We start from the raw sequence: 236,823 nt of genomic DNA, 5'->3' as shown, positions 1-236,823 counted from the left end.
TGCTTTTTTAAAGAAAAATGTTTTTTCTTTAAAAAAAACACAAAAAAACATTCTGCCACTCTGTCCTCTCCCCCCCCGAGATACGCTGCCACTCTGTCCTCCCCCTCCGAGATATGCTGCCACTCTGTCCTCTCCCCCTCCCCGAGATATGTTGCCACTCTGTTCTCCCCCCCTTGAGATACGCTGCCACTCTGTCCTCCCCCCGATATGCTGCCAATCTGTCCTTGGCCCCCCCCACCCAATTTACCAGAGCAGACTCCCGGGTGTCTTAGGGGGCTGGAGGGGGACATCTATGCACATACTGTATACAACTCCTGGTACCGGCACTCAGCGGAAGTGCCGGTACCGGAAGTTGTATATGCGTATTGCGTAGGTGTCTTCTGGCGGCCCTGCAAGACACCCGGGTGTCTGCCCTGGTAAGTCGGGGGGGTTAGAATGCATCGTGCGCACGTTCACCGGCAACGGCGCATCGCCGCTGCTGGTGAATGTCTGTGCGATGTGCTTAGACAACCTCCCGTGCCAGTACTTCCCCCCCCGTGGGAAGTGCTGGTATGGGAGGCTGTCTGAGCGTATCAGACAGTAGGATACAGGTACTCTGCATCGCTGCGGGGGATCTGTATCCTAACCCCGCTGCCTGCCTGGTGCCCGGGACTTCATGTCCCAGGCGTTGGGCGCTAGACCCCGAATCTAGGCCGCACCCCCACTTTAAAGACTTAAAGTGGGGGAAAAAAGTGTGGCTTATATTCGGGCCAATACAGTATATATATATATATATATATATGTCTATAATATATATCTATATGTATATGTATATAATATGTGTATATATATTTACTCATACATATGTACATATGTGTATATATATATATACATGTATATTGTTTGAGATAAAGAGATAGAGATAGGGATAGAGATATATCTCTACCTGTTATCATATACATGTTTTTATAGATATATACTTAATAATGATATATCTCTACCTCTATCTCTATATCTCTATCTCTATACATATATATGTGTATATATCTATTATACATAGATATATATATATATATATATAATACATAGATAATATGTGACTGTATTTTATACATACATTATTTAAATATATATATATGTATATATTATATACATGTATATAATACATTGTTATATATATTATATATATATGTATTATATACACATATATATATATATATATGTATTAATGATGTATGTATATGTAATATATATATATACATATATATATATATATGTATATATGTATATATATATGTATGAGTACATTATCTATTATATATATATATACACAGATTATGTACATCTCTCATCTATGTATATATATAGTTAGTTGTATATATATATATACTTACATACATATATATATACACATATATATATATACATACACATACATACATATATGTGTATATATATATATATATATATATATATATAATCTTATCTATGTATATATATATATCTTATACATTATACATACATATATATATATATATATGCATATGTATATATACACATATATATATCTATCCTCTGTGTACATATAGATATATATGTATGTATGTGTGTATATATATATATGTATGTATGTGTATATATATATATAGATGTATGAGTAAATAGATAATGAACTCATACATATTATATACATGTGTGTGTATATATATATATATATATATATATATATATATATTATAGAGATGTACATGACCTGTGTATATATATATATATATATATATATATATATATATATATATATATATATATACACACACATGTATGGGTACATATGTGTGTGTATATATACATACATACATATACATATGCATATATAATGTGTATATGTATGGGTAAATATATATGTACATATATATGCATATATATATATATACTCACATGTATACATCTATGTATATAAATATACATAGATACAAATATGTGTATATATAATGTATGTGCATATATGTATATATATATATATATATATATGTATATACATATACGTACACATACACATGTATACATATATATATACATATCAGATATTCATCATACATATATATGTGTATATAAATGACTACATATGATTATATATGGTATATATACATATATATATATATGTACCCATATGTAGATAATATTTTACATGTGTATATGTGTATATATATAATCTATCTATGTATATATATATGTATATACATATTGAGACATAGATATAGATATCTATATATGTATATGCATATACATATATATGTATATGTATATATACACATATATATGTATTATATGAGTAAACGATATCTATCTGTTTGTATATATATTAATATATAAAGACATACACACACACATATATATATCATATACATATATATATATACATATATACACATATATATGTGTATATATGTGTGTGTATATATATGTGTGTATGTATGTGTATGTCATAGATATATATATATGTATATGATATATATCTATCTAATAAACCTATATAAGTATATCTATCTATCTGAGATATATACAGACATATATATATGTACACACACATATATACATATTATATATTTATATGATATATATGTACATACATATATATACACATATACATAAATACATATATATATATTGGTATATACAGATGCATATATATATGTATATATAGAGGTATGTCTGTATATATATAATATATATATATAACATACATATATTCATATATACACATGTATATATATGTACATGTATGTATTATATATATATTTTTTATATATTTATAATACAATTATATGTGTGTATGTATGTATGTATATATATATATATGTATGTCTGCATATATCTAATGTTTAATGTAATATATATATACATGTATGTATGTATATATATATGTATGTCTATATATATAATGTATAATATATATATGTACATGTATGTATTATATATATACAGACATACACATATATACATTTAAATACACATATATATAGATACACATTATATATATACACACATACATGTATACAGACACATATATATGTATATGTATGTGTGTATACATGTATAGGTGCATATATATAATGTGTATCTATATTTATGTGTATTTATATGTATATATATGTATGTGTGGACATATATATATGTGTATGATTTATCTATGTATATATGTATATATATGTATATATTATATATCATAGACATATATATGTACATTATATATATCTTGATATATAGATGTGTTTGTATGTATATATATGTATATGATATAGACACATATATCTAAACAGACATATGTATATGATGTATGTATATATATATGTGTGTGTATATATATAATATATATTAAATACCTATATAATATATGTAACCGTGTATATATATATATATTATATACATACACATATACACATATATATATATGTGTATATATACACTGATAGAGAGGTAATTATATACATACCTCTCTATCTATCTATCTATCTATCTATATACACACATATATGTTTATGTATATGTGTATGTAAGTATCTATTTCTTATATGTATGTCTGTATGATATATGTATATGATATATACTATATGTATATATCATATACATACATATATATCTATCATATACAGAGACATATATCTTGGTATGTGTTATATAATATATACACAAATACATGCGAATTTTGAAGTTTTCTTCTGAGGAAGCCAGTATAGCAGTTGTGAAACGTGTCGAGAGACAGCGCTGATATTATCCCGAGAGAGTATTCTATACAGTGGATCTGGGACTTTGTTTTATTTGCACTTTTGCACACTATGATATAGTTGTGCCTGCAATAATTAGCTTTAGAGGATATTAAATTCTGCTACTACTGAACCCTGATGAGCCTCACGTATTCTGCAAGTTTGTGAGTGGATGTTACAGCCATTTGTATTTTTAATTTTACAAACATATTGTAGTATTAGTGTTGTTTTTGTTTTCTCGTCATGTATATATGCTCCTTGGTTGTCTTGTTATATGTATATACATGCAGATACATGGATAGATGTATGTATATGATAATAGATATATACATATATACCTAGCTAGACAGATAGATATATATACATCTATCTATCTATGTATTTATGTATACTTATAGATAGATAGATGGACATATATGTGTATATATCTATATATCATATATATACAGACACATATATACATATGTATATATGTATCTGTGACAGAAAGCAGGGAATGATAATGGGAGGAGTGTTTATTTCACCTTATATATTGCAGGGTGGTTACCCTTAATAGATGTATTGTTACCAATGTAAATATTATGAATGTTTGTTGTTATTTGTGTGTTTTGGGTCCCTGGGGTGGAGCATTTGGAGAGTAGGGCGGGCCAGTGCGCCACTCTCCAGTTTATGAGCAGCTGAAGACCAGCAGGTGGGAATCGAGTCCTGAGATTATGGGATACTCTTCTAGCACATACCTGTAACCACTAATTGATGGGAGAGGCAGTTAAGTAGCCTCCTGGTCGCAGAGCACGAGAGGGATCATTTGGCTCCCTGACAGCAAGAGTGAGAGAGCTGGCCAAACTACTGACTGCTGCAATTATTGCATACAAACTGTTATTTTGTTTGTTGGGAACGGATAAGCCGTCCAACTGTAGTTAGGTTGGAGATCCGTGTATTAGTTAGTGCTCACGAGAGCAGAGGGTTTTGGTTTGATGTGTTAATTTTTCTGTTAAGCCTGTGACAAAGCAAAATAGGTGCAGCCTTTTTGTTTTACCCTCCTTGTGTCTGAGCTGTCTCTGCAGCCTGAAAGACTGTGTGTAAGTAAAGATTCCTGGATTGAGTATCAAAGTGAAAGATATATTGTGACATAATACCCCATCTATCTATACATGTATGTATCTATCTATATATATGTACATCTTTATATATAGATAATGTGTGTGTGTGTATATATATATATATAGAGAGAGAGAGAGAGAGAGAGAGAGAGAGATTTATATACATATACACATATCATATCTCTCTATCTATAAGTCTATGGAGCACCATGTATATATGTGTATATAATTGTTGTCCTAATCATCACCATTTGATGAATTCCTTTTTTGATATTCCCCCTTTGTCTGTCTATATTTCTTATCTCCATCTCATTTTATTCTTTATTGGTTTACATTCATATTTGTACTTTCCTTTTTCTTGGTTTTAATGCACTGGTCATTAAACACACATACATTATTTTGTTTTAAATATGTTTATTAAGTGTCTTTGCCTTTACCTGGGGTGTCCGTTTAAACATCTGTGCCCGAGATGTCCGGAATCCTTAAAAGTAAAATTGGAAAGATAAAGGAAGCACTCCTTCATGTTTTTGTAATTATCTTTATTAAACAGGTTGTGGAGGAACAAAGATGCAAGTTGAGCCGTGAGGGAGTGGAGAAAAACGTATAATGACGTGACTACGTTGATGTGTGACCACGCTGGGATGATGGAAGTAGTGCGATTGCGTCAGTGCGTGATAATGTGATGACGTCACTGCTTGAGGACGTGATTGGGTTGGAACACCACCGGGAACCTTCAAAAATGGGACAAATGGACGAGGATGTATAGACTGCAGCTTTATTTTCTTTGTTTTATTTGTATAATATCTGTATTTGGGTCTTGAAGAAGTCAACGAGTTTTGTGAAACGTGTTGAGAGACCTTTTCCATATGGATGTATCTTGTTTTGTTGGATGCTTGTTTCCAAATTGCGCTTTTAGCATAACATTCCTGTTGTGCCAACTTACTTGTGAGTTTATTTATTATGAAATAAACATATTTTCTACTGCACCATTAGCGCTTCATTAGCTATATTACAGGATTTATCTAGATCAGTCGCTATCTGATGAGCCTCTCTTACCAGTTATTCTTGTGAGTGCAATATCTATTCACGACACAGATATTTAGTGAACTTGCTACACTATTGTATTGTTATTTTTGTCCACATGTCCATGCGCCCCATGTTCAATCTACTGTTGTGATACACTTGTGAGGGGTGTTGTTTTGGGAGCTCTGGAACCTGTGGGGAGTATATATATATTATTATTTTCACTTCAGATACGTGAGGGTGTTGTTGATTTTTCTGACATTTTATATATCTATATCTATATGTATATATGTATGTATGAGTAAATAGTTATATATATAACTAACTAAATACTTAATACATGTGTAGATATATATATATACACATGTATTATATATATACATAGAAACACACACACATATACCTATATATATATATCTATACACAAGTATGTATGGTTATACATATGTGTATATATGATGTATGTATCTATATGTAGATATGTATGTATGTGTATGTATGTATGTATGTGTGTATATATATTATATGTATATGTCTATGTCTATATTTATATATATACATATCTGTGTATGTATATATATATGTCTATAATATGTGTGTATATGTATATATATAATACATATATACACATACATACATATATACATATGTATAGGTATATTTATGTACTCATATATATGTGTTTAACTATTACATGTATATATATATTCATAATGTGTATATACATACATAAAGATATATATTTATTATAGATCAATATACATGTATGTATCTATAATCTATGTATGTATATATATACTCATACATATGTATATATGCATGTATGTATATACATAGATATATACCTATATCTGTCTATTTATGTATGTATGTATGTCTATTCACTCATATATATACAAGTGAATATATACGTATATATCTGTGTATCTCTATACTATTGTCTATGTATACATGTGTATTTACATATGTATTGTTATATCTATCTATGTAGGTATGTATGTATATATCTATTAGGTATATATATATATATATATACACACATACATATGTGTATGTATATCATATACATATACATCTATGTATCTATGTCTATGTATGCATATATACACATATATAATCTAAAAACATATATGTATGTGTGTATATATAATGTATATACGTACGTAATGTATGAGTAAATGTATTTACATATACATATAAATACATACATATATATATATGTATATATATGTATATAATACATCTGTGTGTGCATATATGTATGTATATGTATATATATATGTAGGGATACATGTATATATATGTATCTATATACATGTATATATAGCTATATATGTTATATACACGTACATTATAGATACATATCGATATCTATATATTACATATATATGTATATAGTATACATACATACGTAGATATATATGTCTAATATATGTATGTGTATATATATATATATATATCCATGTATCTGATTGTATATATATATATATATATATACAATGTATATGTGTATGTGTTCTATATATGAGATACATACACAGATACATATACATTTCTATATGGAGATATACACACGTATATAGGAGTGTATATATGTATAATGCCCATGTATATATGTTCCATATATAAATGGATATGTATGTATATATATATATACACATATACATATATATATTATACATGTATATATAATATATATACATGTATAGATCTATTATATATAATCAAAACCTATATAATGCCTATCTATTATATATATGTGTACATATCTATATGTATACATATATATACATATGAGTACATGTATATGTATATATATCCTAGATATACTTATATGTATATATCTAGGTATATCTATCTATGTATCTATCTATGTCTGTATGTATATATATGTATATTGATCTATGACTTGTATCTATAAACATAGATGGGGATATATAATATACACATAGGTATCTATGTATAATATATATTATACATGTACTTTATCTATATATCTGTATGTATATATCTATCTATCTATGTGTGTATGTATATATATGTAATAGATAGATATAGATGAGGGGATATACGTATATATCTATGTATATATGTATATTGATCTATGGCTTCTATCTATATATATAGATGAGGATATATATGTTTATATATATCTGTATTATACATATACATATCTATCTAATTATGTATATCTAGTAATTATTATAATAGATATACATAATTAGATATCTAGTAATTATTATATCTGTATTAGATATAGATGTATATATTTGTATTATACATATAGATCTGTATATATAATATATTTAGTAATTATTATATAGAATCATGTATCTATTATATATATAATTATATATCTAGGTATATTGTATATATATGTGTATCTATATACAATATATAATAGATATGTGTATATTATATATCCCTATCCATGTATATAGATAGATATACAATAGATAGATAGGTTACCATGTATAATAAACTACATATATATATATATGTATATTGATCCATGACCTATAATACATAGATATATGTATATATGTATATGTCTCACTTATAGATGGATGGATGTCTAGTGAGCTATGATCTATGTATGTATATGTATTAATTACAAACATACATATACATTATAGATATATCTATATATATTATATGCATGTAGATATATATACTATATATACTATATGTATGTATGTATATACTATGTATGTGTATGTTATATATGGATATGTTGATAATGTCTGTCTATGTATATATACATATAATATACCTATAAGTGTATATATGTACACATGTGTACCATATATACATACATATATGGATATGTGCATATATCTATGTATATATCTATATGTGTAACCATTTATAATATATATGTGTATATATATCTGTGGGTGTATATATATATACACATTACGTATATATATACATATTATATGTATTCATTTATACATATGGATATGTATGTCTGAGTATATATGTATCTATATACATAGATGTATACATGTATATATATATACATGTATACATCTATCTATATTTGTGTATATGTGGATATGTGTATAGATAATATATACATATGTATAATTTATAAATGTATTTACGCATTCATACATTGTATGTATGTATATCTATGTATGTATATACATTATATCTACATAAATCTGTATATATATATATACATAATGTGTATATAATGTAGACATATATATCACTATTACTCACATATATCTATCCATCTCTGTGTATATACATATATATACATATACACTTTATATATGTATATAATTGAGATAGTGATATCTCTGTGTATATGTGTATTTGTGTATACATTGGATATATATACTTGTACATATATTTACCCATACATACATATAGATATATATATACATACATAGAGCAATAGATATCTACCTATAATGTAATATATACGTAATATACATACATATGTGTATATATATATATATATATACACATATACATGTATGTATATACATATGTATATACATGATGTATATTGATCTATGATCTATCTCTATATATATAGATGGGGATATTTATGTATATGTATATGTATATGTATATCAATTCTGTATACATATATATATACATATATACACATATCTATATATATACAGATTGATGTCTAATATGATATATTTTGATATGTATATATATACACCTTATACATATGCTGACATATATACATGATATGTACCCATATATACATACACAGATATAGATATATACATACATAGATATAGGTTTATATCTATGTATGTATGTATATCGAGATAGATATATCTATCTCTGTATGTAGATATGTCTGTGTAAATATGTGTCATTTATAATATGTGTCTATACTTATATATCCCCCTAATATGTGTATACACATGTATATCTATATCCCCCTAATAATAACATATATACATAATATATGTATATGAAAGCTGTATATTATGTGTGTATATATATATATATATACCTATATCTATATATCTATGTATGGGTACAATATACATAGACATCATAGATAGGTATACCTATCATATACATATCTACCATACACAGAGATCATATAATAGATATATCTATCTATCTATCTATCTATCTATCTATCTATCTATCTATCTATCTATTATGCATGACTCCATATATACACATAGAGATATGTATCTCTATGTATATATATGGAGTCATGCATAATAGATAGATAGATAGATTGATAGACAGACAGATAACAACATAACTATGTAGCTGTCCCTCTCATATGTGTGTGTGTGTGTGTGTGAGTGAGAGAGATACATCTATATCTATATCTATATTTGTATCTATCTATATAGAGTGCTCTATATCTCTCTCCCTCACACACACACACATATATATACATATGTATCATAGATATATCCCCATCTATATATATATATATATATGTATATATGTGTATATATGATCTATGTATATATATATATGGGATATATAATATATACATTGTATATATGCGTATATATATAATATAAATATCTGTACGTATATAGGTATGTGTATATGATATATATCCTTATGTATGCATATATATATATATATGCATATCTATGTATATGTATATATATATATATACATATATATGTACAGATTTATATACATATATACATGTATATCTACATATATATAACTAACTATGTATATCAGTGTGTGTATAATTTATATATATATGTGTATATATGTGTATATGAGTAAACATGTATATATATATATACATATCTACATCTACATGTGTAAATATAGACATATATCCAGATATAACTACATATATATACATATATAGATGGATATGTAGATATATGTATATATATATATATGGAGATATATATACACATATATGTCAATATATCTAATATGTATGTATGGGTATATATGTGAATAGATATCTGTATATCTATCTATATCTGTATATCTATATCTATATGCATATTTTTTCGTACATATATGTACATACATACATATATACATACATAGATAAATATATACATACACATATATACGCATATCTATATATATATGTATATATGGATATATATCTATCTAGACATATATATGTCTATCTAGTTTTACTCATACATACACAGATAGTGTATATATATATACTGTTATATATACACTATGTCTAATTATATACATAGATCATAGATCAATAGACATCTATGTATGTATGTATATATAATATATAGATATCCCCAACGTATATATATCTATATATATATGGAAGATAGATGGGGATGGGGATATATATGTGTGTATATATATATCTATATTCCATATATATATATACACACACATATTTCTATATACGTATATAGAAATGTGTGTGTATATATATATATATATATATATATATATTATATACACACAGTGGTAGATAGATAGATAGATAGATATCTATCTATCTATCTATCTATCTATCTAACAATGTATACCGTACAGATATATAGGTGTGTGTATACACACACCTATATATCATATACATATATACATAGATCAATAGACAGCTCTATGTACTGTATATCTTATGTATATAATATATACATACATATCTATCTATCTGTGTAGATACTATATACATACATACAGCATTAATATATTTATAAACACCCACATCGTTAGATAGATAGTAGATAGATAGTAGATCTACTATCTATCTATCCTAGACACATATCATTAATATATAATCTGTGTATGTATGTATGTGTACATAGATAATTAACTCATGTATACATATATATATACACATACACATACATGTAACTATATAGCCGTATGTCTGTATATATGTACAGGTATATACATGTAGATAGATATCTATCTATCCGTCTATCTATCTATGTGTAAATACATAGATAGAGCTATCGCACTATCCTCATACATATACATATATATATACACATATATTATGTATCTCTTATACATACATATACATATATGTGTACTTGTATCTCTATATATGTATGTATGTGTATGTATGTATGTATGTATGTACATATGTATTCACCCATATGTACATATGTACATAGACATATCTACCTAACACATACATACATACACAGATATATATTTACTCATATATACATTACATATAGTGTTGTGTATATGTATATCAGATAGATACATGTGCATATATGATGGAAACTATCTGTGTTGATATCTATATATGTATAATATATAGCTGTCTTGTATATATTATATACATGTACAGATTTATATAGATTAATACATATACGTATGTTCCATACACGTACATTACATATATATACACATATACATATATCCATATGAATTATATGTTTACAATACATACATAGATATGTATCTATCTATCTATCTAAATGTATGTGTACACATAGCTATGTATATATACTGGATATGCATCTCCGTATATACAATAGATAGATACATATCTATCTAACCGAGATATGCACATATACTTACATACATAGATATGTCCATGGACATATACATAGATACAGACAGATATACATACATAGATATCTATCTATCTATCTATGTATCTATCTATCTATCTATCTCCTCGTTTTCTCTTGTGATATAATCGGAATGAATATGATACCTCCCATCACAACGTCCTATAAGAAAGCCATTACATTTAGGACACCCACTTGTTTTCTTCATCTGTTACTTTGCGTACCGGACTTAGATATCTATGTATCATCATGACTGAAGACAAGTATGCATGCATGTATGTATGTATGTATGTACCTACCTCCACATGTTATTGGTTCTCTGTCTCCCTCCTGCTCCTCTCACCTAGTTCTATAGACCCCAAAATAATATTGCACAATTGATGGTGAAACAATAAAATTAGACTCAAACAGCTACACAATCACTTCTTAAACAATCAATGACTCAAACACCTTTGCACCAGCAATATATACATTCAGAGCTGTGCTACTACAAACTACTAACTTGCTCGTCTCTCAAAGTAACAAACAAACAAACAAGCTCCATCATCATCAACACTTGTAATGCACATACTCTTCACCTACTTGAACGGAACATTCATACCTTCATAACCCCCCCCCCTCCGTATGCACACATCAGCGTAATCATTATTAGTAATATTGTGGACAACAAGCCCCAAGTAGCTAGAGCTCATATTTCACCTAACCCATCATCAGTGTTAATTTGTTGGTTTGTTTGTTTGTCAGTCAGCTGTCCGATGTCATGTGCCCCTAACAACTAATCAAGCGAACATTTTATTAATATTATAGTATATTTATTTATTATTATTATTATTATTATATCTTTATCTTTATTATATCATCATCATCATCATCATCATCATCATCATCATCGTCATCGTTGTGTGTGTGTGTGACGACTACAACACCACACACATCAAAAGCCCATTCCTCGGCAACACAGGAACAAAGCCACTCACCATTCACACTTACACTCACAAACTAGGTAATCAATCACTCAATCAATCAATCAATCAATCAATCATCAATCACATCTCTACACGCTGACTTGTACAGTTCCAGGCTCGCTGACATGTATTTCAACAAAAAAAACCAATACATATATACCGTTACTTCCACTCTCACTGCCTGCCACATCATTGTGAATGGTGAAAATAAGCTGCACCTTGCACATTCAAACTCGGCTACTATGCAGATATTAGATTCCGCCTTGCAAATGTCCGGATCGTAAATGAAATCAATCCGTTCAGAAGACTGCAGCAGTTCAGCCTGTGAATCATACAGTTGATGGTGATTTACGTACCTACCTCAGAATCAGCTATCTACATGACATTAACCCTTACCTGCCCATTAACCCTAACTACCACTAAATTAACCCGATCACCATCACCTCATCCATTAACCCTCAACACCCCATTACCCAAAACAACCCCTACATTCTTAACATGTACTCCACATAAGGTTTGTAATAAACTATTAGACTTGACCGGCTCTTTACAGTTGAATGTACAGCTACCACAACTAATCACTAATAATCCATTATAAAACCATTGCCAACAAAGGTCATTAGCAATGTTTTCAGCCATTTCTATCAATTATAAAATGAGGGTTTTTGCAGAACAAACACTCTGTAAAATACTCCTCATTATCATATCCATTTCACCTACTCACAGCAGCAGCTCCTGCTTACCAGTCCCTCCCTGTAATCACTATGACAACTGGCCCTACCCCTTCCTTCTCCCAGAACCACATGGCTGTGACACTCATCCAACTGATTGAAAATTAATAATTTCGCCTGCTGTAAGTAACGTGAGGTGATGGGCTAATTTCAAAGCAGTTATGATTAGTGTGGTGTTTAGTGTTCATCTAGAAAAAGCTATGGCTAGTGGGGTGTTTAGAGCTCATATGGGGCACTTCTGCTTAATGGGGTGTTTAGAATTGTCCCAACTTTATTCCAATTAACGAGGAATTTAGGGTTAACGTAACCATAACTACTCCTAACAGGGTGTTCAGCATTAATGTCAAGGGGATTGGGATTTAATGTTATTATTATTATTATTATTATTATTATGATCATCATCATCATCATCTTATTAACATATTCTTATTAAGTTAGGTTAACTTAACATGCAGTTAAAAGTACACAGGCCAAAACTGACAATATTCAAAACCCTAGAAGAAGCATAAATGAGCCCAGTACTGATTTCTACAACATATGCTGTCAGTGTTACACAAACTCTGCGACTCTATAAAGGACTATGATATATCTGGAGGCATCAGGCATACAGGGTATATTAACCATATGTGGCGATGACAGTGTTAAATGCCTGGGGAAGATAGAGTCATAAATCAAGTTGCATAAGGCATATCTGATGCCACATTGGCATATCCAATGTACCATACCTGGTGAATATAGAGTGGTGTATCAGGGGGTATAAGAAGGCATATAAAGTGCCACAGTGGCATATCTGAGGGTACAGCAGAATGACATATGTGGGTATAAAGTGGAGTGACACATGGGTGTACAGTGGAGCGGCATGTCAGAGAAGCAACGTGGCAAGCATGTTTCTCTAGTAATCAATCTAGTTTAGTCTACAGATTCATTTTTACCTCATTTTGTTATCAAACCATTCAATCAATCAAATCAATCAATCCATTCATCACACAGACTAGTTTGGTGATATTACTCAATTACCTTAAGTAATACTTGCAACCCTAGTTGATTGCAAAGGCCATCATGCTTGATGGGGTCTTTAGGGTTAATATTAGGGGCAATTAGACTTCAATAGGGGATTTAGGGTCAATTTAAGACCAGTTGGGATTAATTGAGTGTTTGGAGTTAATTTAATGCTTATGACCAACTATATTCAAATTTCAAAATCTTAATATAAAGGGAAACAAACTAAGGACAATCTAAACCCTGGTGACACTGCAGATAATTAACATAAAATCATACATTTGTAAATGTATCTGTGACATCCTCTGATTGATTCAGATCCCTGCTCAACAATTCTCTGCCATTAGTGACACCAGTAGAGTAGAGAGGCACGAGGGTTCTTTGTCTTAATTAAAGGGGCACAGCCAATCGGTATGACTGCAAGGAGGGACTTCTAAACAAAAACTCTCCTGTGAGTCACACCAAACAATCCAATAATTCCAATCATTTCAGTAAACACACCCAAATATTCCAATTCACTGTTATGATCCAAACACCCCATCACAGCTTCATAAAAAGATAGCAATACATTCCCCCCCCTCATTTCAATAAATGACCCCCTATATCTACCTACACCATTCCTGTCAAAACCAGAACCACAGGATCAATCCATAAGAAAACATTACAATAACATAAATACCAATTTGTATTGTGAATAAATACAGCCAATCTCTCTAAAGATTTTATTAAACAATCATACAAAGTTATACATAGAGACAGCCACTCATTGCTGATGACACACACACACAGCAGCTCATAAATGTACACACTGGAAGAAATCCAAATGGAACACTTGCTACCGTTGGCCACTATATCTACGGAATCATTGGGTTAACATAACAGACTAAAATCCACATATAGAAAGAATAGGTGGCTTGACTTCACAGGAAATAATAATATACTGCAAAAGTGAAGAATCATCACATCCCACTGTATTCTTCCAATCTTCAGTACAAACATCATGTCAAAGATTTTATGTTTGCCGCACCACACGCTTCATCCGATAGGATCCCACAAATGCTTCCGACAGCACAGTTAACGCGTAAAGGGTGTTCTGCTCTAGCTCCACATCTATAAATCACCAATCACGGAGGTGGAAATACTGAAGGTTCCTCTTCATCAGAATCAAACTCCACATTCTGGTCCTTTACCCATTTCCCCGTCCCATCTGGTATCCATCCAGAGCTGTAACAGAGGAAACAAACAATGGCAAATCAGGTTTTGACTACATGTCTCTAATTCTTCATATATATCACATTCTAACTCTTCAGCTAATGGTATCACAACAAAGCTCACTCGCTCTTAGGGATATTAATGAGACAAAATAGGCAAAACCAATATTTTATCACATACGCAATATGAGAACGCTATCAAATATTGTACTACCACATCCACAATATGAATTTAAGGATATTTTAGCTACAATCCAAAATCCTTTCAAATCGCCCAATATTAACATTCAAATCACATAGCTATCACCAAGATAATCAATCAAACATTTAAATATTGTTTATTGTAAATACAATCTATATATCAGTCAAACAGTGCATAATATAAAACACAAACTTTGTAAAACATGTCAAAAATGAATCATATTGATAACTATCAATAATATACTGTATTTGAATTGAATTACTACATTATGAGTCTAACACACAATTAAGTTCCATCCCACTCAGCAAAAAAAATTTCATACTAATCAGGGCAGTAATAAAGATATCACTATCCCTCTAATATTATTTCAACTATTAGGACAAATTCTAAAGAATTTAATTGTGTCTAAGAGTCTTAGTGAAATTCCTAATAGATGCAAATAATGTCAATCTTCATCTACAGATAAAAATACCTTTTCATTATTGTCATTATCACGGGTTATAAGCTGCAGTCTCACAAGCCGTCATATACAATAATGCAATATAGTACTTCCCAGAAACAGGGAATTCTATACGAAGAAGACAAAATTCCCCTCTATTCAGAATAATTAAACAATTAGAATTACCACCACTTGTCGCTGTTGTCCAACTGGTCCTTGTAGAAGTTAATCCAGGTTCATTGGCAAAAAATTTAGTGGAAAAAGAATATAACTTTCTACCAGTTAGATAGGTTACAACTCAAACTAACGCCAACAGTGAAATATGGTGCCAGAATCTTAAGATTCAAATTGGCTGGGGTAAATTTGGTGAATAAGTCCATCAGGGTCTGTCCATTTCAGGGGGAGATCTTAAGGTCTTTTTATTTTAACAAGACATAAGCCCTGTCTTTAAAAGCTTATTATCAAAGCCTGCACCTCTTAATTGGATTTCTCCAATCATAACGGTAGGTTTTACCCATTATAATTAGGATTTCTACTCATATTTACACCGTTGTCATTTCTTAATTTACCTGTGAGAGACACTCTGGTCTAAGAATGAACTTAAAACCATTACATATGTGTTTGGAATTTACCCTTGGTCCCCCTTATCGCCAGATGTTACTTCCTACATAATAACTCAAGTCTTGGTGGTATTACGACGTATCCCCCATTCCAATTTACATTCCTAAGTATATGCAGTGTCTACTCCTTAACTTTCTCATGGAGGATAACATTCATAGGATCATATATACGCTAAAACATCATTATACATAAATACTCCGTTGTTCTCAATTATAGAGGGAACAAAGACAAAAAATAATCATCACTACATGATTAACTCAAATAAAATGGCTCTAACTCCATTTTTTGTTCATGTAAAATACAGAATATATGGAATACATGTTTTCTATCAGAAAATATCTGACATCGCACAGTCTCACCTTGAAAAACCTAGATACGCTTTACATTGATACACTATTCACAGGAAAAGACAATAATCTCTGAACCAACATAGCGCTAAAATATAGCTACATTTCACAAACCTTTGAAATACAAAAAACCCCTGGGATTGAAGGGGTTAGACACTCAATTACACACACTTCACTTAACGGCTGCCACCTACCTCTTCAGTTGCAAGTAGTGCTCCAGGACTCTGCCCCTATCTGTTTCAGAACCGCCACCATTCCCAGTCACAGATCTCTGCACTCTGAACTTTCGGTTGCCCCTGTTGACCCGTGGTATTCTCTCCAAATCACCATCTGTATAACAAAGAATGACTTTATTATAGAACAATATATATTTCAGCCTATGGGCCCATCTTCTCACCTTCGAGACTCAAACCGGATATATAGTAAGGAGCATTACTAGCATCACAACTGTGCTGTTTCTACTCCTTTACATAAAACCTCACCCACAGTAACTCAAATTAGGCATAACCTGAGATTGGACAGAGGAGAAAAAAAACACACAGAGACTAGAACTCCATTCCACTGAATATAAACCATTAACTAAAACTGTCTGCCTCCAGTCACTCAACTGTTGCCTTCTCCAGGCAACTACTTTCACTTTCACACCAAAGGCTGCTATTCATTAATATTTTCCAGAAAACCAATGTCAGATACCTTAATTAAATAAACATTATCAATATCAACTACCCCTACGTCACCTTATCCTAGTTACTCATTTCTAAGTACCATATTTGCCCCATAATAACAAATCAGATTCTGGTGGGTTTTCTTATGTACTCCAAATTAGGGCTGCAACAACTAATCGATAATGAAATTGATTGGCAATGAATTTAATTATTGATTTATTATCAATTAGAAAATGAGGGGTATATTTCAGAGTGTTTGGTGTGAAAAAAACACTCACTATATAATCCATTTAGTCTGACTCACAGCAGCAGCTCCTACTTACCAGTCCCTCCCTGTAATCACTGTGACATCTGGCCCCGCCCCTTCCTTCTCCCAGAAGGCCAGAACCACATGGCTGTGACACTCATCTAACTGTAAGGATAATATTTATATTTGGGCTACTGAAAGTTGAGGTGGGGTTCATTTAGGGCACTTATGGTTAATGGAGTGTTTAGGGTTAATTTAGAGACAGTTATGGTTAATGGGGTGATTAGAGTTCATTTAGAAGCAGCTGCAGTTAATGAGGTGTTTGGGATTATTTTGAGGCAGTTGTGGTTAATGGTGTGTTTAGGGCTCATTTAAGGGCTCTTGTGGTTGACAGGGTCTTTAGGGTTAATTTAGGGGATGCTGTGGTTAATGGGGTGTTTAGGGTTAATTTAATGATGAGCACTGAGGGTTACTTTGATTAATTTCATAACGTTTACTTATTGTGCAGTTAAAGATAAAATGGGGACAGACTAAAGGGAATCTAAATCCTGGGAGCCGTGAAGATTAACCCAGTACTTATTTATAAAAGTGTGGTGTCATTGTGCTGTGAACAAGTCTGTGACTCTATGAGGGGACTATGAGATATCTGGGGGGGGTATACGGCATATCTGGGGAGGACAGAGTGACATACCTGGGGGTATAAGGCATATGTGGGGAGGGCAATGTGGCATGTCTGGGGAGGACGAAGTGGTGTATAAGGCGTATCAGGCACAGTGGCCTATGTGGGATGCAACGTGGAGTGGAATATGTGGGAGGCATCATGGCATATCATGGCATATCACTTTTTATTAGCCACTGCGAGGCACATCAGTGCACACAGAGATACAAACAATGAGTTACAAATCATTAGCACAACAATGTAACATCACAGCAATACGTATAGGATCACAAAAGCCAATACAATAAACTGCCACAATGATGCAACAGTAATGTCAGTTCAAACAATATAACCCAAACATGGAAAAAGTACTGACAAGCCCCCCAGCAGGTTTTCCATTTATATCATACCAGAAAAGGGAAAAAAGAAGAGAAAAAGGGGAAAATAAAGAAAAAGACGTAGGTAAAGAGGGAAGGGATCCACAATTAGAAGATGAATAGAGAAAAAAGGAGAAAAGAGAAGGAGGAGATGGCAACTCCCACAAGACACGTGGCTAGTTAGAGAAAAAACAGGGACGACTGGGCAGTAATATCTGTATGAACAGCGAGCCATGGTCCCCAGACGCCAGTAAAAGAGGGCATCTTATCTCTAGATTTAGCAGTCCAATGTTCCATTACAATAAGGTCCCACACAGCGGATTGCACTTCTGTTAACATAAGTGGGTTCCCCTTCCATTTCCTACCAATCGTTAGCTTAACCGTAGCACAGAGGCGATGAATGAGATCATGATTATGACGCGATAAATTCAGCTCTGAGGCGTCCATCACCAATAAGGCAACCTCCAGAGTCCCAGCGACGGTAAGACCCAAAGCCTGGGAAAGCTGGTGAAAGGAGTCTCTCAAAAGCAGTTCAATGGGCAGACAGGACCACCACACATGCACGTAAGTACCCAAAACACCACATCCCCTGAAGCAGGTGTTATCTGAGGATCAGAATATACAGGACAGTCGCAATGGAGAAAGGTACCAATGAGCTAAAACCTTGTACAGTCCTTCCTTCACAAGCATACAAGCAGTTAATTTAGGCATGGTGGAGGCTGCCTCATCCCACACCTCACTAGCATAGTTCGTGTTTAAGTCTAAGTGCCATCTGTGTCTATATGAAGGTGGCCCACAAAACCGTGCCGCAAGGAAGTGGTCGTAGATGGTAGATATAGCGCATTTCAGACGTGTAACAGCCAGGAATCGCTTTTCAAATGGAGCTGCCACAGCCAAGCGGTGTACCAATAAACAGGAGTGCAGAAAGTGTCTAATCTGAAGATAGCAAAACATCTCCGAGGATGGAATCTGTAGTGTCTCACCAAGCAGTGCAAACAAGTTGACAACCTGCTGATGGACCAATTGGCCTAATCTCACAATTCCATTCTTCAGCCACCACCCAAAACTCCACGAATAGCCGTCCCACCAGGAATGCCGGATTATAAAACAAAGGAGTCAAGGGGGAGGTAGCACTCTTGAGTTGGTAAGTCAAACGACATGACCTCCAGATGGCAAGGGAGGTCTTCATCGACAATAACGAGAAAGCAGTAGGAAAAGCTGAGACATCGACCCAAAGTAGATGTTGTAGTTGACGATGACAGACAACACTGCTTTCAATGTCGACCCACCAGAGAGCGCCTTCCGGAAGGGACCACAATTCAAACTGCAAGATCCTAGCCGCCAACTAATAAAGGAAAAAGTTAGGGGCATTGAGCCCCCTCTTATGTTTGGGCACGTACATTGTACGTCTGTTCATTCTGGCACGTTTAAAATTCCATATAAAGCGCAATACAAATGCTTGGAAGGAATCCTAATCAGATCTGCAAATAGGAATAGATAAAGTGCAAAACAAGTACAGGAGCTTGTGCAGAATGTTCATTTTGACTGCATATATTTTCACCAGCCATGAGATGGAATAGTTGGTCCATTGGACGATTTCCACACATAGTGAAGCCAACAGCAGCGTATAGTTAGCATGGTACATGGACAAAGGCAAATTGGTGATTTGGACGCCCAAGTAGGTGAGCGATTCAGGCCTCCAAGTACACTTAAAGCAGGTGGTGATAGAGTTCAATACTTGGTCGTCTAGGTTAACATTTAAAGCCTCACACTTAGAGTCATTCAGTTTGTAGCCCCAAACTGCAGAGAAGGAGTGAAGAACAGAGTACAAATTTGGAAGGGAGACGAAAGAGTTGCTGACGGTAAGAAGGACATCGTCGGCAAACAGACTGAGTTTATAATGACGTTCCTAAAGCTGCACTCCTGTGACATATGGATTAGACCAAATCACAATGGCCAGTGGCTCAAGGCAGAGAGCGAACAGGAGAGGCAACAGCATGCAGCCTTGTTTAGTGCCATTAAGCACATTAAACAGCAACGACTCATAGCCCATCTTAGCCATCAGGGAGTCATACGGTGCTTCAATACCCCTAAAAAAGCGACCGTCAAACCAAACAACCACAACACTTCCCACATATAGTGCCAGTCGACGCGATCAAACGCCTCCTCGGCGTCCAACACTAGGAGCATCATCGCCTGTTTAGTCAAAACCGCCACCTCAATCAGATCCAGCGTTCGCCTGATATTGTCCAGTGCCTCCCTGTGAGGTATAAAGCCAACCTGATCTGGGTGGATTAGAGGTGAGATAATAGAGCTCAATCTTGTCGCCAATATTTTCCCATAGAGCTTGGTGTCGGCGTTTATGAGCAATATAGGACAATAGCTCCCGCAGTTCACCGGATCTTTCCCCTCTTTATGGAGCTCAATAATCCTGCCAGTGAGCATCTCCTTGGGTATTGGCCACCCATCCAGAAAGCCATTGAAAAGGGTGAGCAGTCAAGAGTTCAAGATCGGTGAAAACTTCTTGTAATATGAACCTGGCAAACCGTCAGGACCCGGCACCTTAGAGGCTTTGGTAGAGGACAGGGCGCGAAGGAGCTCAGCTTCCGTGATAGATCTGCTTAAAATAGTAGAGTGATCCGCAGACAGACACGGAAGCAAAATTGAATCCAAAAATGCAGAGATATGAGTAGGACCAGTCTTATTGATTGGGGCTTTGTTGCCATCATAGAGAGACTTGTAGAAAGTAGCAAATTGCTCCGCAATATCTACTGGATTAACCCAAGTTCGTTGGCGACTGTTAATTAGTTTAGATATATTTTGAGTCTTCCTCTGGGCACACAAGCGCCTCGCCAGCATCATGCTCAGTTTATTCACTTTCTCAAAAAAGATTGGCTTCATGAGATTGAGGGAGTGAAGTACCACTTTGCTAGGGAGTACGTTCAATTCCCCTCGCACCTGAATAATATCCCAAAGGGACAAGGCACACAAAGTCTGTTTACGATGGGCTTCCAGACGGGATAACTTGTCAGTGAGCGACTGCAATTCTAGTTGACACGCACGCTTACGTCTCACTGCCAGCTTGAGGAAGGAGCCCCGTATGAAAGCCTTATGCGCCAACAAAATCAGAGACGGGTCTACTCCCGGACTTTCGTTGAACCAAATATATTCCCGAAGATCTCTTTAAATTTCCTCCACCACAGAGGGATCGGACAGTAAGAATTCATCCAACCTCCAAGAGCAATGGGTAGAGGCGGCTTCAGAAAAGACAATCACAAATTCCACCACTCCGTGGTCACACCATGTGATAGGGTGAATTGAAGAAGACATGCCCGAGGTAACCGTGTTCTGTCTCCAAAAAATACAATCAATGCAGGAATACAATTTGGGCAGATTGGAAGAAAAAGAAAACTCAAACATTTTACATGGAAGCTATCTCAAAGCATCTACCAGGGCCGATGTGCGAGCAAAATCTCTAAGGTGTTTCATGTTGGGCAAAGCAGATTGCGTGATGCAAAGGCCCTTACTGTCCATAAACGGGTCCCATATTGAATTGAAGTCACCCCCCCACAATTATGCGATGTGAGCCAGAAGGCAATAAGATATCTGACAGTCAGTTGTAAAATGACGCATCACTTGCGGAAAGTGCATAGACATTCAAAAGCACCATAGCGTAATTGCATAAAGTCCCTATTAATACAAGGAATCGTCCCCATTTATCTATTAAAGTCTCAGCAAGCTGGAATCCTAGAAAAGTTCTCAAAAAATACTAACACCATTCTTTTTTTGTCTCAGCTGCGTCGCATGGTAGTGCGTCCCAAAGGACTTGTACCAGAATGACGGGATATAAGATTTACAGATATGCGTTTCCTGAAGCATGATGATATCGCAATGATGTTTCTGGTTGTAGCAGAACGCAAACCACCGTTTATGCGGAGTGTTGAGCCCCCTCACATTGTGAGAGAGAATCTTAAACTGTCTTGCCATCAGGGAGGAGGAGGCGACGCTGACCGGACAGAGCCCGAGTGACTGTGCTCAGTGGCCACAAGAGGGGTCGCCATCACCACCCCAAGAGAGAGAGGTAAGAAAGGGAAAGGTAAGTAGCAGAGAGAGAAGAGAACAGAATAGAGGAGAGAGAAGAGAAGGCAAAAATAAATACATATGGGTAACAAGGCTATCACCTGGCAACGGGTGTCACCTAGCCCAAACTAAGTGTCAGGACAAGCAACTGACAGGCAATACTATGACCACACAGGTCTATAAGGGTAAGTAACTAACCGCAGGGCCGTCAACGCCCTCCCAACAGCCCAAGCAACGAAGAAAGGAAGGTAGTGATATAACCTTCTCTGCCTAGCAACAAACAGTGTACCGTGAAAAAGTGCACCTCCCGGTAATAAATGGCAAGAAGAAAGCACAACAGAACAGTAGCACGGGACAAAATGTGTGGTAAACAAAATGAAAACATGTGTTAATAACAACAAAAAATAAACATTGGATGTGTAGAGTGCAAACAGATACTTAGTTCCCCCGAGCCACACTCAGCGCCAAAACAGCAGGAGAAAGTCACTCCAGGTGGAGACAACAAAGTCGACGGCGACAAGGAGGCCAAACCGGCCCGTAAACGGAGAGAGCTGAGTTACAAAAGTCCAGACGGCAGCAAACGGAGAGGAACCGATGAAGCCAGCCAAATCAGATCACGGCAACTCCAGACTCAGCGCCACTAGCAGGAGCGTCTCGTGCAGTGGAAGATGCGGAAGGGTCCGTCCATGCCTCCAGGTTGGTAAGGGGCGCCTCCTGTCGCTGCGTCCTACAGCCAAAAGGTAGAGGTGGCGGGTCCAATTATCATAGCAGCATGTCGGCAGCACTTAACAACCTGATAGTCATACTCCTACCAGCACGCATAGCCTGGAGAGCAAATGGAAACCTCCATCTGTATTAAACTCCCTGGGTGCAAATGTGGTCGGTTAGAGGCTTGAAGTCTCTGCGTCGTAGTAAAATTTTAGGTGACAAGTCTGAAATAAACTGTACCTCCAAATTCCCGAGGCGAAGAAAGGCCGATCTCAATCCCTTCATAAGGGCCTCTTTGATGGGATATTCTCGAAGTTTCACTATAATGTCCCTCAGTTTATCCGGGTTGAGTGATTTTGGGCGCAGAGCCCTATGAGCTCGCTCAATAGCTATCCGTTCCATCGGCGTGTCACGGAGGAGTTGCTGGAAGAGGACAGCCAGTACCTCGTCACCGTTCAGGCAAGTCTCTGGAACTCCTCAAACACAGATATTCTCACAGCGAGATCGGTTTTCAAGATCCTCTTGGACATCGTGTAGGAGCTGTAACTCCTGCTGTAAAGAGGCAATGTCAGATCTCAGCGCATGTTGTTTCTTCAGGACAGATGAATGCGTGCGCGCAAGAGCATCCGTGCAGTGACCGATATCAGAAATGTCTTCCCGCAGATCTTTCACCTCAGACCATATTTGGTCAATGATATCTTGTTTGACCGTGAGAACCAGATGTTTAATGTGCGCAATATCCAGCTTGGAGCAGGCCGTCTCCGCAGCCATGTCGTCTACTAGGCCCGAAGACGCAGATGGAGAGAGCGCAAGAAGTGCAGGCGAAGTCGGTTTTCGGTTACAAATAACCGGTACTGACAACTCTTTCAAAGATTTGCGAGTGCCCCCTGGCATGCTGCGGCACTTGACCAAAACGTGGTGAAGAGATGGCCAAAAGAAGGTGCTAAAACAGTCGCTTATGTAGGGCTTGTCAGGAGAGCAGTGAGTCTACACGACCATCTTGTCCCGCCATCCAAACATTCTTCTAAGAGTGCCAGATTTCATGAAGTGAAAATAAGCCGTGGTCAGAGAGGAAGGAAAGGGAATTAGAAAGGTTTGAGAGAGCTCACATCCTCAAATAATAAGGTGTTACCATCATCATGAGTAGGGGAAGATAATATGTTGTTTGTTAGGGATATTAACGACACAAAATCAGTAAAACCAATATTTTATCACACATGCAAAATAACAACACTACCAATTATTGTAGTACAACATCCACAATTTCAATTTAAGGAGATACCCTATATTTTATTTGATCTCCGATCCTAATTCCTTTCACATCGCCGAAAATTAAACTTCAAATTAGATATACATCACAATGATAATCAATCAAAAATATTATTTATTGTAAACACAATTTAGAAAATTTAGATATGAGTCACACAGTGCATGATATAAAACAGAAAAATATTAAACCATGTCAAATTGCAGTATATCCAAATACAGTATATTATCCAACATTATCAATGATTTACTACCTTATGAGTCTAACATACACAATTAATTTCCATCCCACTCAGCAACCAAAAATGATAATCAGGGCAGTCATAAAAAGATCACTAACTCTATTATATTAGTTTAACTAATATGACAATTTCTAATTATTTAATAATGTCTAAGAGTCTTGATTCAAACTCCTAATAGATGCAAATAATGTCAAACTTCAACTACAGGTAAAAATACCTTTTCATTATTGTCATTATAACGGGTTATAAGCTGCAGTCTCACAAGCCGTCATGTACAATAATGCAATATACTACTTCCCAGATAAAAGGCATTCTATATGAAGAAGACAAAATTCACCTCTACTTACAATAATGAAACAATTATATTTACCACCACTTGTTGCTGTTGTCCAACTGGTCCTTGTAGAGGTTAATCCAGGTTCAGTGGAAAGAAATTAAGTGGGAAGAATATAACTTCCTAAAGGTTATATAGGTTGGGACTCAAAGTCATTCTAAGAGTAAGATTATGGTGCCAGGATCTTGAAATTCTAATTCTCAAGTGTAAATGTAAATGAAATGAGTCCCTAAGGGTCTGTATGTTTCAGGGTGCATTTTTCAGGTCCGTTTTTAACATGACTTTTTAAGGTCAGTCTTTGAAGTTATTAAAGACATAAGCTTTTAGACATAGGGCTTATTATCATAGCCTCCACCTCTTGATTGGAATTCTCCAATCATAACAGTGGGTTTTACAGATTATAATTAGGACTTCTACTCATATTTACACCCATGTAATTTCTTCATTTACCTGCCACAGACACTCTGGTCTAAGAAATAACTTAAGACCATTACATATGTATAAGGAATTTATCCTTCGTCACCTTATCTTTACATGTTACCTCCCAGATAGTAAATCAGGTCTTTGTAGTCACCCATATCTCCAGACCTTGCTTCCTAGATAGTAAATTAGGTTTTGGTGGTCTTACAACATATCCCCCATTCCAATTTACATTCCTAAGGATATGCATTATCTACTCCTTAACTTTCTCATAGAGGATAACATTCATAGGATCATATATACTAAGTACTTCTTTGATCCCAAAGAGGAAACAAAAACACACAGAAATTAACTGTTATATGATTACATCAAATAAAATGGCTCTTACTCCATTTTGTACACATGTAAATACAGAATATATAGAATACACGTTTTATAGCATTAAATATCTGACATGTTTGACATCAATAGAAACAAAAAAGCAAAGCCATGGGACTCAATTGAATATCAACTATGATGTTTTAATCAAAAACCACAACAGAAGGAACGTCGGAATATAGAAACAAAGGACACCATGAGAAGAAATGATCAAGAAAGCTGTTATATATTCTCCCCTTAGTCTGGCTAACAGCTACACATATGAAAATGGGATTAAATAACATGGACATCACATGAGGAGTAACAATGATGAGAAAGAGTAAATAGGATGAAAAGTACAAAAACACAGAGTAGGAAGCCCACCCTTCCTGTCATCAGGTCTGGGAGTGTGACTAAGGTGTAGGCCACCATAGGAGAGACCACTGTTAGAAGGGAACAGCCACATTTCACTTATAGCGACGAGGTGTACGGAACTAGAGACAAAGAGGTCGTGTAAGGCTGTTAGTTTATTACAGGCAGAACATGCATTCCAAAGCGCTCAAGTAAATGGGGGTTACAAAGAGCAGCAGATTATTAAGGTTTCTGAAATGTTGACTGGCACTTAGATGAAAAGGTTACTGATAAGCCTCCATCATAAGCAGTGGACACCCATACACTTGAAACATATACACTAGCTATAGTGTGGGTGATAGATGCTGTCACGGTCAGGGCTACTTGCCAAGCTGTGACTATGTGGAGGGCATGGACATGAAGGGGTTAATAGCACCAGGCATCTGGATTTACTAACTTGACCACTTAACAAGGCATCAGTTAGACAAAATTAACCCCCTAATCCTCCCTGTATCCCCCCCCCCCCAGGTAGTCTGCCACCACTCACAATTTTGAGACCGGATTCGTGAGAAATCAAACTTACAACCTTTATCTCTATATATATATACACACACACACACACACACACACACACACACACACACACACACACACACACACACACACACATCAACCCACCCCAGGCAAACAACATATACATATATCCTGTAGAACTCAATAACAATATGGTAACGTGTTATCCTCTCTTCAGATTTGTGGATATCGATACTAGAGCCCAAACACAGACTTGGATTATGAATATTTTACTAACAAAAAGACAGAGGTTACACAGTGCCACAATTACAAAAAACAAGACATACAAAAAGAAAAGTAAAACAGCAATGAGTTCATAAAAACAAAAAAGACTTAAACACAGGACCCTCACTCACAAGTTTCTCCATTAAGAAGGCCTGTGGAAACTCCTTAAGTCCAGATGGTTCCTTATGATGTTGTTCTAATCACAGAATATCATGGAGTTCTGCTTTCAAGTCGCTGCATTGTCCCTAAATCAGACTTTTGCAAGCAAACGCCCCTCTGACCATATGACACCATCCCCAAGAATCAGGGCCCATCTTTGATGTTCCAATACGTTATGATGGGGTAAAGGTTATGGAAACCCCACCACTTAAGATAGGAATGGAATTCCCATAACTAAGGATCCTTATCTGTTAGGCCATGAAGCACCACAGGGGTCATTTAGGAACATGACACCTCTAGCCAAAACAGATACAGAGGGCATTCACAAATAAACACATTAAATCAACCTCAGATTAACTCTTGGAATGCTTAAACAAATAAAATAACCACCTCTGCTGTGTTACCCTTCCATGCATCCACTACATTACACAAGTTCTTCATGACACATACTAATACTATGAGGAAATGTAAACATGCATCAGGTAAGCAGTTGACTCCCAATTCGAAAATAAGCCAGACAACTAATTACAGTTTAAGTCGTTACAGCACAACAAATAGTAGGCTACATGAGAGCCAAATAGTTCTCATGTGATTCTCAGCACACCTTACCTGTCGAGGATTCATTCTGCCCAGGCTGAGACAGTTCTGCCGTTGCATAAGGAGCACTTAAGTTATGTTGCTGCAGGGGCCCCTGTTGAACATTCTGTGAGAGGTTCACCAACAAAGAAGAGGAACTGTCTCCAAATATACTTGCTTTCTTGCCAACAGCATCTGATCTAAGAGAAACAGATAATCCCTGTTAACAATTAAACAGCTCAGTATATACAGGTTGGTTCTAGGGCTGCAACAACTAATCAAGAAAATCTATCATAATCAATAATAAAATACGTTCAACAAATTTCATTATCAATTACAAGAAACTATTTCTAGCACATAGAAAATAAGGGCTTTTGCAGAGCAAACACTGTGAAAAATAACCCACGTTATAAAATCCATTTCAGCTACTCACAGCAGCAGCTCCTGCTTAACACTCCCTACCTGTAATCACTGTGACAGCTGGCCCCGCCCCTTCCTTCTCCCAAAACCACATGGCTGTGACACTCATCTAACTGTAAGTATAATAATATTTGGCCTGCTGAAACGTAGAGGAGGTGAGAATTCATTTATGGGATGCTGTGGTTAATGAGGTGTTTAGGGTTAATTTAATCACGAGGACTAAGAGTGAATTTAATTATTTTAATAAAGTTAACTTTACATGCAGTTAGATATAAATAGGCACAAACTAAGGGGAATCTAAATCCTGCGGACAGTAAAGATTAACCCAGTACTTATTTATAAAAGTATTGTGAGTGTTATGCAAACAGGTCGGTGAATCTATGAAGGGACTATAAAATGGGGCAGAGGTTAAAGCATATCTGGGAATGACAGAGTGACATATCCAGGTGTATAAGGCATATGTGAGAAGATCTATGTGGCATGCCTGGGGACGACAAAATGGTGTATAAATGCATATGTGGGGAGTAGAGTCAAGTGGCATGTCTGAGAGGCAACGTGGCATGCTCTAATGTGCATAAATTTGTGGGGCTGGTTAGAAAATAAAAACAACACATGCATTTTATCAAACTTGATTTTTCATTCTGCCATTTGTATTTAACATCATTTGTTACATTATTTTCAATAAATGATTATTGTTTGCATTAATTGACATATTTTGATCAAATTCATCAGCCAACTTAAATCGATTATGAAAATCATCATTAGTTGCAACACTACTTAGTTCTATACAGACACTGCCTACATTATTTCATTTGGAACCTTCTCAACATAATACGAATGACAAATTTATATATAAAACTGTTAAGTAAACAAATATTTGGGAAGGTAATTATTTCCCAATCACTAAAGCCAATTCCAACCAGTCATAATTTATAAAAGTCTGAAGAGTGAGGGACATCTTCTGCCCAAAATGTTGACATGACTCTACTGAATGTGCCCTAAAACACAGAAAACATTCCAAAACAACATGAAAGGAGGCACTGGAACAGGCAGCCAAAAATGGCTTAAACAACTCGCATTGACCAGGCACAATTAAAAACATAACAATCATTCACATGCTGGCAAATGCAACATAACACAGGAAAATTCACCAATCTAAAATATATAGAACATCTTCACAATATTTCAAGCTTGTCTTCCTTACCTACACGGATGCACAGACATATATCCACTGACAGAAGCCACAAGGATTACGTTTTAAATACAAAATCCAAGACCCACTTATTACATGTCTTTTACCTGTTTCTAGAGCAGCAGCTGTTGTACGGTGTTGCCTTCAGAAGCGCATGCTGGGTGATCCTTCTCGTCTGCGTCAGCAACGGGGCAGGACCACGGGGGGACTGGAGAGAAGTACAAATCAAATCTAACAGTGCCCGTTCCTTTATACTTTATGCTTAGCAGTCCCTTTAAATAGTGGGCTTTACAGCTTCCATATAGCCCTTCATGCAATGCCCGACCCATTAACCTACAGGAAGTATGTTTAGCTACATGAAGTCTATGCAGATACCTAAACCAGACAGCAACAGCACTGGCTCAGCACAGCCTAACTAGCCACCCATAATAGGATTTCAAATGGTTAGGGATATTAATGAGACAATATAGGCAAAACCAATATTTTATCACACACGCAAAATAACGACACTACCAATTATTGTAGTACCGCATCCACAACATTCATTTAAGGAAATACACTATATTTTATCTCCCATCTTAAATCCCTTTAGGTCGCCCAAAATTAGATTTCAAATTAGATATATATCACAACAATCATCAATCTAAAATATTATTTATTAGAAAAACAATTTAGAACATATCTATATGAATCACAGAGTGCATAATATAAAACACAAAATCCTTAAAACATGTCAAAAATGAATTAATTCCAAAAACAGTATATTATCAATGGTTATCAATATGAATTACTACTTTATGAGTCAAACACACACAATTAATTTCAAGTCCGCTGAGCAACCTAAATAATAATCAGGGCAGTAATAACAAGATCACTAACTCTATCCATATATTACTTAAAGTAAAATGACAATTAAAAGTCATTTTATAATGTCTAAGAGTATTAGTGAAGTTCCTAATAGATGCAAATGATGTCAATCTTCATCTACAGGTAAAAATACATTTCCATCATTGTCATTATCACGGGTTATAAGCTGCAGTCTCACAAGCCGTCATATACAATAATGCCAATTACTCTATTTCCCAGAAACAGGAAATTCGATATGAAGAAGACAAAAGTCACCTCTATTCAGAATAAAAACACAATTATCATTACCACCACTTGTGGCTGTGGTCCAACTGCTCCTTGTAGAACTTTATCCAGGTTCATTGCAAAGATATTAAGTGGAAAGAAATATAACTTTCTAAAAGTTAGTTATATAAGTTAGGACTCAAAGTAACTCTAAGAGTCAAATTATGGTGCCATGACCTTGACATTCAAATTCTGTGGGGTAAATTTAAGTGAGTCCGTCAGGGTCTGTCTGTTTTCAGGGTGCCTTTGTTTCAGGGTGAATCTTAGGGTGAATTCTTAAAGTGAGTTTTCACAGTGAGTCTTTAAGTTGTGTTTGAGGGTCAATTAGAGTGATGTTCGGATCATGAACAAATCATTCATTTGATCCGGTTCTTTTTAGTGATCCCGATAAATCGGTTCAGCTGACTCAACAATTCATTACTAGCGATTCAGTCTGTGAATCATTCAGCTGTAACCTGATCCGAGAGCTGTGAGTCATAGCCAGAGCACACAGACACAGACTCTGGGGTCAGGTTACAGCTCATTCATTCACACAGCAACGATAACTCAGAGTCAGAGAGTCATTCAAGGATTCAAATCTTACAGGGATCCGAATCTTACAGAGAATATTACTGATACCATACTTGTAGAAATTAATACATTAATGATGTTCACACTGCCCCCCCTTAGTTTGCCCCCCCCTTTACCTCTTACTGCACCTACAGTTAACTTTATTAAATTAATTATATTAACCATAACGGACCCTGAAATTAAACCAAATGACACCATTAACCATAACTGCCCCTAAATTAATTGAATGTACTCCAGATGAATTACCTCATTAACTGGGATGTTTAATGGGGTCTTTAGTGTTTAGTTAGGGCCAGTTATGCTCAATGAGGTGTTTAGCGTTAATTTGGGGCAGTTATGCTTAATGGGGTGGTTAGGATTAATTTAGAGGCAGTTATGCTTCATGGGGTCTTTGCTGTTAATTGGAGGGCAGTTATACTTAATGGAGTGTTAAGGGTTAATTTTAGGGGCAGCCATGGTTGCTGAGGTGTTTAGGGTTAATTTAATGGTGAGGGTTCATTTAATTATTTTAATAAAGTACACTTAAAGTGCAGTTGCAGTTAAAGGGGAATGTCAATCCTAGGGGCATTGATTATTAATGTATTTATTTATAACAGTATGGTAATATTATCTGACTGATTCAAATCCCAAAAAAGGCAGAAAGTCATCCAAAGATCCCAATCTTACAGCGATCCAGATCACTATAACATTTTATTCCCTGTAAAATCCGATTCTTTGGACAACTCTCTGCCCTCATTGACATCACTGGAGGCAGGGGGGGGGAATTCATAATAAAAGGGGCGGGGCCAATCGTTAGTGTAGCTGCACGGAGTTACTGGAAAACAATAACTCTGTGCAGGCACACTGAGTGATCCACATTTTCAAAACATCAATCAAATCATTTCAGTGAACAAATCGAAATGATCCAATTCACTTTAATGATCCAAACTTCCCATCATTAGTCAGTTAATTGTATCATATATATATATACACATGAATAGTTCTTGGTTCTCAATTATAGAGGGAACAAAGGCAGAAAGAAATAATCATTATATGATTAAGTCAAATAAAATGGCTCAGAGTCCATTTTGTGCTCATGTCAAATACAAAATATATTGAATACATGTTTTCCCTCATAAAATATCTGACAAAATACATATTTAGAAACTCACAAAGTACTTTCACATACATGCGTCATTATTGAGGCTGCATGAGACACTCTTTCACACCTTTTACCCACAGTCATTAACAAACCTGCTCTCCATGCTCCTCGGCCTGCCCTAACTTTTGATGCTGGCTTTTCTGGATCTCATTTTTGTACGTTTCTTTCTTCCAGTAAAACCTTTGCAAGCCTGTCATATAGAAGAAACATATCAGCATATATTCCAGCATCAGCACCAGCAGTGTGCTCCAACCTGAAACCAAAGTATAGCACCTTCCTCCACTGTACATTCTAAAGCAGGGATGTAGCCTGCTGCATTCTAGAGCAAAGCAGAACAAGACTAAGCCACTCTAGACCAAGGCAGGTACATTCTAGCTTAGGGGTGCAACATGTTACAACATTCTAGAAAAGAGACAAAATCAACAGCAGGTGCTAGCAGACATTCTAGAGCAGAGGACCAAGAAAGGAGTTATGTACTGTCACGCTCCACAACAAGGAAGCAGATGCCTGACATTCCTTAACTCATTCAGGACAGGGTTTTGGTTACTAAGGTGTCGCTAAAAGACCAAAGCCAGTTGTGTTTTTCATATGTCTTTCTGCAACTGTTATTTCTATCTTCTCAGTTAGTGCATCCACACAAATCATATATATTGGTTTTTTTAAGCACAAGTACAGCTTTCATTGGAAACAATGTTAAGCTGGGGAGTACATTGTTTAGTTAAAGTTTGAGGCAAAATGATACACGCATTTTCTTACAGTTTTCTATACATACAAATTGGACACACATTGAAACAATGGGAAAATCAGAAATAATATACTCTTTAACTTGTCCTGATGTGGAAGCCACCCAATATGCCCAGGATTTTCATCTATTTTAACCAGTATATGGCACATATCGCAAGGCCCACATCACATTTTTTGGAATTTATTTTGCTTCTAATTTGCCATGGCAGACTAAAAACTGCAATATTTGTCACAAATAGTCATTATTTCCCCCCCCCCCAAATTACACATTTAGGAACAGCAGATAATTCAAGGTGTCCAACTAGGGTCATTCTCACAATCTTCAAACAAGAATTTGATCACAAATTGCTGCATACGTTGCAATGTGGATTTTGATTTCACATTATATTTTGTATATGATACAATTTAACACATTTTGTTCACCAACACCCACCAGTTCCAACAATGACTCATGCATTTATTTAAGTAAGATATGAGGCCAAACCTAAAACATGCGCATTTCAGTTTACAATTTTGAATTTTTCACTAATCAGTTAACTTGGCCCATATGCCATGTGGGAATTTTTGGAAAGCCACCACTGTTATTTACCCCATAAATGTATATTTATGAACAGTAGACAAGTCAACGTGTTCAACTAGGGTCATTTGGACAGCTTTCAGGCTTGTATTGACAAGTTTAGGCCACTGACATTAATCAGGAACACCAATCAATAGTCAGCGACTTTAAATATGACCAACAACTAAACAGGTAATAATTTTTTAAGTTGTTGGTTTATTTTCTTCACACATTTACCCCAAATGACCCCTCACTCTCTCTTTCTAAAGCGGGGTCATCCAGGGGCTTCCATAAGGATCAGATCACTCCTATTAGCCTGGAGCAATCCAATCACCGACCCACTTACTAAAAACTCATAACATTTCACCAATTTCCTTTTGGTCATTATTTTTACTCTTTCAATGCTGATGCTCCATTGGAGCACAGCATTGACCGATATTTACCCCCACCAGCTTATGGAAACAAATGTTAACCCCTACAACACCACAAATGAGACATACACATCACACCATTAAAAGGACTTACTACTTCACTGTCGCTCCCATAGAGTGATCAGACAACAGGGAAGGATTGGGACTGGTCTCCACACTCATCTAGAGACCTAAAAACCCTCTCCTCCCCCTGTCCCTGAAGCTGCCTCTGGCAGCTGGGACACAATAGCTGATCTGTAGAGCACCCATGGCAGAGAGGAATCTCTCTGATCAAAGGGCTTTTGGGGACTCAGTTTTCACATTGCTGGTCTGCCTGGACTTCCACACACACCACCAGCAGCAGAACCCCCAACAAAACAAGTATTAACCCTTAAAATGCCACAATCGCTACATCAATTGGGTTAACCCTGCACAGTCACTCTTCATGGAGCAATCAAGCACCAGGGGAGGGTTGGGGCTAGTCTCCACTAGCAATGAGAAGTTCAGATCACTAAAGGGAATCAGATAATTTATAGTCATTCTTCAAAATGATCACATTCATACTGCAAATCTTCTCATCACTCGGTGTGACAAAAGTTACTGTTTCCCAGTTCCTGCCTGCAGTCACAATTACAATTAGCCCCACCCCTTTCATTACACTCAATGAACCCTGCTGCCTGCCTGTCACTAAAGGCAGAGAATTGTTCAGGGATGCTAATCTTAAAAGGATCCAAATCATTCAGAAAATATCACCAACACCATACTTATATAAAGATAATCATTATTAATATTCACTGCAGCCAAGATTTAAATTTCCCTTAGTTTGCCCCCCCTTTACCTCAAACTGCACCTTAACTTAACTTTATTAAATTAACCCTCAGTCATCAGCATTAAATTAACCCTAAGACCCCAATAACCATACCAATTTATTAGGTTAATTTATCTGAAGTACATGCAATTCAGGAGCAGCTATGGTTCATGGGGGGTTTAGGGTTAATTTTAGTGCAGCTATGGTTGAAAGGGGGTTTAGAGTTTATTTAGGGCCAGTTATGTTTAAAGGGGCTTTTATGTTCATTTCAGGCACTGTTATGGTTAATTGGGTATTTAGCTTAAAGTTAGCAGAATTATGGTTAATGGAGTACTTAAGGTTAATTTTATGCTGATGACTGAGGTTAAGTTTAATTTAATAAAGTTAACTTCAAGAGCAGTTAGAGGTAAAGGGGAGCAAACTAAGAGTAATCTAAATCATGGAGCAGTGAAAATTAATTATATATTAATAAAACTAAATCTGTACAATTTACATCTTTAAAAAACTCTCTGACTATGAATTAACGAGCTGTAACCTGATACCAGAATCTGTGTCTGAGTGCGCTGCAGAAGACTCACTCTATGATCAGGTTACAATTGCATGATTAACTGAATTGCTACAAATTAATCCTTTCACATTAAATCGGTTCAATAGGCTGATCCCTGAAGCCGCTTCTGACAGCCAGGACGCAATTGCTGGTCTATAGAGCAGCCATTACAAGAATTAGTCTCTCTGATCAATTCTACACCTACAAGAAGCAATCAAAGGTACTCTGGGGGCTCATTTTCACGGTTGCTGGTCTGCCTGGGCTTCCACACAAACCACCAGCAGCAGAGCCCCCAACAAAAAAAGGAAGTTATCCCCTAAAATGCCACAATCACAACATTAAAGGGGTTAACACTACACTGTCACTCTGAACCAAGCAATCAGGTAATAGTTGATCTCCACTAGCAATGAGACTAGGGCTGCAACTAACAATTATTTTCATAATCAATTAGTTGGCCAACCATTTTTTCTATTAATCCATTAATCAGATAAAAACAAATGTATATTTTGCATTTATTTAAAAAAACTTAATAAACAAACTATGTTAAATACAAACACCAGAATAAGAAAAAAAAAATTTGGAAAAAATGCATTTCTTGTCTTTATTTCCCAACCAGCCCACCCAATTTATGCACATTTAAGCCCAGGCTTGCTATGCTCACTCCCACATATGCCACTCCACACTGCCTCCCACATATACCATTCTACGCTGCCTCCCACATATGCCACGCTGCCTCCCACATATGCCACGCTGCCTCCCACATACGCCACTCCACCCCCACATATGCCACTCCATCCCCATATATGCCACTGTGGCCCCAGATATGCCTTATAGCCCCTGATACACCACTCCATCTTCCCCAGACATACCACACTGCCCTCCCCACATATGCCTTATACCCCCAGATATGTCACTCTGTCCTTCCCAGATATGCCTTATACCCCCCCACAAATATCTCATACTCCCCTCATAGAGTCACAGACCCATTCGCATCACACAGACACCATACTTTAAAAAATAAGTACTGGGTTAATCTTCACTGCCCCCAGGATTTAAATTCCCCTTAATTTGCCCCCTTTATATCTAACTGCACCTTAACTTAACTTTATTCAATTAATCAAATTAACCATCAGTCCTCATTAACCCCTTTATGACAAAGCCCGTACATGTACAGACTCAAAATGAATTGTTTTCAATGGGTTTAGGGACCGCCCACTGTCCTTAAGGGGTTAATAAATTAACCCTAAACACCCCATTAAACACAGCATCCCCTAAATTAACCCTAAAGACCCTCTCAACCACAACAGCCCCTAAAATAAACACAAACACCGCATTAACCACAACTGCCTCAAATTAACCCCAAGCACCCCATTAACCATAACTGCCCCTAAATTAACCCCCACCTCCACTAACTTTCAGTAGACCAAATATTAATTTTAGACTTACAGTTAGAGGAGTGTCACAGCCATGTGGTTCTGGCCTTCTGGGAGAAAGAAGGGGGCGGGGCCACCTGTCACAGTGATTACAGGGAGGGACCGGTAAGTAGGAGCTGCTGCTATGAGTCAGACTAAACGGATTATATAATGAGGGGTATTTTTCAGAGCATTTGCTCTGAAAAAACACTCTTTTTATAATTCATAATAAATCGATTCAACTCATCGATAATACAATTGCCATCGGATTTCATTAGCGATTATCGATTAGTTATTGCAGCCCTAGATAAGACAATCGAATCATTAAAGCAACTCAGATCGTTTCAGCTCGTTCATTGAAATGATCAGATTCATGATCCAAATCTTCTAATCATTCAGTATGACTCACACAAGTTACTTTTTCCCAGTGCCTCCCTGCAGTCACACGGACAGTTAGCCCCAACCCCTTCCATTACAGTCAATGAACCCTCCTGCCCACCTACTCTAGTGATGTCACTAAAGGCAGAGAATCATTCTAAATTTCTCATCTTACAAGACTGCGAATCATTCAGAGAATATCACCAACACCATACTTTTATAAGTAAATACATTAATAATCTTCACAGCCCCACGATTTAGATTGCCCTTAGTTAGCCCCCATTTATCTCAAACTGCACGTTCAGTTAACTATATTAGATTAAATTAACCCTCAGTCATCAGCAGTAAATTAACCCCTACTACATATAAATCAACACTAAAGACCCCATCAACTATACCAATTAATTAGCTAATTTATGTGAAGTACATGCAATTAATTCAGGGTCACCAATGGTTCAGGAGGTCTTGAGGGTTCATTTCAAGAGCAGTTATGGTTAACAGAGTGTTTACAATTAATTTAGGGACAGTTATGGTTAATGGGGTATTTAGGTTTAAAATTAGAAACAGTTATAATTGATGGGGTCTTTAAGGTTAATTTGATACTGATGACTGAAGGTTCATTTAATTAATTTAATAACTTCAAGAGTAGTTAGAGATAGTTTTATTCTGCTGTTTGTATTTAACATCGTTTCTTTATTAAATTATTTTCAATAAATTAAAAATTTACATTTGTTTTTATCCGATTAATCAAAAAAAGAATCAGCCAACTAATCGATTATGAAAATAATCATTAGTTGCACTCCTATCTCTTTTAAATTCTGTTTATTTCAGCTCAGCTGATGGTTATTCATTTATTATACGAAGTTGTTCCTGTAGGTTTATTTAATGCTTTTTTGAGATTATTAGAGATTAGGAAATATTTGACAGGTGCAGCTGCATTGACACACTGATCTTTAATATTGTAGATTATAAAGTTTACAGCTGCAACTAACAATTATTTTCATAATCTATTAGTTGGCAAATTATATTTTCGATTAATCAGATAACATAAATAAATGTACATTTTTCATTTATTTAAAATTATTTAATAAACAAATGATGTTAAATACAGACAGCAGAATAAAAAATAAAATACAAAAATATGCATTTCTGGTCTTTATTTCCCAAACAGCCCCCCCCACAATTTAAAGACATTTCAGCCCAGACATGCCACGCTGCCTCCCACATTTGCCACGCCACCTCCCATATATACCACGCTGCCTCCCACATATACACACTTCCTCCCACATATGCCACTCCACGCTGCCTCCCACATATGCCACGCTGCCTCCCACATATACCACTACACGCTGCCTCCCAAAAATGTCACTGTGTCTGATACGCCTTATACCCCAATACACCACTGCATACTTCCCAGACATAGCACACTGCCCTCCCCACATATGCCACTCCACTCTACCTCCATATATGCCACTAAGGCCCCAGATATGCCTTATACACCCTGATACACCACTCCATCCTCCCCAGACACACCACACTGCCCTCCCCACATATGCCTTATACCCCCAGATATGTCACTCTGTCCTCCCCAGATATGCCTTATACCCCCCCAGATATCTCAGTCCCCTCATAGAGTCAGAGACCTGTTCACAGCACACTGACACCAAACTTTTATAAATAAGCACTAGGTTAATCTTCACGGCCCCCAGGATTTAGATTCCCCTTTATCTCTAACTGCACCTTAACTTAACTTTATTAAATGAATTAAATTAACCCTCAGTCCTCATCATTAAATTAACACACACAAAATTCAACAGGTAAAAGAAGCACATGGCACAAACATTTTAGCTCGATCAATTATCACCTTAAATAAATGACATTTATTAGCAAACCCATTAATTAACACTCCACTCAGCAACCAGAATAATAAAAATCAGGGTGGTAACAAAAAGATCACTCTCTCTCTCTCTCTCTATTAGTCTTACTATTATGACAATTAATATAATTTAATAATCTCTAATGAATATTAGGGACCTTTTTCATAGATGCAAATACTGTCAAACTTCATCTACAGGTAAAAATACCTTTGCCATCATTGTCATTATCACGGGTTATAAGCTGCAGTCTCACAAGCCATCATATACAATAACGCCATATACTATTTCCCAGAAGAAGGGAAGTCTATATTGAAGTCGACAAAATTCACCTCTATTCAGGATAATAAAACCATTAGATTTACCACCACTTGTTGCTCTGGTCCAACTGGTCCTTCAGGTTCAGTGGAAAAAACGAATAACTTTAGAAAAGTTAAATATGTTACAATACAAGTATTAACCCCTTAAATGCCACAATCGCCACATCCAAGGCACTAACGCTGCACTTTCACTCTTAATAGAGCAATCAGGCAGCAGAGGAGGGTTGAAACTGGTCTCCACTAGTGATGAGAAGTTCAGATCACTAAAGTGAATCTATTCATTTCAGCTCATTCATTAAAATAATCCAATTCATGATCCGAATCTTCAGAACATTCGATGTGACTCACAAGAGTTCCTGTTTCCCAGTCCCCCCCTGCAGTCAAACTGACAATTGGCCCCGCCACTTTCATTACACTCAATGAACCCTCCTACCTGCCTACTCTAGTGATGTCACTAAAAGCACTCAATCCTTCAAATATCCAAATCATTCAGAGAATACCACTGACACCATATTTTTTTAAAAATACATTATTATTCTTAACTGCCCCAGGATTTAGATTCCCCTTAGTTTGCACCCCCTTTAACTCTAACTGCACCTTAAGTTTACTTTATTAAATTAACACTAAAGACACCATCAACCATAACTAATTATTAGGTAATTTACCTAGAGTACATGCAATTTATTCAGGGGCACTTATGGTTAATGGAGTCTTTAGGGTTAATATTAGGGGCAGTTATGCTTGATGACTTATTTAGTGTTAGTTTTGTGCCAGTTATGATTAATGAGTGTCTTTAGGGTTCATTTCAGAGGCAGTTATGGTTAATGGGGTGTTTAGGGTTATTTTAGGGGCAGTTATACTTTATGGGGTCTTTAGGGTTAATTTAATGCTGATGACTGAGGTTTAAATTTAATTAATTTCATAAAATTACCTGAAAGCGCAGTTAGGGGTGAAAGGGGGGAGCAAACTAAGAGGAATCTCAATCCTGGGGCACTAAAGAAAATTAATGTATTTCCAAAACTATGGGATCAGTGATATTCTCTGTAATATTGGAATATTTGAATCATTTGAATATATTAACGACTCTGAATCTATGAGTCATCATTCCTCTGTGAATTTATGAACTGTAACCTAATCCCAGAGTCTGTGTCTGAGTGCTCTGCAGAACACTCACTGTAGGATCTGATTACAACTGCATGATTCACAGACAACTGCTACAATTTAATCATTCAGTCTACTGAACCGATTCATCCGGATTACAGAAAAGAAATCGGATCACATTAACAATTGCTTCATGTGGAGACCAAACAACACTCTCCCGCTGTCCCTGAAGCTGCCTCTGGCAGCAGGGACACAACTGCTGGTCTATAGAGCAGCCATGCCAGGGAGGATCACTCTCTAATCACTACTGTATGCTTCAACGCCTACAAGAGGGTTCAAAGGGCTTGTGGGGTCTCATTTTCGCTGTTGCTCGTCTGCCTGGGCTTCCACGCAAACCACAAAACCAGTGTGGGGACCCTATCAACACACAACCCCCTTCCCTGAAGCAGCTTGTGGCACTAGAGGCCGTGTCTGGCCCCTCCCCAGGGAGTCGTCTAATTAATATTTAGGAGACCATCAACGATCACCTCCTAAACGTCAATGGCCTCAATCAGGAGGCATTCTGCAACACCACTCACTCACCCCAGGACAGGCTGTCGCTACTACGAGTGATTCCGCCCTGTAAAATAAAATTTATAACAAAAGGAAAAATAAAACAAGTACAAGTTGGAAAAGTTAGCCAGAGAGCCTCCAGACCCTCTAGAGAACTCTGGCTCCACTTGCAGGTTCTATACAGATACTGCATTCAACCAAGCAAATCAATGGAGCCCAGCTTTCTAATCAGTGTGATTAGTAAAATAAAACTAAATTAAAGAAATAAATAGTTTAAAGAAAATTTAAAAACGATGTCACCATCAGCTGAACCTTCAACTTCCTTAAGATATAAATAACAAAAAAATTAAGGCAAATAAAATGTAGACACATATAAACATTTTGGCCAGCAAGTCCTTAAATTAGCACATTAGCTAACAATTCTCACATGGAAAGTGTTTAAATACTGGCATATTAAATGCCCATGGGGTGTCTACTTTTAACAAATGTATTATTTGATGGGGTAAAATAAATTGAGTTAAACAATGTCCCATTTCACACATCAAAAAGGATGGCCAAACATCTCATTTCAAATTAGAATTATACACACCTCTCAGATGTGGCCTTTTAGTTCCCCCCCAAAAAAACCACATAAATGTGGGGTATCACTGTACTCAGAAGATGTTGCTGAACACATATTAGGGTGTCGTGTGACAGCAACATATACCAAAAGCTGTCAATTCATAAAGTAAGTGTGGGGGGGGGAGGGATACACAATAAATACTACTGCAAACATTGAAAATTGCCAATGGTAAAATGTATGCATGTGAAAAAAGCCACTCACTGCAGAAAAAACATGGACGCCCCTGCTCTATATCAATCCAGGGTAAGGTGTCCAGTGGTGGATAACTACATTTAAGTGAATTTCATGTTCAATACATAAATCGTATCCCTGTTTGACACATACTACAGTCCATAGAGAGGTCATGGGCAGGCACATTACAAGCGTTCAATCACCATATCATCAGTTTAAAGCTGTATTAAGCAATCAGAATTATTATAATAACTTTCTCTTTAAAAGGCATCACTCACCAGCTACATGTTTTTTCCCATTCCGGTGTACAGACAGCATTTCAATGGTGTCAAAAACTGGTCGGTGAACACACACGGTACACGTGTACCTGTAACAGACATAATGTTAAAAAAAAAAAAAATAAGAAAATGGACAAACTAGGGCTGCAACAACTAAATCGATAAAATTGATAATAATAAATAATGAAAATCATTGCCAAACACTCGGAAAAATACCCATAATTATATAATCCGTTTAGTCTGACTCACAGCAGCAGCTCCTACATACCATTCCCTCCCTGTAATCACTGTGACAACTGGCCCCGCCCCTTCCTTCTCCCAGAAGGCCAGAACCACATGGCTGTGACACTCATCTAACTAAGTCAAAAATTCACATTTGGGATGCTGAAAGTTAGGGTAGGTGCGCATTAATTTAGGTGCAGTTATCATTAATGGACTGTTTAGGGTTAATTTAGGGCCAGTTATGGTTAATGGGGTGTTTAGGTGCAGCTATGGTTAATGGAGTATTTAGGGGCAGTTATGGTTAATAGGGTGTTTAGAGTTAATTTTGGGGCAGCTATGGTTAATGGGATGTTTAGGGTTAATTTAGGGGCTGTTGTGGTTGATGGGGTCTTTAGGGTTAACTTAGAGGCTGTTGTGGTTAATAGTGTATTTAGGGTTAATTTAATAAGAACGACTGAGGGTTAATTTAATTAATTTAATAAAGTTATCTTAAGGCGCAGTTAGAGGTAAAAGGGGAGGGCAGACTAAGGGGAATCTAAATCCTGGGGACAATTAAAATTAAACCAGTGATATTTATAAAAGTACGGTGTCAGTGTGCTGTGAACAGGTCTGTGACTCTATGAGGGGACTATGAGATATCAGGGAGGTATAAGGCATATCTAGGGAGGACAGAGTGACATATCTAGGGGTATAAGGCATATGTGGGGAGGGCAGCGTGGCATGTCTGGGGAGGATGGAGTGGTGTAAAAGGCGTATCAGGCACAATGGCATATGTATGGGTAGAGTGGAGTGGCATATGTGGAAGGCAGCGTGGAGTGGCATATGTGGGAGGCAGCATGGCATGTCTGGGAGGCAGCATAGCAAGCCTGGGCTCAAATGTGCATAAATTGGGGAGGCCAGTTGAGAAATAAAGACAAAAATTGCATTTAATCCTAATTTTTTGAATTCTCCTGTGTGTATTTAACATCATTTGCTTATTACATTATTTTAAACAAATGAAAAATGTACATTCATTTGTTTATCCAATTAATCGAAAAAATAATCGTTGGTTGCAGCCCTAGTACAAACAGATACACTTCAACTCCAACAACTCCAGCACTAGGCACACTCCCACGCATACAGTAGCCAGACACATGCTAAAACACACACAGATTCCAGGACTAGACACACAGACTGACACTGCACACACAGATACCCACAAAGACTCCAGCACTAGACAACACAACAGACACAAACACACTCACAAAAATCCCAGCACTGGACAGGCGTGCACACAGTGACTCAAAAACTAAACACACAAAGAGACTCTCACGCCAGGCACACACAGAGTCCAGCACGAGACAAACACTCAGACTCCCACACTAAACACACATCGCAGAGTCAGAGTACACACAAATACACACTACACACACACCCCTGCACTAGACAAAACACACTCACACACTAAGATTCTGACCCCAGTGCTACACAAACACACTCACACACAGAGATCCAATCAATAGACACACATGTGCTCCTGGCCAAAGCACCAGACACATGCACATGCCACCCAAACCTACACAAACACACACACAAAGTTTGCAATGTGTCTGACATCACAGCTATGAAAGTGAGAGACTGGGCAGAGGAGAGAGAAGCAAATCACAGCAACAGATCTAGTGAAAACACATCTGACGCCACACATACACACCGATGCACATATAGACTCTGGAGCTAGACACACTAACGCACACACATTCTGACACCAGACAGACCCCGGTACTACACAAATACGCTCAGACGCCAAGCACACGCTCAAACGCCAGACACACACACCAACACTCAGATACCAAAGCTAGACACACACCAACACACACACTCAGACACTAGATATCCAAAAAAAATGAAGCAGAGGCTCAGCACTGAAATGAGAAGGTGAGTTAATTTCACGCAGGCAACGTTTCGACGTGCAAGTCTTTCTCAAGCCTTAAAACATTAGTGCACACGCTAAAATATTTATGAAAAACAAGTGATTAAGGGGTCAGACGCACTCGATCCTACATAAAAATTTGAAGTGACAGGGCCAACTGACCAGTCTATATATAAAGTGCAAAGCCAGTCAATGCGTATTTAGGTTGATTGTGAATTAAATTATTTTGGAAAAATATTTATTTTTATATATATTTATTAACTTAAACATTATCCTTTATCTCTTTTAGATTCAATTTATTTCAACTCAGCTGATGGTTATTCATTTATTATACGCAGTTGGTCCAGTAGGTTTAGTTAATGCTTTTTTATGATTATTAGAGATTAGAAAATATTTTACTGGTGCAGCTGCATTGACAGACTGATCTTTAATATTGTATATTATAAAGATACAATTTAGTTACAGTAATATCTTTAGATCATATAGTGTCTGTATTTGTACTACAGTGTTCATTTAAAACTTGCATACACTTTGATATAATAGATATATATTTGTAGTATATTTATCACTTCACTTTCATATTTATTCTCTTTTTAGATAATGATATTTACATATACTCATTGACTGGCTTTGCACTTTATATATAGACTGGTCAGTTGGCACTGTCACTTTAAATTGTTATGTAGGATCGGGTGCATCCAACCCCTTAATCACTTGTTTTGCATAAATATTTGAGCGTGTGCACTAATGTTTCTAAAGCTTGAGAAAGACCTGCGTGTCGAAACATTGCCTGCGTGAAATAAACTCACCTTACAATTTGAGCCTTTGCATCTTTATTTTGGATTTATTGAAGGACTTGGTGGTACCCCGGCTCGTGCACCATCTCACTACTGAGTGCTGCCTTCCAACCTTTCTGTGTCCGACGCTAGAGACACACACCAACACGCAGAAACTGTCGCCAGACACACACACACACACACACCAACACGCAGAAACTGTCGACAGAGACACACACACACACCAAAAAGTATCACCACCTCTGATAGCACCTCTCACTTTTACTAGGATTTGGCTAAAATCAAAAAGTGTAAGCCAACAGGTGGAATAGTGCAAGAGTCTTTAATAACACAAGAATTTTATCTTACAAAGCCCAGGCGCGCACTGACCCCAAAAGCCCAGACTCGTTAATGGGTAGTTTAGGATTAATTTAGGTGCAGTTAGGGTTAATGGGGTCTTCAGGACTAATTTAAGGGCAGTTATGGTTGATGGGGTCTTAAGGATTAATTTAATGCAGAGAGTTTATTGAATTAATTTAAACAGGTTAACTTAGGGAGTAGTTAGATTCCCATTAGTTTGCCCCCCCCTTTGATGTCTAACTGTTGGGGCAGTGAAGATTAACCCAGTATTTATATTTAAAAGTGCCAGTGAGCTGGAAATGCTTTTTAACAATGTTTTTTCTTTTATTCTACCGTTTGGTTTTAAAATCCTGTTTATTAAATTATCTAAATAAGCAAAAATTTTACTTGTTTTTTTTAAACAATTAATCTAAAAACCTATCAGACAACTAATCTTTTATGAAAATAATCGTTAGCTGCAGCCCTAGTTCTGTACTTTAACAACGTGCATCTGTTATAGTAACGTTCATAGATTTATGGCTTCATGTAACTTTTACCTGTTTTTAATAAAAGTTGTTCTTGTTTTACTACACAAATTGTGGTCTGACTGATCCATGAGTAGCAGAAGTGTGACTGGGGGGGACTCGTCAGCACATAACAGGGGTACCCAGCCTTGTTACATGCACACAGACCATTACACTCACACATACATACACGGACTACAGCGCTAGACACATAATGAATCCAGCGCTAGACACGCATACACACAAAGAGCCGGCCCTAAACAAATATACACACAATCTCCAGCGCTAGACATACACACAGACTTGCACACAACACCAACACACTCCGACGCCAGACACACACCAACACGCAGAAACCGAAGTTAGGCACACTGTTAGGGATATAAATGAGACAAATTAGGCAAAACCAATATTCTATCACATTTGCAAAATAAACGACGCAATCAAATATTGTAAGACCACATCCACAATATTAACCCCTTAATGACAAAGCCCATACATGTACGGGCTCAAAATGTATTGTTTTCTACAGGTTTTGGGACCGCCCATTTTCCTTAAGGGTTTAATACAAAGAAACCCTATATTTTATCTCTGATCCAAAATCCTTTCACATCACACCCAAAAATATACATTTAAATGAGATATTTTATCATTACCACGGTAATCATATATTTATCATAAAAACACAATTGAGAAATATCTATATTAGTCATGCAGTGCATAATATAAAAGAAAACCATTATCTTAAACACATGTCAAAATTTATCTAATCCAAAATACAGTATATTAGCAATGAGTTATCAAATATGATTACTTCATGAATCTAACACACACTAAATGCTACAGGTTCAAAAAGCACATGGCACAAACATTTTAGCTTAATCAATTAATTATCACCTTAAATAAATGGCATTTATTATCAAACCCATTAATTACCACTCCACTCAGCAACCAGAATAATAATAATCAGGGTGGTAACAAATATAGCACTCTCTCTCTCTCTCTCTCTCTCTCTCTCTCTATTAGTCTTACTAATATGAAAATTAATATAATTTAATAATATCTAATGGATATTAGGGACTTTTTTAATAGATGCAAATAATGTCAAACTTCATCTACAGATAAAAATACCTTTTCCATCATTGTCATTATCACGGGTTATAAGCTGCAGTCTCACAAGCCGTCATATACAATAACGCCATATACTATTTCCCAGAAGAAGGGAAATCTATATTGAAGTCGACAAAATTCACCTCTATTCAGGATAATAAAACCATTAGATTTACCACCACTTGTTGCTCTGGTCCAACTAGTCCTTCACATTCAGTGGAAAAAAGAAGAACTTTAGAAAAGTTATATATGTTACAAACTCAAAGTAATTCTGACAGTAAAATACGGTGCCAGGATCTTGGGATGTTCAAAAATTCATATTGTTTGGGGGAAATTTGTATCGGTGAATCGGTAAGTCCCTAAATTATTTTAAACATAATATTTTAAAGACCAGGCTTATTGTCATATTCTCCACCCATCAGAAACTCCAGCCATAAACACACATCGCAGAGTCAGAGAGTACACACAAATGCACACACACACCCCTGCACTAGACAAAACACACTCACACACTAACATTCTGACCCCAGTGCTACACAAACACACTCACACACAGAGAACCAATCAATAGACACACACATGTGCACCTGGCCCATGCACCAGAAACATGCACATGCCGCCCAAACCTACACACAAAGTTTTCAATGTGTCTGACATCACAGCTAGGAGAGTGAGAGACTGGGCTGAGGAGAGAGAAGCAAATCACTGCAACATATCTAGTGAAAAGACATCTGACGCTACACATACACACCGATGCACATATAGACTCTGGAGCTAGACACACTAACGCACACACATTCTGACACCAGACAGACCCCAGTACTACACAAATACGCTCAGACGCCAAGCGCGCTCTCAAACGCCAGACACGCACACCAACACTCAGAAACCAAAGCTAGACACACCAACACGCACACTCAGACACTAGAGATCCAAAATAAAGAAGCAGAAGCTCAGCACTGAAATAAGGTTTGTTTATTTCACAAAGGCAACATTTCAACACGCAGGTCTTTCTCAAGCCTTAAAACATTAGTGCACACGCTCAAATATTTATGCAAAACAAGTGATTAAGGGGTCAGACGCACCCGATCCTACATAAAAATTTCAAGTGACAGGGCCAACTGACCAGTCTATATATAAAGTGCAAAGCCAGTCAATGCGTATTTAGGTTGATTGTGAATTAAATTATTTTGGAAAAATAGTAATTTATTTTTATATATATTTATTAACTTAAACATTATCCTTTATCTCTTTTAGATTCAGTTTATTTCAACTCAGCTGATGGTTATTCATTTATTATACGCAGTTGGTCCGGTAGGTTTAGTTAATGCTTTTTTATGATTATTAAAGATTAGGAAATATTTTACTGGTGCAGCTGCATTGACAGACTAATCTTTAATATTGGATATTATAAAGTTACAATTTAGTTACAATAATATCTTTAGATCATATAGTGTCTCTATTTGTATTACAGTGTTCATTTAAAACTTGCATACACTTTGATATAATAGATATATATTTGTAGTATATTTATCACTTCACTTTCATATTTATTCACTTTTTAGATAATGATATTTATATATACTCATTGACTGGCTTTGCACTTTATATATAGACTGGTCAGTTGGCACTGTCACTTTAAATTGTTATGTAGTATCGGGTGCATCCAACCCCTTCATCACTTGTTTTGCATAAATATTTGAGCGTGTGCACTAATGTTTCTAAAGCTTGAGAAAGACCTGCGTGTCAAAACATTGCCTGCGTGAAATAAACTCACCTTACAATTTGAGCCTTTGCGTCTTTATTTTGCATTTATTGAAGGACTTGGTGGTACCCCGGCTCGTGCACCATCTCACTACTGAGTGCTGCCTTCCAACCTTTCTGTGTCCGATGCTAGAGACACACACCAACACGCAGAAACTGTCGGCAGAGACACACACGAACACACCAAAAAGTCTCACCACCTCTGATAGCACCTCTCACTTTTACTAAGATTTGGCTAAAATCAAAAAGTGTAAGCCAACAGGTGGAATAGTGCAAGAGTCTTTAATAACACAAGGATTTTATCTTACAAAGCCCAGGCGCGCACTGACCCCAAAAGCCCAGACTAGTTAAATGGGTAGTTTAGGGTTAATTTAGGTGCAGTTAGGGTTAATGGGCTTTTCAGGACTAATTTAAGGGCAGTTATGGTTGATGGGGTCTTAAGGGTTAATTTAATGCAGAGAGTTTATTGAATTAATTTAAACAGGTTAACTTAAGGAGTAGTTAGACATCAAAGGGGGGGGGGCAAACTAACGGGAATCTAACTGCTGGGGGCAGTGAAGATTAACCCAGTATTTATATTTCAAACTGCCAGTGAGCTGGAAATGCATTTTATCAAAGTTTTTTCTTTTATTCTACCGTTTGGTTTTAACATCCTGTTTATTAAATTATCTAAATAAGCAAAAATTTTACTTGTTTTTTTTTTAAACAATTAATCTAAAAACCTATCAGCCAATTAATCAATTATGAAAATAATCATTAGCTGCAGCCCTAGTTCTGTACTTTGAAAACGTGCATCTGTTATAGTAACGTTAATAGAATTATGGCTTCATGTAACTTTTACCTGTTTTTAATAAAAGTTGTTCTTGTTTTACTACACAAATTGTAGTCTGACTGATCCATGAGTAGCAGAAGTGTGACTGGGGGGGACTCGTCAGCACATAACAGGGGTACCCAGCCTTGTTACATGCACACAGACTATTACACTCACACATACATACACGGGCTACAGCGCTAGACACAGAATGACTCCAGCGCTAGACACGCATACACACAAGAAGCCAGCCCTAAACAAATATACACACAATCTCCAGCGCTAGACATACACACAGACTTGCACACAACACCAACACACTCCGACGCCAGACACACTCACACACCAACACGCAGAAACCAAAGCTAGACACACTGTTAGGGATATTAATGAGACAAATTAGGCAAAACCAATATTCTATCACATATGCAAAATAAACGACACGATCAATTATTGTAAGACCACATCCACAATATTAACCCCTTAATGACAAAGCCCATACATGTACGGGCTCAAAATGTATTGTTTTCTACGGGTTTTGGGACCGCCCATTTTCCTTAACGGTTTAATACAAAGAAACCCTATATATTATCTCTGATCCAAAATCCTTTCACATCACACCGAAAAATATAAATTTAAATAAGATTTTTTATCATTACCACAGTAATCAAATATTTATCATAAAAACACAATTGAGAAATATCTATATTAGTCATGCAGTGCATAATATAAAACAGAAACATTATCTTAAACACGTCAAAATTCATCTAATCCAAAATACAGTATATTAGCAATGAGTTATCAAATATGATTACTTCATGAATCTAACACACACAAAATGCAACAGGTTCAAAAAGCACATGGCACAAACATTTTAGCTTAATCAATTAATTATCACCTTAAATAAATGGCATTTATTATCAAACCCATTAATTACCACTCCACTCAGCAACCAGAATAATAAAAATCAGGGTGGTAACAAAAATATCTCTCTCTCTCTCTCTCTCTCTCTCTCTATTAGTCTTACTAATATGACAATTATTTTAATTTAATAATATTAAATGGATGTTAGGGACTTTTTTAATAGATGCAAATAATGTCAAACTTCATCTACAGGTAAAAATACCTTTTCCATCATTGTCATTATCACAGGTTATAAGCTGCAGTCTCACAAACCATCATATACAATAATGCAATATACTATTTCCCAGAAGAAGGGAAATCTATATTGAAGTCGACAAAATTCACCTCTATTCAGGATAATAAAACCATTAGATTTACCACCACTTGTTGCTCTGGTCCAACTGATCCCTCAGGTTCAGTGGAAAAAAGAAGAACTTTAGAAAAGTTACATATGTTACTAACTCAAAGTAATTCTGAGAGTTAAATACGTTGCCAGGATCTTGTAATGTTCAAAAATTCATATTGTTTGGGGGAAATTTGTATCGGTGAATCGGTGAGTCCCTAAATTATTTTAAACAGAATATTTTAAAGACCGGGCTTATTATCATATTCTCCACCCATCAGAGACTCCGGCGCTAAACACACATCGCAGAGTCAGAGAGTACACACAAACGCACACACACACACACATCACTGCACTAGACAAAACACACTCACACACACTAACATTCTGACCCCAGTGCTACACAAACACACTCCCACACATAGATCCAATCAATAGACACACACATGTGCACCTGGCCCATGCACCAGACACATGCACATGCCGCCAAAACCTACACAAACACAAAGTTTTCAATGTGTCTGACATCACAGCTATGAGAGTGAGAGACTGGGCAAAGGAGAGAGAAGCAAATCACAGCAACAGATCTAGTGAAAAGACATCTGACGCTACACATACACACCGATGCACATATAGACTCTGGAGCTAGACACACTAACGCACACACATTCTGATACCAGACAGACCCCAGTACTACACAAATACACTCAGACGCCAAGCACGCGCTCAAACGCCAGACACGCACACCAACACTCAGAAACCAAAGCTAGACACACACCAACACGCACACTCAGACACTAGAGATCCAAAATAAAGAAGCAGAGGCTCAGCACTGAAATAAGGTGAGTTTATTTCACAAAGGCAACGTTTCAACACGCAGGTCTTTCTCAAGCCTTAAAACATTAGTGCCCACGCTCAAATATTTATGCAAAACAAGTGATTAAGGGGTCAGACGCACCCGATCCTACATAACAATTTCAAGTGACAGGGCCAACTGACCAGTCTATATATAAACTGCAAAGCCAATCAATGCATATTTAGGTTGATTGTGAATTAAATTATTTTGGAAAAATATTAATTTATTTTTATATATATTTATTAATTTAAACATTATCCTTTATCTCTTTTAGATTTCAGTTTATTTCAACTCAGCTGCTGGTTATTCATTTATTATACGCAGTTGGTCCGGTTGGTTTATTTAATGCTTTTTTATGATTATTAGAGATTAGGAAATATTTGACTGGTGCAGCTGCATTGACAGACTGATATTTAATATTGTATATTATAAAGATACAATTTAGTTACAGTAATATCTTTAGATCATATAGTGTCTGTATTTGTACTACAGTGTTCATTTAAAACTTGCGTACACTTTTTTGATATAATAGATATATATTTGTAGTATATTTATCACTTCACTTTCATATTTATTCTCTTTTTAGATAATGATATTTATATATACTCATTGACTGGCTTTGCACTTTATATATAGACTGGTCAGTTGGCACTGTCACTTTAAATTGTTATGTAGGATCGAGTGCATCCAACCCCTTAATCACTTGTTTTGCATAAATATTTGAGCGTGTGCACTAATGTTTCTAAAGCTTGAGAAAGACCTGCGTGTCAAAACATTGCCTGCGTAAAATAAACTCACCTTACAATTTGAGGCTTTGCATCTTTATTTTGGATTTATTAAGGGACTTTTTATTCCCCCGGCTCGTGCACCATCTCACTACTGAGTGCTGCCTTCCAACCTTTCTGTGTCCGACACGAGAGACACACACACCAACACGCAGAAACTGTCACCAAACACACACACCAACACACAGAAACTGTCGCCAAAGACACACACACACCAACACGCAGAAACTGTCGCCAGAGACACACACACACACACACACACACACACGAACACACCAAAAAGTCTCAACACCTCTGATAGCAACTCTCACTTTTACTAGGATTTGGCTAAAATCAAAAAGTGTAAGCCAACGAGTGTAATACCGCAAGAGTCTTTAATAACACAAGGATTTTATCTTACAAAGCCCAGGTGCGCACTGACTCCAGAAGCCAAGACTGGTTAATGGGTAGTTTAGGGTTAATTTAGGTGCAGTTACAGTTAATGGGGTCTTCAGGACTAATTTAAGGGCAGTTAGGGTTGATGGAGTCTTAAGGGTTAATTTCATGCAGAGTGTTAATTAAATTAATTTAAACAGGTTATTTTAAGGTGTAGTTAGATGTAAAAAGGGGGGGCAAACTAACGGAAATCTAACTCCTGTGCGCAGTGAAGATTAACCCTGTATTTATATTTAAAAGTGCCAGTGAGCTGTGAACCTATGAGGGCACTGTGAGATATCTGGGGGAATAAGGCATATCTGGTGAGGGCAGATTGGCATATCTGGGAGGCAGTGTGGCAAGCCTGGGCTCAGATGTGCATAACGGGGGGGAGGGGGCAGATTGGGAAATAAAAACAAGAAATGCATTTTATCAGAGTTTTTTGTTTTATTCTACCGTTTGCTTTTAACATCCTGTTTATTAAATTATCTAAATAAGCAAAGATTTGACTTTTTTGGTTTCAGACAATTAATCTATTAATCCAAAAACCTATCAACCAACTAATCGATTAAGAAAATAATCGTTAGCTGCAGCCCTAGTTCTGTACTTTAACAACGTGCATCTGTTATAGTAACATTAATAGAATTATGGCTTCATGTAAGTTTAAACTGTTTTCAATAAAAGTTATTCTTGTTTTACTACACAAATTGTGGTCTGACTGATCCATGAGTAGCAGAAGTGTGACTGGGGGGGGACTCGTCAGCACATAACAGGGGTACCCAGCCTTGTTACATGCACACAGACCATTACACTCACACATACATACACGGACTACAGCGCTACACACAATGACTCCAGCGCTAGACACGCATACACACACAGAGCCAGCCCTAAACAAATATACACACAATCTCCAGCGCTAGACATAAACACAGACTTGCACACAACACCAACACACTCCGACACCAGACACACTCACACACCAACACGCAGAAACCGAACCTAGACACACTGTTAGGGATATTAATGAGACAAATTAGGCAAAACCAATATTCTATCACATATGCAAAATAAATAACACTATCAATTATTCTAGGACCACATCCACAATATTAACCCCTTAATGACAAAGCCCATACATGTACGGCCTCAAAATGTATTGTTTTCTACGGGTTTTGGGACCGCCCATTTTCCTTAAGGGGTTCATACAAACAAAAACCCTATATTTTATCTCTGATCCAAAATCCTTTCACATCACACCGAAAAATATAATTTATATGAGATTTGAACATTACTACGGTAATCATATATTTATCATAAAAACACAATTGAGAAATATCTATACTAGTCATGCAGTACATAACATAAAACAGAAACATTATCTTTAACACGTCAAAATTCATCTAATCCAAAATACAGTATATTAGCAATGAGTTATCAAATATGATTACTTCATGAATCTAACACACACAAAATGCAACAGGTCAAAAAGCACATGGCACAAACATTTTAGCTTAATCAATTAATTATCACCTTAAATAAATGGCATTTATTATCAAACCCATTAATTAACACTCCACTCAGCAACCAGAATAATAATAATCAGGGTGGTAACAAAAATATCACTCTCTCTCTCTCTCTCTATTAGTCTTACTAATATGACAATTAATATAATTTAATAATATCTAATGGATATTAGGGAATTTTTTAAATAGATGCAAATAATGTCAAACTTCATCTACAGGTAAAAATACCTTTGCTATCATTGTCATTATAACGGGTTATAAGCTGCAGTCTCACAAACCGTCATATACAATAACGCCATATACTATTTCCCAGAGGAAGGGAAATCTATATTGAAGTCGACAAAATTCACCTCTATTCGGGATAATAAAACCATTAAATTTACCACCACTTGTTGCTGTGGTCCAACTAGTCCTTCAGGTTCAGTGGAAAAAAGAAAAACTTTAGAAAAGTTATAAAAAAAAGTCATAAAAAGTAATTCGGAGAGTCAAATACGGTGCCAGGATCTTGGGATGTTCAAAAATTCATATTGTTTGGGGGAAATTTGTATCAGTGAATCAGTGAGTCCCTAAATTATTTTAAACAGAATATTTTAAAGACCAGGCTTATTGTCATATTCTCCACCCATCAGAGACTCCGACGCTAAACACACAAATGCGCACACACACACCACTGCACTAGACAAAACACACTTACACACTAACATTCTGACCCCAGTGCTACACAAACACACTCACACACAGAGATCCTATCAATAGACACACACATGTGCACCTGGCCCATGCACCAGACACATGCACATGCCGCCAAAACCTATACAAACACACACACAAAGTTTTAAATGTGTCTGACATCACAGCTATGAGAGTGAGAGACTGGGCAAAGGAGAGAGAAGCAAATCACAGCAACAGATCTAGTGAAAAGACATCTGACGCTACACATACACACCGATGCACATATAGACTCTGGAGCTAGACACACTAACGCACACACATTCTGACACCAGACAGACCCCAGTACTACACAAATACGCTCAGACGCCAAGCACGCGCTCAAACGCCAGACACGCACACCAACACTCAGAAACCAAAGCTAGACACACACCAACACGCACACTCAGACACTAGAGATCCAAAATAAAGAAGCAGAGGCTCACCACTGAAATGAGAAGGTGAGTTAATTTCACACAGGCAACTTTTCAACACGCAAGTCTTTCTCAAGCCTTAAAACATTAGTGCACACGCTCAAATATTTATGCTAAACAAGTGATTAAGGGGTCGGACGCACACGATCTTACATAAAAATTTGAAGTGACAGGGCCAACTGACCAGTCTATATATAAAGTGCAAAGCCAGTCAATGCGTATAGATAAATAATTATATAAAAAGTCTGAATAAATATGAAAGTGAAGTGATAATAGATATTTGTAGTATATTTATCATGTCAAATAAACAGACTGATCTCGGGAGCTAAGCAAAGCTGTGCCTGGTTAGTACGTGGATGGGAGACTACTTGAAAATACCATACCAACCGTCATAGGCCTCACTATATAATCCATTTAGTCTGACTCACAGCAGCAGCTCCTACTTACCAGTCCCTAACTGGGTTAATTTAGGGCCAGTTATGGTTAATGGGGTATTTAGGTGCAGCTATGGTTAATGGAGTATTTAGGGGCAGTTATGGTTAATAGGGCGTTTACGGTTAATTTAGGGGCATTTATAGTTAATGGGGTGTTTAGGGTTAATTTAGGAGCAGCTGCAGTTAATGGGGTGTTTGGGGTTAATTTGAGGCAGTTGTGGTTAATGGTGTGTTTAGGGTTCATTTAGGGGCTGTTGTTGTTGACAGGGTCTTTAGGGTATGCTGTGGTTAATGGGGTGTTTAGGGTTAATTTAGGGGCAGTTATGGTTAATGGGGTGTTTAGGGTTAATTTAGAGTAGTTGTTTTGATGGGGTATTTAGAGTTAATTTAGGGGTAGTTATGGTTAATGGGGTGTTTAGGGTTAATTTAGGGGCAGCTATGGTTAATGGGGTGTTTAGGGTTAATTTGAGGCAGTTGTGGTTAATGGTGTGTTTAGGGTTAATTTAGGGTGGTTGTTTTGATGGGGTATTTAGAGTTATTTTAGGGGTAGTTATGGTTAATGGGGTGTTTAGGGTTAATTTAATGATGACCACTGAGGGTTATTTTGATTCTTTTAATAAAGTTAACTTAAGGTGCAGTTAGATATAAAGGGGGGGCTAACTAAGGGGAATCTAAATCCTGGGGGCAGTGAAGATTAACCCAGTACTTTTTTATTAAAGTATGGTGTCGGTGTGATGCGAACGGGTCTGTGACTCTATGAGGGGACAATGAGATATCTGGGGGGAGTATAAAGCATATCTGGGGAGGACAGAGTGACATATCTGGGGGTATAAGGCATATGTGGGGAGGGCAGTGTGGCGTGTCTGGGGAGGACGGAGTGGTGTATCAGGGTGTATAAGGCATAATATCTGGGGCCACAGTGGCATTTCTGGGGTAGAGTGGAGTGGCATATGTTGGGAGGGCAGCGTAGCATGTCTGGGGAGGATGGAGTGGTGTATAAGGCGTATCAGGCACAGTGGCATATGTGGGGGTGGAGTGGCATATGTGGGAGGCAGCGTGGAGTGGCATATGTGGGAGGCAGCGTGGAGTGCCATATGTGGGAGGCAGCATGGCAAGCCTGGGCTCAAATGTGCATAAATTGGGGGGAGATGGTTGGGAAATAAAGACAAGAAATGCATTTTATCAAAGTTTTTTTTTTTTATTCTGCTGTTTGTATTAAACATCATTTGTTTATTAAATTATTTTAAATAAATGAAAAATTTACATTGGTTTTTATCCGATTAAATCGACAAAATAATCAGCCAACTAATAGATTATGAAAATAATCGTTAGTTGCAGCCCTATCTCTTTTAGAGTCTGTTTATTTCAGCTCAGCTGATGGTTATTCATTTATTATACGCAGCTGGTCCTGTAGGTTTATTTAATGCTTTTTTGAGATTATTAGAGATTAGCAAATATTTGACTGGTGCAGCTGCATTGACAGACTGATCTTTAATATTGTATATTATAAAGTTTAGGGCTGCAACTAACGATTTTCATCATAATCGATTAGTTGACCGATTATTTTTTCGATTATTCGGATAAGAAAAACTAATGTACACTTTTAATTTCTTTACAATAATTTAATAAACAAATGATGTTAAATACACACAGCAGAATAAAAAAAAACATTTGATAAAATGCATTTCTTGTCTTTATTTCACAACCAGCCCCCCCCATTTATGCACATTTGCCACGCTGCCTCCCACATATACCATTTCACGCTGCCTCCCACATGTCACTGTGCCTGATACGCCTTATACCCCGATACACCACTCCATCCTTCCCACACATGCCACACTGCCCTCCCCACATATGCCACTCCACTCTACCCCCAGATATGCCACTCTGGCCCCAGATATGCCTTATACACCCTGATACACCACTCCGTCCTCCCCAGACATGACACACTGCCCTCCCCACATATGCCTTATACCCCCAGATATGTCACTCTGTCCTCCTCAGATATGCCTTATACCCCCCCAGATATCTCATAGTCCCCTCATAGAGTCAGAGACCTGTTCACAGCACACTGACACCATACTTTTAGAAACAAGCACTGGGTTAATCTTCACGGCCCCCAGGATTTAGATTCCCCTTTATCTCTAACTGCACCTTAAGTAAACTTTATTCAATGAATTAAATTACCCCTCAGTCCTCATCATTAAATTAACCCTAAACACCCCATTAACCATAACTACCCCTAAATTAACTCTAAATACCCCATCATAACAACCACCCTAAATTAACCCTAAACACACCATTAACCACAACTGCCTCAAATTAACCCTAAACACCCCATTAACCATAGCTGCCCCTAAATTAACCCTAAACACCCCATTAACCATAACTGCCCTAAATTAACCCCCACCTCCCCTTTCAGTAGCCCAAATATTAATTTTATACTTACAGTTAGATGAGTGTGACAGCCACGTGGTTCTGGCCTTCTGGGAGAAGGAAGGGGACGGAGCCAGTTGTCACAGTGATTACAGGGACAGACTGGTAAGTAGGAGCTGCTGCCCTAATAAAGTTACAATTTAGTTACAGTAATATCTTTAGATCATATAGTGTCTGTATTTGTAGTACAGTGTTCATTTAAAACTTGCGTACACTTTTTAGATATAATAAATATATATTTGTAGTATATTTATCACTTCACTTTCATATTTATTCACTTTTTAGATAATGATATTTATATATACTCATTGACTGGCTTTGCACTTTATATATAGACTGGTCAGTTGGCACTGTCACTTTAAATTGTTATGTAGGATTGTGTGCATCAGACCCCTTAATCACTAGTTTTGCATAAATATTTGAGCGTGTGCACTAATGTTTCTAAAGCTTGAGAAAGACCTACGTGCCAAAACATTGCCTACGTGAAATAAACTCACCTTACAATTTGAGTGCTGAGCCTCTGCGTCTTTATTTTGGATGTATTGAAGGACTTGGTGGTACCCCGGCTCGTGCACCATCTCACTACTGAGTGCTGCCTTCAAACCTTTCTATGTCCGACACTAGAGACACACACCAACACGCAGAAACTGTCGCCAGAGACACACCAACACGCAGAGACTGTCGCCACAGACACACACACACCAACACACCAAAAAGTCTCACCACCTCTGATAGCACCTCTCACTTTTACGAGGATTTGGCTAAAATCAAAAGTGTAAGCCAACGGGTGTAATACCGCAAGAGTCTTTAATAACACAAAGATTTTATCTTAGAAAGCCCAGGTGCGCACTGACTCCGGAAGCCCAGACTGGTTAATGGGTAGTTTAGGATTAATTTAGGTGCAGTTATGGTTAATGGGGTCTTCAGGACTAATTTAAAGGCAGTTATGGTTGATGGGGTCTTAAGGGTTAATTTAATGCAGAGTGTTAATTGAATTAATTTAAAAAGGTTAATTTAAGGTGTAGTTAGACTTAAAAGGGGGGCAAATTAACAGGAATCTAACTGCTGGGGGCAGTGAAGATTAACCCTGTATTTATATTTAAAAGTGCCAGTGAGCTGTGAACCTATGAGGGCACTGTGGGATATCTGGGGGAATAAGGCATCCCAGGGGGCACAGTGGCATATCAGGGGGTATAAGGCATATGTGGGGAGGGCGGAGTGGCATATCTGGGAGGCAGTGTGGCATATCTGGGAGGCAGTGTGGCAAGCCTGGGCTCAGATGTGCATAACGGGGGGGGGGGCAGATTGGGAAATAAAAACAAGAAATGCATTTTATCAAAGTTTTTTTTTTATTCTACCGTTTGGTTTTAACATCCTGTTTATTAAATTATCTAAATAAACGAAAATTTTACTTTTTTTTTTAAAACATAATTGAATTCATCTATTAATCTAAAATCAGCCAACTAATCGATTATGAAAATAATCGTTAGCTGCAGCCCTAGTTCTGTACTTTGAGAACGTGCATCTGTTATACTAACGTTAATAGAATTATGGCTTCATGTAAGTTTTACCTGTTTTTAATATAAGTTGTTCTTGTTTTACTACACAAATTGTGATCTGACTGATCCATGAGTAGCAGAAGTGTGACTGGGGGGGACTCGTCAGCACATAACAGGGGTACCCAGCCTTGTTACATGCACACAGACCATTACACTCACACATACATACACGGACTACAGCGCTAGACACAGAATGACTCCAGCGCTAGACACTCATACACACACACAGAGCCGGCCCTAAACAAATATACACACAATCTCCAGCGCTAGACATACACACAGACTTGCACACAACACCAACACACTCAGACACCAGACACACACACACCAACACGCAGAAACTGAAGCTAGACACACTGTTAGGGATATTAATGAGACAAAATAGGCAAAACCAATATTCTATCACATATGCAAAATAAATAACGCGAACAATTATTGTAAGACCACATCCACAATATTAACCCCTTAATGACAAAGCCCGTACATGTACGGGCTCAAAACGTATTGTTTTCTACGGGTTCTGGGACCGCCCATTTTCCTTAAGGGTTTAATACAAAGAGAAACCCTATATTTTATCTCTCATCCAAAATCCTTTCACATCACACCGAAAAATATAATTTAAATGAAATCTTTTATCATTACCATGGTAATCATATATTTATCATAAAAACACAATTAAGAAATATCTATATTAGTCATGCAGTGCATAATATAAAACAGAAACATTATCTTTAACACGTCAAAATTCATCTAATCCAAAATACAGTATATTAGCAATGAGTTATCAAATATAATTACTTCATGAATCTAACACACACAAAATGCAACAGGTTAAAAAAGCACATGGCACAAACATTTTAGCTTGATCAATTATCACCTTAAATAAATGGCATTTATTATCAAACCCATTCATTACAACTCCACTCAGCAACCAGAATAATAATAATCAGGGTGGTAACAAAAATATCTCTCTCTCTATTAGTCTAACTAATATGACAATTAATATAATTTAATAATATCTAATGAATATTAGGGACTTTTTTAATAGATGCAAATAATGTCAAACTTCATCTACAGGTAAAAACACCTTTGCCATCATTGTCATTATCACGGGTTATAAGCTGCAGTCTCACAAGCCGTCATATACAATAACGCCATATACTATTTCCCAGAAGAAGGGAAGTCTATATTGAAGTCGACAAAATTCACCTCTATTCAGGATAATAAAACCATTACATTTAACAACACTTGTTGCTGTGGTCCAACTGGTCCTTCAGGTTCAGTGGAAAAAAGAAGAACTTTAGAAAAGTTATATATGTTACAAACTCAAAGTAATTCTGAGAGTAAAATACGGTGCCAGGATCTTGTGATGTTCAAAAATTCATATTGTTCGGGGGAAATTTGTATCGGTGAATCAGTCAGTCCCTAAATTATTTTAAACATAATATTTTAAAGACCGGGCTTATTATCATATTCTCCACCCATCAGAGACTCCGGCGCTAAACACACATCGCAGAGTCAGAGAGTACACACAAATGCACACACACACACACACACACACATCACTGCACTAGACAAAACACACTCACACACTAACATTCTGACCCCAGTGCTACACAAACACACTCACACACAGAGATCCAATCAATAGACACACACATGTGCACCTGGCCCATGCACCAGACACATGCACATGCCGCCCAAACCTACACACAAAGTTTTCTATGTGTCTGACATCACAGCTAGGAGAGTAAGAGACTGGGCAAAGGAGAGAGAAGCAAATCACAGCAACAGATCTAGTGAAAAGACATCTGACGCTACACATACACACCGATGCACATATAGACTCTGGAGCTAGACACACTAACGCACACACATTCTGACACCAGACAGACCCCAGTACTACACAAATACGCTCAGACTCAGACTGATCTCGGGAGCTAAGCAAAGCTGTGCCTGGTTAGTACGTGGATGGGAGACTACTTGGAAATACCATACCAACCGTCATAGGCCTCACTATATAATCCATTTAGTCTGACTCACAGCAGCAGCTCCTACTTACCAGTCCCTAACTGGGTTAATTTAGGGCCAGTTATGGTTAATGGGGTATTTAGGTGCAGCTATGGTTAATGGAGTATTTAGGGGCAGTTATGGTTAATAGGGCGTTTACGGTTAATTTAGGGGCATTTATGGTTAATGGGGTGGTTAGGGTTAATTTAGGAGCAGCTGCAGTTAATGGGGTGTTTGGGGTTAATTTGAGGCAGTTGTGGGTAATTGTGTGTTTAGGGTTCATTTAGGGGCTGTTGTGGTTGACAGGGTCTTTAGGGTTAATTTAGGGGATGCTGTGGTTAATGGGGTGTTTAGGGTAAATTTAGGGGCAGTTATGGTTAATGGGGTGTTTAGGGTTAATTTAGAGTAGTTGTTTTGATGGGGTATTTAGAGTAAATTTAGGGGTAGTTATGGTTTATGGGGTGTTTAGGGTTAATTTAGGGGCAGCTATGGTTAATGGGGTGTTTAGGGTTAATTTGAGGCAGTTGTGGTTAATGGTGTGTTTAGGGTTAATTTAGGGGTAGTTATGGTTAATGGGGTGTTTAGGGTTAATTTAATGATGAGGACTGAGGGTTAATTTGATTAATTTAATAAAGTTAACTTAAGGTGCAGTTAGATATAAAGGGGGGGCTAACTAAGGGGAATCTAAATCCTGGGGGCAGTGAAAATTAACCCAGTACTTTTTTATTAAAATACGGTGTCGGTGTGATGCGAACGGGTCTGTGACTCTATGAGGGGACAATGAGATATCGGGGGGGGGGGGGGATAAGGCATATCTGGGGAGGACAGAGTGACATATCTGAGGGTACAAGGCATATGTGGGGAGGGAAGTGTGGCATGTCTGGGGAGGACGGAGTGGTGTATCAGGGTGTATAAGGCATAATATCTGGGGCCACAGTGGCATTTCTGGGGTAGAGTGGAGTGGCATATGTTGGGAGGGCAGCGTAGCATGTCTGGGGAGGATGGAGTGGTGTATAAGACGTATCAGGCACAGTGGCATATGTGGGGGTGGAGTGGCATATGTGGGAGGCAGCGTGGAGTGGCATATGTGGGAGGCAGCGTGGAGTGGCATATGTGGGAGGCAGCGTGGAGTGCCATATGTGGGAGGCAGCATGGAGTGGCATATGTGGGAGGCAGCGTGGAGTGCCATATGTGGGAGGCAGCATGGCAAGCCTGGGCTCAAATGTGCATAAATTGGGGGGAGATGGTTGGGAAATAAAGACAAGAAATGCATTTTATCAAACTTTTTTTTTTATTCTGCTGTTTGTATTAAACATCATTTGTTTATTAAATTATTTTAAATAAATAAAAAATTTACATTGGTTTTTATCGACAAAATAATCGGCCAACTAATAGATAAAGAAAATAATCGTTAGTTGCAGTCCTATCTCTTTTAGATTCGGTTTATTTCAGCTCAGCTGATGGTTATTCATTTATTATACGAAGTTGTTCCTGTAGGTTTACTTAATGCTTTTTTGAGATTATTAGAGATTAGGAAATATTTGACTGGTGCAGCTGCATTGACACACTGATCTTTAATATTGTAGATTATAAAGTTTAGGGCTGCAACTAACGATTTTCATCATAATCGATTAGTTGGCCGATTATTTTTTCAATTAATCGGATAAGAAAAACGAATATACATTTTTAATTTCTTTAAAATAATTTAATAAACAAATGATGTTAAATACACACAGCAGAATAAAAAAAAAAACCTTGGATAAAATGCATTTCTTGTCTTTATTTCACAACCAGCCCCCCCCCCCCATTTATGCACATTTGCCACGCTGCCTCCCACATATACCATTTCACGCTGCCTCCCATATATACCATTTCACGCTGCCTCCCATATATACCACTCCACGCTGCCTCCCACATGTCACTGTGCCTGATACGCCTTATACCCCGATACACCACTCCATCCTTCCCACACATGCCACACTGCCCTCCCCACATATGCCACTCCACTCTACCCCCAGATATGCCACTCTGGCCCCAGATATGCCTTATACACCCTGATACACCACTCCGTCCTCCCCAGACATGACACACTGCCCTCCCCACATATGCCTTATACCCCCAGATATGTCACTCTGTCCTCCTCAGATATGCCTTATACCCCCCTGATATCTCATAGTCCCCTCATAGAGTCAGAGACCTGTTCACAGCACACCGACACCATACTTTTACAAATAAGCACTGGGTTAATCTTCACGGCCCCCAGGATTTAGATTCCCCTTTATCTCTAACTGCACCTTAAGTAAACTTTATTAAATGAATTAAATTAACCCTCAGTCCTCATAATTAAATTAACCCTAAACACCCCATTAACCATAACTACCCCTAAATTAACTCTAAATACCCCATCAAAACAACCACCCTAAATTACCCCTAAACACACCATTAACCACAACTGCCTCAAATTAACCCTAAACACCCCATTAACCATAGCTGCCCCTAAATTAACCCCCACCTCCCCTTTCAGTAGCCCAAATATTAATTTTATACTTAGTTAGATGAGTGTCACAGCCATGTGGTTCTGGCCTTCTGGGAGAAGGAAGGGGACGGAGCCAGTTGTCACAGTGATTACAGGGAGGGACTGGTAAGTAGGAGCTGCTGCCCTAATAAAGTTACAATTTAGTTACAGTAATATCTTTAGATCATATAGTGTCTGTATTTGTACTACAGTGTTCATTTAAAACTTGCGTACACTTTTTTGATATAATAGATATATTTATCACTTCACTTTCATATTTATTCACTTTTTAGATAATGATATTTATATATACTCATTGACTGGCTTTGCACTTTATATATAGACTGGTCAGTTGGCACTGTCACTTTAAATTGTTATGTAGGATCGGGTGCATCAGACCCCTAAATCACTTGTTTTGCATAAATATTTGAGCGTGTGCACTAATGTTTCTAAAGCTTGAGAAAGACCTGCGTGTCAAAACATTGCCTGCGTGAAATAAACTCACCTTACAATTTGAGTGCTGAGCCTCTGCGTCTTTATTTTGGATTTATTGAAGGACTTGGTGGTACCCCGGCTCGTGCACCATCTCACTACTGAGTGCTGCCTTCCAACCTTTCTGTGTCCGACGCGAGAGACGCACACCAACACGCAGAAACTGTCACCAAACACACACACCAACACTCAGAAACTGTCACCAGAGACACACACACCAACACACAGAAACTGTCGCCAGAGACACACACACACCAACACACCAAAAAGTCTCACCACCTCTGATAGCACCTCTCACTTTTACAAGGATTTGGCTAAAATCAAAAGTGTAAGTCAACGGGTGTAATACCGCAAGAGTCTTTAATAACACAAAGATTTTATCTTAGAAAGCCCAGGCGCGCACTGACTCCGGAAGCCCAGACTGGTTAATGGGTAGTTTAGGGTTAATTTAGGTGCAGTTATGGTTGATGGGGTCTTAAGGGTTATTTTCATGCAGAGTGTTAATTTAATTAATTTAAACAGGTTAATTTAAGGTGTAGTTAGACTTAAAAGGTGGGAAAATTAACAGGAATCTAACTGCTGGGGGCAGTGAAGATTAACCCTGTATTTATATTTAAAAGTGCCAGTGAGCTGTGAACCTATGAGGGCACTGTAGGATATCTGGGGGAATAAGGCATCCCAGGGGGCACAGTGGCATATCAGGGGGTATAAGGCATATGTGGGGAGGGCGGAGTGGCATATCTGGGAGGCAGTGTGGCAAGCCTGGGCTCAAATGTGCATAACGGGGGGGGGGGGGCAGATTGGGAAATAAAAACAATAAATGCATTTTATCAAAGTTTGGTTTTTTTATTCTACCGTTTGGTTTTAACATCCTGTTTATTAAATTATCTAAATAAACGAAAATTTTACTTGTTTTTTTAAATAGAATTAATCTATTAATCTAAAAACCTATCAGCCAACTAATCGATTATGAAAATAATCGTTAGCTGCAGCCCTAGTTCTGTATTTTGAGAACGTGCATCTGTTATACTAACGTTAATAGAATTATGGCTTCATGTAAGTTTTACCTGTTTTTATTAAAAGTTGTTCTTGTTTTACTACACAAATTGTGGTCTGACTGATCCATGAGTAGCAGAAGTGTGACTGGGGGGACTCGTCAGCACATAACAGGGGTACCCAGCCTTGTTACATGCACACAGACCATTACACTCACACATACATACACGGACTACAGCGCTAGACACATAATGAATCCAGCGCTAGACACGCATACACACAAAGAGCCGGCCCTAAACAAATATACACACAATCTCCAGCGCTAGACATACACACAGACTTGCACACAACACCAACACACTCCGACACCAGACACACTCACACACCAACACGCAAAAACTGAAGCTAGACACACTGTTAGGGATATTAATGAGACAAATTAGGCAAAACCAATATTCAATCACATATGCAAAATAAATGACGCTATCAATTATTGTAAGACCACATCCACAATATTAACCCCTTAATGACAAAGCCCGTACATGTACAGACTCAAAATGTATTGTTTTCTACAGGTTTTGGGACCGCCCATTTTCCTTAAAGGGTTAATACAAAGAGAAACCCTATATTTTATCTCAGATCCAAAATCCTTTCACATCACACCGAAAATTATAATTTAAATGAAATCTTTTATCATTACCTCGGTAATCATATATTTATCATAAAAACACAATTGAGAAATATTTATATTAGTCATGCAGTGCATAATATAAAACAGAAACATTATCTTTAACCCATGTCAAAATTAATCTAATCCAAAATACAGTATATTAGCAATGAGTTATCAAATATGATTACTTCATGAATCTAACACACACAAAATGCAACAGGTTAAAAAAGCACATGGCACAAACATTTTAGCTTAATCAATTAATTATCACCTTAAATAAATGGCATTTATTAGCAAACCCATTAATTACCACTCCACTCAGCAACCAGAATAATAATAATCAGGGTGGTAACAAATATAGCACTCTCTCTCTATTAGTCTTACTAATATGACAATTAATATAATTTAATAATATCTAATGGATATCATGGACTTTTTTAATAGATGCAAATAATGTCAAACTTCATCTACAGGTAAAAATACCTTTTCCATCATTGTCATTATCACGGGTTATAAGCTGCAGTCTCACAAGCCGTCATATACAATAACGCCATATACTATTTCCCAGAAGAAGGGAAGTCTATATTGAAGTCGACAAAATTCACCTCTATTCAGGATAATAAAACCATTAAATTTACCACCACTTGTTGCTCTGGTCCAACTGGTCCTTCAGATTCAGTGGAAAAAAGAAGAACTTTAGAAAAATTATATATGTTAAAAACTCAAAGTAATTCTGACAGTAAAATACGGTGCCAGGATCTTGGGATGTTCAAAAATTCATATTGTTAGGGGGAAATTTGTATCGGTGAATCAGTGAGTCCCTAAATTATTTTAAACATAATATTTTAAAGACCGGGCTTATTATCATCTTCTCCACCCATCAGAGACTCCGGCGCTAAACACACATCGCAGAGTCAGAGCACACACACACACACACACACACCACTGCACTAGACAAAACACACACACACACACACCACTGCACTAGACAAAACACACTCACACACTAACATTCTGACCCCAGTGCTACACAAACACACTCACACACAGAGATCCTATCAATAGACACACACATGTGCACCTGGCCCATGCACCAGACACATGCACATGCCGCCAAAACCTACACACAAAGTTTTCAATGTGTCTGACATCACAGCTAGGAGAGTGAGAGACTGGGCAAAGGAGAGAGAAGCAAATCACAGCAACAGATCTAGTGAAAAGACATCTGACGCTACACATACACACCGATGCATATATAGACTCTGGAGCTAGACACACTAGACGCACACAGATTCTGACACTAGACAGACCCCAGTACTACACAAATACGCTCAGATGCCAAGCACGCGCTCAAACGCCAGACACGCACACCAACACTCAGAAACCAAAGCTAGACACACACCAACACACACACTCAGACACTAGAGATCCTAAATAAAGACGCAGAAGCTCAGCACTGAAATGAAAAGGTGAGTTAATTTCACACAGGCAACGTTTCGACGCGCAAGTCTTTCTCAAGCCTTAAAACATTAGTGCACACACTCAAATATTTATGCTAAACAAGTGATTAAGGGGTCGGACGCACACGATCTTACATAAAAATTTGAAGTGACAGGGCCAACTGACCAGTCTATATATAAAGTGCAAAGCCAGTCAATGCGTATAGATAAATAATTATATAAAAAGTCTGAATAAATATGAAAGTGAAGTGATAATAGATATTTGTAGTATATTTATCATGTCAAATAAACAGACTGATCTCGGGAGCTAAGCAAAGCTGTGCCTGGTTAGTACGTGGATGGGAGACTACTTGGAAATACCATACAAACCGTCATAGGCCTCATTATATAATCCGTTTAGTCTGACTCACAGCAGCAGCTCCTACTTACCAGCCCCTAACTGGGTTAATTTAGGGCCAGTTATGGTTAATGGGGTGTTTAGGTGCAGCTATGGTTAATAGGGTATTTAGGGGCAGTTAATAGGGCGTTTACGGTTAATTTAGGGGCATTTATGGTTAATGGGGTGGTTAGGGTTAATTTAGGAGCAGCTGCAGTTAATGGGGTGTTTGGGGTTAATTTGAGGCAGTTGTGGGTAATTGTGTGTTTAGGGTTCATTTAGGGGCTGTTGTGGTTGACAGGGTCTTTAGGGTTAATTTAGGGGATGCTGTGGTTAATGGGGTGTTTAGGGTTAATTAAGGGGCAGTTATGGTTAATGGGGTGTTTAGGGTTAATTTAGAGTAGTTGTTTTGATGGGGTATTTAGAGTTAATTTAGGGGTAGTTATGGTTTATGGGGTGTTTAGGGTTAATTTAGGGGCAGCTATGGTTAATGGGGTGTTTAGGGTTAATTTGAGGCAGTTGTGGTTAATGGTGTGTTTAGGGTTAATTTAGGGGGGGTTGTTTTGATGGGGTATTTAGAGTTAATTTAGGGGTAGTTATGGTTAATGGGGTGTTTAGGGTTAGTTTAATGATGAGGACTGAGGGTTAATTTGATTAATTTAATAAAGTTAACTTAAAGTGCAGTTAGATATAAAGGGGGGGCTAACTAAGGGGAATCTAAATCCTGGGGGCAGTGAAGATTAACCCAGTACTTTTTTATTAAAGTACGGTGTCGGTGTGATGCGAACGGGTCTGTGACTCTATGAGGGGACAATGAGATATCTGGGGGGGGTATAAGGCATATCTGGGGAGGACAGAGTGACATATCTGGGGGTACAAGGCATATGTGGGGAGGGAAGTGTGGCATGTCTGGGGAGGACGGAGTGGTGTATCAGGGTGTATAAGGCATAATATCTGGGGCCACAGTGGCATTTCTGGGGTAGAGTGGAGTGGCATATGTTGGGAGGGCAGCGTAGCATGTCTGGGGAGGATGGAGTGGTGTATAAGACTTATCAGGCACAGTGGCATATGTGGGGGTGGAGTGGCATATGTGGGAGGCAGCGTGGAGTGGCATATGTGGGAGGCAGCGTGGAGTGCCATATGTGGGAGGCAGCGTGGAGTGCCATATGTGGGAGGCAGCGTGGAGTGGCATATGTGGGAGGCAGCATGGCAAGCCTGGGCTCAAATGTGCATAAATTGGGGGGGAGATGGTTGGGAAATAAAGACAAGAAATGCATTTTATCAAAGTTTTTTTTTTTATTCTGCTGTTTGTATTAAACATCATTTGTTTATTAAATTATTTGAAATAAATGAAAAATTTACATTGGTTTTTAACAACAAAATAATCGGCCAACTAATAGATAAAGAAAATAATCGTTAGTTGCAGTCCTATCTCTTTTAGATTCGGTTTATTTCAGCTCAGCTGATGGTTATTCATTTATTATACGAAGTTGTTCCTGTAGGTTTATTTAATGCTTTTTTGAGATTATTAGAGATTAGGAAATATTTGACTGGTGCAGCTGCATTGACAGACTGATCTTTAATATTGTATATTATAAAGTTTAGGGCTGCAACTAACGATTTTCATCATAATCGATTAGTTGGCCGATTATTTTTTCAATTAATCGGATAAGAAAAACGAATATACATTTTAAATATTTCTTTAAAATAATTTAATAAACAAATGATGTTAAATACACACAGCAGAATAAAAAAAAAAACCTTTGATAAAATGCATTTCTTGTCTTTATTTCACAACCAGCCCCCCCCCCCCATTTATGCACATTTGCCACGCTGCCTCCCACATATACCATTTCACGCTGCCTCCCATATATACCACTCCACGCTGCCTCCCACATGTCACTGTGCCTGATACACCTTATACCCCGATATACCACTGCATCCTTCCCAGACATGCCACACTGCCCTCCCCACATATGCCACTCCACTCTACCCCCAGATATGCCACTGTGGCCCCAGATATGCCACTGTGGCCCCAGATATGCCTTATACACCCTGATACACCACTCCGTCCTCCCCAGACATGACACACTGCCCTCCCCACATATGCCTTATACCCCCAGATATGTCACTCTGTCCTCCTCAGATATGCCTTATACCCCCCTGATATCTCATAGTCCCCTCATAGAGTCAGAGACCTGTTCACAGCACACTGACACCATACTTTTATAAATAAGCACTGGGTTAATCTTCACGGCCCCCAGGATTTAGATTCCCCTTTATCTCTAACTGCACCTTAACTTAACTTTATTAAATGAATTAAATTAACCCTCAGTCCTCATAATTAAATTAACCCTAAACACCCCATTAACCATAACTACCCCTAAATTAACTCTAAATACCCCATCAAAACAACCATCCTAAATTAACCCTAAACACACCATTAACCACAACTGCCTCAAATTAACCCTAAACACCCCATTAACCATAGCTGCCCCTAAATTAACCCTAAACACCCCATTAACCATAACTGCCCTAAATTAACCCCCACCTCCCCTTTCAGTAGCCCAAATATTAATTTTATACTTACAGTTAGATGAGTGTCACAGCCATGTGGTTCTGGCCTTCTGGGAGAAGGAAGGGGACGGAGCCAGTTGTCACAGTGATTACAGGGAGGGACTGGTAAGTAGGAGCTGCTGCCCTAATAAAGTTACAATTTAGTTACAGTAATATCTTTAGATCATATAGTGTCTGTATTTGTACTACAGTGTTCATTTAAAACTTGCGTACACTTTTTTGATATAATAGATATATATTTGTAGTATATTTATCACTTCACTTTCATATTTATTCACTTTTTAGATAATGATATTTATATATACTCATTGACTGGCTTTGTACTTTATATATAGACTGGTCAGTTGGCACTGTCACTTTAAATTGTTATGTAGGATCGGGTGCATCAGACCCCTAAATCACTTGTTTTGCATAAATATTTGAGCGTGTGCACTAATGTTTCTAAAGCTTGAGAAAGACCTGCGTGTCAAAACATTGCCTGCGTGAAATAAACTCACCTTACAATTTGAGTGCTGAGCCTCTGCGTCTTTATTTTGGATGTATTGAAGGACTTGGTGGTACCCCGGCTCGTGCACCATCTCACTACTGAGTGCTGCCTTCCAACCTTTCTGTGTCCGACGCGAGAGACGCACACCAACACGCAGAAACTGTCACCAAACACACACACCAACACTCAGAAACTGTCACCAGAGACACACACACACACACCAACACACCAAAAAGTCTCACCACCTCTGATAGCACCTCTCACTTTTACGAGGATTTGGCTAAAATCAAAAGTGTAAGCCAACGGGTGTAATACCGCAAGAGTCTTTAATAACACAAAGATTTTATCTTAGAAAGCCCAGGCGCGCACTGACTCCGGAAGCCCAGACTGGTTAATGGGTAGTTTAGGGTTAATTTAGGTGCAGTTATGGTTGATGGGGTCTTAAGGGTTAATTTCATGCAGAGTGTTAATTGAATTAATTTAAACAGGTTAATTTAAGGTGTAGTTAGACTTAAAAAGGTGGGAAAATTAACAGGAATCTAACTGCTGGGGGCAGTGAAGATTAACCCTGTATTTATATTTAAAAGTGCCAGTGAGCTGTGAACCTATGAGGGCACTGTAGGATATCTGGGGGAATAAGGCATCCCAGGGGGCACAGTGGCATATCAAGGGGTATAAGGCATATGTGGGGAGGGCGGAGTGGCATATCTGGGAGGCAGTGTGGCAAGCCTGGGCTCAAATGTGCATAACGGGGGGGGGGCAGATTGGGAAATAAAAACAATAAATGCATTTTATCAAAGTTTTTTTTTTTTTATTCTACCGTTTGGTTTTAACATCCTGTTTATTAAATTATCTAAATAAACGAAAATTTTACTTGTTTTTTTAAATAGAATTAATCTATTAATCTAAAAACCTATCAGCCAACTAATCGATTATGAAAATAATCGTTAGCTGCAGCCCTAGTTCTGTACTTTGAGAACGTGCATCTGTTATACTAACGTTAATAGAATTATGGCTTCATGTAAGTTTTACCTGTTTTTATTAAAAGTTGTTCTTGTTTTACTACACAAATTGTGGTCTGACTGATCCATGAGTAGCAGAAGTGTGACTGGGGGGACTCGTCAGCACATAACAGGGGTACCCAGCCTTGTTACATGCACACAGACCATTACACTCACACATACATACACAGGCTACAGCGCTAGACACATAATGAATCCAGCGCTAGACACGCATACACACAAAGAGCCGGCCCTAAACAAATATACACACAATCTCCAGCGCTAGACATACACACAGACTTGCACACAACACCAACACACTCCGACACCAGACACACTCACACACCAACACGCAAAAACTGAAGCTAGACACACTGTTAGGGATATTAATGAGACAAATTAGGCAAAACCAATATTCTATCACATATGCAAAATAAAGGACGCTATCAATTATTGTAGGACCACATCCACAATATTAACCCCTTAATGACAAAGCCCGTACATGTACGGACTCAAAATGTATTGTTTTCTACAGGTTTTGGGACCGCCCATTTTCCTTAAAGGGTTAATACAAAGAGAAACCCTATATTTTATCTCTGATCCAAAATCCTTTCACATCACACCGAAAAATATAATTTAAATTAGATATTTTATCATTACCACGGTAATCATATATTTATCATAAAAACACAATTAAGAAATATCTATATTAGTCATGCAGTGCATAATATAAAACAGAAACATTATCTTTAACACATGTCAAAATTCATCTAATCCAAAATACAGTATATTAGCAATGAGTTATCAAATATGATTACTTCATGAATCTAACACACAAAATGCAATAGGTGAAAAAGCACATGGCATAAACATTTTAGCTTGATCAATTATCACCTTAAAAAAATGGCATTTATTATCAAACCCATTAATTACCACTCCACTCAGCAACCAGAACAATAAAAATCAGGGTGGTAACAAAAATATCTCTCTCTCTCTCTCTCTCTATTAGTCTTACTAATATGAAAATTAATATAATTTAATAATATCTAATGGATATTAGTGACTTTTTTAATAGATGCAAATAATGTCAAACTTCATCTACAGGTAAAAATACCTATTCATTATTGTCATTATAACGGGTTATAAGCTGCAGTCTCACAAGCCGTCATATACAATAACGCCATATACTATTTCACAGAAGAAGAGAAATCTATATTGAAGTCGACAAAATTCACCTCTATTCAGGATAATAAAACCATTAGATTTACCACCACTTGTTGCTCTGGTCCAACTGGTCCTTCAGATTCAGTGGAAAAAAGAAGAACTTTAGAAAAGTTACATATGTTACAAACTCAAAGTAATTCTGACAGTAAAATACGGTGCCAGGATCTTGTGATGTTCAAAAATTCATATTGTTTGGGGGAAATTTGTATCGGTGAATCAGTGAGTCCCTAAATTATTTAAAACATAATATTTTAAAGAGCGGGCTTATTGTCATATTCTCCAACCATTGACTGAAATTCTCCAAACATAACGGTGGGTTTTACCCATTATAATTTGGACCTCTTCTTATATTTGTACCGTTGTATTTCCTTCATTTACCTCTAATAGACGCTCCGGTCTAAGAAATGACTTGAAGGCCATTACATATACGTTGGAATGTATCTTCAGTCACCCGTATCTCTACATACCTCATACCTCATACCTCTACCTCAAGATAAGACTAATTAGTTAATATTTGCTGAAGCAGCTATATTCGTAAACACTTCTTTGTTCTCAATGATGAAGAGAACAAGGCAAAAAAATAAATTATGATTAAGAAAAACAAAATGGTTCTGACTCCATTTTATGTTCATATAAAATACACTAATTTTCAGGAATACCTGTTTTCCAGCCTAAAATATCTGACAACACACACCAACACACAGAAACCGATGCTACACACACACACCAGACATGGCCCATGCACCTGACAAACACTCACATACACGGCCCATGCGCCAGACACAGCCCATGTGCCAGGCCCAGCCCATGCGCCAGACACGCGCCCCCGGCCCATGCACCAGACACATGCCCCCGGCCCATGCGCCAGGCCCGGCCCATGCGCCAGACACAGCCCATGCGCCAGGCACGCACCCCCGGCCCATGCGCCAGGCACGCGCCCCCGACCCATGCGCCAGACACGCGCCCCCGACCCATGCGCCAGACACGCGCCCCCGACCCATGCGCCAGACACAGCCCATGTGCCAGACACGCGCCCCCGGCCCATGCGCCAGACACACCCATGTGCCAGACACGCGCCCCCGGCCCATGCGCCAGGCACAGCCCATGCGCCAGACACGCGCCCCCAGCCCATGCGCCAGGCACAGCCCATGCGCCGGACACGCGCCCCCGGCCCATGCGCCAGTCACGGCCCATGCACCAGACACGTGCCCCCGGCCCATGCGCCAGGCCCGGCCCATGCGCCAGACACGCGCCCCCAGCCCATGCGCCAGACACAGCCCATGCACCAGACACGCGCCCCTGGCCCATGCGCCAGACACGTGCCCCCGACCCATGCGCCAGACACGTGCCCCCGACCCATGCGCCAGACACGCGCCCCCGACCCATGCGCCAGACACAGCCCATGCGCCAGACACGCGCCCCCGGCCCATGCGCCAGTCACGGCCCATGCGCCAGTCACGCGCCCCCAGCCCATGCACCAGACACAGCCCATGCGCCAGGCACGCACCCCCAGCCCATGCGCCAGGCACGACCCATGCGCCAGGCACGCGCCCCCAGCCCATGCGCCAGTCACGGCTCATGCGCCGGACACGCGCCCCCGGCCCATGCGCCAGTCACGGCCCATGCGCCGGACACACGCCCCCGGCCCATGCGCCAGTCACGGCCCATGCGCCGGACACGCGCCCCCGGCCCATGCGCCAATCACGGCCCATGCGCCGGACACGCGCCCCCGGCCCATGCGCCAGTCACGGCCCATGCGCCGGACACGCGCCCCCGGCCCATGCGCCAGTCACGGCCCATGCGCCGGACACACGCCCCCGGCCCATGCGCCAGTCACGGCCCATGCGCCGGACACGCGCCCCCGGCCCATGCGCCAGTTACGGCCCATGCGCCGGACACGCGCCAGGCACGGCCCATGCGCCAGGCATGTGCCCCCGGCCCATGCGCCAGGCACAGCCCATGTGCACAGACTCCGTCACTAGACACACCCACAGACTCCGCCGTTAAACACACACTTACGTACACAGACTCTGGAGCCAGACTGTTATAAGGTTGCAGACATGATTCTGGAAATCCTTTGTAACTCTATTAACAGTTTAGAAGATTTGTAGCGGTAACATAGTAACCGTTAAGAAATCACCAGTTTCTGCTCCACCGGCGTCCTTCCAACCGTCACTCACTCTACACATCCTCACCCAACATCCTCACGTCACGTGACCTCTCAAAACCTTTTCCACGTGCCTGACATCACAGCTATGATAGAGATATATATAATGAGAGCAGCAAATCACACAGCACCAGAGCGCGCGAGAAGACATCCCACAGACTCCTGACGCCACACACACACAGAGACTCCAACGCCAGACACACACAGAGACTCCAACGCCAGACACACAGACACTCCAACGCCAGACACACAGACACACACACGCCCACAAACTAACTCCATGCAAGGAAAATAAGAAAAATACCCAAACAGGCTTAACCCCTTAAGGACCGGGCTCATTTTTCGTTTTGTACCCTGTGGGACCGAGGCTGTTTTGACACTTTTGTGGTGCTTGTGTTCAGCTGTAATTTTCTCCTCACCCATTTAGTGTACCCACATAAGTTATATATTGTTTTGTTCAGGACAAAATGGGCTTTCTTCAGATACCATTATTTTGATCGTATCATCTTATTTACTATAAAAAAAAACATGGTGAAAAATAAAAAACACATTTTATGACTTTTATTTGAAAAATCTTTTACTCACCTAAAAAAGCAAGTAAAAAAACTAGCTAAATAGATTCTACTACTTGACCTGAGTTTATAAATACCCAATGTTTTTATGTTTTTTTGTCAGTTATAGGGCAATAAGTACAAGCAGCGTTTTATGATTTCCAAATCTTTTTTAACAAATCTGGTCAGTCTGCCTCCATCTCCTCTTTGGAACATCTTTGAAGCCGGTTAACTCAATTTAACCCCCTCAAACCATATATTTTGGAAAACTAGACACCCCAGGGTATTCCAAATGCTGTTATTTTAACCCTTTCCATGCACAAATTATAGAAATACACTTTGTCAAACTTTGTAATAGTAATTTTTTTATTTATTTTTTATTTAGTGACATTACTGCATAATTATTTTTAAATGTTAGCACATTTTTCATTTTTTTTCAATTGTTTTTTAATTTTGTTTTGAATATTTTACTAATCACATAGTGATTAGAAAGCTGGGTTCCATTGACTTGCTTGGTTGAATGCAGTACCTGAATTCAACCTGCAAGTGGAGCCAGAGTTCTCTAGAGGGTCTGGAGACCGTCTAGCGAACTCTTTCATCTTTATTGTTTTTTTTTCCCGGGCCGACGCCATCTTGCTGATGGGGAAGAACACCGGCAGCTGCGGCCGCTCTCCGGAGCGGTCACAGCCCACCCAAAGGTAAGTGTTTGGTGTCGCTGGATGCCTCCTGATCGAGGCACTCCAGCGACACCGTTTAAGTTTAGGAGGCGATCGTTGCCGATCTCGCTCGGTAGGAAAAACGTAACGTAGTTTCTACCTGCTGCTATACGGCGCCCAAACCCAACATCCAAAAAGTCTCACCGGCCCCAGACTTGTAAAAAGAAAACAGACTGACATGCTAAAGAATATTAACCCTCTACCGGCCCCTAACGCTCCCACATGGCAGTACATCCTGCACTGCGCGTTTGTAGAAGACTCCATGATGCACTGGTAAAGCATTCTATGATGCTCTACGGAGACCACGTACCTTCCGTTCGTTAGCAGCAAAGCCTCGTCTTCCGGTATAAAACTAGCCAGGAGATCCGAGACCCTCCTTTTCTGCGTAAGTAAGATAGGAATTAGAAAAATGCATTTTATTAAATGGTCTCATCGCCATAGCTACCCACGGAAGAATCCCTTTTAAAACTATAACATCATAATGACATTCGGCGCGTCCAAAGCGTAGATTAAGGCGAATTACAACCGGCCCGTGTTCATTAGACCGCAGCACCACTGGTATATATTCCACTGCCAGGACTACCGATGGGCGACTATGAATTATGCTAATATTAGGCGCAGAAAAAACAGTAAGAACGCTTTGTTTTTGGCATAAACATATATGCATAGAAATAGGTATATTTAAGAATCACTCCTGGGTTTGAAAACACCACATATTTCATGGTATGACAGGTTTTTAAAAAAGAGACCCATCTAATAAAAAAATTTATTTAGAATTTCTTTTATTCTTTTTTACTTTAAATCTACGGATCTGCCAGCACAGACGCAAAGCTATAAATGCGATACTTTGGAGTATTTGTCATTAGTTTATTTTCCTTTGGAAAATTGGAGCAGGTAAGCAAAGCATGTTTGGCGAGTCTTATCTAATTATCAGTTTGCTTAACAAGCAGCTGAATCAGGGGGCGGCGTGAACGTTTGGGGTGCTTTGACGTTGCGGGGGGGCAGAGCGATACACAGCCATATAACGCGACGGAATCAATCCATATTTCTATATGGTATTCGCCGAGCATTCTCTCCTTAACATATCGGTCGTTATGAGTACTGCAGCAAAACCCGGAACCTGGATGTTTGCGGCTCTTGCGCTTTTTAGGTTGCGCTCCCCATTCTGTATACAGATAATGACCCCCCAGGCCGCTGCATTGTGTCATATACCCTGCTTTAGAATGGTTATAGCCGCCATTGTTCACAACCATTACATTTAGATGGCGCCCGCATTGTCCGTAGCGCTTCATTTTATCATATAGCTTCATACAAACGACATCATGACAGGGTCCCGATTTAACGCCACCTGTGTAAAATTAGCAAACCCGGCTTGTACCGGTGCCTGGCCTCCAGCACCCTCGCTTGCCCCAAGGTAGTGTTTGCGCCCTCACCTTCAGCACATTAAGCTGGCTCTTGTCATCTCCATCCCGTTTGAATGCCATCCTCGTTCACCCACATTCAATCCCACTTCCATAACCGACCACAGGGGCTCGTGGGAGGCGTAGTCTATCGGACGCTCTCCGTTGACACCCTTAAATACTCTCAGCATAGGGGCGTGACCCGGAGCATGTCGGGAAATGTAGTTTTCCAGGCTAGTTCGGCGCTGCAAAATCCCAGCAGTAGAACTACACGTCTCCATGCCGCCCCTGGCCTGCAGCTGTCGACACAGGCTTGGCGCAGATCGGAGCTGGGTGACTGGCTCAGAGTCGGAGCGCTGGACAAGTGACAACATGGTACTAGCCCGAGCCCCACCCCCCCCCCCTTCACCATGTAATCAGAGTAACTTCGTTTTTCTGGTTTTCACCTTTAATTCATTTTGTAGCATGGCAGGGATGAAATTGTTTATGGAAATACACGTATTTTATCTTTTTTAGTCACGTCAGAAGCTCTGAGATCTGGGTCCATGTACTCTAATTGTCACTGAAGGCCGTCCAGGCAACGACAGAGTTTAAAAACCTCAATATTACACCAACAGACTGAACAGGTCAAAGTCACTTTATTTACATCATTTAAGAACATCAGCTCTTTTATTCCACCCCACGGTTACCCCTCCTCCTTCCCTGTATAGTCAATTAGAAAGATGTCCTCATGTTACGAAAAGCGAGACGGGACGACACGATGGGTCGGACTTCACTCTCTCCAAAAGAAAAGAGAGGGGCATTAAGCCACGGCAGTGATAACTTCACTTCTAGAATATTCCTGGGGAAAGAGGCAGACAAGAGACACAAGAGAAATAGGGACGTGTCCCCAAAGTATGGGGGGGAACATGGCGTCACGTACGGCAGAAGGCAGAGAGTTACAAAACAGGACAGGATGATGCAAACGCTAAAAAACAGGCCTGGTGGAGGCCTCGAGAGGTCCGGGGCTTCCGATTCGCTGCATGGAGGACTCTTCACACTTTCTTCTGTTTGCGATCTGAAAAAAAAAACACAAAAGTAAAACAGATCAAACTGGCAAAGAGTATTCAGCATCTATCATCGCATAGACACAGCAGAAAGTCAGGGTCAACCAGGCCCCCTAACCTCCTCGCTGCTACCATTAGCGATCTTTGTGACATATTATTAAGGGGTTAATATCTAAGGAGCCTGAGGGCCACAGCTTGGTAAAGAAATACGGTGGAATATATGTCGTGTCACAGGTTACACTGTGCGTTATCAAGGGCCAAACCCGAGATAAAGAGTCCTTCAAAAGTGTAACTATACATTATACAGGGCCAGCCCAGTCCTTTGTGACCAAGGCATTTGCCAGGGCCGGTCTTTCGCAGGTCACCTCGTTGGGATAGTTCATTAATGGAGGAGTTTGGCTGTAATTAGCAGCATTGATATGCTTTGTTGAAGTTAATGCTCAGGACAAAATCAGCTTTAATAATTCTGCGTAGACAGCCTCCGGCTCGAACGTCTTCTTATTCATACAGAGACACTTACGCAATTCCAGATTCCTGGTGATGGCTGTGGATGCACGGGCCCTCGGGCCCTGCCGCATGAAGTGATACCCGAAGCGTATGATGGAAGGACAATTCTCCAGCATGGAGGCCATCTCCATCTCTACCGTATCTCCCAGGTTCTGGTGCTGAAGGAGCAGAAAAGTAACATTGTCTCTCCTACGCCTTTAAATAAATCAGAACACTCTACCGTGAAGATAAACGTGGGATAGGAGAGGCGCTTGGCTCATAGAGAGAGATCGCTACAGTTTGAGGACCACAACAGCAGCTGCTAGGAACTGACATCCAGAATTGAGACACACACAGCTAAAAACTCCATGCAGGTATGCAGATTCTCCTCGACCACTTCTGCTGGAAGGCAGAACCTCTCAGCGAAGAAATACTTTCATCACATGTAAGCCTCATACGCACTCATTGTAAAACCCATAGAGAGATCAGACCACTGGTTGCTGTCCAGAGGTGCCAGGCGCTGAACTCGTTTGCCTCACCTGGTTGTCCACCCGGAGCTCAGACAGCGTGCTGTTACTTCTCATGGCCTGGATTACAGACAACATCCCAGCGCTGGAGATAAAGTTGGACTCGATGTTCAGACTCTGCAAAGTTTTATTCTCCTTCAGCATTTCAGCCACCACCTGCGGACACAAAGTGACAGCCCGCGTAACGATAACCGCGATCTCTACAGAGGGCGCATCCTCCTCTTCCTACGGAATAAACTCCCCAAACACCACAAATAACAAGCGTACTGTATGTAATTCCTGCTCTGTATGTCTGTCCCGGGTATCTATAGATGACACCATCCCCGCGATGACCAAAAGGTCGAAAGCGGAAGGAACTTACATGGGCCACGGGGTCATTGCTCCGAGTAGCCACTAAACTCAGCTTCTTCACACGAGTGTTTGTTTTCATGGCTTCACAAATCTCCTTTAATGTAGGGATAGGAATGACCTGCAAGAAAACGATAGACAAAATGCTGCATTATATCAGATGGTGTGCTATACACACCGCGTACCAAGCACAACGAAACAAGGAGGCGTGACATCCAATATATGAAAATAAATGTATGACTCCATTTCAGCATGGGTTTACAAGGGATCGGTCCTGTCAAACTAACCTGATCAGCTTTTATGAGGAGGTGAGCTCAAGACTGGATCGGGGTGAATCGCTGGATGTCGTATATCTTGATTTTTCCAAAGCGTTTGATACAGTGCCACATAAAAGGCTGGTACATAAAATGAGAATGCTTGGGCTGGGGGAGAATGTGTGTATGTGGGTAAGTAACTGGCTCAGTGATAGTAAACAGAGGGTGGTTATTAATGGTACATACTCTGAGTGGGTGACTGTTACTAGTGGGGTACCACAGGGGTCAGTTTTGGGTCCTATTCTTTTTAATAGATTTATTAATGACCTTGTAGAGCAGGGGCGTCCAACATGCGGCCCGCGGGCCAAATACGGCCCGCGAGACCTCGAGGTGCGGCCCGCGTAAGATCGGCAGCCAGGGCAACCGATCTTACGCGAGCCGCACCTCAAGCCCTGCTACTTACTTGTGGGAGGGTCTTCTGGACTGCACACAGAGGAAGCGGAGTTCACGTGACATCCTACTTCCTCTGTGCTTTAGCAGAGAAGGCAGAGGGAGGCCGCGCCCCCTGCTGAAGTCTGTAAGCGGCATCGAGGAGCTGCCTTGCAGGTAAGGAGGTGGGGAGGGTGTTTCAATGAGTGTGTGTGATTGAGGGAATGAATCTGTGAATGAATGATTATATGAATAAATGAGTGTGTGTGTGATAACATGGATGTGTAAGTGCTGGAACCTAGGCATGATGGGACTGTGATTGCTGTTAGCAATCACACTCCTATCATGCCAAGTCAGCCAGTACATGCTGAAACCTGGCCAGCTGCCCCCCTTGTGTATTGATGCTGCCAGCAGTATGGGGTCTGCACTTACAGCCACCCTGTACCAGCATGTACTGGCTGACTTGGCATGATAGGAGTGTGATTGCTAACAGCAATCACAGTCCCATAATGCCTAGGTTCCAGTATTTACTGGATGGATGTGTAAGTGCTGGAACCTAGGCATGATGGGACTGTGACTACTGTTAGCAATCACACTCCTATCATGCCAAGTCAGCCAGTACATGCTGAAACCTAGCTAGCTGCCCCCCTTGTGTAGTGATGCTGCCAGCAGTATGGGGTCTGCACATCACTTACAGCCACCCTGTACCAGCATGTACTGGCTGACTTGGCATGATAGGAGTGTGATTGCTAACAGCAATCACAGCGAGCACAGTCCCATCATGCCTAGGTACCAGCATTTACTGGTTGCCTAGGTTGCCAGCATTTACTGGTTGCCAAGTCATATTGCTAATTTTGTCCAATTGTGTGTTACCTACTTTTATTAAAAATGTGAGTTTTTATTATTATTTTTAAAGGTGGGGGTCATTTTCGGTTTTGGCTAAGTGAACCCTGAATGTTTTGGTCCAGAATTTTCATTTTAGTTCATCCCTAGAATAAATCTAGGGAATCCTGAATTTGTAGTCGCAAAACTTTCTAGGCCCAGAAATCAGTGAGAGGAAGAGTAAAGGTTTTGTGTCATTTACTTTATTTTAATCTGCATATTTTATTAAAGGCCAAATTTTTTGTCACAGTGAAAAATGAGTGCGGCCCGCGCACGTATACAATTCTGATGAAGTGGCCCACTGCAGAAAAAACTTGGACACCCCTGTTGTAGAGGGATTGTATAGTAAAGTATCAATCTTTGCAGACGATACTAAGCTCTGTAACGTGGTTAACACAATAGAGGACAGTGCACGATTACAAATGGATCTGCATAGGTTGGAGGCGTGGGCTGGGATGTGGCAGATGAGGTTCAACACAGATAAATGTAAGGTTATGCACATGGGGAAGAAAAATCCAGGCTGGGACTATGTATTAAATGGGAAAACACTGGGGACGACTGACATGGAAAAGGACTTAGGAGTCTTGGTTAACAATAAATTTACCTTTAGCGACCAGTGTCAGGCAGCTGCTGCTAAGGCAAATAAAATCATGGGGTGCATCAAAAGGGGCATAGATGCCCACGACAAGGAAATAATTCTACCATTGTACAAGGCACTAGTCAGACCACACATGGAATACTGTGTACAGTACTGGGCACCAGTGTACAAGAAAGATATAGTGGAGCTGGAGAGGGTTCAAAGACAGGCAACCAGAGTAATAAGGGGAATGGGAGGACTACAATACCCAGAAAGATTATCAGAATTAGGGTTTTTTAGTTTGGAAAAAAGACAGCTTAGGGGGGACTTAACTATGTATAAATATATAAGGGGGCAGTACAGAGATCACTCCCAGGACCTATTTATACCCAGGACTGTATCTATAACAAGGGGACATCCTCTACGGCTGGAGGAAAGAAGGTTTCTACACCAGCACAGACGGGGGTTCTTTACAGTAAGAGCGGTGAGACTATGGAACTCTCTGCCAGAGGAAGTGGTAATGGTAAACTCAATAAAAGAGTTTAAAAGGAGGCAGGACGTGTTTCTTGAAAGCAATAAGATTACAAGTTATGGATATTACATTCATAGGTACAGAACGTTGATCAAGGGATTTATTCTGATTACCATATTTGGAGTCGGTAAGGAATTTTCCCCCTGGTATGGGGCAATTGGCATCTGCTTCATAAGGGTTTTTTGCCTTCCTCTGGATCAACACAGTAGGGACACAATATGTATATAGGTTGAACTTGATGAAATTTGGTCTTTTTTCAACCTTATGAACTATGTTACTATGTTACTATATACCATGAGCAGGGGCGACATACACACATACACACTGTATATACTATATAACATGGGAATAGTTGATATGTACATACACTGTACAACCTGGACACAGTATATAGGCGTGATATACCAGGATGGGTGCTGTGCTCTGTATAATATATGTACATGTGATTAAAAACACTGCATTTTTCACTGACTGCATAACATGAGATATGGAGATGTCATTTACACTGTATAACATGAGATACGGTTGTAATATACAATATGCGCATATTATTACATGACGAGGTGGAGTATGCACATACATATGTACAACAAGGTGAGAAGAAAGAGGAAGGGGTGCAAAATATGTACAGGATGGGAGATATACACTCTAACACATAGATGTGAGATACACGCAGTATAATATGAGAAGCTGTGATACACACACAGTTTAATACAAGAAGGTGTGGTATACACAGTGTATAATCTGTAGATGTTAAATACACACCTTATAATATGAGAAGGTGTGATATTTACTGTATAACATTGTTAGGTGATATATACAGTATATATATATATATATATATATATATATATATATATATATACTGTATGATACACTGAGGTGTGATATATATATAGCGGGGTTAGGATACAGATCCCCCGCAGCGGTGCAGGGGACCTGCATCCTACTGTCTGATACGCTCAGACAGCCTCCCCTGCCGGCACTTTCCACGGGGGGAGTACCGGCACCGGAGGTTGTCTAAGCGCATCGCATGGACGTTCACCGGCAGCGGCGATGCGCCGTTGCCAGTGAACGTCCGCACGATGCATTTTAACCCCCCCGACTTACCAGCGCAGACTCCCGGGTGTCTTGCAGGGCCGGCGGAAGACATCTACGCAATACGCGTATACAACTTCCGGTGCCGGCACTTCCGCTGAGTGCCGGCACGGGGAGTTGTATACACGATGTGCATAGATGTCCCCCTCCAGCCCCGTAAGACAACCGGGAGTCTGCTCTGGTAAGTCGGGGGGGGGGAGGACAGAGTGGCGCCATACCTCGGGGGGGGGGGACAGAGTGGCGGCATACCTCGGGGGGGGGGACAGAGTGGCAGCATATCTCGGGGGGGCAGAGTGGCAGCATATCTTGGGGGGGGAGAGGACAGAGTGGCAGCATATCTCGGGGGGGGGGACAGAGTGGCAGCATATCTCGGGGGGGGGAGAGGACACAGTGGCAGCATGTTTTTTGGTGCTTTTTTAAAGAAAAAAAAATTTTCTTTAAAAAAACACCAAACTTTTAGGCTGCAGCCTATATACGGGGGCGGCCTATATCCGAGCCAATAAGGTATTTTGTATAACACGACAACATGTGATATATAACATGTGCGGTACAGAAGATTATGGATTCATTCCTTTCTTAATCACCTTGATATTATTGAGATTAACTTCTTCCAGATCTGCAGCATTGCTTTTGATTTTTTGCAGGGTTTCCTCCACGTTCGTGGGGTTTGGAGGTTCATCGGGGACCGGTTTGTACGTATCCGGCTTAACCACACCTGGAGAAAATTATATATACATGCAGCAGTGAGATGTGCGTATATGTGTGTTATTTGCTCATTTAATACATGGCACCTTTCATCTGTGTCTGGGGTCTGTGTCTGCGGTTTATCTACAGACACCTACAATCCAGTTAGTACTGTACCGAATACCAAATCTTATGAGAAAGTGTTATATACATGCAGACTGGGGGAAGGAGATTTCAGAACACACTTTATTCCATGTTACGTCCTTCAGCTGCATACGACTGACCATCGTTCCTTCCCCCGTAGCACGGACACTTGGGATGGTGGGTGGCTGCCCCCATCTGGCGCACTCTCGGTTAAGATAATACTAATGAGCACACACTCACTTACTGTTGATGCCCTCCTTGTTTGTAATGATCCCAGTCGTTATGGCGTCATAGTACTGCTTGTTACTCATCAGAGTGTACATTCCCAGAATGGCTGGAAGAGAGCAATCAATATATTCAGAGAAGTCAGCTGTACAGCACCGGGCACTCCGAGAAACAAGCAGATAAAGCATATTACACATTCGCACCGTGCAATAGCCCACATTATGTCTGTGATACAGACAGGGAAGGGTTAACTATGGTTGGCTTTTAATAAAGGAATGATCTGCAGTTAACGTTTTGTCTAGTGGAACAGCAGCTTTAACGTGTCCGTCCTGGGTTTGCACTCGGGGTAAGCGGATACTCTCTGCCTCTCTGCGTCTCGCTGTTACTGAATATAGTAACTGAGCAGGAGGCAGCTGCTCCGCCAACTTCTGCTGAGTGCGGAGAATCAGACAGAGGGGCAGGAAACACCACGGGGGCCACGGACAGACAGACACGGCCCTCCAGCACCAAAAGGGGCAGAGAAAGGGCCACAGGAAATCTGGAGCATTATCTAACTGCCACAAGTTATTATAAAAATAACTTCAAAAGAAAGCACTAGATCCAGACAGTTTAACACTCTATTGATTATAGCAGAACATACATGCAGGGTAAGCGTGTATACACATGTTCTATGCCTGCAGTATGCATCTGTGGTATTCTCTTAGGGAGATGCCTGGCATGGCCCGGGAAATTTAGGCACCAGAAGAGGTGCTACACTTGTACAGCCCCGGGAAACATGGCGCTTCTGTCTGATAACAGTTTATCCGTCCTCTAATCCAGGTGAGACGTCTACCACCAGGAGACGGTGACAGACATCGCACCTGGATCAGAGCACGGACAGAGCCGAGGAAGCCTCAGGACACACAGGGGTCCAGAGCCCCACAAGTTATCAAGTGGTACCTGCAATGTCGCACATCTCTGCGTCAGTGGCGTTGGCAAGCGCCTCCTCCAGCTCCGGCTCCAGCGTGATCTGCTCCTCTTTTGGGATCTCTCGCTTTCCCTGCTTTGGGATAAATGGCTTCCCTGTACAGAGAATAAAATTATGTTACTATCACAATACTAAGACCCGTGCCCCCCTGTGTACTAATCACTGCCTCTATATACTGCCCCATACACTAAACACTGCCTCTATATATATTTCCCCATACACTAATCACTGCCTCTATTTACTTCCCCATACACTAATCACTGCCTCTATATACTGTCCCATACACTAATCACTGCCTCTATATACTGCCCCATACACTAATCACTGCCTGTGTATACTGCCCCACACACTAATCACTGCCTGTATATACTGCCCCACACACTAATCACTGCCTGTATATACTGCCCCACACACTAATCACTGCCTGTGTATACTGCCCCATACACTAATCACTGCCTCTATATACTGCCCCATACACTAATCACTGCCTGTGTATACTGCCCCATACACTAATCACTGCCTCTATATACTGCCCCATACACTAATCACTGCCTCTATATACTTCCCCATACGCTAATCACTGCCTCTATATACTGCCCCATACACTAATCACTGCCTCTATATACTGCCCCATACACTAATCACTGCCTGTGTATACTTCCCCATACACTAATCACTGCCTCTATATACTTCCCCATACACTAATCACTGCCTCTATATACTGCCCCATACACTAATCACTGCCTGTGTATACTGCCCCATACACTAAACACTGCCTCTATATACTGCCCCACACACTAATCACTGCCTGTGTATACTGCCCCACACACTAATCACTGGCTGTGTATACTGCCCCACACACTAATCACTGCCTGTGTATACTGCCCCATACACTAATCACTGCCTCTATATACTGCCCCACACACTAATCAATGCCTCTATATACTGCCCCATACACTAATCACTGCCTCTATATACTGCCCCATACAATAATCACTGCCCGTGTATACTGCCCCATACACTAATCACTGCCTCTATATACTGCCCCATACACTAATCACTGCCTCTATATACTGCCCTATACACTAATCACTGCCTCTATATACTTCCCCATACGCTAATCACTGCCTCTATATACTGCCCCATACACTAATCACTGCCTATATATACTGCCCCATACACTAATCACTGCCTCTATATACTTCCCCATACACTAATCACTGCCTCTATATACTGCCCTATACACTAATCACTGCCTCTATATACTGCCCCATACACGAATCCCTGCCTCTATATACTGCCCCACACACTAATCACTGCCTGTGTATACTGCCTCATACACTAATCACTGCCTGTGTATACTGCCACATACACTAAACACTATCTCTATATACTGCCCCACACACTAATCACTGCCTCTATATACTAATCACTGCCTCTATATATTGCCCCATACACTAATCACTGCCTGTGTATACTGCCCCATACACTAATCACTGCCTCTATATATACTGACCCATACACTAATCACTGCCTCTATATACTGCCCTATACACTAATCACTGCCTCTATATACTTCCCCATACACTAATCACTGCCTCTTTATACTGCCCCCTACACTAATCACTGCCTCTATATACTGCCCCATACACTAATCACTGCCTCTATATATTTCCCCATACACTAATCACTGCCTTTATATACTTCCCCATACACTAATCATTGCCTCTATATACTGCCTCATACACTATTCACTGCCTCTATATACTGCCCCATACACTTATCACTGCCTCTATATACATCCCCATACACTAATCACTGCCTCTATATACTGCCTCATACACTAATCACTGCCGCTGTATACTGCCCTATACACTAATCACTGCCACTATATACATCCCCATACACTAATCACTGCCTCTATATACTGCCCTATACACTGATCACTGCCTCTATCTACTGCCCTATACACTAATCACTGCCTCTATATACTTCCCCATACACTAATCACTGCCTCTATATACTGTCCCATACACTAATCACTGCCTCTATATACTGCCCTATAGTTATACGCTAATCACTGCCTCTATATACTGCCCTATACACTAATCACTGCCTCTATATACTTCCCCATACACTAATCACTGCCTCTATATACTTCCCCATACACTAATCGCTGCCTCTATATACTGCCCCATACACTAATCACTGTCTCTATATACTGCCCCATACACTATTCACTGCCTCTATATACATCCCCATACACTAATCACTGCATCTATATACTGCTTCATACACTAATCACTGCCTCTATATACTGCCCTATAATTATACGCTAATCACTGCCTCTATATACTGCCCTATACACTAATCACTGCCTCTATATACTTCCCCATACGCTAATCACTGCCTCTATATACTGCCCTATACACTAATCACTGCCTCTATATACTTCCCCATACACTAATCACTGCCTGTGTATACTGCCCCATACACTAATCACTGCCTCTATATACTTCCCCATACGCTAATCACTGCCTCTATATACTGCCCTATACACTAATCACTGCCTCTATATACTTCCCCATACACTAATCGCTGCCTCTATATACTGCCCCATACACTAATCACTGTCTCTATATACTGCCCCATACACTATTCACTGCCTCTATATACATCCCCATACACTAATCACTGCATCTATATACTGCTTCATACACTAATCACTGCCGCTGTATACTGCCCTATACACTAATCACTGCCACTATATACATCCCCATACACTAATCACTGCCTCTATATACTTCCCCATACACTAATCACTGTCTCTATATACATCCCCATATACTAAATCACTGCATCTATATACTGCCTCATACACTAATCACTGCCTGTATATACTTCCCCATACACTAATCACTGTCTCTATATACTGCCCCATACACTATTCACTGCCTCTATATACTGCCCCATACACTATTCACTGCCTCTATATACTGCCCCATACACTAATCACTGCCTCTTTATACATCCCCATACACTAATCACTGCTGGTATATATTGACCCATACACTAATCACTGCCCTGTACCCTAATCCAATAGACTAATAGATTTCTGTATTAAAAGGTCTACAGACAGAAGCTGAGTCACCTTTCTTCTCTCCGGTGAATGGTACGAGGTCCTCTCTCTCCTTGAACTCAATGGCCTCCTTCTCCAGGTGCTGTAATAAAGCATCTCTGTCTAGGGGCCCGGTAGGGCTTTTCTTGGTTTGGTCTTTCTGCCGAAGCCCAGCTGGAAGGAGGATGTTCTGAGACAAGAAGGGAGACAAGAGCCCTGGGTAAAAACCGGCCAGAGAGAAGATCTTCCACCCCAGCGCTCATATATAACCACTGCTACAGCAGTCACTTTTTATATCTCACGGCTTTTTATGCCACCAATACTCCAGCTGCTGTAAGTTCTCTCATTCAAACTCCTGTACGGCTGAAACAAAATAACGTGTAAAACATAATCTGATGACATCACAGTATTCAGAATACTGACACAAAGAGATGGAAGACCCTGTACAACACGGTGATCTCTCAGCTCCTGTTATGGAAGCTTTAATGACCTCAGAGGTCTCTTCTTCAGATGGCAATTAGAAGAGACTTCTGGGATCCTGAAAGCTTAAGTACGTTAAATGTTTCTCTGCTTGCCCAATAAAAACAACTTCATTCAAAGACTTCATCTTCTCTGAGCTCACATGGCTATATCCTTTCTGCTTTCTGAAGGAGTCATACATCGGCGACGGCTCAAAGCCAGGAGAATAGCTTTGGGACCTTATCGCGATGTCTCTCTACAGGCAATGCTTCCCCGTAATCAGAAATAGCGCAGAACAGATATTTTACACACGTAGTTTTGGCCATTCTGACATTTTAGTCTGGCAATGCCACAGGACGTGCTACATAGATGTGAATCGGGTGACTTAGCTTTACACGTGGGGGATAGGAGGGCCTGTACCTCTGGGTCCATCTCTTGTAGCTCCAAATCCAGCTGAGCCAACTCTTCCACCGACATTCCCCGCATGATCGCATCTTCGTCAATGTCCCTGTACTTCTCCAACTCCTTCTGGTAAGACATGGTGGTCATGGTGGCAGCCTGGAGCTCCTGTTGGAGGAGAAGACCAATGTGGTTCCCGTCATTAAACGACACAGACAGGCATGGGGAGTGTAAAGTTTGTTCAGGAAGGAGACAGATTTCTACGTGACCGCTAATTTACCTAAAACACGCTCCCAGGTAATAGACATCAGAGGCAACATCACCACCAGACTGTAAGCTCCTTGGGACGAGGTCTCCCCACAACAACCTACTAGTTCATTCTCTTCAAAGTCCTAACACTTCCCTACATGCAATCTCTTGGAGCTCCGTTGACGTGTAACAGAATGTAAATACATACGTGCACGCGCCAATATTTGTCCCGATCATACGGCACAGAATTCTTACGGAGCGGATGAAAGCTTCCACGTCCACCTCTGTGATCTACTGGCCTTCTGTCTGCGTCACAGGTGTTATAACTGACACCGGCAGCCGGTCACCCCCCAGGGTCACATTTAGAAGCCGGCCTTTACCCTTTCACTGCCAGCTGGACCATCAACACAGTAACAATTCCTCCCCATAACGTGCCGTCATCTTTCCGCAGCTCATCAGCCATGTCTTTAAACCATCTGTGTGCCCAGGGGGCATCTTCTCCCTCACCTCGTGTCACACAACCAATATGCAGATAATTCAAGGCCGAAAATAATTCTATAGCCTGATAAACGGTATGGGCTGCTGTTATAACTAAAACATGGCCTGAGAAGAGAAGTGATGTCACAAACAGTATATACATAGAACCCGTAGCATTACAATTTGGTAGAACTTCCACCACCTGTACTCTTTAAGCATCTTATTCTCGGTCTGTTCAAAATGCAGAATATACCCATAAATTCTGGGGTATCTCACAATACAAACCCCCCACACATTCATCACCCGGTGGCCTGGTTGCTATGCACGTCTTGATACTACAGATATTACCGCTGGCATCCATGGTCACATCCGATGATCTAAAGCTTTTGCCCTGCCCAAATCTAAAGCACGAAGACACACTCGGGAAGACAAGGGTTAATTCACGGCACATAACATGCTGACTCAGCACAAGCTAAGAGATCGGTATCTAAACCGTCCGCGGACAGAGCCAAGGGCCAATGCATCTGTAACGTCACAGACACATCACGCTTCCAATATTTCCGTGTGTTCCAGAACACAGTTACGCCGAAGTCCTGCCTAATCATTCCGAAAGCTTACGACAGGTCGCGTGTTTGTGTCTGATAAGGGATCGAACAGCAGCCGATGAACTGGAATATAAAGAGTCATGAAAAATGGAAACTTGGTCTCACCCTGCTTCGTATAAAAGTACCTGCAGAAAAGGCCTCTTAAAGTCTAATGATTTACCCCAAGATACTGCGCTGTATGGCTATATAAAAGTCATATTCCTATACATGGAGCGGTATGACTTCATAGAGTAAAATAAAACCTGCTACGGAGAGTTTAACGAGATGGGACAATCCAGGTTAAGTCCCGGGAAAGCTCCGCGGGATATTGGTGGACCCCCAGCTTCTGATCCTAACGTTAGGAGTTAACGGCAAGGAGTCTTTAGTAACAGTTATTTTGGGTGCTGTCCACAGAGTCACCCTCTTGGGTATACATTTGGCTGTATGGATTTACAACACACAACTTGTTGTGGATGGAGGGTGGGGGTTGAGCGGATGCCCAGGGAGGGGGGTGGCGGTATAAGGTGTCGGGTTGATGCAGCAGCAGCAGCTGTCAATCAAAGCCGGCAGCTAGAGAAGGACAGAGGTCTGCTTTTAATGCGCTCAGCAAAATCTGCAGAGGGAACGCCACTCACCCGGCTTCTTGCAAGAATGTTTTTCAAGCCATTTCAAGAAATCATTACACGAGTCGCTACTTTACATTTATGTTTCTTCTTTCAGATATGTACTGGCAAACACACATTAGCACCCATTAATTAACCATACCGGACTTAGATGGAGCAATAACCTGATGCGTTCCGCTATCTCTGAATTCACGCACGACGACATCTTATATTCCAGCACTCCGTAAGAACAAGACACAAAGATGGCAACCTGCTGAATTCCGACACCGTGCAGGTTCCGGGGGCCACTCACCAACCTTAACCAAAAGCGGCTATGTAACCCGACGCATTCTGCCACGCCACAAGCCCCAGACACAGCATCTGCCGCTTTCCACAACACGAAGACTTCACTGTAAACATGGACACGAGAATAAGAAATAGTAATGGCAGCAAAGAATGGCTCATATAAAACAAGCAAGGAAACCTACAATATTCTGGCAGATCAATCCCCATAGCCCTAGAAATCAGTCGCTGGTCTCACCTCAGATTCAGGAGCCATATGCCTCTCCAACGCATGTTTTATTTCCCTCTACCACTTCTGCTGGGATGCTGGTCCACAACTATGACTAGTGTTGGTAATTATGACCTGTCTTGCAACACACATTTAAAGGGGCATCTCCAAGAACACCCGGTGCTTTTGTCATGTATGCGGTCATGTCTTTAGTCTGTGACCCAACTTGAAAGCAGAGTGGTTCAAACACAAAAGGGGAGAGTGAACGGCGGCTCATGGGAAGGCGAAACGGTCATCTTTTGAAATACAATCAAACCCTGGACGTGCCAAAGAGAGAGTTAGAGATTATCCCGTTAACTCCGCACCGCTGCCCTCTGCAAACACCCATTCGCTCCAGAAACGAATACCTACATCAGTCTTCATTCTATGTTCACCGGGATGAGTTGTACCGGGATACCGTTACACGGGAAGCCTGCGGAAAACTCATTAAAAGTCATTTGAAATTCTTTTCCAAATCAGAAAGTCATACGAGACCCAACACGTCTACACAAAACTTTGGGTCCGCCAAAAGACAATGCCTTCAGATCTAAGCAGATATGGTCACTATCTACAGTTACCAATATATATATAATATAATTCCATAGAAACCTACACCGGAAATACTGCACAAGACTTAAGAAAAGAGCAATTATTATGTAACTGTTCCATACATTTGGACCTTTGTTACCTAATCTTTGAGCCAACAAAAGCTTTCCCATAATGCATCTGACCTCGTTGTGGCGGTGTATGATTTTAAATCTTTATAAGATGTTTCATAACTGGTGCCGGAATCAGGACACGGTGTAAAGAGGTGCCGGAGATCACAGAAAGTGAGGGAAAGCGGTTATTTATCGTGACATCTTACTGCGTGGATCGGTGTTCCGCAGTTTGTGTCACAAGTAATTATGTGAGAATACCAACAGTTTCACATAAAGTGCCACGTGGCTAAGGACAGGCATTAGTAAACAAACAACGTTCTATGTTGCTGGCAATTAAATTCTAAGGTAATAATTGGGGGGGGGCGGAAATCTTATTTATGTGAAATAAAACAAGCGATCCTGAACCGTAACCGCTGGCCTCCCGGCGTAACATATTACAGTAACACTAACACAGAGATGAACCGGTAGATTTAGAACTGCTGTTCCAGGGGGATTCCTAAATGCCCAGGTCCTCGTTTCAGGATTTGCACCCAATAACAAGTCCCTAAACGCAGGCAAACGGAAGCCAAACCCAAATAATATTCAGTCTCAAAACTCCTGTTAACCTGCCCATGGCTTATCTATAGACCCCTGTTGCTGTACATACGATATACTATACGGCGCACTATATATATCGCTGAGCCGGCTTCCGTGATTTCGGAGACACAATATGTTTACTGAGCGGTCCGTGAGCCCAATATTCCTGGCATCGGACTATTCTTCTCTCGATCTCTTGCTACCAACGAGCAACCTTATGATTCCATAAATTTCTATTATCAGCGCAAAACAAGACGACTCAAAAGCTTAGCCCAACGTGCCAATGCGTGGGTTAACCCTGTATATGCCACAGGCAGACAGGAAGATATTTTAGAAAATAAAACAAATAAAACACAACCTAATTGATTTAACATTCAGCGTTAAACGCAATCAGCGTTATGATCCGCAGACAACGCCAAACCCAGAGCCCGTCATAATTATACTTTAGGGGTTCAAAAAGCAATCGTTGGCGAGATGTATGCTTACCTTGTGAGTTCCCTGCCTGCAGTGTGAGGGTCAGGCTAAACTGGGCAGAGGGATTCTGCAAGGAGGGGGTGTAACCCAGCGTTGGATTTGCCTCCGGCTCCTACACCCGTCACCCTCGCAGGGGCAGCCACCTAGCGGTCAGCCACCAGAACTGCAGGAAGGACAAATCCTTAACAGTGATTAATCGCCCCAAAAGAATTACAGCAAGCACCTCCAAATCTCAATCCACACGCAGTGATTTTTTTCTTATTTTTTGGTTTTTTAAGAGTGTAGCGGTTTTGAAGGACCTTTTAATAATGCCTGTGCACTTAGATTAACAATTCTCTCTCCTAGGAAAACAATTCCTAACATACAAGAGAAAAAAATATGTCTGCCATCAACGTTAGAATGACAAAGTCCCCAATAATCACGATGACGGAATAGCTCGGAGTGCCGGTATGAAGCTGTGCCAAAGGAAGATACTACCAGGATAACCCCCATCCCAAAACCATTAAAAAAACGTTCTCACATAAGGAGAAAGGGGGTTAGCCATTTGTATTATTCCATCAAGGCTCCTTGCTGTGTTTACGTAGCTGTCCTTAAACGCACACCTGTCCATCACTGACAGATTTGGAATGTGGGGGGGGGGGGGAGACGCTCGAACAGTGATTTGTATGCCCCAAAATTTTATTAAAAAAATCAGATTTCACATACACCTTTAAATACATAGCCCCCAGCCACCATTACAGAAACATCAAATTAGACAACTGTCCTGGGTGGCTGCATCAACCCTTTTAAGAAAGGCCACCACGGCGGCAGAAACACGTGAAAAAAAAAAACCCATCGTTAGTTGGACAACAATTAAAATTAACCGAGCCTGGAATGAGGTATACGGTTTCGGGAGGTTCATAGTAATAGGGGGAAAAACACAGATCTTTGGAACATTAACAACTATTTGGGTAGAGCTCAGGTTGAGTGGGCCTTTGGATGTAAGAACCAAACAAAGTATCCTCGAAGAATCTCGACATCGCCCTTCAAAGATCCCACCGGCGCAAAACGGAAGGAAGTAAATAGAAATTAATAAGTCCCAAATGCAAAGACACCAGGCCGGTAATCCTCCTTAATTACGTTGCCTGAACACCTTGCTTGATGATGATTTTTTGGCGGGTGTTCCGCTGGTTTGGGTCAGCAGACGGTGCGGTGGGTCCCATCGCCGCTGCCATCGCAGCACTTGGGAGCCCATGCGCTGTGATGTATTTTTTGTACGCCTCGCGGATGATTTTGAAGGCACGGGCGTTGTAATAAGGAATGTCTGTGATGGGATCCCTGTATTGGGCAGGTTTGTGGGTGACGGGACACAGCTCTCGGACGGGTAACTTGGCCTGCTTGGATTTCGGAAACATGCGGTCAAAGGTTTCATCGTCGGTGAAAGTGATGAAGGTGCGGGAACATTTACTTGACGAAGCTGTTGTGGATGAGTCTCCTGTGTGTTCCTGATCCAGGCTGCAAGGGCAAAAACAACTCATTTGATGTTTAAAATAACAATTTGCCACCTTATCAGAAAACCCTCAGAGCGTCAGCGATTAGATTCCTCATGATGACTAAACCACTCAGACAAATCCAAAGTGCAGCGAGTATTCATTTCTGATATGGTACCCATGCCATGTATGCCCTGCTTTCCCAGAAACCTATCGCCTTTTTTCTTTGGAAACCCCCCAGGTTGTGAATCCCCTGGTATGACAAAAACACCTTCCTTTTTTGAAGCCAGACCTTATCTTCCTTAAAAACCTACAGTCCCTGAAACCGTAATGACCTTTGCAGCTGTTATCGATATAAAGATCACAAAAAAAAGGAATTTTACGCAGCATAAATTCTCTTTTTCCTTAATATAGTGGCAGTACACATGGGTGTTGCTCTTCCTAAGGGACAAGGATCTGAAATACAAAGAGTTAAAACCCTCCCCCTTCCCTAACTCCTCCTCTTCCTTACCCATAAGACCACACTGGACCAAACACAGCCAGTAAGTACCAAGAATACAAACATGCTTGAAAAATATCTTTAATGGTAGACAACATGAGGGAGGGAAACATGTACTGCCACTATATTAAGGAAAAAGAGAATTTACGGTGCCTAAAATCCCTGGCATATAGAGGCAGTACACATGGGATATAGCAAGATAACCAAATGGGCAGGGAATACTTAAGAGGCCACTGACTGGTGCATCCTGCGCCAGAAAAAATGCCACAGAGGAGGAGAAGATGTCTAGTAAGTAATGCTGGACAAATGTATCGAAGGAACACCGGGTAGCTGCCTTACACATATATCTTCAGGAGATGAGGTCGAATTCCCAAACCTAGACCCAGACATAGCTCTTGTGGAGCGAGTCAAAATATGGGACAAGATGACTTGCCTGCTGCTTAAGTGAGCTAGTCAAAAGATGGCTAGCTTGATCTGAATATCCACCAAAAAAAAAAAAAAAAGAACAAACAATTGATACGTATAGCGGAAAGCAGTGGTGCGATCTGTAGAAATGTCTAGAGCTCTTTGGACATCCCAATGTGCCATTTTCTCCTCTGGAAATACCTGATCCTGATGGAAAAATGGTGACCATAGCAGCTGAAGACAGAGCTAGTAGTTACCCAGTTACCCTGCTGAAGTAAGAGTCACCAACAATGTCATCTTCAGTGACAAAGACTTCTTCCAGTGGTTCGAAGGGTACAGAATAGAGAGCTAGAAAAACAAGGTCAAAAACCCAGGAAGGAAAAAAATGAGACTGTCTGGAGGTTGCCGAATAGTTGCCGCTTAAAGAAACGCCTGATCGGAACATACAAGGCCAAATCCGAAAAGAGAAAAATACTGAGGGCCGATACTAGCCCTTTTGAGGTTGACACATTAAGACCTGCTAAGAATCTGTCTTGCAAAAAACCACGAAGATGGAACAAGTAAAAATAAAAAACCCTGCATAACCAGGAGAGGAATTTCCTCCAAACCTGAAACCTCCGAATAAGGAGGACCTCAGCATTGTCATGGGAAAGTCCATTACCTCTAAGGATAACCCTCGCCAAAGCTAGGCCATCAAAATGACCATCCGAAGGAATTCTGTTCTCCACCAGCTGGGACGAAAATGGCAGTTCCCAAACTCGAGGCCATATTGTTTAGCTCTGAGAACTAAGTCTGTATTGGCCAATATGGGATAGATGTTAAGACCCTGGCCTAGTCCGTTCGAATCTTGAGGAGGACACGTGGGATCATAGCGAACGGAGGAAAAAAGTAAGCCATCCTGAATCTCCATATCACTGGCATAATGTACAACACCAGAGGGTTGACCCATGAATACAGAGAGCCTAAAACCCAGAAGATTGCTGTTGTCTCTGATTGCCACAATGTTGAAACCTGGAAGACCAAACTAGAACCAGGATGGAGAAGATTCTTTTGTCTAGGGAATAAATCCGATCTGCTGATGTAGTCCGCAATACAATCGTCCCTTCCCCTGAAACGCGTGGCTGACAAATCTTGTGGTTTCGTTGAGCCCATTCCATGACTTCTTCCGAAAAGGCCTGAAGTTTTGGAATCTGTTGATATATGGTATTGTGGTAACGTAGTCGGATTGGATTCTTACAGCCTTCCCTTTTAGCCAAGGACTGAACTACTTGAGGGCCAAAAAAATAAATAAAAAAACCGCTTAAATGATCTCGATAATTTGAGGACTGGGTAAGATTGTTAGTGACCGCTTGCCCTGCCTGAAGAGGTAACCAAAATGAGCTCCCCAGCCTGTTTAAGGCATCCGCGGTCAGAGCGATCCACAGATGTTGATGAAAGCAAAGACCCTTGCTGAGACGATCTGTCCTCTTCCACCAGTTTCATTGGGCTTGGACACTGAAGTGGATGTCCAGATCTTCTTATTTCTGGGACAAATGCCCAAGGATATCCCATTGAAGTGGCCTTATATGTGCTGTGGCAAGGTAACAGAGTCTGTCTATATCAGTGGCAAGTTGGGCGCTCTATATTCCTAGCATGGGGGGTTAATTGCTGGAAGTCAGCCGGTGGATCCAATTAATCTGAGACATTTAAAGGGTGGCCGTTAGAGGCATTAGTTGTCTGAAAACAGGGAGAGAGGCAGTAAAGCCAGAGTTCCTAAGACTTTATGACTGGGACTGGATTAGCTGGCCAGTTAGTATAGGTAGTCTCCAAGATGCAGTAGGATTTGTTTCTTTATTTTGTTTATTTACACTGTGAGGCGCAATACTGTGGACCTCGAAGAAAGCTACAATAAACCACATTTTGCCTTTATTCGGTTGGTGTTGGTAGTTTCTAGATTGTAACTGGGCCATCCTGCCACAGTGCCTTGGAGCAGCTTACTGCAGGGATACAAGTCGTCAGAATGCCCAAGACGCTCATAGCTTTTCTAAAGGGCCAGGTATGATTTTGTTGCAAAGCTGACACGACCCTTCTTACTTTTCTGACCTTTGATATGGAATAAAGAGCCATAGGGAGGAGGAGTCCACTATCAGCTGCAAGAACTGCATACTTAGAAAAAAATAAGGTTGGACTTTTTATGATCAAAACATTTCTGTATGAACCATTGCAGCCAACCACCAATTCCATCAGAATTAGTCTAGGCTCTTGTTCTTAGGATGTTACTGAAACCTTTTGTCCTGTCTTTGTCTACAAAATTATGCGCCTAATAAAAAAAGTTGAAAAGGCCTGTTTCATCTAGTCTTCTTATCCTGGGGAAGCGTACTCTTGCTTGATGCGCTCTGCCAATGGGGAAACAATGCAATCTTCATGAGAACGAAGGCCAGAGCTGAAAGTCGTCCAGGGATGGGATGACCCTGATACCTTATTCTCTGAAAGTTGAGAGACCCAAACTGGAAATGGAGAATTCTCAGCCCATTCCTTATAGAGAGCCTGAGAAATTTACTGGATGCAACTGCAATAGGCACATGCACATCCTTCAGGTCCATGGTCACCATGTAATCTCCTTGTTCAGTAGTTGGCTGACTGTGAGGATAGATTTCATTCTAAAATGCTTGTATAGAAAACAGGCCTAGACCATATTAAAACTGAACTGAATGATCCAACTGGTTCGTGACCAGGAACAGCCTGTAGTAATAATTCTGAAAATTCAGAACTTTTAGGATTCATTCCTTAAGAAGGGTTGCACATGAGACAAATTTTTAGATATCCCACGTCTGCAGGTTTAAGACAGCTGAACTGGACAGCTTCTCTGGCAACTCTTTCACATTCACTAACTGGCTTGAGAAACAAAACAATACCAGTGATGATGTGAGTGATAATGTTTCACAAGAATGTGGCTTGTGTTGGCCATTTAAAGGCAAATCTTCCGCACTTTGTTCCATACTTGGTGACAATGCATTTATTGCCTAAAATTATTTCCGTCTGCAATGATCCTCAGGATCCAATTGTCTAAACAGCTTATGCCTTACAAATGTTAAAACAAACAAGGCCGACATAGATGCTGTCCTGGCCACTGATTCTTTGGCAGATACGACAATTATAAAAGGCTCAATTTCCTAAATTGCCTAGATACTTCTGTATCCGGTTCCCTCGACAGGAAGTACTCCCATCCAAGTGCTAACCAAGCCCAACCCTGCTTGGCTACCGAGATCAGACGAGATCAGGTGCATACAGGGTGGTATGGCCGTAGGCCTAATGCCTGTTACCAGATGCCTAGAGCTCTACCCACTGAAGCGCTAGACAATGCTACTTGCACTGGAATGCTGAGGATTGGAACATACTCCTCTTAGGCAACATGCAAAATCCTTTGGATGCTTCTCACGGATTACCTCTTGTAATCGTCTGGAGAGTTCTTATAAAATTTCCAAAGCTCTTGTGGAGGAAGGCAAGTTTTATCCTCTGACTCCTCACAAGATGAGCCTGAATTAATAGATTTTTAACACCTGGTATTCCCCGGTGGAAATTAACCAGGCCCAAGCCTGTTTAGCTACCGAGATTATGGCCATAGGCTAACTCCCCGGTAATCTCCCCCGAGGACAACAGATTCAGGAACCAACGTGAACGAGACTATCAAACTTGGGTTCCAAAGCAAAAACAGACGCAGTCTTGAATGGTTATGTTCAAGGTTGTCTAGAAGCCAACGCCAAAAAACCGCATGTCCTGAGAAATTAAGCTGAGCAAGGATCGCCTAACTCCTTAATTCAGCCGTCCAGCAAGTGGGTGCACAAAACATAATTGGATTTAAAAGGAGCCTTAATCTTTAGAAAAAAAATGTTACAGGGCAGAGGCCTTTTTTAAGATTAAGATAAATGAATCATACCTTAAAGGGCCTCTATCCGTGTGGGGGGGGTTGGTGCCACAGATATCCAGTACTGACAAGCCCCACTGCTGTCAGACTGGACTGCACGGCTTAAATTAAAATTTTGTGCCCTGAAGATCGGATCCGCGCGTGCTCTGTAACACGATCAGATCTTCCTCCCGGGTGTGCGCTCCACCTCTGTGCTACTGCTCCTTCCCTTGCCGGCTTGAAGAGAGAACTCTTATTCTGTTCCATAACATCTGCTGATGCGGAAGTTCCTACCTCACTCTGCTCACCGCCCGGGGAGCAATCGGAGGAGGGATCCCCCTGGACACAACCCGTGTGCCCCACCGAACTACATGTCCGTCCCTGACCAGGGACAAGGAAGAACTGGCTGTGTTTGGTCCGGTGTGGTTAGGGAAGGGGGAGGGTTTTAACTCTTTGTATTTCAGATCCTTGTCCCTAAGGAAGAGCAACACCCATGTGTACTGCCACTATATGCCAGGAAAAATATCATAAACATCAAAATACAACAGCATTCATCCATTTCACCAAGAAATCAATTAGAAAGAAGTCATCGGTCGCATTGTATTTACCCTTCCACGTCTACATTCTCCTCCTTCACGGTTACTTCAGTGATAAGCGGCATGGCCACAGACTGGTAGCGGATCGTTGGGCCCGTGCAGCGTCTCTTTTTTAAGACCTGCTTCTTTTTGTCAGCTTCCAGTCGCTCGTAGTTCTCTGAGGGAAAAGGGATATTATATAAGTCCCGTGCACTGCTACTATCAGGTGAGCGTCTGGATACTGGGACTGACTGGTCTCTGACACCCCACACACACACACTGCATGCATTTACTGCACTGAATAAGACGCAATATTCTCCCTGCTTTCTTATGGAGATAACAAATGTACCCAGGGAGCGTATATTGATTTCTTCTGTGATTTTCGCCTCCTCCAGCAGCTCCTCCTGGGTCAGCGGTCTGTCCGGGTGAGGCCCTTTCTTCTTGCGTGACTGCACCTGCCTTTCCTGCACGCGTAAAAACGTTTGCCGTGTGTGCTCTGTAGTGGACTGGCGCATGTGCTTGCGGCCTGAAAGAAAGACATGTATTAAACCAGCTCATCTAAGGAATATATTTTGAAAACAAATATATTACAAAGCTTCCTCGCTTTCAGTGTAGTTTAAATAATTGTTTAATAAACACACCTTCTCCTCAGGGATTACTTTTAAATAGAACCTCTACCCAGTCATTGATGACAGGTGACCCAAGCAGAGAGTACTCATGGCTTTAAGGCCATATCAGTAATTCTGTATGTGCTACTTTTACATTTTACATTATCTGAACAATCTCTCCTCCAACACCCTTAACACAGGAGAGAGAGCTTAATGGGAATGAATAATCATGCAAATAAGGAGCACCGGAAGTTAAGACAGCTGCTCCCATGGTATACGCATAAAGTGAAGACATCGTTAAATATGTTTACTGGATGTATATTAATGTAAAATATTAGGTTTCCTCTGCTTGAAACAAGGCAGCCTTAAGTTTAGTTGCAGTGCATTGCTTTTCTCAGACCTGACAATGTCACTTACTGTCCCCAACATCTTCAGGCGTCTCTTGGGGAGCAGGCTTCTCTGGACGGCTTTTCTGTGCAACGCTGCTGGAGGCATCCGCTTTGGGTTTCGGCTTGGGTTTAAGAAGCTTGATTGGCTCCTACGACAGATTAGCATTAATAAAGCCATGAAAGGTTTTTAATTATTATTTTACATTAAAATATGAATATTTATTTGATAGCCATTAATTACAACATTCGAGTCAACTCTAACATTCAATCTCCCCTAACATGTGAGCAAACCTACACCCCCTGTGCCTCCTAACGCCTCATTTGGTAGGACGAATCTATACTATACAGTTCTGACAGAACTGAAGATGAATCGCCACTACACATACAAATGACTCCGATGCAATGTTCCAAAAGTGGTCTTATTACCATAGCAACGAATTGGATTGTTCAAACTCTGCACCAGAAGCAGTTTTTCTACATGTCACACATCTACGTGATTGTTAAACAGGGCACCCAGCAGATGAGGTCTCACCTTGTACGCCTTGGTCACCACTCTCCGCTTTCTCTTAGGCTCATCCTCCTCATGGTCGCTGGTTGGCTCATCGCCTTCATCAATGTCAAAGTCTGAATCCACTTCATCCTCACTCTCAGAGCGATCTTCGTTGTATTCTTCATCACCAGATTCCTGTATGCAGAAGACAATGTACAGAAGCGCAGTTTTTGTTTTTTGTATACATTGTACAGCCAATACACTGTTTTTGCAGCATGCTTACACCTGTTTGGTAGGCCTCGTATTATACATTTGTATTATTTGAGCCTGTGACTAGCTTAGTGCACCGACATTTTTTCTTTTCCCTGTTTGCACATATTTGAGTAGGGCTGCAACTAACAATTATTTTCATAATCGATTAGTTCGCCGATTATTTTGTCGATTAATCGGATAAAAAAATGATTTTTCATTTATTTAAAATAATTTAATAAACAAATGATGTTAAATACAAACAGCAGAATAAAAAAAAACTTTGATAAAATGCATTTCTTGTCTTTATTTCCCAACCAGCCCCCCCAATTTATGCACATTTGAGCCCAGCCCCTTGATACACCACTCCATCCTCCCCAGACATGCCACGCTGCCCTCCCCACATATGCCACTCGACTCTACCCCCAGATATGACACTGTGGCCCCAGATATGCCTTATACACCCTGATACACCACTCCGTCCTCCCCAGACATGCCGCACTGCCCTCCCCACCTATGCCTTATACCCCCAGATATGTCACTCTGTCCTCCCCAGATATGCCTTATACCCCCCCCAGATATCTCATAGTCCCCTCATAGTCACAGACCCGTTCACAGCACACTGACACCATACTTTTATAAATAAGTACTGGGTTATTCTTCACTGCCCCCAGGATTTAGATTCCCTTTAGTCTGCCCCCCTTTATATCTAACTGCACCTTAAATTAACTTTATTAACTTAACCCTCAGTCCTCATCATTAAATTAACCCTAAACACCCCATTAACCATAAATGCCCCTAAATTAACCCTAAACACCCCATTAACCACAGCATCCCCTAAATTAACCCTAAAGACCCTGTCAACCACAACAGCCCCTAAATTAACCCTAAACACACCATTAACCACAACTGCCTCAAATTAACCCCAAACACCCCATTAACCACAGCTGCTCCTAAATTAACCCTAAACACCCCATTAACCATTGCTGCCCCTAAATTAACCCTAAACACCCTATTAACCATAACTGTCCCTAAACACCCCATTAACCATAGCTGCCCCTAAACACCCCATTAACCATAACTGCCCCTAAATTAACCCCCACCTCCCCTAACTTTCAGTAGCCCAAATATTAATTTTATACTTACAGTTAAATGAGTGTCACAGCCATGTGGTTCTGGAGGAGGGGGCGGGGCCAGTTGTCACAGTGATTACAGGGAGGGACTGGTAAGTAGAAGCTGCTGCTGTGAGTCACTCAAACAGATTATATAATGAGGGGTATTTTTCAGAGCGTTTGCTCTGAAAAAACTCTCATTTTAGAATCGATAATAATCGATTCAACTAATCGATAATGAAATTCGTTGGCAACGATTTTCATTATCGATTATTATCGATTAGTTGTTGCAGCCCAATATTTGAGGTTGTTGGCTCCTCATCAGTCTGGTTGCAGCTTGCTGTCCAGGGGTTAATAGGGAGGAGGTTTAATTGCACCTCCCCCAACACATTAATAAGGTTTTGGTAGCAGTATAAACCGCTTTGTGTGTCCACTACGTAGGAGGTGAGAGTAGGTTCTCACCCTATTGAGAGTGTGCCTTGACGTGGCGGGTGAGCTTAATTATGCTTTGGCCAATTCATATAACCAAAACCTTTCATTTATATTATGTTTATATATTTGTTGCCAACTTTATTAGGGTAAGAAGCACAGACAGTTTTTGTTTTTTGTATACATTGTACAGCCAATACACTGTTTTTGCAGCATGCTTACACCTGTTTGGTAGGCCTCGTATTATACATTTGTATTATTTGAGCCTGTGACTAGCTTAGCGCACCGACTTTTCCTTTTCCCTGTTTGCAGAAGATAATGTGCAAGGGTCAAATCAAAAACTCCCTCTATCCTTAAAAATAACCTTACAATGGCCTTTGGGAGACTTCTACATAATTCTTTATAATGCTGTAGAATACTGTAAATAAGAAATTCCGCCCCATTACTTCTCTTGATTTGTCACTTTTCGGTGCTGGTGGGCGGAGGCGGTCACCGGTAACATGCACACGCGGACTGCCGGTGACGGACTCTGCCCACTGGGACAAAAAGAAGGCACGCTACAGCAACTGAGCAAACCAAGTTAAGTAGAGTCGCTTTTTAATTAATCTGTTTAGATGATTAGCCCCCAATTTACACGCAATTGAGGATTGCAAAACTATTTTGTGAAAAACAAACAGAAACAGAATACTGTCAATTAAGGGGTCTCCCCATTATAGTGTATTGATTGAATTAATGTGTTATTTATATTTATAGGGCCGCAAGTCACCTCATTGAAGCCACCATATGTGGTCTTATAGAACTCGTCCTCTTCCTCTGCATCCAGCAGGCCAGACATGCGGTTTCCCGCTGTTTTCCGCGGAGCTCGACTCTCCGCTAGACTCATCTTGATGCTTTCGGTAACGGCAGGCGATTGAGCAGGTCTGGGGACCAGACTATAGGAAAGAGCGCCGAGCAGAGAGCGCGCCGCCAATCACAGAAGGCGACACAACAGAACGCCAGGAAAATTATTCAAGCAACCGCGAGAGTGAAGTAAACCTCAGCCAATCATACGATGAGACTGAAACAATCGCAGGGGAACAAAGCTTGGTTGGCAGGTGCCAATCATAATATGGCAGACGATTAACGCATAGCATATTGCATGTAACATACATAGAATATTTTCATTAAGCATTAGTATTAGTGAAAATTTAATATTTTACTACTAATTTAAAATATAATATTATAAAAAAAACAAAAACGCACGTACTTATATTAAATTGGTAAAACTCAAAGTGCACGTATGGCATTATTTCATATTTATATGTAAAACAGAACAAAAGCTCTTCTCAGGTCACATACCGGATCACGCCAAGGCTGTTTCTCAACACTGTCTGTTTAGGGACGGCCTGGCAAGGGTGTTAATTTCCCGTGACCCAGCTAGGAATCCCCCCACTCAATAAACACTTGAGTGAGCATGCGGTAAATCTAAGCCTGCACAGCCCCCCCAAACTGTGGGACCATGCGGTAAATCTAAGCCCCCCAAACTGTGGGACCATGCCGTAAACCTAAGTCTGTGCAGCCCCCTAAACTGTGTGACCATGCGGTAAACCTTAGCCTGCGCAGCCCCCCCAAACTGTGGGACCATGCTGTAAACCTAAGTCTGTGCATCCCCCTAAACTGTGTGACCATGCGGTAAACCTTAGCCTGTGCAGCCCCCCCCAAACTGTGGGACCATGCGGTAAATCTAAGCCTGTGCAGCCCCCTAAACTGTGTGACCTGGTAACCCCTTGTTTTGGAAGATCGAGCCCTGATCAGCACCATGACATGCACTAAGCACTGAAAAAGGCGGGAGCCCCAGCGGGTTTCCTGAGATCAAGCAGGAGGTACCAGGGCCACCACTTTTGGACCAAAGCCCTACTTTGCCCCAAATGCCCCCCCTCCCAGCCTCAAATTTGTTCCCGGCATATCCAGGGCCAATCATGATGATCGGATACTGGAAAAAAAACATTAGGCAGCTCTGAAACCCAGAATGTATTTCATTTTATAGATTAAAAAACAAACAGTGAAACCGATCACAAGGCAGGAACACACGGCCCTCTGCTAGGGCCACCTGAGCATCATAGGAAGTGAGATCCTATGACCAGGACATCTCTTAAGGGAGCCAGAATCATGATAAACCAGTATATAAAGAAAATAATCCCACACCATACAAAAAGCTTGTTAATATTTTTAAAATAGTCCAACAGTTTTAAAGATATGGCTAGTAAAAAAAAAACAAAACAATATCCCGACTCTGAAACTAGGTGATTTATTTTGTATCATAAAATATTTGTGCGCCCCCCCATTAACTGGTGCAGGAATCAGGAGGGGGTTACACATACGTGGCTTCTTATCTCCAATGCGGTCCAGATTATTTATTTTAGAACAGTAACACGTTTATGAAAAACCAATGCAGATTTTTAACAATGTTCAGGCAAACGCTACGCCCCAGAGGTGAAGGAACAGTCCGAACAGAAGTTGTATACAAACCATAGACCGTAATACATTTGAGAAGTGAAGGGCCTGACAGCTCTGAGTACAAGCATACGAGGCTCAGGCGATGGAGTTGTGAGACGACGCAGCTATAGAGAAGCCAACGTGGTGATGATATTCAATAAAGTACAGTACAGACCATCTTGTCCCAAGTCATTCACGTGCTCCGTGTTACACGGATGTTTCTAGAAGACCCACAAACGCTTAGAGCGTGAAACACATTGGGAACGGCCACCGCACCCACAGCCTAAGTCACAGGCCGACGAAGAACCATGCAGCCGCGCCGCTCCGCCAGTTACGTTTCCTCCTCAGTCGTCCAGGATATCCGCGAACATCTTGCGCCGCTTATTCTCCGCTTCTTGATGCTCCTCCCAGTCTTTCCGCCTTTTAACAAAATGCGTCAGGGCGAAATTGCGAGCGATATGGTGACCGACCGGATCCTTCTGAAGCTCGCCGAGCCTTTCAACTGCAAGGAGGAAAAATCTGGATAAAGGAAAGACCCACATACCACCCAGCCCAGCGAGAGAGACCAGTGGGATTTGCTTTTGCTCTATTAGGCGCATTAACGTTGTAGGAATATAGTACATACCGAGTTTCTGAGCGATCTCCTCTTTCACGCCCATCGTCGACGCAGCCCACATTCGGTCGAGTACACGGCTCCCGTGCTTGTTGCAAGCCAACTGCGTGCAGTGAGCCTGCAAGACATACAACGGTAACTAAATAAAATAATCGGCAGTCAACCAGAAGCAGGCGAATCCACAGAGAAAGAATATAACCTGAAAATCTCATGAAAAACACATTTGTTTTAGGAAAACAAATCATATTTTGGTAAGAGGACCAACAGGTTAATACCAAGATCCTGACTATATACAGTAGCAAAATACAGTCTACGAAGCTCCAGAAGAACCTTAGCATGGACAGAACTGTTTGAGCCCCTGACTTAGATCTCACCCTCAGCTTCTTCAGAACCTTCTTTCTCTGCTTATCCGTTATGGTGGAGCTGTTGAGAAGAGCATCGAAAACATGGCTGCCGGCCTGACTGCAGGCGATGGTCAAGAGGTCAGCCTCCGTCATGCAACCAAGGCTGTTCAGGGCTGGCATTGGGTCTTCAAAGTGCAGGAGATGTTGGACAACCAAAGAGCCGTGATAATTCACACTTTCCAGCTTCCGGTTTGGGTTGTCCTGGAAAAAAACAAAACATGGTGGTGTAATCTGAGGCAGAAGCGTCTTAAAAGTGAAAACAGTAATCAATCGAGGAAAAGGGGGCTCTCTTTATATACTTCTTACATAACTCCTCAGAACACAAGATGCACCAAGTCACTCCGTGTCAGAAGATGATGGGGAAGTCTCTCACCTCATGTTCTGATGGTTCCTCCTCCTCCTTTTCCTCAATGTTGTAATAAACCTCATACGTCAGCAACGAGAGGAACAGGGGGACGCATGTCACCCCACGAGAAGCCGGAACAGCGCAGTGGAAGGCCTAGGAAGTACAAAAGCCCCGATAAGTTAAAGCACACGGTATATTGTAGCACAGTTACCTGTAACGTCACACATACCCCCATGAGATGGGAGAGGAACTCCGGCTGACATCGGTTGAGTCTTTTGCAGGCCTCTGCTAGGGTGGTGATGATCCCCATGTGACCTTTGGCTAAGACGTCCTCCAGGCACCCACACAACTCTTCAAACAGCTCCGTGAACTGCGGAGACGACAGACGGAATCGTAAAATCGCATCCAACGCACATCCGTTATACAAACAACCACACAACGCTCAAGAAGGTCGTTAGACAAGCTGAAGTGAAAGATAAAGTTCCAGGAACAAGTGGAGAAGACACCCTTAAAACGTTGGAGGGTAGGAAGAAGACTAACCATTTTCTTGGTCTGGGTGGCGGTAATCAGCCTCTGGACAGTGTAGTTGGCTATTGGATGGGAGGACAGGACCTGCAGCTGGCCTCGGAAGTGCGCTCGGAAAAGCTTCTGTAGCTGCTTCTTCTCAGACACCTCCAAAATTCTCTCCAGAAGTCGGCTGCTGGTCTCATCTTTCAGGAACACCAGGAGGGAGCTGCAAGAAACAATTGGCAGCAGGTTAGAGCCCTCGCCTACCTACAGATGCCAAAGCTATCTGATACAGGCTGCGTGTTATGTCCCTTATCCAGGGTCAAGGAGGCAAAGAAGCGAAAACAACTGATAATCATCGCTGAAGAGGTCCTGCCGATTAATGACGGACTTCAGTAACACAAAGAAGGAACCTCCAAGTTCTTCAACCGTACGAACTCCACACCCCCCTCCGCATGTAATATAACCTTCCAGTACGGAATACTAAAGGATAAGAAGAGACCGTTCATTCCAATGACCGCACTGACACGGAACAATCTCTCTCACCTGCTCTCGGCGTTTACGTTGCGGGAGGACAGATAATCAATCACTTGGTCGCAAAGCTCGGCGCATGCGGAAGGGACTTTCCTTTTCAGGACCTGCAGCGCGACCTGCATGCCCAGACTGGCAATTTTGTTTGTTGAGAACACTGTTGAGAAGAAAAGGGATGACTGTATGAAGCAGACGAGAACGCGGCGTTAGAAAGAAGTTCCTATACCGGAACTCACCTCCTATGTGATCCGTGAAGCAGCCGCTCAGCTCTTGTAATGACTGCAGAAAAGTTTCTGGAACATCAAATTTAGACTTCACTGAGAAACAGAGAGAGACGTCATTAATTCAGGCAGCCTGAGAGCCACCATCTGCTCAACGGATGCAATCCTATAATGCTTAGTAGGGACGCATTAAAACACACTCGGTGTTTACACGGTAACAAAAGTTATACAAATAAAGTCCAACGTAGGCAGACAACTTATAGATACATATTTTGTTCTACGCCAAGGAGACCTGCGAGGGCTGGTTTATCACACAACGCTGATATTTAGAATCTGGATGTGAATGTGAAGAGGTTAACACAGTTACAGTCTACCAAAGGTACTGCGTACATATCTGCAAAGTGTTTCCAAGACGTGGGAACCTGAACGCCGTGAGATCATCCTCGTCAGGGAAAATACGGAAGCTCAGGAGGCCCAAACATGTAAAAACTTTACAAAAGCATCCCAGTCTCAGCTAAGTCCCCGGCAGCGAATATCCCAATATAATGAACTAAAAGGAAACGTGTTACACGTAGAGAGTGTCTAGCGAATGGACTACCCAGGCGTGATGTCATCGGTTTAACGCAGTACGCATGTTACCTGCTGCTCCGTGAAAGCCTTTCTGTTTGCTTGTATCGGGGTTCAAGATCACGCCGCTAAGCACTTGGAAAACAGTCCGTACGATGAAGCTGCCGTGCGTGTTCTGATTATACAACAAAAACTTTTCTTTCAGCTCCGAGCAGAGACTCAAGACAAGGTCCTCCAGGCTGCTGCAGGAACCCGCGTCGCTCTCTTCCTCTGTCTCTTCCTCCTCCCCTGTCTCCTGCTGGTTTTGTAGTCGCGGGTACTGTAAGAGGGCAGTCTGGACCACATGAGCTCCGCTGCGGTGCCAGCACACCGCCTCCCAGTCCTCGCTAAGGGCTCCCAGTACCCGGCGCAGCTGAGCCGAGCTGGCGACTGAAAGGAGCTTCTGCAGTACGAGGCTTCCAGACATGTCACTGGCCAACGTCAACTCGTTGCCCTTAACCTCCCCGAAGACATTAGCGACGAAGAGACCTACGGGACAAAGGGGAGAGAATATGGGATGTGTTCATGGGACTCGCAAGTACTTATCTGACTGCAATATGCTAACAGCGTGCCCAGCGTCTCATATGCCAAAACAGCCACTTTGACCGATGATGGGAACCAGAATTGACTTATGAGGTATTTTCAAACAATCATTTCTTAAAGTGACAGCACTCGATGTAGCTGTGATCCCAAACGGCATCGCACTCTGTTCTCCGTGGAAAGCACAACAGATCCCAATAATCTTTCATCCGCACATTTAATGTAATAAAAAAATGAATTCATTAAAGAGTCGCAATAAAGGTCTGTGGGAAGGAACCAACAATGCAATAATAATAAAAATAATAATAATGATAAAACAACAATGTTAAAATAACCTAATAATAAATAATAATCATAACGATAAACACAAATAAAATAATAATAATTTGGCTTTTTAAAATCCCCCTTTGCCCTCTTAAAGGGTCCATTTAACTCTTTACTTGTTCACACAAAGTTTTGTACCTCGGTCTTCATCCGATTCAAACTGTTGCTGCAGACTTTCCCCCACCCTGCGGAAGTAGCCCACAGACTTTGGGTCCAGCCTTTGGCGAGGTGACTCAGTCGGGGTCTTCCCTTTCTCTTCCGTTGCTCGGTCCCCTCGTTTGTTCTGGTCGCTCTTGCTTTGCTTTGGTCTCTTTTGCGGTGCGGCCTCCACGTTATCAGATGATGGACGGAGCTTCCCTCCTGTTTTCTCCATTTTCCGTTTGTTCCTAGGAATATTCTTCTTGTCGGTTCCCATTTCCATAGCGAATCTGCATCAAGGAAAACAGAGACGTTTATTTCAGAGGAGAAACCCAACAACACGATCTAAAACTAGAGGGTCAGAGGCTTAGAGGTGATTTTAGATTACTGAGATGGCAGTAAATAGGTGGAACAGTCTCCCAGCAGAAGTGGTAGAGGCTACCAATGGTAGAGGTGGAATGTACAATTCTGTGACACAGTTTGCTGCAGGGTCTGGCTGGGTGTGATAGGAGCTGAAGGGCAGAGTACCAGAGACTACATGGCATGGTGCAGGGGTAATAGTCAAATTCCGAGGAAGGCAGAGAATAATCCCTCTGTGACCCTGGGCAGGAAGCATTATCTGCCCCGGCTGTTATTAGTGCCGGGGGGGGGGATAGCTCAAAACGTACCCCGCATCGAACCTACCCGTGTATCACATGGACTTCCAGCAGCGGCGCGGAGTGACGACGTCATCACCAAACCCCGCCTCCTGTCCCCTCGCTTTACACAACACAGGAGCAGACATACAGGGAACGTACTGCACGCACTGTACCCAACAGCTTAGATTCACTGCAGCCCTTACCCCCCCCTGCACGGAACCCTGAGCACTGCAATACCCACCCCCCCACACACACGGTACAGTGAGCAACGCGGCAAACTCTTACCCTTCCACTGCATGAGACAGCGAGCACTGCAGCCCTAACCCCCCTCTGCATGGGACAGCGGGCACTGCAGCCCTACCCCCCCCCCACACTGCATGAGACAGCGGCACTGCAGCCCTAATCCCCCCACTGCATGGGACAGCAAGCACTGCAGCCATAACCCCCCCACACTGCATGGGACAGCAAGCACTGCAGCCATAACCCCCCCCCCACACTGCATGGGACAGCAGGCACTGCAGCCCTAACCCCCTCCTCTGCATGGGACAGCAGGCATTGCAGCCCTAACCCCCTCCTCTGCATGGTGCATGGGACAGCAGGCACTGCAGCCCTAACCCCCCCTCTGCATGGTACAGCGGGCACTGCAGCCCTAAACCCCCCCTCTGCATGGGACAGCGGGCACTGCAGCCCTAACCCCCCCCACACTGCATGAGACAACGGGCACTGCAGCCCTAATCCCCCACTGCATGGGACAGCAAGCACTGCAGCCATAATCCCCCCCCACTGCATGGGACAGCAGGCACTGCAGCCCTAACCCCCTCCTCTGCATGGGACAGCGGGCATTGCAGCCCTAACCCCCTCCTCTGCATGGCACAGCGGGCACTGCAGCCCTAATCCCCCACTGCATGGGACAGCGAGCACTGGAGCCCTAATCCCCCCCACTGCATGGGACAGCAAGCACTGCAGCCCTAACCCCCCTCTCTGCATGGGACAGCGGGCACTGCAACCCCCCCCCCACACACACTGCATGAGACAGTGAGCACTGCAGCCCTAACCCCCCACTGCAGCCCTAACCCCCCACTGCATGGGACAGCGAGCACTGCAGTCCTAATCCCCCCCACTGCATGGGACAGCAAGCACTGCAGCCCTAACCCCCCCTCTCCGCTTGGGACAGTAGGCACTGCAGCCCTACCCCCCCACACACACTGCATGAGACAGCGACACTGCAGCCCTAACCCCCCTCTCTGCATGGGACAGCGGGCACTGCAGCCCCACCCCCCACACACACTGCATGAGACAGCGAGCACTGCAGCCCTAACCCCCCACTGCATGGGACAGCGAGCACTGCAGCCCTAACCCCTCACTGCATGGGACAGCGAGCACTGCAGCCCTAACCCCCCCCCTCTCTGCTCGGGACAGTAGGCACTGCAGCCCTACCCCCCCACACACACTGCATGAGACAACGACACTGCAGCCTTAACCCCCCACACTGCATGGGGCAGCAAGCACTGCAGCCCTCACCCCCCCCCATACACACTGCATGGGAGAGTGAGGAACGCATCCCTTATGTACATCAATGCCAATGATTCCATTACCATTTAGTCAAGTCCTGGCATCCCGGTGCAAATACACTACCCCGAGATGTGTCGCTGGATGTAGCAGCGCATACTGGCGGCCCCAGCTGCCATCACCTGCTGTATCACTGCGTGTGCCCCGGGATCATCGGGTAGATCGGAAACACGTGGACTAAACCCAATTCATAGACGGCACTCGGATCATATATCAAAACGTCCCAATGAGCGCGGTGCTTAAGCCTCACGCCGAGCACACAAGAAAGAAGTTACATCACAAACACACCGTTCTGAACATTCTTTACATTTATTTACAGTTAAAGATTTGAGATATTTACAGAAACGGTTAAATCATGTTACAAAGCGACGGCGGCAGGGGAGGGACAGAGGACGTGGGAACTTTTAGTGGAACTGCGGTGCCATTCCCGGGGTCGATAAGCTGCAAAGCAACCAAAGTTACGTTTGCCCACAGAACCGACTCCATGCAGCGCGTGCCTCCTGCGGGCCGACGGAAACGAGGTCTAATGGCTACTCACTGCACTTTCACTAACACTGAGTGGACTCATGTACTTAAGAGGATGCAGACTATGGGACATCATCCACGGCTCACACGAGAGAGAACTGTCTAACATACGGACCCCCAACCTTACCTAAACAAGGCGTTTTAAGGGACCCCCACCTCAAAGTCTGAACATTATATAATGTGCTAAATAAAAGTTTACCGGATGATACCCAGCCACGCAGCCCCATATGCAAATCCATGCTCAATGTGAAGCATATGGTGAAAGAATGAACTTTTTGCATGTGGGTCTGTCCTAAGCAGTATAAAACATACCTCTGTTCTTGACCATCTGCTCCCGGTATTGCTAAAACATTCCAGTATCTTTCATTTGCTTTTACCTGGCCGTGTAAATCTGGTTTATACATTGGAGGGGGAGTTGGGGTGTTTGACGATGAGCCATTCATGCACCTTTTCAATGCACTAATCTCAGCTTTAATATTAGAGAAGCTGGAAGTACAGCAGAAGAGTTTTGGCAGCGGGTGGACGTTTTCCCATCCTGGTGGAAAGGTTATTAAAGCCTTCAATGGATACCGCTATAAAACATCTGCTGTTGCAGCAACCCTGATAGCTTATCATCAGTGGACCGAGAGCCAATAAACCGTCTAAATCCAGGCTTCATGTAGACTTAACTATAAAACTGGATTTCTAGAGATCTGACGACTTATACCTCAATAAAAGGTAAGAAAGATGAAAGAAATGTGAACGTTTATTACAGGAAGGTCCCACTCGCATCCTTCGTCCCCTGCAGATAAAATTTTTAAAAAAACAACAAAAAAAAAAAAATATCCAAGAGTTCTGGGATGAACTTGAAAAAAGAAATCCCACGCAAAGAGCGGGTTGGTGTGATGTTCATGCTGCATTATTGCTACAAGTCACTGGGAGAGGTCGCAATCTCCTACGGGGCCATCCAGAAAGGCATCTGCTGCTTTGCCCGCGGCTGTGTGCCCGAGTACTGATACCCCATGCTCCAGCCTTGTGAGAACGACCCAGATGATTTATGTGCTCCATGCTCTTCCTCCTCATCAGAAGAATCGCCAGCGTATGCCACCAATCCAAAGGTCTTGTCCGAGGTCTTCAGCTTTTTGGTAGGATTCTCTGAAATGCAGAACGGGGTCCGGGACAGACAAAACACACGAGACAAAAAAAGAAAACCGCATCCCACAGACGACATTTTAAGAAAAACAGAAGAATCAGGACATATAATTTGATAAGAAATGGGTAAAGGTAAATGCGTTAGTTAAACACCATTCGGGAGAATGTAAGAGGCGCGGACATCACACCGGGTCCAAATTCCGTTGGCGACCATCGGGTCAGGCATGGGATCCGGTCACGGACATGTAAGAAAAGAGAGAAAAGGGGAAAAAAAAAAAAAAAAAAAAAAAAGAAAAAAAGAAAAGAGACACAAAAATAAAGAAATATATAGTTAGCGGTGAAACATATGACATGGAAATGCTTCATTATGTTCCCACCCTATGCGTATCCTGAACACATGATGGGTGGCATTGCATGAGAAGCCAGAGCACAGGCAGCTTATTAATAGACCGGCGTGAATTAAGATCTGGCAGCGGCTGGAGGGTGATATCAGTATCAGATCCAGCATATGCCCAAGGCAACTCGACCGCTTAGAGCAAAAGGCTGAAAGCACTGGCATGCTCTGCTTCATGTACGGCTTAACGGACGCCCAGTGTCCAGGTACTCACCGTCGGCACCCCCTAAACTCCCCGAAGAGGTCTTCTCCTCCTCTTTCTGCGACATGGCAGGCAGACCAGGCGGAGGCATCAATTGCCTGGAAAGAGACAATTAGCATGGTATAAGTTGAGCCTTCACCTCCTTACAGACACACAGAACGGGAATAAAAAGCTGCACGGAGGTGGCAAGAGGGAGGTGCAGACTAAATGCCCCACACGGGGCAATTCAAGAAGGAAGTCTCTTGCTGCACAGCACGTGTAATATAAATTAATCACAGGTGGACATCGCAGGAGCGTGTACTGTTCCTGAACAGTACTTGAACTAGGATAAGAGCTGCATTCTGATTGGTTCAAAATATAAGACCCTTTAAAACACATCTCCTCCAATCCCCTCTCACCTGTCCCTCTCTCGGTCCTTGACAGAGGCACTGTCTGGGTTTACTGCTGGGCTGTCCACCTTGTTCTGAGCCGGGAAGCCTGTACCTAAATTAGTCATATGAATGGGTCCATGCTATGAGCAGAAAAACACACATGGGCATTAGCAATTCTACAGGCGCCGAGCGGTATCCACCTCCTTAATGTTAGCCCACTTCCCCTGCCAGAGAGGGCTGTAGACCCCTCGCTGCGCAGACCCCTCCAGCAGTGAAGTACTTAAACACTACTAGCTACGGTCACAAGTAAAATGCCACAAAATGGACCAAAAGTGATAAATTAGCAGATGTACAAGATATGCTTACGTTTGGGGAGGCTTCTACACCAGAAGGCCTTTAACTGTCATACCAATACAATGACCAAACAAGTTCTGCATTAAATGAACAATGAATAAAATGGGAATGATGGGAAGAAACGGTGCGATTCACGTCTGTGTGTGCCTATTGTGCGATTCAGATACTCTACAGATGCTGTTAAAATAACAAAATACAGGCCAATGTCTTCAGGAAGACGTAGCAACAACAGATTATTTTTTATCGGACCCCCAAAGATACAATAGCACAGTTTAGCTGTGTAAAAAAAAAAAAAAAAAAAAAAAAAAAATTATAAGAATTACAAAGGGTTTTAAGAGCCCATTTACATGGTGAGTTATTTATACATGTGACCTACCTCTACTGAGAACCTAAAAAGACAAGATAGCGGCCAGCGGTAGGAACGTGTGGATTAAAAGAGCCCCCCTAACCCGGTAACAGCCTATACTGCAGCATGAAGAACCAAAAAGGAACTGTAAAGGATTATTAATAACCGCCCCAGACATTTCAGTTAGTGATTTTTTGATTTGCTCAGCTGGAATATCCACACGTTGGTAGACTGTGGGTGCTATTACTAAAATTAACCCATGCCTGGATGTGCCCCCCAGAGGGCTGTATAACTACGCCAGATACAGAGCGTAAGTGAAAGACTGCAGAGAGGGCCTGTAATGATGAGACAAGAACGGGGGTCACTATGAAGAAATTTCAGAGTAGCGACGGTACATGTAAGGTTATCGCACCTGGTATCCAAGCAGGCCGGAGTCCCTCTCGTCTGGAAGCTCCTCGGTGAAGCGTCTCTTCTGACCCTGCTGCATGTTCTGTGTGGGTTGAGGGGCAGGGGGTTTCACGGGAGCTGCAGGCACATAGGGAGCACTCATCGGGACCTGGGAGCAAAAAGGAAACGATGCAGGTTTAGAACGTCTTCCCTATCAAAGATTGGAAGAGCATCTGGGCGCCATCCAATTTCCTGAGCGGCAAAACACCATGACACCCCACTTATTTAACAGGGATCCTGCCAGATGTAGAAGGAGAGACCAGTATACAAAGGAGCCATGCGTGCGACCCTGTTCATGAATGCTGCACTTACAGGTGGCTGCACTTGTGGGATGGGATAGCGTGTCGGCACTGGAGGTACAGGAGCTGCCATGGTGGGCACCACTCCAGGTGGCGGTGGCACAGGGCTGGTTAAAGGCGCAGGAACCACATAAGGGATCTGGACCGGCTGCTGAGGTGGTGGAGCAACGGGAAACGCAGTCTGGTACGCACTGGGAGGGTAGTAGGGAGGCTGCATTGGCACTGCATTCATAGGGGGTGGCTGCGTGTAACCTGGAGGGAAATAAACCATGTTACATGAAGAACTGAAAACTTCCAGAAAAGTGGCCGAGGATTCCGGGATTAGTCGTTCATATATAGAGGGAGTCATACAGATCGAGACAAAACCTACCTGTCATTGGGGCAGCGGTGCTGATCTGATTGACAAACCTAGCATACTCTGAGTGCACCTGCAATGAGAAAATAAAAGGATTAGATCGTTATGCAGCTTCCACACACGACCAGACAACAGGCACGGCCGTTACAGAGGCAGAGGGCCGCCCGAGAGGCAGAAGATACCCGGTGCCATGCCCAGCAGACTCGCAGCAAATGGGTCATGAAATCCCTCGCATTACTATGAAGCACGAGTAATGAGGACAAGTTACCGTCTGCAGGAGGTTTTCACAAAGCTTCTTGGCCGCTGCCAGTCCCTCTGGCTTTGGGTGGCTGCAGGGAGGAAAAATGAAAAAATGGCTTCAGCCCTTTAGTGACTCTGGAACGACCCCGTCGGGAAGCCTAGACAAGCTTCGATCTTATGCACATAAAATCAGACCTCACTCATGTTCTTTGCTTTCTGTTACCTGATATAAATATACATGGGTTCAAACGCTTCTCTACCCGAGGCCGGCTCGATACAGCCAGATCCCTTGCCTCGTAAAAAGACTTTGGCCCCCGTCTCCACTTGGATATGCTGGAGATAGGAACACCCCGGCCCTTCCACCTTCTCCTTCACGTTGAACGTGGCCACAGACTGTTCAAGGCCCACAAACAGTTTGTCCTGTACGTAGTGCATCTGTAGACAAAAGGCAGCTAAGTTAACGCACACACAGGTACAGAAGGGCTTGGTATACACACACACACACTATATATTATATTTATACACACACAGCAGAAACACCTCAAGACGGCTTCACTATGGAACTTGGCTTCGCCTCAGAAAGGCAGTGGAAGAGGTCCTGCTATTTGAAGTCAGGATTCTGACAGCCGCCATGGGCCAGCGATGCTATAATGCAGCATCCGCAACCCCCCGAAGACCCCTCGCTGACTCCTGTCTGCATTCGGCGTGTGGGATGATGCAGTCAGCCTCAGCCAGTTACTAAGCATAGGCTGCTCTCCAACGTCCGTTTTTTGTAGGAGGGGGGTATCAGCAGAGCCTCACTTCACAGACTCTGCTTTCTTAACCCTCCGGTCTGCGTACTGTCCAACTCTACCCCTCCAGAGCATTAGATAAGACTACACCCCAAAACTCAACGACCTGACGGTGACTGTGTAACAGCGATTACGTACCCCCGACTGGAACTGAGATTTTGGTGGCACCACAGGAGCAGCAGGGGCCACCGGGGCAGGCTGGTGATACACTGTAACAGTAGCGCCATTGAAAGTGGGACTGGAACCAGTCGCTGCTTTAACCACCCCATTGGTGATGATTTCTTTGATCCGATTCACGGCCTCTGGGAAGAAGCAAAATAAAGATGGATTTATAACAACTGCCGCGGAAAGGAGTTTCCACGCTGATCTAGTAACCTACATCACATAACGGGGATTTATTTATTAAGAGATTCTGGCTCACTATCTCCTGAAAAGTGCCAAGACATCTACCGGAGACGCAGAAAAAGAGGGCTATAACAGCGGGGCGGGCAGAGGGCTATAACAGCGAGACGGGCAGAGAGAGGGCTATAACAGCGAGACGGGCAGAGAGAGGGCTATAACAGCGAGACGGGCAGAGAGAGGGCTATAACAGCGAGACGGGCAGAGAGAGGGCTATAACAGCGAGACGGGCAGACATCAGCCATTCAGTCCCACAATAAAAACTATTCAGAGATCGTTGGAGACGTCTGCCACAACAGCGCTTGTTTAAATACACGAGACAGTACTTACTATCTACAAGGTCTCTGGTCTGGCCCTGAACATGCAGATAGAGAGGCCTCTCCCTGGAAAAAGAAACACAAAACATCAACACATGGGGAGGAAAAAATCATTTAGCCAAGTGCCAGATAATGTGCCACCAAAGCTTAAGGCTGTGTGGCTGAAAGCCTGGTAACCGAATGCTAAAAGAAAGTGATCTTCGGGGAGGCTGCAAAGGAAATAACTCCAGCACGGTCACAAGCAGAGGGGGGTTAATTCCGCAGAGCAAACTTACCCAGGTCCCACTTTAAGCTTCTCCTCTGGGGTCATGTATCTCCCCCGAGTGGACACGGCCGCCCCGCTCATCCGGCTGATCTGTGGAGATTTAGTAACACGTGGAGCAGATCGTACCGCAGCATCAAACAGGGACAGCGCCATCAAAACCCAACGTCAACCATCTGCCTCTCTCATTTGATGTTTGTCATTTTATGTATTCACTAAAGTACCTACGCATACCCACTTGCTGCCACCCCCCCATGACAGATCAGCACTTCCACCCCATATTAAGCTTCACTATTTAGTCTCCTGACTCAATGAACTTTGAGTCCAAGTAAGGAAGGAGACATGTTTTAGATATGAGAGAAGCCTTGGGGGACGCAGCAAGCTTCCCACTACACGGCGACAGTCAGGAGGTAACCGGCGGTTACTTGAGGGGGTTTTATCTCATTAGGCCGTCGCTCAGCGATGGAAACTCACCTCATCCTGAGTTTGCCCCCTGGTTAGGAGATTACGGCAGGTCAGGGGCACGTCGTTTATTTCCACCTCTGCCACAACAAGATCATCCTTGCTTTTGGAAGCTGGGGCAGATTTACCCGGCAACGGAACCTGTAAGAGGGCAAAGGTCCATAAAAAAACAAAATATTACCCCCGTAGAAGCAAATGACGCGGCCGTTCGGAGCCATCCCTTGCGAGAAGCGTCTCTTTGCGCAGTAAGAAGCCGGGCCGGTAGGGTTACCTTCTCGGGGGCGTTCTGGGCTGGTTTTATCTTCCCCTTTGCCATCAGCATGGCGTTAATCTTAGCGGCAACGGCAGCGGCTGCATCCAGGGCCCCTGAAGGGGCGCTCACCGACTCCGACGACGCGGCCGCAGGTTGGGTTTCCGCGGGAGGCAGATAGAGGCCGGCACCGAGGGACGGGATCACGGCCATAGTTCCAGGTAGCAGGAGGGGAGCGCCGGCCGGGCCTGGCTGGTCCCATTTGCTTCGTCGTCTACAAAGAAATAAAGCTTTTAGTGATGGAGGTAAAAAGATGTGCTGAATGTCCTTATAACCCCATCGCCATGGCAACGCACCCCAACGCCATAGTAGTGTGAGGGGCAGCTGAGTACATCCCATTACCGCAGCAATGTAATCCGTTGATCAGTTGGGTGGGGGTCTCTCTTTGTGAGCAAAGTTTTGGGGGTCCCACACCGCATTAGGTGTCTCCCTCATTCTGCCCCTGACTAGAATTACCCCATCGCTATCCCGGTTACATCCTCGTATTACCCCCCGTCTGCTGCCCCGGCTCCCCGCACCTCCCGCCCTCACAGCGGGTTCCCCGGGCCCTCACCCGCCGGTCTGTGCGCTGCCCGCTGACATGGCGCCCGCAACACAATTCGCTCTTGCAGCGTCACCCTGCAACGCCACCACGCACCGACGTGCTCCCGCTGACTCCGCCCCGTAACGCACAGGCAGTACCGCCCCCATACGCCCCTCCCCTCTTCCATATCCAATACCTGGGCTGGGAAGCGAAAGCTTAGACTGATAGGAGTGTGTGTACCCGGTACCTCTGTGCCATACTGTTACAGTCCGAGGATGATAGGAGTTATAGTTATTTACAGACATTAAGTGGGCTGGATGAGCTTAATGAGAGTTGTAACTCTTTGTAGGCAGCTTTATTGAAAATTACTGCCCCACAGCCTCATCAAAAACTGGCGTCGGAATTCACAGCTGCTTGAGTAAAGGCAGATATATGAGGCCGGTTATCCAATGTTGATTTAGAGTGATGGGTGTGGTTGATGTTGGGTGGCAATGTAGCGGGTGACATGCATAAATTTAAGGGTTTCCTTATCCATTCCCAACTTAAAATTGATGCCACAAAGCATGATGGCAGTCTCCTCTATGCCAGCAGGCCTGGAATTGGTGTGACCGGAGGAGGGCATACTGGTGGCAGCTCCCACCCAGTCACAGGGTCACCAAACCACTAGCCGAAGGCTGTCTGATAAACTCTTTATTACAGGGCTCAACTAGTCATGGCTAAGCCTCAGCCCAATGGGAGTTGCAGCGATGAGCTAGCGGAATATCGGCGCATGCTTAGTGCATGTGATTCTGGCACTGAAACCAGCATCTAGTGCGATTTACTACTCTCCCACTCCCAGCACTCTTAGCCAGCCCCCCCGGACAGACTGCCACTTTACAGAGTGAAATGCTGGATAGCTCCAGCTCGGAGTAAGTGGCGTAAGTAACTGGCCAAGCCGGGAAGCCGTCCATCACTATGACAACAAATGTCTCACTCCCATAACTCTCAGACAGGTGAGGGAGAGCTTCCTCTTATAATCTGATATGTGAAACTCCCCTGGGACAGAGTACGCAGTCACGTGACCATCTCCGGAAAACAAGGGAATTTCTAATGCAAAGAGTTTCTGCTTTGGCCGAAGTGAATACCTTTAACCCCTTAATGACAAAGCCCATACATGTACGGGCTCAAAATGCATTGTTTTCAATGGGTTCAGGGACCGCCCATTGTCCTTAAGGGGTTAATAACGATGATTATTGGCAAAGAGTGTAAGCACACGGGGCCAGCCAGTCACACACCCAAACTGCCACCAGATGTCGCCATTGGCATTGCTGTACCACAAGCACAGAGTGGGCTGCATAGAGGGGGCATTCGCTATGGGAACCCACAGAGATAATCGTTCCGCTCTTCAGTCCACCCCATTGTATTTTATTTCTACATAAATTCAGCATAGCCTTATGCCTATTCCACGCAAGCTTAAAGACCATCATTGGATTGACTGCTACCACCTCTGCTGGGAGGCGGTTCCATGTCTGCTCTCGATGCCTGGTTCAGTATTCCCCAGCCAGGGCCGATTCAGGTTATTGATACCCCGACCTCCCAGATCTTCTCCCCGCACACCGGGGGGGGGGGGTGTTGTTATTAGATCCATATCCTACATTCTAGGAAAGTGGCGCATGTTTGTTCTTCTGGCCCCGGGGAGGGGGCTGCACTTGTTACTATAGTAACTACGTATCCGCAGGACCCCCGATGCTCCTGCTCGGAATTCCATGCAAATGAGATGAATTGACATTAAATGTATGAAATCGTTATGTTCTGTAGGATGTATATCCCAGTATTCCGTGCATGCACAAAGGGGCCTCAATCCCCCCCCCCCGACCCGCAGTTTTCGGCGGGCTGGCAGGTGGATCTCATGCAATCTGCCTGTAGGGAAAATATCTGAGGCGGGTGAGGGGCAAGCGCTTATGGAGCGGGGTCCGCAGAATCCCCCCTCGTCCATGGGGGCCGCGCAGCTGTCACACGCGCTGAAGTGGCGGATACTTTGCCCTTTTATACATCGTCGCAGCTTTGTTTCTAAAGGAAAGGGACTTTTTATTCCCCCAGGTTGTTAAGGAGGAGATCCCCGAAATATCTCATAGCTACGGCGCATACGCTGGACAAACGGAAGCATTTCTTTAAAGAGTAGTGGGTACAGTGCTCAGGATATCAGTGAAGTTCAGAGGCTTGTTTAGGGGACATACTAAAACGAATGACAAAATGGAATGCCCATAGACTATAATGGGGAGGAATGCCCATAGACTATAATAGAGGGGAAAAGAATAATTGATTTTTAAATAAAAGTTTAAGACATATCTAGATCTTTGGCACACATTCTCCCCTAGCACAGACACAGGATCTAAAACTCAGATTATGTGGGATTATAGCTACTTTCTATGGAATGACAGGTGAATGACAGTTTTGAGTGAATGCCCATAGGATATAATGGGAGACAAATTAAACTTGTTTTTTTAGAGCAAACCATCTGACATATCTTATAGATCCTTGGCACACATGCTCCCCTAGTACACACACAGGATCCCAAACTCAGATGTTGAGGGATTATAGCTGTGTTCTATGGAATGACAGGTGAATGACAGTATTGAGTGAATGCCCGTAGGATAGAATGGGAGAAAAATGTAACTTGTTTTGCAGAGAAAACCATCAGACATATGATGTAGATCTTTGGAACACATACTCCCCTGTTACAGACACAGGATCTAAGTGTCAGATTAGGTGGAATTATGGCTGTGAATTATGACAGTTGAATGACAGTGTTGAGGGAATGCCCATAGGATATAATGGGAGAAAAAACAAACCTGTTTTTCAGAGAAATAGATAGATTTTTGTCATGTATACTCCCCTAGTACAGTTATAGGTTCTAAAACTCAGATTATGTGGGATTATAGCGGTTTTCTAGGGAATGACAGGTGAATGACAGAATTGACTGAATGCCCATAGGATATAATGGGAGAAAAATCAAACAGTTTTTTCTGCAATAAAACCATCTGACATATCATATAGATCTTTGTCATTTTGAACACTGGTGACACTTGTATTATGTTGGCAGTTTTAAAGTGCTTTGTAAAAGGCATGCTGCATGATACCATTGGCAACAGAGGCAGCATAAAACCATGCAATCAGAGGGAGAAAATGTTCCTGGGCATGCATCCTCTGCACATGTGGACCATATGCTACTCTCGTTTTGGAGAAGAGATGACAGATATGTAACCAATGGTCTTTCAAAGACAGCGACATTCATGTTCATTTTCAGAAGTGCTTTGTGCTTCTTACTATATGAACCACTGCTCCATTTTTTCCTGTTCTGCGTTTTTCCATTTGCACTCTTTGTGTTGTGCTATGTTAACAGTAGGGCTGAAACAACAAATAATAATCGATAATGAAAATCGTCAGCGATTTTCATTATCGATTAGTCAAATTCCTTAAATTAGTCAAAACCCCTCTCCTTATATAATCCGACCTCAAACAGAGATCGGATTTTAACTAGAATCCAGATCCCCCGCAACGCTGCAGGGGACCTGGATTCCCCTCACTGTCGGACGGTGGGGTCCATGCGATACGCACAGACAACTTCCGCCTCTCCCCTCCACTTCCATACACCCCTCTGACTCCTCCCCCCTCCCATACACCGCTCTGCCTCTCTCCCGACTCCCTGGTGTTTTGTGAACCTCCGTTGCTGACAGGCACTTTCACTGCAGCTTCATAGAAGCCTCAGCGTAAGTGAAGGGCAGTAACAGAGGCTGTCTGTGCACATCGTGCAGACCCCCACCGGCTGACAGAGAATCGAGGTCTCCTGCAGAGAATCATCCTCTCTGTCAGCTGGTGAGGGTCTGTGCGATGCCACTCTGCCTCTTTACCCGGCTCCCTGGTGTCTTGTGAACCTCCGTTGCTGACAGGAGGCAGAGTGGAGTATGGGAGGGGGGAGGAGGAAGAGTGGAGTATGGGAGGGGGAAGGAGGCAGAGTGGAGTATGGGATGGGGGAGGAGGCAGAGTGGAGTATGGGATGGGGAGGAGGCAGAGTGGAGTATGGGAGGGAGAGGAGGCAGAGTGGAGTATGGGAGGGGGAGGAGGCAGAGTGGAGTATGGGAGGAGGAGGAGGCAGAGGAGTATGGGAGGGGGAAGGAGGCAGAGGGCAGTATGGGAGGGGGAAGGAGGCAGAGGGGAGTATGGGATGGGAAGGAGGCAGAGTGGAGTATGGGAGGGGGGGACTCAGAGTGGTGTATAGGAGGGGAGGAGCCAGAGTGCTGTATGGGAGGGGGAGGAGCCCGAGTGGTGTATGGGATGGGGGAGGGGCCAGAGTGGTGTATGGGAGGGGGAGGAGCCAGCGTGGTGTATGGGAGGGGGAGGAGGCAGAGTTGAGTACGGGAAGGGGGAGGAGGCAGAGTGGAGTATGGGAGGGGGAGGAGGCAGAGTGGAGTATGGGAGGGGGAGGAGGCAGAGTGGAGTATGGGAGGGGGAGGAGGCAGAGTGGTGTATGGGAGAGGGGAGGAGGCAGAGTGGTGTATGGGAGAGGGGAGGAGGCAGAGTGGTGTATGGGTGAGTTATAGTGGTGTATGGGGGTATAATGAATTTCAGGGTAGCAGAGTGGTGTATGGGGGTGTAATGAATTTCAGGGAGGCAGAATGGCATATCTGGGGGAGTTAGAGTGGTGTATAGGGGGAGGTAGAGTGGTGTATGGGGGGTATAATGAATTTCAGAGTGGCATATCTGGGGGAGGCAGAGTGGTGAATCAGGGAGTATAATGAATTTCAGGGTGGTGCAGGACATTTATGGGGAGCAGAGTGGCATATCAGGGTGCACAGTGGCATATAGGGAGGTATAAGGCATAAATGGGGGCGAGTGGCATATTGGAAGTTAAAAGGCATATTGATATTAGGCATATCAGGGGGGCATAAGACATCTGGGGGTAAAAGGTATATCAGGGGGCTCAGTTGCATATCACTGGCATATAAGGAGTATAACGCATATCAGGGGGCACAGTGGAATCTCTGGCATATAAGAGGTATAAGGCATATATGGGGGCAGAGTGGCAAGCTGGGGGTCAGATGTGCATAACTGGGGCAGTTTGGTAAATAAAAGAATATACAAACAAGGCTTTTTTCTCAGTTTTTATTAAGTATGAAAAATAGTTAACATGTGAATTAATATTTACTAATAACTTTGTATTAAAACCTAGTTTGAGAAACACTGTGTTTGGGTTCTTGTAGCTTTCATTATTATGTCAGTAAAATAAGAAGGTGAATAGAGAGAGACCATTACAATAAAGAGATGAAAGTGTAAATTGTACGTTTTTATTACATTATTTTAAATAAAAAAAAATTGCATTTTTTATCCGATTATTCGAAAAAAATAATCGGCCAACTAATCGATTATTAAAATAATCGTTAGTTGCAGCCCTAGTTAACAGCAATCTATTTCCGGACATGGTGACTCACAAAGTCATGGTACGGCTTCCCAAAAATAATACAGTGAGCATTTACAATAGTAAAGACGCCACAGTCCAGTGGCGGAACTACCGGGGTCGCAGGGGTCACGACTGCGACCGGGCCCCGGCGGCAGGGGGGCCCAAGCCAAGGGGCCGCCCGAAATCGGGCAGGGGCGTCCAACATGCGGCCCGCGAGACCTCGAGGTGCGGCCCGCGTAAGATCGGCAGCCAGGGCAACCGATCTTACGCCAGCCGCACCTCAAGCCCTGCTACTTACTTGTGGGAGGGTCTTCTGGACTGCACAGAGGAAGCGGAGTTCAAGTGACATCCTACTTCCTCTGTGCTTTAGCAGAGAAGGCAGAGGGAGGCCGCGCCCCCTGCTGAAGTCTGTGAGCGGCATCGAGGAGCTGCAGTGCAGGTAAGGGGTGGGGAGGGTTTTGAATGAGTGTGTGTGATTGAGGGAATAAATCTGTGAATGAATGATTATATGAATAAATGAGTGTGTGTATGTGTGATAGCATGGATGTGTAAGTGCTGGAACCTAGGCATGATGGGACTGTGATTGCTGTTAGCAATCACACTCTTATCATGCCAAGTCAGCCAGTACATGCTGAAACCTGGCTAGCTGCCCCCCTTGTGTATTGAGGCTGCCACCAGTATGGGGTCTGCACATCACTTACAGCCACCCTGTACCAACGTGTATTGGCTGACTTGGCATGATAGGAGTGTGATTGCTAACAGCAATCACAGTCCCATCATGCCTAGGTTCCAGCATTTACTGGATGGATGTGTAAGTGCTGGAACCTAGGCATGATGGGACTGTGACTACTGTTAGCAATCACACTCCTATCATGCCAAGTCAGCCAGTACATGCTGAAACCTAGCTAGCTGCCCCCTTGTGTAGTGATGCTGCCAGCAGTATGGGGTCTCCACATCACTTACAGCCACCCTGTACCAGCATGTACTGGCTGACATAGCATCATAGGAGTGTGATTGCTAACAGCAATCACAGCGAGCACAGTCCCATCATGCCTAGGTACCAGCATTTACTGGTTGCCTGGGTATGATAGGAGTGTGATTGCTGTTAGCAATCACACTCCTATCATGCCAAGTCATATTGCTAATTTTGTCCAATTGTGTGTTACCTACTTTTATTAGAAATGTGAGTTTTTATTATTATTTTTAAAGGTGGGGGTCATTTTCGGTTTTGGCTAAGTGAGTGAATGTTTTGGTCCAGAATTTTCATTTTAGTTCATCCCTAGAATAAATCTAGGGAATCCTGAATTTGTAGTCGCAAATCACACTCTTATCATGCCAAGTCAGCCACCCGAGCCCTGAGGCGTCTAGTCACGCCCCGCCACAGTCAAAACTGTTATTTTGTTGAATTGAGTCCTCGCACAAGTATCCATATTGAATGCGAGTTGCCACAGCTCTGACCATTTTTCCAGTTTACCTAAATCATTTGCCATTTGGCTTCTTCCTCCAGGAACATCAACCCTGTTGCAAATGTTTGTGTCGTCAGCAAATAGACATACCTTTTCATCAAGACCATCTGCAATATCACTAATAAAGATATTAAGAGATTCAAGTGTCACTATAGGAATATAATTATATTATAACTTATAATAACCCAAAACCCAAACAAATCAGAAAAAAAAACATTTCTAGAAGCATGCTTCTGATCTTTTCAGAAAGAAATCTTTCACTTTTTGTATGCAATGCATTCTCCAATCTCCTAGGGCATCTGGTACAAGGGCGTATACACCGATCAGCCATAACATTATGACCACTGACAGGTGAAGTGAATCACACTGATAATCTTGTTATCATGGCACATGTCAGTGGGTGGGATATAGTAGGTAGGAAGTGAACATTTCGTTCTCAAAGTTGATGTGATAGAAGCAGGAAAAATGGGGAAGCGTAGGGATCTGAGCGACTTTGACAAGGGCAAAATTGTGATGGCTAGTCAGAGCATCCCCAAAACTGCATTTCTTGCAGGGTGTTCCCGGTCTGCAGTGGTCAGTACCTATCAAAAGTGGTCCATGGAAGGAAAGTGGTCAACTGGCAGCAGGGTCATGAGCAGCCAAGGCTCATTGATGCATGTGGGCGTGAAGGCTGGCCCATGTGGTGAAATCCAAAATATGAGCTACTGTAGCTCAAATGGATGAAAAAGTTAATGCTGGTTCTGATAGGTGTCAGAACACAGAACACACAGTGCATGTGTGTTGCTTACTAGGAGACAGGACTTAAAGGATGTGCTGCTAACATCTTGATGCCAGATACCACAGCACACCTTCAGAGGTCTAGTGGAACCCATGCCTTGACGGGTCAAGGTTGTTTTGGTAACAAAAGAGGGACCTACACAATATTAGGCAGGTGGTCATAATGGTATGGCTGACTGGTGTATATAGTTTTAAAATTTTGAGTCAGACTACTTTTTTCCTTTAAGTGCTTAGGTGATTTTTTTAGAGTGTAGGGAAGGAATGCAATGGGATCCATGTCTCCCAGAGGCTATCTTTATAAACTTTAACTCCCCATTCCAGCACTGGGTGGTATATTTGGGGTTCATAATTTGGTTGATTTTATAACCCCCCCATCCAACTGTTTACAGGTAAGAGAAACAGGGAGAGCTTTTAGGCAACTCATATGACCCCCCTCATTTGCTAATGCTGATACACTGAATATTCATAGTAGAAGGGACATTTATCTTTAAACCTAAACATTTATGTATGCTGCAAAATGTGCACTCCCAAACACATTAATAAACTGTGATTTACGTTCATTACATACAAGATTTACTAATCACATATGTTGTTCAGGACCTGCCATTTTAGTCGTATACATGGGAAAAAAAAGTATAGGGGTCATAGCTTTCTTATTAGAGTAACGTTTTTATTTTAGGATATTCTCTAATCCACCACCCATTCCCATGGTATGGGTATTGCTTTGAGGTTGATACTCTAGAACGCTCGTCTTATCTTATTTTTTATTTTTTTAACAAACACACATTTGCCTCTAATTCAATTAGCAATACAAATAAAAATGCTATTTTTTATATATTTTAAGGAAATATTGTTTAATAAAATAATGTCACTTATTTTGTTTGGTTACGGCAAAAAAAATAGTGTAAAGGTGACTAAACTATCCTTCTTACATCCTTGCTAAACTATCCTCCCTAAACTATCCTTGCTTTTTGATGCTATTGTAGCGCAATATTTTGTCTTATAAATATCTGAAGAAAGTAATTATATATCGATAATACACAATTATTGAATTTCATTTTTAATAATAATAATATTTATTATTATAATTATCTTATATAGCACCATCATATTCCACAGTGATGTACTATGGGATATATATATACCTTTTCTACTATGTTTTATATTATGTTTTAGTTGCTGTTTTACAGAATGGTTCTGGATAACTCTGGAAGCGAGATGGTTGCAGACACAAACTCTGAAAAAGGAGTTTTTTCTTTGTGGGCTGAAATATGAAATGCTTAAGAGAGAGAGAGAACCACAATTTGGGCAACATTCTAGAAAGCTGTTACAAAACATGACACAACAAATGTTTTACTGAGAGGGTGGTTGATGCATGGCACAGCCTTCCAGATGAAGTAGTAGAGGCTTAACCAAGGATTGATTAATTTTAATATTAAGTTATACATATACTTGGGAACTAGCTTGGCACTCAAATACAACACTTCTGAATTAAGTCACCCGTACTCAAGCAGGGGTATGTTTCAATAATGTTCGTGAGCTCAGCTGTTCTGAGAAAAGTTAAAAGGAGCGCTAATTCACATACAATAACACTTTCTATAAATGTGTAAAATAATGGACTTTAATGGTTTCTGACTATGCTTGGCCTGCTGTGTGATTTTTAACTCAGGCGTGCAGGGACTTCGATATTCTCTTTCTTTGTAAAAGGTCATGTTATTACTCTTGAGTGGCAGTACGGGAAGAGGAAAATGACTACATTTTTATGCCCTTTCTATAACAGATTATACAAACAGGACCTATGAGATCATCATGGTGTCTATTGCAGGAAGTATAATGCTGGTATCTGCCGTTATCTTATTGCTGGCAATCATAACAAAGGTACGTCATGTGGCATTGATAAAGATTCTGCAGAAGACCCAGACAGATAAGGGTGATTTTAAGGATGGGGGATTATATACTTGTAATTTACTTGTAATTATATGTATGCCCTCAAGCGGTATTTATGCTTAAACGTAGCTATGTCTTTAGTTTTGCCCTGGTCTTATACATATTTGGGAGGCAAAGCAAGCCTTAGGTGTTCTGGCACCCTGTGCGGACTACTCCTCTGGCGCCCCCCCATCCCAAAAAAAGAAAGGATAAAAAATCTTGTCACAAAACTCCCCTTTCTCACTATCCATCCCCTCTCCCCCTTTATCACTATCTATCACATCTGCCCCTTCTCACTGCCTTCCCCCCTCTGCCCCTTCTCACTATCTACCACCTCTGCCCCTTCTCACTGCCTTCCCCCCCTCTGCTCCATCTTACTGCCTTCGCCCCCACCCCTCTCCCTACTTCCTACTTACTTACCTTGTTGAGTCCTGCGGTGAGAGCGGGAGGCGTCCATCTTCCCGCTCTGCCGCGGTGCACGCTTCACAGCTGAGCGCCGGAATATGACATCATATTTCGGTGCTCAGCATGAAACGCCGGCACCGCCACAGAGAGTGAGGGGCGCCGAGCGGTTGCTGAAAACTTCACGAGCGACTGCTCTGCGCCCCTGCCTGGGACTTAAATTAAACCATTGGTTTTTTTTGTTGTTTTAACTTTATTTAACATCCTCCATGTAAAATAAAGTAAAAAAAAACAAAACTTTATTTAACATGGAGGATGTTAAATAAAGTTAAAACAAAACAAAAAAAACCCTGATGTTTTAATTTAAGTCCCGGGCAGGCGCCCCTGTTGCCGCACAGGTCGCACACCCCTTAGTCCAGCCCTGTTGGGAGGGACACATAACCTACCTCCTCATCCTTGTACTGAGCGTAATCTTGGAGTACCAGAACATGACTTCACATAATAACGTCTCCAGAGATCACACAGGTTGGCCAAAGGGGTATTAGGGAGGTCTGTGCCTGCTGTGATGTCAAATACACAGGAAAGCCTAGATCTAGATTTTACTTTGCAGTCTTATTTAGTGAGTGCTGATGTTGGTGTGATAAGGCTGTCAAGCGAGCATCGAGATTGTTCTTAATGTGTTTTTACTCAGCTCAACAGTTGAAAGGGTGATAGTAGGATATTACGTCAAAGTTGATACTTTATTGGACCAAGATACAAAACAATGTAAAGTTACAAAGGTTTTCAGAAAGTCACGGGTCTCTCCTTCAGATGGAACATTTTCTGTGAATATCACTTGTCTAAATGGTTCTTTGTCCTTCGCACAGGCGTTGGGGTGGCTGTACAAAGAGTACGCAGAAGAAACAGGAGTCTCAAGTGTCAACATGAATCGGAACACACATGGCAACATCTCCACAACTGACTTCAAAGGCCCGGTGCATGTAACTTATGTTACAGAGAAGGAGAAACCACGCTCGGAGATTCCCATCAATAAGGTGAAGCTATCCAGAGATGCTCTTCTCTATATTTCTCTGATAACCTGTATGAACCTTCCCGATGACATTGATTCAGAAGAAACTCTTTAAAGATGAAAATGCATCAACATGATTCTAAGAATCATTCCTAGAGTCCTGACTTGGTATGGCCACTTTCACGTTCCCATGAAACCACCGAACTGTTTAAACATAATGAATTATATCATTAATTAGAGAGAGAAAAACAATTGAAAAAAGTGAAATAAGTGCATTGATATTCAACAAATGAATAAGAAAGAGTTGAATTAAGAGTTCACACTAGAAAACTTGTTCAAGGCTCCACAATATAATAATATCTCCATTTGTCGGGCTTTTGTATTGGACCCACTTGCCAGATAAAATTGAAGATCTGTAACCAATGTGATGAAAACCAGGAATACATCGCTCATAACGGGATTCAGATTGAATTAATGAATTTTTATTTATGTATATTTTGAAGAAGCCAGGTGTTGTATCTTTAAAACAATATCAACATGTTGTCAGTTCCATTGTACAGTTGTGTCTATGTTAAGTATCCATCGTGTATTTAAAATATTTGAAATAAAATTAAAAGTGTAGCAAAGTCTTGGTATTGTTCTTACTGAGCTCCACAAGCAAAATGGACACTTAACTGCATACGTTGTATGATTTCTATTGAAAGGTGTATGTTTGGACATCAGAAGTCTCTCCTACAGAAGAAATGGTGACGAAAAGACCTCTGAGGTCTAGAAAGCTTATGTGCTTATAGCATGGACCAGGTTAAAAAAGTATAAAGATCAGTGGGTGCAGGGTTATGTAGCAAGAAGGAAAAATAGGAAACTAGAAATGTACCTTTGGTATCCAGGTAGATAATTCCGATACCAGCCAGGAGTTAATTTTTAATTTTTTTTTTATATATATGACACCCCAGCCTAAAAAGCTCCCATCCACCAATTGGTGTACCCAAAACAAAAGTGCTCTGTGAGTAGAGTATGTTCTCTCCTCCATACACAATGAAAGTTTGGTGCTGGTACATGTCAGAGGTAAGGGCGATGCACAGTTCCCAAAACCACAGTGCATTATCAATAACAATAAAACGTGGTGGGGTATACCTTTCTGATCAAAGTCAACAGCCCTACCTAGTGTTAGGCAAAACCACAACATGGTATACAAAAGTTGTGATCTACCTGACCCAAGTTTCCGTGTTTAATACATAGGTACTTTAAGATAAATTTGGAACTGGAAAGAATTACACTTTTCTACAGTTCCAGCTAAACATTTTGAGAAACATCCTCTGATCCAAAGACAAAAATGGCATTTTCTTTGTACAATCCCCCCACCAAACGCACAAAAAGTCTGCTATAAAAAAGGTATTAGGACAGACTCCTTAGGTACCACTGCCCTTCCTGTCCCTCTCTACCAGGTCTCTGTATCATACAAAAATAGGGAATTGTAAATGTTTTCAATAATATATATATATATATCGTTCTGCTTTTGCTTTAACAGTAGGATTGCAATGACATCCTGGAGTGTTTTGATTCTGTTTTAGTTATGTTTATTTTTTATTAATACTGCTGTATTTTTGTAATACTGTATTTTCTGGCACGATCACGGTATGTTGATCTCCTCTCCGTATCTGGTCTTTTTCACTGTTCATTCTAGAGTCTTTCGGACCCTGGTATGCTTACCGATTTGTTTTAGCGGACCGTTGTTTTACTGTGCAAACGCGGGAGGTGTCTCTCATTCCTCTAATGTACACACTATAACTTGTCTTTACGCATACCTTGAATAAATGGAGATTTGAATTGAGATAAAAAAAAAAAAAAAAAACGTAGGATTGCTGCAACTTAATAAAACAAGATGAAAATGTAGGGTATTTTGATGGCACATGACCTACATAAAAACTCTACGCAGCTATAAAAAAAGTTTGTTCCAGGCAAGTTAAAAAATGTAAAAAAACCTATGCATGTAGGGTATTTCCATAATCTAAAAAACACATACTGGATTTCTCTGCCATAACTCATAACCTGTGCCAAAAAAAATCTAAAAAACACAGAAGCGTTGGTGAAAAATAATTCAACAAACTATTTCTATAGCTAATTTCGGCAGTGATTGGTGGCCAAATGTCTGCTTGGACTGTGTCCTGAAACCACTAGTGACATATCCTAGATTGGGTGGTGTTCATGGCTTCTTTGTTTAAAATTTCCAGTTACAAACCCAACATACTAAATGTAAAAAAAAACAGTTCCAAAACAGCAATATACACCTTATAAGCCCAATTAAAATGCTCTAAATGCATATACAATCTGGACACCTGAATTGTTGTTGGGGGTATGTTCTGTCAATTTAACTGATTTAGTGAGGGTTTAGATATATATGAAAAATATGGGGTTTTAGTATTTTGTATAACATTACTCATTCTAAATGTTTAACTATGATGTGTGTGAAGATGTAAGTGACGTCTAAACATGAGACGCACGGATGCAAATTTGTAACCTTTTAAATTCATACATTGTCCTTTTTGTACACCTGTGCATTGGTGTTTTTTAATAAAGCATGAAATACCTGGCAAAGGGCCCTGAGGAAGCCAGCCCTTCAGCTCTTTAGCATACACACTGGTTGGGCCCGAACCATTGGTCTGGATAAACTCCATTCATTTTTGTTATTACATATGGTTACAGCTACTTTTAGTCAATAGTATAAAAAACACAACAGAAACTGATGGTCATTTAATTTGTTTATTATTAATTACAAAATTAATAGTCCAATTAATTAGGCCTGAAAGCAATGATCATGGTGACAGCTACCTCGAGACTCACGAAGAGTCACCTTTCAGCACACAGGAGAGGAAAAACCACCCTAAGGGTGGAAACCTCTGGGGCTTGAAAGATTGTCCTTCCCTCTGGACACTAAGAGGTTAACTGTGTATTTATACCTGTAGAAAAGAAAAGGCAAAACGTAATTGACAACACGGAAGCACAAAGCTTCTGTGGATGATTATGCCTCCACCGCAAGCTCTTTCCCTTTAATAGACTGCGTAACATCATCAGTTCAATATAAACGGACATCGCATTAAAAATAGACATCGCATTACACATGGAGTTAGCATTAAACATGGATGTAGACCTACTCACAGACAGATCATTAAACATGGACAGAGCATTAAACATGGAGATAATGATACACATGGACATAGCATTACACATAGAGTTAACATTAAACATGGACATTGCATTACACAATGACATAGCATTAAACATGGATATAGCATTAAACATGGACATAGCATTTGTCACGGAGCTGGCTAGTCCGACCGACTACCTCCGCTGTCTTGTGCTCCCTTAGCCTGGGACAACACACTTCCCCCGGTTCCCCAGTCACTAGCCGAGACTCAGTGTAGGGTAAAACCAAACGAAGACTGATTTATTTTGGACACACAGGGCTGGATATATCCATCAAAACACCCATTTGACTGAAGGGCAGGGCAGATTCATAAAGGCAGGGTAATCACAGGTAACAAGGCCCAGCTGGATGTATTGGCTAGGGCTCAACCCAGGTAACAAGGCACACCTGAGTTCTGAGTGCTCCAGAGGGCAGAGGGCAGCCACTAGTGGTAGCAGATTTAAACACCACAGGTATAAAAAAAAGCCATGGTTCAGGCAGCGAAAAAGTGGTTCCTGACAGTACCCCCTCCCCAAGGAGCGGTCACTGAATGCGAACAGTCTGAACAAAATCTGTACACCTTTAATAAACTGAGCAGAAGGGTGTACTTAACGTGATTTCTTCTTTTTCTTTTTCGGTAAAGCTTGTTCACAGATCTCCAGGTCTTCATTTCTGATTATATTGCCATTAGAGGTAATAACACAATCAAAGGAAAGGTTATCTGTGGTGCAATCATATGTCAAATTAGGACTGGATGCTGAAGAAGATGATGAGAAGGTATGATTCAATGCTTTCTCTTTCCATGTACCAGGGGTCACATAGCTGCCCTGTACCCAGGGCACTACTGGGGGCAGGGGGGTAGTACCAGAACTGCACTGGTTCAAAACAGAAGAAGCAGACTTGGTATGGGAAGCACTGATGGAAGGTCCCTTCCTCCTCAGAGATGGAATAGGGTCATGTATCTTTGCTATCAGTCCAGAGGAGATATTAGGGGCTATGGTAGTCTCTGGTTTATCACACTTTGCTGAGGTAAGAGTGATAGGAGTTGCAATCATGGCTGAACAGAAAGCAATAGGAAGTTCATCCATATGGGAGCAACCCACACTGCCACAGACTGTAGAATCACAGAAGCTGCATTCCATCACAGAACAGTCATCAGGCTTCAGCTGGACATCCACTGGAGTTTGAGAAGCATTAGGTATCACCAGGGGTGGTATATACTCTATGGGTTCACTGTCCTGGGGAATAAAGCTACTTCCCCTTTTAGGAGAGCTCTGTGCTTGTGACGTAGACTGTTCAATCAGTACAGAGGGTTTGGGAGGTTTCAGAGGACATTGGGTGATCCAGTGTCCCTTTTTGCCACAGTAAAAGCAAGCCTCATCATCATGCCTTTGTTGCAATTCGGTTGTGGTAAGGGGTTCACGTTTCCTAGAAGATTCCTTTTTCATACTGGTAACAGGCTTGTTGGATTTCTCAGGTGATGTAACAGATGTAGGTGAATGGTCTTCATGAGGACACAAAGCAGGGAGTCCGCTTGGAAGGACACAAAGCAGGGAGTCCGTTTGGAAGGACGCATAGCAGGGAGTCCGTTTGGAAGGACGCATAGCAGGGAGTCCGTTTGGAAGGACGCATAGCAGGGAGTCCGTTTGGAAGGACGCATAGCAGGGAGTCCGTTTGGAAGGACGCATAGCAGGGAGTCCGTTTGGAAGGACGCATAGCAGGGAGTCGCTTGGAAGGACGCAAAGCAGGGAGTCCGCTTGGAAGGACGCAAAGCAGGGAGTCCGCTTGGAAGGACGCAAAGCAGGGAGTCCGCTTGGAAGGACGCAAAGCAGGGAGTCCGCTTGAAGGACGCATAGCAGGGAGTCCGCTTGGAAGGACGCAAAGCAGGGAGTCCGCTTGGAAGGACGCAAAGCAGGGAGTCCGCTTGGAAGGACGCAAAGCAGGGAGTCCGCTTGGAAGGACGCATAGCAGGGAGTCCGTTTGGAAGGACGCAAAGCAGCGAGTCCGCTTGGAAGGACGCAAAGCAGCGAGTCCGCTTGGAAGGACGCAAAGCAGCGAGTCCGCTTGGAAGGACGCAAAGCAGCGAGTCCGCTTGGAAGGACGCAAAGCAGCGAGTCCGCTTGGAAGGACGCAAAGCAGCGAGTCCGCTTGGAAGGACGCAAAGCAGCGAGTCCGCTTGGAAGGACGCAAAGCAGCGAGTCCGCTTGGAAGGACGCAAAGCAGCGAGTCCGCTTGATCAGGACGCAAAGCAGCGAGTCCGCTTGATCAGGACGCAAAGCAGCGAGTCCGCTTGATCAGGACGCAAAGCAGCGAGTCCGCTTGATCAGGACGCAAAGCAGCGAGTCCGCTTGATCAGGACGCAAAGCAGCGAGTCCGCTTGATCAGGACGCAAAGCAGCGAGTCCGCTTGATCAGGACGCAAAGCAGCGAGTCCGCTTGATCAGGACGCAAAGCAGCGAGTCCGCTTGATCAGGACGCAAAGCAGCGAGTCCGCTTGATCAGGACGCAAAGCAGCGGAGCCCGCTTGATCAGGACGCAAAGCAGCGGAGCCCGCTTGATCAGGACACAAAGCAGGGAGTCCGCTTGATCAGGACACAAAGCAGGGAACCAGGAACAGTACAGGTGCCGAGCCACAGCAGGAAGATCCATAGACTTCAAGACAAAGGCCCTGACTGAAGGGCAGGGCAGGTTCATAAAGGCAGGGTTATCACAGGTAACAAGGGCCAGCTGGATGTATTGTCTAGGGCTCAACCCAGGTAACAAGGCACACCTGAGTTCTGAGTGCTCCAGAGGGCGGCCACTAGTGGTAGCAGATTTAAACACCACAGGTATAAAAAAAGCGATGGTTCAGGCAGCGAAAAAGTGGTTCCTGACAATAGCATTAAACAGGGACATAGCATTGCACATAGAGATAACATTAAACATGGAGATAGCATTAAACACTGACACTGCCTTACACATGGATAAAGCATTAAACATGGACATAGCATTTGTGACAGTGTAAACCCCAGGGAGATGCTTAGTGTGGCATTTGGGTAAATATGGGTCCCTGGGGTGGAGCAATTGGAGAGCAGGGTGGGCCAATGCTCCGTTTCCCCATGCTGTGGAAATTCCATGCCGAGTTTTCCAGGAGGCAAGAAATCTGCAGGATCCGGTCCGGGATTCCTATGGGGCCGACATCAGGCACAGGTGCTGGACATTAAAAGCCCCTGGAGCTTGATACTCAGAGAGACTGTTTGGGGAAGAGGAAGTTCCCTGTGCTCCTAGGGCAAGGAGAGGCCCTGAAGAAGACAATCCCTGAGCCAAGTGAGGCAATACCTGCCTGGAAGTTTTGTGTGTTGTTTGGGGGAGGTTTTCCAGAGCCTGGCGTAGCTGGGTCTGGCTGGGAGGTTGAGGTAGTGGGTGATTAGGCTGGTCAGTCTGGACCAGCATAGTTCAGTTAGAGAGGGCTCCAATTGGGAGCTAGGTTTTCTTTTGCAGGTTTCACAGATATGCAATACTTTTGTCCAGCAAAAAGAAACTTCACGTCCGGATCATCAATAAGTCAACGCAAACACATCAAGGCCATCCTCCATAAGCATATGTATTTCAGCCAGCAATACACAAGGGCACATACCATGCAACAGTCAAACAGTGGTTTTTGGGGTTAAAGCGGTTAAAATAAAGCACATTTTTTTTTCTCTTTTTTTTTTTGGTTCCTGCTTTCTGCCCACAGACCATAGCAGTGCTTTGCCCGCATCCTCCACCATATGTGACAAACCCTATAGCATGAGGGCCATACATGTCACTTTTAGGGGTCCTAAGCACCTAAGTCCTCTAGGGCAATTAGAGCCAGGAACAGCAGCTCATTTTTTTTTTGTTTTTTTTTTCGTATTTTTTTTTTGGTTCCTGCTTTCTGCCCACAGACCATAGCAGTGCTTTGCCCGCATCCTCCACCATATGTGACAAACCCTATAGCATGAGGGCCATACATGTCACTTTTAGGGGCCCTAAGCACCTAAGTCCTCTAGGGCAATTAGAGCCAGGAACAGCAGCTCATTTTTTTTTTGTTTTTTTTTCTTTTTTTTTCTCCTTATTTTAAACGCTTAAACCCCAAAAACCACTGTTTGACTGTTGCATGGTATGTGCCCTTGTGTATTGCTGGCTGAAATACATATGCTTATGGAGGATGGCCTTGATGCGTTTGTGACGACTTATTGATGATCCGGACGTGAAGTTTCTTTTTGCTGGATAAAAGTATTGCATATCTGTGAAACCTGCAAAAGAAAACCTAGCTCCCAATTGGAGCCCTCTCTATCTGAACTATGCTGGTGCAGACTGACCAGCCTAATCACCCACTACCTCAACCTCCCAGCCAGACCCAGCTACGCCAGGCTCTGGAAAACCTCCCCCAGACAACACACAAAACTTCCAGGCAGGTATTGCCTCACTTGGCTCAGGGATTGTCTTCTTCAGGGCCTCTCCTTGCCCTGGGAGCACAGGGAACTTCCTCTTCCCCCAACAGTCTCTCTGAGTATCAAGCTCCAGGGGTTTTTAATGTCCAGCACCTGTGCCTGACGCCGGCCCCACTGGCATCCCGGACCGGATCCTGCAGATTTCTTGCGTCCTGGAAAACTCGGCATGGAATTTCCACAGCATGGGGAAACGGAGCATTGGCCCACCCTGCTCTCCAATTGCTCCACCCTAGGGACCCATATTTACGATCTGGATAGCACCTGTACCCAAATGCCACACTAAGCATCTCCCTGGGGTTTACACTGTCACACATTACACATAGAGATAACATTAAATATGGACATAGCATTAAACATGGACATAACACTACTCATTGAGATAGCATTAAACATGGAGATAACATGCAACACATCGGAAGGATTTCATTTTGGAATGTATCGATTTTATTTTGAAATATAACTATTTCTGGTTTGAACACCAGTTTTACCGTCATCTATGTGGGACAGCCGTGGGTGCCAGGTTCGTGCCGAGTTACGCCAACCTTTTCGTAGCCGAATGGGAAGCAGAACAGATATGGCACAACAATCCATTTGAAGCAGACCTGGTGCTGTGGAAGAGATATATCGATGATGTGTTAATTATATGGAGGGGAACACTGGATAAATTACATCAATTTATAGAATACATCAACCAGAACCAATACAACCTAAAATGTACTTTCAACATACTAAAGCAAAGTGTTGAATTCTTGGATGTGGAACTATTCACAGAAGGCAATGCTCCAGAAATTATAAAAATGCTACCGATGCCAATGGTTTCATTGATTACACAAGCTGTCATCACCCAGCATGGTTAGATAACATCCCCACGGGGCAGATGATGAGAATAAGGAGGAACTGTACACGGGACCAGGACACACCACAGATATTAAAAGTAAATTTAGGGAGAAACACTATCCAATAGAGTTATTAGCGAGAAGTCAACAGAAAGTAGAACAAATGGACAGAACTCATCTACTAAAAGGAAAGCCCGAACATAATATGAACAAGAAAGATTTCAGTTTTTCATTCATTAAGGAATATAATACTAAGGCTTACCACATTAAAAAGATATTGCGGAAACACTGGCATGTCCTGAAGAGCGATGACATTTTAGGTCCCCTCTTACCGGAAAAACCTCAAATCATATACAAAAAAAACAAATAATTTGAAAAACATTTTCCTCCCAACAAAGAAAACAGAAATTAATTTTAATACCTTTCTGGGCAAGAAACCCATTGTTTTTTGCCCATGCGGTAGGTGCAAGATGTGCACCTACCTACCAAGGAAAACAAACAGTTTTATCAGTAATAGGACAGGGACTACATACGAAATTAAGAAATTCATCACCTGCACCACCAAATCTGTAATTTATTTATTACAATGTCCATGTGGTGCACAGTATGGGGGAAGAACAACCAGACCACTTAAAGGAAGAATTAAGGAACATCTTGGGAACATTATGAATTCAAGCATTAAACACGGTGTCCCGCGATACTGTAATTCATGTCCTGTTTTCTCAATTAATCAATTTTGAATCATGGGAATAGACATTGTACCCCCAAATTGGAGAGGAGGGAATAGTGCAGAAAACATTTCAAGAAAGGAAACTAAGTGGATCTTTAAATTAGGAACATATAAAAAAAGGAGGCTTGAACATAAACTTGGATATTCACGCTTTCACCTAAGGGATCCTAACCCCCATTTGAAATAAATAGACACAGACTACTTATTCATTCATGGGTTTTTTCAATATTAATTTTTACTATACACAATTCCAATATTTCATAGTTTGTATTATTGTTTGGCACTTTTCCACCCTTATTGCTCTCTTTTCCGTGGATTCATATAGACATTTATGTATAAACAAAACCCATAGTATGTTTAGTTATAGTTCATATATCCACGTTTAATGCAATCACATCCTTAAACGTTTACATCCTATAGCGTTTATACTTAGCGTTCATGTTAATCCGTATTCAAATGTCATTTCTTAACATCTGCACTTCACAGCAGGAGACTAGGACCTGATGCAACACCAAGAAAAGAGACAGCCCTACGGAGAAGGAGAAGCCGTTTCTATGGGGACGCGTATAAACAGAATGACGCCAGTACGCACATCCAGCCTCCAATACGTCCTTACGTCTTGTGGCATGACGTAACAGCGCCACCTAGTGTACATGTGCGTACAACACGTCCTCATGTTCTGGGAAACAACGTTACACCGCCATCTAGCGTATATAGAAGAAAATACAACGAATTAACACACACAAAAAGAGTGAAAGCAGCGATCAAATACTTTTTTCCTGAGGAAGCCATTAAAGCCGAAACGCGTTGAGGAAAGACTTTTTATTTCACTTAATCGTTTGACTTTTACATATTTATATTTTATAGATCTTAAAGTACTTTTTTTAAAATTTAAATAAAATTATTTTAAAGGCATATTCCCATAATAAACCTATATTTTTAAATATAAGCAGCAGTTGTTTATTCTCTGGGGGTGGTTTTCCCGCTCCCTGGCTGGAAGAAGTTGCCGCACTGTATCACAGCGTTCGGGGGATTGGACCTGAAATTCCACGACATTTGGAGAAGAGATCCTGGACACCGTGGGCTTCCCTACCCCCCTCCCTGAGCGCACCTTGCACATAATTTTACGTGCATTGGATCCCGTGATTGCAACCATTTACTACCTTTTTCACGAGCTGCTATGAGAGGGGAATGAGAAACAGACACAAATCTTCAGCACTATTGTGAGTGCAACTAACGCAATATAATTAACACCGTATCGTCTGAACAGTCTACACTATTGTTGTTTCGTTTGTTTTTCTTACATGAGTGCCCCCTATTGAAATTGAACCCATACTTTACAACACCTGGAGAGAGTTGTTTTTAAGGAGGCAGCTGTGAGAAAACAAAAGGGAAGTATTTTTAAGAGATTTACTTATTTAGCACACACTATTTTTGGGGCACACCGGTTCTCCTCACAATCTTTTTACTAAAGCACACACACCCAGGGACTCACACTAACACAACCAGACAATCACCACTAATACACACACACACAGACATTCACACTAACACAACCAGACCCATACATTAACACACACCCAGACACTAACACAACCAGACAATCACCACTAATACACACACACCCAGACATTCACACTAACACAACCAGACCCATACATTAACACACACCCTGACACTAACACAACCAATAAGCACTAATACACACACCCAGACACTAACACTAACACAACCAGACCCATACATTAACACACACCCTGACACTAACACAACCAGACAATCAGCACTAATACACACACACAGACATTCACACTAACACAACCAGACCCATACATTAACACACACCCAGACACTAACACAACCAGACAATCAGCACTAATACACACACACCCAGACATTCACACTAACACAACCAGACCCATACATTAACACACACCCTGACACTAACACAACCAATAAGCACTAATACACACACAGACACTAACACTAACACAACCAGACCCATACATTAACACACACCCTGACACTAACACAACCAGACAATCAGCACTAATACACACACCCAGACATTCACACTAACACAACCAGACCTATCCATTAACACACACCCAGACACTAACACAACCAGACAATCACCACTAATACACACACACCCAGACATTCACACTAACACAACCAGACCCATACATTAACACACACCCAGACACTAACACAACCAGACAATCAGCACTAATACACACACCCAGACATTCACACTAACACAACCAGACCCATACATTAACACACACCCTGACACTAACACAACCAATCAGCACTAATACACACACAGACACTCACACTAACACAACCAGACCCATACATTAACACACACCCTGACACTAACACAACCAGACAATCAGCACTAATACACACACCCAGACATTCACACTAACACAACCAGACCTATCCATTAACACACACCCAGACACTAACACAACCAGACAATCACCACTAATACACACACACCCAGACATTCACACTAACACAACCAGACCCATACATTAACACACACCCTGACACTAACACAACCAATCAGCACTAATACACACACAGACACTAACACTAACACAACCAGACCCATACATTAACACACACCCTGACACTAACACAACCAGACAATCAGCACTAATACACACACCCAGACATTCACACTAACACAACCAGACCTATCCATTAACACACACCCAGACACTAACACAACCAGACAATCAGCACTAATACACACACCCAGACATTCACATTAACACAACCAGACCCATACATTAACACACACCCTGACACTAACACAACCAATCAGCACTAATACACACACAGACACTCACACTAACACAACCAGACCCATACATTAACACACACCCTGACACTAACACAACCAGACAATCAGCACTAATACACACACCCAGACATTCACACTAACACAACCAGACCTATACATTAACACACACCCAGACACTAACACAACGAGACAATCAGCACTAATACACACACCCAGACATTCACACTAACACAACCAGACCCATACATTAACACACACCCAGACACTAACACAACCAGACAATCAGCACTAATACACACAGACACTCACACTAACACAACCAGACCCATACATTAACACAGACCCTGACACTAACACAACCAGACAATCAGCACTAATACACACACAGACACTCACACTTACACAAGGCCCATACATTAACACACATGCACAGACACTTAAACTAGCACAAATGCATGCTATCATACCCAGAGAGACACACATAGACAATATCATACCCAGACACACACAGTAATAACATGCCTGCACACACAGTAATAACATGCCTGCACACACAGTCATAACATGCCTGCACACACACTAACATAAAACAATAGAAGAATTCTGCGCATATTCAGCGAATATCAATCACTGATCTGAGGAGTAAGTATTGGGGGTTGCATCACACTATATGGCTATATAACGCTCAGTTGCCACTGAGTACCCCGGGAATACCCCGAGTTGGACGTGTCTGTCTAACCAGCCTTAGATATAGCCATATAGTATAAAGAAATCCCCAATATATATTCTTTATGTTTTTTTGAATGATATTTACTGGGTATGCGCTGAATTCTTGCTTTGTTTTGTGTATAGCAGATAGCATTAAACATGTTGATAGCATTAATCATGGACATAGCATTAAACATGGAGATAGCATTACACATGGAGATAGCGTTAAAAATGGAAATAGCATTAAGCATGGGCATAGCATTACACGTGTGCATAGCATTACACGTGGGCATAGCATTACACGTGGGCATAGCATTGCACATGGACACAGCATTACACAAGGAGATAACATTACACACGGACATAGCACTACACACAGAGACAGAGCCGGCCTTAAGTGTTCTGGCGCCCTGTGCGGACTACTCCTCTGGCGACCCCCATCCCCAAAAAAAAGAAAGGAATAAAATCTCCCCCTTCTCACTATCTACCACCTCTGCCCCTTCTCACTGCCTTCCCCCCTCTGCCCCTTTTCACTATCTACCCCCCTCTCCCTATCCTTACTTACCTTGTTGCCGGAGTCCTGCGATGGGAGCCGTCTTCCTGCTCTGCCGCGGTGTGGCATAATTCCAGCGCTCAGCATGAAACGCCGGCACCCCGACGGAGTCTCGGAGAGTGAAGGGCGCCAAGCGGTCGCTGAAAACTTCACGAGCGACCCGGGACTTAAATTAAAACACCGTTTTTTTTTGTTTTAACTTTATTTATGAAGGATGTTAAATAAAGTAAACCCCCCCCCGATGTTTTAATTTAAACCCTGTGCGGACGCACACCTGTAAGGCCGCCCCTGACGGGGGCTTCCCGGTCCCTTTGAGTGGCGGACCCGGTCGCAGTTGCAGCGGGCTTAAGGGGCAGGTGCATTTTTCGGTGCACAAGTTTATAGCAAGATGCACAAAACATTTCATAAAAGCCAAAATACACCTACATTTCAATTCCGACATGTCATGTTTGGGACAGTCTATTTTAGTAGTTTTAATTTTAATTCCAACTATGTACCACATGAGAGATACAAAAATAAAATACCTGTATTAACACCAATATAGTCTATGCAATGTTATACTTCAAGTGTAAAAAAGGAACTCTAGTTACCTGGGGAAAGAAATATATTTTGCGAGCAGTTGATAGGAAAGCTACAGGTTGCAGGTGCAACTTATAACCGTTACAAAAATACAAATGCCCTGGTCCCCAAATCTTAATAGAATTTAAGATACTGGAAACGGCATGTGATGTAATTCTCTGCACTAAAGGAATGACATCTGTAGTTCCCGCTGGTCTCTAATCTTTCGTTCGGAGCTTAGAAGACACTGACCCCGGCATATAACAGCCCTCTGCCATAGTGACCGTCGAACCAGTTGCCTCAGATTCTGGTATTGTTCTGTTGGCAGAGTAGTGGTGTAGCAGGAGAGGATGACCCGCAGCAGCCCCTGGAATTCTGATACCACATCCATGTGTTCGTCAAGGCGACCGAAGTCTGTCGTCCTGTCGGTTAATCCCGGTAGAAAGTAAGTGTCCCTCAGACTAAGAAGCAATCCCGCCGCTTGCCACCAATGTCACGGGGCTGGCTAGTCCGACCAACTACCTCCGCTGTCTTGTGCTCCCTTAGCCTGGGACGACACACTTTCCCCGGTTCCCCAGGCACTAGCCGAGACTCAGTGTAGGGTAAAACCAAACGAAGACTGATTTATTTTGGACACACAGAGCTGGATATATCCATCAAAACACACATTTACATAAAATAAGATATTGGGACACAAACCACCCCCCTTAATCTGCCTCCCAGAGACAACAGGGGCAGTAACGAGATTAACAATACAATGGGGGGGAGACTGATTTATACAACATTAAACTGAAACAATGGCAGTCACTCCCTGGTTGCAGATCCTGGCTGTCTGCTGGAGATAATCCCCTCAGCCAGTGATGAGATGATACTGCTGGGGGTAGCCACAGAAGTCTTTACAAACCCAGGGCCCATAGTCAATAGGGAGGAGGCTGGCAGTCAGGCTTCTCCAGTGGTCCCAGTGATGGAGGCTTCCGTCACAGCATTAAACATAGAGATAACATTATCCTATGGGCATTCCATCAATACTGTCATTCACCTGTCATTCCATAGAACACAGCTATAATTCCACTTAATATGAGGTTTAGAACCTATAACTGTACTAGGGGAGTATACATGACAAAGTTCTATATGATATTTAAGATGGTTTTCTCTAAAAAACAAGTTTAATTTTTCTCCCATTATATCCTATGGGCATTCACTCAAAACTGTCATTCACCTGTCATTCCATAGAAAGTAGCTATAATCCCACATAATCTGAGTTTTAGATCCCGTGTCTGTGCTAGGGGAGAATGTGTGCCAAAGATCTAAATGATATGTTTTAAATTCAAAATCAATTATTCTTTTACCTTCCATTATAGTCTATGGGCATTCCTCCCCATTAAAGTCTATGGGCATTCCTCCCCATTAAAGTCTATGGGCATTCCTCCCCATTAAAGTCTATGGGCATTCCTCCCCATTAAAGTCTATGGGCATTCCTCCCCATTATAGTCTATGGGCATTCCTCCCCATTATAGTCTATGGGCATTCCATTTTGTCATTCGTTTTAGTATGTCCCCTTGTTTAGCAGTCCTCGCCACGCATCAGGTAGTTACGGCTCCGCAGCCAACCCAAAGCCGGATGGAAAGAGGCTTCTTTCTGCTTCCCACACTTTGTAACAAAGGGGAAAGTGTTTCGGGACTCACATCCGGGGGGTCCTACCATGAATCAGTGTTCCCGGCCCCTCCGTGGCCTCATTATCATTCTCCAGCCGCCTCCTGAAACCAGCGCTGGCTCCAATGAAATAAATGGAGAGAGAGGAGGAACGGCTGCTCACACCCATCAATCTCAGGCATTCTTCACTGCCGCTCTGTCTCCAGGGCAGCTTCTGAGAGCCGTGTAACGGCCATACCCCACATTCACTTCTCTAGCAACTTCTTTCCTCAAAAGGGTTAATCGTATTAGAGCTTTTTTACGCTCCCCCCCCCGTTTCTATGGAAATCACTGCCTGCTTTTGTGTCACATGACAATTAAGCAGTCCCTAAAATAAATATGAATAATAATGATTTGTTTTATATAGCGCCATCATATTCCGTAGTGCTGTACAATGGGTAGACAGGACATATCAGGTAGTATATAACATAACAATTTCACTTACAGAAACAAGTCATCATGTTACCGTATCAACCAATGGGAAATTTCATGGGTCGCTATGGTGATAAGAACATGTTTAACGCATAACCCCCGTGGCTTGACGTTTCATTGTCTCATAGAATTCCTTTGTCTTATTCTACGGGGTGCAGTCCCAGCGTGTCCTTAGATAACCCCTCTGCTGATCCTGATCCCAGCTGCCACCCCGTGAACACAATACGGTATGTAGCACCATCACATTCCGCGGCGCTGTACAAAAGATCTTTGGAATTGCAGGAATTCCATTAAAAAGCGATATCTGAGTTGTCATTCTTATCGGTTGTGTGGAGCTTGCACTTGGCCTTGGTGTCTGCCGTTTGTCATGGCAACGAGGATACGGGAAACGCGCCGGCTCCTGGTCCTGGGGTTCATCTCTCCGCTATTATAGAGGACAAAATAAGAACATTTTGGGGAGAAACAAAACATTTCCAATTGCCCCTCCATCCTCTATATTCATCAATATGAAATTGGACCTTTGGAGACCCCGCCCCCCGAGACGCGATGGCCGAGCGCTTTTTAACTTTTTTCCTGCTGCCGAGTGCAAGCTGTCAGAGGACTTGGCTCCCGAATCGTCTGTGTCCCCCCAGGCTCGGTGACCTTGCCGAGACCTTGTGTGCCAACGAGATTCACCGGGTGGTCGGGGATCTGTCGGAGCCGGTTGCCATGGAGACAAAAGCCAGTGTGGATATACAGGGCATCAGGGATAACAAAAGTGTTAGAGCAACAAGCACAGCGAGAGAAGGAAGTGAAGAATTGGGCTGACGCGCAGGAATGCGACATTAACCCCTTGTGACCTATTAGTGCCACAACCGATAAGCTGCTGCAATTAACCCTACGTGTCACCTCCCCTGATAAACGTTCCATAAACCTGTCCCGTCTGCACTGATAAACTGTTTTGAAGCACTCATGCCATCCAGCTGATAAACAGCTCTTAAAGGGAGAGTGACGGCCGCAATCCACATTATCTATTAGAAACGTAGACTCTGCAAGCTGATCGGCCCCATTCGGCCCCCGTCGCCCAATTCTCCTGCTGTAAAGACTGAAACCTTAATCAGTCGTCGGTCTCGTCTTAGATTCAGGAGCCGTATGTCTATCCCACGTTTAATCCCCCCACTGTATTACCCTCTACCACCTCTGCTGGGTTTCTAGGACAGTGTGGTGCTGTGTGTTACCTCTTCTTGTGACTGCATTTATTCAGTACAGATACTTTGCTATTGCCTTGTGTTTCTCAGAAATGCCCCTCTCCTTAACAAACATAACCCATCTAACCACACCCATTTTCTATGACAACCACTCCACCTCTCTGAGCCCCCTGACCTCACCATGTAACAACATGTCACTCACCTCCCACAGTGCCAGCTTTGGCCCCAAACAGGTCGTCAGTGTCATTGTGAGCCCCAAACAGGTCACCAGTGACATCTTTGCCCCCCAATCAGCATTACACTAAATATGTCAGTGACAGCCAGCACGTTGAACCCCCTGACAGTGGCGTACCACAACTTCCATCACCACGAACACAACAGTATAACGCCTATCATTTTATAGTGATCCAGACACTGAGTGGTACAGTGTATCTCTTATTATAGCAAGATAGACATCGACGGTGGTATAGCATGTCTCCCATCACTATATACCGAGCGAGACACTGATGATGGTACAGCATAACTCCCAATATTACATCAGCATATTAATAGCACTTTTTAATTGTATGTGCTGGGCCATTGGTTCAAGCTTTTCTAGTTTTTACACCAAGTAGTTGTAAGTTAAACATTTGTCCAATAATTATACATTGTGAAGGACAAGTTTAAATATTTAAAAGGACCAGCTAGAAGAAACTATGAAAGGTTGGCCCATCAGAATGCACAATTAATTTGAACTTTGATTCATCACAGATCATCAAATACAATTTTTAAGCTTTTCCAAAGGTATAATAAAAAATCAAACGTCTAATTGTATACACAGGACGTGCCCAGGACCCAGGTTTTCTTTCTCCTCCTCATTATCTTTCAGCGGCCGCTCGGTGAATCCTGGACGCTGTGTTCTCGATGCCCCCGCCTCAGCGTGGGCCTGGAAATTCTACTTATTTAATTTAAGAGGTCATAGTCTAAAACTAGAGAGGCAGAGGCTGGTGTAAGGGCGTTTTAGGTGGTGGAGAAGTGGATCAATCTTCTAACTAAAGTGGTAGATGTAAGGACGGTAAAGTGATTTACTTTGAGGCATAACGCTATCCTGAATATAAGGCAAGACTGAGGACCAACTGAAGTTTGAAGTTTTTACAAGTATATTCTATGTTTCTATTTTTATTTAAAAAAAAACTTTAACCATCCTCTAGATTGTAAGCTTCTGGGAGCAGTGTCCTCCTTACCTCTTGTTTCTGTAAGTCAAATGATTATGTTATATACTACTTATGTCCTGTTTACCCATTGTACAGCGCTGCGGAAGATGACGGTGCTATATAAAACAATAAATAATAATAATTTGCATCGCTAATGATCCCTGTGGAAAAGACAGCGTTAAACACGACTAGCTCGCCATTCGGACTGGATCTCGGTGTTCAGGCGGGCTGCCCTGGTCTCACTTCTGTGTATTTTGTACACCTGATTAGATTTCTGTGCCGGCATCTGGATCCTTCCCCTTCATTACCCTCGGGATGCAGCGTTACATAAGAGCCTTTCCACGGATGCTGCCAGCCGACGGCAGGGTTATGCAAAGCGACCGCTCCTATCATTCCAAGCAGGACAATTAGTATGTGAATTAATCACTTGCCAGGTGAGCAAATTGCATTGCTCACCCCTAAGGGTGCTTAAAGGGTTAAGCGCCATGCAGCAAAATGCAACGGGGTCAGAGAGAGATGATTAACACATGTGACAGCTGACAAGTCCCTTTGGGCTCTTTGGTGTTCCTGCAGAATCCCCCACATATGTGTTTGCCCCTCCGTCCGAACGCATCTCCTATCATGTGATATACTTACCGCCAGTCAGCCCAAGCACTGGCTCAACAGACACCCCCCCCATGTATATGCGCTAAAAGCCTGAATCAAACTGACACTCACACATTCACAGCCATTTCCAGGGCTTCTTTTATATTTTTACTTTCAGCACCACATTTGACACATTAATGTTACTATGTATCTCTTGTATAACGTAATTATATTTTGTGATACATGGTGTCAGAACACTGGAGGTACCATACAGGCTGCAATGCGCTTCCTCTGTGGCAAAGACTTGTGCAAGCATCAATTAAGGAGGTTACCTTGGATAAGGTTAGGTGATTAAACTGTCAGAGGTAAGAATACATTTACAGATCTGCGAAGATTCAGTTGCGTAACATGCTGCAGAGTTCAGCTAATCGTTTGAGTTAGTGGGACAGCACCTCTAAAGCAACTTGGTACCGTGTTTTGGAGCATTCCGTCACGCTGAGTCTCTTTCAGCTGCACCAACACAGTTTGGTGACCCCGGCTTCCCCACCTGTGGATCACGACCCAGGACGCATCAAACGCTCGCCGGGTCCGGACGCACGGAAACCGCAGGCAACCAGTCCCAACGCCAATTAAAACTTACAAGGGACCACAAGCAGGACAAAGGAAAACAACCTTCATGGCAGGCCGGCTTTAATAATGCCAAGTATTTCCAAACGCTGGGAAAAATTCATTAAAAGCAGATTTCTATCCGCAGGGATAAGCTTTTCTCAGGGCAGGGGGTGCGCCAGATAAAAAGGCAGAGGGATAACAATAAACGTGGCCACCTGACCTCACACCGGTTCCACGGCGGAACGTCCAGCCGGGAAAGAGAAGCCGGGGAGAAGCAACTGCGTCTGGAATGTTTATTTATAGAAAAAGAGGAAAATATGTGCAGATTAATAAGATTATAGTACAAGGTGAAATAATAATCATACATTCTATTAATAGATGGCATGTGATGTAACGTACAATATAATGGAGGGGTACACAAGCATGGCAGCAGACACGGGAGGAAGTCAAAAGTCACATGCTGCCTGCCCCAAGGAGCTTGCAATCTAGTGGTAAAATAAAGTAGACCATATCCTGCGGATTATACTGTTGCATTGGTTGCTATGGTGATTACTCTAAGAAGAGATAGTTAGATAGGAGGGTGGCTGTTACTCATTGGAATATAAATTAAGAAACATTTTAACTTTCGACACTTTAACCCAGCCCAGAAACAATTCAAGCATCATGCCCACATTTTTCCAAACTATTCTCCTGGACTGATAGTTAAGTGTTAAGTGTTGTTGCCATAGCAGCAGAAAAGCTCCTGCATTAAAAAACAACACTTAAGGAAGGAATATCTATCTATCTATCTATCTATCTATCTATCTATCTATCTATCTATCTAATCTTCATGTCTGTGCTTTTCTCCTCCAGTCTCCTTTGATCTTCTTTGTGATTAAAGAAACATTGAGGGGTTTCTTGAGCCTGCCAGGAGGTTCCTCACTCATATTACATGGATCTGATATGCAGCCAGGCATTCGATGCAAAGGGTGAAGTCTGGGCATATTAAATGTACAACTGGCAGCAAATAGATTTCCCAACACCCCAGCTATTGAGTGGCAATGTCCGGCTGATCCCGGCAAGGACAGACAGCTGGCTCAGTCATTCTGGATGAGTCACTGCGACCGTGGTCCATGCCAAGTTCTATCTGTTCCCCTGTATCGGAGAGATTAGGGTGACCTCATCACGAAAACTTACAGCAAACGCAAAAACAACCACTGGCTACCTAGTGGTTAGAACAAGTTACAGGCCATAGTCTACAACTAGAAGACCAGAGGCTTAGTGGCCCAGTGGAGGCTAATACCGCCATGGAGTTAAAACAGGCATGGGATAGGCATACGGCTCCTGAATCCAAGACAAGACCAATGGGGCAACCAGACGGGGGCCGAATGGAGCCGATCTGCCGGCAGGTTCTAGGTGTCTATTACCTTAGATTCACAGGGATTAAACACTATTATTATTGGCCGTACTGTTCTTCTAAATATCTGTTTAGGAGTCTACTTAGAAAAGCAGAAGATGGCGATGACCATATTAAGTGGATACAATAGGAGAGAAGATACTTTGTATCGCATATACAGTGACATTAGTGATATACTGAGCTATTCCAACAAAGCACAACCATAAAGCGTACAAATTAACAGATTTCACCTGGGGGGGAAATAGTGTTTTTTGTATTCATGCGTGAGCTGGAATCCTTTAATGTTATTTACTCAGCTGTACAGACGCAGAATACAGTCCGTCCGGGACAGCAACATCTGTACGAGGAATGAATTCAAACCTGGATATAAAGGGAAAAGAGGGGGAGAAGGTTCACTGGCCACACAATAAGAGCACGGCAAGCCAGAAGGGCTAAAAAAGAAAAAGCAGGACGACCAACTTAAAGCCGGCCATTTAGCATTCAGGTCAATAATAATATATATATATATTATTATGATATCGTGTAAGGCACAGGCTGGGGTACTATTTTTCTCCCATTTTTGGTCCTGCTCAGGATTAGGCGAGTTTGAAAAACGATCTTATCACCACGGCAACCAATGGCATAGTGTAATCAGATGGAATGTTCCCACTGGTTGCTATAGCAATATGACGACTTTTTAAACTTCTCCACTTTTTATACCTAACTCCAATTGTCTACATGGTTTCTGAACGTGCGCAGTAAAGACTCCCTAGGAAGCCCCTAGAATGCATTTCCTGAAACTGAGCATCTACTCACTCGGCGTAAGCCATATCCATCACAGGTGGAGAGTATGGGATATATATACGGAAAGGGAAGGAGGGAGAGTGAACGGGAAGATACTGGCAGAGAAGTGTGTGAATTATAATGAAAAATGCCGAGATAACGTGAAGGAAATGGGATGGGGGAAATCAGGCGAGTGATACGAGTGAACTGATTGGCGAATAAAGATAAATTTAGAAATAAGGGCAGAAGGGAGAGGCGGGAAGGCGAGCAAAGAGGAGAGAAGGAAGAAAAGAGAAAATTCAAAGTGACAGAGAGAGATAGAGGTAGAGGGAAGGAGACAGAGTGTGAGACAGTGAGAGACAGAGCGTGAGACGGCGACAGAGGGAGAGAAAGAGAGAGACAAAGGGAGAGAGAGAGAGAGAGACAAAGGGAGAGAAAGAGAGAGAGACAAAGGGAGAGAAAGAGAGAGAGACAAAGGGAGAGAGAGAGAGAGAGAGAGAGAGAGAGAAAGAGAGAGAGAGAGAGAAAGAGAGAGAGAAAGAGAGAGACAGAGGGAGAGAAAGAGAGAGACAGAGGGAGAGAAAGAGAGGGAGAGAAAGAGAGAGTCAGAAGCAAAGCCGGGGCTACAAATGCCCCCCTCTGATGGATAGGAGCTGCAGCCAAACTTTTTCAGGGGGGTAGAAGGAGGGCCCCGAATCTCCCCCAGGGAGGGAGGAGTTTGTCCCCAAACCAGTTCCAGTTTCAACAAGTGCATCCGTCCAGAGAAGGAGAAAGACGGTTATTTAAAGAATTGCTAGATTTACGACGAGTTTTGTACATTTTTTTAGGTCCAGCGATTTTGCATCGACAAATTTCCTGGGACAAATAAAAGATGGGGAGAGGGGTAAGTCTTTATAGTATACCGCATAATGCATGCATACATTTATACATACATTTATACATACACACCATTATTACCGTGTTCTTTATGTATTAAATATTTCATTGGCCAGGGTCACAGAATATCTGTGCTATAAAACAGTTACTGTGCCTTTATTTTAGCGAAAGAGATCTTGTAATTATCAGCATGTCCTGCTCAGAGGATTATATATACGGTATATATGGACATGGCGTATATATATGTGTGTGCGTTGGAACCACATTATTCATTGTCCGTGTATAGATATTGGGTATTCCACAGCCGTAATATGGTATAGATTTAGAGCTGTTATCTTTGTTGGATTGTGTTGGGTGTATTTGGGGTATTACTAATGCTAGGTTAGTAATGCTGTGGCTCCAGTGACCGACTGATAAGTAAAAATTACTTGTGTTGTATTGAGTGCACGGCTCACCTAGAGATCCCTGCACATGTACACCGCTCACCTGGAGATCCCTGAGCATGTACACCGCTCACCTGGAGATCCCTGTACATGTACACCACTCATCTAGAGATCCCTGAGCGTGTGCACAGCTCACCTAGAGATCCCTGAGCGTGTACACCGCTCACCTGCAGATCCCTGCGCATGTACACCGCTCACCTAGAGATCCCTGAGCGTGTACACCACTCACCTAGAGATCCCTGAGCGTGTGGATGGCTCACCTAGAGATCCCTGAGCGTGTGGATGGCTCACCTAGAGATCCCTGAGCATGTACACCGCTCACCTAGAGATCCCTGAGCGTGTGGGCGGCTCACCTAGAGATCCCTGAGCGTGCGGACGGCTCTCTAGGAGATCCCTAAGCATCAGGACGGCTCTCTAGGAGATCCCTAAGCGTCTGGATGGCTCTCTAGGAGATCCGTAAGCGTGTGGACGGCTCTCTAGGAGATCCCTAAGCGTCTGGACGGCTCTCTAGGAGATCACTGCCAGCACACAGTCATGTCTAGAGCTCCCCTTTTTTTCATTATACCTCCAATGAAATGGGAAATCCAGGAACCCCTTCCAAACCCGCAATCAGAATTAGGTACATATGAGCACCAAGCCTATGTGTACAGGTATACGGGCTGATAAATAGGTTTCATTATATTCGCCTTTAATCTTATCTAAATATGTTTAAATGTTTTGGTGTTCTCACGCCATCCCAAAACATTTGGCCAGCGGGTCCAAGTCTTTTTCTCACGGAATGTCCTGCTCTTCAGATGGAAAGGTTGCAACATTCGCAGTGGAGACCTTTGACCTCCAGGAGAAGGCAGAATTATTTTCCCCTGAGCAGTGACATTATTAGTAGATACATTCCCTCGGTAGCCAGATGTTCAGACAATCTAAATTCCCTCATTTATTTTTTATTTATTAATTAAGTCCCTAATCCTTCAGTCCTTATACAGGTCTATCTACCAGCCGGATGTAATATGATCTCTAAATCTTTTCTTTAAGATGGGCAAACCTTTTGGGTTTTACTGAACAAGAAGAGAGGGGGCTGAGCTTAATAAAACAAAATGGCTCCACACATGCAAGGATCCCAGAATAACTTTAGCACACGGGCAGCTCACCAGAGCGGAATCATTACTCTTTCATACACATTAGAAAAATTACTTATTTGTCGTAACATTATTATTATTATTATTTATTGTTTTATATAGCGCCATCAAATTCTGTAGCGCTGTACAGTGGGTAGACAGGACATAACACGTAGTATGTAACATAAATTGACTAACAGAGACAACAGGTGAGGAGGGCCCTGCTCAAACAGCTTACAGTCTAACATAGTTAAAAACTTATTTTTGTATATAAAGGAAATATATATATATAAATATATATATATATATATATATATATATATATATATAAAACCTTCTATAACAGTATGTAAGAGCTAAACCCCTGCTTTAGTCCAAGCAAATGAGTTAAAGAAATACAAATGATTTATAGTTATGGGAAAACATTAAAATCGCCCAAAATCCACAAACTGAGCTATATAAAAAAAAAAATAATAATAATATTTATTATAAATTATTTATTAAAATAATAATTATAATCAGTTTTTGTTTTGGAGCTTTTTTTTTTTTTTAAAAGACACACATACGTTATTAACACTAAAAAAAGGTTCTAAGCTCCTTTATGGAAAACATAAACCTACGGGCCTTTAAGGGGCAACAGAACTTCCAATCTGAGGTCTTTGGACTCTTTTTTTCCTCTTGCGGCGCAGGAAGGACGGGAGTATTCGCCAGCAGCGACAAATGCGGACAATGGAGGGGGCAAGAGGAAGCAGAAAGATAAAGAAATGGATGAGCTGAAGAAGGAAGTGACTATGGTGGGTATAAGACATGTGGATTCTCACAGGTGAGGTGAGACGTAAGTCTCTGGATGTCCAGCCGAGGGCCGCCATGATTATTTTTGTAAACGCAGTGTAAGTATTTACTAAAGTAGCATTAGCAATGAGCAAACCAGGGAAGGAATCAGCCAACGGTCCTGCTCAGCCGATCCGGTGTGAATGATGAGTCCAGCTGCACGATGGAAATCCCCGCTCATCATGTTTGGCTCAACGACTTTCTTTAAGCCTTGCTAGGTGTGCAGCATTAAAAAGATAACGCTATGTACGGTGGAAATAGTTTACAGTATATATACATATATATATATAAAATAGTGTTGCTTTCGCATTAGTATAGAAAGCTAGCATTACTGTTGGCCTGCGCTCTTTAAATAACCATGTCCTATAACTATACATTAACACAGCAGGAGAGTTTGTATCCGCGTTGGCAGCCAGATTCTTGATAGAGACGGCTTAACTGTATGTTTTTAAAATATGAATTCACTTATTAACTAATGTTATAACCAACAGTAGCATAGACTACAGAATCCCCCCCCCTGTAAGTGCAAGGATGGGGGTCTTTGTTGCTCTACCAATGGAGACCCGGGGGGGGGGCACTGCAATATCACACAAACCTTTTTTCAAAATGTTTTGCGGTCGTCTTTCCGCAGGATGACCACAAATTTACCCTGGAAGAAGTTGCCCGGAAATATGGCACAGATTTGGTGAAGGTACGGCACAATGTGGAATGTTTTATCACTATGGTTGGTTATGGATGGAAACCGGGTTGACTGCGCATGTTCTTTTATAACTGATGTTTTAATGAAAATGCCCAATTATTTGTCCTTGTGGACAGGGTTTGACAAACGCACGCGCAGCCGAGATACTGGCTCAAGATGGTCCCAACGCGCTGACGCCACCACCGACTACACCGGAGTGGGTGAAGTTCTGCCGTCAACTATTTGGTGGCTTCTCCATCCTGCTTTGGATTGGAGCCATTCTCTGTTTCCTGGCATATGGCATTCAAATAGTCATGGAGGACGAGCCAATAAACGACAATGTAAGTACCCGGACACTGTCTACCGCCGGAAACGATCAGGAACTAAACAAGCGGAATGCGATGGGAAATTCCAAGAGAGAAGCACCTTGCAACAAATAGCAAAGGGAAACATTAAAGAGAAACAAGAAGAAAAATGAAGGGGTGGAGGGACTTTAAAGAGGGGACCAAGTCCAACAACGGGAATGATTGTACTAACAAAGATCTGTAGGTTTAAGACTTAAATACCCCCTCCATGAGGACCATTTGACAAAGGAGGATTTATGGCAGATGTTTCGCTGTGTGTCAGGACTTCATATTTATGCTGCGTGAACTTTCTTTTTACAGCTGTATCTGGGAGTGGTGTTGGCGGCTGTTGTCATCGTCACTGGATGTTTCTCTTATTACCAAGAAGCCAAAAGCTCCAAAATCATGGACTCCTTCAAGAACATGGTGCCTCAGGTATGGAATATTCCAAGAATACGTGGTGGGGGGAAAAAGTCCATCCAGGACCAGGTCAAAAGTGCCCTTTTGAGATGGTTTCAAGAGCAGGTGTCCTTTTTTTGCCAAAATGAAACCCGTTTAACAATGTTCTCTTTTATTTATGATGTTAATTTGAGTGCCATACACATCCCAGCAAATAAATACCTTCAGAGGTTAGAGGAACCATGGAAGCCATTGACAGCCTCCACTGAGGCAAATCGTCGTGTTCCTTTGGTGTTAACGTGTCTTCTCTCTGTGCCCAGCAAGCTCTAGTGATCCGCGAGGAAGAAAAGATTCAAATCAATGCTGAGCACGTAGTGGTGGGAGACTTGGTGGAGATCAAGGGAGGAGACCGTATACCTGCGGACATCCGAATCATCTCGTCACATGGCTGCAAGGTGGGTACAATCATGTGCCGGTAACAGGGATTGACAAACTACAACTCCTATGATACTCCTGCAATCACAGACCATTGTAGTGGATCAACAGAGTATCCCCATAATATTTGTTACCCAGTTTAAGGTAGCACTGATATTTTAGGAAATATGTGCAGTGTAATTCCCAGTTCCCAGCTCTGAAACCCTGCGTTCTTCGGGTTTGCTGGTCTAGATTGATCTCAGATTTAATTCCAAAACATTAGACTAAGGAAACATGTGGAAAAAGTTTACCAGAAGATGACATTCTTTAGTTGGTAGTACAAAAAGAGTCACTGGTATATGTCCTCTAACTCACTGTATTATTGTCAGGTGGACAACTCTTCTTTGACTGGAGAATCAGAACCACAAACACGATCACCAGAATTCACCCATGAGAACCCACTGGAGACCAGGAACATCTCCTTCTTCTCCACCAACTGTGTGGAAGGTAGGTTGGTGGTGTTCGCTATCTCTCAGACAGTAGTTTGTGTACAGGGAATGATCAGGTAAGTCAGAACTACAGGGAATTGTAACTTTAATCCACTAAGAATGGAATGTGGAATCTTGAAATCATCTAAACACAATGCGCATGCATCAGAATGAATGTCGGCGTTATTAAAGACACATGATCAGTGGGTATGAGGTAAGGAGACACTTGCAAAGACCATGGTTTTTGATACACAGCTAAAGTGCTTTGAAGGTTTTCTGCCTTCATTAGTTTAGAAGACTGGGCAGCAGGGAGATTGGAGAGTTTTCCAAGACTAACAGTGGGTCATGGTTACTGAGCACACAGAGAGGATGTTATTGTGGATCTAGGCAGGGCAATACAGGGGAATGAGAGCCTTTTTACTTACTATGCTAAGCAGCTCAGCGGATGCTTTTGAAACGATGCCCAATTCACAGCCAGAAAAGACCGTATCTGAAGAAGAAGTATTTGAGAAGAAGGAACATATTGAGAACAGCCAGGCAACGTGGCACCCAGTGTGAAAATGCAGCCAGTCTCGATTACATAGAAAAAAACTGTCAACGTTAACAATGCTTTCAGAAAGTCAAAGTTATTTTTGTTTTTAAATGTTTGCTCTTTACCTCTCATGCTTTACCTCCTGTTTGCGATTCACTGCCCTTTTATCGCTTTTTAAAAATAGATGTTACGAATCTGAATGATACATCTAATTAAGCCATTGGTTTTGGTTGCCCGCAGGTACAGCCAAGGGTATTGTCATTGCAACAGGAGATCGTACTGTGATGGGTAGGATTGCCACCCTGGCTTCGGGCCTTGAGATGGGACGCACCCCAATTGCCATGGAGATAGAGCACTTTATCCACATTATCACTGGAGTGGCTGTCTTTCTTGGAGTGTCCTTCTTTGTACTTTCCCTTATCCTTGGCTACTCATGGCTGGAAGCGGTCATCTTCCTTATTGGAATCATCGTGGCCAATGTCCCAGAGGGTCTTCTGGCCACCGTTACTGTAAGCGATGCTTATATAGTAGCAGCAGTGCTGAGGGATGCCACCCAGGGGTTCTGTAGTACTGGGCCCATATGAAACTGGTGGATCAGGGGCTTCTCCCATCATGGCTGAAGTATTTAATGGTCTGAAGATATACTTGGCTGTGAAAGTGGGAACACGTTGTTATAATGGTGTTTTGTTCCAAAGGTGTGCTTGACGCTGACTGCGAAGAGAATGGCCCGCAAGAACTGCCTGGTTAAAAACCTAGAAGCAGTGGAGACACTCGGATCAACCTCTACCATCTGCTCCGATAAGACCGGGACACTGACCCAGAACCGAATGACGGTGGCTCACATGTGGTTTGACAACCAGATACACGAAGCCGACACCACAGAAGACCAATCAGGTTTGGGCTCATCCCCACCCCTGCCATCTGCACTCGGTCCTCCTTCAGGGACACTCCAGCCACTGTATGCTCTTTGATGCATGTGATAGCTGAGTGCCCCATTTAAATGATCATTTGCTTCCACTGCAAATGGGGAGATTATGACCCCCCCCCCTACATTTGCCTCTTGCCCCTTTCCCCCAGCTCCTTGGGCTGGCTTGTAGGGATTGGCACTAGCGTGGGGCGAGGCCAGTTTCTGAGGGCAAACAGAAGTCAGATATTAAAAAAAAAAGTCAGGAGAGGAAACCAGAGAACTAGATCAGGACAGAGAGCTGAGTGTATGGACACCAGAACCGCGTATGATTCTTAATTAGGCAGCCCATCACAATTACGTGTGCCCTGACCTGCACCCCTGACAAGTAGCAGTATTTCGCCCTCTGGTGGTGAAGCCAATAAGTGCAGATCAATCCCATGGACGGGTTTGGCGACGGCTGCGACGGTACGTGTGTTAAACTTCTATAAAAAATCAAACATGTGAGAGGCCGTGCAAAATAATAATTAATAATGTTCCTTCTGGATCTATCTTTAGGGACCACCTTTGATAAGCGGTCCCCGACCTGGACTGCTCTATCTCGGATCGCTGGCTTGTGTAACCGTGCCGTGTTCAAAGCAGGCCAAGAAAAAGTGCCCATCTCAAAGGTAATTCAAACATTTAGCTAACTCCTTCATCAATAAACAAAGTAACCCCCTACTGTTACATTTGGAAACTTGGAACGAGAGTTACAGAAGCTTGAGAATAAAAGCCGATCTCAAACAACGGGAGACAGAACTTCTGATCTGCTTATATTTCTGATCTGCAATTGGATGCTCAATGTCTAATTTAGAACTTTGGATAAGGAATCTTTCATCTTTGTGTAAAATTGTTCCCAGTTTGGCCAGACCAATTAATGCGTCTGTAGTGATATTTAATAAATACAGTAGAGCGGAGAACGTCTTGTATGCGAATTCACACGTTAAGCGTCACGCTCGCCCCTTTATCCCCACCTCGTAACGTCTCTTGCTCCGTAATGCAGAAAGGCACCGCAGGGGATGCATCAGAGTCTGCGTTGCTGAAATGCATTGAGTTATCGTGCGGATCAGTAAAGAAGATGAGGGAACGGAGTCCCAAAGTGGCCGAAATCCCATTCAACTCTACGAACAAATACCAAGTGAGTTAGTCGATTCATCGCTTTTACTGAAACAAGAGCATACTAAATGGTGAGAACCTGGTTTATGACCGGGAAAGCTGGTCTCAAGTCCAGTGTGTGGTTCTGTTCAACAAGAGCGCAAAGATGGCTAAACTACACCTCTTGTTTGGAATTTTGACCCTCGCAAGCACCCATACATACTCGATACACACATCTCAACAATCCAAGCCTAGAGACGGGTTCAGTCCCAGCTCGGGCCATACAGCACCAGCAGCTGGCTCGTCCACCTTTAACATATTTATGCATATTAAGACTGTGATACCTACCGTATATTTAGAGACATCACCTAAAGGAGTTGTAACAAGCGTGATTTAATTAAATGTATTATTTAAGATGGTTAAAAAACTGTTCGGAGTAAGGGTGTATGTTGGGACCAGAGACAAGAGATGAACATAGAAAATTTGAATTCATCGGCTGAAAGTAAATAAAGGGTAGAGAAAATGTTAAATGCTATTAACCTCCCGCTGGGTATCGTCTGAAAAACAATTAAGAGAATTTATCTCCAGTGCTTCCAGCTTTTGGGAATGTTTTATTTAAGATCTCCGTGTCCTACACATTTCCAGGTGATGGATCTTTATTTTTTTACTTCATTTCTGTAAAGTTTGCCGCTGGAGAAGTGCCTCCCGGTAATATCTGTCTGTTCCTCCGGCTCTTTCCCCAGCTGTCTATTCACGAGCGGGAGGATAGCCCAGAAAGCCACTTGCTGGTGATGAAAGGCGCCCCGGAGAGGATCCTGGACAGGTGCTCCTCCATCATGGTTCACGGGCAAGAGCAGCCGTTGGATGAGGAGATGAGGGACGCCTTCCAGAATGCTTACTTCGAGCTTGGAGGACTGGGGGAGCGAGTTCTAGGTGGGTTTGCCAGCACCCTAATTTGGCTTTAAACAACATGGATCAGTACTTTTTAATGATAGTAACGGTGAGTGACTGAGTGCCAAACGGGCACCTAGTAACAGTATTTGGCAGTTCACCAATGGCAAGCTTTGTAGTTTTTGGGTCTATTCTCAGGGGTTTCCTGTCTTTAACCCCATGATTCCTGGTTGGTTGACGGCAACAGTGTTTGTAGAGCCTCTTAGTGAGATCAGAACCACAGGAGAACAAATCAAGAAGATTTATTCGTAGAAAACACAGCAATAGTTTTATTAATTTACCATTTTGTGTTTGGAATCTTTTTATGAATATATTCTACAACTTATATCTAGAAATAAAACAAAGCAGGATTGTGATGACGTGAAGGCATCGCGGTATTATGTCTGGGGTTACATTAATCTGGTGTCGGTGGTTATATTGTTTTCTGCAGGGTTCTGCCAAGGATACATGTCCCCTACGGAGTACCCGCGCGGATTTAAATTTGACACGGACGAAATCAACTTTCCCACCAATAATCTGTGCTTTGTAGGACTCATTTCCATGATAGATCCTCCGAGGGCCGCTGTGCCGGACGCTGTCGGCAAATGCCGCAGTGCAGGAATCAAGGTGAGGGCACACCGTGGGCACGGAGACGCTGGTGCCTTCAAACACGGGATGAGGTGCTTTCAAAGTCAATGTCTACGTACCAGTAATGTGCTTTGATAGGAAGTTAATGTGGGCCGTAGGGTCACCATGAGGAGAAAAACAATAAACATGACTATAGAAAGAAGGAAAAAATACATTTTAGAACTTACAGCGTCTTTAAAGATACCCAAAAAATTGGGGGGGGGGGATGTGGATTTTCCTTTAAAAAGAGATTTTTGGGTTGGCGACTGGGATTTCTTGCTATACGGCCTGGGAACAAAACTGTCATATCCCTCATATTATCATCTTCTTCAGGTGATTATGGTCACCGGTGACCACCCAATTACCGCAAAGGCCATAGCTAAAGGTGTGGGCATTATCTCCGAGGGGAACGAGACCGTGGAAGACATTGCTGCCCGGCTGAATATTCCGGTCAACCAGGTGAATCCCAGGTAAGGAGCGGACTTTCTATCGGGCCAGGACAAAATATATGAAAGCATTTAATGTGAGCCTCGAGTGACACCACAGCTACATTGCTGGTGCCCACGGGTACAAGAACTAGGTTCTGTCCATATGATAAATTAAAAATGATAAAACAGAAGGCTTTATGGCTGGACCATGGACAAGATCAACATGACCCACGTGGGGAAAAACGTGGGTATAGCAAGAGATGGCATCTTGGACCTTTTTAATCCATGTCCTGTATTTTGGATGCAGGGCTTCTACAGAATAAATAACTTCCCAGGATCCCAACGGGTAAAGTCTTTTGAAGCCTAAATGTTAATGACACCAATATGAATAATCTGGATCTTGGTGATCACACATGTTCATGCTAATGTCTTATGTGACATTATTAAGCAATTCTCCATTGCCAGGAGAACAGGAGATAAGAAAAGCGTTGAATAAATAAAAGCTGCTAACACCCCCAACAAACTCTTCCCTAGTGCTCAAAAGCAAAAATGACTCTTAAAATTTTGTTCCTTAGAGAAGCCAAGGCTTGTGTCGTTCATGGTTCCGACCTTAAGGACATGACGTCTGAACAGCTGGACGATATCCTGAGGAATCACACCGAAATTGTCTTTGCCCGAACTTCTCCCCAGCAGAAGCTGATCATTGTGGAGGGCTGCCAGAGAATGGTAATGTTCCAAATGATTGTCTAACCATTGTCTGATAATTATCAGCCCCAGTTATGGGAAGACATTGTTTTTCCAAAAGCCGTTTAGCGCAGATACTAAGATACAAAGTAACCAAGTTACAGAAGGATCCGTCTTGCGTTTATGTTTCGTCTCCTATGTAGGGAGCCATCGTAGCAGTAACCGGGGATGGTGTCAATGACTCCCCAGCTCTGAAGAAGGCAGACATTGGGGTGGCTATGGGTATAGCCGGATCGGACGTCTCTAAGCAGGCGGCAGACATGATCCTGCTGGACGACAACTTTGCCTCAATCGTGACCGGGGTGGAAGAAGGTTGGTAGACCACGGATTCTGCTTTTAATGTGGTTCTTGAGGGCTATACTCTTTGCAGCGTTTTTGGAATCCTTTAATTTACAAACTAATTGCATAATTTACGTTTAAACAGTTAAAATTGGGGTTATTAAATATTATTTGAGGTATCCTGAAACCTTTTTGGGTTTTCTAAAGAGCAACTTGTTCCAAAAGCTGAATTGTTGTAACTTGTCTCCACGCCCCAAGGACGTTTAATTTTTGACAACCTGAAGAAGTCCATTGCCTACACGTTGACCAGTAACATCCCAGAGATAACACCATTCCTGTTCTTCATCATCGCCAACATCCCCTTGCCACTGGGCACCGTCACCATCTTATGTATCGATCTGGGCACGGATATGGTGAGCACTTTTGTGTTAGAATGGACGGGCACAGTAGGACACAATTTAATTCAAGCAGTGACTAGGGCTCATGTCAGACGCGGTACTCGGATACGAAGAAAGTTGTGGCTAACAAACTAAGGAGGGATTAAGGTATAATGTCATGATAACATAGACAACCACCGTGTAAGACTGTCCATCATGGTATGACCAACAGTGTCACCAGAATCAGAAACAGAAAATAACATTAAATATATAGAAAATGCTAGTTGTTGTTGACACTTTCCATAAACAAACACAGCTATTCACGAGACGTAGAAGCGTAGAATCTGCTGGCAGATTGGCCCCATTCAGCCCATCTACTCTGCCTATTTTTACTGCTATTAATCCAGTCGTTGGTCTTGTCTTAGATTCAGGAGCCATTTGCCTATCGCAGGCATGTTTAAAGCCCCTCACTGTGTTACCTTCTACCACGTCTGATAACAATCCGACTAAGCTAAGAAATAAGTTGTGTTCTCGCTGAACTAGGTACCTGCCATCTCGCTGGCGTACGAAGCTGCCGAGAGCGACATTATGAAAAGGCAACCAAGAAATCCGAAGACAGACAAGCTGGTGAACGAGCGTCTGATCAGCATGGCCTATGGGCAGATTGGCAAGTATCCCACATGATTATCTGCCCATTCACACGTACACGTATAGCTACTGGCACAACTAAGACAGATGCGTATACATGGAAACGGGATTGTCAGATTGTAAGCTCCATGGGCACAGTGTTGTTTGAGGGCTTTTCTCTTATGTACTTGTTAACAGACTCATATTTAAATTGTATAGAAGCACATTAGATTCAGTTCATTTACAGCAGATTCCGTAGCGTATAACAATATACGCAAGAGAATAAGGAGACGCACAGGTTAAGAGATACAGGCACAGAAGGTGAAAAAGGGCTCTGCTCTAAAGAACTTACAATCTATTAACGCTGCACAATATGTTGTTTAATAATGTTTCATAATGACGATAAAGGGCCAACCCTAGTGAGCATCTGCTGAATGGCCCTATATAAAGAATATTTTAATGATTAAGATTTCTTAAAAGCCACCGTGCTGTTTTAGCTATACATTACGCAGGGCCAGCTCTGGCCTTCATACAAAGAAATTTGCCACGGATGGCCCTTTATGATGCATTAGTGAATTCAGGGACTAGAAACCACAGTTCTCCTGCAAACTCCCACTTTAGTGAACAAAGCCCTCTCTTCTTGCACGGCTGACACCTTTAAGCATGCGAATGAATTAATTTTCTTCTATGTTGGGAAATGTCGATGAATCTGAATGACATGATTTAATTAGCACGCCTGTGGAACAGGACGAAACACAGGCTAATTTGTTTTCCATGTCTGACTTACAAAGATTAATAGGTCTGCTTATGAAGTCAAATTACAGATAAGAGTTGATGCTGTTTCACCATGCGTGCGATATAATATACACCGGTTACAGGTTCCTTTCAAATTCCTGCGCATTAAACACGTGGAAGAAGCGGCTCCAGGTGCCTTTTATACATTCCTTCATCAATAGGTTTTATAAATCCTCTAAATGTTGTTTTTTCCCCCCAGGAATGATCCAGGCGCTTGGAGGATTTTTCACCTACTTTGTGATCCTGGCAGAAAACGGCTTCTTGCCCTCCCGTCTGCTTGGGATTCGTTTGGACTGGGATGATCGATCTACCAATGATGTGGAAGACAGCTATGGCCAGGAATGGGTAAATGCCATTGCATAATCTGTACATAAAAACTCAGGAATTCCTTAAAAATCTAAGGTTCTTAATGAGACAATATAAGGATGGAATTCTAACACCGGTGTGGTTTTGATGTCACCCCTAGATAGTGAAACTGGTCGGTCCGTCTCTTGCCACCAGGGTTATGTCTGACTCTTCTTTTCCAGACCTACGAGCAGCGCAAGGTGGTGGAGTTCACCTGTCACACCGCTTTCTTCGCCAGCATTGTGGTCGTGCAGTGGGCAGATCTGATCATCTGTAAAACCAGGCGCAACTCAGTCTTCCAGCAAGGGATGAAGTAAGAGACGGGCGTTAGGAGATGAGGGCCAAATGGAAGGGACGGGAAGAATCGTTTCTCTGGTTTCCTGTTGGTAACATTTATTTTCTCTCTCTATTTGTCTAGGAATCGAATTTTGATTTTTGGCCTTTTAGAAGAGACAGCTCTGGCGGCATTCCTCTCATATTGCCCTGGAATGGACGTGGCCCTTAGAATGTATCCTCTTAAGTAAGTACATGAATACGGAATAGGCAACTATATTAATCATTTAACTAGCATCGGCATAATGGCAGACCCTGTCCCAAGGAGCTTACAGTCTAGCGGTATAATGGCAGACTCTGTCCCAAGGAGCTTACAGTCTGGCGGTATAATGGCAGACCCTGTCCCAAGGAGCTTACAGTCTAGCGGTATAATGGCAGACCCTGTCCCAAGGAGCTTACAGTCTAGCGGTATAATGACAGACCCTGTCCCAAGGAGCTTACAGTCTGGCGGTATAATGGCAGACCCTGTCCCAAGGAGCTTACAGTCTGGCGGCATAATGGCAGACCCTGTTCCAAGGAGCTTAGAGTATAGCGGTATAATGGTATACCCTGTCCTAAAGAGCTTACAATCTAGCGGTATAATGGTATACCCTGTCCTAAGGAGCTTACAGGCTATGGATATTTGCACCATAGCCACCCCACTTTCAGTTGAGAAATACAAACCAGTATGTCGGCATTTGTTTAAGGCTGGGAAGGTGACACTCCATTTGGAACCACCAGATGGCGCCACCACCCGTTTTTTACGCACCGCATCCAATTTCTGATACTGTATCATTTAGATGAAAGTTCTTCGTTATGGTAACACGGGATAGCCGAGTAACACCTGGCTCTCATCCACATTGTCCTGTCTTCCCCGCAGAGTGACCTGGTGGTTCTGTGCCTTCCCCTACAGTCTGCTAATCTTCTTGTATGATGAAGTGAGGAAGCTGATCTTACGTCGTGATCCTGGCGGTAAGGGAGCCAAGCAAAAATGGCAACGCACATGTCAGAGGCTAAGAAAGCGGCACTTAATTAACAGGATTCAGATCCAAATAAGAGGTCGCTGTGAGGAAATTCCTTTCTTCTAAAGACGCAGCTATCACAAGTCATTTGGTGGCCCTTTATCAGCAATCCATCTATAATGAAAGTTTTGGTTGATGGCAAAGAATGCACTGCCTAAAACAAGAGGGTCCTCCGAAATAACCTCCTGACATACCTCTGCTTTCTCAATGTTAAATATGTTTAGGTGGACAAACTATTTGGTTCCTAAGAAATAATGGGAATTCTTCTGTGTTTTCAGGTTGGGTGGAGAAAGAGTCCTACTACTGAGAAGTCCGCAAAGGAGGATCCTCAAGTTGCAGTAATGTTGGTTTTGGGATCCGACAGGCTTTATATTTTTAGGGGAGGTCTGAACAATACAGAGATAGATAACGACCCCTTTATAAGACAACAACCTATTAATAAGACAACCAACCTATTAATAAGACACAAAGTCCCATTGTACGCCGCTGCCTAATATGATGGCGCTATATAAGACAATAACAATAAAAAGACAGCCTACTCCCCGTAAAGTACCACTCCCAACACCCCCAGAACCCTACAAAGGATTGTGGGAGATCTAATACTTCAACAACCCAAGTGAATCCAGGAAACTCCATACACTATAGAGTCCATGGCGAGGAAATAAGAAACAAAAAACTTATAGCTTGCAACATTTCCTAAATTAAGCTAATTTCATCCAACACAAACAAATTGGGTATCTTAGAGACTACCGAGACGTCAGGGCTGGAGCTCCATGGAACTACAGTTTTTCCATAGACGGGATATCAGAATAATAACACTGGCGTTAAACTGTAAAGCCGTCTACCGATATTCTGTGAATCTCTGGGTTATTGGAAATATCCACAGTAATAATTAGAACTTCTACGGGAAATGCAACGATTGATACAAAGTCCCACATCACACCTATGTTACCTTAAGCATGCAATCCTGTGTATACTACGGCTAAACACTTTTAATACATGTTTTAACCAAAACCACCTGTTGATATTGAGGCTTTTGTGTCGTCGGTTGTAGAGTTACGTGGAATAAGGCAGGGGGTCCTGCTCATAACTATGGGGTTATCATGTAGTTGTCAGATTACCTGGGCTTTTGGAAGCTGAACGCTGAGATCACAACTGACCACAAGAATGGTTATTCACTAAAGTGATTCCAACCGTAAAACATGCTCAGATGGACCAGTCACAGACCACCTTTCAAGCAATGGGGGGCCAGATTTTCACTATATGCCCCCAATCCACGAGTGAGCAACATAAAAATCGGAGAGGAACACGCTTCATTGTTCACCTTCATTTGGATTGGAAGACCTCAAAGCTGCAGATTAAAGCTGAGGGTTTATAAAAATGATCCAAAAAAAAATTTAAATAACGTTTATGCAGAGGTGTAGCCAGCTTGGTGTCCACTTCCATAGGGAGACAGTGGACTCCATACTGGGAATGGGCAGAGATCACTGGTCCATAAACCAAACTTCCATCAGAACGGAAAGTTCCTGCTGATTGATCCAAGAATTTTTAAATACTGCCCAAAGAATCAGTCCCATATCACCGCTATGTAACATCTGTCCATCATTATAGAAAGTTTGGGGTTTTTTGGCTGAATTTGCTCACGGTGGAACAAGACCTTTTTAAGAGATGCATGAAAAATACACCAATAGATGACTGCAGATTAAGAAGCAATTAACAGAGAGTCTGTAGGTTCTTCATCTGAAGACCTGTCCCCGGTCTATTAATACACCGAACAAGGCGGCAGCTGAGATATTTAGCACTCCCTGAAATAAGGTATGAGGGCTTTTGGCTGTGGATAAAGTGTGCCTCATACCGAGCGTATCATTACACCTCTCATACATGCCAGTTTGTCAGATCCCTGCAGATCTGTGACCTTTCATGATCCAGCTGGATCAAACCATGGTTGGGAAGCTGGTTCTTCATGGTGATGTTCCTCACATTTATGAAGCTCTCTAGCATGTTATCCTCAACAGACTGGCCATTTTATCCCTCCCCTTAAAAACACAGGGACTTTTAAGAAGCCCTTCAGGTTCTATGACAACAACCTATCAGTTCTGGCCTTTGTGTCACATGACAATTAAGCACTCCCTGAAAAATCATGAATGAGGCAAAATGTGACATAATTAAACAAGTGTTTTGGGGAAAGGCAGGGGCATTAAGCATTACTAGGAACGCTACGTTTAGCTACAAGTGTGTTAAATTCCGCATAGTAGGTGGGACAGCACCTTCAAAAGTTACACTGGTTAACTGTGCTTTATTAAATCCAGCTGCCATCTGATTGTCATTTGGATTTGTGCAATCTAGGCCACAAAGAGGGGGTTATTGGCCTTTACAAAATACAATAATTATTACTTTGTGGTGTCAAAGGTAGATCGAGAATGGAGAAAGCCGCTGGATTTCCAGAAATTCCGCATCTTATAAAGAGGTTTGTGCTGAGGATTTAGTGTCCCTTTAAACAAAGTGCTGTCCTGGGGTACCATCCCTTTAACAGGATAAGAAGGCAGCCAGAAAACCATCATCAGACTGGTTTAGTAATCACCGCTTCCAGTTCTTTTCTTGTTTTTTTAGACCCTTTTGATAAATGAGATTTTCTGCGCGGCCCATTTAACAAACACATGAAGCCAGTGAGCTTGTTGATAATGGAGTGAGAAACCTCCAATCGTCCATTATACGGCGAAATTACTCTCACGACGTGAGGCTCACTCCAGGCTCCTGAGATCAATTTCACTTGTAAGCGTGTCTATAAAATGCGTCTTGTTTATCACAGTAATTCTACAGACTGTTCCAACGCTGGGAATTGTGCTTAATGGACTAAACCCATTATTTAACCAATTTACTCTCAGAAATCAGTCCCAACACAGTGTTTCCAAACAAGTGGCCTTCAAGACGGATGTACTGAAGAAGAAAGAGGCTAGTCGGCAGTCCATCGACCACGTTCTCATTTAGGGTCCAACATTCTATGAGATGTTTAATGAAAACGGATGGCGAAAGACCAGCTTCTATGTTTATTTTTTGAATGTTCCTTCATTATAGTTGGAGTCAAATAAAGGTTGGTAGTGTGAGCTTCAAAGATCAATGGTGGGTCCTGGCTTTTAGGGTTCCTGTCATTATGTAACGGAAGCGGTGAATTGCATGAGACGCGTTCAACATGTATTCTCTATTCTCCGATGAAGGCGTCTTTGATTAACCTGGTTAAATGGTGGCACCGTCTATACGTAGGGTCTGGTGCTCATCCTTTTTGTTCAGATCTCTCCGCTGCATGCAGTTTTCTATCGAAGAGCCAGTCGTCGTTTTTGACAGTCCGCGGTCAAGTCACAGAGTCCGCGACAGACTAAAATTTATGAATATGGGTCATTCAAGCCAAGTCTCACAAAGTAAAAAGGAGTCATGGGGGGCTCTGCCACATGTCACCATATAACTTCAAACGCCGCCCTTCATCATGTCAAACATGGGCCCAAGACAAGAAGAACAGGATTATGGGAAGGATAACATCGAGCAAAGTCTATCAACCCACCTGCCCAATGAGCACTAATAAAACCTGCCCACCCTTAGATCCCCAGATGCCTCATCCCTCATATGAGGGTAAAAAATAGATAAACCTTACTTTACGGTTATAAAGGCTGTGATAAAACAAAGTTGGAATTCTTGTATGGACAGATCATGCCTTATTTTTAGGGTTTTTTTTTTTTTGTTTTTTTTTAATCAGCCCCAAATGTTAATCATGGTAAGAGAATACAAGCTGGGAGTTTTAAAAATAAAGCCTTTGGGCTCAGCAGAAAGAGCTGAAATTCTGTCGGGAGCCGTCAGCCCGAAAACATCTCGCACTTTTTAAAATAACAGCAGCTGTTACGCCAAAACTGCACATATGATTATAATTACACGGCGATAGGCAGCGGCGGATGACGGATCAGCCCACCGAGAGGTGCCTGGACATGGGGCTTACAAGGGGCTTTTAAATCCACAACGTTTCCTCCGCACGCGCTGGGAAGCTCTGAATGCCGTTAGCTGACAGCTGTAATTAAAAGGGAATGAGATGCATCTCAGATGGTGCCACAGCGCTTCAACGGACACTAACAGGTTAATGGAAGCGAAGAGAAGAACACATGGATCACACAGGCTGAGAGTCCAAGATGGCCTTTCTTACTACCGAAGTCTCCTGCTTATTTTAGGTCCCACCATGGTCCTTTATTATGAGTTATGGTGACACTAATAAACCATCTTCCATAATGCTTAATAATAATTAAATGCTGCATGCCTATAAATATTTGATCATTCTCTTCCCGATGACCTCATAAGTGCCCTCCGATATATCAGCAGGTTGGAATTGTGCTGCATTCCTCGTTAGATAAATGTATTTGCTGGTAATTTCCCCCGGCGGTATTCACTCAGTATACTTATTGTAAGCCTTTTCCATTCTCCCACCTCCAAGGCGATGAATTTGCATGGGTAAAAAGAGACCGCGCAGGCTCGGGAGGCGCCCCCCCGGCCTTTGCACCCGCTGCAGCTTCATAATACCAGCGCTAGACTTTGCAGCTGGGAGTCTGTTCCAGGTCTCCAGAAGTCTTCAGTCATCAGCAACTTCCAAGCTGTCATCGTAACAGGGAGACAGAAAGATACAGCTGCGGCAGGCTGCATCCAGCATTCTCCCCGGCTTAGGACGTCTGTAAGAGGGGCTATGCATTTACGCAAGCACCACGGCTGTGTTTATACACATAGAGACCCCGTATAGACCCCATGGTGGTCTACGTATATATAAAGACAAACTCCTTGGTTATGTATAGAAGCACACAGTCACTATGCTGGGGAGAGGGTCGATTCCTTTAACACGTAGCTCATCACCTAATACCAAGCTTGACATTTATTATTGTGTTTTTTTATAGCTTTGAACAATTTGCACAATTTCCCAGATATTGCTGTTTTTCGGCATTTCTGAATGTGTGACGCTGGATCTCTTGACTGCACGCTTCTAGAAAGCACGCGACACATAGTGTCGATAAAATAAGCCGTTCAGTGATTCTGCCGCTATAGTCGTCAGAGACACTGTGGAAGAAACACGTTGGGTCCGCGTTCTAACCCGAGCATCCAGCGGTCAGCAGCCCGCAGCTCCAGGAAAAGCATTTCCAGTTACTGCGGAAATGGCTGCAGTTCCGAGAACTCCAACTAATTCAGTACGATGCGCCGTTTCCAAGGATTCCCGCGTAGCTCTTAATGAGGGGCCGGCCTGATCCGTGCCTCAAAGCCCTGTTTTTTAGGAGCTCAGAATGTTTGCTGGGTAAACGGGTATTAGAGGGTTCTAGATCCCTAAAAGCTCCAGTAATATGTATAGCAAAGCTCTCCAAACCCCCAAGTGCCAGGTCAAAACGGGGGCCAGTAATGGTGCGTATGTTCTACCCGCTCGATACGAGAACCAGTTCCACACACAGCCAACATGGCTTTTGTGTGCAGTCGGCAGGTGGTCGGTGGGGGTCACACAGTCAGCAGGTCACAAAGTTACGTAAAAGTCTGGACAAAGAGCCCCCCCAAGCCTTCTCCCATAAAACAATAGTGCCCCTCTTAACACAACTTAACGGGTTATAGTGCGTATAACGTAAAGCTAGGGAATTCTCTCGTTCTTCCATATTTAAAGACCGCAGGTATCGTGAATTCCTCTGGCTCGCCGACTCTTCGGGCTGCCAGTCTCCGTTAATCAGGAAAGAGATGGCTGACTCGGTCACATCGCCATTGCTGACTTGCAGAAAACCCAAAATAGTCCTTAATGCCATAAACCGAGGTGACGGATTGCATTACGGCTCGGGGACTTAAACCACCCTGTGCAAAAATAGCAGCGCTGTATACCAGGAACTCTCAGCCACATGTCGCTTTATAGAGAGAATCTTTCACACGTGGAGCCATTATCAATACTGGCTTCTAGAGCGTTTTGGGTTCAAAATTTAAAAATTGAAGAAAAACAAAAAAAGAATTGTGAAATTAAAATGGTAAGTGGTGGAGCATCATGGGAGTTGTAGACCCCTGGGGTTATCTATTCTGTTGGCCTAATCAGCAGAAGGGGTCAGGTAGATCCTGGGAAATAATCTTCAGTGCCCATGCGCAGGTGATCGCCCACCATTATTACAAATACCCAGAAAGGTACCATGTTCTAGAAACTATTAGCAACAAGCAAATATTTCCTGACGTTATTCTACTTATCGTATTTGTTTTTGCCCTCGGGTCCACTTTAAGGATCTTTAAACCCATCCTCTTGACCCTTTTCCAGGGTTGATAGTGACGGACTATATAGAACTGGTTCCAGATTAACATAGAAACCTAGAACCTGTTGGCGGATCAGCCCATTCGATCCGTCTAGTCGCCCGTTTCTCCTGCTGTAAAGAACCTTAATCAGTCGTTGGTCTCGTCTTTCAGGAGCCGTATGCCAATCCCAGCTACGATGTCGGACAATGTAAGGTTCTCAGCTCTGGATCCCGCCATGACACCCATCGCTGTACTCTTCCCAATGTGTCGGGTACATAATGCAGATTTTTATGCTACAAATGAAAACACGGTGCAAGGAACGAGTTAATCGCTCTCTGCCTGTTGACGCCTTCAGTCCATTCCAAGCCTTTAATAATTTACACGGCTATAAATATTCCCGGCTCAATATTTAAAAAACTCTTTGGAAATATTTTCACAGAACGCGTCTGATGCACACATCATTTTAACAAAGAGCTTTAATAAAACCTGGCGCAAGAGGCAGTGCTTCTAGACATAAAAGATTCAACGGAGGAAAAGCCCAAAGCGTTACCTAGGGACGTGAAGGCGGCATTGTAGAGGGACTGATTATCATGAACACAGGCCAAATGGCTGTAGCGGGGGGTCCATCAGCTACCTGATCATTAGCGGTATGTAATTCCGACGCCAGAAACTGGCTGCCCGACGCCTGGCACAGCTGCTCTCCGCACGGTAACGTCGAGATGTTTTAATCAGTAAAAATACGCGGTTTGATACATTGTATGAGCAGGAACATTCTTAAGGTCGTATTAAATCATGAAAGATATGCGACTCGTTTGGGCAGTCTCGTGAATGGAACACCAAAGGGTTCTGCGGGGGGCGGATGCCGGGTTTCAGAACCCAAAGGGGTCCGCAGCTGGGCCCCGCATCGCTCGCCGTTCACTACAGGAAGAGGAGAAACGCGGACGGAGGGCAGAGTCTTAGAGCACACATTAAAAGGCTGCTAACCCGGTAACGAACATGGATTCATTAAAGGAGAGCAGGAATCTGTTACTCAGCTCGGCTCCATTAGCATTAATAACATGGCCGCTACAATCCTGTAAACGTTCATTTCTAGGGCTGTTTAAAATGAACGGGAGTCCGAGGTGTGCAGAATAAACTATAGTATGTAGAAAAAGAGTCGAGCTGTAAATTTGGCCAAATGAGGCTGGATTTTAACAGTTGGTCTTAGAAACGGATCGGATCTCCCTGACTCAGGGCATCGGGATTACCGCCTGACCTCATCTATTTCAATTTCAGACAATGCCATCCAGGAATGTTTGCTGGGTACGAGGGCATCAAAGGGCTCTACAGCCCTAACACTTGGTCCGTATAGCTTGGCATGAAATGCAAAATCGGAAGATGTTCCAAATGGTACAATACCCCGCACCGTCGCATCTCATAAGGCTAAAAGAGGGGGAAAAGTGCATTGCGAGTCCACATCACATCCACCCATGCTCACGGAAGGAGATCTGATGGCGAACCATCATTTCCACTCACAAGCTCATGAAACCCTACCAGATCTGTCATAGCCTACCATTTTATTCTTTATCCTAAAGTTTACTTGCCTAAAAAAGAAAACTGGAGCTTTGAAGAAGCTTCAGAGTCTATGGCAACAACCAATGAGCTCCTGCTTTAGAGTCAAATAGCAATTACTAATTCCCAGTAATCTGATTAGTTTGATCTGATTAGTGGATAAACTTCCAAGATCCCGGACGTTCTAACGCAGAATTGAGTTGATCAGTGTTCCATTCGGCACTATAGTCCCTATAATCCCTGCCCGCTCTCCGTGTGATCAGTAACACAGGGCGCCGCGTCGGTCTCAGCCGAGGTGGCCCTAGCGTCCTCACACTTGACAGGGTAACACAAGCTGCGTGCCGAGCTTTTTAAGTGTCACCCACGCAGCACTTTCACCAGGTCTCTCCACTCCTTCTCAAATCTTTCCCTGCTCCTCTCCATCAATCTCTAATTACCCACCATCCGCACAAGCCCGACGTATTTTTAGCTCTCGCACGCCGGCCGTCTCCCTTCTTAATATGGCGATAAGGGGAGGAAAAAATCTGTATTTCAGCAAAAGTGCTGAGAGTAATTATAATACCGAGAGTCAAAACTACCCCTCTGTTTAACCTGTTCACTGCTGAAAGTTGGTAGCCGCACCAAAGGACTTAATCTATACTAGAGGAAGGTGATTTCTCTCTCTAAATGCAATCTGAAATATCCCAGGCTTCAATAGTCATAAGGATTCAGATATTCATTGATTTTCAAAATTAGGCTTGCATGTCTTCTAAAAATAACCCACTACAACTCTACCACCTCTGCTGGGCTTCAGCTGCATGTTTGAGATGTTTCAATCCTGTACATCTGCCAGTGGTTTTGGTGACTTGCCAAAATTCCTCCCCTTGTTCCACTGGGAAATAATGGTTTGTCTTCTAGCCCAGCAGATTGCAAGCTCTTGTGTCAGCCTCTAATATATGGGGTACGTATTCTTGCACATTGATGTTTGGAGCGCAATGGATTCTGAGCCCAAGATGGAAACCTCTTTTTTTAAACAGTTAAGGCAAAGTGGAGGAAATGCCTTACTTGTCATGGGTATAAGCCTGAGATATTGGGGATAAAACCACCTGTATTCAAGGAGGCGTTTGATGTAATAAAGCATTGAGACTCTGTGACTCTTAGAATCTATGCATTCACCTGGAGGTCTTGAGATTGAGTAAAACTCTACAAACCCTGATCATTACCCATGGCTACTTTGATTGACTATAATACCTATAATCCAGGGATCATGACATTTCACACCATTCATCCACTACATGTAGGATGGTCACCACGTAAGGTGGTGTATTAACAGCGGGAGAGCTGGAGAAGATTGCAGCGCATTAACTACAAGTCCCACAATCCTCTATAGAGCTCCTGGCAGGTACTCCTGACTACACAAGACTGTTTCTTACACAAATGTAGACGGTTTACATTCAATGACCATTGGCTGTTAAAGCTGCTTCTGCGGAGTCTGATAACAGGAGGAACACTCCGTACGGCAGCGCAAACCGCTCCGCCTGAAACATTTAGAACATAAACCTGTTATCATAACGGCGTATAACATTCCACAGGTACCCAGAACACGTCTCACGTGTGTAAAAGGTTCACATGTTGATATATTGCTTTTGGCAAAGGGAGGTGGATCCTGGGAACAGCTACCCAGCAAGGGTGGCAGAATGTAGGTCAATTTCTGGTTATTTAGAAATATTCCTAACTGGAAGAGAACCGGCTAGAATAGTGCAAGGTGCGAGGGTTTCATTAACCCATACGCACGTTAATATCGTAAGTAATGACCACTCACGAAAACAACAAATTAAATAAGAAATGTCAAAGTTACCAACAAAGGTGACGTTCCACCTACTTTCCTGCAGTTTTATAACTAAATTCAGCATCGGAACAATCATTTTGTGTACTGTTGAATGCTCAAACCCTTCCTAGAAATAATTCTTTAGATTTTATTCAGGGAACGACGAATTGTCATGTGACACCAAAGCCAGCACTGATAGGTCGTTGCCAAAAGCTCCATACAAATTTCAGTGTGTGATTAAATGTTTCCAGGAAAGAATACATTTATTTGCTTAGCATGCAGGAGGAAGCAATTGATGTTTAGTCTAAGTGGCACGGCACCTTTAATCGGCCAGGTAAGAGACCGTTGTGCGTTGGTGCGGTTTGGCCACCGGTCTCCGTGTGCAGGCTGCTTCTGCTGTGTCTGGTAATAGGAGAAACCGTTACTGCCAAGTATATCAGTCAAACGATCTCATATAGACATATATAGACAGGGAATGGAGGGTGGGGGGTGCAAGTGACGAATGCCCAGGGTGCCAGGCTGTCAGAAGGAGATGGTCCTCCCACCCTGATGACCTCCTCCTATCCAGTCCCTTCATCTTCTTTTATGGCCTGGGTGTCAGATTTTCCCCTTGCTTTTCAGTTTCTGCACATTGGGAAGGTGAGCACCACTCTTCCCCAGACTCTCGCCCCCATCTCAATCTGCTCAGGGAGCTGTTCCCCACCGATCCCAAGTAAAACAAAGGGGGCTTCGTCCCTACTGCAGCAGGGGACCTGCTTCTTAACCCAGCCAACTGCCATTACCTAGAGGGGCGGGGAAGGGAATTTTGGTTTTATCCTCCCACCCCTGTGGACTTTACTTTAAATTGGACCTGGGAAAGGGGACCTGAATCCGTGAGTTGTTGACTTGGAAGGTGCGAGAGGATGAAGGGGCCGTGGCTGGTTCTGGCAGCTCTGTGCCTCGCCCTGGCGGGTCTGGGTGCCCGGGCGGAGGACGGACTCGATTTCCCAGAGTATGACGGGGAGGACAGGGTGATCAACATCAACTTGAAGAACTACAAGGCTGCTCTGAAGAAGTACGAGGTGTTGGCCTTGCTGTACCATGAGCCCATTGAGGACGATAAGGCTTCCCAGAGACAGTTTGAGATGGAGGAGCTTATTTTGGAGGTACAAAGTGAATGTATACTAACGGCTTTCTTAACCCCTCTCTATAAACATGTACTTACACACTACGCACAGTGGACGATTAACCTGTCCCAACATAACCCAGTCTTCCAATGTCTAAATACGTAGGTATGTTGGAGGTTGCAGTGTCTTTCGGTGTTAGAATCTCAGCCATTACTCTATATAGTCCGTCGATTTGCAGGCACTTCACCTTACGATGGAGGGAAGATAAATGGCGGGTGTCCAGCTGTTGTTGAAATACACCCATCATGATCTAACTTTAGACCACGAACCAAGGTGGAGTTCAACAGCAGCTAAAGATCCACCATGGAGGCCACCTCGTCTGGTTTAAGAGCGTTCTGATAATAATTACAAAGCTTCATAAGTGGTTTTACTTATTTTCTGTTATACGTTCACTGTGACTGTTCTTAACAGAAGTCTTAAGAAGAAGCACATATCTTATTTCACGATAATATTTAGTTATGAATACTGTTGGCCCACCGAAAGGTATCAAGACTTACCAGACAATGTTTAGTTTGTTTGCTCTCTCCTACAGCCTTTACTAAACTGCATTTCCTAAAACAATAAGTTCATGTGAAATTCCAGGCATAAAATGATTATGTATCAACAGGTATTAATCGCCTACGACATTGCTCTATTCACTTGTCATAAAACATCGTGACGGGCAAAATGGAGACTAATTGCTCCGGCCAGTGGTGTCCTAATGACTCCTAATTCATGCTAATTAATCAGAATGCATACATGATCTCTCTAAAATGTAATTTACAGACACCGGGGAGAAGAAAATGTTTGAGGAATGAACTGTTGTGTTAATGGAGTCCATTGTGTTTAAAAGCCCCCACTAGAAAAAATGACATTGTGTAGGTAGGGAAAAATTTAATAACAGAAGGTCAGCATGTTACCTGGCGGTGGTGGGGAGGGATTAAAATAGATTAATAGAGAGGAGGGGGAACTTGGGGTACCGTGGAGTATGTGGCTGGAACCGGTTGGCTCCATTTAAAGTTGGGTTCCATTAAAGTTTGAAAGGTTCTCTTTAAATAATAAGATGGGGAGGAAGCTTGAAATACACACACTTCAGGGCTACTGTAAAAACAAATCCGCCCTTTAGGATGTGTTTGTTTGTAACACGCGCCCCACCTTTAAAAACAAGGCCTGGTTGCGTTAACTTAGAAGGTAAACCTGCTTCATCACAGGTGAGCGAGAGATTCTATGCTATAGCTCGCTCACCTGAGCTGAAGCAGGGCACAGTCAAGCCCCAGTCTGTTAGAGGTACCCTGAGAAGGGATAATTAGATCCGAGGCACATCTCCCGTACCTTTATAAGGTTTTGTGTAGAGCTGAGTTGGGTGTCCGCTGACTCCAGGAAAAGAATCCCCCCCCCTCTATGCAGCGGAGGCCAGCCAATCGGGGAGGCCGGGCCATGTGGCCAATAAAAGTCCAGAGCAGATGAAGCGAGGCTGGAATGGGAGCTGGCTGGAATATTGTCCCCCTCCTTAGGTTACAGGGTGAAATGCGCATTCAGGGGAAATGTACCCCAGCGGACGCCTGCTCCAGATGGCCTACGGTCTGAAAACCGAGCTCGGGAGGCTTAGGAAGAGGCTGACCTCGCCTGACACCGAACACGCTGCCCCTTCCAAGAATCCAAAATAGTGACTTTATAAAGCTTCTGCCTGACACCCCGTGCGGGGAGACTCTTTGCGTTACACGGTGACATCGAGAACTCCCAGGTTCTGGATGAAAGGCACACGCCATGATTAAATTCAGCTCAAAGACTTTAGGAAACTTTTACTGTGCCGCAATGGCAACAAGGTCCTTTCCCTGTGTCACATGACTACCAATAAAGAGATGCCTTAAAAATGTTAAAAAACAAAACTGTTCTATTCGCACATTTAAAGGGGCAGAGCGGCTATGGCTGGAGACCGGAGCAGACAAACGTGAAGGGGTCTGTTCCCCTTTAAAGGCTGCGACTAACAGCTGCCGTGCCGTCTCGGTGGGCGCTCTCACGCGAGATAACGAGGTGTCACGGAAGGCAGGCGGGAGAGCGGGAGCAAAATGTTTCTGTGTTAGCGATAAAAACAAGTTTCCATTTTCTTGTATGCAAATTGACCAAATGTTATTTCTGGCACGGCAGTAAGCGGGGGTTATAGCTCCCAGCTCTCCCAGGTTTCCAGAGCTAGTCCCTACTTACTGGTACATATATATATACATATTCTGAGAGGTATGTATTTTGTGAACCACAGCTCTCACAATCCTCAGCAAATTAAAAGCCTACAATGCATCAAAATGTGGATATTTAGCGTGGGCATTTCTGGACGGGCTGGGCTGGTGACGCGTTTCTCTGCTGTTACCTGCACTGAAAACATCCCTTTTCTCTCTCCTTCTCCTTTCTTTCTGTCTCCTTCTTCTCTTTTTTCCTAGTTAGCAGCCCAAGTCCTGGAGGATAAAGGAGTGGGATTTGGTTTGGTCGATTCGGAGAAAGATACGGCTGTAGCCAAAAAACTGGGTAAGTTAAGAGTCAATCACGCACCTATCACTGCCTGCTTTTCTGTCACATGACAATTAAGCGTTCCCGGCAAACCTATGAACGCTTACATAAAAGGGAATGTTCACTGTTGTTTTTCTGTTCTAATGATCATCCAGCATAAACACCTCACTGCTCGCTTTATCTCCATGTGTATACAACGTAAGCAGAGAGTCAGCCGCACTTTACAGCTGTTTACTGCTTAGATAATAATGATTTTTTTATGTCTTGGGGGAACCCAGAAGATAAATATGCAAAAAAATGTTCTTAAGGGTTAGTATGGAAAGTGTTGAGAAGTAGAAGAGGGATCTCCGCTTATGGCAGCTGCATTATATAAAGCAGCTATAACGTACACATTACAGTAAAAATAACTGCCTGGTTTCACCACAAGGGGGCGGTCTGGTCCCATGCGATCCGTGACAGAGCAGCGGGAATTAAGCTGGTGTCGCCTGCAGAGGGTTTTTGTGCATCAGATAGATAAAGCTTTTCATTTGGAGTGGGGGGGCATCATGTTCTCCCATCAGCCGACTTTTTCTCCTCGTAGGAATGAAATAGTTGTAGTGTATATAAATCTCACTTAGAAATATTCTGAATGTATACCGGCTTTCTATCTAAATTAATAATGTAATCATTGCCTTTCCTACAATAACTTCTCAAACCGATCTGTTCAGGAAAAAGCTAAAAGTTCTGATAAGAGAGGATGCAGCACAAGGCTCCTCGGGGGCAGGGGGCAGCGCAAGGCTCCTCTGGGGCAGCGCAAGGCTCCTCGGGGGCAGCGCAAGGCTCCTCGGGGGTACAATGTAGCACAGGGCTCTCCAGAGGTAGGATTCAGGCCAAGGCTCTGCTCGGGCAGGTACACAGGTCTGAGGGGGAAGGAAATAGTTCAGGGGTCTGCAGGAAAAGGATGGAAGACAAGGCTCTCTAGGGTCGGACACGGTGCTAGGTGTGGTGGTAGTAGTAGGACACAGCACAAGACTCCTGTGTAATAACTCTTAGGCCTGTATGCTTTAGGGCTCAGGATCCTGAACGATATACAATGTCCCTGTCCTGATCTATGTAATCGTTTGTATGGTGGAGACAATAGATGCACACAGAATAATAGCTGCTGATTACTCGCACAGGTGCGTCACAAGCACACGCCACAACACAAGGGATCAATTGGCCCCTCAGTAATTACTTGTCACCCAGAAAAGTCCTCTCCCCATTTTAGAGTTGAATACATTTTAACGCTTACCTGTACAAGTCTTTCTATTTAACAGAATTCCCTATTCCCAGGGTTTTTGGGCTTCTGTAACTTACACACCTGCTACGGTGTAAGGAGGCCCTGCAGCCGCCGGGACGATTATTCTTTTGACTTCGGTGATGTTTGTATCACGACTCGCCAACCAGCAAAGGATTCTATAGGCAGCCTGTTGTAGTGTGAAAGGGGTTAAACCCTTAGAATGAGGGGCAGGGGTGTGGGCTACAAAATTGACTTTTTTTGTTGTTTTGCCCGAATCTACATTTTGGCTCATAACTACGACGGCACGGCAGCAGGGTTTAATTTTTCTTTCCATAAACAATCCCACGTGGGGACCAGGTAACTGACATTAAAGCCTTGGACCAATTAATGTTAAAAAGAGAAACAAGCGGTTACCATAGAGACATCTATTCCGCTAACACCGGGTGTGGGGGGGAGACGGGGCTTTGAAGAAGAACATAATGTTTTGCAGGGAGGAGGGAGGGAGAGGGGCCAAACAGATAACAACGCATCGACTTTACAAACCAAAACGTATCTTCATAAATTGCCAGACCGCCGTCATTCTCCGCAAGTTTAGCTGATCACGAAAATTAAAGTCCACTCAATTGACCGTGTCGGCGGCCTCTATACCCATACGAGTCCAGAGCTGGGGTTATTAATATTCTGATGTAATGTTCTAAAAGCGTTCTTATGGAACACCGACAGGCCCATTCCTTTGGTTGCCATGGTGATAAGGTCACTTGTCAAACTTTGCACTAGAACTGCTGTTTCCAAGTAAGGCGGAGGTCACCATGGCGCCCAAAGTTGGACAGACGTTTTAGGTAGGGAGCGGAGCTCTAAAGGAAGTTGGAACGAGTGAGGATGCTTTTTCTAAAACGCGAGCAGGGCTGACCAATCCGGCCCAAAACGATTCAAGTGAAAAATAGCAAAGAATTTAACATTATTGTCGTATGCCTACAAGATATAGCAGTACAGCTCCATGACACAGCGGTTAGCGTCACTTATGATGCTCGTTACAGAATTTGTACACTCTGTACACTGATATAATCCTGACTTTCCCGTCCCGCTTAAATATTATTTAGGGCCCACAATTTAAATGAAAGCAGCCCCTTGAAGTTACTAATTAAACTGATCTAATGAGAGTACCTGAATCTACCAGTCTTTATACGTCTCACAAAGAGTTTAAAGCCCAGTACCGCCGAAAAGCCCCCATGAGACAAGCCGTAGGGACATTTAAAGGTATACACACACTCCGCAAACTGCCTGCTAACCATAAGTACATGTCAATCGCACGCAGACATCCCCGAACCTGCTTCACCAGGGAAGAGCAGCCGGGAGGAGGAGGTTTTCAGAAAACATTTTAAATCGTCATGGAAACTGTCCTTAGATGTAGAATCCCAGCGAATAAGCAGATTCCGCTATAAGAATAGGTTCTGATTTATAGCAGCTAACAAGCTAACTCACCCCAAAAACCTTTTGTAATCTCCGTGGCTGGAACGAACCCATTCTTCAAGACACAGAGCACCGTGAAAGTACCTGATTTTTCTAAGGGGGGTCTTAAATAGAACAAAAAACACTTTTTCATAGGAAATCCTAATGTTCAGCTGCACTATTATTGAGAAAACCTTCGCTGTTCACCCAATTTCCACCATATTTCAGGTAGACATAATTTAAAAAGAAATACCCGCAGGCTGGGTGGGTGATTGGCGGCACGCCGGGGGCTTATTTGCCATAAAATCAGGGAGAAGTTTCCAGGAAGAGTCGAGGTCCAGCCCCGCGTGGTGTTTTCTGGGAATATAGGAAGCGCAGGTTCATATATGAAGAAAGCGTAAGGAGAATGGAAACGATTCTCGTGGGTGTTGTGGATGACGTATCTGCACCACGATGACAAAAGATATAATAATAACAAGGCGTATTCTATTTGAGCTACAGCGCTCATGACATGCTAGAGATATTTGAAAACAAATAGGGATAGAGGGACTAGGGTTCTAGAGAGACTATCCCTCCTAAACTGAGGCAATTGTAGAAAAAAAATGTATTTTTTCCTAATAATGGCTATGATTTGGTAAGATTTGGAGTGAGCTGCAGTGTCCGGCGGTGTTGCTCGGAAATGCACCAAAAGTAAATAGAACGTAAGCTCCTCAGCTCACACCATCTTTTCACTTGTTACGGTATCCGGCCTCTACACAGTATTGTATAGGACAGGGAGTCTTTCCGTATGGTATTGATGACTGATTATACCCCCCGGGGGACGTTACTGTCACCGCATAATGAAGTTGGAGTTTTCCCACGTGTGTCTAGTCGGAAAACCTGCCATTATTACTCCCAGTCAGACTGAATCTCCGTTTCTCATTATCATAATTAAGAGGCGTCGGAATTAACACTGCGTTAACCTCCTGGCGGCGAGCTGGAGTGTTGTCGCTCTGAACGGAAAGGCACAGAGGAGTCATTAACACGGCCAACCCTAACAACCACTTGGTTTGTCGTCTTTCTTTGATGTGTCAGGTACACCGGTCCGCCTGTCACTAGCGCGTGAAAATGTCTTGTTAGTGGAGAGTTTTTGACACTTTCTTCTACGCTGACATTTTAAGACGCACATGCTTGGTGACCTTCACTTTGTTAGGTTTGCCGTTTCCAACATTCTCGAGTCATTGTGTTTTTCCTATTTTGTATCATACTCCGGGTAGAATTAATTTAACCTTTCAAAAAAAAAGTAGGTATTATTGGATTAAACACTGCATCTTCGGCAGTTCTTTTTACAAAAGGGCAGCTAAGTCTCTTTTGTGCTTCCTTGGGCAGATGGAGAAGGTCCTTGTTGGAGATCTTGCTTTCCTTATTGACTCAGAAACCATAGAGAGGACTCTTAAGTCTATAAAGTCGCCAGGAAACTCTATGATCCTTACCATGATCTTTTCTGCCAGGAGTCATGTAGGTCCTTGATATGGGAAGCAGAAGCACGGAGTAGTGTTTAGCTGTACACCTGCAGCACGACTAATGAGAAGGTAGACACGTAAAATAAGAGCTGTTTAAGAATAAGAAGAAAATTTGCATTATTTGATATTTCATGCTGGATAATTTTTTATTTTTTTTTAATTTTTGCCTAAACTTATATTATTTTTAAATGTTCATTGGGTAGAGACGTCCGTGTTTCTGCATCCGTTATCCCTAACGAGGTGTCTGTCACTTTCCTTTTCTCCTTCTCCAACACCCATCCTTCCTTCCTCGGCCTCCCTTTGCAGGCACAGGGAAGTTGGATTTCCTTTGGTGAAGTCTTTTCATGCAATATGTTATTTTTAAACATCCAAAGGTTATCGGTAATCTGAATTAGATCAACATGATGGTAAAATGAGCCTGAGAATTGGTGGGACTGTGGTCATTCTTCTGTAGACCATGGCTTGTCAATGAAATTCTCTAATCTCTTCCTCGAGTGTGCATGTGCGCAGGTGGCTGTCTCTGTCTGACCGATCCACCTGTGCTCATGTAAGGAAATAGAGGCTTCTGCACTGTTGGAAGGGATTCTTGAGGGACACATAAAGCTTTTTTCTCTATGAGATGTTCTGGTGAATTGAGGCTCAAGCGTCACGTCTCATGTGATCCAGTGGTACACGGGAAAGATGGTACGTATGGAACAGCGTAATTTCCCTGATAACATGTCTGGTGAAGCCATGGCTCCTTCTGCGAAGCCGAGCTGTTCCAATATAGAATCTCGATGGATTTAACAAACGGGCTGCACGTTCAGCATGATTTCCCTCTGAGAGATCATCTGTATGCCCAGGTATATGATTTGAACTGAGGAAAAACACGTTCTCGTGGGGAGATTTTATCTTCTCATGTGCACCTGCTTGACAGAGAAAATAATTATTTCCCGGGACGGCGTGTAATTAAAGATGGATGGAAGGTGTGTGGCACCTGATAAACACGGTGGCGGTTGAGAGCGGGAGACTCATTAAGTGCCGGAGCACAAAGCGCGGAGGCAGATAAGATGCATAACCAGTCTGACTTAAAAACACAGAATATGAAAGTTTGGGTGAAATACTTTACTCCACCCCCAAAAAAAATCAACAAAATAACCTAGACGGTATACTGATTTATGTTATAAAAATAAGCCGTTGGGGCTGGGGCCAAACTCCATTCCCTCTGTTCCAGATTATAAAGCATTGCACCTCCAACCAGTTGTCATACCTGTAGCCCAGTTCCTAGGGGTGGCTACAACTGGCAGGCTATTCCATGTAACCACTACACTCTCATAGAAATACAAACTCTCTTCCAAAAGGTGAACCTCTTAACTGCCCCCTTTCACCCATAAAAGAACTCGAGTAATACCTCTGGCGGTTGATTTGTACGAAGTCTGTGCTTAGGTAGCTTAATTTGTCTATAAAGGGTACTAAACACCTTAAATTTGGCTTTTCTCCCGTATTGACTTCTAAATTCCTGCCGGCAGATTGCGAAGAGATTTTATTTACCCCAAATAAAAATTACCCATCTGATCAAATATTTCGCTCCGTGCGAACTCCCAGCAGAGCTGCCGGCAGATGTCCTGGGGATGGAAAGCGCCCAGCTGGCAGCAATTTGCCAACAAGCTTGCAATGTTTAGGACATTATCAAGTTAAGGGGTGTGCTGGACCCCAAGAGCTTGCAATTACTAGCATCTGAACATATTGAGACTTTTGATACATGCACAAAACCACATTTTATGTGCACAGAAACATCAAGATGCGCACGTTATCAATATGGAGATGTTGGAATCTAGACATTTTTTTCCATTTTATTTTAATTAAAAAAAAAAACCAGAAAGTTTAAGTTTCTATACGAAACGGATGTTGTTTAAGCTGGTAGTTTTTTTTCTCATTTTATGTAAATTTTGTGAACCTCCACAATTTGGGGCAGACCCAAAAAATGTATAATTATATTTTTATTCCCAATGGCTTCACTGCTTAAAGAATTTTCCTTTTTTTTCCACCAAGCTAATTAAAGAATGACAGCGTTATAATTATGTTATTTAGTTCTCGGTAATTCTGAGTCTATAACGAGATACAGACCGCGGATTTCATACTAGTCTAATGTTGGGGAGAACATGATATTTCATGATGTGGGGGGGCTGTGTCCTGGAGGACCGTCTCCCCTCTATCACTTTTTCATCCAAGGGCTGCGTCCACCAAAAAGGATGCTTATTCTTTGTAAGGGTAGCAAAGCCTCGTGAGTAAAATTATTTGAGCTGAACCCTGGGAGGAGATTCCAAGTCATTGGATTCCAAAGTGTCCATGATGCTCAAACTTGGGGCTCATCCCCTCCTCCAACCAGTTTTACTTATGCCCCACGAAGCGTGGGGGTCTCCTGTAGTCATACATGTAATCTGATGAAGTTAGCCCCAAATTTCAGCAATGATAAATTACGTCAATGGAGGGTTATTTTCTATGATTTTCACAAACTGGATAAAAGAGTTGATTTGAGTTTTTCTCCCCATTCTGTCGTATCCTTCAGGAATAGACGAAGTAGACAGCATTTATGTTTTCAAGGACGACGAGGTGATCGAATACGATGGCGAATTCTCTGCTGACACGCTGGTGGAATTCCTGCTGGATGTAAGTCAGAGCTCCCATAAATAATACCACAGATGTAGAATGATGAAGGATTAATGGAGCCACCAGGCTACAAAAGCTTAAGGGGAAAAGATGAGCGACACTGGGGGAGGGGGGGCAACAGACAAGTTAAACCTTGAAAGAGAGATGGGTGATATGGTCAGGACAGGGTAATGGATATGTGACCAACAAAGCAGACAAGCTGAAGAGCTGGAACTGGTCAGTGACAAATTGCCTAATCTGAGACATAAACCATGAAAAATATTTTTGGGAGGCTGAGGAGGTATTAGATGAGGGTAGATCTAAGGAGGTATCTGAGGAGATATTAGATGAGGAGATTGTAGATGAGGGTAGATCTGAGGAGATATTAGATGAGGAGATTGTAGATGAGGGTAGATCTGAGGAGATATCTGATGAGATATTAGATGAGGAGATTGTAGATGAGGGTAGGTCAGACAAATCAGGGAATGTGGGCCAGAGAAGGATCCCACGATCTGGATAAGGAGAAGTGGTGGAGTATGGTGGGAATTGAGTTGGAGTAAGAAAACCAGGGCTTGGGTTAATAAAGTTATAGGCAGGGGAAAGTGAAGACAATGGTCTTTCTGCATACAGAATATCAGGGTAGGATCCATCTGTGATCTCGCACATCCTCTATAACAATGAATATTCCTCCTGCCGACGGATCTCACTCACACACACTGAGGCAGACAGCAAATCCAGCCAGTGTTTACAGAATTAAATCCCCACTGACCCCAATTACACCTTCCGAACCCAGCGAAAGCCGGGAGATATCGCAGAGCAATCTCTACAACGAACCAAATCTCTTTCGACGCGGAAGACACGTGTTTTTTTTTTCCATTTCGGAAACGCACTCTGACCCAAATAGGATATTAATGCAGAAATTCAACAATTACATGCGCAAAAGACACCGGAGACGCATGGTGGTGGTGTCCGTGTTTACCAAAAGATTAGAAAGAGCTGCTATGGCAACACATTCTTTCAACTAATCAATGGCCTCTCCTCTTCCTTCAGAAGGAATCTTGACCTGGCCAGAAAAATAATAATAAAGGTTATTCGTTGGGTCACCTGTGGTGGACATTGCGTAGACTCAAGTGTAACTTTTTCTTTTAGGTTCTTGAAGATCCAGTTGAGTTCATCGATGGAAGCCATGAACTTACTGCCTTTGAGAATATTGAAGATGAGCCCAAACTCATTGGATATTTCAAGAACGAAGAGTCAGAACGTGAGTACGAAGGGTAAACCCAACGGGGCTAATGACTTCGCAGGTCCGAGTGATAACTTTGGCCAACTTTAATGATAACATGGATCTCTCAACTTTAAACATTACATAAATCAGTCGGGCATTCATGGTGTAGAAATGGCTGCTAGAATTCAATTATTATCATAATAAACATTTATTGGTTTAAAATGGATGTAATATGGGAATGAAACACAACCAGCTCTGACGTGGGCTCAGTGGGCTGAAGTGTGAACTTTTGGAAGTGCTGAGAGAGGACTTTCAATCCGTAGAGGAATTTCCATGTCTCTGAAATGCAGTGTGCAGGGGATAAAGTCAGCTTATAGCATACGGCTCGGTAGATCCCCATAGAAAAGCGGTCTGAGCCACCAATATGGAGCGTGATCAGGGAGCCGCGTGTATTGTAGAGACACTGTAAGAGAAACATCCAATTTGCCGGCAGTTCGGCCCCATTCAGCCCCCCGTCGAGTCTGTCCCTTATTTCCTGCAGCAAAGACCCAAACCTTCATCAGTTGTTGGTCTCGTCTTAGATTCAGGAGCCATATGCCTATGCCATGCATGTTTAATACCCTCATTGGATTAGCCTCTACCACCACTGCCGGGAGACTGCTTCACTTATCTAGTGTGGATAATTTATCACATTATATGTCTGCTACATCAGGTGGAACATGGGGAAACGTGATAAGTGTACCTTCATAAAGTAAATGATTGGAAGCTGTATGAACTCATATGGTTTTAGCTAAAATATTGTGGTTGGACTGCGGGACAATTAAAAGGTTAATGGACAGACCCACTGACAATAATCTGAAAGGGGGAATTAAGCAAAGTTACGCAGTCAGCAGAGTGACTGTCAGGGCTTCATTCGACCAGACACGGAATGACACGCAGAGGTTTATAAACACGCCAGAAAGCATGTTGGGAAGCACAAGCCTGCAGACATCAGCAGAACTCCAGATACTTTGGACTACATTTCTACAATTCTTGGCCAAAGATCGGGTAGCAAAGGCAGTCCCACAAAACCAAAATGACCAATAATAAACTGATTATCACTTATGAAGGTCCAACCCTAGTTTCACCTTCATAAGAGCCAAGATGGTCCTGCGTAAAGAGGTGATCTGACTACGACGCACTGTTTAGTGAATCAAGTCCTTTGTGTAAAAAAAAAAAAAAAAAAAACCCAGGTATTTCTCCCTTAGCGGCACAATTGAAGTGCCAGTAGGACACCGCTGTACAGCCTGCTTGTCTTGCTATAATTTTCTTTACAAAAGCATGATTTGAAAGCCTCCGTAATGGCTAAAAGCCCCGAGCATCGCTTGTATTAGCTGCAACAAGAGTCTAATTTGGCAAAAGGAATAGCTTTTTTGTAAATAATGATAAAAATAATTGGCAAAGCTTGGATCCATTTAAGAACACGCTGTGTTTTAGGAGCCTGTAGTACTATCGTTAGCTTGCTAGGACTCTTGGCAACAGGGCCGATGACAAATGGTCTCCCCACCTCTCCAAAGAGGAGAAGGCTTTCGGAATCAAGAGAGTGGGTGCTGCTGAAAAAGAGGATCATGGGAATTAGCTAATTTGCATACCGTAGTTCCAAATGCCTTCCAGAGACAGGGTGTATTCGCAATGAAGATAAATGACTTTTTATGGGGGCCCAAAAAGTAGTGACTTCCGAACCCCGAGAAAAAGAAACCGGTCAGAACATTTTATGAAGCCAGGGGTCCCACAAGTGTCCCACACGGTCAGCAGGAATGTTGGGAGGTCTTGAAAAGGCAGTCATTTTTGGCTCTTAAGAAGAATGATTAAGCTCTATTAAAAGTAAGGACTGGACAAATGATCCCCACTACTTAGCTGCCAACACTTAACGTCCTCTTACGCGACTTCCGTCGATTTCCGATATGAGTGCAGGGACCAAAAGTATCCACAAAGTGCTGTCAGTTTACAGCGAGGAACCATCAGACCAGGATGGGCTTAGCCGGCCATTTAAAATATTCCAATACATGGAAAATACACACACAGTGTATCAATGCCTGGGTACCAACACCGGGGCATTTACAGCTCTTTACAGATATAACTTTTTTAATGAAATAATGTCCCATGTGTGCCCTCTGTCCACACCACCATTATGTGTAAGTCTGATTCACTTGCGTATAAATTATTTGTACAAATGTCCTGACGCGGGTAATGTAATAATACGTAAGGGAAGACTGATGCCTGTTTATAATGCAGGAGCCATAATGCACAGCTGATAAACTCAAACCTCGGCACCAGAGCGCGTTGCCGGCCCCTTTCGATCGGTGCTAGAAGCCTGCTATATAAAACATACAGAGAAATACATAAACGGACGAGGCCTCTTTAAAGAGGCACTTACATCAGTTGAGCTTACAAACATCAGTTGAGCTCCCTAGTATGGTAAACATAGCAACCCTAGCTTATCTGTCATTGGCAGGACCTTAATGAAAACAACGCAAAAAACTTTAATAGGCATTTTCAGCTTGTAAGGCAACAGCCAATGAGTTCCTACCTACGTGTCACAAGGGAAAGAAGTGTCCCCTGCAACAATTCTAAAGGAAACAAAATCTGACATAATTAAAGAACGACTTCTAGAAAGAATTGTTGCTAAATGGGTAAGCCGTTATTTCAGATTCGGAACGGCGTTTAGATGTATATTTTGCATACACATCTGTTTGGCAACAATACCTAGTTTTACAGAAATGTTTTACTTCCTAGGCCTGCATGCCACCGATCAGACTGTAAGCTCTACAGGCAAAGCGGTATATGACAGGGTGTATTATCAGACCGGAGGGACCAGGTGTTCTCTTTAATGGAGAACGTTGTTGTGCTTTGTGGTCTATTTTGAAACCACCTGGTCACCTAGCTGTAAGATTACATGCCAACCGCATTAACTCATCATACGTTTGTTTTCCAGATTACAAGGCTTTTGAAGATGCGGCTGAGGAATTCCATCCTTACATCCCATTCTTTGCCACTTTTGACAGCAAGGTAAGTGCGTGTGCCACGCTCGGACTTAAAGGGACCCTCCGCTTCACATCCACATAATGCATGCCTAAAACGTAGGAGGGCCAGAAGGGCCTCGACATAAAAAAGTAACGATTGTGGGAAGTTTTAAAAAGAGTCTCGTTTGTCTCTCTATAAAAGCATGGTATATGACGATAGGATGCGCACATATCAATAGCTCAATGAGCCTTGGAATCTTTTTTCCGCCTAACTTTTTTGACACAAGTTTGGTGAGTCCTATGAGTCAGCCTCACCATGCCCTGCTTGTTCTGTCTCTTCTAGGTTGCCAAGAAGTTGACTCTAAGACTGAACGAGATTGACTACTATGAGCCGTTCCATGATGAACCAGTCACCATTCCCGACAAGCCCAACAGCGAGAAGGAGATTGTGGACTTCCTGCATCTGCACAAGAGGTAAGAGCATCTGCAAAGAGCTAGCCAGACCAGGGCCACCAAAACACATAGAATAGTGGCTTCTCCATAGGAGGTCCATCAAAGGTCCATCACAGTCCTGATGATTTAGGCATATTGTCTAAGTGTCTTTAGATTGCAACTTAGTTTCCACCTTAGTTTCCAAACTTAGTTTGGTAAAAACATGGATGGGCTTAATGAGCCCACTTAATGCTCATGTATGGAAAGAGGCACAAAAACTCAGTTTCTCCACCTTTTCACCCAATTTACATGAGAAGTTTCAGGTATTCTTTTTTGTTCAGCAGACAATCAAATAAATTAGAACACATCATCCACAGCTTAGGCAGTTTATTATTATTATTATTATTAGTTTATGAGTGAAAACTATCATCTGCTTTTTTAAAAGCCACTTCTGGACAGCTTTTTGCTAATTTCAAGTATAATTAAAAGATGATCGCATAATTGGCCCATCACTGAAATAAGGTTGAGAGGCTGCTGTTTTGGATGGTGCAGTTGCCATGGCAGTTCAGAAAGCAATCTGGCTGCCAAAAAACATTTCTCCTAATAACTCAGCTTCACCATTTTGCGTGCCCCCCCCCTCACGTGGCTGCCACTTTAACCTTTTACTGCCAATGCTCTGGTATCACCTTGGACATTCTAGAACCTGGAGGGTTAGTTACGGTTGGCAATACTTGATCTGGCCAGCCTTGTCTGGTTGATGATCATAGGTTTTTGTATACAACACGGTGTAGAGAGCTGGTTAACATGTAGACCTTCAGCTACACCTGTCATGGTGCTTATCCAATCACATGCTGCGTACGAGTTGCAGAGAGTTAGGGAGATCCAAACTGGGGCAAACCCAGTGGATCAGATAAGCTTTCCACGTGGTGGACCTGTCAATGAATCTTGCACGGACCTTGAGCTCCAAGGATCTGAAGGATCAATCCATATCTAGCTATAGAGGTACCTACTGAGCCAAATGTACCCAACAAAACTTCAGGCTCATGGGGGCTTTTAACGTAATATAAAAAGACTTCCTGCGGATGTCCTGACTATTCCTCTTTTCCGTAAGCGGTTCATGGGCAAGAAGAAATGGTATAGGTTGGTGGGCAACCAGAAGGTGGGCAGGTTTGATTATATCTAATATATGGCAGGTTCAAAATAAATACAAACATGTTGGATTCCACCTTAAGAATAAGCAGCCATACTATACAGGACATTTATTGAGATTCCGGTCTCTCTCGTCTTTGGATCTTGAAGGTGAAGTCCTTGGGATACAGAGGAGGACATCAGAAGACTGGGAATTTTTCTGGTCTAACCAGGGCATTCTAGAAATCAATTCTGGAATACCTTCCTTCTGCGTCCCAAACTCACGGGCGTTGAAACGACGGCTTAATTTCCACACGCAGGCCACCGAGTCAAAAACCAAGCACTACGTGATGTTTTTTTGTGTAGCGGCAGAAACGCGTTCTCCGACTTCTAAGCAGTTTTCTCTATTTCAGTAACAATAGAATCTCTCCCTCCGGGAGGCTGTTGCCCTGTTATTTTGTCATTAGTTCACGGTTTGAGTTATTTTCATGCAGAGCAGTTGGCTTTTTTTGATTCAATGAGCTTGAAGTTGTGCCGAATGCATCTTCTTACACGCTTTAACCCGAGGACTTATATATATATATATATATATATATAGGAAAAACATACCGGATCAGTACAAACTGCAAATTCAAGTAATTAGCGTCTGACATGTTTGTGTTTAATTCTACATTTCCGTACACTAAATAGATCTATATAAATGGTGTTTAGGGTAATAAGCCATACTTTGGGGTAATTATATACATATATGTACAAAATAACATCACCTGTATGTGAAATGCCCCTGACAATAGGCATGTTTATTATACCTGCCATTTTTCTTCGAGGGGTTAAAGATCTGAGCGCAGAAGGCTCCTTGCGTCTTGTTTTTGAGCGCACAAGATGAAAGCCTGGCTTCTCAGACACACTTTAAATATTGGCAGTTCAGAGACTTCAGTTGCTATGACAGCGAGGCCTTTAAACCGCTCGTAGAGCAAATAACATTATTATTGTGTTTTCCCCCCTTTAATAATGCTTTTTTGCACGCTTTTTCCGTGCGAGAGGCTCTCAGCACCGAGACGCTCGCTGTAATGCACTCAAATCCAATGTCTTCCAGCTCACGTAGATTACCGAAATGGGGGGTTATAACGCTGGCGGTGCCACTCTGCGTTTAACCCTTTAATCACAGGACGGGGACGCATATCACCCCTCTAGCATTTGAAGATTGTATCATCTCCATTGTATCCTCTTACTTAAAGGGACAGTCATGTTAGTAGAATTCACTAGTGTATTCACTGTGAATGGCGTGTGTTCACTAACGTCCACGTGTGGTCGGGTTAAGCGGTGAAAGAAAGTTCTTTCCGCTGAGGGTTTCAGAATGGGAGCCCATAAGACAGGCATACCTGGGCACCCCAGAAGAAGATGGAGAGCTCCAGGTATCCTACCCTGTGAAGGCAAACGATTGAGTCTTAACCACATGCAGGACTGTCGCACCATGAAGGTGCCCGTCTCCTTTTCTTCAGCCTCTTTTTTGATTAGTGCAGAATACATTTAGTTTCAAAGTTAACCCCATGGGACTTTACTCCATGCAACCAATCGCCAACTTAACAGGGGGAGGGATACCAAAATGGGGAGGAATAATCATGTAGATGCTGGGAACAGGAAGACTGTTTTTATAAACTGGGTTTCTAACACTTACGGGGATAATTAGGGTATAGAACTAGAAAATTTGGGGAAAGTCGCAGCTTTAATTTATAGCAAAATGGAGACTTTGGTTATGTAGTATATACAATGTATCACTAAACACACACGCTACATGTTAATGTAAAAATCTATTTAATGTTTCTTTCAATTCTGCATTACGAAGCTTTCTTCAAAAAAAAATGTTATAAAAAAAAAAATTAAGGACTCTAAAAGGCCAATTCTTTTCCGTGGATATTGGCTAAATGCGGGAACATTATGCTTCGCGGTATTATCAGACGTCATTCCAAATTATCTGGGCCGAAGCTGTCATTTCAGCTCTGACCCAGTTTTTATTCAAAGGTTTTAATAAACAGGCTTCTAATAGGGTTTTTAAAATGGAGCTTTTTCAGAGCAGCCACAGGATGAGGGAACGTAATTATCTTTTTTATTATCCTTATTACGTCGCTGTGGATAATATTTTAGGGTCTCGGATGACCGGGACCTGTCACATTAAAGCCACGCAACAAACGATGTAATAATGACGTTCTTAACACACCGTACACAAGTGACCAAGTTCATTTTGTGTTGAACCAAGAGACCCATCTAAGGCAGACTTTATAATAAAGGAGAATAATGGGGGTTTATTGGCCCCGTTTAATTTATAAAGCCTTTTCCTGCTGTTTCTATACACATTATCGGGGCTTTAAAGGATGTAGAACCCTTTGATACCCTCATACCCAGCAAACATTCTGAACACAGGGGCATCAGGGGAGGAAAAAGGGGCATCAGGCATTTGGGAGAGAGACTGGCGAGACTAAACGGGTACACTTAGGAGGTATAGGATCTGTTGAACCTTTTTTAAGATACATTAACAACCTCTACTTATACTACTGTATGAAAAATGGCAGCTTTACTCATTCATTGCATGGAGGTGGTTTCCCTGTGTATTTACTATTCCAATTCCTTTCTGTAGGCCAACTCTGAGGAAGCTTCATCCAGACAGTATGTATGAGACCTGGGTAAGTAAATCTGTCTGTCTTTCTTGCAATAGATGTTTACTCCACTGCCAATAAATGACAAAGGGGACGGCCGGCATAGTTCATAAAAGAGATGAGTAGTTGGGCAGAAGCAGCATAAAAACCATAAAAACACGCTCGTGTTAAGTAAATATATGACAGTACATAGACACAGAGCAGCACATGCTGATACACATCACACTCACCGGAGGTATCAAGCTTTGTATTAATCTATAAAATGTCCTCAAACTGAATGCGCTATTATTATTCTCTATTTATTCAATAAATTCAACCCTGCCAACATTATGGAGAACCTACTATTCCTCCCCTGCTCCACTCATGCCCACTGTGATGATGCGCAGAACCTGGTTCACTTATAGGCAAATACTGCATAAGTGCCGCTATACACCCTATGCGCTAGATGCCCCTAGTGACTATAGGTGGAAATGCAGAAAAATAGCTGGTCCTAGTAAGTCCTTTGCCAGCCTGAGCCATTCAGAATGGATTCTCCTAGGCTATTGACGCTACGCGCCGTAATTATTTGTTACCAGCGCTAAGAAACACCTGAACAGACCCTTGTCAGGCGTATAGCGTTATATTAACAGCAAAAACACGTTGTGCCTCCTCTTTAAAAGTGGGAACAGTAGGTCTATGATGAGCCGTAGGGGACCAATGCAGGCGTGATTAGAAACCCAGGAGCGATGGGAGAGCAATATTCTCAGCTTCAGGTTTCCCAGGCAACTCAATGCTCGATCCAGGAACGAGATGAGCCATGTTGACGTATCTGAGAAGTCCCATGGAGCAGTAATGACAGATTGGAAAGACAGATCCAGGCAGATTAATAATGTGCAGAGCGAGTTACTTAAATCAGCCTCACCGGCCACTACTTAAAACCTTCCACGAGAGGTTTAGACAATAATTATCAAGTTTCCTGCCTCGGACGTCTCATTGGTAATTACTTAAACACCAGCCCATCTAGTGAAGAACATTTAATGTCAAATACTACGTGTTCCTAGGTTCTTGGATTCCTGCGGGAATACCTCCGCTGACTCAGGCGAGACTGACGCTGAAGGTACCGCTGGGGGATGAGTAGAGACACGATTTGGGCAAGAACTTCAAAATTACTTAGGAAATCTGATTGTCCGAACTTTCTGTGACAAGATCCCTTGTCACAGAACTCTGTTTTCCCAATGTCATTCAAGGTGCATGTTTAATGCACCCAACCACTTCTGAGTCCTGCACTGGTTGTAAAACAAGACCCAATAATTTAACGATTAGCAGAAAGAAGTGGGGGGATCTTGTGCATTATCTATCTGTACAAGCAGATGCTGGGAGTACCAATGTGTGATTAAAAATATAATACAAACGATTTGTTGACTCATCAGACATATCGTTTCCGTGCTATGGGGGCTTGGGGTCCAAAGATTTTCACAATGTGTGTCCTGTTAACAGGAAGACGACCTGAATGGAATCCACATTGTGGCGTTTGCAGAAGAAGACGACCCTGGTAATTATTATTATTTTTCTGGGATGAATGGCCTTTCTTGCTAAATGTTCCATTTGGGTATCAAGTATCACCGCTGGGCTGTAGAACCATTTTGAGAGAACTTTCAAGTCCATTTTACCCCAACTACCTGCAAAGAAACATAAGCCCTGCATATTTGGGCTGTGGCTTAGTTGTCCGACGGCTGAGGTTCCTCGTATGATCACCGGCAGCCTATGAAGATGTATAGAGCGCTTATAGTGGACGGACACAAAGCCACTTCTCAGAGTTCCAATAGCTAATGAGGAGCCGGACGTGGGAGCTTTGAGCGTGAAAGGCTTTGGTTAAGAAATATGTTTAATTGAAGTGAAGGTTGCGTAGGTGATAGGTATATCGATGCCTCGCTAGTTTTTTAGGGTTTAAAAGGAGGATGAAGTGATCACCATGAAAAAGTCCATGTAGATCTCAAAGACCGCTAGACGGCACTACTGCCCTACGCTGGAGCTACAAATGTTGGGCGCTAAAAAGGCCCTCAGAACCTCATGTTACACATTGAAGTCTCCAAGCACCAAGCAGTATAAACCCAGCACAAAAATCCCTCTCTACTGCTGAAAGGTCTAGACTCTGTGGCTGTTTGTTGCCATAGTCCATATAGAATGGCAATAATCCGTAAAGCAGATACGTAGCTTGGCCATGTATTCCATAAAGAAACTGGCTTACAATATTCACTTTGGAGCTATTAACCGAAACACTCTCTTTATACAGATGGTTATGAGTTCCTTGAAATCCTCAAAGAAGTTGCAGAAGACAACACTGATAACCCAGATCTCAGTATTATTTGGATTGACCCAGAAGATTTCCCGCTGGTAAGAGCTGGTTCCGTAGCTTTGAATAGGTTAAAAGGCCTTAGGCGTACGTAAAACAACTTCTAACACCATTGTGGCCAGTTTTGATAAAGGGTCCTAAACGTCATGGCTTTGGAATCCGGTTTATGTTCATACCAAAATACATGTTGCAAACTGGGGTTTGCAGAACAACGAGCCTTAAGCATCAAGATTAAATTGTGAGATGAACAATCATGGGAGTCCATATGAAACATCGACCTTTGTTGCTTATAGGAGGTTGACGGAATAATTCATGTTTCTCATTGTTGTTTGTTTCTTCTAGTTGATTCCATACTGGGAGGAGAAGTTTGGTATTGACCTCTCCCGGCCTCATATTGGTATAGTGAACGTTACCGATGTAAGTAAACCATGACAATAAGTATTCCACAAAGCCCTGTATAAGTCAGGATATTGTGTTGGGGCAGAAGAGGGTGCGGTATGGTGAATAACGGCCAAATAGAGGGTAACGAGGGACATTTCCATATGGCTGCAACAAATGGTCGCTGGTTGTCTGAGCCTGATAATTGGCCTTCACCCGGAGCCTTGCCTTACTGGAAAGCGATATCAGAAGGGGCTAAAGTGAGGCAGACATGGCAGCTGTCAACTGACAACTCTAACAATGACATTCACCGCGATAGGTATGGCTGCTCCGTAACGAGCGCGCTGGCGGACGTGTCTACCTTCTACCGGGTGTGACTTCATCCTAATGCTAATTTCAGAATCCCGTAAATATGTACAGTCTTTACTGTAGATCTATTTTGCTAAGTGCTAGTAAGAAGCCAAAGTTATTTTTCCAATGCCACCAAGAAAGCAGCTTTTACAGGGAGCTCTGTCCGTATCTGGTCTCATGGCCCATTAGGTGTCAGCTGTACAGCTCCAGAAAGCAAGGTCTATTTCAGTAGGGTGACTTCTAGGATCCAGTCATCCCTCACCACCCAATAGACTGCATGTCTCCCTCCATGAAGTTGGACAAACTAATATTCCTCTTCGCGGTGGAATTCACCAGTACTTTTGCAGTTCCTTTTCTTTTGTATAGTTAGCAAGCCTCTCCAATTCCCATCTTCGCCTCCTTGTGCTTTTGTACTAAAGTTTTTTTTTTACCTGGTAACTTGTCTCCTTTTCTGCACATTTCCTTATTCACGCCCTCTTAAAAAGCACATCGGCTGGCCTCCTGGCTTTACACCATACAGAAACGAGCCCCCGATAAAAGCATTTTCGCAGTTTTGTTTTTGTCCTACATGCTTTTTACCATTTTCCATTTGTTCTGGTTCCTTTTATCCCCATCCACAGCTGGCTCGTTTTATGGGGATCTAATTACTTCTTTTCCCTGCAATGTTCTGTGCCGGTATAATGCGGTGTGACACGGCGGCTCGCCACATCTTCTTGTATTTGAAGAGCTCACTGCTGTAAAGTTCACTATAAAACAATCTCACCTACTGGTTTCTTTATGGCACATTTTCCAATTTATAAAATAAAATGTTTAAATAAAAGGCACCGTTGTGTATAGTAGGGCTAGGCACACTGAAAAGTTCAGAGAAACTCAATATGCTGTTACAATTCTTAACGCTCCCTTTCAAGGGATTAAAAAAACACAATCGGTATAAAAACATCATATTCGACATCTGTAGATACCGACCTTCTTTCCTAACAGTTTTAAGCATAGACACAACACACAAACTGTAACAACGGTTCTATGGTAACTGTCTTTTGACCTATCAGTAGATTTTACTTGAGTCACATGACTAGAGCCTAGGATTAATTTATTCTGCAGAAAATACTCCATGGAAACAATAGGAGGTACCTAAAATCACTCAAGGTTTGGGTGTTTTACGTTGGCTGTCTTATACGTACAAAGAGCACACATTGGAAAGGTCAGGTGCTAATATCCCAAAGAAAAACCAAGATGCAAAAGAAAATATAACACATATAAGAATGGGTTTTGACTTCGCATTTTGGAAGCTTCTTAATATGGTTTGGCAAACTGATGCAATTGATATATTTCTTCCCAGGCTGACAGTGTCTGGATGGACATGGATGATGAGGAGGATCTGCCCTCAGTGGACGAGTTAGAAGACTGGATTGAAGATGTTTTGGAAGGAGATATCAACACAGAAGATGATGATGATGACGATGATGACGACGACGACGACGATGATGACGATGACGACGATGATGATGATGACGATGATGACGACGATGACGATGATGACGATGATGACGATGACTAGAGAGTCATTAATTAAGTCGTTAGCATCTAACTAGTTTGTATCCGCGTATTCACACGTCGCAAATCTGACTTCAGCAACAATGTATTTTTATATGAATTCTCAAACGTTAACCACTCTGTCATTGACCTCTAAAAGTAACCAAGTAAGACTAAGAGATTAAGAAAGATCCTTAAAAATATAGAAGCTTTCTAGAGTCCAAATTAGTATGGAAAAGGGTGAGCACCTCAACAAGATTCAACAATTCAATTCCCAAATAATTAAACCTTTTCCTGGGCCAAACCATGACTCTCCATCTCACTTATTCAACATAAATAACCTTCAAACTGTCAAAATAGAGTAACTAAACCAAAGGCCCATTTACAGGTTAATTGGTACATACACTCTAACATGTTCCCATATGGTCATCTCCAAGAGTTAGCTCCAAGCTCTAGCTGCGGTCAGCTCCTGGCTATGGCTGGAGTTATCTCCATGTTCTAGCTCCTAAGACTGGAGTTAACTCTAAGTTCTTGCTCCTGGCTATGGCTGGAGTTATCTACAAGTTCTAGTTCCTGGTTAAGGATGGTGTTATCTCCACGTTCTAGCTCCTGACTTAGACTGGAGTTATCTCCATGTTCTAGCTCCTGGCTACAGCTGGAGTTATCTCCAATTTCTTGCTGACATGGATTCCTTGGTTTAGTTCCATAAGTAAACCAATTTGTAGACCCTCCAGACAAAGACTACCTACAGTGAATGTTTGCAGCATTTCACCTTTACAATTCAACATCGTGAAGTCTGTACGAATTTTAACATTTTTAAATGCAAGTCCCCTCCCAATTGTACAAATGTAATGTATTTATATTTTTTGGCTGTTTACCCCATGCCGAGGCACATAACACGAACATCACTCACAAGGTCTTAAATGGATTCATTGCTGTGAAGCTTGTTGGAGATGGGAAAAAAACAACATTGATTATTCCAGATTTGGAAGCCAAACACGATACAAAAAAAAAAAAAAAATTCTACCATCCAAAAGAGCCTACGTGTGTTTCTTTCTCTCGTTGTGTTATTTACCAAAGTGCAGGCAAATCATATTTTTGTTTTTGTTCTATAGCGTATTTGTATGAATTAGTAATATATATAATATATTTCATGGAGTTATTGTCCACAAATTGCTTTGCCAAACCACCCCAAACGTTTAAAGCACCAGTTTGGGGTCAAAACCAAATGAAAATGGGGGGGTGGTTTAGAACATTTTATAAGAATATTATTAACCGCAAGCCTTCGTTAAAAGGTTTGCTCGTGTCCTACACTGGTTAAAGACTGGTTAAAGACTGGTTAATGTTCGGCGCGTTGGTTAAAGAAGGAGGTGATACGCAGTACCAAACCAGTAGGCATCTACAGGCACTAGACCATTAACCAGGAGAATCCCACGATGCATTGCTCAGGTAGGAGTTGGTACAGACTGATGTCTATGTAAACAACGCAGGGAATAATTACACATAATATATACTTAGATGTCTGGTGGTTATACTGCAATTATCTCTTCGGCAGAAGCAGTGACTCACGCGCTGTTTTGTGAAGTGTTCAGCTACCTGAGACACTGACAATCGCTTTGATGAAAAAGGAAGGGCCGCTATGTCAGATTAACAAAAGGCCGTTAGAGATACACGATTTGGATTCCGATCCTACCATGCTAAGTAGATTTATCTAGGCTCTATCCTACGTTATATGTGGATCGCCGAGTGGTCGTCAAGGGACTTAAGTCTAGTTAAATCCTGAAAGCTGATTGGCTGCTACGGAAACATTCCCTGCGTAAGTTCAACAATTCTAAAATTATATATAAAAATAAAATTAACACGATCTATATCATTATCCTATGATAACCAGCTAGTATTGCCAGTGTTCCTCTAGAAAATGTTATTTCTTCCTCTCGCTCCAAGCTTCAGACAAACAATGTCTTATCTAGAGTTTGGTAACAAATTAAGCCTCAGATTCTGAGTCAGGTAAAACAATCCGGAAAAACGCTTTTTAGCTCGTAGGGAAACCGAGACTTTGTGGACATCGTTTGATCATCCCGTGTCTGGGTAAGAACGCCTGTCTGCGAGATCGGTACTCGGCTATGAGGAGATATCCGATATGACGAGGGTTCAAATGTTCATCCCGCAGTACATTAAGGGTTGGGATCCAGCCATACGGTGCGCAGCGGATACAGGTTTTATATCCGGCATCATCGCCATCCATTAGGGTTTATAAATACATCGCAGAGTCAGATGACAGGACTGCACATCAAACACCGGGCAACACGGCACCAATTAAAGGTAAACCTTGTCTCACTGGCTTTACAGAAAAAAGGGAAAAGTCAGTTGTTTGGATGGAGTGATTCCAAATAAAAAAAAAAAATGAAAAACTACCCCAAAAAGTAACAATTTATTTTTTAAATTTTAAATTCTATTTATGTGAACAGTCGGTCGTGGGGAACTACAGTATGTGTCTGGGGGGAAAAACATATTACTAAAAGATCCCAGTAAAATGATTCCACAGCAGGTGGGGCATTAAATGCATAGTATGAGCTCATGTGCTGATGTCACAGAAAAGTCAGTTTCTGATTGGTTAGATAAGCGCTCTGTGTGTGAGCTGAAAACAACAGGATATGCGGTCTACAATTATATATAAAAACAGGAAATAAAGAGACCTTTTTAGGGAAAAGGCAAGAGAAAGCCGAGGGGGTGGATTAAACAGAAATAGGACATTTTGGGAGCACAAGACGGGAAGTGAGATTGTTTGCTGATATTAAAGGAAAGCAGTTGTACAAAGCAAAGCTGTGAAAATTATTATATGCTCCTCGCATGGATGACTTTACCTTTATTTAAGATGAAAGAATAGAGGCTTTATGGCTGGCGATAACGGGCTAGTGAGCTCGGCACAAATAGCCCTCTAGAAAAGAACCCCAGTCTAAAATCCCCAAATAAATAAAAAAGGAATTCAGTTTGAAGGAACGTGAGAATTAGTTATCGCAGCAATTTGATGCTTTCTCCCCAAATTATACAAATGGCAATTTTTTTTTTCTTCTCTAGCCACATTCAATCTCCAAAAAAACAGTCAAAAAATGATTGTAGCTCTCTTTGTCCGAACTCTGCCAACTTTTAGGTCATTTTAAGGTGCCCATAACTAAATGGCGTCAGGACCATTGGCGACTATGTAGGGAGCATGTTGCTTTAGAGGCTTTTTATGTAGAACGGATGTGTACGTTAATTGAGCTCTATACAGCCTAAAAGATATAGAGAGTGGCTACGCCAGTGGAATCGCGTTGTTTCTGACGCCCTGTAGGTGGCGCACTAAATTACTCGCCGCATTCCTAACTCACCATCCACTGAATATAAGGTTTATCTCTATGTTTCCTTATTTATTTAAACATTCAATGCAATTTTTGTCCTCAAGGCATTATAATGGGCTGAAGTAGCGATTGCCTTATAAAAACCGCTCCCAGTGAACGCGTCATGGCGGCCGGCTTCATAATGGCCATTGATATAGCAAAGGTTGATTTAGTTCCTTGGTTATTCCCTGGCTGTCGTTCCTTGCCATATTACATTTAAGTAATTTAGTAAAAAAAATCTTCACCTTATTTCCTTTACTTTGCCAATTCTTTGAGGTTTCACGGCGGGCTCGCACAGAATGGACAGCCGCAGTCGGGGGACGTTGGGGGCTTATAATCAGTACTTTGGGCTGCTTATGCTTCATCGCCCTGCCAATGATATTTTAATAGTACGCTTTTTGGGATGACACGAGGACCCACGTCATGTTTCTGCTGACGAGTATTTCATTATGTAAAGCAGAGCCTTTGACGCACTCCCTTGCCCAGAATTAAGCACCGTGGACATTCAGTATTCGTCTGTTTGAATATATATATATTTTCTTAATGGCTACTACAGATTCCGCAGTATTGAACACGACGTGTACATTATCGATTGATTTCAACAGAGCGGAACCAGCCTGACAAATCCCTGGCAAACGTCTCCCATATTAACATGGGTTTGGAAAGAAATTTTACATTTCTGACAATCTAGGGGTTGACCAGAAGCAAATGATGATGCAGGAATCTGCCCCTCTTTTTGACCCACCTAAAAACCATCAAGTAAAAAAACTAACCGCTCCCTCTGATGAATAAAATGATTTATTTGTACTGAAGCGACGCAGGAATACAGATAAAGCTGCAGAGCCCCCTGCATGTATTCCCCCAGCTCTGCCAGGGAGGAGTGGAATGGGTTAACCGCCCCCCCCTTTCGTGAAAGGGTTAACATGTGCCAAGCACCCCCAGGTCCCATTCTTCCAGAGCAAAACTTTAATGACTGTCGCTCGCCCGGCCCCATCGGACCGGACAGTATGATGGTTTAGCCGGAGCTGAGCCTCTCTCTAACAGTCTCCGGGGCTCCTTTAATGACTGTCGCTCGCCCGGCCCCCTTGGACCAGACAGTATGATGGTTTAGCAGGAGCTGAGCCTCTCTCTAACAGTCTCCGGGGCTCCTGGAAGCCAGCAGACTGTAGACTTCCTCTGTGAGAGCGTCTCTTCCTACTGGGCGTGAGATAATTAATACAAAGGCATCTCTCTGCCTCTCTCGCTCGCTCTCTCTCACACATCCACACGCACGGTCTGACATCACTTATTACAAAGGGTGGAGAGAGACCACATTGAAATCAGTTCTCTCTGTAGGGGAAGGGAATCTTTTTTCAGACAGAGGCAGGAGGAGGAAGTGGGCATCAGCTGTGTCTCACACCGAGACTGCTTTCAGATATACAGACGTCTATTAAACAGATAGAGAGAGACAGACAGCGAATCTGCATCCCTGCAGCAAAGGTCTCGCTTTGAAAGCCAAGTGGAGGATTTCCAGGTTGGGAGCGGAGAAGTCAGCATCTTCCCGAGACACAGAGAGATCTCTTCATTGGCGTGAAGGATACGGTAAGGAAGACGGGTTTCTGCTTGGTGGTCGTGAATGAATCGGGGGGGGGCAGCTCACGAGAGGGTGCGATACGAGCGCCTGGAGCCGGGGTAGAGTTTGGGAGAGGACCAAGTGGAGGTTACTGGAAGCTTGGCTTCATAGGTGTGGTACCCACCCCACGTGCCTCATCCCAAATTCTGTTCTAGCGGGTTACAGACCCCCGTCCCTGCTGTATCCCAGCACCCCACCTCGACCAAACTTTAGGGACGGGGATGCCTCCTCTTGCATACAGATGAAGTTAAATAACTTTGCCCCGAGGGGGATGATTGTGGACGGGTTGTATAAGAGTTGTCAGCTCCCGGAAATTTAGGGTGGTCCCCCTGCCCTCCCTTATGCCCCCCACACCCTTTATCCCACCGTCTGGAGTGGGCGGAAGGGAAAATCATTAGCTAGATATGGGCTGACATCCAGGGAGATCATGACATCTTCCTCCATCCATTCTGTGGGATACAATGTATCATCCCAACATCTTAAAGCGTTCCAGAAATACGACTACTAGCCACGCACCGCCCTCTGTCTCTGAAAGGGTTAACAGAAAGCAGTCACTATATATGGGGAGGTTTAAATTAACTGATTCCATGCCAAGTGCTGCTCTGGGAGCGGGATTTACGGCGGTGGAGGCTGGTTTAACATGTCGCTTGCTGGGATGCTGAGTCTCGTGTGCTCACACGCCCTTTTCCCACCGCGTTCCTCCACCGGCTGGATGATGAGTAGCTCAGGAATCTGTGTGTCCGATAAGTGCCGCACAAAGTTTGGGTGTGTGATAAATACTAATATTCTGGCATTTCTCTGGTCCTGCCAACGCACACCGATCCACAGAACACGTAATAAGCAGGAGGATATACGCTGGGCAGTAAACGATAGACAATAATATTTATAGTAACGTGTTTGTGTAACATGCAGCGCAACAATTCATTCTGTCACCCGTTGAATAGTTACAGGCATAGATAATATTTGAAGTGTAATAATGGGCAGGGAACGGGTATTATGCGACATATTGCACAGTAACGAGCAGGGACCGGGTATAATACAGTAACAGGCATGGACGGGGTATTATGCGGCATATTACACAGTAACGGGCAAGTACCAGGTATAATAAGTTAATGGGCAGGGACCGGGTATAATACAGTAACGGGCAGGGACCGGGTATAATACAGTAACGGGCAGGGACCGGGTATAATACAGTAACGGGCAGGGACTGGGTATAATACAGTAACGGGCAGAGACCGGGTATAATACAGTAACGGGCAGGGACCGGGTATAATACAGTAACGGGCAGGGACTGGGTATAATACAGTAAAGGGGCAGGGACCGGTTACCATAGGGAATGACATATACCACATGATTAGTGACACCACCCCGTCGGCTTCCAGCGCACAATGTGGTTGTATAAAGGGAGATATGCACAGAGTGCGCTCCCGTAGATACGCACGGCGGGTACCTGTCGCTGTTAAAGGCGGTTTGATCATTGAAGCCAGCTATGTGACACGCAGTTTAACCTGGTCCGCCGCTGAAATCTCTCCCCCATGCACAGAGCCTCCCCGCATAGGGCTGGGAATGATATACCAGATGTGTATTATCTAAAGCTCCAGCCTTCAGCCCCCATTACCCCTGCTTCCTCTCAGACCCTTGATTGATGTTCTCAGTAGGATCAGCGGGATTTGGTAAAGTGTAGTCTGAAGCACAGCAAATCCCCGTCTCTCTCAGACAATCGTGGGGGATTTATTAAACGATGGGATATTGGGAGAGCTTACACTCCGGCGGAGATTCCTTTCTCGATTAACGGAATCTCATTCTCAAGCCAACAGGAGAATTCCATAGATCATCATAACCATTCATTCTGTTCCAAAGAGCTTACAGTCTGAAGAAAGCAAGGGCACGTTTATAGGCAGCGTTTAGGCGCAGGATCCGTGGTCTCGCCACGCACGGCCATTGAATAATGGTGGCCTGAGGTTGTAATGGAATGGAAGAGAGTTCTACAAAATACAAAGTCAAATCAAATCTACCTCGTTGTCAGGTCCAGTCTACAAAGTAATATCCTTACTGTCCTGGGACCGTGCTCATTAAAGGGATATGTGGCCCCTTCCTTCCCTCTCTGGTATAACTAATGTCAGGCCGGATCTTCTTGGCCCCGCTCCGAAGAACGAGAACCATTAAAGTCTTCAGAGTGATGGATGCGAGAGCCCAAACCATGTCCGGCAAACTGTATTGGTGATTTATTGGGACTGTTTCTGAGTCACATGGAAATTAAACCGCTTACTACGGAAAGATCTGTATATGAATTCTGACTGCTTTGCTTTTTCTGTCTGGATTTCTTGGTGTTTCAGGGAGAAACAAAATGTTAAATAGGGAAGCGGGAAAGCGATGTGCCGTATTTTTGTAAAACATTCACTTCCCATTTACTCGTCTCTGAAGCTACAAACCCTTTCGCTTGAATACATTCGCTTCTCTTCTTTAGTTTTCTTCCCCGATTCCGTTTCTATACCGAGAAAAATATTGCCTCCCTTTGGCCCCGCTTTGCAAAATAATGTAATCTGAGCCTCGCTAGAACTCATTCCGGCTAATTCCCCATTTCATTTACATTCCGATTGTCAGAAACACATAAAGGAGGAGATGTCAGATGAACAAGAAAAAAGGGAATTGTGATGTGTGGGTGTTTACCAGGATTCGTTACAGATGGATAGCAAAACGCGTCGTGCACCTGTGATCTGGAGTGTTCTTTAGAAACATATTCTTCCGCTAACGTACCTAATTCTTCCCGCCGGAATGTTCAGCGTGCAAAGAAATCCCTCCGTCCAGAGAAAGGACCAAGGCGATCCCCGACAGCAAACAGGGGAAACCACGTAACGTCAATAACAAAGTGTGTGCACGGAAAATGCCCGGAACGCCAAATAAGATGGGTCAACGCATCAAGTACCACAACATCTCAAACTTATGACAAAGAGATATTTGGCAAAACTTCTACGTTGAAGAACAGAGGAACGGAACCGATGCTTTTGCCTTATGGAATTTGGTGAGGTGACCAGGTCTCCATCCCAGAATGGTCTTGCACTTTTTTCCCTAGATGCAACAGGCTATATTCACAAAGAGCTATGAAAGGGGGAAAGTGAGAGAAATGGAACTATCACCATGGAAACCAGTGGAATTTTCATTCCGATTTGGTACCTGCCACCAAAGCCATTCTCCGTACATAAGGCCGATTTTGTAAGTCTGATGCAAGGTAGCCCCTCATAGCGTAAATGTCAAAGTGATTCAGTTATAGATGAATTAGGATTTTATTCAGATTCATATCTCTTTCAAAGACTTGTATGCGTATACAGTATCTATATATCAAACGCCAGCAGCCACGGACTGAAAAATACAATTTTACCCAAAATTTTAAAAAGAAAACTCCGCCCTCCATTATTTTTTCAACCCAACGGTTTCCTGAAACACGCAAAACGCCTGGAGAGAAAAATAAAGAGAATGTTTCTATAGGAGCCACAATAAAATATTCCCTAGGAGTTGGCTTTCCGGGTTTCTCGTTCTGATGTAGAAGCAGAACCCCCCTCCCTGGATTATTAACGGGGAAACCAGTTTAAAACCATTGGCTGTCTTTCTCAATCTTAGCTAGATTTTTTTTTTTTTACCGAGGGTCACTGTTCATGGCAATAACTGACCGAAAAAAAAAAGTATGTTTCGTTTTAGAATAATAAGGTCAAAAAAGGGAAACGCTGTCAGGAGGTAAAGAGTAAATTTCATTTCCTCTATTTAAAAAAAAAAGAGAGAAAAATCTTTGTTTTGTTAAATTCCTTTCAGCTGCTTTTCTCATTGTCCGGGATCTGGAAGCATTTTCGCAGATGCACACAGCTGGCCGTTCTTCCGCCTTTAACCCTTTCCTTGACCAGTGGGCTCTGAAAACTTCTGATTTTCAATTTACTATTGCTAAATTTAATACGAATTGTAATATTTCTATGCGGTGGCTGCTTTAAGTGGACCTAAATAACAGAAATGTTACGAATCTCATGGGCTTTGCATAGAAAGGCATGTTTAACCCATCGATGTCCGAATCCAGTCCAAATACTAAATTATTTAGGAGAACAAAACTCAAAAATTTGGCACTCGAGGGCCAGTTTGGGCCACAGCATATATACTTGTCAAAGCAGAAATATGCCTTAACGGAGTTTGCCCATATACATTGTGTATCCAATAACCAGAATTCTCTCACAATGCCACTGCATCGCTTTGTATTGATTTTCATGATGCCCGTGAGGGAAATAGAAGATCTGTTTGCGTTCATACACTCTTTAATGAAGCAGGCCGACCTCTGCCAGCCTCCTTGACATTTAACGTGTCGTTAAAATGGAATGAGTATAAATCATGTATAAAAATGTTTTTTTGTTCACATTTTAGGTGCTTATCATATTACACGTTTTTGTCGCGTCCTAAGCCTTTATAACAAAGTATCGTGAATAATTGTATCGGAATATCGCGTTTAATACAAGCACAGGACAGACTAAACATAAATGCAGGTTCAGAATTAATGGGGTCATTTGTTTATTGTTCTGGATCCTCTTAGAGATTCTCCAGATGTGCAGAAAGTAACCTCGTTTATAGAGCCGCGTATAATAACCCGGCGGCAGTTTACAGCAGAGAAGCTTAAGTTTCTTTGCACAGTGGTGACGGACCAGGCATCTGTTGGCATGACGTCCGCTGGCGCATGCTCTAATAATTTCAGCTTGACCTGAATACATTCAGATCCGTGGGACTAGGGATGAAACATACCATCACGCTATCTACTCTGCCCGTACAGCTGTGCGTGCGCGGGAAGCTCTGCTCCCGGATGAAATCAGCTCAGTATTACAGGGCACAACTGGGATTTCAGTACAGTCTGGCCCCTGGCTGGCCGGTAAAACAAAATCCATGCGGTCTACTGCATCCCATTGATTTATTGGAAACCAGTCAGAAAACAACATGCCTCGCCTGCTTCTGAAACACAGACACGCTCAAAATTCACATTCCAGATTATTTGTAATCCTAATTCTTGCCTCATCCTGTCATCATGTTTTGTGAAAGAAATAATATACACATTTCCCCGTTGCACTGAATGCGGGGGCCGCCACCTTGCTGGCCCATCACATGGTTTAAATCGCCCCCTCGTCCCAACATATATGTGATAATAGCTCTACAGAGTAACTGCACGGCTGGGAACAATCTCTAGAGCTAGAGGCTCATGCGCCGCTCGCTAAAACAACGCGGGGAAAGAACAGGAAGCGGCTTACAACTTCCTGCTTGGAAGATTCCAATGTGATCCGCACTGAGGGACCACGGAATTGAAAATGTGCATGAAATGCCCCGGCTGTGCCTTTGGCTGATGCCAGAGCGGGAGAATATTAGTCTGAGTAACCAGAACAGAATATTACAAAAAAAATAATAATAATAACAAATAATAAGGTGGTTTTTAGCTCTGCAATAAATGATTTCCCTTTAAAGTGCCAGTAAACTTGTATTTTGCAATAAATAAATATAATACAAAAATAAAAGAGATCAAGGGAAAAAGACAGCTTTCTCACCTGCCGACGCAGAGCTGGTCTCTGACAGTACAGGAGGCGGCTGTGTCCATAATCGAGCAGTTCAGACCCTCATCGTTAATTGAACGTTACTGAATGTGATGATTTACAATTGTTCTTTGGTCTTATTTATTCAAAGCACTTGAAACATGTTTTGGGGTAATGGAACCCCAAACACTCCAAACATATTCAACCCAGTAACTATATGAGACAGTGCGTGCGGCTATACAGTACAAATGACCATTAAAACGATACAAATATATATAGATATAGTTATAGTTATATAGAAATCAATCACTTTCACAGCTCATGTTTGGACATTTCTTTAGAAGGAAAATCAAACTTACCCTTCGGGTGATTTCGTGGTTTCTCCAGTGAGGCGGCAGTTCTCAAACACGGAGATAGTTCCTATTAAAAAGAATGATGTTTAATTATTCATAGGACAGAAAATGGTCAGATAAAAACCCCTGTGATTATTATTGCCCATATTCCCAGACGTGCCCCAGTACTCTGCACGTGAGAACATACCTGTTTATGGGTACAGCATTAAAGCGTCCTGATCTAACTAGATCAACGGGTAGGGGACTGGCCTGTGAAGAAAGCGAGAAGAGGCTGAAATGAAATCATATGGTGGTAGCAGGGATGCTGTAGGGAGGCGAGGTAGGGATAGCTGGGGCTAGACAGGTAGCAATTAGGTAATGAGCTTATAGTATTGGAGGCTGTAGGTCAAGCAGTCGGGGCATAGAGGCTAAAATCAAGATGGAGGCTCTATATAGGTCATGTCGCTAGAGCCATGTGCCTGGCGGAGCGAGGAGGCAGTCTTATGAAGCATCAGGAAAACCCGCAAGGAGTTCAGGTGCTTTGAGGCTGAAGGACATGCTGGCAATTGACTGTATGCTGTTGGCGGGAGGCTGCAGGTGGATCATGTGATGCTTGACGGGTAGCAGAAGCTAAAGATATACTGTGAAGAAAGGGGTCATGTGATGGAGGCAGGCGGCAAAGCGTGTGACATTCTGGGGGTAGGGAGATCATGTGATGAGTGGATAGGGCTGCAGGCAGATCATGTGACATCTGGGAGGGGTGTCAGCCTTTAATGAATTTTGTTTAAATACCCTCACCTGTGTTGTTTGGTGAGGTCACAGCTCAAAGATGAGTGTTAATGAATTGTATGACGTGACTATTAAGGACTACTATGACTTTCTATAAATTCAATATATCCAATATATATATATATATATATATATATACTGTATATATGGGCAAAATGTTATCACTCCAGTCTACACACAAATTATATAAATCTAAGTAATGTCAAGCCGTTAGGAATAAAACAATCTTGGTGCAGGATGGGAGCCAAGGGTATCATTATAAGAGCCCCTGGGTATCTGCCAACTCGCAGGAGGTCTGTGCTTAATGCCAGACAGCGGCAGAACCCCTGAAATGTCCTGCTTCTACAACAAGAGACCAAGATGACTCGAAAACCAGAGGACTTGGTGACAGCACAACCTCTACCGAAGTCAGCGTAACGTTGATCAGATAGGCTGGCTGGTTAGTGTCGACTCATAGATATTCTTAAGTTAATGGCGGCCAACTTTTGAGTCTTCCGCCAAGTTGGTTTTATGTATCGACAGTCTGACCAGTTCAAGGCCAACTTGGTTCTTCCGGAGGAGTTGAGTCCTAACTCTTTTCCACCTTCAATTTCCTTGAAGCGTGCCGATGATGTGTCTTCCGGGAGTTAAGAAGAATCTGAAATCTGGTTTAGCTGGGACTCTAGTTGAATTTATTCCATAGACGAGGCTGTCGATAAACACCATCTTGGATAATTCGACTGGAAGTCTAGTGAATGGACAACTAAGAGTTCAGAAAGGATATAGCCAGGGCTCAGAATGCCTGAACATGAATTTCGGGGAGATGTTATGAGCATAAGTGGTCTCCTCATCATAGCAACTAAAGGAGTGTCTTCTTTGCTACGGCGATAACACTTTTTTGAAAGCTTTGCATGAGAATTTCCGTAAGACAAAGATTGGACTGTAAAGAATACCTCTCCAGATGAGAAAGAAAAGGCCTTCAGACACAGCTTTACGTGATGTATATATTTTATATAGATAAAATGTTAGGATTAGCGTGATCTGGCCCCCCTTCGGTATGTAATCAGCCCCCCCCCCCGGCCATGACCCTGCACTCAGTTTGCGGAGTGGATTTTTAGATGTGCTTGGTTAACGCTAAATGGCACCAAGGGGGGGTCCTAGGCAGGGGTGGTGCACTAGATGATAAATTAGGATAGTCCCGTGACCCGGGGTCACTTAGAAAGCATGCTTTCACATGGGTTAGCCTCTCATTTAAAGCGTTCATTCAGTTAACGGGCAGTTTCCTTGTCTCGCGATCTAACCCATGGGTTCCACCGCCTCCTACAGCGGTCTCGTGACTCTGTAACTAATTCCTGTTCAACAGATTATCCCACATCCCCTAAAACAAAACATTTCGGGGGGTCTGCTGAACACGATCCCCTAAATCTTCTTATACTCGTATGACAACTTTTTTTTTACACTTGACGCGAGGGACGGGGCGATTTAAAAATTGTGCCGCATTTATTTCATTTATGAAAATAAGTTGTTTCATTTGATTTATTCAACTGTAGAGTTTTTTTCTGAAAACGTCGACATTTTCACGTGTGTGACGTCACGGGTAAACATGCCAAGCCCACGCGCGATTCACGTTCACTCGGCACTAGTTCTGCCGCTTGTTGGTTTATAGAAACACGCAGGCACTCATTGTGTCACGGTGCCACTTTTCACACGCCTCCCCGTACATGCATCATCGTGATAACAGGGCCACGTCATGGGAATGTTTGTGCTTTGCGAGATTTTGGTCTTTTTTTTTTTTTTTAATACTCGTATTTTTTAACGAAGGCTACAACATCCACAGTCTAGAAGGAAACAAGAGATAAGGGAAAAGCTACAGCGTCGGACTTGTTTTCTGGAAGCCTCGGTCGTGCATGCCCGGCCGTGGATTGTTCCGGAGAAATGGGTGCTCGGGACACAGATATAAAGGGCTTATTGTCAAAACCAACCCCCCCCATTGCTCCTTTTGTTTGTTCCCCACATTTTTTTGCATAAAGACAACCGGACATTCCATTCCGATCTGGGGGGGGTGGGGTTTGGAGGCTTGTGAGAGCCACATTAGTTCACAGTCACAGAATAAAAATGTTCCAGGGGATAGGTTAAAGGGGCAAGACCAAGAAAAAATAAAAAAACAGGGAGGACACAAGGATGTCTGGGAGAAAGTGAGGGAGTGATCTGCAGGCTGCGAGAGAGGAAACATTATAAATGCTTGGGGGCCGGGTACTGCATTGCTTTGTGATTTGCATGACCTCCGAGTGATGCTGAAAGGGTTAAGGCGGAAACTTACAGAAATGAAATTTAGAGGTTTGCCCTCGTTAGCCATGGGCTGATAAAGGGTGGCATCCCCTTTTATACCCCCCCCGAACATCTCCACCCTCAAAGGGAAAAATATCCCAGTTTAAATAGATGGAAACCATTAGGAATCATAGGTACTTCATCAACGTGACCTTGACATGGAACCAGTGGGCACAGAGGCCATTGTGCTGGGACACAGCGGGCAATGTATGGGTCCGCATGTTTCTGCAGCATCCTCTATGCCTGGTAAACTACAACTCCCATCATCCTTCTGGCCTCAAGTCAACTCTAAAAATTGACTAATACACAAAGGCACAATCTAACGAGCTGCATTGCCCCTAGAGAGCGATATTAGCGAGCATAGAGATGTACTGACTACAGTAAGCCACAGAGACCGCTGTGAAGCTGCCAATCCAGATCTTATCCAAACCAGATAGCGATCCTATCCAATCCAGACCCTATCCAATCCAGACCCTATCCAAATCAGATCCTATCCAAACCAGACCCTATAATGTTCCATGTTAAGTGTATAGAGTAGGGTCCCTCATAACCCAGACAGCTTCAGATGGACTCTGTAGGATCTACGAACACCAGCGCCATGATGTCAAAACATGTTCTTTCCATGTTGCGTGAACATTGTTGACGCGTGAACATTCTTTCTTGTGTGAGAAATGATTTCCCTTCTTTAAAGGAGAAAAGCGTGAAAATAATTAAAAAAAAAAAAGTTTACACAGGTTTGTCAGTTGCCATGACAATTTCACCACATTTAAGTTGAAGAAAACATTGCCCTTAAGGCCTTTAGTTGTTGCCGTGAGTATAGTCAATGCTCACCAGAAATCTTTATGTGAACTGTAAAAGGGTGTTATTTGCTAAACGTTTCGTTGGTTGCCATGGTAACTACACTACTTTGTACCAGAATCTAGACAAAGCCTATGATCATGCTCAGACTCCCTAATATTAAAGCCCTGGCTGTGGGCGCAATTATCAAACCATCTCGGATTTAACCTATTTGTTGGTGACAAACTAATTCTCATAATTTGGCCCCCAGCTCTGAGTTTCACAATCCACAGATACCAACAGTCCTGAATTTGCCAGTTCAATCCCGACAACCAACCTTCTGATCCAGGAGATGCCTTATTGGGCATGCTGGGGGCATTTGCATGCACAGTGCCCTAAAAGGAACAGGCAAAGGTGGGTTACTGATTGGGGGTCCACGAGGAGTGCACTCGGTGGAGACGCAGCTGCTTACTGTGGTTAGAGCCACACTTGACATTACATGTGCTCCAGTTTGGGACACTGGAAATCCAGCTTCGGATTTGGGTTCCAATTTATCGGCCTTAAAAATCTTAAGAGACTTCGGAGTTTGTGTATAAAAGTAATTCTGGAGCAAAGTGTAAAATCGGGTTTTATCACCATAGCAACAAACTGCGAACCTGCAAACTGGATCATTCCATCAGTTGCTATGGTGATAAAATCACTTTACGTTTCATTCATGACTCCTGTTGCTCTCGTGTTGACTGTCGCCCCTCTCCTCGTGCGGGGTCCAAGGATCCACCGTGACCCCTGTGATTGGTGAATGAAGCTCGGACAGCCTCTAAAAGCATTTGCTGATGGAGATCTGATTCCACACGTTGGCCTCTGTCTCAGACAACTCAAACTGTTAAGATCACAGAGGCTTAAGATAAATTTAAAATGAACGTCCCTCCTGTACTTCGTGAAATCCCTTTATGTATTTAGATGTTTCTGTATCTCTCTTTGTTCCAGAGTATTGTGATGTACGGGTATCGATTTGCACTTTACACCCACCCCTGTCAGTCATAGTAAACCCCCCACCACCTCCCTGAGTCGAGTCTGACTTTGGAATGACCCACATGCCCCCCACCCTGGCAGAGCATTGCAGCTCTGTCATTAAACAGGTGTCGGTAGCTGTAACCGTTAATGTTCGCAGATGAATCATTGATCTGCGTTCCCGGCTGCGTGTAGGTCGGGGGTCCGGGCGCGTCGGACGCACACTAGTCATGGGGGCATATTTACAGGTTGATGAATCATTGGATTGTAGTTGAAGATTTCCAGCTTCACGCCCACCTATTAAACTGAATCCTCACCAAAGCATCATGACCCGTCCTTAAAGCGAAAACCAAGGACCGTCACGGGAAGTACCTTCTGTTTTATGACGGATCCAGTTAAAGGGGAACCGTCGCCTTCGCAGCCTGAAGCACTTTCATTGTGGTCGTCAAACAGCGCGAAGACTTGTGGCAGTCATCAATTTCCCGTCCTGCTCCTTATTCCAACCTATATCAGGGCAAAGAGCAAAAAGATATCTACCACGGAATGTTCACCATTCCACCGACTGTCGCTGCAAGTCCCCCGGCGGGGGAATAAGACGCGGGTGGAAAGTAGGAGAGCGTCCCCAGCCATAACGTAAATATCATGGCAGCCGTGATGGAAATCCAGAATCTCAGCCGAGGAAAGTGCTACTTTTCATCCATCATTTTGGGTAAAACTTTAAAGATATTCACCAGCTGACAGATTCAACATAAGGCAATGACGGTGTCTCAACTGAAGCGTGGCCGAGTCGCAGCGGACATACGACGGATTCGAATATATAAACGGCGTAAAGTGTACATTCCGAGGATAATACCGGAATTCTCCCGCATTTAACGACACACAGACTTGTGCGCCTCTTTCACCTACTTCCAAAATGTCCTCGGAATTAAAGCCTTTTGATTGAAACCAGATGAAGGGGACTTGTAGCTGACGTGTTACGTGAAGGCATCTGGACAGCGTCACCAATGTCACAGGTTCACGTGGACCTGCAGGACCTGTTGTTGGGGGAAATTGTAACAAAAGGGGTGTATGACGATCTTGGAAGCCAGATGGCCATAGAAACGATTGTCTATAAGGGGAGCTATTGAAGAGATTGGTCTGAAGGCCTGGCCAACTTCTTACCAAGCTGGAGAACATCTCCCGAGCCCTGTTATTGCAGGGGAGCTGAGAACAAGAATTATCTAGTCAATTTCCTGCCTTAAGTTCTCCCCTTCCAAAGGACGCCTAAACCAATCAAGAACAATCAGCCACTTAACAATAGAGATAACATAACGGGGAGGAATAATCACGCGGATCTTGAGATTAGGAAGTTAAAGTGGCTGTTTCCATTATGTGGTTTTAATACACATCCAATGTTTATTAATAGGGGGAGTATTTGAAAAGTAAAATGTATCTCCAGAAAGCAGAGCAGCAGAAGACAATTTGGTAAGAAGGAAAATAGTTTTGTAGAATGGATCGGCTGGATGTATCTGGAGATTCTGCTCGGCACACAGAAAACATCGAAGCCAAGAGAATGATTCAGAGCTGCAGGAAAAGGGAGTTCAGCTGGAAAACTTCCTCTTAAAGCAACAAAAACAGGAATGCAGGGACCGCCGCGGCGTGTGAAAGGAGAGCGCTCTGCGGAGAGAGGCTACCGGATGCTGTTATGAGGGAGGTCACTTCCCCCGACAGTGTTAATGTCACACAATGGCAGCTCTTTAATCAGCGGCCGGACCCCATCGTGAGCTCGTGCTGAGTGTTAGAGATCACTCTCTGTTTAACCATTTCTGCCAGAAGCGGTCAATGATCCCATACGGCCTGGAGCGCAGGTCTCCTCTCTAAAGCTAGGGGGTAAATATATGGTGCAGGGGGCAATATATCACAATAGAATGTATAACACAATACACAACGCAACTCCAACCCATAATCCCAACTGTCAGGACTGTCCTGGTACGTTCGGGACTGCTGGCAGCTATAGAACCAGTGTCACTGATCCCCTTTCCTAGTAGTACAGGTTTAGTAGCATTGCCTGCCTCCTTCTCACCGCAGAAGGGATACAAAGATCTCACCCGGTTCAGCCTAGAAGTTCTGTTAGCAGAAGTAGTAGATACAGTGTTGTGAAGAACACACACAGGTCTCGCGCACAGAGTTGTGCTCCGAGCTTTCATTCTGCCTGTCTGGTCTCTCGGAGGCCCCAGCCTGTGTCACAAGCAATAAACATCAGTGATCCTCCAGACAGAATATAAAGCAGTCTGCGGGGGAGACGGCTGTCGTCTTCTTCCTCCCCGTGACCGGTTTGTATTTGCGCATCTCAGGGGCAGAGGACCTGTCTGCACTTGTTACCGCTTCTCTAATAAAATGCGTTTGGAATCACTTAGTACGGGAATCGAGAGGATGACAAAGGAAGTAGAACCCGTAGCCTTCCGAGCACAGAGTCCCTGATCGGGCATTTAGAAGTAGTTTCATGGCCAGCTGCAGAAGGAGAAGTCTTGGCCAAAATTCAAAGAATTCTAAAGCAGGTCCACCACATTCCAAAATCCTACATTCTACAGTTCTATACGCTGCAATAAACCCATACACTGCTATATACAGAACAATATTTGGAGCAAGGGAGCAGCAATCTTGCATGATTATTCCTCCCCATTCAGTTTTTTAGTTGCTGATTGGTTCACGCAGCCTTTATAAAAGGTAGAGAACTTCAGGACGGGAAAGGATTAAATAATGCCGGGTTGGGCCACCTTTTCTCACATGATTCAGCCGAAGTGATATAAAACAGACCTTTGGTTTTAAACCAAATATTTTAAAAATACTATCCGTTTTTTTTTTTTTTTTAAAAAGTAGATTTGCTAAATGAAAGTATTTTGTCCGTTCCCCTTTAATGTGAGTCACGAGCATCCGAATGTCTGGCTTCCGCAGGCCATATCTGCATCTGCTTGGCTCTGCTTTGACATTTTGCTGAAGATTGCTTCCCGTTAGTATTCCTCCTCCTATCCAGACAAACAAACCGGGGCTGCCGGCGGCGCGGAGGGAAAACGGACAAAATTCACTGTTTTTACTCGTTCTATAAAGCAGGAATTCACATGTCAACGAGTATAATCATAATATACTGAATGCCTGTCAGCGGAACGTAAATCCTCTCCCCAGACGTGTTGAAAAACCTTAATGTTGATACAATTAATATTCTATTCTTCCAGATTCCTGCCGTCTTCAAACATTAAGACATCATTTTCTTTTCTGGTGGAATTTCTGAATTGTCAGGGAACAAAGGGGTGCGATTTTCCTGTTTAGATGAACTGAGTTCATTGCGGCAACAGAATTGGCTATGAAGCCAGTCGGGTAACCCGCTCCAGGGGCAGTCAGGCATGTATGTTGCCACACACACACGTGTCTGCTCATAACATGCAGGCGTACCCAGGAGCTCGGAGTCTCCGGGCCACTTCTCTCTTTCTCCGGGCAGGGCAGTGGCTTTTGGCCACGCCTACTCCCAGCTAATTTAATGTTATCTTGGGCTAGCCACGCCTTGCATGAAGCCACTCCCCCAGTACAGGAAGCTAAGACGGTATATACATGTATACAAATTGTTTATTTTACGGTTTATTGTTTGGGAAAAGTGACGGATCAGATTTAAAGGGACAGCAAAGACATCTACACGGTGCTGGATACGGGTACTTCTTCTTTAATGATTTCCACAGAGCTCCTCGGATGATTGTTTCATTTGGTTTGGGAGCACAGCGGGTGAATGCACACACGGTACTAAATGTTTGAGTAATTACCCCACCGTCCTAAAGTCTGCGTAGTTCTCACTTCCTGCAGCTGGACGTCAGGGTCTCAGGTTGTACCCCCCTCGCCCCTCCTCTGGCTGCTTCCTCTATTTCTTTGCACTGAACGTGTAAAAGCAATTTTTCTAAAGCGCTAATTGTGTTCCTGTAGCTGTGAATGAAGGGACGGGGTGACAAACCCATCTTCGCTCCGAAACACCAGCTAAGTGGCAGGCACACGCTAACTCCCAGGAAGCATAGCCATCCATAGATGGGTACCTAGCCTGAGTTTAAAAGACCATGTAGGAGATTAGCTAAGGAGTCTGGCTGAGCATATTCAGAGTTGTAGTCTACAACAAACAGAGATAGCTGCTTTGAATCCAGAATAAATATTAATGGTCTCCAGTCACATCATCCCTGCTTTTTTCACCCCATCTCTAGTGTCTCCGTCGGTGCATATGGCAGCGGGCATGAAATGGAGTCATTAGGGTGGTCGAGGAGTTGGGTACGGGCTGTTTACGTGAAAGAGCCCTTTATCATGCTGCAAAGTAAGAGTTAAAGTAGTAAAAGGGGCTTCAATTGGATGCATTGTTTAATTTGCTCATTGGACTCCAGGTTAAGAGCTGGTTATCAAAGGGTTAAGTTGGAGGCACGTAGAAAATTTCCATCTCTTATCATCGCACCCTGTGCGGCGTCTGATAAATAACACCAACCCACAGCTCCCAGCCCGGAAAATCTGCTCAATGTAGCGCACACGTCTTCAACACCTCATCACCTCGGAGCTGCTGGGGAAAATAATCCACGAGACGAGCAAAAAAACGGGAGATGTAGAGGCCGCCGGCAACTGAGCTCAACGTACTCCATGTTTGTTAGCGATAAAGCGAACCTTTCATGTGTCTTCCTTGTTAGTGTTATCTTTCCAAGTGCGTTGGTTGGGATTTATCGCCATATTTTAGATAAGCGAAGCGGTGCCTTGGTGTGCCGTGTGTGGGGCAATTCACTCAGCTTCTTCTCTCCTCCTTCCAGTGGTCAATCAAACCAAGGTTATCATATTTTGGGTTTCCCATGTCTAACCCTATGACCATGGAACTGACACCCAGAGCCCCAGGACTGGAGCGACATTCCCGATTGCGAACCCACTGTACAACGCTGCAGAATATGACGGCGCTATATAAAACAATAAATAATACCTCGATTTCCAGCATTCACGGCCACGCCCACTACATATATATATATATATATATATACACATATACATTTCTGATTTCTTTATAGCTGTACAATGTACGCCACAGTACCCGCTGAGTTATTTGAACCCCTTCCAAATTACACAAAAACTCTCCTCCCCTTGTACCCCGGGGACTTAACTTCCTGTAATCGCACCTTTCTCTGCCTGGCTCGGGATTCTGTGAACGTCTTGGGAAAACAGCTTGCAAATTCTTTCTTTAGCGCGAGAAGTTTTCAGAGGGCAGCCGCACGCACATGCCGCTCCGCAGGTGGCATATTTAGGTCGGAGAGGCAATTTGAAACAGGCTGAAATGATTTTGCAGTCAATGATGGTCGCAAAATGGGAAGCCGTGGGTGGTTTTTCGCTAAAAAAAAATATATATTGTGTTACGTTCGTGTGCAGAAGACTCTGCTGCTAAGTAGACTGTGGTGCTTTCGCTTTCTGATTAGGCGATCAGGGCAGGGGACCATATGTTTGGGCGTAATTCAGGAACATTTCTAAATAAAGACCTAAGGCTAGTTCTTATGGGCACCCCAACTCGCTGGGACTCATGAAGTCGGCCATTTCCACCCTTGAGGGGCCACATGCGTTCCTTCTTGGGTGGTGTGGAGTTGCACTGGTGTCAAGCTTAAAGAAGGTGGAAGTATCAGTGAGGAGAACAAAAACGATCAGGAAAGTTGATGAGGGAACAATATTATTACATTTTTGTATTTTTGACCACAGAAATGGTAAAATAGCTCAAAAGCTATTGTTGCACGTAATCCGACTGGTAACCTGGTATTAAAACTCCATCACGACCAATGGTTAGTGGCTTATCAGAAATTAGCCACTTAGAGGCAGCGGAGTGAAGACAGTAGTTGGGTTCCTAACCTAGTTTGGTCACCAGGTCAAGTTCACCTAAATGCCATTCCATACAAGTGTTTTTATTGGGTTCGACGAGTCCCTGTTTGAGACCCAAATCCCTCTGTCCGTGATGTAAAATCGACGCACTTCTCCATTTAATATTTAATTTAATTTATAATATCTCCAGGCAGACATGGAGGAGTACGATGCTTTACTGCAGGAGCTCTCTGAAAACATAACCAACGAGGACCTGGACCAACTCAAATCCGCGTGCAAAGAAGACATCCCCAGCGAGAAAAGCGAGGAGATCACTTCCTGCCAGGACTGGTTCAACTTCCTGGAAAAGCACGACAAGCTGGCAAAAGGTAGGCGCCCCAGGTGTCCAACCCAAGACAGGGGCAGGTAGTGAAACTGCGGACCAGCTAACAGTGGGGGGGATAGAAGGTACGTTATCGCTTTAATAGATTTATTACTGGCCATAAGCTATTTTTTACAAGCCTGCCGAAAAGCTGTCGGAAAGACATCGAAGAGCATTGTCTGCAGGTTATTTACCGGGTAGCTATGGGGTGGAAGCAATAATGTTAATAGAACAAGTAAGAAAGACAGAATGGAACAACATACACTACAATAAACAAAAATATCTCCGTATTCTAGCACGGAGCGGAATGTGCAGCCCATACGTGGAGCCGGTTTACGTAGGAAGAAGTCAGGGCAAATTGGGAAAGGTGGAATTGATCTACTTTCCAAGAGTCATCTGTGTTATTTTTTGAGGTTTCTATAAAAGAAAAGGGAAAAATACCTTTTTTCCTTAATGGGTTGAGTCGCCTGGGAGATATCCTGCTGGGAGGCAGAAGAAAGGTTTCAAGTAGGGTCCAAACACCGTAGACCTCCATCAGCATTAGTGCACTTTATGCAAAAATTCTCGTTTCCATGCCAATAGTTTTCCGATGTCTTCCGCAGATACCAACCCCAGCCACGCTGGTCTGCCACCGCTGTGACAGCCCTTAAACCCTTAACTCCGCGCCGTCTCCAAGCGTTCTATACAAAAAAAAAAAAAACAGCTACTGACCTCCTTTTTTTTTATCTAGCTCTTTTTTTGACTCAAGGAGCCTTAATTGAGATCGTAAGAGGTCTCTGATACGTTGTCATCATTAATTAGTCATTTTAATATTTGTTTTCCCATAGGAAAATATAGGAATATAGAATTTTTTTTTTTTTTTTTATTTAGGGTTATGCTTAATTTCCTGTAAAACCGACTGTCTCCGACTTAACCAGTAATTTCACATCAAATCAGTTCCTGAAACCCCTACAATTGTTCCCGTTTCTCTACATCTAAAACATCTAGAGCATAAGAAATAAGCATTTCTCCATGACAATCTACCGTTTTCCGTCATAGGAGTAGAAGAGGAGTTCTCCTTATTCCTGTGCACAAGTACATTATAAAAATGAAAGTTTGGATAATTTTTTGATACATTTGTGTCTCCATATTTCATGCTCTCGTTTCCGTCCATGTTCTTCCAGCAGTAAATGTTAATGATCTAATATTAATATCATTTTTGTCAAAGAGCAGGGCTAAGTTTAAACATTTCCTGTCTTTTTTTTTTTAAAATACCCATCAGCGAGGCAGTCTAGGCGTTTGTGACAGAATATTATTTCGCAGAAGCCACTTATTAAATTGCCACTTGCACAGACTGCACCCCGGACTGGGGATAATTATACCAGCGCTGTCATTAAAGTAACATTTCTGTCCGCGTTGAAGAACCGGGGCTTTACTGACCTTTCGTCGGCCTCCAGTTGCCAACATGGTTTCCTGGCAACGTGAGCTGCTGTCCCTTCTCCAATCAAAATGGGTTTTGGCGTCTATAGATGGGCAGAGGGTACACACGGAGAGAAAAGTGTGCAGGGAAACAAGAGGGGGCATAAGGGAGAGAAAATGCCATATGAGAGTCAGACAGGTAGACCCTCCTGCCATGAGTGGATGAAGACCAATGGTGAGGACCCGTGGGGTTAATCCATCACGTGGTTAAACAATGCGATGAGATGATGGAAAAGCAAGTAATATTTGTGGATTAATTGTGTCAGTGGCCCATTGAAGAGTGCGCTCTTTGCCAAATCAGGAGTAAGTTGAGTTTAGTCTTTAGTGAGTTGAGCAGGGACTCAAACCAGTTCCATCAAGTCCACTGGGTGAGTATGACCACGGACCTCGGTTAGAACTCCTGACTGCCCAGTCAGGGCGGACATGGCAAATAGCCGGAACATTCATCTACTGTTTCTCAGGACAGAGACGGCCGTTCAACCATGGGGTTGAAGAGATTTAAATCTGATATGGTGGAGGACTGAGAATGTAGATGCATTTCATATGAAACTGTGCTCTAATCCTATCTTCCTCGTTCTCACAGACAACCTCGCCTACATTGAACATATTTTCGAGATCTCGCGGAGGCCCGACCTTCTCACCATGGTCATTGACTACAGGACCAAAGTACTGAAGATCTCAGCAGAGGAGGAACTTGATACAAAACTTACTCGGATTCCCAGTGCCAAAAAATACAAAGGTATTATAGCTTTACGTTAAAACTACGACCTAAATCCTGATCTGATTCACAAACAGTACATTCTCCCCACTACAGCGGAGGGAGGGAAAAAAACACATTGGCGGAGGTTGACCGTGAAAAGCAAGCCCTCTACGGCCAGCCGTAATGTTGGGAGGTGTGCGATAATTTACACTAGAGCTATGTATTTCACTGCATTTTTCACATGGATGTTCAAGTCTGCTGGATGTTGTAAGTCGGCTGTCACCTTAGCCAATAGGAAGCTGAACACCCAGCAGAGAACATTAGGAATCTGTAACCTTATATACAGTATTTCCAAAACTAAGCTTCCTCCAGACGCAGCATTTAAATAAAAATATTAAATCACAAGCTTTTAAAAATTGGGCCATATTCTTATTTTTAGCTGGAAACACCTCATTGCCGTGTGACACAAAACCAGGCACTGATACATCGTTACCATGGGAAGTGAAACGGCTTCCTTTAATATGTCTGTGTATGTTGGTGTATGGGGTTAGCATGAGTGTGCGTGTTAGTATTTGTAGTACGCATATGCGTGGGTGTTAGGGTATGATGTTAGCATGTGTATGTACGTGTTACTGTATAGTGTTACTGTGTGTGTGTATGTTAGTGTATGGGGTTAGCATGAGTGTGTGTCCCTCCTTGCAGTCACACTGAAGATTGGCCCCACCCATTTCCTATAGTGTCCACATGGCTGTGACACTCATCTGAGTATAAAATTAATAGTTGGGTTGCTGAAAGTTAGGGGAGGTTGGGGTTAATTTAGGGGCAACTATGCTTGATGGGGTGTTTAGGGTTAATGTAATGCTGAGGACTGAGGGTTAATTTAATTAATTTAATAAGGTTCAGTTAAAGTGCAGTTAGAGGTAAAGGGGGGCAAACTGAGGGGAATCTAAATCCTGGGGGCAGTGAAGATTATTAATGGATTTATAAAAGTATTGTGTCAGTATGTTGCGAACGAGTCTGTGAACCTATGAGGGCACTATGGCATATCTGGGGGGTATAAGGCATATCTGGGGAGGAGGGAGTGGCATTTCTGGGGGTATGTGGCGTATCTGGGGGTATGTGGCGTATCTGGGAGGCAGCGTGGAGTGGCATATGTGGGAGGCAGCGTGGAGTGGCATATCTGGGAGGCAGTGTGGCATATCTGGGAGGCAGCGTGGCAAGCCTGGGCTCAGATGTGCATATCTGGGGGGGCAGGTTGGGAAATAAAAACAAGAAATGCATTTTTATCAAAGTTTATTTTTATTCTGCCGTTTGTTTTTAACATCCGGTTATTTTAAATAAATGAAAAATTTACATTTATTTTTTTATCCGATTAATCGAAAAAAATTTGGCCAACTAATCGAATAGGAAAATCATCGTTAGTTGCAGCCCTGAACTGCAGGGTCACATTGAAGCCTAGTCAGTGGCCCACAGGGGCCATCTAAATGCCAACACTATGGAGAACTTCCATCAGTTTCAATAACAACATTGAAAATGACAATATTTAAATAACAATATTAACCCTTACAAATCCCATAAAAATCATTCCATAAAAAGGGAATTTCCTGCCTAAACAGTGCTTGGTTCAATGGATTATGACAAACTAGACCGGTATAGAATATACAGTATATACACGTGTGTGTGTGTATATATATATATATATATATATACACACCAGTATATATACTGTATATATGTACGCCTGTGTATATATATATATATACACAGACGTACTGTATCTGTATATGATAAATATATGAATTACCGGTATACATTTTTTATTGTTTTTGCCCATTTTCTGTGGTCATGAGGCCTCTTCAGCAAGCATTTAGAAAACGGGTTCATTTTCAATGAGGGACTATCAATAAAGAGCAATTCTGGTACAAAATGTAAAAAGTGTAACTGGGCCGCCGACTGGGCCCTTCTACTGGTTGCTATGGTGGCAGGAGCGCCTTTAAACCATTGAGGGGAGGAGTCTAAAAACCAAAATTCACACAAACAAGGCACATTGGCAGCGGCTCTCCTACCTTTGTAGGTTTTCTTGGTGACAGGTGGGCAGAGAGAGCAGCCATGACTAACCCGGTCAGGCAGTAAACAGACAGGAAGTGACATCATCAAAGGCATACTTCCCATGCGTGAAACACAAAATTGGTATTCCATATCCAGGAAGTGACATCACCAGGCCCGCCACCTTTACACATGTCTAGTTGGGGCAATTTTGTTTTAGGGGTGCAGGGCTGCCCCCAGACATTTTATGTGACGTAATGCCCCACTGCTGGGTATCAGTGTAACTGGGTGGGGCATTTAGATGAAGAATAATGGGGTTTATTTACCCCGTTCCATTTATAAAGCCATTTCCTAGTGTTTCTATACACATTATCGGGGCTTTTAGGGCTGTAGAACCCTGTGATACCCTCATACCCAGCAAACATTCTGAACTCCTAGAAGAGAGGGGCATCAGGGGTTTTGTGGAGCAAAGAGGTACTGACCAAAGGAAACAGGGACACTTGGGTGGTATAGGCCATTAGTTGGCCATTAAATCTTAAACTGAGCAGATTTTGTTTAATAGTGATTAGAATGGAATATGCTTTGGATTATGGTATATCTTTAGGCTATTTAATATTTACACTTTAATGCATGATGGCCGAGGGGTCCCTTTAAACCATCATGGTGCCCCCCTTGTAAATGCATGGGAGCATTCTGCAAAATGCCCCCCCATACGCATTTGCCCCTTACGTGCCCTCCGTTTATTTGCCACGCAGGAGATCAGTTCGACTGTATGTGTTATATGACTACGTACCACGAGCTAGCACCAGCTGATGAGACCATGTGTGGGCATGCGCTGTAAGCATTCCCATTGATTACAATGGCAGAGCTTCCCTGGCGCTGATTGGCTGTTTGAAGCAGGGCTCCCCTGCAGTGATGGGAGTGATTTTGATAGTTTAACGAGATTGGGAAATTAAGGAAATTTGCGACAAAGAGGAATTCCTAAGGATGGGAAGAGAAGGGCGGATGTTTGGTAAACAGATTAATCGCTAAAGTCTTTTTTAAAAATAAAAAAAAGTCCTAATCCTGCCGGATTTTTAGCTCTTCTCGAATAAACATCTTGATAAACAATCACTGGGCATCACTGAGAAACCGGCAAAAAAACAGGGGCTTCCATCCTTGAGGACTGGAGTTTAATGCCCTACAATTGGGTAAACAAAATCTTTTGTTACCAAAAAAATACTATCTCCGCACGACCATTAAGATGAGAAAAGGAGCTGATTCTGTCCCCAACTCGTTTCTCTGTTCCAGATATTATAAGGCAGCCATCGGAAGAAGAAATCATCAAGCTAGCTCCTCCACCGAAGAAAGCCTGAGGAAGGCGGCGATGGCGACTCGACCCTATCCTGCCTCCGTCGTTGCTCCCCCTGTCCGCCTTGGATCTCCCACTTTCCTCCTTGCACGATCCGCATCAGGAGCGAGGAGCGAGGCGTGGGATAGAGCCGCTGGAGATCCGTGTCACCGGCGACCACTAACGACAGTCCTAACCCCATTGTGTGCTCCGTGCCCCGCAGTCTGTTCTATGGCGCGTTTCGTAAGCGTGTGTGTGTGTGTTACGTAGAAGTATACTTTGTTTTTATCTTTTTTGTGGGATAACATGTGGCTATATACTATTCTTTTTTTGTGTGTGGTTTGGAGATTTCTATGCAAATGGAAATGAAACTTTTTGGTTTACGACCCCTCCCCCAGCCCTCCCCTGTTGCCTTAGTCACCTCTGATCCACGGCAGCAAGCACTGGCTGGTGTTGGCCGTGTTGGGTGAGCCAGGGGTGCGAGCGCTGGCACGTGGGGTGGCCTGGGGTGTCTGTGATGTCCAAGAAGGATCTGGGGGTTGGGTCGTGTCAGGACATTCCAATTTCCGTTTAGAACCTTTGTCCATCAACCAAATCTGCTGAAAATATGGAGGGGATCAGGGACACGTTCGCACGCTCCAGTTAATTGAATTTTACGAGGTTCATTCTTTATTCCTTCAGCCCAAGGCCCTGAGCCAACACTGTCTTAGTTACCTCCATAGACCACGTCCAGAACTGTGCCATCCATACAACATACAGATTCATTGTAAACATACGTTTATCTACAAGACGTTCTTTACAGCCTAGGTGTTATAATGGAGAACCTGTTTCAAAGAGATTACAGTCTAGCAGTATAATGTCAGACCCTGTCCCAAGAGCTTACAGTCTAGCAGTATAATGGCAGACCCTGTCCCAAGGAGCTTACAGTCTAGTGGTATAATGGCAGACCCTGTCCCAAGGAGCTTACAGTCTAGCGGTATAATGGTAGACCCTGTTCCAAGGAGCTTACAGTCTAACGGTATAATGGCAGACCCTGTCCCAAGAAGCTTACAGTCTAGCGGTATGATAGCAGACCCTGTCCCAAGGAGCTTACAGTCTAGCGGTATGATAGCAGACCCTGTCCCAAGGAGCTTACAGTCTAGCGGTATGATAGCAGACCCTGTCCCAAGGAGCTTACAGTCTAGCGGTAGAATGGCAGACCCTGTCCCAAGGAGCTTACAGTCTAGCGGTATAATGGTAAACCCTGTCCCAAAGAGCTTACAGTCTAGCGGTATAATGGTTAAATAGGGCAGCAGGGTAGAAGAGGGAGCCAGTAAGTAAAATAAGTTTGTGAAGAAGGAGAAGTCATTGTTGAAATTGTAACAGAGAGACCAGATAAAGTATGTGATGCGGTTTATAGACTGACTGAACAAGGTCAGAGGCAACAAAATCAATACAATGTATTAACTGCCTCCGCCACTCCAGGGTGATCGATGGGGATTGGTATGTGTCTAATTAACCCTTTATTGGCAGGCAGTGGACAGCCCTCTTGTGGCAGGAATTAGAAGGATACCTTAATCTGGAAGCCAATGAGTTTAAAATCAATGTGCACCCTTATATGCAAATGAATGACTTTTATCATGCAAATAATTTGCATACCAGGGCCCAACACCACAGAGAGAGAGAGGCTAACTAGAAAAATGTCCCCCTGATTCATACATTTGATCTATGCCTCTGTCCAAAGGAGTGTTTAGGTGACAGATCCCCCATATGGCAACATACTGTATTATTTTTGTCACATTTGGCATTCTATGTTTGAGGGAAAGATTAATTATCTGGGGTCTGATGAGCGCCACCAGGACGGGTATGAATTATATATGTTGTTGTAGTACGTGCTGGTCTGAAGTACTAAAGGTATTAAGATGATTTTCCCCGCGCGATTTGCTGAAGGACACCTCGATTCCCGCAGAGGGGACAGGAATAAAGACAGCGATTGCGTATCTGCCAAAAGCTAGTCTCACGCTCGAAAACATTTGGCAAAGGACAGATGCCATTTAACTATTTCACTGACGGCACCGCGTGTGATATATTCCTTATTCTCTAAATTCTTAGGGGGTCCGAACAAAAACGACCAGCCTACGGTTTAACCAAATTACAAACATATAAACCCATAAACCGCCTATAATGTACAGAAAGGAAATGTCGCAGGGCTCCTGAGGTTTAGACAATGCCTAGTGTGGCTTTTCAGAGCCGCCAACATTTTTGTTACATTTTTGATTCTGGCTATTCGATTTCAATGTTTTAGGGTCCCCCCCCCCAACAGACACACATCTGGATCAGTGTCACATGGCGCATGACTTAGTTGGCAAGAGCTCAAGTGGATTATGTTACAGGAAGGAGATACAAATAGGAAAACAAATTCTAATAATAATTATTCCAGAATTCTCCAGCATAACTTTGACGTTTTACTCCTCTGCTTGCATATCGTCCCGTGAACCCACCACCCTCTCTGCACAACCACAGCAGAATGAGAATAATAACGTTAACAATCCCCCGTGACACCTCTTATAGCTATTAGGCGCCCGCAAACTAAGCAGGTCGATTTGGTTGATGTTGCACAGAAGGCTTCTACACAATAGGCGTTGATTCCACCAGATCTCACAGGCCTTCAAACTATCGCTTGGAGCAAAATTACAGACGGAAACTCAAACAAAAGGCTTCTACATTCTCCGGTCTGTTTCCACTCACTCCTATCGTTACGTGTTATCCCGAAATCTGCCAAGGGCCGTCAGGAATTCGTGCTGCGTCTGCTTCTTTCAGATCTCTGGGAGGGGGCGCATGGGACCCTGTGTATTGTGTTTCTTAATGCGTTATGATGTCATATTTACCACCGCTGAGGACCACTTGGCTTTGTATGTTCTGATGCCCCCCCCCCCGCACTCCCAGCTATTTTTTTTTTTATTATTATCCTATTTTTGTTTGGTTGTAGAATCACTGAATTGTAGAAATTAGAAAAAAAAACTTCCAAAAAAATAAAGATTTGAATTTAAAAAAATAAAAATAATAATATTACAAAGATTTAAATGAACTAGTAAAAATGTGTTTTAGTAATAGACGATATTAACCTGTTTAACTTTTTTTATTTATTATGTTTTATGCAACGTGTAGAATATAAATTTATTTTTAAAAGCTTCTACATTTTTTTTTTATTCCCCCTCCCCCAAAAAAATTCACTAAATATAATTTCAAGCTATGGGTGGTCTCGTACTATATACCTAATTTTTTTTGGTCTTTCGCCTTCCTATGGTTTAAGTGGCTAAAAAGTAAATGCCGAGTTGGTGCAATGATACTTTTGCGGATGTGTTTGTAATTTGTTTTTTTAACGTGCAAATTAACTTATAAAAAGTGATATTTTTGTCTACCCGATGCTTACTAACGATAAGCACGTTGTAACGCTTGCTGATGCTAATGACCATTTCCCCCTTCATGCATCACACATGACAAGGGTCTCCGAAAATAGTTTTTTTGTAGGCTCTCTGAGTAAAAGGTGAATAATATCAATCTATATATCAAAAAATATTTTTAAAACATAATCCACATTTAATCATAAATAACCAGTGCCTTTCAAGAAGATAGATTATAGTTTTCTGCATTGGTATGATCAGTCCGAACCAATTTCACTAAACCCTACACATATTTTTTGGGACATTTGCCCTTTTAAACTATTGACAACGTTAAACTCAATATTAGGAGTACTTAAAATAATAATAAAAAATATATATATTTCAAAATTGGCGTCTATTTTTTAACAGGCCAAGGGAACGAATGCATATATTTTACGTACCATATAGATAGGGCACTATATTTCTACTTACTACGTTTTCGTAAGGATAGGGATATTGGGGTAATTATATATATATCGAGTAAGGAAACAAATTAAGTTTTAATTTAGACATTTAAAATCAGATTTGGTGTGAGAAGATAAGCTGCCAGAAAACTAAGGTTTGAGAAATGATACCGATTTGACTACCTAGAACCCGCTGACTTTGTGACTTTGGGTTTGATAGGGAGAGACTGAAGCACAGCACGTTAAAAGCCAAAATGTACGATCAAGCCATATTTCATGAATTAAAGCGATATTGTAAAAAAAAAAAAAAAAAAAATGGTACATGAGTGTTTAGTTGCACTTTTCAATCAAGAGCAGGAACCTAGAACACCACCTGTCCACCTGGTAGAACCAATAGGTTCTCCTCTTTGAGCCCTTATTTTAGGCCAAAAAAGGATTAAGAAATTCTACCTTTTCCCCCCCAATTACATATGGGAAAAGAAGCTTATAAACAATATTATTCATTTAACCCCCGACAGTAAATACATTTTCAGTGAAATATTACAAGTGGCCTTGAACGTTTGGAACTTTGTATGGATCCAAATTGTTTCTCCGCTCAGCTCCGTCCCTCGTTTTAAATGACGGGAGCGAACGGCTGGCTCCGGAAAAAGCCATACCACGAGACACCGTTAAAGAATTATAACCCTCTTCCGTAGCGGGGGAGATTTTTTAAAAGTGCCAGATCCCCAAATTCCCACAAATGTCATGCTCGCTTTTCCTTTTGGATTTTATTTCCATTTGCTCTTTCCCAGCATTCAGCGCTCAGACCGTGTTAACTGTGTGTACATATATTATAAATATATGTATATTAAATAGAATATTGTGTTTCTCTTGCCGTTTAGTGTTAATTTATTGCCAAGCAAAACAGGACTTGAGATGAAGGATTACATTTTGGTTTTCTATATTCCAAAAAAAAAAAAAAAAATTTAAGAACAAAAAAAATATAAAAAAAAATACATAAAAAAAGTCAAAAATAAATATATTTTTAAATATGAAATACATATATTTAAAAATATATTTGTAAGATGCTGTTATTGTGTGAAAGATATGGTCGACTCTAAAAAAAACTATACCTTTACAAGCATTTTGCACTGACCAGTAGAAGTTAACACCTTCCATGGAGAGGTCTTTGTGTGGTAGAATTTGTTTAGAAAAAAAAAAAAAATTAAATACAAAAAAAAATAAATGAATATTGTTAGGAGGCAAATGAAAGTGATTTCATTCCCATGCTTTGCTTTTGCATTCAACTTGAAAAATGATTAAAAAATTAAATTAAAAAAACATTGTAATTGTGCTAATAAAGTTTATTGTATTGAATAAAATGGTCATGTCTGATTTTTGAACTGGTCTTTCATATTTCTATTGGTTTTATTCTAGGTTATGTGGCCCCCTCCTGGTTCTGCATCTAACCCTACACCCTAAAGCAGTTGTCCCGAGTTTTAACCCCTGTTTTTTTTTTTGGGGGGGGGGTCGATAATAGCATTCCCTCTACTTGTCGTGAGTTGCAGGCGACTAATGGCTTTTAACACCATGGTTCCTGTGTTGGGTGGTGGTGCATTGCATTGGAGACCACGCGACATACATTGAGCTGGGACCTTCCCATGTTTGGCTGCAATCATTTTAAAGGCGACGTGGGGGAAATAGTAACATACAGAATAAGGGCTGCATGTCCAACAGCCAACGCTATAGGGTACAACAGCAGCCCCTAGATTACCGTTGGAAAATACGAGGAACGGACGCGTGGAAGGGGTCACTGCGTAAGACGAGCTTCACTCACCGAGCCAGAAAGGCCTACTGGAAAGAAGTGCGTAAAGCACACAGACATGGAAGGTGGCATTCGATGGTCAAGCGCATCCATAGACCTTGCCTTGGGCAGACACAACGTCTCATGCTGGCGTGGCAAGATTAGTCATTGAGTGGAGAAGAGGCTCGGTATGTTTTGAAGTGTGAGGTGTTGGCGAGTCCTAGCAGGTTTATGTTCAGGGAGCCGCGGTTGAGCGGTATACACGTCGCAGTCAACGTGCCGATGGACTAACCTTAACTCAGGAGCTT

At 42.4% G+C, this 236,823-nt stretch overlaps 8 protein-coding genes and 1 non-coding gene across 13 annotated transcripts; 3 read left to right on the top strand and 6 right to left on the bottom strand.

Moving 5' to 3' along the window:
* Positions 1-15,751: 15,751 nt before the first annotated feature.
* On the bottom strand, positions 15,752-79,976 carry SCNM1 (sodium channel modifier 1). Its single transcript, XM_053475000.1, has 8 exons — positions 79,857-79,976; positions 78,734-78,804; positions 43,329-43,417; positions 33,648-33,745; positions 30,821-30,921; positions 29,135-29,301; positions 18,058-18,193; positions 15,752-16,267 (listed from the first exon to the last, which is right to left on the bottom strand). The coding sequence occupies exons 1-8, from the start codon at positions 79,905-79,907 to the stop codon at positions 16,168-16,170; spliced, it is 813 nt and encodes a 270-aa protein (XP_053330975.1). The 5' UTR covers positions 79,908-79,976; the 3' UTR covers positions 15,752-16,167.
* A 466-nt stretch (positions 79,977-80,442) lies between these two features.
* On the bottom strand, positions 80,443-96,316 carry TMOD4 (tropomodulin 4). 3 transcript variants are annotated; one of them, XM_053474645.1, is made up of 10 exons: positions 96,182-96,316; positions 92,020-92,166; positions 91,174-91,330; positions 87,995-88,117; positions 87,075-87,164; positions 86,587-86,717; positions 82,244-82,351; positions 81,895-82,038; positions 81,390-81,534; positions 80,443-80,880 (listed from the first exon to the last, which is right to left on the bottom strand). In XM_053474645.1, the coding sequence occupies exons 2-10, from the start codon at positions 92,146-92,148 to the stop codon at positions 80,858-80,860; spliced, it is 1,050 nt and encodes a 349-aa protein (XP_053330620.1). In that variant the 5' UTR covers positions 92,149-92,166; positions 96,182-96,316; the 3' UTR covers positions 80,443-80,857. The 3 variants fall into 3 exon arrangements, with proteins under 3 accessions (XP_053330620.1, XP_053330618.1, XP_053330617.1); XM_053474643.1 differs by lacking the exon at positions 96,182-96,316 and adding an exon at positions 94,833-94,859; XM_053474642.1 differs by lacking the exon at positions 96,182-96,316 and adding an exon at positions 92,628-92,690.
* Positions 96,317-96,829: 513 nt separating this feature from the next.
* VPS72 (vacuolar protein sorting 72 homolog) lies at positions 96,830-107,229 on the bottom strand. The gene is made up of 6 exons (XM_053474646.1): positions 107,044-107,229; positions 104,530-104,682; positions 104,026-104,146; positions 103,350-103,526; positions 103,034-103,178; positions 96,830-97,663 (listed from the first exon to the last, which is right to left on the bottom strand). The coding sequence occupies exons 1-6, from the start codon at positions 107,158-107,160 to the stop codon at positions 97,285-97,287; spliced, it is 1,092 nt and encodes a 363-aa protein (XP_053330621.1). The 5' UTR covers positions 107,161-107,229; the 3' UTR covers positions 96,830-97,284.
* A 1,319-nt stretch (positions 107,230-108,548) lies between these two features.
* NOP9 (NOP9 nucleolar protein) lies at positions 108,549-113,731 on the bottom strand. The gene is made up of 11 exons (XM_053474639.1): positions 113,667-113,731; positions 112,983-113,272; positions 112,014-112,469; positions 111,390-111,470; positions 111,169-111,310; positions 110,656-110,848; positions 110,345-110,485; positions 110,143-110,268; positions 109,740-109,970; positions 109,378-109,483; positions 108,549-109,254 (listed from the first exon to the last, which is right to left on the bottom strand). The coding sequence occupies exons 2-11, from the start codon at positions 113,263-113,265 to the stop codon at positions 109,097-109,099; spliced, it is 1,917 nt and encodes a 638-aa protein (XP_053330614.1). The 5' UTR covers positions 113,266-113,272; positions 113,667-113,731; the 3' UTR covers positions 108,549-109,096.
* A 2,330-nt stretch (positions 113,732-116,061) lies between these two features.
* Positions 116,062-123,027, bottom strand: KHDC4 (KH domain containing 4, pre-mRNA splicing factor). Of its 3 annotated transcripts, none has more exons than XM_053474640.1 (14): positions 122,948-123,027; positions 122,356-122,608; positions 122,097-122,225; positions 121,636-121,715; positions 121,374-121,426; positions 120,783-120,946; positions 120,077-120,288; positions 119,882-119,942; positions 119,629-119,686; positions 119,272-119,510; positions 118,925-119,068; positions 117,840-117,952; positions 117,454-117,539; positions 116,062-116,848 (listed from the first exon to the last, which is right to left on the bottom strand). In XM_053474640.1, exons 1-14 carry the CDS (start codon positions 122,974-122,976, stop codon positions 116,649-116,651), a joined length of 1,821 nt encoding a protein of 606 aa, XP_053330615.1. In that variant the 5' UTR covers positions 122,977-123,027; the 3' UTR covers positions 116,062-116,648. The 3 variants fall into 3 exon arrangements, 2 of the variants coding, with proteins under 2 accessions (XP_053330615.1, XP_053330616.1); XR_008355470.1 differs by having other exon boundaries at positions 116,799-116,848; positions 117,840-117,924; XM_053474641.1 differs by lacking the exon at positions 116,062-116,848 and having other exon boundaries at positions 117,404-117,539; positions 117,840-117,924.
* Positions 120,557-120,685, bottom strand: LOC128466758 (small Cajal body-specific RNA 4). Its single transcript, XR_008345538.1, has one exon. It is a non-coding gene; the product is annotated as a small Cajal body-specific RNA 4 (non-coding RNA).
* A 33,215-nt stretch (positions 123,028-156,242) lies between the features above and the next one.
* On the top strand, positions 156,243-171,283 carry LOC128504934 (sodium/potassium-transporting ATPase subunit alpha-2). Its single transcript, XM_053475206.1, has 23 exons — positions 156,243-156,510; positions 158,748-158,852; positions 159,521-159,580; positions 159,706-159,909; positions 160,234-160,347; positions 160,632-160,766; positions 161,115-161,232; positions 161,986-162,254; positions 162,441-162,639; positions 163,208-163,317; positions 163,692-163,826; positions 164,527-164,716; positions 165,165-165,340; positions 165,674-165,810; positions 166,344-166,494; positions 166,656-166,824; positions 167,050-167,204; positions 167,712-167,835; positions 168,790-168,935; positions 169,118-169,248; positions 169,354-169,455; positions 170,128-170,219; positions 170,548-171,283. The coding sequence occupies exons 1-23, from the start codon at positions 156,499-156,501 to the stop codon at positions 170,574-170,576; spliced, it is 3,063 nt and encodes a 1,020-aa protein (XP_053331181.1). The 5' UTR covers positions 156,243-156,498; the 3' UTR covers positions 170,577-171,283.
* Positions 171,284-180,513: 9,230 nt separating this feature from the next.
* CASQ1 (calsequestrin 1) lies at positions 180,514-203,720 on the top strand. Its single transcript, XM_053475212.1, has 11 exons — positions 180,514-181,042; positions 183,478-183,562; positions 190,302-190,402; positions 191,531-191,642; positions 194,581-194,654; positions 194,952-195,082; positions 198,804-198,849; positions 200,299-200,353; positions 201,095-201,195; positions 201,497-201,571; positions 203,223-203,720. The coding sequence occupies exons 1-11, from the start codon at positions 180,800-180,802 to the stop codon at positions 203,439-203,441; spliced, it is 1,242 nt and encodes a 413-aa protein (XP_053331187.1). The 5' UTR covers positions 180,514-180,799; the 3' UTR covers positions 203,442-203,720.
* A 4,334-nt stretch (positions 203,721-208,054) lies between these two features.
* Positions 208,055-231,075, top strand: PEA15 (proliferation and apoptosis adaptor protein 15). Its single transcript, XM_053475214.1, has 4 exons — positions 208,055-208,374; positions 225,202-225,379; positions 227,414-227,569; positions 230,867-231,075. The coding sequence occupies exons 2-4, from the start codon at positions 225,208-225,210 to the stop codon at positions 230,929-230,931; spliced, it is 393 nt and encodes a 130-aa protein (XP_053331189.1). The 5' UTR covers positions 208,055-208,374; positions 225,202-225,207; the 3' UTR covers positions 230,932-231,075.
* The last annotated feature ends 5,748 nt before the right edge of the window (positions 231,076-236,823 follow it).

The sequence above is a fragment of the Spea bombifrons genome, chromosome 9, assembly GCF_027358695.1.
Source record: "Spea bombifrons isolate aSpeBom1 chromosome 9, aSpeBom1.2.pri, whole genome shotgun sequence".
NCBI classification, from domain to species: domain Eukaryota; kingdom Metazoa; phylum Chordata; class Amphibia; order Anura; family Pelobatidae; genus Spea; species Spea bombifrons.
The sequence above is the reverse complement of the archived record's forward strand: the minus strand, read 5'-3'. Positions and strand labels throughout refer to the sequence as shown.

Bases quoted from the DNA above. Each gene is read 5' to 3' on its own strand.
- SCNM1 (XM_053475000.1), bottom strand. From the start codon at position 79,907: ATGGCATTCAAACGGGATGGAGATGACAAGAGCCAGCTTAATGTGCTG. The intron at 43,418-78,733 runs GTACGTGGTCTC...TGTCTGTTACAG, and splicing joins TTGCTGCTAACGAACGGAAG to GTACACGTGTACCGTGTGTG. The intron at 33,746-43,328 runs GTGAGTGATGCC...TCTATATGACAG, and splicing joins TGGGAAAAAACATGTAGCTG to GCTTGCAAAGGTTTTACTGG.
- TMOD4 (XM_053474642.1), bottom strand. From the start codon at position 92,675: ATGGGGAGGAATTGTTACTGTGTTGATGGTCCAGCTGGCAGTGAAAGG. The intron at 88,118-91,173 runs GTGACTCAGCTT...TTCTCTGTACAG, and splicing joins ATTCACCGGAGAGAAGAAAG to GGAAGCCATTTATCCCAAAG. The intron at 81,535-81,894 runs GTGAGGCAAACG...CTGCTCCTTCAG, and splicing joins AGCTCCGGGTGGACAACCAG to CACCAGAACCTGGGAGATAC.
- VPS72 (XM_053474646.1), bottom strand. From the start codon at position 107,160: ATGAGTCTAGCGGAGAGTCGAGCTCCGCGGAAAACAGCGGGAAACCGC. The intron at 103,179-103,349 runs GTACATTTGTTA...CTTTTCCCTCAG, and splicing joins AATCAATATACGCTCCCTGG to AGAACTACGAGCGACTGGAA. The intron at 97,664-103,033 runs GTAAATACAATG...TTGCCCTTGCAG, and splicing joins GAGAATGTAGACGTGGAAGG to CCTGGATCAGGAACACACAG.
- NOP9 (XM_053474639.1), bottom strand. From the start codon at position 113,265: ATGGAAATGGGAACCGACAAGAAGAATATTCCTAGGAACAAACGGAAA. The intron at 111,311-111,389 runs GTGAGTTCCGGT...TCTTCTCAACAG, and splicing joins CTTCACGGATCACATAGGAG to TGTTCTCAACAAACAAAATT. The intron at 110,269-110,344 runs GTATGTGTGACG...TGTACTTCCTAG, and splicing joins TCCTCTCCCATCTCATGGGG to GCCTTCCACTGCGCTGTTCC.
- KHDC4 (XM_053474640.1), bottom strand. From the start codon at position 122,976: ATGTCAGCGGGCAGCGCACAGACCGGCGG. The intron at 121,716-122,096 runs GTGAGTTTCCAT...AAATCTCCACAG, and splicing joins GGGGGCAAACTCAGGATGAG to ATCAGCCGGATGAGCGGGGC. The intron at 121,427-121,635 runs GTAAGTTTGCTC...TTCTTTTTCCAG, and splicing joins AAGCTTAAAGTGGGACCTGG to GGAGAGGCCTCTCTATCTGC.
- LOC128504934 (XM_053475206.1), top strand. The intron at 162,640-163,207 runs GTTTGGGCTCAT...ATCTATCTTTAG, and splicing joins CACCACAGAAGACCAATCAG to GGACCACCTTTGATAAGCGG. The intron at 170,220-170,547 runs GTAAGGGAGCCA...CTGTGTTTTCAG, and splicing joins CTTACGTCGTGATCCTGGCG to GTTGGGTGGAGAAAGAGTCC.
- CASQ1 (XM_053475212.1), top strand. From the start codon at position 180,800: ATGAAGGGGCCGTGGCTGGTTCTGGCAGCTCTGTGCCTCGCCCTGGCG. The intron at 200,354-201,094 runs GTAATTATTATT...CTCTTTATACAG, and splicing joins TGCAGAAGAAGACGACCCTG to ATGGTTATGAGTTCCTTGAA. The intron at 201,572-203,222 runs GTAAGTAAACCA...ATTTCTTCCCAG, and splicing joins GTATAGTGAACGTTACCGAT to GCTGACAGTGTCTGGATGGA.
- PEA15 (XM_053475214.1), top strand. From the start codon at position 225,208: ATGGAGGAGTACGATGCTTTACTGCAGGAGCTCTCTGAAAACATAACC. The intron at 225,380-227,413 runs GTAGGCGCCCCA...TCGTTCTCACAG, and splicing joins GCACGACAAGCTGGCAAAAG to ACAACCTCGCCTACATTGAA. The intron at 227,570-230,866 runs GTATTATAGCTT...TCTCTGTTCCAG, and splicing joins CAGTGCCAAAAAATACAAAG to ATATTATAAGGCAGCCATCG.